This window comes from Pseudorca crassidens, chromosome 2, assembly GCF_039906515.1.
Source record: "Pseudorca crassidens isolate mPseCra1 chromosome 2, mPseCra1.hap1, whole genome shotgun sequence".
NCBI classification, from domain to species: domain Eukaryota; kingdom Metazoa; phylum Chordata; class Mammalia; order Artiodactyla; family Delphinidae; genus Pseudorca; species Pseudorca crassidens.
Window position 1 is genome coordinate 19551838 of NC_090297.1, and position 285489 is coordinate 19837326.

At 45.6% G+C, this 285489-nt stretch overlaps 7 protein-coding genes, 3 long non-coding RNA genes and 1 other non-coding gene across 31 annotated transcripts; 4 read left to right on the forward strand and 7 right to left on the reverse strand.

Moving 5' to 3' along the window:
* Window positions 1-42399: 42399 nt before the first annotated feature.
* Window positions 42400-48307, reverse strand: SYF2 (SYF2 pre-mRNA splicing factor). The gene is made up of 7 exons (XM_067724622.1): window positions 48222-48307; window positions 47880-47990; window positions 45839-45964; window positions 45305-45422; window positions 44867-44957; window positions 43611-43709; window positions 42400-42825 (listed from the first exon to the last, which is right to left on the reverse strand). Exons 1-7 carry the CDS (start codon window positions 48246-48248, stop codon window positions 42660-42662), a joined length of 738 nt encoding a protein of 245 aa, XP_067580723.1. The 5' UTR covers window positions 48249-48307; the 3' UTR covers window positions 42400-42659.
* Window positions 48308-51102: 2795 nt separating this feature from the next.
* LOC137217593 (pre-mRNA-splicing factor SYF2-like) lies at window positions 51103-62247 on the forward strand. 2 transcript variants are annotated; one of them, XM_067724635.1, is made up of 5 exons: window positions 51117-51967; window positions 52186-52296; window positions 55975-56092; window positions 57127-57223; window positions 58488-62247. In XM_067724635.1, the coding sequence occupies exons 1-5, from the start codon at window positions 51941-51943 to the stop codon at window positions 58645-58647; spliced, it is 513 nt and encodes a 170-aa protein (XP_067580736.1). In that variant the 5' UTR covers window positions 51117-51940; the 3' UTR covers window positions 58648-62247. The 2 variants fall into 2 exon arrangements, with proteins under 2 accessions (XP_067580743.1, XP_067580736.1); XM_067724642.1 differs by lacking the exon at window positions 57127-57223 and having other exon boundaries at window positions 51103-51967.
* A 611-nt stretch (window positions 62248-62858) lies between these two features.
* On the reverse strand, window positions 62859-66998 carry RSRP1 (arginine and serine rich protein 1). 8 transcript variants are annotated; one of them, XR_010940142.1, is made up of 6 exons: window positions 66784-66998; window positions 65972-66542; window positions 65183-65334; window positions 64758-64802; window positions 63909-64556; window positions 63169-63332 (listed from the first exon to the last, which is right to left on the reverse strand). XR_010940142.1 is itself a non-coding variant. In XM_067724579.1 (5 exons), exons 2-5 carry the CDS (start codon window positions 66480-66482, stop codon window positions 63195-63197), a joined length of 885 nt encoding a protein of 294 aa, XP_067580680.1. In that variant the 5' UTR covers window positions 66483-66542; window positions 66784-66995; the 3' UTR covers window positions 62859-63194. The 8 variants fall into 8 exon arrangements, 2 of the variants coding, with proteins under 2 accessions (XP_067580680.1, XP_067580711.1); XR_010940143.1 differs by having other exon boundaries at window positions 63315-63332; window positions 63909-63992; XM_067724579.1 differs by lacking the exon at window positions 64758-64802 and having other exon boundaries at window positions 62859-63332; window positions 63909-63992; window positions 66784-66995.
* A 5261-nt stretch (window positions 66999-72259) lies between these two features.
* Window positions 72260-72331, reverse strand: TRNAK-UUU (transfer RNA lysine (anticodon UUU)). Its single transcript has one exon. It is a non-coding gene; the product is annotated as a tRNA-Lys (tRNA).
* A 4152-nt stretch (window positions 72332-76483) lies between these two features.
* LOC137217644 (uncharacterized) lies at window positions 76484-90496 on the reverse strand. Of its 4 annotated transcripts, none has more exons than XR_010940162.1 (3): window positions 90199-90496; window positions 89306-89649; window positions 76484-78731 (listed from the first exon to the last, which is right to left on the reverse strand). It is a non-coding gene; the product is annotated as an uncharacterized lncRNA (long non-coding RNA). The 4 variants fall into 4 exon arrangements; XR_010940159.1 differs by having other exon boundaries at window positions 89970-90464; XR_010940160.1 differs by lacking the exon at window positions 89306-89649 and having other exon boundaries at window positions 89970-90466.
* A 30-nt stretch (window positions 90497-90526) lies between these two features.
* Window positions 90527-111936, forward strand: TMEM50A (transmembrane protein 50A). Of its 5 annotated transcripts, XM_067724673.1 has the most exons (8): window positions 90850-90987; window positions 91460-91508; window positions 92348-92453; window positions 94177-94289; window positions 96703-96770; window positions 98832-98924; window positions 101796-101856; window positions 110812-111936. In XM_067724673.1, the coding sequence occupies exons 2-8, from the start codon at window positions 91489-91491 to the stop codon at window positions 110855-110857; spliced, it is 507 nt and encodes a 168-aa protein (XP_067580774.1). In that variant the 5' UTR covers window positions 90850-90987; window positions 91460-91488; the 3' UTR covers window positions 110858-111936. The 5 variants fall into 5 exon arrangements, with proteins under 5 accessions (XP_067580780.1, XP_067580766.1, XP_067580774.1 ...); XM_067724679.1 differs by lacking the exons at window positions 90850-90987; window positions 91460-91508 and adding an exon at window positions 90527-90678; XM_067724665.1 differs by lacking the exon at window positions 91460-91508 and having other exon boundaries at window positions 90787-90987.
* A 1110-nt stretch (window positions 111937-113046) lies between these two features.
* Window positions 113047-146196, reverse strand: RHCE (Rh blood group CcEe antigens). Its single transcript, XM_067724655.1, has 10 exons — window positions 146049-146196; window positions 135902-136088; window positions 132172-132322; window positions 129603-129750; window positions 128669-128835; window positions 126987-127124; window positions 124488-124621; window positions 120697-120776; window positions 117636-117709; window positions 113047-113073 (listed from the first exon to the last, which is right to left on the reverse strand). Exons 1-10 carry the CDS (start codon window positions 146194-146196, stop codon window positions 113047-113049), a joined length of 1254 nt encoding a protein of 417 aa, XP_067580756.1.
* A 4292-nt stretch (window positions 146197-150488) lies between these two features.
* On the reverse strand, window positions 150489-153890 carry LOC137217665 (uncharacterized). The gene is made up of 3 exons (XR_010940174.1): window positions 153697-153890; window positions 152618-152670; window positions 150489-150710 (listed from the first exon to the last, which is right to left on the reverse strand). It is a non-coding gene; the product is annotated as an uncharacterized lncRNA (long non-coding RNA).
* Window positions 153891-154883: 993 nt separating this feature from the next.
* On the forward strand, window positions 154884-211890 carry MACO1 (macoilin 1). The gene is made up of 11 exons (XM_067724719.1): window positions 154884-155157; window positions 169994-170135; window positions 171682-171808; window positions 176160-176283; window positions 178060-178238; window positions 179490-179991; window positions 199187-199345; window positions 200726-200908; window positions 202933-203053; window positions 205999-206173; window positions 210716-211890. Exons 1-11 carry the CDS (start codon window positions 155078-155080, stop codon window positions 210916-210918), a joined length of 1995 nt encoding a protein of 664 aa, XP_067580820.1. The 5' UTR covers window positions 154884-155077; the 3' UTR covers window positions 210919-211890.
* Window positions 211891-232020: 20130 nt separating this feature from the next.
* LOC137217732 (uncharacterized) lies at window positions 232021-245599 on the reverse strand. 2 transcript variants are annotated; one of them, XR_010940236.1, is made up of 3 exons: window positions 245003-245599; window positions 237386-237654; window positions 232021-232186 (listed from the first exon to the last, which is right to left on the reverse strand). It is a non-coding gene; the product is annotated as an uncharacterized lncRNA (long non-coding RNA). The 2 variants fall into 2 exon arrangements; XR_010940242.1 differs by lacking the exon at window positions 232021-232186 and adding an exon at window positions 232241-233117.
* Window positions 244200-270054, forward strand: LDLRAP1 (low density lipoprotein receptor adaptor protein 1). Of its 5 annotated transcripts, none has more exons than XM_067724723.1 (9): window positions 244200-244399; window positions 252810-252952; window positions 253771-253883; window positions 256176-256290; window positions 261830-261902; window positions 262288-262374; window positions 262898-263028; window positions 264707-264741; window positions 269657-270054. In XM_067724723.1, exons 1-9 carry the CDS (start codon window positions 244312-244314, stop codon window positions 269727-269729), a joined length of 858 nt encoding a protein of 285 aa, XP_067580824.1. In that variant the 5' UTR covers window positions 244200-244311; the 3' UTR covers window positions 269730-270054. The 5 variants fall into 5 exon arrangements, with proteins under 5 accessions (XP_067580824.1, XP_067580825.1, XP_067580822.1 ...); XM_067724724.1 differs by having other exon boundaries at window positions 264710-264741; XM_067724721.1 differs by lacking the exon at window positions 269657-270054 and adding an exon at window positions 266526-268562 and having other exon boundaries at window positions 244201-244399; window positions 264710-264741.
* The last annotated feature ends 15435 nt before the right edge of the window (window positions 270055-285489 follow it).

Sequence of the window (285489 nt, forward strand, 5' to 3'; positions counted from 1 at the left end):
TTGCCCCTCTATCACTATACTGGAGTTCCTCGCAATGCAGTTATGCAAAACATAGGACAAAAATATCCAAAATAGAAAGGAAGAAAAAGAATGCAATTATCATATATAGAAACAAAAGAATTATATAAAAATTATTAGAATTAATAAAAGAGTGTCAAGAACCATTGCAGAATACAGAATCAACCTATAGGATCCAATCGTATTTCTAAACATCAGCAACACAACTTGAGAATGTAAGTTTAAAAATACAATGCAATACAATACAATCAAAATTCGCAATAGCATCAAAATATAAAGTATCCAGGACTATAATGTACAAAAATTTTGCAAGCCCTTTGCATAAATAAGTGGAGAGAGATACTACCATGGATAGAAAGATACAATTTAAATATATATATATATATATATATATATATATATAGTGTGTGTGTAAGTTTTTCCTCAATTGATCAAGCCCTCAGTAAAATTCTTTTTGTGGAACATACGATCTGATTCTAAAACATATGTGGGGCTTCCCTGGTGGCACAGTGGTTAAGAATCCACCTGCCAATGTGGGGGACACGGGTTTGAGTCCTGGTCCAGGAAGATCCCACATGCCACAGAGCAACTAAGCCTGTGCGCCACAACTACTGAGCCTGTGCTCTAGAGCCCGTGAGCCACAACTACTGAGCCTGTGTGCCACAACTACTGAAGCCCACGCTCCTAGAGCCCATGCTCCGCAACAAGGGAAGCCACCACAATAAGAAGCCCGCACACCTCAACGAAGAGTAGTCCCTGCTCACTGCAACTAAAGAAAGCCCGCGTGCAACAATGAAGACCCAGCACAGCCAAACATAAATAAATAAATATTTTTTTAAAATGGTGCTGGAACAACTGAACATCCATCTGCAAAAAAAATTAATCTAGACACAGACTTTATACCCTTCACAAAAATTAACTCAAAATGCATCATAGGGCTTTCCTGGTGGCGCAGTGGTTGAGAGTCCGCCTGCCGATGCAGGGGACGCGGGTTCGTGCCCCGGTCCGGGAAGATCCCACATGCCGCGGAGCAGCTGGGCCCGTGAACCACAGCCTCTGAGCCTGCGCATCTGGAGCCCGTGCTCCGCAATGGGAGAGGCCACAGCAGTGAGAGGCTCGCGTACCACAAAAAAAAAAAAAAAAAAAATGCATCATAGACTTAAGTGTAAAATGTAAAACTATAAAACTCCTAGAAGATAACATAGCAGAAAATCTAACTGACCTTGGGCATAGCATGATCCATGAAAAAAATAACTGACAAGCTGGAGCTCATTAAAATTGAAAACGTCTGCTCTGGAAAAGACTATCAAGAGAATAAGAAGACAAGCCACAGACTGGGAGAAAGTATTTGCAAAAGACACATCTGATAAAGGACTGTTACCCAAAATATACAAAGAATAATAAAAAACCCAATGATAAAAAAACAAATAGGGGCTTCCCTGGTGGCACAGTGGTTGAGAGTCCGCCTGCCGATGCGGGGGGCACGGGTTCGTGCCCCGGTCTGGGGGGGATCCCACGTGCCGCGGAGCGGCTGGGCCCGTGCGCAATGGCCGCTGAGCCTGCGCGTCCGGAGCCTGTGCTCTGCAATGGGAGAGGCCACAACAGTGAGAGGCCCGCGTACCGCAAAAAAATAAAAATAAAAAAAAAAAAATAAGAAAACAAATGACTTAACTAAAACTGGACAAAAGACCTAAACAGACATCTCACCAAAGAAGATTTATAGATGACAAATAAGCACATGAAAAGATGCTCAACATAATGTGTCATTAGGGAAATGTAAATTAAAACAACAAGATACCACTACACACCTATTCAAATGGCCAAATCCAAAACTCTAACACCACCAAATACTGGCAAGGATGTGGAGCAACAGGAACTCCCATATATTGCTGGTGGGAATGCAAAATGGTGCCGCCACTCTGTGAGACAGTTCAGCAGTTCCTTACAAAACTAAACATGCTCCTACCGTATGATCTAGCAGTCACACTCCTTGGTATTTACTCAAATGAACTGAAGACTTATATTCACACAAAAATCTGAACAGAAATGTTTATAGCAACTTTATCCATAATTGCTGAAACTTGGAAGAAACCAACATGTTCTTCAGTAAGTGAAAGAGTCAATAAACTGTGGTACATCCAGACAATGGACCATTAGCACTAAAAAGAAATGATCAAGCCATGAAAGGACATAGAGGAACCTTTAGTATTACTAACTGAAAGAAGCCAATCTGAGAAGGCTATATCCTGTATGATTCCAAATATATGACATTATAGAAAAGGCAAAACTTCAGAGACAGGAAAAGGATCAGTGGTTTCCAAGGCTTAGAGGGGAGAGGTGGATGAATAGGTTTAACACAGAAGCTTTTTAGGAGAGTGAAACTATTCTGTATTCTGTATGATGCTACAGTAGTGGGTATATGTCATTATACATTTGTTGAAACCATAGACTGCACAACACCAAGAGTAAATCTCAATGTAAATTATGGACTTTGGGTGATAATGATGTCAAGGTAGTTTCATCAACTGTAACAAATGCACCACTGTGGTGCAGGATGTTGATAGTCAGGGAGGATGTGTGTATGTGGGGACAGGAGGCATATGGGAAATCTCTGTACCTTCCACTCAATTTTGCTGTGAACCTAAAAGTGCTCTAAAAATATTAAAAACTAAAACCATATTATGACCCATCAAATAAAATAGGAAATCATGATATAAATTAATAAATTGAAATTTTGACAAGGATTGGGATATTTACAGTTTCCAAGTACCTCTCCCCCCCAAAAAAAAATACATATTAATTCCAAGGAGAAAAAGAATAACCTGACAGTGGAGAAGTGGAAAAGTGGCTGACACCACCTGAATCAAGGGTTCAAAGTGCACTTCATCGGTAATGGAAAAAATCCAAATCACACCACCTGACAGGATGCACTGAGAAGAACCCCAGCATTGCTTCTGTGATATTCCGGCTAAATATGCAAAATCTGAGTCTAATCTTGAGGAAACACCAGAAAAAGCCAAACTGAGAGATGGGCTACAAAATAGCTGACCTGCAATCTTCAAAAATGTCAAGGTCGTGAAAATTAAGGAAAGTCTGAGGAATTTTCCAGAATGAAAGAAAAAAAGACATGATACTAAATGATTCTGAATTGTATCCTTTACTATAAAAGATATTGTTGGGACCCCTGGGAAAACTTGAATGGAGTCTGAAGACTAGACAGTAGTAACAAGTCAATGTTTATTTCCTGATTTTGATGGTTGTATTGTGGTTCTATAGAACTATCTTGTTTGTAGGAAATACACACTAAAGTATTGGGGGGTAATGGGGTACCATATTGGCAACCTACTCTCAAATGATTACAAGAAAAAGATTTTTTGTACTATTCTTGCAACTTTGAGGTTTTTCAAATTTTTTTAATTGAAGTTTATTTCATATGATATCTGCATGCTGTAGAATGAAGTTGGACCCCTACCTTACACCATATACAAAAATTAATTCAAAATGGATCAATGACTTAAATATAAGAGCTAAAACCATAAACTCTTAGAAGGTAACATAGCAGTGAATTTTCATGACCTTAGATTTGGCAATGGATTCTTAGACATGACACCAAAAGAACAGCAGCAAAAATAAAAAGAAAGTGGACTTCATCGAATTTAAAACCCTGTGTGTCAAAGGACATTACCAAGAGGGTGAAAAGACAACCTACAGAATCGGATAAAATATTTGCAAATTAGATATCTGATAAGGGTCTAGTATCCAGAATATATAAAGAACTGTTGCAAATCAACAATAAAAAGAAAGCCCAAATTTAAATATGGGCAAAATAGTTGAATAGACATTTATTAAAAATATATACAACAGAGATTGTTCCAAAGAAGACATACGAATAGCCAGTAGGCACGTGAAAAACTGATCAACATTGCTAATCATCAGGGAAAGGCAAATCAAAACTAAAATAAGATATCACTTCAAACCTGTTAGAGTGGCTATCATCAAAAAGGCAAGAGATAAGAAGTGTTGGCGAGGATGTGGAGGAAAGGGAACGCTTGTACGCTGTTGCTGGGAATATAAATTGGTGCAGCCACCATGGAAAACAGTGTGGTGGTTCCTCAAAAAGTTAAAAAATGGAACTTTATGTTCCAGCAATCCCACTTCTGGGTATATATCCAAAGGAAATGAAAGCAGGACAGAAAAGAGATATGTACACTCCCATGTTCCTTCCAGCATTATTCACAATAGCCAAGATAAGGAAACAACCTAAGTGTCCATCAAAAAAAAAATGGATAAAGAAGATGTGGCATCTATGGAGAACAGTACGGAGGTTCAATTTTGTAAGATGAAAAAGTTCTAGAGATCTGTTGCTCAGCAATGTAAATATACTTAACCCTACTGAATTGTACACTTAGAAATGGTTAAGATGGCAAACTTAATCTATGTGGCTTCACCACAATTTAAAAAATAGAGTGTTCTAAAGCAAAAGTGACAAAATGTTAATATCTGTTCAGAGATGGGTATCCAGTTTATCTTCTTAATTATGTTCTGTAATTTTCTTCATATTTGAAAATTTTAAATCTCAGTCCAGGGTTCTGTGTGTGCAAAGGCCCTGCGGCAGGATGAAGCATAGCCAGTGCGGGCTGGAGATCAGGGAGCAAAGGACAAGGTGGCACAGGATGAGAGAAGTAGGTGGGGACTCAATCACACAGCCACCACGTCCTTCCCACACATTCCAGAGGCTCCCACCCGTGCCAGCCTAGAAGTCAGGTCTGCTCCCTAGCACTAACAGGGCTCCTGAGTCTGCTTCCCAAATCACGTAGTGCCAGCCCCGGCCCAGCCCACAGCTCTGCCCTGAACAGGACAAGCTCATGTTTCCCCATCCCTGCTAGGCTGTTTTTCCCCACAAGAGACAGTTCTGAGCCAACAGGTTTCTGTGGGCGGATGCTGCAGGGCAGGGTTCACACAAAGACGCGACTGTCTCGGGCACCATCCTGGCCCTGCAGAGCAGGATCCTCACCTGATCCTCCAGCCTCCACGTCAAAGAGGAGACATCTAAACCCCCACTAGCCGCCCACAGCACTCAGCCCAGCCCTGGTCCCGGGTGGCTCTCTTGGGGCACTTTTCACCCCTCAGAGAGGAGGAGGGAAGTTGAGGCAGGACACGACAGTAGCGGGTTGGCACTTCTGTGCCCAAAAGAAGAGTCAAGCCATGGAGCGCAGCATCTTCCATGCGCGTGGCGCTTTACAGTGCTCGGTGCACCGTGAAGGAGGCACGGTGGGCACTGGCATGCTTGTGAGAGGTCACGAAAAGGAATCGACTGTGCTGAAGTCACAGCTGGCCAGAGGGTCCAGACCCTCCAGCTCCCAGGAGCACAGGAGGTTTCCACCCCAGGAGTGACAGTCTGACAGCGAAGACACTGGGCGAGGCCTCCCAACGGCACCGCTTAGTAGCTGGGATCTTGGGCAGACCTCCTGATCGTGACCTCCCTAGGGTGCCAAGTGCAGTGCCTGGCATGTCGTAAATATTCAGCAGTCGGTGGCTCTTCTAACCGTGATGAAACAACCCACTAGAGAGATGTCACTAACAACCAACTCATCTACTCCAGAGGCCATCGCATGGGCTGAAATAGGAGGAGGGGTGAGGGCACGCGGGGGCAGAGCACCTGCCTGCCAGATAGACCCCCTGCCCCACACCCAGGCTCACCTGCTTTGCTGAGATTAAAGGCAATCAGAGTCACAGAAGAGGCAGTGGGAACCAGGAGACCTGAGGGGGTCCAGTCCCCACACTGATCATAATGTGCTGTGTTACTCTTGGCAAGTCACTTCCTCTCTGAGCCTCATGGTTTTTTTTCATCAGTAAAATGAAGAGTCTGGACATCAAGAAAGGCCCCTCAAAACTAAGGTCCTGTGAATGTATTTTATTTCCAAATTCCTTCTAAAATGGATAGGTAGATAAACATGGATGGATGGGTGTGCGGATTGGGGAGGTGGATGAAAGATAAGTAAAAACTGGTTGGTTATTATCTTCTTTTAAGGCTGACTCAAGAAAGGAAGAAAGGAAAGAAGGGAAGGAAGAAGGAAGGGAGGGAGGAAGGAAGGGAGGGAGGAAGGAAGGGGAGAGAAAGAAGGAGAGAGAAAGAGGGGGCAAGGGAACTAGCTACTGCTCACTGCACCCTCCCACATGCCATGTGTTGTTCAAAGCACTTACATGGGGCTCTCCTGCCTCTTCGAGATGGTGGCAAGTGAAGAAACTCTTCAGAAATGATGAGGAGAAAAGGTCCAAAATTACTGCCAAAAACCAGCTATATCAATCAAGGTTCTCCAGAGAAACAGAACCAATAGGATGGATGGATGGATGGATGGGTAGGTGGGTGGAAGGATGGGTGGATGGATGGGTAAATGGATGGGTGGATGGATGGATGAATGGATGGGCAAGTGGATGGATGGGTGGATGGATGGATTTATCTTAAGGAATTGGATTACACAACTGTGAAGACCAGCAAGTCCAAAATCCTGTAAGCAGCAGGCTGAAATCTTCCAGCAGCTGGAAACTCAGGCAGAAGTTGATGTAACAGCCTTGAAGTAGAATTTCTTCTCTTGGAAACAGTTTTTGCTCTTAAGGCCTTCAATTGATTGGATGGGGCCCACCCACGGTATCAAGGGTAACCTCCTTTACTTAAAGGCAACTGATTGTAGGTGTCAACTACAGTCCCTTCAGAGCAACACCTAGATTAGCGTTTGATTAAACAACTAGGTACTATAGCCTAGCCAAGTGGACACATAGCATTGACCACCACCCCAGCTGACCCAGCCTCAACCGTGCTTCCCTTAACCTCTCTCCTATTTCCCCAACCCAGCCGAACCCGACTTCCCATCCTTATCTCAAAGAATTATCTTCCAGTCTGTGGCATTTCCACAGTCAAGATCTCCAGGGGCCTCACCCAGTAGGGTACTGTATTGGGATGGGAGCTGAACAGAACCAGAAAGATATTTCTATCAGGAACCTGGAACAAGAGACACAGACTTGGCCAAATCAGCCAAAAGAACCCGAAAAAGAAAAGAAAAAACCTGCTCCCCAGATCAGCTGATCTCTCTCTGGGTCCTCGGTTTTTTCCTGTTCCATGGATTCCTTGGTATTCACTGTCTCTCATAAACATATTTCTGTGATATATACTGTAAATCTGCTTCATTTGAAATTCACAGTTAATGACCTATTCCCTCGGATTCAGGAAACAGAGTAAGGTTCCGGCTTTTAAAGGCCAGGAGTTTACTAGCGAGAATATGACAAGTATTACAAAGTATAGGCCTGCTCTAAAAGCACTTAAGAAACAGTCTCCATCAGAAATTTCAAGAATACCTTCAAATAACATCATTTATCTGCCAAAAGGCCAAGGGGGTGGGAAGCGACGGTGGGCAGGGAGTAAACGAGTATTTGATCAAATCCATACTCTCAACTCCCTGAGGAGGGGGATAGATATTTACTAACCCTTCTCGCTCTGGCAAGGTTTACGTGCACACTTGTGAGGGCCGGGGGTCTGCAGGGCTGCAGATGGGTGCACACGTGGGCACCAAAGGCCCTTCCAGCCACCAGCCCCCACGGCTGACAAAGCAAACTCCACCATGATCTGAACTCTATGACAAAGAGGTAATTTAATAAAATGAGTCTCCCCGTTTTCGGGTCGGCCCACTTAACTGAAATCCAAAGCCAGCTCCGGAGTCAAGTGGGCTGCGGACGCATTGATCAGGCCCATCCACACTTTCTCATTTTCAAGAGAGTCAGGGCTTAACCAGGTTAATTTCTGTTAAACACATTACCCAGGTACTCTCCTCTTACCAGCCCAGTGATTTTGTGTCAGGCCTGAAGGATTGTGATTGCAATCCAGTGAGACGCCAACTCAACAGGGTGATTTACTGAGGCCCACGGAGCCCAGGCCAGCCTCCTACCTGCTGGCCACTGGACGGGAACTTTCTTCCTTGAGTCTTGTCATGATTAACGGCTGAGGGCCCGGAACGAGGTGTCACGTGGGAGGCTGTCCCTGGGGAGAACAGGATGCTGCTTCTTTTGGACACGCACTCCGTGCTTCTCTCCAAGCCTGGGGAGGGGGAGGGGGGGAATTGGCACGAGGGCCTCTTCGTTCCATGGAGCGGGAGGGGCTGGGCTTCCGGAACTGGTCATTCCAAGTCATGCCCGTTCCTCGGTGGAGTGTGACCCTCCTGTCATACAAGGAACATTCCCAACCGTACTTTCCAGTCTCCTCTGGACCACAGGCCTCAGCGGGACAGGCCCAGTGCTCCCACCTCAGACCCCACCTTCTCCCAGCTTCTGTCCCCTCTGCTCTCTTTGGGACCGACTCCCACGTGCTCCCATCCTGCTTTGTGATCACTTCACCTGTGGCCTGAGCCACTCGCCTCACGTGTCCACTTCCCAGGCCCCTCAACTGGGGCGTGACGAGGACACCTGCTTGTAGGGTCATGGAGACAAAGCCCGGGGAGCAGTCCGCCTGGCGCCTGGTGCACGGTGAGCCTTCCGTCAATGTCAGGTGCTGTCATTTCCCTTAAGAAGAGAAGCTGGAGGGCTTCCCTGGTGGCGCAGTGGTTGAGAGTCCGCCTGCCGATGCCGGGGACGTGGGTCCGTGCCCCGGTCCGGGAAGATCCCACATGCCGCGGAGCGGCTGGGCCCGTGAGCCATGGCCGCTGAGCCTGCTTGTCCGCTGGAAAGGACAGATGAGAACCTGCGCTGGTGAGGACGGGGAGAAACTGGAGCCCTCCCCCCGCGCTGATGGGAATGTAAATGGTGCGGCCCCCGCGGAAACAGTTTGTCAGTTTCCTAAAAAGTGACATGTGCACTTATCATATGACCCAGCAATGTTCACTCCTAGGTTTTTTTCACTCCCGAGAGGAATGAAAACAGGTGTCCACACAAAGACTTGTGCACAAATGATCACAACAGCTTCATTCGTAATACCACAAAATTGGGAACAACCCAGATGCCCATCAGCAGATGAATGGATAAACTTGAGTGCGGTCTATCCACACAGCGGAGCGTTATTCCGCCATAAAAAGGAATGAAGAACTGAGACCTGCTACAACATGGATAAGCCACAAAATCATTATGCCAACTGGAAAAAGGTACACACAAAAGACCACCTAGTGTATGATTCCACACATAGGAAATGTCCAGAAAAGGCAAATCTATAGAGACAGAAATTAGATTAGTGGTTGCCTGGAGCTCAGAAGTAGAGCAAGGATGAACTGTAACTGGGCACTAGGGGTCTCACTGACGTGGCAAAATGTCTAAAACTCAATCGTGGTGATGGATACACAACTCAGTGACTTTACGAAAAAGCATTGAACTATACACTTAAAATGAGTACATTTTATGGAATGTAAATTATGCCTCATAAAGTTGTTTAAAAAGAGAGGATGAGAGCAGCTGGTACCTGTCACTTGTAATGAAGGTTGCTACCTGAATTTGATTTGGGTTTGTTTGTTCTTTGCTTGTTCGTTTTGCCAAAACAAGGTAACAAGATTCTGTTGGGACTGAAAAAGCTCATATATGTGTCGTTATATGAGATACTGAACTAAATTTCCTAGTGCAGGGCCCAGCACAGTGTTGGAAATGACCGCAGGCATCATTTATAATCTATGAGCTCTTTTTCATTGGAAAGGTCTCCTAGAAGAGGAAAGATTTAAGGGGATACAGTTGACCTTTGATAGTCACTACCTGCCCTCTGGATGTTCAGCGCATGAAATGCCTATAAAAGTCCATTGTCCGTGGGAACCAATTAGATATTCAACCATGCGTACATTGCTTATTGATCATCTTCCACGCGCACAAGTTACTGAATCTGGGCCTCAGTTTCTTCATCTGTAAAATGGGCTGATAGGCTTAATGTAAGGATTGCTTGAGTTAATATATGGAAAGTGCTTGGGCGCATAGCAAGTGTCAGCTATGATTGTTACTTTGTAAACCAGGACCTTCTCCCCAGCCTAGCTTCAAGAGTGGCCTGGCTAATCAGTGGCTACTGCTGCTGACTTCCAGGCTGTGCACCTCACATGCCCCCACACCTGTCCTTTGTGGCCATATTTACTGCACCTGTGATGTCACTGCCCTTGTGTCATCATTTAGGCAATGGCTCTCTCTCTCCCACTGGAATGCAAGCTTCATCTGGGCAGGGACCAGGCCAGTTTCTGCTTACTACTGTGTCCCCATCTGCCTAATACAAGAGCTAACAAGCTCACAATAATTTCTTATGGAAGGAATTAAAAAGGAAGATGAAGGGGGGAGGGAGGGAAGGAGGAAGGAGCCACTAGCATTGGTAGGAACAGTCCTCCCAAGATAAATGTCATTGTTACCAAGCAAATCTTCAATCCTAAGCCCAGGGTCTTCCCGTGCAGTGCCTGGAAGCATAGGGGGTGGGGAGGGGGCAGGGAAATAGGAATTTTAATCATAATGGGGGAACGACCCACAAATTGGTACCACATACTCTATGTCGGCTTTCTGGAGTTCAGTAGCACTGGTGGTGTTAAGAGTACAGAAAGTATAGTTCCTGACATGTGTTACTCTGAATACTGCCCGGCCCTACTCTAAGCCCTTTATACTTATTATTTAATCCTCACAACAACCCTCTGCGGCAGGTACTACCGCTATCCCATTTAACAGATGAGAGGACAGAGGCCCAAAGGGTTTTAGTAACTCACCTGAGGCCATACAGCTAAGTGGCAGAGCCAGCTTTGGACTCACAAAATTTGACTCAGAAACTGTGCCCTTAAACCCTACATGATGCTTCCAGAAGAGGGGGAAGTGCTTAGAGAATGAATGAGCAGCATTTCTTTTCTGACACTATGGAGCTTAGGATCCGCCATTAGAAAAAAGGGCCACCTCCAATGACTGATGCTGGCAGATCCCTCACAGACTCTCTCTCGTTCAGTAAGTGTTTACTGAACATCTTACCCTCTGTTTCCTAATCTGTAAAGTGGGAATAATAGTTATGGAACGTGCCTTGTTGGATAGGCACTCAGAACACAGCCTTGCACATAGTAGGGGCTCAATAAGTGTTCGTTATGTTGTTATCTGTTTGAGGCAGGCCTTCACTGGACTATGGGAACATAAAGATGCAGAAGACACAGGCTTTCCCCGAAAGAACCCGTTGGTTACTAGGGGAAACAGACCAATAAGCCATCATAACCCAGTCATTCTATAGAAAGTGAAAAAGTGCCTCCTTGATCAATAAGATCTTGACATTATTTACAATAGAAATGCTAATCAAATTAAATACACACACAAATGAGTGCATGTAATACTTGTGACGTCTGAATAAGGTCAATGAATTGTATTAATGTTAATTTTCAACGGATTGTATCAATGCTAATTTCCTGATTGTGATAGTGTACTATAGTTATATAAGATGTTACCCTTCGGGGAAACTGGGGGAGGGGTATATGGGATCTTTTTGTATTAGTTCCTGCAACTGCATGTGAATCTATAATTATCTCAAAATAAATACTTTTTTTAAAAAGCTCTTGGCTCTTTCAAGAGAAATTGATTTGTCATGCAGTCCTATATAGGACTTTTAATTTCATTAATATATGCACATCAATGCTATTATAAGTATCTATATGAGATGATGTATGTTAACTAAATTTAGTGTGGTCATCATTTCACTATATATGTAAATCAGGTCATTATGCAGTGCATCTGAAATGTGTACAGTGCTGTATGCCAATTACAACTCAATCAGACTGAAAGGGGAAGAAAATGCTGTTATGAACATCTAGTTTGCCTGGAAAGATAGTGACGTTAGTACGGTTATCAGGTGCCAGGTGTGCTCTATATGCATCATCTTCAGTCTTCACAAGAGAGCTGCGAGATGGTATTTTTCATTTCTAAATTCAGCTGAGCGCTGAAAATTGTCCAGAATGTAGGGGAAATTTTGGCCTGGCTTTGCGTCTGCTGAGAGGTTGTCCAGTGAACACAGCAGCTGAGAGCCCAGGAAACACAGCGTGCCACTTCTTTCCATCCGGAACCCACCCACTCAAAAAGTTTAAAGAAGGAGAGATGGCTACGGTGGACAAGGAAGATGAAGCGGCTGGTGGGGCTGGAGATGTCACGAGAATAGCGACTTCCTGAAAGTCAGAAAAACCAAAAGTTTCCAATAGGGAAAAACAAAAGCTTTTCACGAAGGTGATCAAACATCCAAGGGAAGCAGCTTTTCATTCGGTTCAATGGGGCAACTGGCCAAAAAGCAGCAGTGTTCTGTGGCCCAAAATGTTACTCGTCACTTATGGGAACAAGGTTACTTGTCACTTGTTTCATAAAAACAACTTCCAGGGTAAATCAGTGGTGCGTGTTGTCCTCTCCTTCTGAATCAGGATTCGAAAGGACACTTCAGCATCAAGAAGAGAGCCAGTCCTGTTCATCCTAGGATAGCCTTACTGAGCCTGGAATATTTAGAAACATTAGAAATAAATTTTAGAAATATTTAGACACTATAGTTTTCTAAATTATATTTAGAGTATAATACCTAACCATTTGGGGGCCCCGCTTGGCCACAAAAATCATTTGAGAAGAGAAAGACTTCATTACGTCACTACTGTCCTTTGGTAATTGTGCAGGAAGAGGGCAGGTGACAGATGACTAATTCCTGCAGGGGCCAGGCGCTCCCAAAGCAGATACACACTTGGTATAAGGAGGGCGCTACATTCCTGGGGGCTGAGTCGTCTGCAGGGACATGAATGCTCAGTTGTCTGCATCTGGTCTCTCCACAGCATTCCACTGGGGCACCTTCCTTACTGGTCTTGGGAAGTTCTAGAACAGATTTGTTTTTCCCAGTCTGCAGCATGAAAGCAGGGTATAAAGGAGTCGTTTTTATGAACCACAGTGGAGTGTCTATTGAAGGATGTGTCATGTGTGGAAAGGTCTGGATGGGAACATTATACAGTTTTAGGCACGGCTGAGATCAAACCACCATCTCTTGGTTTAAAATATGGTTGACTGCCCACCCTTCCCTCTGCAAGCCGAGCTCACATGCAGAAGGAGTCAGGACTCGGGCCCTCGGGTCGAATATGCCATCTAATGAGAATGGGATATGAGGAAGATAGATGAACAGCTACATAAGCCGTAGAGCCAATTCCAGCTGATTCCCCATCTCTCACCTTCCTAAACACAACAAGAATCGTTTTCATCCCTCACCACCTACCAGGGAGGCAGGGGAGCAGGTGACCGAGTGCAGTGCTCGGGAGCACGTGCTCGCTGGGCAAGCTCCCTGAGCCTCGTTTTCCTCGTGGGTAAAACGTAGATGATAATAATCATATCCTACTTCCTGGGCTCTTGTGAGGATTTAAGGTGATTACCCAGGTGTGGCATTCTTGGTGAGGGTATTTGGCTCATGGCAAAGGGTCCACACCCAGGGCTTATTTGTAGTGTATTCACCCGTTCCAGGCACCAGGTAAGCCTTGGCCTTCACTATTTCATTAAACCATCGCGGCACCAAATGAGGTAGGTATTTTATTTTCCCCTTTTACAGAAAAGGAAACTGAGGCCCAGCCAGGTAAAGTGGCTTTGGCCACGGTCACACAGCCTCAAACCTGGTAGGTCCCTAAGGGTCACAAAAGCAGCTCTGTTGGGGGCAACTTCCAGACCAGGGGCCCCCACAAGGGGTCTTTGTGTGGGCAGGGCTCCCCCAGCCTGAGCCACAGCCTGGTCCCCACGGCCTCCTGCTCCAGCCCAGGCCAGGCTCTGCATCTCTGCCCATGGGCGGAGGCTCTGCTGAACCTCTGCTCGCCCGTAACCCAGCTACTAATTCCCACCCCAGCTAATGTGCTGCCGGCATTTCAGAACTAACCAGCAAATAAAAAGCTTTTCGCTCTCCATCAGCCTCTTAGGGCCTCTCGGCCACGTTCCCTCACCTGTCAGTTTCACTTACGGAGGCAGACCCGGGAATGGAACCACTCACCTCAGCCGGCCACGCTGTTACAGATGTGTTTCATGGAGACGGGGAAGGGGGGAAAGTAAATGTGTGTGTGTGTGTGTGTGTGTGGCAGTATGTGAGTGTGTGTGTGTTTCCCAAGGCCTCCTGGTGCTGAGCCCAGAGGGACTGAGCTGAGGGATATGGTGGGGATGGGCAAGGGCTCCTGCCACTACTTACTGCTTCTGGAAGGCTCCAGGATCACCTGAGAGACCCCCAAACCTGAAAGCCTCTGCTTTCCTACCCGAGCAAGCAGAGGAGGGGGGTGGACCATTGTCTTCATTTGGCAAACGGAGAAACTGTGGGAAGGTGTGTGGGCCGACATCCTGGTCTCTTTTCCACACCCAGCACTCCTGATGCTCCTCCAGCCCCATCCTCCACTGCCTGGGCACCGCGGGTTGACTGCCTGTCCCAGCCATGTGGCTGCCTTGCTCTGTGCCCCGGAGCAAGGCACTCAGGCTCTCTGTCCTTAGTGACGGCCAACAGCTGACTAGGCACCGAGCACGTTATCCTCCTGACAGCTCTCTGCGGAGGGGATCTGAGAGCTGAGCATCCCCATTGTACAGATGAAGCAACTGAGGCCCCAAGAGTTTAAGTAACTAAACTTTTACACACGTCTCTGGTTGTCTCCTTAAGATAAAATCATGGATGTGGAAAGCCTGAGCTGAAGGGCACTCAAAATGAAGGCTTCTAATTCATCTTACCAGTGACCCTCCATAAGTGTGGTACCAATCTGTGCTCCTACCAACCAATTTGCCTCTTTGTTTGAAAATCTCATTTCCACCATTCTGGGGGGCTGACCTGCACTTCCAAAGTCAACCCCTTCACCAATTCTGCCAGAGGTCTCAGGGGTCCCAAGAGACATCCAGGTGCTCAGCTAAGGTGTCCCAAGCTCCCCAGGTGACAGACAGGTTACCCCCTCCCCCTTGCATGCACACACAAACACACACACGGAAGGTGTACCTCAGCTTCTGGACACAAGCACGTATGGGATAAACGACTTCTATTGAGTCTGTTCAACAGGCTATGGGCTGGGGCTCCTCACAGAGCCCTTCCAACCCAGTGAAGAAAGTCAGACTCAAATAACAATAAGCAGGTCCTGACATAGACAACAAACATCCTTGAGATGGGAATGGGGGGCGCCCTCTGAGGGATGGGATGGGCAGTGTTTGGATCAAGCCAGAGGAGGCTCTCCAGGCAGGAGGGGGCCTGGAGTTCCATCAGTTCTACTCTACAAAATAACTCCTCAAGTTGGAAAACTAAGCAGGATGCTGCCTAGCTCCCAGAGAGCCTTTTGAGCTGGAGCAGCTCTGCAAAAACATTTTCCAAACTCATTAGCCCTGCAGAAGTCCAGTTTTGCTTGCAAAATTTCCCCTGGCCCTACCAACACTCTGTACAATTGTTCCCCTTTTCATTCCATCCATCCCCCAGGATCTCTCCAACCTCTTCCCACATCACCTGGCAAAAGGAAAGTTCAAACATTTGCTGTCCACAGCAAAGAACTTGAACTTGGGTTTGGACGTGGTGTGAGAGATAACAAGCAGGGAACCACCCTGGGTTAACAGATGTCCTTGCCCCTCACCCTCCACTGCCCGCCACCTGACCTTCATTAGCCAGCTTCTGTTTTCTCTTAGACCCCATACCTGGGACCGTTTTTCACATCTACAGCCAGGACGTGCTCTGCCTGGCTCTGTACCCCACCTACATCCCAGCCCCCAGACCAAACACAGAGCCAACAGCTGCCCAAAGCAGCTGTCTTGATTTACAGTCGAGCATAAGCGCTGCAAATTCTATTTCCCCAGAAACACATGAAAAACTTGGCTCTTTCACTTGCTGACACAAATCTTCTTTTTTCTATTATTCTTCCCTCCCCAATGTCCTCCCTCACCTCCCACCTCTGCCCCAGTCACCAGCACATAAATGAAAAGCTGCAGTTGCAGAGGCAGGGAGACTAGACAAACGGACTCATCTTGAAAATCAGCTTCCTTCTGAGTCTGCATGTCTCCAGGAACACACATCTGTTATCACACGTCAAGGGCAGGAGGGGGCCTTCGCTGGCCTGGCTTGTTTGTTAGGCACCCGGAGGGACCGCACACTTCAGGGTTCAGCAGAGCTGGAGAATCCGTAGTCCCTGCACCCATCCCAAGGGGCTGGAGCCATGCAGCGGAGTTCCTTCAACCAGCCTGCCCACGGAATCCTCACCCGTCTCCCCACTCCCTCCCGACCCATTCTCCCGAAACCCCACCATGTCCCGTGTCCGAATCAGATGTATTTGGTCACTCCAAACAGGAAAGTCCTCTTGACTGCCCATCCCCTGCCACACACACACACACACAGTCTCACCATCAAGCACAGCACAGAAAGGTCAGCACTACAAGACCTCTGAGCACAGCCACAGGCCCACAGCCCCCTTCCAAGTCCTCTGCAAAAGTGCTTCCCCTCTAACCAAGTTGTCTGGATGTTGGAGTTTGTTAGGCTGGGTGGGGGGCGTGTTTCATAATTTAGTGTGGCTGTTGAGTCTGAGGACAAGGGTCACCAGCTGACTTGGGGGGTATAGAAACCTGATTAGGACTTTTCACACATCACAGAAGGAAACCATCACCTTGACCAGGGCCTTCTCAGCTGGCAGCTCACAGGTCTGTGATCTATGACAGCATCAACACTGGCAGAGGCTGGGGGAAGAGTTGGGCAGCGTTGAATTTAGTAAGAATCTAAAGTGCCCCCCACCCCAACCCAGCATCCCCTTCAGGTCCACAGGGGAGATGAGTGATCCAATTAAAGAGTCCTGAGAGTTTGAGGATGGTGGAAGTAAGACCTTGGCTTTCTCAGGCTCACTTTTCTTCCTGAGAGCCCTAAACATTTTCACAAAGACAGTCGTGTCTGTCCTAATGAGTTCTGTGAAGGTAGAAACGGACAGGAATTGCATCATGGAGTTGTACAACGAAGTTGAGGCCCAGAGAGGTTAAGTCACTTGTCCAAGGTCACACAGCATGATAAAAAAAAAAAACTGAAGTTGGCAGTTTCTTAAAAGTTAAACAGACATTTAACATACAACCCTGCCATCCTACCCCTGGATACTTACCCAAGAAAAATGAAAGCATATGTCCACGTAAAGACTTGTACCCAAATATTTATAGTAGCTTTATTCATAACAGCTCCAAACTGGAAACAACTCACACGTCCATCCACAGGTAAATGGATAAACAAAGTGTGGTATATCCCTACAATGGAATATTACTCAGCAATAAGAAGCAAGAAACTACTAGTACGTGAACAACGCAGATAAATCTCAAAAAGACATTATACTAAGTGAAAAAAGTCAGACTCAAAAAGAAAAAAAGTACATACTACAGATTTCATTTAGACAAAATTCTAAAAATGCAAACTAATCAATAGTAATAGAAAGCAAGTCAGTGGCAACCTGGAGAATGGGAGGGGTGGATTACCAAGGGAACCTTCAGAGGTGATGGATGTGATCAGTATCTTGATTGTGGCAATGGTTTAACAGATGCGTTCATATGTTAGAAGTCAAACTGTACGCTTTCAATACGTGCGGCTCACTCCATGTCAATTACACCGCAAAAAAGCTGTAAAACAATTTACTGGCAAAAGGAGAAGGGGAGACAAAGCAAAGAGGAAGTACAAGTAGAAAACTAAAAAATGCTAGAAATGAAATCAGGGTGCAGAATGTAAGGCATGCTGCCTGCTAGAGGCCCAACTCAAATTTATTTCTAAGTGAAGGCAAGGAGGGGGAAAAATGATTTTAACACAATAAAATAGTGTCCAGGAAGCTGGAAATAAAAATGTTTGGGTGAAGCCCAGTAGGTTCCCAATCCTGAGCGCTTCTCTGGGGCCTCGTCACCTACCCCCCCCCCCCCCCCGTCGATAAGATTCCTAAACCCTAAATTCCTGTTGGTACAGGTAGAAACAGAGGTGAGCTGGTGAGTGTTTAACAACCGGCTCCTGGGGTGGGGCCATCCTGGTTGCAGTGTTCGCCGATTTCTGGGGTACAAATACTCTCACCACGGCCAACATCAAACTACTAATGTGAAGTCTTTGGGCACAGGCTTGGGAAGAGATGCACAGTAGCATCGTATAGTGTTTCCACCAGAGATGCAACAGCTGGAAATAACCTCAAGACCATAGATAATAACAAAATATAGGGAGATAATTAGGAAGTGGTGAGTTTTGAATACTTCTTGTCCTTGTTTTTAATATAATTGTAAGCTTATATAATGTAATTTATAATGATGGCTGGCTCATAAAATTCCTGCTGATTTAAGGAGTGGATCTCGGTCTGGTACCAGCACACCACTGGGCAGAAGATGGAGGATGCCACTGAAGACAAAGTGTCCACGTGACCCAAGGCCCCATGATTGGATGTGGGACCAGAGCTGGGTAGCAGGAGAGGGTGACTGAATCCACCTATCAGACACGGATGTAGGTGGCAATACAGGTTGTGCTAAGGCAGGGGTCCCTAACAAGGAGCTAGTCAGCTACTCCCTGGAGGCCTCAGAGGGATTGAGCGCCTCTGAATATTAAGTGAGGGGGCTTCTGGCTGTGCACACACTTCAGAAAGGCCCTCATGCCCTGAGTGTCTGACCACAGACTCACAGAATCCAGGGCCAGATGCCCGGTGGGTCCCTAATGCACATATGGCATCTTTGGTAGCTCTTTGCTTGAAGACTTCTGCCATTGGGGAACTCATGACCTCCCATCATTCATTCACAGAAGATTGCCTGAGTGCCCTCTCTGTGCCAGGCGCTATAGAAGGTGCTGACCAGACAGCCCTGAACAGGACATTGTGATTCCCGATAAGGTGAAACTTAAAGTCTGCTCCAACGACTCATTACAAAATGACACTGGGGGCTTTGGAGTCTGACCACCCTGGCCCCTCTCTCAGCCCTGCATCATCCTAGCTATGTGACCTTGGGAAATTGTTCGCCCTCTGAGACTCGGATTCCTCACCCAAAAAATAAGAGCCCCCTGTAATATCATGTGTAAAGTTGTCTGATACATAGCCTGGCTCACAGCATGTATTCATGTGGGCTTTGTCCTCCAGAGCCACACAGAGAAGGTCTGAATCCTTCTGCACATGAGATTTGTCCAAAAAGGTGGACTGAGCCCCAATAATAATAATAATAATAATAATAATAATAATAACTGTCACAGATTGAATTCTGTGCCTCAGGGGCTATACTGAGGCTCTCGGTGTATTAATTCATTTAATCCTTCCAGCAACCATGGAAGATGGGCACTTCCATCATGCAAATGAAAAAATGGAGGCCCAGAGAGGTTTAGTTACTTCTCAAAGTCACACAGCTAGTAAGTCATGGCATAGGACCTGAACAGGGGAAACATCCTCAAGCTGGACATCCCCACACCCTGAGGTGGTTTCAGGTATCACACCACCCTGTTTTCCCCCGCTAGTTCCCGTAGACTCAGACCCGGACTCACTGCTACACACAATGTCCCAGCACCCAGGGCAGAAGGAGCAGGGCTGGTGGTCCCTCCTCATTGTTGCGCTCACCCTATCAGTGGTTTCAACCCCTGGGTCCCAGAACCTGCCTCCCCCCCACTCTCTGCCCACTTGGACTCTCACTGGTCCAAGGTAAAACATGTTCTAGGAAAGTCACTAAATGTTCTTTCTTGGAAAATACTGTTCTTTAACATGAGACTATGTCACTTCCCTTTTTTAAAATGTCCTTCCTTTTATGATATGATAATGGTGGTCTATTTTTGGCCACAGTTTTAACATCCTCAACTGGCAAAATAAGAAGTTTGTCACCCCAAGTGGTCTCAAGATTGAGAGAGGTGGCCCTTACCAATCCACAAGGCCCGAAGTCTGGGGGGCCTGGCTGCTTCCCTTCAGCCAGATCCCCACCCCCGCACATCCCCCGTGTCCTGATGCTCCGCCGCTCTCCCGGCCCCCCCGCCCAGGCACCACGCTTGCCTCTCCCTTGTCTACTTGGGGGTGGCCCCCCGACGAATTCCAGAGAGAAGCACCCACACCACCACTGCCTGACCCACTTGCAAAATGATCTGGTGGCTTCGCCCACTCAGCAGTGGGCACTGGGGGCAGAGGTGACAGGTTGGCCGTGAGGGGCCCCTGTAGGTGGGAGCAAATGTAACACGTCACCCTTAGAGGGGACAGGAGAGATGGTCCTGAGAGCTTAGCCTGAGAACATCCGTCCCCAGCCTACAGGGCAGGGGGCAGGAGGAGGGGACAAAGGGAGCACTGCTGCCGGACCTCAGGTGCCGGCGGGCACGGGGGAGCAACTCTGGGACCTGCAGGAACCGTGGTAAAATCCACAGAGGGCCTCTCTGTCCCCCATCCCCAGCGGAGGGCTCTGACCAAGCTCCCTCCTCCCTCCCACACCCTCAGCACACACGCACACATACTCACACACCTTATCACACAGCTCGCGTGCACAAACATGGAGCCACACTCTTTCATACACTCACACTCACGAAAGCACACTCACACTCTCACCTCCACACCTTCTCACACACCCTCATACACACATCCTCATACACTCACACCCTCTCACACAGCCCCACACAGCCTCGTACCCTCACACCCTCACACACACTCACACCCTCTCACACACTCACACCCTCTCACACGCGCTCACACGCCCCCTCCCGCGGGTGGTCCCTGGGACCCGTCTTTGAGCCATAGCGCCGAGGACCCCCAGGCGCGGGGCCTGCAGTCAGCCCCGCACGGCCCCCCTCCCCACCCCGATCTAATTTGGATTAGGGAACCAGCCTTCCTGTTCCTCAGACGCAGACCCTGCTTGGGTGATACAGAACCTAAGGAGGATTTGCTCTCTGTAATCATTGTGGCATCTGGTCTGGTGGGGGAACAAAGGGAAGCGCGCAGGGAACAGAGCAGCGCCTGCCAGGCCTCCACCGCCGTCCAGCGCAGCTCTCGAGCTGCTGGGCCTATGAGCAGCACAGGCCAAAGTGGCTCCTCTGGCGTGTGACAGATGCGAGGCCACCAGGGGGAAGAGCCAAGGCCTCGGTTTCTTTTGGTCTTCAGGTCACAGCAACTCAAAAGGAGTGCCGGCATCCATGAGGTGTTTTAAACTCATGACTAGTTAGGACTCCTGAGAAACACCAGCATCCCAGCCTCTGTTCTGTCTGCTGTCCCGGGGGGCCGGGGGTTTGCCTCTCATGGTTGCAGCCCAGTACCTTGCCCAGGAACCAAGTGAAGAACTAAGTCACCGCAGAATTAGCTACCTCATCCCATTGGATCCTGGCTGCAGCCCCAAGGGTACCCATTTTGCAGATGAACAAACTGAGTCTCAGTGAAGTCAGATTACTTGTCCAGTGATCAGCCTCTGAGTGGTGGGAGCCCAAAGTAGAACCCAGGCCAGTCACCCCCCGCAAGCCTGAGCTTCTAAACATCACGTCCATGAATGAAATAGTAGACACTCTGGTGGGATGAAGTTGTTTTTTTTTTTTTTTTTTTTCGGTACGCAGGCCTCTCACTGTTGTGGCCTCTCCCGTTGCGGAGCACAGGCTCCGGACGCGCAGGCTCAGCGGCCATGGCTCACGGGCCCAGCCGCTCCGCGGCATGTGGGATCTTCCTGGACCGGGGCACGAACCCGCGTCCCCTGCATCGGCAGGCAGACTCTCAACCACTGCGCCACCAGGGAAGCCCGGGATGAAGTTTTTAAAGTTCCCTGGGTGATCCTGATGAACAGCTGGGTTTGGAAACATCCATCCCGGGTGCAAATGCTCCCATCCAAACTCCCAGTGGATGCTGGACTTTCCCACAAAAATCGTGGCCCCTTTCTGCTTCCTGATAAAATGGCATGCTGTATGGAGAGCTTACTCTCCGCCAGGAACTGCTCCGGGGACTTTACATGAAGGGACTCGTTGAATTCTCCCTTCCAGTCTTTCCAGTCCTGTGATATAGGAATTATTATCCCCATTAGACCTATGAGGAAACAGGCACAGAGCCATTAGGAGGCACAGCCAGGAAGAGGCAGGGATTGCAAGCCAGGCAGGGCAGCTCCACCTCCACCTGGGGCAGCGACACTTAGCGCTGCCCCCTGGCACTTGGCTGGGCTGCCCGGCCCGAGGCAGCAGCGCTGTCGAGCACTGTGATTTTTATCTTGACAAGTGGCCTTTTCACAATTGCTATTTCCCCTCCACAGCCCAAAGCGGAAATGAGAAGGGGAGAAAAAGAAAGAGGGCGACAGCAGGGCCTGATGGATGTGCCGGGTTGGATCACACCTTGAAACCAAAACTCCATTCCCTTTGTCTACACCAACAATGTGTGCGAGGGCCGGCAGGAAGCACAAGCGGCCCACCCCACCCCGCAGGGGAGCTTGGCATACCTCCGGGCCATGTGGGCACCCCCTGCCCGGAAGGAGCGGGAGACACAGGAGGGTCAGGGGTACACAGGGTCCAGATGGTGAAATCACGGAGCTGGGGAGCAGGCAGCATGACAACCCTGGGGAACCGGCACTGGGGAGGCCCCAGAGCACCCAGGACAGGCTGGAGAGAAGCCTTTCAGATCATCACGCCCTCCCCCGCTAAACAGCTCTGGAGTCACTATCAGGACACAGGTTTCCTAGGTGGCCTCGAGTCTCCTGAGAAGCCGGATCAACACACCTCCCAGGATACAAGACTCGGGGACCTGGCCCCGCCCTGGTCAGTCTGCAATTGAAGTTCGTCTGTGGTTCCTCTGACACGGGGGGGGCCTGTCTAGGGCTACAGAGGTGGGATCCAGTCTTCGAGGGGCTTCCAGGAATGAGACACACACACTCAACGTGACGCCAGGCAGGTGGTCTCGCCGCTACGCCTGGCAGGTGTGCGCTGGGTGAGTCGGTGATGAGAACATCAATAAAAAGCTGACATTTCTCAACCGGGCTATGGGCCAGACACGTGGGGGTGCTCTTGTAATCCTCCCAACAACTCTACGACGAAGGCACCCTGTAAAAACCCCTATTTTACAGGTGAAAAACTGAGGCCCAGAGAGGTTAAGTAATATATCCAAGTTCAACACCCGCCCTGAAGGTCTCGATCTGGTAAGGACAGTAAGAGCTGGTAAGGACGGAGAGAGGATTTGAACCTCGAAGGGGGGCTCCAGAAAAGGAATACAAGCAACGATAGGAATTCAGAGGACTGGAGATGGGGGCCACTCAGGGGACACTGGGGACGTTCGCACAGAGCAGGAGCAAGCTGGGTGGGTGAGAGGAGGCAATGCCCTGCCCCTGCCTGTGAGCTGCCCATCGGGAACCCTAGGCGTCCACCTCTGTGTTGATACATTCAGCCCCAGGTTGTCCTAAATGGGCAAAGCCAGCCCCAGGCGGAGCAGAGGCAGCCCAGGGAGTGAAGCAGCAGGGAAAGGGCCCACGGTGAGCAGTGAGGAGCCACCTGCCCCTGTGGGGAGAGGCAGGCCAGGGAGTCAGGCTGAGATTGAATCCTGGCTCAACCCCCTGACGGGAGGTGCCGAGTGCCTCCGTAAATGTCAGCTGGGCCCAGTAACGAATCACGCCGACAAAGCATCACTCCTTTGGAGCCACCAGCGTGGGCACCTTTTGCTGCCTTGGGCAGGTGAGTCAGCATCCTCCCTCCAATGCTTCCACTGGTCACCTCTGGCTCCCGGTAACTCAGCCGTAAATCCTCACCCCGTACCACGGAGATGTCCGTCTGCCCCTGGGAAACCCTGCTGAATTTACGAGCTCACAAGTCCAGATTCACTGGCGAGGGAAAAAGGGATCGTGTTGCCCATGGGGAACCTGGTGCTCAGAAGCCATAAACCACGCTGGTGACAGCGGCCTGACGGGTTGAGGGCCCTCCCGGGTCATTTGCGCTCGGCTTAATGGCCATGATGATGAGGCAGACGCTGTTCGAGAACTCCACGCGGGCTACTACTGAAGCTTTAAATCAGTCACAGGAGGTTAAGGGAGCAGCTGTCTCTTTTCATCTTATTTTTGGGGTGCCTGATTGCAGCCCTTTTTCCTTTTTCTCTTGTTCCTTCTCGCTTGTCCTACCTTGACCCACGAGATGGCCAGAGAATTTCGAACACACACGTCGAATTCTAACTTGGGGGCACAGGGGAGCCACTGCATTTCCCAATCTTTTTTATTGTCTTTGGAACAATAGTCTGCTGTGTTCCAAAGCATACAGGCTCATCTTGCATGGGGCAGCAGAAGGAATGAGGGCAATGTGGGGTGCGGCGGAGGCAGGAGGGCGTCCAAGGCAGCAGCAGAGAGCAGCCTGTGGGGCAATGCAGATCTGGGGGCAACCTCCGGGAAGTCGGGTCCTCTGTGTCTCCACCGGCCCTGCCAGCCACAGTGTGGTCGGGGCTGCCTCCCCTCGACACCTTTCTCCCTGGACCCAAATGCCGGCCCATTAAATGGCCATTGAAGGGAGGAGCTAGCGCTAGTCTTCTTGCCTTGTGCTGGGGCAAAGAATATCCAGGTCTTATCCAGGGAGTAATCTCAAATTACCAAAAGCCAGTGCTTTTATTTGATCTAAGACTCCGTGTGTGTGTGTGTGTGTGTGTGTGTGCGTGTGTGTGTGTGTGTGTGTGTGTGTGTGTGAGAGAGAGAGAGAGAGAGAGAGAGAATTAAAGGCAAAAGGGGGTATTATATGAACTATCCATTGGCACAAGGAAAGAAAGAGCTAGCATCTCTGGCTGGCTGTGAACGCCCTTTAATTAAGCAATAAATTTGGAACCAGGGAAATGAGCATCAGTAAAGAAACACTCTGTTTAATTACCCATTCATCTGTTTGGCTCCACCAGGGCACCTGTGCCAAGACATGCCAGCCTATGGTCACTCAGGACAGAGGCTGCCCAAGTACACATTCCAATTTGGTTGCAGCTCATGCCATGTTGAGAGAGAGAGAAACAGAGGCCCAGAAGCCAAGAGAGACAGAGGCGGGAGACAATGACGGCACAGAGCAACAGCTACAATTCCATCAAAGGGCTCTGGTGACACTGTAAACCACCAGACACAACCAGAGTTGTTTGTCACCAGAGCCCCAGTGGAATTGACTCAGAAGGCATTGTTGCAGATTTTTCCAACATGAGGCCAAAAGAAAGAGGCTGTGTGTGTGTGAAATACTGTTCTCCGTCATCTCCAGCCCTGCATTGCTGTTGAGGAGCAAACCCCAAGGTTTTGATCCCAAGTTCAATTCCAAGTCATCGCCATTGAGTGGCTGAATGACACCCTGTCTGCTCTTACACCTCTGATTCAGAGTCCAGCGGGGAGTGAGGCAGGATCCCGGGGGGGCAGCTGGACACCAGTAGCCAAAGGCTTCAGGACTCTATTTCTGTGTCCCTGGGGGACCTTGGAGCTCTGGGCCTGATTCCAGAGCTGAGGCTCCTGGGTCAGCTCCACGGAAGCCAATCACAGGACCCCCTAAAAGCCAGGATGCTGGGAAGAGCTGGGGAGGGGTTGGGGAAGAAGATGATCAATGTGAACTCTATCCCAGCTGCTCACTGTGTGACAGGCCTCTGGGAGTCTGGGGTTTGGGTTCTGGAGCATTTCTAGAATCCAAGAGAAGAGCAAAGTGAAGAGGATTTCAGGCACCAGAAAGGGTCCTTCGTGTTACTACGGTGCCCCAGGGGTGACTGAAGAGGTACCTCCCACCTGCATTAAGGATCCCAAACCTGTCACTTGTTTCCAGAACTTTCTCTCCATGTGGAAGAATTTCTGGAGAAATATGTATTATGGAGGAATATGTATTTCTCTCTGTGTAGGGGGATGTGCTTAGGGGATGGACCAAATCTTTCCTGCTTTGGCCTCTGATCCCTACAATCTGCTCCCACTCACAGCTCTTACTCACCAGACAGCCTCGTGACGTGTGAAGAATAAGTGAATCTGAAACCGCAGGGGAGATGGCCTTCCAAAGACTCGACTTTAAAAATTAAGGCGAGGAGGAAAGCATTTGGCAAAGGACATTTCAGGTGTGGCCAAATTCAGGGCTTTGAAAAAATATCTTGCGATGTTTCACTAAACCCAGAGCAAAGCGGTCGGGGCCCGGCTCTGGTCATTATAAGTTATTTGTAGCTTGTTTCTTTCCAAAGCAATTTTCTTTTATCTGCAAGCTAAGCTCTTTTGACCCAGCCTGATTTCTGCAGCTGTTGTGCCCAACTCCTGCCTTCACCGGCTGACAGGCGTTCGGAGACAGCTCTGCCAAGCGGCAGGAACGTGAGGGCCCCGGCTCCAGTTCGAGACCCCAAAAAGACCCTGGCCAGCTCTCTGCACGCCAGGAAGCATCCAGAACACTGCCACGGGGCCGGCATGCATGTGGGACACAGCAGATCAGAGTTCTCCCAGGCGGGGCCCAGCCAGGCGAAGCCATGCCCATTAGAAGGTCAGTACCATGTGGGACCCGAACTGACAGGCAGGGACTCCGGACAGACGGCAGGAGCGCAGGGAGAGGGAAAGATGGAGCCTGGGCCTCTGAGGCGAGCTTCAGCACACAGGCCAAGTTGAGAAGACTTGTGGCTGGTGGTTGGGTCCTTAACCACACCACCCACTCATGGGGCTGCAAACACACTAAGTGAGCTCCTGCGTGGGAAGTTTCCTCTACAGGGGATAGATCTTTAGGCCTCTTCTTATAGCCTCTCCACCTTTTTTAAGTTTTGTGATCTTCCTACCCCCATCAGTCCATTCTCTGTGAAAACTGTATCAGTGTGTGCTGCTCTCCCATGCCTCACTCCATCCCCATGGACCTGCCCAGCCAGCAGACAACCTCTGCGACTCCCAGGTCCCTCAAGGTCATCAGCTTCCATGTCCACCTCTCACCCATACAGGCTGGAGGTCACTTGTTGGGAACAAGTCCTCTGGAGCCTTCCAAGAGGTCAGTTTCACAGGTAACCAAATCCCCTGGGAACATGTCCTCTGAGCTGCCTCACCTCCAGGTGATGTGATCCTAAAGACCATGTCACCGACCTGTGTCCTCCAATAGTGTGGCCGGACTGGGAAGGAAGCCGGAGGGTGTTAGGTCATGAAAGTGTCCAATTACCCGTACCTGATGCTGTATAAGCCATGACCCTACTCCGCCTTCAGTACCTCCTGAAAAAAATAAGGATGGAGGAGATCGAGACCTTCAGGGCGGGTGTTTCTCCAAAGGCACCCACACTTATTAATTCTGATCTGTACACCTGTCAACACTTCCCAAGATAACAAACTAAACACCAAAGAATAAAAGAGCAATGTGCTCCCTGGCACATCTATTTCCAGATGCCCTTGTAGGATTCTCTGCTCACCAAAAGGAACTCTGCCAGCTGCCAAAGCCAGTCTGAGGCTGGAGATGGGGAGCCATTCCCAGGCCGAGGTAATTTGTTCTTCCACAGGCCGACACTGAAAGTCAAGACCTAGAACAGGGTCTCACAAATTATCCTGGCCAACGGAGCTTGGTTTTGTCTGATTCTCTTCCTGTTGCCCAACGGTGGCAAGTTGCAGGTGCATCTGTTCTGAATACCGGCCTCTTGCCTTTGACGCCCCTGGCTAGTGTCTCTGAGATGTTTGGTCAGAGCCACCAATGAGACCGACACGCCTCACACAAGGCTCTGCTAAAGACCTCCATTTAACTTAATGGACTAAACAGGGAACATTTCTATATGATTAATTAATTAGAGTCTTACTAAGAAGGTAATAATATAACAATTTAAATAAGACTGCAAGGCCTAGCTGCCAGATCATAAAAAGAACACCAAGAATAGCACAATTAGAAAGACATTCAAGACAGAGGGAACACGAAACAGTGGACCCAGCTCTAAGGCCGCCCTTAGTTCATGGGGTTTCAAGTCCAGGGTCCACCTATTTGACCTAAAAGTTACCTGCCTTCTCTGAGCGTTTCCTCTCTCAATAAATGGAAGGGTTGAGGTATATTTGTCAGTGCTGTTGTGGAAATCCAGTAGATGCCATGCATGAAAACTGTCCAGAAAATAGGCTTAAAATGCATGGAAACATTGCTCAAGAAATTCCAGCCTAATAGCTTGTACTGAGAATGGAAATAAATGGAAAGAGGTCTGATGAACATGGTCCATTCTGTTTTATCAGCAAACATCTTATTTTTCACTGTGCTTTTAACCTGCTTGCCCACTCCAAGTTCTTTGAAAGTAAGTGAATGAAAAGTCCCCATAAGAATCATTTTAGCTGATTATAAATGAATAAATAGTTATTTGCAGATGAGTCAAAATGATTCTAGTTAGTAGATTTGCTGGCTGGTATTTGGATTTGGGGGCATTTGTAGCATCTCAGTGTCCCTGCAACCCTCACGCAGCCCCCTCCTCTCCCCCATACTGCTCCTCCTTTCTTCTCCTCACCCCTCACACTTTTGCCCATATTACTACTCAAGGTCTCCCACCTTGGGTCCCTCATCTGTCCTGCGTCTGGTGACCCAATCCCGCAAGGCCTTGCTAGATAACTCTATCTAAACCTAAACCTTTTTCTGTAAAGGACCAGACAGTAACTATTTCAGTCTTTGCAGGCCATACAGTCTCTGTCACAACTCCTCAACTCTGCCTCTGCAGTGTGAAAGCAGCCATAGACAAGATGCCAGTGAGTGTGGCCGTGTTCCAATAAAACTTTATTTGCAAAAACAACCAATGGGCCTGATTTGGCCCAAGAATCTAAATAGTTCTTTGGTGTTATGGGATTATAATGGTTAATATATTGGATCTAGAGGTTCACTTCCTCACTTCCTTCTGCGGCTTTTTATACTTTAACCCTAAGTCACGATTAATGGGGGACATTTTAGACACTGGGAAAAGTCCAGTATAAAAGATATTAAGAATGGGTGCCTCTTAGTGTCTCTCAATCACAATACTTGTGGCTAAAGCCCACCAGACTTTGTCGCCTGTAATGCTGGCATTTTCAGATCACAGAAAGACCTAAGCTTAACTAGATCAATGGCTCTTAAGCTTGAGAGCATAACAGAATCACCCAGAGGGCTTTTTATAAATTTATTTATTTATTTCTTTTTGGCTGCGTTGGGTCTTCATTGCTGAGCGTGGGCTTTCTCTAGTTGTGGCGAGCGGGGGCTACTCTTCACTGCGGTGTGTGGGTTTCTCATGATGGTGGCTTCTCTTGTTGCAGAGCATGGGCTCTAGGCATGTGGGCTTCAGTACTTGTGACACGTGGGCTCAGTAGTTGTGGTTCTCGGGCTCTAGAACGCAGGCTCAGTAGTTGTGGCGCACGGGCTTAGTTGCTCTGAGGCATGTGGGGTCTTCCCGGACCAGAGCTTGAACCCATGTCCCCTGCATTGGAAGGGGGATTCTTAACCACTGCGCCACCAGCGAAGTCCCTGGAGGACTTTTAAAAACACAATTACTGGGCCCCATTCCAAGACTTTCTGATACAATAGGTCTGGGGTGGAACCAAAAGATTCACCTTTCTAACTAAATCCCAGGCAATGCTGATGCTGCTAGTCCAGGTACCATGGTTTGAGAACTGCTGGGTTACATGTTAAAAACCTAGAGGTATACTGCCACCTAGTGGATGGTTCTTAGTGGTACCCTACACCAACTATTCTTTGATTTTTAAAGTGTACTAAAAATTACACATCTTTTGCCATGGAGAAGAATCAAATTCATAAAGCCAATTTGTCATTTGTGTACTTGGGATTCCATAACCATATTCCAAGCTTCTTTAAAGAAATGAGATGTCACTTTATTTACGATGACATGGCAGCAATTTTAAATCAACTTAAACTAAAAACAGATTATTTTCCACAGGGGGAAAAACACTTAAAATATCTAAATAGAATAAAACCACTGCTGGCTCTGTTCTCTGGCCACTCTCCCATTGTCCAGATGCACATACCTCTTCTGAAAGGCAAAATCCACACCCCAGCCCTCCAACCCCCTATCGATGAATGAACCACTTCGACCTGGTGTAATTGATGAAATTCAGCAGGAGATTAGCTAAAACGAACCTGTTTCAGACCCTGGACTTTGTGATCTTTGCACACACGGAACAGTAGCAATGGTAAAGGACCCTGTTAATGGGTAACTGTGGAAATGTTTGCATTCCAACATACTGACAATGCAATGACCCACTCCCACCTATTCATCCCCGTTAGTTTCATCTAACTCCACCTGGCACAAAATGAAGGGGCGCTACAGTTGCCAATAGCAGATGACTTGGGATACCATGCTTGGCGGGCTGCTGGATCATTGTCATTGTGAAGAAACACATTAGGGCTGTGCTACAAAGGATGGCCTGGTACCAAGAGCACGGAAATGACAGGGACTGGAACGATTTTTGATGCCAACAGTTTATATTTGATCTCCAGATGCAATGCAGCTGACAGCTAATTAGTTTGACTTAGATCTACACAGATCTTCCCCTTTTTTCCCACACATGCTGTGGGCATGCTAGTGTGAAAATGTGTCTGCCTGGGGTTGCGCTTTGATTGAGAATTCTCTGGAATGAACACACTTGGAACCCCTGAGAAATCTGGAGCCCCAGCACGTGGACCATCTGGTGAAGACAGTCTTTTTCTCTTCTGCTTGGCCCAAGAGCAGGTAATGCATGGCAGTCTTTATTCCAGTGGCCGATTCCAGACTAACAAATCTGGAGTAAATCATGCAGCTTCGTTTTTTTCGTGTATGAGGCCACCATTAACTGCAAACCTCAGTGGTCGAGAGCTACTGGATGTGAATTCTGTGGCTACTAATGAAAAAGCAATCGTGGTGCATTAGCTGGTGAGCTGTTTGGGAGGAATGAGAAAGACGTGCAAACCTACAGTTCCAGGGACAGCAAGAGCAGCAAGACCCTCCCCTCCCCTGGCCCCAGAGTATCAGAGCTACATTTATGCAGACCTAGTGTGCGCTGAACATTGTTAGAAGCACATGTAGTCTTTACAACAGGGGCTATTGTTATCCTCATTTTACAGTTGAGCAATCTGAGACATGAAATTGATTGCCCCAGATCAAGCAGCTGGTATGTGGAGAAGCTAGGTTTTGATCCCCGAAGTCCTTCTCCAGAGGCCATGCTCTCAACAACTACACCTTACGACTTCATGAGCCCGGCTTGGTCTAAGCCATCCATGGCAATCCAAGCCCTATTGACTGGTCTAGGGCAAGGCAGGTGTGGCCTTCCCTCCCCAGAAGTAGGATTATATCTCACCCGCTACCATGACCTTATAGTGGACTGAGTGGGACTCCCTGTCCCCTGACTTTGGGCTTGGCCATGTGACTTGCTTCAGCCAATGGCATGTTGCACCATGTGATCCAAGCTGGGGCTTGAAATATGCTTGTGCCATTGTTGTACCCCCTTGTCCTCATGGGCCTCAGAAGGAGATTCATGGAGCCAACCCAGACTGGAGTGAAGCCCAGAGCCAGGCCCAGCTGAACCCAGACTTAATCATCAAATCCCGGCCACCCCACTGGTTGTATACATCATGCACTGATACAGCTCACCATCATGTTCTAGTCCATGATACTCTGGGAAATGTTTCTAGAATAAATTGAGCCTCCAGAGGAGAAATATTTTTGGACCTTACCCCTCTCTTCCTCCCTGGGCACTGGTAAGAGGACATTGTACCTAGTGCTAGGCACCATCTGGTGACCACAGGAAACAAACACAAACACAAAAAGCCAATACGCTAAGGATGCCAAAGTAGAAAAAAGGACTGATCCTAGGTCCTTGGCGATCTTTCAAGCCACTGAACAATTGCCTACCTCCACATTATTTTTTAATTTATTTATTTTATTTATTTGTTATTTTTGGCTGCATTGGGTCTTCGTTGCTGTGCGTAGGCTTTCTCTAGTTGCGGCGAGTGGGGGCTACTCTTCATTGTGGTGCGCGGGCTTCTCATTGCAGTGGCTTCTCTTGTGGCGGAGCATGGGCTCTAGACGCATGGGCTTCAATAGTTGTGACTCGCGGCCTTCAGTAGTTGTGGCTTGCAGGCTGTAGAGAGCAGGCTCAGTAGTTGTGGCACACGGGCTTAGTTGCTCCGCAGCATGTGGGATCTTCCCGGACCAGGGGTCAAACCCGTGTCCCCTGCACTGGCAGGCGGATTCTTAACCACTGCGCCACCAGGGAAGCCCTACCTCCACATTTTTTGAGACAAACAATCTTCTCTTTGTTCAAGCCAGCATTAGTTGAGATTTCTATTATTTACAGCCAAAGCCTTTCTTAACTGCTATTGACTCTCTTAAGCATGGCAAAGAAGAACTTTTACAAAAGCTATATGTTCACATCTCCCTCTTTTTTCTTTAAGTTGGTCAAACCTCTCCAAAATAGCAGGAGGGAAGTCACAAATTCTTGCTAATATCAGTCAATTGATAACTGCTGCCACTCTTCCTGGAGTGATCAGTTTAGAGTTGTCCATGTGAGAAGCAGCTTAACGAAAATCAACGCTTAAATTTTGTTTGTTGATGTAGTCAAACTTCTAGAACACTTCCTAACATATAACAGGTGCTCAGTAGAGCTTGTTAAATGAAATTTTTAATTGAGGTGTTGATATTTCTCTGGATGGGCCATCACACGTGTCTCTTGGGAATCTGCTTTGTCTTCTCAAGAAGCCTCCTGGAAATCACACCAAAGTGAATTTTGTGAAGGCTGCACACTAAACAGACCTTCCAAACTCAATGGAAGTCTTCTCATGATATGATTACAAATAGAAATCATAACAGTTTATTGAAATATAATTCTCATACCATAAAATTCACTTTTTTAAAGTGCACAGTTCAGTGGGTTTTAGCATATTCACAGGATTGTGCAACCATCAACCATAATATAATTTTAGAACATTTTCATCATCCCAAAGGAAACCTCATAACCATCAACAGTCATTCACCATCACTCCCTCCCCCATCCACCCAGCCCCTGGCAACCACTAACCTACTTTCTGGCTTTATGGATTTTCCTATTCTGGACATTTAATATAAATGGAGCCATACAATATATGTGGCCTTTAGAGTCTGACTTGTGTCACTTAGCAAATATTTTCAAGATTCATCCATGTTGTAGCAGGTATCAGTACTTTATTCCTTTTTATTGCTGAATAATATTCCATTATATGGATATACCACATTTTCTTTATCCATTCATCATTTGATTGCTTCTACTTTTAGGCTATTATGAAGGATGCTGCTACAAACATTTGCTTACAAGTTTTTGTGTGGCAATATGTCTTCTTTTCTCTTAGGCACATACCCAGGGGTAGAATTTTTGGGTCAAGCTCTATGTTAACCTTTTCAGGAACTTCCAGACTGTTTCCCAAAGCAGCTGCCCCATTTTATATTCCTGCCAGTGGTTTATGGAGAGTTTCAATTTCTCCACATCCTCACCAACACTTGTTATTATCTGTTTTTCTGATTATAGCTAGCAGGTGTGAAGTGTATCTCCTTGTAGTTTTACTTTGCATTTCTCTGACGGTTAATGGTTTTGAGTATCTTTTTTGTGTGTTTATTGGCCATTTGTACAACCTCTTTAGAAAAATGTACAGACATAAATTTGATCTTATTTATATAGTCTAATTTTGCTGAAAACTTTTGTGAGGCTGCATTATGAAACCAAAATTCTTTTCTCCCTAATAATATACAAAATATTATGAAAACCTGGTTAACTCACATGTCACTGATTTAGAATGGCTGTATCCACAACAAAGGAAAAGATCATTGTTTCTCACCCAATAAAATCCCATCTCTTAGCACGTCTGGCAAAAAAAAAAAAAAAATCAGTCTAGTAGAGCAAAAGTGTGATCAGAATTAGTGAAATGTTTAAATGTTAAATGGCTTTTAGAATTCCCTTTTCTTCTTTTAATTACATGTAGTAACAGAAACTGCTGTGTACTTTAAAATTATAATGTCCCACTTTTTAATTTATCTACTAATAAGTTTTTTCTAAGTTGCTATATGTCAAGCATTATACCAGATTTATTCCAGCTGCTGGTTCATTTAAACTTCACAAGAACACTATGAGGTGGGTAGCATGTATTAGTTAGCTATGCTGCGTAACAAATCATCCCAAAACTTAGCAGCTTAAAACAACAGCCATAACTAATTAGCTCTCATAGTTTCTGTGGCTAAGACATGGGCAGGATGGCTTGACTCTGCTACATAACATCTGGTGCCTCAGTGGGAAGACCCGAAGGCTGGGGACTGAAATAGCAAATATCACTCAAACATCTGGCAGTTGATGCTGCCTGTTGATTGAGACCTTCACACAGCCTATGCATGTTCTTCTTGATGTGGTGGCTGGATTCCTGAGAGAGAACCAGATGGAAGCCATATTGCCTCTGTGACCGAGCCTCAGAAGTCATTCAGCGTCACTTCCATCACAGTTACAAAGGTCCACCCAAGTTCAAGTAGAGGAAACACAGTCCCTTCCAATTATGGATCGCAGTATGCACTGTGATGGTTACTTTTATGTGTCGACTTGACTGGGCCACAGGGTGCCCAGATTGAACATTCTTTATGAGTGTGTCTGTGAGGGTGTTTCCAGATGAGATTAGCATTTGAATCAGTGGACTCAGTAAAGCTTATCACCCTCCCCAGTGTGGGTGGGCATCATGAAATCTACTGGGAGCCTGAATAGAACAAAAAGTGGAGGAAGGGAGGATCCATCCTCTTCCCACCGTCCTGTTGAGCTGGGACATCAGTCTTCTCCTGCCCTTGGACTGGAACTTACCCCTTTGGCTCCCCTGGTTCCCAGGCCTTCAGACTCAGACTGAATTGCACCACTGGCTTTCCTGGGTCTCCAGCTTGCAGATGGCAGATCATGGGACTTCTCAGTCTCCAAAATCATGTGAGCCAGTTTCTTATAATAAATCTATCTACATAGAGAGATTTATATAGAGATTGTATATATACACGTGTACATAAAACTACATATACATGCGTGTGTGTGTGTATTGGTTCTGTTTCTCTAATACATATGCCCCAACAAAATTCATATGTTGAAGTCCTAATCCCCATACCTCAGACTGTGACCTTATTTGGAAATGGGGTCATTAGAGAGCTAATCAAGTTAAAATGAGCTCATTCAGTTGGGTCCTAATTCAGTATGAGTGGTATACTTATAAAATGGGGAAATTTGAAGACAGTTAACACACACCCAGGAGAACACCACATGAAGATGAAGGCAGAAATCAGGGTGATGCTTCTACATGCCAAGAAATGCCAAAGATTGCCAGAAAACCACTCAGAGCTAGTGAAGAGGCATGGAGGAGATTCTCCTTCACAGACCTCAGGAGGAACCAGCCTGTTCTTGGTCTCAGACACCCAGCCTCCAGAACTGTGAGGCAATAAGGGTCAGTGGTTCAAGCCAGCCAATTTGTGGTACTATCAGCCCGTATCCTCACATGCGGAATCCACAGATATGGAGGGCCAACCCTGGAACTTGAGCAATCTCCTGCAGGTACCGAGGGATGACTGTACTTTATCACAGCAGCCCTAGGAAACTAATCCACCACCTCTTGATGGAGAATCATCAACATCATATTGTAGGAAGAGCTTGCAGAATGGGGTAGTTAGGGGTGTGGCCATCTTTGGAAATTCCAACCTGCCACAGCCCATCCCCTGGCCAACAAAAATTCACCTCTCTCCTATACGCAAAATGCACTAGTCCCCTCCTGCAAACCACCAAGTCTCATCCCATTACAGCACCAGCTTAAAGTCCAGGATCTTATCATATAAATCAGGTCCAGATGGAGTTGAGACTTCTGGAGTTCAGTCAAGGAGCACAGCTCCTCTGGATCTGAAGTGTCGTCAATTAAATAAACCAGTTATTTACCCACCCCTACGGGCCACAGGCAATGGGGGAACAGGTCATTAACATCTTCTCCTTTTCGTCATCCTCATTCTTTGAGAGCCTGAAACTATCAACTCTAAAACTCCATCAAATGTCTCTCTCAAATTGTATTCTTCCCTCATTTCCTCCCTCCTTATAGAACTAGATGATCTCAGAGTTGGAAAGGGATTTAAAGTTTAAGCTGGCCCTGCACACAACCTGGACAAATCTCACTCTAGACATGATGTTGGGCTAAGAAAGTCGGACTCTGAAAACTAGATACTATATGATTCCACTTACGGGAAGCTCAAAACTGGCAAACTGATCTGAGGTGATAGAGGTCAGAATAATGGTTACCTCTGGGGGATGGTTTGACGGCGAGAGGTCATGAGGTATCCCTCTAGGCTTGACCTGGTTGTAAATATGTAAAAATTCATCTTAAGATTGTGCGTTTATGTAAGTTATACCTAGTTTTTTAACAAGAGGTTTAAATTAGTTCTGTGGTTCCCATACTTAAGGATTTCATAAACTGATCAAACTCCATACTTCCTTCCCCACCTCCCAATTAGAAGAAATAATTTTCTAAAATGACTATGGATTAATGTTATAACTAGGAAACAGCCAAATGCTTTCTTCTTGGGTTTAAAAAAGTACGACTGACTTTGAAACTATGCTTCTCAAACCCCACAAGGGAGAGCTAAACAGTTGCCATGATCACTCCAAAGGGCTCTTTAATTGTCCCTGCTTTCCTTCCCCACCCCTTTCTGCTTTCAGGCTCTGTCCCTGTGCACATGGGCCTCTAAGCAACAGGTGAGAGACAGACCCCTCCTTATTGGAGGGCTTCTATTACATTAAGAATGAGAAATGCCAAAGCAGGACTTTGTAAAAATTGTGGTATGTTTTAGGTGTTTTACTTTTACATACATGTGGTGACCGATATCCTATGTATGGAAGACTCCATACATTGTAGAGTATACCTCTGAGATTGTGGGGTATTTTCTGCATCTTTCCCCAAGGAGTCATTTCTAGCCAAAGAAACACACACCTGCCCCTCCCAACACACACCACACATACACCACACACCACACACCACACACTTGCATGTACACACACAGGTTTCAGCCAGGTGAGATGTTGTCAGTATCTCCCAGTTTCTCGTGGTCCCTCCAGCCTGTTGAGCTCCCAACAGCCTGCAGGTTTCCAAACAAAAATCCGACAACCTCATCTGCAGGGACAAGACTGGATCCAAAGCTAAACTATTCATTCAAAAAGTGAACATTTTTATAGATAAGGATTGTTTGTTTGTTTGTTTTGGCTTTAATGATTTGACCATAAGTGCCGGTCCTATCGTAGCAAAAAATCCAGGAGGGACCTCTGATTCTCAGATCCCTGGGTTCTGCAAGTAGTTGTTGTTTGTCAGAAACTGGACTCTGGGGACTTCCCTGGTGGTCCAGTGGTTAAGAATCCACCTTCCAATGTAGGGGACGCAGGTTCGATCCCTGGCCGGGGAACTGAGATCCTATATGCGGCAGGGCAATTAAGCCCATGACGTGCCGCAACTAAGACCCGATACAGCCAAATAAAATAAATAAATAAATAAATATTAAAAAAAGAAAGAAACTGGACTTTGATTCTAACTGCCTTGGATTGGAGAAGCAGCCCAAGGAGAGCTCAAGGTTAAATCTGCATTAGCAGTGAGCTTCTGAAGAGAGCTTGCCAACAGAGCAAGGAGCAGTGCTGCAGCATGCAGGCCCCAGGAAAGGCCTGGGGAAGGGTGGCTTCAAAGCTCCTGGGTTTCCTATCTCTTCAAAACTTCAGATTGGCAGAAAGAGGAAGTCTCCGCTGGTCCTAAAAAAAAAAAAAAAAAGCCAAAGACTTTTGGGGGCAGGGAGCAAGTCACACAGAAATCCTACCTCTCTTGGAGATTTCTGAATGTTCAATTTGGCATTATCTTGATTTGGAAGTGAGAAAGTACAGGAAATATCCATGAGGACAGTACGTATTCATTCCATTATTACTATTATAATTCACATAGTACCTACTATAAACCAGACATGTCTAAGCATATTACACTCATCCAATCCTCCCAGCAACCCTCAGAGGCAGGCATTATTAACAAGTTTTAGAGCTGGGGAAACTGAAGCACAGAGTAGGTGGTTGATGTTATGGACTGAATTGTGTCCCCCCAAATTCATATGCTGAAGCCCTAACCCCCAATTTGACTAGACTTGGCGATGGAGCCTTTAAGGAGGTCCTTAAGGTTAAATGAGGTCATAGGGTGGGGCCCTAATCCAATACAACTTGTGTTTTTATAAGAAGAGGCAGAGACACCAGGAATACACATGCATAGAGAAAATGCCATTAGGACAGCAAGAAGGTGGCTGTCTGCAAGCCAAGGAGAGAGCCCTCACCAGAAACCAACCCTGCCAGCACCTTAAGCCTGGACTTCCAGCCTCCAGCACTGTGAACAAATAAATTTCTGTAGTTTAAGCCACCTAGTCTGTAGTATTCTGTTGTGGAAGCCCTAGTGAACAGTGCAAGTGACTTGCCCAAGATCTTTTGCCTGGTAAATGGAATAACTGAGATTTGAATCCAGACTGTATTGACACCTGAGTCCATGCTTTTCATGGCTATTGTACAGTGTCTATTGCCCTGAGAAAGGAGAGTTCCATTGGAGAACATGACGGTGACCACAGGAACTGCAAGCATTTACTCTGCACCAGCCCACCTCGCTAAGTGCTTTGCATGGATTATCCATTTAATACCAACAACAACCCTGTGAGGTTATTGCTATTAACCACCACCACCCATTTCACTAAGGCCTTAGGAGGAATCCAGTTGGGGCAAACTCACTCCAGAGCCAGCTGTGAACACTATGCTATACCACAATTAATTATAAATATTAGAGATCATTTTGTTATGGTCAGCTTCACCACCTGGCTGAAAACTATTCAACTGGGTTTCCCAAGTATGAGAACACAGTCGAGCCAAGTGAGAATTATGAGCCAGTGAGGAAGGTGTGCCCACTGAGATAGCACAGTGTTGAAGACAAAGGACCAGTGGAGAGGCAGCTCTGCCCTGATGGGCAGGAGAGGGTAGGAAGGAGCACTGTCAGAGGGGCATACCCATCCAGGACTGCTGCAGCAGGGCCACAGGACCACTGTTTGCTCCTTCTCTCTTTGAATAAGCAATGGCTAATGGGGACTCAGCAGCAGTCAGGTTGGGGTCAAAGAGGGGTTGCTCACATTGCCTCTGTCTCCAGCCACACCCCCTACATCCCCCCCAAATAGGCCTCGCTTCCTTTTTTAGGCACTCAATTTCATCAGTCCCACGGATGGGTTAGGAAGGACTGACATAAATCATCTCCATTCTGCTGGCACAGCATTTTCCAAAGGGCAAGATGTGTCTCGCAGGTGGGCACCCCTGAGACAGGCAGACCCTTTTCAAATCTTTCTCAACCTTGTGACTATGTCAAGGAAAAGGCTTGGTGCTAATATGCCTTTCATAATGCCTCTCATATTTGCTCATACTTGAACAAAGAGAGACCAGACTTCAGACCCAGAGCCTTCCATGGGCAGCAGTGTCTGCTTGGTAAATCCAAACTACACATACAGGGTCCCACATCTTACTGATGCCCTGTTCACTTTTTAATTCTTTTACTTTCTGTGTTGCCTTTTGGAAGGTTTCTGTTGCTGTGTCTCCAAGTTTACTACTTTCTTTCATGATGTCTAATCTGCGATTAAGCCCATACAGTATACTTTTCATCTCAGACATGTACTTTTCATGTTGAGAAGTTCGATGTAGGTCTTTTTTTATATCTTCCTGTCTCTTCTTAACTCCTTGAGCATGTGGAGTACAGCTATAGTAACTGTTTGACTTGTCCTTTTTTTTTGGTGGCCACACTGCGCAGCTTGTGGGATCTTAGTTCCCCAACCAGGGATTTAACGCAGGCCCTCGGCACTGAGAGTGCAGAGTCCTAACCGCTTGACTGCCAGGGAATGCCCTGATTTTTCTCTTAATTCAAACATCTGTGTCAGTTCTTGGTAAGTTTAGATTGATTTTTCTTCTCATTATGAGTCCTACTTTCCTGTTTCTCTGTTAGATGCTGGACATCGTGAACTTGATGTTTTTGGGTACTAGATATTTCTATCTTTTTTTACAATGATTCTTAATCTTTGTTTTAGGCTGTAGTTAAATTATTCAGAAAGTTTCTTTCAGGTCTTAACTTTTAAGATTTTTAGGCAAACACTTTTAAGCAGTGTTTAGTCTAGGACTAATTATTCTCCACTACTGAGGCAAAACCTCACTATACTACTCCATGAATTACGAAGTTTTCCAGTTCAGCTGGTGGAAAACACTATTCCTGGCCACACGTGAGGGCCAGGTGCTATTCTCCCCTCAGCCTCGAGTCGTTTCCTCACACATGTATTCTGCCTGATACTTGAAGAGACCTCTGCAGACTTTCAGAGTTCTGTGTGCAGCTCCCACCTCTCCAACACTCCGTACTGTAAGATCTTGCCACTGTGGTGTCCCCAGACTTTCAGCTCTATCTCCTCAACGAAGGGCGCCCCTGGGCTCTGCCTGGGTTCTTCCGCCATGCGCCACAGGCTGGAAGTTCGCTAAAGACAGTAAGCTGAGGTGATCATAGGGCTACACCTGTTTGTTTCCTCTCTTAGGAACCATTGGCCTTCCTTGATTTCCATTACCTTGAAAACTACTGTTTTTTAACATTTCAAGTGGCAAGGTAAATCCACCCCGTCACTCCATCTTGGCTGGAAGTTAAGTCTTGACTCTTTTTTTTTTTTCTGAAGTATAGTTGATTTACAATGTTGTGCCAGTCTCTGCTGTACAGCAAAGTGACTCAGTTATACTCCTGTTAATTCTTTCATTAGATTTTATAATTTTCTTCACGTAGGTCCTATGACTTCTCATTAGTCTCAGTAGATTCTCCTATGACTTCTCATTAAATTTGTGTCTCAGCAGATTCTTATTTTTATTGCTATTGTAACTATTTCCTCCCATCTCCATTTCTATGTATTTATTTCTACAGTGGAGAAAAAACTATTGATTTTTGTATATGTAACATTTGTCCTGAAATTGAAATATGCATTGGTCATAAGTTTATTCAGCAGCGAGGAACAGGAAGATGAGAGGCAGGCATCCAGTGCCGGTGCAGCTGCTCAGCAATGCCAAAAGGAATGCAAGCTCTTCTCCACTCTCCTCAGCACACTGACTTTATCCTCATGCTTGTTACTTCATGGCACAGACGGCTGCTAAAACTCCAGGCCTCACGTATGTGATCCAAGCTGGAAGGAAGGGGGAGGGAGTGGCAACTCCCTTACCAGGAAAGCAAAAGATTTCTCAGAATAATTAGATTGTGTCTTATTAGCCAGAACTATAACATTTGACCACCTGTAACAGCAAGTTGGTCTGGGGAAACAAATGTTTAGCTGGAAATTCTACCACAAATTCACCCAAAAAATCAGGGTTTGGATGGTTATGAAGAAAAGAGAATTGATATTGGACAGGTAACTAACATGTCTACAAGCCACTCTTGCATTGTTAGAATAAACCCTGCTGTCTCATAGTGAATTATTCTTTTAAATACCTTGCCAGATTCTATTTGACAATGTTTCTTGACGTGATTTTGTTTAAGGCTATTGCAATACTCAGGACTAAAGACCTGAACTAAAGTTGTGGAAATGGGAAAAGAAACATATCTATTTTCAGAGGCAGCATCAAAGCCCTATGATCAGACCTGATTAACTGCACACAGATTAAATGCTAGAAGAAACAAAATAAGAGCAGAAACAGAAAGTACTACATGAATTTTAAAAGGGAACAATTACGAGTGGTATTAAATGTTCATTAAACACAAAAGCTGAAATATTTGTGAAATTTTCTCTGAATTTCAGATTTTTCTTAATTTGGAATGTCCTAATTAGGTACTTAGTATTGTTACCATCACATAGAAAAAAATTATACCAATCTCTCACTCCTGACTTTTATTAAACTATTATTGCGATAATAGTACTGTGGCCTTTTTTAAGTTTTTATCTTTCAGATACATACTGAAATATTTATAGACAAAATTATATATTTAGTATTTGCTTCAAAATAACACAGGAGTTATACAGGGAAAAGTGGATAGAAATAAAGACAGAACAAAGATTGGCATTAAGTTGATAATTATTGAAGATGGGCATTGGGTATATGGGACTCATTGTACTATTCTGTCTTCTTTTGAATATGTTTGGAATTTCCTATAATAGAAAAATTTTTAATGTTTGTGGAATGGAAGCATGTATGTGTATATTTGTGTATATATAAATGTACAAATACAAATATTTGTTTTAAATGATAAATTGTTTAGTAGGGATTCTATTCCACAAGACATTTCCTTTTTTAAAAGGGAACTGTGCATAGTCAGTATTCATGGGAGGACAGTTCTGCTACTTCCTGAACTTGGTCCCAAGCAGCCCGGGTAGAGCCTATACCTACCCTCCAGCAGCCACTGCTCCCTTCCTCATCACCGTCCTTAGCTTCAGAGTCTACAACCCCAAATAGTTCCTGAGTCCAGCTCTAGATTTTGTCAAATTCATAAAAACATTCAAAGTAACAATGACTGCATTTACGTATGCTGCCAGCATTCTTAAAGCCAAAATGCTTCAAAGATTCAACAGTCATACACATTTAAAATACATAGAAAAATAATAGAATTTATACAAAGTAGATTTTTACAAAACAAGTACATTACAAGAAATACATCTTATATCCAAGCACAAAAATGTGGAAATATACATGGAAGTAGAAGTTTAAGAAAAAACATTTATTTTTAAATGCTGAGTGGGAAGGCATAGACCGAGTTCTGGTTTACTGGTGTAACTCTGAAGAGAACTTCAATTTGCTAGTAGAAATTTTCACTCCATTCTCAAGCTTCTAAACAGTTCCTGAAGGGATTAGACAGCTGTTCCTCTTTCCAAATTCTGTTTAATTTCAGCTGTATATTTCCCATAGAATCTTTCTGCCTTCTTGTTGAATTTGGCATTCCTTTCATTAATGTAGTCAATATCTGCATCATCATTATAGGGACGTCTCCGACTATATTTGTCTCGTTTTTCAATTCTGGGAGAAGAAAATAATTTATAAAATTCAAAACTGCCTTCTTTATTGATCTTAATAAAACATGGCCAAATAGAATAGAATCAGTACACTTAAGACTAGCACTTTGGGAAGGGGCGGGAGGAAGGCCAGTTTCATCAAGATGAAGTTGAAACTGCCAATTAACAGCACAATCCTGGGTATGAACCATGAAATTTAGTAAATACAAACTCATCTTTAGAATGTTTCTAGAAGAGCAATGCTACACTGCTAGGAACTGGACACATGAAGTATCACTTAACAGAAAATAATTACAACAGTAATTATATTAATAATAACCACAGCTAATATGAACAGAGTACACAGTATATACTAGACACTATTCTTAATACTTAAGTGTATTAGCTCCTATAATATAAATTCATTTTGCTCTGCCTGATCAGCATCAGGAAACACATTCCTATCAGTATTAAGAAACACAAATATACAAAGATAGATTTACTAGAACATTTGTACTTCTTCAAATCAAAGAGTGGAATGGTTGTTAAAGTAAAAACAAGAATAATTTCTTAAAGAATAATTTTCTTTATAATTTTCAATTATAACAACTCAATTCCATCAATATTTTGTTTCTTCATTCCAAATCATAGGGACTCAACCCATCCTTACTGTCTGTCCCCAAAACCACTAGAGATGCTAGCTCAGAAATTAGGAAGTATAATATCTGTCTTCTCAATTCATTCTAAGCATATTATGTCCATTTTGTCATTAAACGTTTAAAATTTCAGGCTGCTACACGGAGTACTCACTGTTTTTCCAGGTCTACGACCATCCTATCAATTTCCTCTGTGGAAGGCACATGTGTCCCATGAAGAAGACTGTTGGATGTTGGGTAAAACTCTTCCTCACTGGAAAGATGGCAACAGGGACTTGTAGTAACACTGCAAGTGCTCCACATTTTCAAACTAAACTACCATTCACGATGAGAGATAAAATACATACATATCTTTATACTATGGGATCCTACCTTACCTTTTTAAAAAAAACAACACAGAATTAGAAGGGACAGAAGTAAGAAATCACTTACGCCAACACCTTCATTCTACAGATGAAAGAGCCCAGGGCCAGAGGTTAAAGGACTTGCTTCTAGGCTCAGGATATTTCTCTTTCCACTACAGCAGGCCAACAAACTGCAGCATGTTTCTATAAACAGTTTTACTGGGACACAGTCCATTTGTTTATATCTCCTCTACAGGCTGCTGCTGCTTTCACATCACAAGGACAGAGTGGAGTAGCTATGACAGGGAACACATAGCCCACAAAGCCTAAAATATTTACTATCTGGTCCTTTACAGCAGAAGTTCACCCATCCTGGCACTAAAGCATTCTGCGTCCCAAAATATCTGAATAACTATGATAATCTGGGTATTAAACTCTCAACACCCTGTCATAGTATGCCCAGCTAGAAAGATAACCAGGTGGTTAGCTTAACTGCTGTGGATGAGCAATAAATAGTGTCATCACGACCAGAAACTATTCTTAAACAGCTGTGGATAACCCATACCCAAGCACTGCAGTCTGTTTGTATCTATGTATGTACGTTTATATACATGCACAAGTACATCATCACTTCAGAAGGGCTTCCCTGGTGGCGCAGTGGTTAAGAATCCGCCTGCCAAGGCGGGGACATGGGTTTGAGCCCTGGTCCGGGAAGATCCCACATGCCGTGGAGCAACTAAACCTGTGCGCCATAACTACTGAGCCTGTGCTCTAGAGCCCACAAGCCACAACTACTGAGCCCACGTGCTGCAACTACTGAAGCCTGCGCGCCTGGAGCCCATGCCCCGCAACAAGAGAAGCCACCGCAATGAGAAGCCTGCACACCACAACAAGGTGTAGCCCCCGCTCGCCGCAACTAGAGAAAGCCTGCGCACAGCAACAAAGATCCAACGCAGCCAAAAATAATAAAATAAATAAATAAATTTATAAATAAATAAAGTGTAATGTTTAAAAAAAAAAATCACTTCAGGATGAAAAAGGACTGGCATTAGTCCTGTCAACTTACTGCTTTTCTCTCAGTCTCTCATATGTTTCCATGTCCGGTTTGATCTGTTTGGTCAGCCGATGGTACTGGCGAAGCTGGGCAGCAGCATAATCTAAAAATAAAATGAGAATCGGAAATGATATATTTCCTTGTTTGGTCATTACTATTCAGAGAAAAGTCAAAATTATTATTAGCAATATACGCACTAATCTAAGCAGAGCCTCTATCCTGAAGATGCTGATAATATAGGCTTTAATTTTAGCACAATGAGTAAAGGGATCCAGCTGCCTCAAGCACAGCCTTTTTTACTTCTACCCTAGGAGATATGTCTGTATTTTTCTTGGGAGTAAGCCTCTTGGAGAATATTCCATGAAGGGGTATATCCTTTCTTAAAATCAGAAACACTGAAGGCAACGCTTACCTCACAGGCTCATTCAATAAAGTAAAGGTGAGTTTTACCTGAAAATCCCAGGTCGGGATTTTTCCTCCTCTTTTTCCTCTCCCATCTTTCTGCATCTTCTGCACTGATCTCTAGCAACTTCACTTTCTCGTAGTCTTCCCCTCTTGCTGCACATTCCTGAAAAAGAAAGGAAAAAAGCTAATGCCTGCCCAAATGATTCAAGCAATTATTTGACCTATTTTAAATAAAGATATCAAGCAATACATTAAAAATAATGATTAATATTTGAAGGAAATTTGATAATCTACTATGGTATATAAGAAGTGAGTACATCAATCTAAAAAATAATACTTATTCAACATTTATCAGGTGTCAGACCCTTTTTTAAATGTTTTACATGCATTGACTCATTTAATTCATAATTAACTCAAATAATTATTACAGGTCCCATTTTACAGATGAGAAAACATAGGCACAGAGAGGTTAAATTACTCACCCAAAGCTTGGTAGCTGGTAAAAAGCATTTTTTACTGCCTTAATACTCTAGAAAGATTGAATAAACCACTTATGAAAATAGCGGAGTAGTTCCTAACCTTTTTCTTTTCTTCTTCTTGTAGTTCCCATTCCAAACGAGCTTTTTTGGCTTCCCAATTTGCAGGTAACTTAAGTCTTTTATCTTCTTCAACAACTTCCTGGTGATTTAATTTACGAGCTTCATTCTAAAACCATAAACGCAAAAAGGCTATCGGCTGAAACATGAAAATAAATCCAAACAAATATTTCCCTCTTTGAGGAAGGTCAAGACACGTTAACAAGGGGACTCCATTTTACCCTAAAAGCAAGAGAACCATCAGAGGATTTTAAGCAAGGAAACGGCCTAATTAGGGCTGCATTTGTATACAGTCAAGAAATGTGTTGAGCTGCACTAGTTTGCTGTGCCAAAGGCCTGGGCGTTAATGTCTCACATTATGAGAAAGATATTCTACTTTCAATTCTCTTTTAATCCTGACTGATGCAAAGAAGAAGCCTCAATTTGGGGCTGGGGGCTTTAATACCTATCATAATATCTCTAACCTTTCCCAAGTCCCCCCTCCTCTTTAGATATTTTAGCAGTTTACATCATGTCAAATGAAAGGCATTTTCCATTTAAATTACTGTATGTAGAGTCTGTTTTAAAATAACTGCATAAAACAAAATGAGTATACCATCTTAGGGACAACTTAAGTTAGATGTTTCTTGGGTTACAGGCTGGTGGCCGTTAGTCCAGGAAGACATGTCTCTTAATCCAACCCCATGTTCTTTACACAGTCCCTCCAAGTAAATATGTAAGTGTGCTGAATTCTTTATTAAATTTTTCTGGGTAAAGAGAAAAACCCAGAACATTCGTCTCAACAACCATCCCTCACATACTCTTGGCTCTGACAATGCCCTCCAGTTGAAGACACCAAGAACACATGTGTAGTCAAACAAAGTTGCGTGTATTGCATTGAAGGAAACAGCAAACCATGGGGAACTGGAGGCATTTCAGTGAGAGGGTGTTAGGAGGAGCCACTTACAGGATTTGAGTTTGTATCAGGTGACTGGAGGGAAAGGTTCAGGGAAGCATGGTTGTGCCCTGGGTTAGGCACCGTCAGAAAGCCAGGGCATTCTATGACTGGGTATCTTCAGTTTTTATACAGGAAGCAGAACTAATGGAGTGAGGCTAGTGCTGTATTTGTCACTGGTGTTAGCAGAAGTGGGTGCTGTGTGGTCATTTCTGTGGTTTGAACAGTTTTGTTTTCGTCACACTGTGACAGTCAGAGTGATGTTGGAGTTTTGTGAAACCATGGCCAAGCTACCAGTCAGGCCCCCTTGAGGTGAAACAGTCAAGAGCTGCTTTTTTGTTTCTCAGCTCCAACTGCAGCCAGTTGTTTGCTGGACTCTTATCCTTGACGTGAATTCTCTTCCTCTGCATTTGTTCCCTCTGCTTAGATATTTCTTCCTCAAACTTCTTTATTTTTCTGGTAACATCTTACTCATCTTTATAGCAGTACTTTAGGTATCACCTCTTATACGAGGCACTCCCTGGGGGCCCCTAAACTATACCCATCTCTCCTTCACTGCACTCCCAAGGCACTTTGTTCCTCACTCAAGCATGGCATTTATCACAATATAATTTCTATCTAGAACGTCTCCTCTACTTAAGAGCAGAGGACTTATCTTACTCATCTAGTTCCCCACCTACTAGCTGAACCACTGACCCTATAGACTTCCCGAGATTTGCTGATTATTTTTGAATGAAGAGGCAACCAGCTTTCTTACTGGACAAGTTTCTTCCAGTCTCTAGCTCCACATATTTCCCTAGGTAAAATGAAGAGTTTACTAGAATCATACAGGACGGAGGCGGTTAGTAACAGAGACCCCCAAACTAGCCCAACTAAGTTAAAACAGATGGGCGTGAAAGAAAGCTTGGTGAAAGCATGTCCCTTTCCAAAAGTGACTACAATGTGTTGCCAGGTTGAGAAGCATCGGGACTAAACTTTCATCAAGCTCTGCGAGTCTGTCACACGCGCTGGTGCGGCTTCCTCGTCGCTCCACAAACGCGCACGGGCCTGGCCACGTGACAGGTCTCAGCTGGCCTCCAGGGCGACTCACCCGCTTCAGGTGCAGCTCCCGGAATTTGCGCAGTCTCTGTTCGCGCTTCTGGGCGGCCAGCTCCTCGGCCGCCGCAGGGGGCTGCTGTTCCTCCGCGCCGTCTACCGGCACCTGTGGCGGAGGACAGGCTGGAGTTGGGGCCGGTTAGGCTTCTCCCCGGAGAGCCCAGGCGGATTACCCGCGGGTCCCGACAGCCCAGGCCGGGCCCTCACCGCCGACCCAGGCCCCAGAGTATCTGCGCCTTCCTGGCCCGGCACACAAGCACCTCCTCCACCTCTCGCCCTTGCCGTCCCTCAGAGCCCTCCCCAACTAAAACCCCTGGAAAGAGCCGGCAGCACTCACCTTCTCTGCTACAGTCGCAGCCGCCATCACAACCTTTCCTCGCCCACTTCCGGCAACAACCCAGAGCACTTCCGCCGGCCTTCGGACTGCAGCGTCAATACAGATTAATAGCCTACTATAAGCCCCGCCCCTTCCTGTCAGCCTCAGGAATTTAGGACCAATCCCTGCCCCTTTTGGCAGTGAAACGTTTTCAATTGGGCAGGGCCTTGCGCAGCCGCAAAAGGCCGCAGAGGCGGGGGCCGGAAGGGTGGAGGCTGAGAGAGAAGCGCTGGGGGTTTCGGTAGAGGCTGGCTAGGTAGGAATGGTGGAGCTGGGAGCCTCGTGGAAAGTCACCTCAACTGTGTGCTGCACCCTTCAGCGAAAAGTGCTTTCCATTCAGCGCTTAACCTGTGTCACCTCCTCCGAGGCAGGTCTCCCCTGACTACGTTGTATCGCGTAGGCCCTTAGTACTGTCATATGTTACCATTTTCTTTCTCTTTAATATATGTAAGGTGTTTTTCTCGTCTGTTCGTTTTCTTTTTCCCCAACGACGTTGTAAACTGCAGAGAGCAGGACCCGTCCCATCCTGTTCGTTCTTCCGTGCTCAGCGGTGAAACTGAGCCAGAATTAATAATAGTGCTAAAGTTATTAATATAATTCAGTTAAGGTGCTGGATACAAGAGAAATACATGAAAATAATTTTTTTATTCACTAAAACCATTAATTAGATGTGGAAATGAAAAAGTAATCCCCCAAATGAAAAGATACCTGGGTATAAGATTTAAACGGTAATGTGAAGAAAAATACGAAATAAAGTACAAAGAAATTAAATTTCAGTAAGTGATGATTTTCTGGTTGGAAGACAATAGAAAAATGTAATATCACAAATGAGTATCTCGAATGAGTATAAATGTAATACTATTCCATCAATCTCAGTGGGTTGTTTTTGTTTTTTTGGAACTGTAAAATATTGTGACAAAAATCTAAAAGTTCAGTGAAACTATCGGTGAGCCTGTGAAGTGTTACCAGCCAGGGTTCTTGGACTCTTTAATCAATAGAAATTGATGATGCCAGATGAGGAATTCAAGCAAGGTTTGAATTGGGACTCTTGCTGTAGCAGGAGGGAGTGAAAACAAGTAACAGGTGCCCTTGTTAGCTCCCTGAGGGAGTGGTGGAGAAGGGGCACGCTAGCTGGTCCTTTTAAATGGTAGGGGCGGATCCATAGGTTGGGCCAGACGGTTGGCTTAGGTGGTCTGCCCACCTGTTTGGTGGTGCTGTGTTCAGGGATCATGCTGCAGTAGACTGCTTTTGTTCCTGACATCTCAGAAGTGGCAGTTGGGTTTTGGGCCTTTTTGTATTGTGTGGTTCGTAATTTGCCCCAGCTGCTCATGTACCCAGTTATTTTTAGTCCCTTATTGTTTCCTTGTGGTCCCAGGTCCCAGCCTGTCTCAGTAGGACTGAAAATTGGTACAACCCTTAGGGAGAGCAATTTGGCAATATCTATAAAAATTACAAAGGCATCTGATCTTTGACCCAGCTATCTGGGAATTTATCCTACAGGTACAATTGCACAGGCATAAACTGACTTATGTACAAGGTTGTTCATTTCAGTTTTTTGTAAAAGCAAAAAATTGGAAACAACTCAAAGGTCTGTCAATAGAAGACTGGTTAAATACATTATGGTACATTCGGGGGAAGCTGTAAAAAGGAATGGGGCAGGGAATTCTCTGGCGGTCTAGTGGTTAGGACACTGTGCTTCCAATGCAGGGGGCATGGGTTCAATCCCTGGTCGGGCTTCTAAGATCCCACAAGCCACGCGGCACAGCCCAAATAAATAAATAAATAAGGAATGGGGCAGCTCTCTGTATACTAATTTGGAAAGTTCTCCAAAGTATACTAAATGAAAAATGCAAGGTACAGAACTGTATATGGTTATAGTATGCTATATTTAAGAGGCAATGGGCAGGGTTAGGGTTACTAAGAACATATTTTTGCTTTGCAAGAAGCTAATATAAGTGACAATCTGGGGGATTTACTATATATATACATATATACGTCGAATCATATTAATATATTTCCAATTCCAAAATTAAAAATTTTTTACAGAAACAGCCAAGAGTAGTTTTGGAAAAAAAAAAACTGAGAAGGAACTTATCTTACTAGGAATTAAAACTTAATAAGAGACTTCAGTAAAAACATTGGCACAGAAAATGACACATAATCGGAACAGAATAAGGTCATGGGTGCAGTCCCCATATGGGCCACCAAAAAAAAAAAAAAAGGAACAGAATAGAAAGTTCACAAGTGGATTTAGTGGGAAAGTGATGCTTTCTAGAATAGAAGAGAATAAATGGTCAGGATATCTATTCCCTGACTGGATTATGGGTTGGCTGCATTTCTTTAGTCACATCTTCTGTCTGAAGACTTTCTCCTATCCTATCCTTCCTTCTTCTTATTAGGATTAGGGGTAGCAATAGCTCCCTCTTGTTGCTAGCCCTGGAATGCTTCACTCTTTTGTTGGTTTCTCTTAACCCAGTCTACAATTCTGTAAACAGTCCCTTTATTAAACTCTCCTTAATTACTTGGTTTGAGTATGTAGGGCTTTGACGGATAAAATATTTTTACAAATCGTGTAATTCTGGTTAAGTGATCATACTGAAAATAACTGACATTTCTGTATTCCTAAAGAATAAAAATACGTGTTACGACTGCTCTGTCAAATCATAATGTAGAAAAAATATAAGCTTATGACTGCTAGATTTGCTGCTTTCATAGTTGTTAAGAAACTTGTCTCATTTAAATTAACTGCACTAAACAGTCAGTTCCACGCTTATTTAATTATTTATGTAGGCGCCACAAAGAAGAAGTATGAAAAGCTGTAACAGGGGAAACTGACCCTTAAGGTGGTGAAGGTTAGGGCCCCCTGAAGAAAAACATTTAAAGACATCTTAGGAGGAGGACACACCTAATCCCAACTGGTATATTGGTCATTTGCCATGGGCCAGGCACAAGTCACAAATATTGTCGAATTTGTCCTCAAACTACTCTGTAACATGGGTATTGTATTATTATTTATTTTTCATAGATGATGAACCAAAGAATAGACGAGTTAAATAGAGAATGGTTATACAGTTCATTACTGAATGAATGGACAGATATACGAAGAATGGTGTCCTATGCAGAATTCTGAGAAGAAAGTCAAAATCTCACATTAATCCAAGAACTCTTTCTGCATCTCGGAGATGCTTGAGGAAGAGATCCCGAGTACCCTCAGTCAATTTGTTCCTTCCTTTCTTCATTCAAACAGTTCGGGGCACAGGGAATCCGCTGTGAACAAGACAGAAACATATCCTGTTCTCTTGGAGCTTCCGTTGTACCGGGCTTTGTACCGCCACGCAAAGATTAAGATAGGATGCTGTGATGGTGACTGTAGGCCTACTTTGGTCACTTGATGGGCACAATCTGTGCTCTGGGTTGCTTTCTCACACTTTTGGTGGCGTTTTCTTCCTTTTACCCCTCTTCCTCAGACGATTCCGCCGCGCTGCCCTCGTGTCTCCACTCAGTGCGCCTGGGCCCAAGCCTGGCCCAATCGGATACAGCCCAAGGGATTGGTTCCTCAGCTGGGGAAGCAGAAAGGGGCGGGGCTTTGTCCCGAAACCTGTGGCTGCTGGCTGACGGAAGTGAGCTGGAGACTCGGAAAAGCTGTCGCAGGAAGTCTGGGGAAAAAGCGCTACCGGGTGATGGCGGCAAAGGCTAAGGCAGAGGAGGTGGGTGGGGCTGGTCTTGCCCAACGGTTGGGAGCGTAGGCTAGACGACGGCGGCTAGACGAAGAGGTAGTGCCAGGGAGGCAGAGACGGGGGAGCAGACACTGTGGGGTCGGGGTCGGCGGTGAGGGCGCCCGGCCTGTCGGGAACCGCGGGGAATCACCTGGGCCGTCCGGGAAGAAGCCGAACCGGCCCCGCCTCCAGCCTGTCCTCCGCCGCAGGTGCCGGTGGACGGCGCAGAGGAGCAGCAGCCCCCTGCGGCGGCCGAGGAGCTGGCCGCCCAGAAGCGCGAACTGAGACTGCGCAAATTCCGGGAGCTGCACCTGAAGCGGGTGAGTCGCCCCAGAGGCCCGCTGAGACCTGTCACGTGGCCAGGCCCGTGCGCGTTTGTGGAGCGACGAGGAAGCCGCACCAGCGCGTGTGACAGACCTGCAGAGCTAGATGAAAGTTCGGTCCCGGTGGTTCTCAACCTGGAATCACACTGAAGTCACTTTGAGACCTTTTAAAAGCTAGACATGCTTAGGCCTCACTTCCAGGGTGTCTGATTTGATCAGTTTCTAAACACAGACATTGGTATTTTTTTAAGCATCCTCTCCCTGCACCCTCCTCCCAGCTCAAGTGATTCTGTCAAACCTTTCTTTTCATGGAGCGGGATACCGTGGACCAGAAATGGAAAGTAACTTGTCTGTTGTCACGCAGCAAGTTGGCGTCATTCATCCAAAAACAGCCCCTCGCCTAATGGCCTCTAGTGTGCTATAGCCAACTATCAACAGATGGTGTGGATACAGCGGTAAATATGGTAAGGCTTCTGCCCAGTTATGGAGGCAGATCCGTAACAAATAATTACTTCACGACTTGGTAAATGGTATGTTAGAGGGAGGAACAAAGTGCCTCAGAAGTGCAGAGAAGAAGACTGACAACTAGAGACTAAGGTGACAACTACGCTGCTTGAAAAATGGGTAGGATATTATTAGACAAGTAAAGGAGTTGGGGGAAGTGGTATAGAGCAGTAGGAACAAGAGCAAAGGAAAAGTCCTCATTAGGATAGGTCAGCAGGCAGCTGGAGACAAGAGGTATGTGTGAGGATGGTAGTTATCTCTATTTGCGCAGAAAAACGCAATCTAAAAACTAGTGGGACATACTTAATTCACTTGAAATACTGTAAAAAAAAAAAAATAGGAGGCCGGATGATGTGTGAAGAAGCAATGATATAATTCAAACATCCCCCTCTTGCAGTTTTTAATGAGTCACTGGATCACAGTCAGTGGCTGTGAACATCACAAAAAGGATAAAATCAGAGATTATGTGTCTCCTGATAGAAGTATGTAGCACCAGTTTCATATAAGTAGACTTGCTAAAAATAAATCTAACCTGAATTGGGGACTTCCCTGGTGGTCCAGTGGTAAAGAATCTGCCTTAAAATGCAGGAGACACGGGTTCAATCCCTGGTCGAGGAACTAAGATCCCACATGCCACAGGGCAACTAAGCCCACACGCCACAACTACTGAACTCACGCACCTCAACTAGAGCCCGTGTGCCACAAACTACAGAGCCCACGCGCTCTGGAACCCACATGCCACTAGAGAAGAGAAAACCCACACGCCACAACTAGAGAAGAGAAAACCCGCACGCCACAACTAGAGAGAAGCCCGCGCACCACAACAAAAGATCCTGCATGCCTCAACGAAGATCCCGCGTGCCGCAACTAAGACCCGACACAGCCAAAAATAAAATTAAATAAATAAATATAAATAAATCTTTTAAAAAAAATAAATCTAACCTGAATTGGATGACGCCACTAGATCTATTGACCAATTTACAGGAAATACAGGGGTCAAAAAATATGTTATAGGACATTATAGGGAGGCAACTAGCAGATGCCACTTTGGGAAACAATAGGACAGTCAACACATTTTCACACTCCTCAAAAAAGCAATGGATAAAAAAGATGGAAAAGGAAACTATACATTAAATAAACCTTAAGAGGTGTACATACATGTTGACTAATCGCAACATGTGGGACTTGTCTGAATTCCAATTCAAACAGATTGTAAAAATAATAATGAACACTTATGAGACCATCAGGAAAATGTGAACACTGACAAGATATTTGATAATAAGGAATTATTTGGGGAGTATGCTGATGGTATTGTGGTTAAAGAGATATTACAATATTATAGGTAGAAAAGAAAACCAGCTAGAAATCAGGAAATTTGGGTTCTTGGCCTAACTCTGCCACTAACTCTGTCACCTAAAACTTTCTGAACTTCATAGATAATAGGAAAATTAGATTGTAGTCCTTCTCATACCACCTTCATGGTTTATACTGTAAATGTGACCACCTGTCCACTTGCTCAGTGTTTTTATTTTTTTAATAAATATTTATTTTTGGCTGCATTGGGTGATCGTTGCTGCACGTGGGCTTTCTCTAGTGGTGAGCGGGGGCTACTCTTTGTTGCGGCGTGCAGGCTTTTTATTGCAGTGGCTTCTGTTGTTGTGGAGCATGGGCTCTAGCCACGTGGACTTCAGTAGTTGTGCACGCAGGCTCAGTAGATGTGGCTCACAGGCTCTAGAGTGCAGGCTCAGTAGCTGTGGCTCGAAGGCTCTAGAGCACAGGCTCAGTAGTTGTGGCACACGGGCTTTGTTGCTCCGAGGCATGTGGGATCTTCCCGGACCGGGGCTCGATCCGTGTCTCCTGCATTGGCGGGCGGATTCTTAACCACTGCGCTACCAGGGAATGCCCCCTCTGTTTGTTTTTAAAGGGAGACTAAATGAGGCATTAAGATAGGTGTTTTTAGACGTGTTAAAACTGAAATTTTGTCTTCAACCCAATCTGAATTAAAAAAGGAATGAGAAATGGAATCACTTTCTCAGTATGTGACTGTGTCATTCAGTAGTATCTAAAATCATCTCAAGTACCTCTGTACAGTGGAACTCATACTTTGGGAAATGCTGTTTCAATCCAATCCTAAGCGACTTGCTTACATCACACAGCTAGGGAGTAGTCAAATCAGTATATTTCTCAGGCCTTCTTACTCCCAAACTATTGCTCTTTCCATCTTTACCACATGGTTCCTTGAAGGCAGTAAAATAATACGTAAAGGTATAGATATTGGTGTTTACCTCTCTTCCCCCTACATGAAATCTCTTCAGTACAAACACACTCTCACACAAACTTCTCCAGTGGCTCCCTTCCTTTCAGGATAAAATCCCTAAGTCCATTTTGGATGGCCTACCATACAAGATAGGTAACATTTATTTGGATTTGTTTCCATACCTCTGCTGACAAACTTTGTGTCCTGGTGGTAGAATGAAGCTCGAAAATTAAATCACCAGGAAGTTGTGGAGGAAGATAAAAGACTTAAATTACCTACAAATTGGGAAGCTAAGAAAGCTCATTTGGAATGGGAATTGCAGGAAAAAGAAAAGTAAGTACACTCCTGCCACCTTCATAAGCTGTGGATTCAAATATTATATTGTGTTTTGTTCAGGCAGTATATTGCATGGTAGTTAAGCATTAAGCGTTCCAGCTCTGGTTTCCTCATCTGTACCTTAGAGAGTTTTGAGAATAAAATATGGAAGACATTTACAACACTGCCTGGCACACAGTTGCAGCCACATAATGGATATTAGGGTAAAAGGTTAAGCCACAGTAACAAAAGCTCCAACAATAAGAAAAGATAAAGCTCATGAGCCTCTCCTCTATCAGTTCCCAGTTGAGCAGCCCAAGTCACCTGGCCTGATGCAGCTGCAAGGGACGTTGAGAAATGGGCGGCCATGAGTCCAGAAAGGAGGCAAGCAAGGATTTTGATGGACATCTAATGTGTCCCCCACAGCTATTTTTGGTGTCAGTTTTATAGATGTATTCTTACAGATATAGCAGATTCCACAATTTTCTTTGTAAACTGGCCATTTTACTGTCTTGATGGCAGTCTTTAGGCCTTTGATTTGAAAGGAATTAAGGAATTGTATAAGGCAATAAAGCTAATGTTTTTTCCCCTCGTTTTAGGAATGTACAGCAAGAGGGGAAGACTATAAGAAAGTGAAGTTGCTCGAGATCAGTGCAGAAGATGCAGAAAAATGGGAGAGGAAAAAGAGGAGGAAAAACCCCAATCTGGGATTTTCAGGTAAAAATGGCTTTTACTTTATTGAATGGGCCTATTAATGGCCCATTTAACAAGTCGAATAATGCCCCACCCAACATCTAAAATAGTATGGGTTCTCATTTTTTCAGATTATGCTGCTGCCCAATTACACCAGTATCATAGGTTGACAAAGCAGATCAGACCTGACATGGAAACATATGAGAGACTGAGAGAAAAGCAGTAGGTCGATGTGATTTAAAAGCATACATTATGTATGTTACTGAAAGGCCTTTAAGAGTGCTGATTCTGGAGCTTTGCTTCCTGGCCTTGGGTCCCGGCTCCACCACTTAGTAGCTGTGTCACACTATTTTTCTGTTTCCTCATCTGTAAATAGGGAATAACAACAGTGCCCAACTCACAGGGTTATTATCAAGATTAAATAAAGTCATACAATGCCCTCAATCAGTGCTTGGCACATAGAAAGCACTGTATATGTATTGGCTATTATTTGTTATCATTGATTATTACTGTTGCTATTACCCTTATCCACAGGTAAGGGACACAGTAATACTTTCTTTCGTCATGCACAGTAAACAATGGTAAACTACACTCCTTACCTAATTATGTAAGACAGGTACTGTGCTAAAGATCAAGACTGTTTTAATAGTGATAGTGTAAGATAGTGGAGCGGGCTGTAAATTGTGCCCTCAATTGAGCATGTTACTCAAGCTCTCCTACTGTATGAACTTCGTTAATTCCATTAACCTGTGGTCCTCAGCTAACTCATTTGGGCTTTGGAGGTTTTTTATTTTTTGGCCACACAGCATGCAGGATCTTAGTTCCCAGATCAGGGATCGAACCCACGCCCCCTGCAGTGGAAGCATGGAGTTTTAACCACTGGACTGCCAGGAAAGTCCCAGGAGTAGATATTTCTTAAATATATATATTTTTGGTCTGAATTCTATTTCTTTGAAATCAAGTATCTCAAAGTTTTCCACTTTTGACCACTAAACATTGTCCAGTTCTGAAGGTATAGGATCTTTTTTTGTGTTACTCACCACTTCACTCTTTTTCAGTGGAGGAGTTCTACCCAACATCTAACAGTCTTCTTCACGGAACACACGTGCCTTCCACAGAGGAAACTGATAGGATGGTCGTAGACTTGGAAAAGCAGTAAGTACTACAAATGCAGCCTAAAGTTTTAGTAGTGATTCATGCTTAATAACAAAATTAACTATATGGTCTTGAAGTGTAGCAACTGGATTGAAGTTAAGGAACATTTGAATTATTAGTCTGAAGAATGGTCCCATTCACCACCACTTTTATATGTGTGTGTTTTTTTTAACATTTTTATTGGAGTATAAGTGCTTTACAATGTTGTGTTAGTTTCTGCTGTATAAAAAAGTGAATCAGCTATATGTATACATATATCCCATATCCCCTCCCTCTTGCGTCTCCCTCCCACCCTCGCTCTCCCACCCCTCTAGGTGGTCACAAAGCATCAAGCTGATCTCCCTGTGCTATGCAGCTGCTTCCCACTAGCTATTTTACATTTGGTAGTGTATGTATTTCAATGCTACTCTCTCACTTCGTCCCAGCTTACCCTCCCCCCACCCCACCCTCCTCCTCAAGTCCATTCTCTCCGTCTGTGTCTTTATTCCTGTCCTGCCCCTAGGTTCATCGGAACCATTTTTTTTTAGATTCCATATGTGTTAGCATACGGTATTTTTTCTGACTGACTTCACTCTGTATGACAAACACTAGGTCCATCCACCTCAAATTATGTTTCATTTTATGGCTGAGTAGAATTCCATTTATATGTGCCACATCTTTATCCATTCATCTGTCGATGGACACTTATGTTGCTTATATGTGTTTTGAATGGGGTAACTACTAGGCAGAATCTACAGAGTACGTATAAAAATTCTCTCAACGTAATATGTGACCACTCATATTTCAGCGTGAACCTGGGTAATTTCCCAAACTTCAGACCAGATCATCTGATGATACTGTTAAGATTAAATTCAAGAAGAATGCTCATTGAACATATATCCTTGTAGGATGCTTTCTAAAGATATTGCTTTCAGGCTTAACTATTAAGAACAAAAAGGAGGGACTTCCCTCGTGGCACAGTGGTTAAGAATCCACCTGCCAACGTAGGGGACATGGGTTCGATCCCTGCTCCGAGAATATCCCACATGCCGCAGAGCAACTAAGCCCGCGAGCCACAACTACTGAAGCCTGCGGTCCTAGAGCCCATGCTCTGCAACAAGAGAAGCCACCGCAATGAGAAGCCCGTGCACCACAATGAAGAGTAGCCCCTGCTCACTGCAACCAGAGAAAAGGCCACGCACAGCAACGAGGCCCCAACACAAAAATAAATTAAAAAAAAAAAAGGAATGCCACTTTGAATTCTGTATATTTGTTTCTGTTACAGAATTGAAAAACGAGACAAATACAGCCAGAGACGTCCTTATGATGATGCAGATATTGACTACATTAATGAAAGGAATGCCAAATTCAACAAGGCAGAAAGATTCTATGGGAAATATACAGCTGAAACTAAACAAAACTTGGAAAGAAGAACAGCTGTCTAATCTCCTTCAGGAACTGTTCTGCCAAATTGTACCAGTAAATCAGGACTCTTTCCTTTTATAATTTGTAAAGACATGTTCTACAAATCTGTGTATTTTCATACTTATATATTATTCATTTGTTTTAGAAAAATGTCTTGTATTTCTTTGTTTGAAGTGTGTGCTTAACGTGTGCACTCTGCTAGGCTTAAAATCCTTAGATACGAACACAAGTCATCATCATGCTGAAATCTGTCATACATTTGACTTGACCTGGAGTTGAACTTGGGAGCTTCAGAGGTGAGTTGCTAAATTGGCACTAATTCTTCTTATAAGCTATGGTAGGTAGTGAAAGGCAGGCAGTGGTCACTGGAAATTCAACCTAATCCCTCCCTGCTCCAAGAGGTCACAATTAACAGGTGCTTGCCTGTCCCATGTTGTATCCCATGGCCCAGGTGCATTTATGGGGCAAGCATAGAGGGTGGGAGACTGATTCTCCAGTAGCATTTTACAAATATGCCATCCTTCAAAAAGCAAATATCCCTTGGAAGAAATAAGTTAAAACACTTGGTGAAAATATTATTAAAATACACATAATACAATCTTTTTTTTAAAGGCTAACTGGAATTCTAACCTTATTTCAACTGTAACTAAAAAATTAGGACATGCGATTTTAGTAGTAATTATGGGAAACAGAGGACAGAAAACCTGAAGTCAGGAGTATGCCATGAAAGTGAAGATTGTGCCATGTTACGTGAATAAAAACATGCCTAGGTTTGAGATCAGTATAAGCTGGGCACACTTATTGATCAATGAGTAGGAAGCTCCGATTTAGCTAATGACGGGTTTATAAAGATGGTAATATAAATGCTAATAATAAAGGTATATTCAGTGTACTGTGAATAGGGAAATTTTAACATTGTGGTACAGTCATACAACTACAGAATGAGACAGATCTAACATGAAAAGATGCTCTTACCTATATAAAGAGGTTTGTACAGGCATAGAAATAAAATCCAGGATGTGCACCATACTATTTACAGTGATTGCTCCTGGGAATGGGAACAGATGTGGTAATTTTACTTTTTTTTAAAAATAATTTGACACAAATACACACCCATGCTGCCCAATCTTATCAAGAGTAATAACATGCCAGTAGTTTTTTCTTCTCCTGTATTTTCAAAGAAACGTTTAATAATACCTTTCTACTAAGGGAAAAGGAGGGGAGGGAAAAATTAATAGGTCTTCAAAGACATCATACTGACTTGGGCTTAAAGGACAAATAGGATTTCCCCAGAGGAGAAAAGTGCTCGCAATAGCCAACCAAAAAAACAGATGTCAGTATGATCTGAAGACTACTCTGAAGGTGACTAGGTGGATGGTAAAAGCCACTAATTCAAACAGGCAATACTGTAATTAGCTCAGTATGGGAAAGGTTCATTTTGAAGAGCTGAGGCAAGCTTTGGAAACTAGAGTTCAGAAATTGATACTCTTCAGTTAGTAGATGGTAGTTAAAGACAGAGTGGAGGAAATTAGCAAAAGAGCTTGTAGAAGAAGTAGGCTAAGGATAGAATCCTAACAGTGGGCAAAGGACAAAAAGCCACTGTAGATAATGGAAGAGGTCAAAGAAAAGAAGACAAATGCATGGAAATTTCTGCCTGAATGACAGAAAAATTTGAGAAAGGACTCCATGAAGAAATAGTGAAAAGTGAGCCCGCATAAGAACAAGTTTTATTTTGCTAGGTAAGTTTAATAAGTGCTTCAGCAAAGAAAACCAAAGGACAGCATGCTGTGGTTGGTTCAGTAATCATGGCTTCTCTAGAAAAAAAGCAAAGCATTACACACCTGAACCTACAATCTAGGGCTGTGCTTTCCAAAATGGTAGCCACCCACCATATGTCACTAGTGATTATCTGAAATGTGACTGGGGCAAATTGAGGTGTGCTTTAAGTGTAACATACACACTGAATCACAACACCTACCCAAAAAAAGTAAAATACCACTTTTCTACATTATATGTTTAAATATTTTAACATCTACTGGGGTAAAAAACGAATTCACCTTTTTACTTTTCATTGAAGCTCTCCTTTCTATTGGACAGCACTAAATCTAGTCTCTTGGTACAATTTCTCACTGTCAGCGCCTGTTTGCTATATTGTCCACAGGTTATGTAATGACGTGGTATCACACCTGGGCAACTGCATCCCACTTATGTAATGACAGGCAGTCTGGGAATATGCACAACGAATTATCTTCTGTGTTACAAAGCCTAGGAGAGACTGAGCACAGTTGTCCTGGCCACACTAACGACAAGGTCAGGTTAGACAAGGACTGACAGGACTTCATGGGGTGATTATGAAAAAAAAATGGAGAAAGTGTACATTCTTTTCAGGATACTAGGTAGTAAAAAGAAAATGAACTAATAAAGGGAAAATAGGCAAGTCTCAAGGCTGAAGGAAAAGACCACTGTAGAAGTGAAATCTCAGAAGTGGCACATATCCATAGCAACTAGCCAAACCTCTTACATAAGGTCATAATCAAAGCAGGTGCTTTTCTGTTACCAGCTAAGTGAAGGTGAAAATGATCTTAGCATTATGTCATCAATTCATTGCAAAAGTCTCCCTTACAAGGAAATCCTTGAGTTCTATAGCTTTACTATAGGAATAGAAATTATATGTCCAGGAATGTATATATCCAAGTCTAAATTTGTACATTTAAATTTTTCATAGGGTCAAATTTAAGAGCAGCTCTTATGCAATACAATGTTCTACCATAGAAGTATTCTATTATCTGCACTTTCCAGTAAGTGGTTACTTAAAATTCAGTTCCTCAGTCATACTAGCCAACTTCTCAAGTGGTCAATAGCCACAGTGGCTGGTGGCTGTCTTCATGGGAAATGCAGGTAAAATACTGGACAGCACAGCTTTAGTTAATACAGTATTACATTGCACTTGAGGATTCTTCACCATCTTTTTAAAGTCAACTTCTACTTAAAAATTTAGGACTTAAGCCTGCTCATCTATTATCTAATTTCTGGGTGTTTGTCTTTTCCCAGGTTTTTTGTCTTGCCTCTAATATTCTCCTCATCCTATTCTCTAACTTGTTATCCCTGCCTATTGGAAGTCTATTTCATTATTTCCCAAACTAAAGAGTCTGTTCAAAATTAGGGCAAGATTCCAAGGAGTAGAAAAGAAAAACATTCAAGCAATCAATAGTACCCACCCCCATCACTAAAATAAAACCTCATGCATGTTTTTGATCTACTAGGATTTTTATTTTTTGCTTAGGTTCTAGCAAGACATGTTTTGTTGCTAAAGCCTAGCACACAGGCAAAATAAATTCATTAAGCTGGCATTTTATGTTTAATCCAAACACTTGATTAAGTCAAATTAACACTTGGAGAGACCATCTAAAACTGGCTTAAATCCTCCTAGTTTTGGTATCCACTAGAATGTATTAACAGGCAAAACCACAAAAATCCATAATCAGCTAACGTTTAAACCAACTGCCCAGACCTTTCAGTTAAGTGTAACATTCAATCTCTAAATTTTTATGTGCTTAGTTAAGGTCTTTCCCAGCTACAGTAAGAAGCAATGAAGAATTTCAAATCAATAACTACTTTTTTTTTTTTTTTTTTTGCGGTACGCGGGCCTCTCACTGTTGTGGCCTCTCCCGTTGTGGAGCATAGGCTCCGGATGCGCAGGCTCAGCGGCCATGGCTCACGGGCCCAGCCGCTCCGCAGCATGCGGGATCTTCCCAGACCGGGGCACGAACCCGCGTCCCCTGCATCAGCAGGCAGACTCCCAACCACTGTGCCACCAGGGAAGCCCAATAAATACTTTTTAAAACATAATAAGAAAAAAATGCAACGAAACCTCTGATTTTATAACCCAGTGAGGCATTGTTTCAACCCCTCTCTGGCTGAGTTTCCTGCCGTGAAGCTCAATTCTTCCAGGATAACACTATGCCAGTATTCTTTTAAGTCTTAGGCCAAACTTCCCAAATTTTAATGAGTATCTACATCAACCGGGAGTACTTTACAAATCAGCTTCTAATTCAGTTCTGGGGTAGATTTCAGATTCAACATTTCTCACAAACTCTCAGGTAAGATCACAGAGCCCTATGCTGTCAGTTCATGGATTTGGATCTGGGATTAGCAAGGCTTTAAACAAGAGATACCACCTCATTCTTCTTCATTAAATAAAAACCCATTATGTAAAATATATACAATAAAGTGAAACTAAAATAAAAACAAATTTATTAATAAAATATATACAACACAAACAGTTCAATTACTGTTTGTCTTAAAAATTTCACTTCTACATAACCAATCCATATTATATAAAACATTTACAAGTATATATACAAGAATGCCACCTGTGCGTAACCTCTGGTCCATTTGTGCTATCTCCTATCTGCAAGAGAAATCTAAAATGTTAATATTTAAATATTAAGTATTTACATCTTTCTGTGTTGTCATCTGTAATTGCAACAATTATCACTAAATGGTTCAAAGGAATGGAATAATGCTGAAAACAAACTTGCAAAAAAAAAATGCATTTCAGGCAACCTTAGCTATTGATGTTCTTTTCGACAGGTATCCACAGTCCATATGGACTTTTCTTCTTATCTATTTTTGGGGATCCTGAAGAGGTCTCTTCAGCAGTAGCTTTAGCTGATTTCTGAAGCAATGGCTTTGCTACAGAATTCTGTAAGAGAACAAGTTCTTAAGTCAGCTTCCCAAACAAATATTATTATACACATTTAAAATACTCGCTTTTTACAAAATACATTAAATAATTCCATTTAAGACTAGAACTTAAAAGAGACACCAACCAAATAAATGCAAAGCCACGGACTGCACTTGCAACTTGATTCAATCAAATCAGACATATGCAAGGCATATGTCACTATTGCAGTAGTGAAGTATTAAAAATAGTTTTGAAATTTTGTTTATTAAGCCCTTAGCTCATTTTAAAATATTCTGACTACAGGATATTCTGAGACTTGTTTTTTGAATATTTTAACAGTTAAAAAGGAAAACAGGAATAATTAAAAGGAGGACAAAATATTGAGACTGAGAATGTAGATATTAAAGTAGGAGCCCATTATATTGGTCACTTGTAAGAACCATACAAAAAATTTTTTTTAATTCTATTTATTTAGTGGCTTAGTAGGCCTCGAATTATCATCATAAAAACAATGAGCCAACAAAAATAAAAACCCACATAACAGAAATATGTTTAAGGCCAGTTTTTGAGTGGTCAGTGCTTAGATATACTTACATTAGAGCTAAAAGCTATGCTTTTTTGCTGGGAAGACTTCTCGTTGGGATTTTCTGTTTCATCTTCTATTAACTTATCCGACAGCTAGACAGGTAAGAGAAAGTAAATTTTAAAAAACCATACCCTCGTAGGTATAAAAAGCAGCCCAACTGTATTACAAATTCACTTGTAGAGACACAAATCAAGTTGGATGTAACCAAATAGTTAACATCCTAAAATAAATAACATAGTACTCTGTTGAGTTTTCCCCATAACAAAACTGATTCAATGATAGGCTTAAGACACTCTTCCCCATAAAGGAGTATTGTAACCCCCGATGCAAATTCAAGTAACTTTGAAAGTCAAGTCATACCAGAAAACACCTAGTTTCAAAGAACTAAGGCATTTGCCCATCCAGTTGGGAACCTAACCGTCTGAAAAAGCGACTGAACTAAGATCTTTCTTGTCCACCACTAATACTTAGGCAAACCCACATCTGGATCTGAATGACAGGAGATAACCCATCTTTCCTATGTTAACTGAGTGTTATCAATTCCTAACTACCTTAAACCTTTAAGCTATGAATTTTATGCTGCACATTTCTGGAGAATTGTAATAAACTTATCTGCAAGTGAAGCAGGCCTCTTCTTCTGTAATCTCTCAAAACATCTGGAATATATTGCATATATTATGAAAGGGACATCTATATCAGATGCCCCACCATTACAAAGTACACTTTTGTTTAGTTTAGTACCTGTCCCAAATTCTAGCATGCATAGGGATCTACCAACAAAAAACTAAGCTTTCAGTGTGTCAACATAAACTTCAAATTAGTTAAACCTCTGATGCTTTTGCACATGTATCAATTACCAACAGATTTTCTTCATCAATGTCTGGAGACCACATTCATGATTTCTATAAGACAGAAATAAAGCAGATAAACTATACTGTATGTTGAGTACGGAATTTGTGGGAACATAATGCTGCAAATGAGCGCTACAGATAAATACCCCATAAAAAACTAGCTAGAAAAACTTGGTAACTACATAGAAATCACCAAAGTACCAGCTACAATTATGAAAGTAATTAGTACTGTGTCAACTGAAAATAAAGTTCATTAGTCTCCCATTTTCACGGGGGGAGACTATCTAGTATTGTCAGATCTGTTATTTTAAATTATATTTAGCTAGCCTTTCCAGGAAGCAGTCTAAGGCAAATCAAATAAAAATGGCTAATCAGATCTTTCTGGTAGTAGTTTCCTGAAGATTTTGTTTGGATAAATCTAAAACACTTACCTCAGACTTTGCACCATTATTCAGTACAGCTGTTCCACGGTTGGTTTCTTTAGATACAGAAACAGTTCTGAGACTGGCTGGCAAGTCAAAGTTGGCTGTTCCTAATGCTTTTGCGGCATTGGCTTTTGCTATTTCTAACAGCTCCATTCGATCTACAAAGGAAACACAAAGTGTTCATTTATCCTGTAGTATTTCTCCAGAAAACTCAAAAATCACAAACTGTGTTTGTGCTTTTTTTTTGGCTGTACACAGGCCTCTCACTGCTGTGGCCTCTCCCATGGCGGAGCACAGGCTTCGGACGCGCAGGCCCAACGACCATGGCTCACGGGCCCAGCCGCTCCGCGGCATGTGGGATCCTCCCGAACCGGGGCATGAACCCGCGTCCCCTGCATCGGCAGGCGGACTCCCAACCACTGCACCACCAGGGAAGCCCTATGTTTGTGCTTTTAAACTAGTAGTATCTGGACATTTACACGGTGCTTCCACATGTAAGATATATTTCTATTGATGAAAAAAGAACTCTACTTATTTTGCTGAGAAAAACAAGCATCCCTAAATGATCAACAAGTAAAAGCACACGGTGGGTAAATAACTAACTGCCTGACAATTTCAAGGCTCCACCCAGAACCGCCCTCCACCAAGCCATTTAACATGCACAGCCTTACCCCCAAGGGGAAAGCATGCCGTCCATTTTAAAACTGGGCGCCCACTACAGTGTAGTTTTAACTATTAACCTACTGGAGTCCTTCCTCTTTCCCCTAACGCCTCTCTCGACGACCGACGACTCACCCTTCTCACTCAGACGAAATGGGGTTGGGCTGCGCGACCTGGTCCGGGATCGCCCCCTCCAGCCTCTGCGCTCCTCCGGGTAGACGGTGCGGCCGAAGCCGTAGTACGGGCGGTCCCGCGCGAAGGCGTAGGCCCTCCGGTAAGGCGAGCGGCCTCGGGAGCGGGGGCGGCTGAGGGACCGGTAGGACCTCCTGGAGGAGCCGTGGTGCCTCTCCCGGTACCGGCGGCTGCGGGGGCGCGAGCGGCTCCGCGAGTACGAGCGCGAGTAGCGCCGGTACCTCCTCCGGTGGCGCCTTCGGGAGCGAGACCTCGACCTGCTCCTCCGCCGGGGCGGGCTGCGGCTGCGGCTCCGCGACCACGACCGAGTCGAGACGATGGATCGGGACGGAGAGCTCGGGGGAGAGCGGCTCCCGGACGCCGAGGACAGCCGGCTGGACGGGCCCGACCGCGACGACGATGGGGAGGCCTTATGCGGCGAGCCCGGCCACAGGTCGTTCACGTAGCTGGACATCTCGGACGGCAGCTTCCGAGCTTCCTTTGCTCTGACGACCCCTGCCCGAGAACTCAGTTCCTAAAAACAAACGAGAGGAAACAAAATACAAGTGAAGTCCCGAAGTGAGCCGCGCGGGCAGCCTCGGGCCGAAAAAGAAACGGGCCTCCCGGCCTACGGAACTCCGGGCTGTGGCGCCGTCTGCTGCCGGCCTTCCCGCCCCGCCACCGTCCCCGTCCACAATCCGCGGGGCCCACAGGGCCCGGCTACGCTCGCCTTGAGGTAACCGACCGCAGGGCCACCCCATCACCAGAAAACCCACCACGGGCCGTCGACGCCTCACTCAAGGAGAGAAAGGCCCAGCGGACGCCTTCCTTCTCCAGTTAAGGACGGAGAGAGGCTTTTCGCTGCTTCTCCTGAACGGCGGACTCACAACCTCTACCTCCGACGTCCAACGTCCAAAAGCGAACTGAACGGGGTCGCGGCAGACGTGTCGAAAATACCAGAAGCTGGCGCCCCGCGCCTGCGCAGAGACGTTGCGTGGTGGGCGCGGCTCCCCTCCTCTCTCCACCCCGAGCCCCACCCTCCGCCTCACCCAATGGCCTCCAGGATGCGCATGCGCGCCCTAGCACGGAAGGTGGGCAGGGGGAGGCGCAGCTCCATCCGGGTAGCAACCTGTGGCTCTTTGGTGTTCTTGGCTGAAACCGGGTGAAAACGAGGCAGCCTCGCGCCGGCTACACCGGACTCTGGGACTGTGTGCCTGGCCGATGTTAACTGGGTCGTTTCCTCCCCTTCGGGCTGTGCCTCCCTGGACCCTTCTTGGCCACTTCCTCCTGACCCAAGTCCGGCCGGCGGGCCGCCTTCCCTTGGACGTCACAGGATGCCTGTCAATGCATTATCTTAGAAAACGGTTTTCACTCCCGTGTTTTGGCTAGGAAAAGTCAGAAAGGTGGAGACAGAATGCAGAGGGCACTCATAGCTGACCTTTAAGTTAGTTTAAAGGTTCAGAATGACGTCTGAGATGTCTATTCTGAGGACAGTGTTCTTGGTGCTAAGGATTAGACAATGGTGACTCTTTTATTTCTAGGGATTTATAAGTAGGATACATTTTAGACATATTTATTGTTGTTAATAAAGCATGACAATTGCCTTGAAATAATTTTTCATCGAATGAACTAACCACTTATGTAAGGAGCATTAGTCCTATGAGCTGCTTTTGCAAGTCAATGCTGCTTTGCAGGCATTTTTACAAAAGCTACTTTCTTGGGAGGTAGATAGGAAATCACTTATCCTGGATTATATAGGGTGGGCCTAATCTAATCACCTGAGAGATTAAAAGCGCGAGAAGACTTCCACATTTTATTGCTGCTTCTGAAATGTGGGGTCTCCACAAGGACCCCTGAGAGATGTCTAGGAGCTAAGGATGGCTCCCAGCTGGCAGCACCAAGGAAACAGAGATCTCAATCGAATGACCTCAGAAGTGAATTCCTCCAACACCTGAAGGAGCAGTGCTGGGGATTCTCCCCTAGGTTTACGAAAAGAATGCACTCTCTGCCCTGCTGACACCTTGACTTTACCTCAGTGAGACGTGTCACCTACAGAACTGTAAGATAATAAGTTGGGATTGATTTAATCACTAAGTCTGTTGCTCTTTGTTACTGAAGCAATAGAAAACTAATACATTCACCAAAATTTTGTAGCTTTTTTCCATACACATCTTGTACTTGTCTTGCTAGGTGTATTCTAAAATATTTTGATGGTACTTGTGGCTTGCAAATAGTATCCTTCTGAGGCAGAAGATAGATGAGCCCCAGGCTGAACAGTTTCTCCCCTGTGGACAGAAACTCCATAATAGCAGAAACTCCATAAAAGCAGGTTAATGGAGGAGGCTGGGCCCTGCCCAGAAAAGAGATAAAAGACCACGTATTCCTCATTCTTGAAGTCAAGGAGACTTCACCGACTACACATGCACAGAAAGGTTCCTTGGAGTTCAAAAAGGGAGGGGGCGCCACCTCATAGTAAGTGATGCCAACTACACATAGGCCTCCTCACTAGAATCCATCTTGGCTAACAGAGGCACACGCACACAGGGGAGGATGGTGAGAGGTACCAAATACGGACTCAGAACCAGGCAAAGCAAGATGATTGGTCAAAGGAAACCCGGAGGAAATGTCCCATAAAAGTGATTCAAACTGCCAGGAGGGCAAGACTCTCTCTCTGAGCCCGCCCGTGTGTCTATCCGCACGTACTGTAGTCTTTTTCCTCCTAATAAACAGTTTACTTGCTTCACTACTTTCCGTCTCCATGTGGAACTTCATTTCTACACAGCTGACGGGCCAGGGCCTTGTTCCGGGTCACTGGTCCCTTGTGGTCTAGTGGTTAGGATTCAGTGCTCTCATTGCCGCTGCCCAACCTCAATCTCAGGCCGGACACCAAAATCCTGCTGCAAGCCACTGCAGGCCAAGGCCACCCGAGATCACGTTTTATTAAAGGTTCACTTTGTTGTATGTGTTTTGAAAGGTACACAACATCTAGTTAGGTGAATAACACCTACCTGAGTGTTTACACCCAGTATGAAAGATTTTGTCATTCGATAGGTAAATTCAACCCATTGACATTTATTGGAGTAACTGCAATATTGATCTTATCTTTTCCATTGGTGCCTATTATTTATTTTATAATACTTTGCTTTTTTCACTTCTTCCCATTTTATTCTGCCAGCCTGATCAAGTATCTCTTTCTTCCTCCCTCCTACTGTTCATTTAGAGGTTCTACAATGCTTCATCATACAATTAATGCTTTAAGGGTTATCTTTTTAGCACATACTGAAACATATGTTTTGAAACATATTTTAACCGGTTCCTCCTCCCCCATATCTCCTTCCATAAATATTTATAGAATGTTTACTGTATTAGATGGTGTAGGATAGGTTAAGAAAAATTTAGTAGTCCTTTCCCCTACCAAAATTAAATTCTTTCATTAATTTTAATAACAGCTAATTTTGTGACAGGTGAGGAAATCCAAAGATATATAAAGTAAAAGTTAATAATCCATTCCCTAGAAGTATGGAATCCTCTAAAAGAGGTCCCCATTCTTCTTCCCCATAACTTAGAAGTAACCAACGTTAACATTTTCAAACTCTTTCAAATATACAAGCATATGGTATTTTTTATGAATATGGGCTCGTTCTAAACAAACTGATTTGAAACTTGTTCTTATAATCAAGATCCTTTAAGACAAACCATTTAGATCTAATTTATTTCCAATCAGCTATCTAATATTCCATTGTCTAGAAATTAACCTTTTATCCCTTATTGCTTGTTCATGGACATTCATGTGGTATCCAGTTTTTCCACCACTAAAAACTATGCTTTGGAACCAAAGTCAGATTCCAAAAACATAAGAACAGTTGCAGAGTGGAGCTACTCCACTGGCTCTTAATACATGTTTCAAGGTCAACAGAGCCATGTCCGGGATACAACTTGGAGCAGCTGATTGCAATGAAGACTCCAGCACTACTGGAGGAGTTACTTCCAAAGTACCTGAGATAGTAGCTCAGGAAGTAAGCTTAGCTCTCTCAGACGACAGGATAAGATGAACATGCAACCACGGAGCTCATCTAGAGAGTAAGAGCTGCAAAGAGGAATTCTGACACAGAAGACATATTCATTGATCTTAGATCAGAGATGAGTTGAGATGAGACATCTCTGTTGTTAGAGCTGCTATAGAATCATTAGCTACAGTCAACCAGTGCAGCATTCAAGGCAGTTAACACAGAGATCAATAAACTCCAGCCTGATGTGACATTCCTGTCTTCCAAGATGTCCCAAGGAACTCCTGCCATTGATTCAAACATCACCCCATGTGGGCTCGCCACTCCACTGCCTGTGATTACTGAGCCTCACTATAACTAGGCTGTTATTCCTGCTGCTCCTCCAGATGAATGTTTCTTGGGTTGGTGGCTCTGGCATGGAAATACCAGGCTTGCAATGCTATTCAGGAGGCACCCCTCGATGTAGCAGCTTGACACAGCTCTTTCCTGCCATGAAGACTTATCACAGGAGGATGTTATCTACAGTATCACCATGGAAGCTGACCACCGTGTCCCCATTGCAGCCACCATCGAGAGGTGTTAGGAAGTCTCCTGTACCATGTCATTTGGCTTTGGGGTGTCTACTCAGAAGCCAGGAAAAGCAAGCAAACAGCACACAAATCCAGATGTGTACCTGTCAATAGCATTCCCAATAACCCACAAAAGTGGTGTCATTACAATATAAGGACTGATCGGTGCCTCTGCCTAACTAAGAATGTGACATTTGTGTCCATGCCTAATGGCCACCTGTATTGCTTGTTTGAGGATTGCTCTACTCTGCACAGCAATGTAACTCTTCAGTGCACACCTTTGCTCAGTAGAGCGCTGCTCCTCAATCAGATGAGCCGTCTCAGCCATACCCACCTGAACATCAGAGGAACCATAACTAACTGTACGTCTGTGGGTTATAAGACCTGCACAAGGACTTTGACTTCAGTAAAGGCACAGTCAGAGGCAATGTAATAACGAGAATGTCGATGGGTCCAGCGTAGAAAACGGAGAAATACTGCAAAAGGCTACACTATTGATTCTGTACGAGACTTCCTTTTCAAAGGATACATGTCATGCAATCTACTCTGTGTCCTGCTCCCTCAAGCTTCTCACAGCCTTTACTTGACCATACTCAATTTTTGCAACCTTGGCTCAACAACCAAATAATCACAGATGTTATCTCACGAGACTCAGCACTTGTCTTGCCCTATGTAAAGGTAAACTATTCTGTCCTCAATCTAACAACAGGTGAGCTTTACTTCAAGGTACAATGCAATGCAACTGTGATGTTTTACCAATGGAACAGGATCTCATACAGCAATCTGCCTCCCATAGGCAAAGGACCATACACATCAGCCAGTTTGGCCAATAAGACAAATGTGCTCCAGGTAGCCAGAACTAGCCATCGCCCCCATGTTCAACAACCATTTCATCAAACCCCATTAATGGATAAACTTTTACTGGGAGACTTCCATCAGGACCTTATAGCAAGCTTTCAGGTGCTGGATACTTTGTATTATGCGATTGGACCTAAATCTGATTTATCTGGAATGTTCTAAGCATCTCGTGATGAGTCCACCCACCTGAATATTTTTTAATAACTTACTGGGTTACCTGCATTTGCTTTCCTCAATCCACCAGTCTGGCTTGGAGATTTGACCTCTTGGGCAGCCTGGCTTGGTGGGATATTATACATTATAATGCTTGCAACTTTACTAGGAGTCAGAGTCACACTTTAAGTACTGGTACTTTTATTGTTATATGATAAAGTCTCAAAAGTGGGATTTCTGGGTTAAAGTTTTTGTGTGATTTAATATATTGCCATATTGCTTTCCAAAAAGCAACAATGTCTTCTCTGAGAGAAAGCCTTTCTGATCCCCCAGACCAGTTAATTTTCCCCAGTATAGGTTATCCTATTTTCCTGTGCCTCATATTTTTAGCATTTATCACAACTGTAATAATGTTTTAATTCATTTTGTAATGTGTCATTTTCCTGCTAGAATATAAACTACATAAGGACAGGCTTGTTTTTATTGTACCCCAGTATTCCAGACAGTACATGGCATATGGAAGGCACTCAGTTGATGTTTACTGAATAAGTAAATGGCATAGACTCTCAAATAAATCTTGAAGAGCAGGCAGAGGGAAAGGAAGGAAATATTTTATTTTATTTTATTTATTTATTGGCCACACCACGCGGCTTGCAGGATCTTAGTTCCCCAACCAGGGATCGAACCCAGGCCCATGGCAGTAAAAGCGCCAAGTCCTAACACTGGACCACCAGGGAATTCTGGAAAGGAAGGGAATGTTTTAGACAGGAGCAAAGTTCTTAGCAAAATGATAGAAATAGAATTGCCCATTTTATAACTTGGGGACAGAAAACAAACCAGCTTGGCTAGAGCAACGAGTTTGTGGTGTGGAAGTTTGGAAGATCAAGCTGGAGATGTAGAATTGGGGCAGATTATGGGGAAACATGAATGTGAACATCTGCTTATCCAGCAGCAGGGTCCTAGTTTGTCAGAAATACTGAATCTACCTTTCAAAAGCTGACTGAATACACTGAGATGGTAAATAGCTTTACTTGATTGGAAGGAAGAAAACACTTGCAGGATTTGGGGAATAGGGTTCAAAAGGCTTTTAACCCTAACATATGCTCCCCTTAAACAGACACCTAGAACAGTCAGCTATACTATAAAAATGCATAATCTCACACCTTATTATGCACCATAGAATGCAACGATAAAATCCCGCCCATAATGAACACCTTTAGCTTCCTTTCTATAACTTTCAGAATCCTCTGTCATGAGGACAAATTCATTCACTAAAGGAATTTTTAACTATTTTTCCTTGACATTCTGTGAAAATGTTTTGATTAAAAGTACAGAAAACAACACGGCATCGTTGACATCAACAATAGCAGTTTCCATGAGTTACTGGGAATGAAAACCAGACTGGAATAGACTCAAGAAAAAAAAAATAAGAAAAGAGGATGTCAAGATAGTAGGTTTGGGCAAATTAGAGGAGTTTTTTAATTGAGATATAATGTACATAGTAAAACATTCATCCTTTTAAAGTATACAACTCAGTGGTTTTTAGTATACTCACGAGGTTATGTAACCATAACCACTAATTCCAGAACTCTTTCATCCCCCCAAAAAGAAACTCCTTACCCATTGGCAACATGCCTCATTCCCCTCAGTCCCTTGCAACCACTGATCTACTTTCTGTCTCTATAGATTTGCCTATTATGGACATTTCATATAAAAGGAATCCTACAACATGTGGTCTTGTGTGTGTGGCTTCTTTCACTTGGCATGTTTTAAGAGTTCAGCCTTGTTGTAGCATGCATCCATACTTCATCCCTTTTTATGGCTAAATTATATTCCACTGTATGTATATACCACACTTTGTTTAACCATTCACTGGTTGATGGACATTTGGGTTGTTTCTATTTTTTGGCTATTATGAATAATGCCGCTGTGAACATCCATGTACAAGTTTTTGTGTGAACAAATGTCTTCGGTTCTCTTAGTACATGCCTGGAGTGGAATTGCTGGGTCATTTGATAACACTACGTTTAACTTTTTGTGGGACTGTCAAACTGTTTTTCACAGTGACAGCACTATTTTACATTCCTACCAGGCATGTATGAGGGTTCTAATTTCTCTACATCCTTGCCAACATTTTTCCTTTAAAAAAAATTATAATCATCATAGTGGATATAAATTTAGAGAGTTTTGCTGTAAAGAGAAGCAAAGAATTGGGCTGGTGGCTAAAGAGGGTGGTTCTATCAAGGTTTTTTTGTTTTTGTTTTTTATTTTAAGATGGGATATATTATAGCATGTTTGTATACTGATGGTAATAATCTAGTAGAGAGGGGAAAATGGGTTATGTAGGAGAGAGATTGTACAGTTGTGGAGCCATGTTCTTGAGTAGGAGAGAGGGTAGGTCCAGAGGACAAGTGGAAGAGTTGGCCTTAAATGGGAGCACAGACAGTTTACCCAATATGGTGGTGCTGTGGTCTGAATGTTGGTGCCCAAGTTCATATATTGAAATCTAATCCCCAAGGTGATTAAATTAGGAGGTGGGGCCCTTGGGGGTGATTAGGTTATGAGGGTGGGGCTTCATGATTGGGATTAGTGCCCTTATAAAAGGAACCCTGGAGAGATTCCTCATCTTTTCTACCATGTGAGGACACAGCAAGAAGTCAGCAGTCTGCAACCCATAAGAAGCCCTTTACCAGAACCTGACCATATTGGCACCCTGTTCTTGAACTTCCAGCTTTCAGAAATGTGAGAAATGAACTTTTGTTTAAGCCACCCGGTCTGTGGTACTTTGTTATAGCAGCCTGAATGGACTAAAACAGGTGGGAAGGCAGAGCAGGAATACAAATGAGGGTAAGATGATAGCTTAGTGCTGAGCACTTGTGGAAATCCCTTTGTGATTTTTACCCCAGTGACATGAGCAGCTGAGATTGAGGAGGGGCAGGAGATATTAAAGATCTGAAGAGAAAGAAGCAGGTCCAATGTAATCTTTTAGGATGAAATTGACTAGACAGAGTAGGACAGCTAGGCATCACTTGAAGTTAGTGATCATGAGTTCAAAAGACCAGTCAGTACTATTTTTTTCTCCAACATCTGATCTTCTCTTACCATAGAGGTTTTCAGTATTTAAATGAATAAAAAATAAAATGAGTTAATACTGAGTTTATGTTGCATGCACAAAGAGAAATGCTTTATGCCAGATTTTATTTAAATTAAAGACCACATAAGAGCAAAGAATAGCACATCCTGGTTTAATTTTTCTGATCAAGGTAATTAGATTAAAGAAGGATTTCATTTTAGTACATTTATTTCTCTTGAGGATGACATTGCTGAATAAAGAAGGATTTAAAACTGACAGCTAGTTTTGAATTTGTCCATCTACATGTTATTTTCAGAAAAGGAGGAAACTAGAAGTAAACAGTAGCTGTATGATCTGGTATTCTCTAGAAATTTCTTTCTAAAATTCTGAACTGTGCTTATCCATTTGTTAATTCATTCAACAAGCATTTTCTCCATATATCCTTTTTTACCAGTTACAGGGAAAACAAAACTCAATTAAACATGATTCCTAACTCGAAGTATACTGGTGAAAGTGGCGAGTCCTAACCACTGAACTGCCAGGGAATTCCCGAGGCAAATATACTTTTATTTGAACAAATTCTTTTAGAGAACTTGGTCCTATGTACCATCACGTAAAATTAGCACTGATAAATAGAAAATGTTATGAAATTTGTAAAATAAAAAGCTCAAACATTAATAAGTTTAACACACTATATATAAAGTCTTTCTGGCAGGGCTTCTACTTTAACAGTAAACATGCTCATAAGACCACTTTGCATATATGTGCCACATCTTCTTTATCCATTCATCTGTCGATGGACACTTAGGTTGCTTCCATGTCCTGGCTATTGTTCATAGAGCTGCAATGAACATTGTGGTACATGACTCTTTTTGAATTATGGTTTTCTCAGGGTATATGCCCAGTAGTGGACATGGGGAGGGGGAAGGGTAAGCTGGGACGAAGTGAGAGAGTGGCATGGACTTATATATACTACCAAATGTAAAATAGCTGGGTAGTGGGAAGCAGCCGCATAGCACAGGGAGATCAGCTCGGTGCTTTGTGACCACCTAGAGGGGTGGATAGGGAGGGTGGGAGGGAGACGCAAGAGGGAGGAGATACGGGGATATATGTAAATGTATAGCTGATTCACTATGTTATAAAGCAGAAACTAACACACCATTGTAAAGCAATTATACTCCAATAAAGATGTTAAAAAAAAAAGACCACTTTGTCACAACTACAGTCATGTGCTTCATGGAATTTTAGCTAGGATACACTATTAGAGTCTTAAGATTTTTATACTTCCCTTTTTGAAGTCCATTTGGTGTTTTTACAGAATTAACAATCTTGTGAACCTGGTAGTGCTTGTAATTCAGACTTCTATTGAGACCAAGGGCAGAACACACAGCTGGACACTGTGTGGCAGTGTTTAAATACTCTTCCAAAAGCTAATGCCACAGCTCTGTGCATTGATTGCAAATGCAGCCCAGGGTTACGTTTGTCTTTTCTATTGCTGTTTGCCGCATTTTGTTTAGATAAATGGTCAAAATGAACGCCATTGCTTAAGAAAAGCATAAACACAATTTAGTCACTGAATATGGCTGTATGTAGGTTATTACTGTGGGTTTGGCCGAAGTATTATTTTTAATGAAAATTCTGACAGACCAAGATCATTTATGTTTCCATAACACTTAAAAAAATGAACAAGCTATCCAATTACCGAGGTTTAACTTGTATCAATGTAGTTGCACATATAAAATTTGATTGTGAATTTATTTTTCCAGGACTTTTAAATTATGAACATTATTTGAATGAAAGAGAACCAATCTATTGATTATTTACAACTGAGATACAATTTTATTTCATAGATATCTTCCCATATAGTACATAAAACAATGAATCTGAAGCCACCCCCAAAACACGGGATGGGGTGTCTTCCTTGTCTTCCTTCTATTGTTCTTCACCTTCTAAGATGATACCACTCATAGTGACTGAAATCAGACAAGGTGGCTTAAAACCACAGAAATTTATTTGTTTACAGTTCTGGAGGCTGGAAGTCCAAGATCAAGGTGCTAGAGGGGTTGGTTTTTCGAGACCTCTTCCTAGCTTGCAGATAGTGGCCTTCTCACTGTGTATTCACATGGCCTTTTCTCTGTGCACACCTGTCTCTTCCTCTTCTTATAAGGACACTAGTTCTATTAGATTAGGGCTCCGCGCTCCGCTGTTATGACCTCATTTAACCTTAATGACTTCCTTAGAGGCTCTATCTCCAAATATAGTCATAGTGGGGGTTAGGGCTACAGGGGGAGGGGTGGGGCACGGAGACACAATTCAGTCCATAACAGTGTTACTAACAAACATTATATAATTTTAATGTGTGATTATTGTCCTTGTACATAAACTTTCTCAGTATTCCTCTGCCTTTCAGATATGCTGCCATCACAAAGACTTTGCTTTGCCACATTGCCAATTTCATTCCAGTTAATTATAATACGGGTATCTCTATTGAGTGCTCAGTGTATTCAAGGAATTATCCTAGGTTCTGGAGATATATCCATTAATGAACCATACCCCTGTAAGTAACTTGTAGTCTGACCAGATCTTTAGAAATTCAGAAAACTGCCACCTTCAAAGATATCTAGGAGTTCAGGAGTCCCAGATTGTGAACCACCTTACCTAACAACCAACTTCCTTGTAAAAAAAGAAAAGAAGTATTTTATTGACTAATTAATGTAACCAATATTTGTTAACTTTGAGCCTAAGGTACAGCAATAAACAAATTGTATTAAGTGCTTGGCCTCGTGAAACTTGTATTCTAATGGAAGAGACAGACAATAAACAAATTAAGATGTAGAATGTAATGTCAGGTAGTGATATTTTGAATTAAAAAAAAAAAGCTAGGAGAAAGAGGACAACTTGTGGGGGGCGGGCTGCAAGCTAAGGTGCGAGGGAATGCCCCTCTGAAGAGGTGACATCTGAGCAGAGACTAGAAAGAGTGGAGGAGTGAGCCTGTGGCTGTGCGGGGGAGGAACGTTCCAGGTAAAGGACAGGTGCAACGGTCCTAGGGCAGGAGTGCGGTGTGTTTCAGGGGCTACAAGGAAGCCAGTGTGACAGAGCAGAGTGAGCCGGGGGAAGTGTGATAAGTGATGAGAGCATGAAGGATCCTGTAGTGTATTTTAGTCTACAAGAAAAGAAGCCATTGAAGCATCTGGAGACCAGAAGAAATAGAAGCTGATTTATATTTTAAAGCCTCTCTGGCTGCTGTGTGGAGAAAAGATGGGGGGAGTGGAGGCCCAATATAGAGCAGAGAGACAACTGCAGTGATTAGAGTGAGAAATGATGCTGGCTTGCACTAAATTGATAGCATAGAGGTGTTGTGTGTGTGTGTGTGTCTGTGTGTGTTTTAAGGTAGCCCCAACAGGTATTGCTATCACGATTAGTAATTTTTTTCTCTTTTTGGTCGCGCCGTATGGCATGCGAGATCTTAGTTCCCCAACCAGGAATTGAACCTGTGCCCCCTGCAGTGGAAGCACGAATTCTTAACCACTGGACTGCGAGGGAAGTCCCTGATTAGTAATTTTTCTTTTTTTTTTTTTAATGATCACCACTCTTAGGTTCTTTTTTTTTTTTTTGGCCGCACTGGGTCTTCATTGCTGTGCGCAGTCTTTTCTCTAGATGCGGCGAGTGGGGCTACTCTTCGTTATGGTGCGCGGGCTTCTCACTGAAGTGGCTTCTCTTGCTGTGGAGCACAGGCTCTAGGCATGCAGGCTTCAGTAGCTGTGGTAGTTGTGGTGCACAGGCTTAGCTGTCCCACGGCATATGGGATCTTTCCAGACCAGGGATGGAACCTGTGTCCCCTGCATTGGCAGATGGATTCTTAACCACTGGACCACCAGGAAAGTCCCCCTGATTAGTAATTTTTAATCATGAAATATTACATACAAAAAATAACCAACACCTACAATATTCCTGACCAGTACTCCTCAAATCTGTGCATCAGAAACAAGGAAAGTCTGAGAAACTGTCACAGTTAAGAGGAGCCTCAGGAGACATAAATGTAGTGTGCTGTCCTGGATGGGATCCTGGAACAGAAAAAAGACATTGGGTAAAAACTAAGGAAATCTGTAGTTTATAAACTATGGACTTCAGTAATAATAATGCATCAATATCGGTTCATTAATTATACCAAATGTACCACACTGATGACAATGTTCATAGGGAAACTGTGTGGGGGTGTAATATGAAACCTTCTATACTATGTTTATTTTTTCTCTAAATCCAAGTTGAAAAGGAAAAAAAAAAAACCAACAATGTAACTTACATCCATGTATCCATGGAGATGGCTGGTGGTGACGGTTGCACAATGTGATTATACTTAATGCCACAAAACCATATACTTAAAAATGGTTAAAATGATAAATTGTATGTTATGTACATTTTATTGCAATAAAAAAAGATGTGTGACATTTTTGCTTCAGTTTTTTTTCTGTTCACAAGGTTTAGAATTAGATGATTTCCTCATAGTATTATAAGTGACAGAACTGATATTTGAACCCAGATCTGACTCCAAAGCCCATGCCTTATCCACCCTGCTTTATTGTCCCTCCATTAGTGTCCGTGGGACCCCTTCTCCCCTTGCATTTCACATATATTCCAAGGTCTTACCTCCCCCAGAGAGCTCTTAAGATTACTAGCTCATATTCATTCATTCAACAAATATGAATTGAGCTTTTCCTAGGTACCAGGAACTATGCCAGTACCTTTTCCATACTCGTGTAATTCTCATCACAGCCCACAGTGAAAGAGGTAGTGCTGTAGACCTGAGAAAATTGCAGCTTGGAGAGGTTACATCACTTGTTCAGTATTATAGACCTAGTTGTATCCAAGCCAGGCATTAAACTCAGGTGTGTCTAGCTCTAAAGCCAAAGCTTTTAATGGCCTCCTTGTCAATGAACATTGGAGACAAGAGTATTATTTTTATTATTTCTGGTATTGTGTTTACCATGAGGGAAGGTTCATACCTCACACTGTTAGCAGCTTGAGTCGCCCTCATTCTCTAATTGTCTATACCTGTATTTTATGATAGATTCCTCTGGTTATTGATTGTTTCTTCTGTTTATGTCTTTTCTCTCTCCCATAAGATCCTCCCTGTAATATTCAGTGCAAAGTCATCCTGTTCTCTCTGTAGGAATCCCATGCTTCCTTAACACCTCTTGCCTACATCTTTACAGAAGTACCTTCGGGGTCTCTGGATTGATAGTCTAATCCTACTTCAGTGTAACCTAGTAACTGATTCCAAAGTATTCGTAAGGTCAGCTCAGATGATTTCCCTCTCCTCTGCAAAGGAACTTTAAGGGGAGTCCATTGCCTACTAACTCACATTGGGCTTTCAAAAAACCCTTTATGAGCTGGTCTCAACTGACCTTTGAGGTCAAATTAATCTATCTCATTTTTCTTTTGACATGTCTACACTTCTCTAATTGTGTACTTTTTCCTAATACTCTTCCTTTTTCTAGAAAGCCTCCCTCATTTCTGTTAAGACCTGTCAAAAATAAAATCAGATCAAAGTAAAATGTTAAGAGTTTACTGCGCATACAAAAGAAGAGTTCGCAAACTGGTAGACTTCAGATAGAAAGTGGCAAGAAGCTCAAAGGCATGTCCCTATGGGATGGCTTATAACACGAGAATAGGAAGTTGTTCAACCTTTACAATGATTGATTATTACAATAGGGTTTCCAGACAGTAGGAGATTGGTTAAAAGTGATTATCTTATACCATTTTAGGAAGACAATTTAAATTTCATTTATGATTATCAGAGGCATTTACAAGAAATAAATTGAATTTCGTTTACATTCATGAAATAAGCTAGATTAAGTTTCCCTTTCATGGCCTAATTGGTTTTGTCTGCTCACGGGATTTTTTTTTTTTTAAATATTTATTTGGCTGCTCTGGGTCTTAATTGCGGCACCTGGGATCTTCGTTGCCACATGTGGCATCTTTAGTTGCAGCATACGAAAACTTAGTTGTGGCATGTGGGATCTAGTCCCCTGACCAGGGATCGAATCCCTGGCCCCCTGCATCAGGAGTGCAGTCTTAGCCACTGGACCACCAGAGAAGTCCCTGCTCAGGGGATTTTTAAGGCTGGTCTCCACTTTTGGTCATACTCTCAGCAAGTTCTTGTTCCTGTATATGTTCTAGTATAGGGTTACTCTTGGGTACCACTGTTGACGTTGGTAGGATGGATTGGTTTTTTGTTTGTTTGTTTGTTTGTTTGTTGGACGCACCACAAGGCTTACAGGATCTCAGTTCCCCAACCAGGGATTGAACTCGGGTCCTGGCAGTGAAAGAGCCAAGTCCTAACCACTGGACCACCAGGGGATTCCTTTCTTTTTTTGGCGGGGGGGGGTGGATTGTGTGCAGTCACTATTACTGACAGTTGTATAGTCATGGTAGACATGGGTGGTTGGATCACTGAGTTCTTCTAGTTGCCTAACCCTGATGGACATCATCTGATGCGTGAGTAGCTGCTGAAAGGTATTTAAATATCTTGAGAAGATGCAACACACTAGGGAAATTAATGTGATGACTATGAGAATAATAACCAAGGACTGAAAAATTCCCTAGGGCAGAGATTCCCAGGAGCCAAGACTTAACTAAAGAAATCAATGGATGAACCATGTTACCTACCTTTAAGATCTTTTAAATTGGGGGTAACAATTCCTGATTTATTAACATGGAAACATTTTTCACCAATGACAATACACGCATCTCCTTGTTGGGCAGTTAGGTGCCTAAGACTCTTCTATTTGTAAGACTTCTGAAGCAAGGCTGGAAACCTTGGTATCTAAGGCTTGGAGAGAATTAGCTGTGTCACTGAAGCTTTTTTTTTTTTTTTTAAATTTTAGGAATATATAAAACAGTCTTTTCTAATTTACAGGTGCCAATATGAAGAATTAATGCTCTGACAAAGGAAGGAATCCAGCATTGTGTGTAGAGGGTTTTGGTGCTTCATGGATTTCTCTTATGAACTGGTATCTTATGAATAAATGAATCAAGATTGGTGGTTTCATGTGCAGATTTTTTTTGTTTGTTTCTGACTATTGGGAGTTAATAGCTCTAACCCACAATGACCATTCCAGTTTAGGGGAAGTTCCTGATACAGGGTGGTGTTGCATTGGAAATAAAGCCCCACTCCTCTTAGGGACAGAGTTAAATTTTGATGGTATTGGCTTGGGCAATTTGTGGATTGGTTACCTGAGGTTTCTTCAAGAACCATGAGTGGGCTTCCCTGGTGGCGCAGTGGTTGAGAGTCCGCCTGCCAATGCAGGGGACACGGGTTCGTGCCCCGGTCCGGGAGGATCCCACATGCCTCGCAGTGGCTGGGCCTGTGAGCCATGGCCACTGAGCCTGCGCATCGGGAGCCTGTGTTCCGCAACGGAAAAGGCCACAACAGCGAGAGGCCCGTGTACCGCAAAAAAAAACACAAAAAAACAAAAACAAGAACCATGAGCAAGCAGTGCTTCGATTACTGAATTTAAATAGAAGGAAGAATTCGCCATGGGATTAGGGATTGGAGAACATCCAGTCAGGAAAATTTTATTGTGGTCATAGTATTGGTAATGAATATAGGTAGAGAATCTTTTAGGGTTTTGTTAAGAAAGTCTAATCCGAACAGTTTCATTACACTATTGAGGAGTGATAAGTCCCAAAGAGGGACAATCTATTTGATTACTGAAAATATGAAGTGGAAATTTTTCTTTTATTGGAGGATGAATAGGAAATATAATTGGGAAGAACTGGTTAGTTAGGCTTTAGGAATGTGTCCATAATCCATTGGGTTGATACCAAACTGTTTTGTTAGCAAGATATAACTGTAAGAATACATCAGGTTCTTCATCAATCTGGGTACATATCCAACATTCTACTTACTTAGTCACTGATGCTATTTTTTTTTGTACAGTGTCAATTAAGAGGTGTTTATACTTAACATTAGTAAAGCCTTAATAGAATTATTAATAATAAAAGCACGTTAATTTTGGCACCAGTGGTCTTGCTCCATTGACTTGGGAAAGTTGTCTACATCATGTGGTTGTCTGCTTCTGGGGAAAATTTTTCCCTGGTATCCTTAATTTTAAGTCGGCTGTAGGTTGACAGGTCCAAGAGTCTGATGGAGTTCTTTTTAGTTGAAAGATATGAACTCACGGTTCAACACTCTGTAATTTGACTACTATCTGAGAGGTTAAAAGAACCTGATGGGACTCCATCAAGGTTCAAGTGCAGCTTTTGGTTGATGTGTTTTCCCGAATACTGTCACTGGGTTCCAAAGTGTGGGGTAGAAAGTCCTCATCAGGTTGAGGGTCTCTAAAGGCCTTTTTGACCTCCTGGAAATAAGCTTCTAATATTGCACTAGAGCCTTACAGTACTTGGTCATATCAGAGTTCACAAGAGCTGGATGAGCAGGTGGGGTTCTATCATTAAGGGCATGGGTCACCCAGTAATGATTTCATCAGTCGTCAACTTATTTTTTTTTAACATCTTTATTGGAGTATAATTGCCTTACAATGGTGTGTTAGTTTCTGCTTTATAACAAAGTGAATCAGCTATACCTATACATATATCCCCATATCTCCTCCCTCTTGCGTCTTCCTCCCACCCTCCCTATCCACCCCTCTAGGTGGTCACAAAGCACCGAGCTGATCTCCCTGTGCTATGCGGCTGCTTCCCACTAGCTATCTGTATTACATTTGTTAGTATATATAAGTCCATCAGGCGTCAACTTATATTTTCCAAAAGGTGTTGATCTTATTGTCTTAAGAGTTAAAGGTAACGCTTTAGGCCGAGGTAATCCTATGGTCTCAGTTAATTTCGTCAATTTTAATTTTAGAATGCTATTGGTGCATTCAACCTTTCCTGAAGATTGAGGATGACAGGGACAGTGGTAGCGCCATTACGTTTGAATAACCTTGTCTAGTTGTTTTATAACTTGTCCAGTAAAGTGAATCTCTCTATCACTTGAAATTAAGTTTGGGGACTTCCCTGGTGGTGCAGTGGTTAAGAAGCTGCCTGCCAATGCAGGGGACAGGGGTTCGAGCCCTGGTCCGGGAAGATCCCATACTGCAGAGCAACTAAGCCCGGGAGCCACAACTACTGAGCCTGTGCTCTAGAGCCCGCGTGCCACAACTACTGAAGCCCGCACGCCGAGAGCCCATGCTCCACAAGTGAAGCCCGCGCACTGCAACGAACAGTAGCCCCGCTCACTGTAACTAGAGAAAGCCTGCACACAGCAACGAAGACCCAATGCAGCGAAAAATAAAATTTTAAAAATAAATTAAGTTTGGGATTCCCTGAAGGGGAAAAACATTTTCTAATAATTTCTTTGCTACAGTGGTGGCATCAGCTTTCCAACATGGAAAAGCTTCTACTCATCTAGAAAACAGACATACTATTATTAAGTACATACTGATGGCCCATAGAAGGAGGCAAATGAATGAAGTGCAAATGTACATGTTCAAATGGTCCAGATGGTGAGGGAGCAGTTCTGGAGCCACTATAATGGACTTACCCAGGTTATGTGATTGGCAGGTTAGACATTAATTAGAGATGCTTCACACCATCTTAAAACAGTTACCCCACCAATACTTTTTCATAATTTGAATCATTTTGTCAATTCCATGGTGAATAGTCATAGAGTGCTCGCAAAAGTGGCAACTTGAGGGATTCAGGAAACACCAGGTGGCTACTCAGGGTGTCCCAGTCTTCTTTTTATATCAAATTTTCATCCTACTTAGTGCCACTTTTGTTTTCTAATATAGATACACTTGCTTGTCTGTTAAGTAAGTTATCATAAGTGATTGATTTAGATCAATTTTATGGAGTTAATTCATGACAGAGTTTTGGTACACTTTGAATCTCTTGAGTTGCAACCTTAGCATAAAAGTCAGCTATAACATTTCCTTGATATTCACGGTCTGATCTGTATAAGCTTCAACTTTTCTGACAGCAACTTGTGAAGGCTGTAATAGTGCAGAGGAGCTCAGCACTCTGAGGTCCATTTTTTATAGGCATGCCATTTGATGTTAGGAATTCCCTCTGTTTCTATAGTATACCAAAATCATGGACTACTCCAAAAGCATACTCTCTATTGGTCATACTTATTTATAGTTTTATCTTTGGCTAACTCACAGGCTTGAGTCAAGCCAACTAACTCTGCAGGTTGTGCTGAATTAAATTGGGGAAGAACTTTCCTTTCTAATCATTCATTTGGGGCAGTAATAACATAAGAGCCTGATACTTACCTGCAGAATTTTTGGCATAGGAGCCATCAACATAGAGTATTAATTCTGGATTGGTTAGTGGGGTTTCCTATAAATCTAATCTAGGAGTCAAACTTTGAGGAACCAATTCAACACAGTTATACGTCTCTCCTTTGTTGGGTAAAGGCAGGAGGGTAGCAGGGTTTAAAGAGTTATAGCAAAGAATGCATAGGTTTGAAGAACACAGGAAACAGCAGAATCTCATAAGATGTTAGTCTCCTGACTGAGAAATGCTGTGAATGCTCAGTATTTAGTAAACTTTCTACAGCATGAGGAACCTGTAGGTATGATTCATTTCCCTGAAAAAGTTCCGAGGAAGACTCTACAATTTTGTTGCTGCAGCTACTGCTCTTAAACAATTAGGATATGCCCTGACTGCTGGGTCCAACTGCAGGCTGTAATAGGCTATAGGTCTATTTTTTCCTCCATGTTCTTGAGTGAGGACTCCTAAAGCCAGATTGTTCCATTCATGGATGAACAATACAAAGGGTCTAGTACATTTGGGAGGCAATGATGTGGGAGGATTTTGTAAAGCCCATTTGAGTTCAGTAAAGGTTTCCTTATGTTTTATTTCCCAAGGAAGAGATTCCTGAGTGCTATTTTTAGTTCATAGAGTGGGGAAGCCAATAAAGAAAACTACGAGACTCAGGACCTACAATATCCTGCAAGTCCGAGGAATCCTTACAGGTTTAGGATAATTTTGAATGGTATTTATTTACTTTATTAATATTTACTTATTTATTGATTTGGTTGTGCCGGGTCTTAGTTACAGCAGGTGGGCTCCTTAGTTGTGGCATGCGACCTTTTAGTTGTGGCATGCAAACTCTTAGTTGTGGCATGCATGTGGGATCTAGTTCCCTGAGCAGGGATCAAACCTGGGTGCCCTGTACTGGGACTGCAGAGTCTTAACCACTGCACCACCAGGGAAGTCCCGAATGGTATTTATTCTTTCTAAAGACAGAAAGATTCCTTTTGCAGAGAAGTCATGACCTAGATAATGAGCCATCTCTTGTGGTAACTGAAGCTTATCTTGAGGCCTTACAGCCTTTATAAGCCAGTCGTTGTAACAGATATGTTGAATCGATTCCTACATATTAAATCATCTACATATTAAATCAAGGTAGCATTTCTGAGAAATTGCAGCAGAGTGTTTAAACCCTGATGTTAAATTTGTGAAAAGTGTGGGGGAGCCTCAGTAAATCCCTGATGCACTACTGTCCGATACGACTTGATTTCTCCAAGTAAAAGCAAATAAATATTGACTTACTTTGTCCACAGGGATGCTGAAGAAAGCAGAGCATAAGATCACAACTGTAAAGTATTTGGATTCAGTTGGTATATTTGCCAACAAAGTACTTGGGTTTGGTACCCCTGGAAACGTCAGTATCACAGACTTATGGCTCTAAGGTCTTATACAAATCTCCATCCCCATCTACAGGGCTTCTTTAAAGGCAAGATAGGAGCACTGCAAGAACTGATACAGGGGATAATTACCCTCTGCCTTAATAAATCTTCTGTTATAGGGGTGACCCCTTATAGGGCTTCAGGCTTTAAGGGGTACTGAGGTGAGTTAGGAAGCAAATTAGAAGGATCATTCTGAATTGTAATGATCATTCTGAATTTTAATACTTTTTATCCCTGATAAAAAGTATCAGGGATTTCAGAGAGATCTATAACATCTATACTTTTATGGAATTAAGTAGTCTCCTCTGGACAATCAATTTGGGCTTGGAGAACACATAATGCTTCAGTGTCTGATGAGTCTGGAAAGTCTAAGGTTATTTCTCCTGAGGAAAATCTTATTTGGCCTTGTAATTTAGAAAGCAGATCTTTTTCTCCCCCCAAAACAACCAACTTTTTATTGAAGTATAATTGATTTACAACGTTGTGTTAGTTTCAGGTGTACAGCAAAGTTATATATGTATAACTTTTTCAGATTCTTTTCCATTACAGGTTATTTATTACAAGATATTGAATGTAGTTCCCTGTGCCATATTGAATGTAGTTCCCTTGTTGTTTATCTATTTATATATAGTAGTGTAGTTCCCTGTGCCATATTGAATGTAGTTCCCTTGTTGTTTATCTATTTATATATAGTAGTGTGTGTCTATTAATGTATTCCTCCCCTCTCCCTTCCCCCTTTGGTAACCATAAGTTTGTTTTCTGTCTGTGAGTCTATTTCTGTTTTGTAAATAAGTTCATTTGTATCATTTTTATAAAAAATATTTATTTATTTATTTATTTGGTTGCACCAGGTCTTAGTTGCAGCTCACAGGCGCCTTAGTTGCAGCACAAGGGCTCTTAGTTGTGGCACACATGTGGGATCTAGTTCCCTGACCAGGGATCGAACCCAGGCCCCCTGCATTGGGAGCGCAGAGTCTTATCCACTGCGCCACCAGGGAAGGCCCTGTATCATTTTTTAAGATTCCGCATATAAGTGATATCATACTATATTTGTCTTTCTTTGTCTGACTTACTTCACTTAGTATGATAATCTCTAGGTCCATCCATGTCGCTGCAAATGGCATAATTTCATTCTTTGTTATGGCTGAGTAATATTCCATTGGGGTGTGTGTGTGTGTGTGTGTGTGTATGTGTATACATACCACATCTTTTTTATCCATTCATCTGTTGATGACATTTAGGTTGCTTCCATGTCTCGGCTATTATAAATAGTAAATAGCTATAGAAAGCAGGTCTTTACCTAGGAAATTCACAGGGGTAGTAATGCATAATAGAAAAGTATGACTTTCAGAGAAAGAGCCAACAGTTATGGGTTCCAATAAAGGAACTCTTTGAACTTGACTGGAAACTCCCACTACTAAGATATTTTTATTACTCTGAGGAGGTTCTTCATGTATCACGGTGGTTTTAAAGTAAATAGAGTTGGGGTGATGGGGGGAAGGGAGTTCCCTGGTGGCCTAGTGGTTAGGATTCGGGGCCTTCGCTGCCATGGCTCAGGTTCAACCCCTGGTGAGGAACTGAGATCCCACCAGCCTCATGGCAAAGCCACAAAAAAAAAAAAAAGAAAGAAAAAGTAGAGTTGCTCTGGTATCTATCAACATGGTAGAAATTTCTCCATTTAAGTTTAGTTTAATTTTCATCCTTGAGTTAAAGGAATTATTGAAAGTAGCTTACTGGGCAATTTCTTGGAGCCTTATCATTGTTGACAGTCATCACAAGAATCTGGGAGTTGAGAGCTCTCTTTTATAGGGCAACTGGATTGCTAAAAGTGGCCTGTTTTTGGACTTCCCTGGCAGTCCAGTGGTTAACACTCTGCGCTTCCAATGCAAGGGGCGCAGGTTCGATCCCTGGTAGGGGAACTAGGATTCCATATGCTGTGTGGTGCAGCCAAAAAAGAAAAAAAAAAAAAGTGGGCCGGGCTTCCCTGGTGGCTCAGTGGTTGAGAGTCCGCCTGCCGATGCAGGGGACACGGGTTCGTGCCCCGGTCCGGGAAGACCCCACATGCCGCGGAGCGGCTAGGCCCGTGAGCCATGGCCGCTGAGCCTGCGCATCCGGAGCCTGTGCTCCGAAACAGGAGAGGCCACAACAGTGAGAGGCCCGTGTACTGCAAAAAAAAAAAAACTGCTCAGAGCTGGTAAACTAATGTTGTCATTAATAGACATTTAAAAGTTTCCATTAAGAACTGCCTGCACTAGATTCCTCCACCCTGAGCCATTTAAAGCGACAATTAATCTTTAATCTCGAGGGGTATGAATGATGTCCATTTAAAAATAGGCTATGGATTGCGATTGTATAGTTTTGTCTGCTAATCAGATAATACCGCCCCCACAAGCCTCTCTGGTGGTGCAATGGTTGAGAATCCGCCTACCAGTGCAGGGGACACGGGTTCAAGCCCTGGTCCGTGAAGATCCCACATGCCATGGAGCAGCCATGGAGCAACTAAGCCCATGTTTCACAACTACTGAGCCTGCGCTCTAAAGCCCACGAGCCACAACTACTGAAGCCCGCGCGCCTAGAGCCCATGCTCCGCAACAAGAGAAGCCACCGCAGTGAGAAGCCCGCGCACCCCAACGAAGAGTAGCTCCCGCTCGACGCAACTAGAGAAAGCCCATGCGCAGCAACGAGGATGCAACGCAGCCAGAAACAATAAATAAATAAAATAAAATAATAAAATAAATAAATTTATTTTTTTAAAAAGATAATACCGCCCCCAACCCAAAGCTACAGAGATTTCATACATCAAAAGAAATCGAAGAAATTAAATGACACAACAACCTTGGTTCCCTAGCCTACTCATATACTGTCGCCCTACATGTAAAAAGAGGTGAAACTGTGCGCCTCTCTTAAGCACAAATAACCCACCCACCTTCTTCACTTACAGGAAACGGGGTTCTGCGCTGCGACCTCTTCCTGGATCTCTCCCTCCAAGTGCTGTGTTCTTTCGGGTACACTACAGGGTCAAAGCCCTAGTACTGTCACCCCGCGTGGGTACACTACAGGGTCAAAGCCCTAGTACTGTCACCCCGCGTGTTCGAGAAGGCCCTTCTGTAATACGACCTTCCCCGAGAGCGGCACTTCCTGCGGGGTCGCGACCCGCTCCGCGAGGAAGACTGCGAGTGGCACCCGTACTTTCTCTGGTGGCGCCTTCCGGACCGAGGTCGTGACCTGCTCCTTCTCCCGTGCGGGCTCTGACTCCTGGACCACGACCGACTCCAGCGAGACGCTGGAACAGGAACGAGAGCGTCTGGAAGAGCGGGCGAGCCCGGCCACAAGTTCCTTCACGTAGCTAAGACATCGTTGATGCCGGCTCTGAAAAGGGTCACTTCCCCAAAACCCAGAGTATCTCCTAAACCTAATCCTATCTCCCAACGATTTTCCCCGGGAGGGGATGTCTGGTAATCTGGAGACATTTTTGGTTGTCACAACTGGGGGAAAGAAGGGGATGCAGATAAACACCCTACAGCGCACAGGACTGCTCCCCCCCAAAAAAAACAGAATTATCTGGCCCAAAATGTCAGTAGTGCTTAGGCTGAGAAACTCTACCTTAATGCAAACGGGAAAAAAAGGTCAAGTCTCAGAAGAGGGTCACCGCGCTGGGACCCTCTGGGTCGCCCAAGTAGCCCGCTTCCAGAACCGGGAGGTCCCCGCCTCCCGGGAATGACCCCGCCACTCACGCAGGCGAAGCTATGGCGAGGACGGGGCCAGGCTCTGAGAAAATAAACGGGACTTTAAAACCTCTATTAGTGCTGTGGGGCCGCGAACCCGGACCTACCTTTTGCACCACACGGGACCCATGCCTGAGATAACTGTGTGAGCGACCCCAGCAATAGAAACTTTACCACCTCACTGAAGACGGATACAGAGCCCCAACAAACGCCTTCTTTCGAAAGCTTAGGAGAAAGCAACTTCCCACACCTTCCCTGAAATGCCGGACCCACGTATCACTTCCGACGTTCACATGTGAACTGAGCGCTGCGGAAAGTCCCCACAGCTGGCGCCCGGAGCATGCGCAGAGACGTCGGCGCGGTGGGCGTAGCTCTCTCTGGCCCTCCCTCAGCGAGTCCTACTCTCCCCGCACCGCTCCCTCCGCCCCTTCTCCGCATGCGCCACCGAGCTCCTGGGGCGGTGCTGCTCAATCCGGGTATCCGGCGGCCTGTGGCAGTTTTGTTTTCTTGGCTGGAACTGGGAAAGTGAGGCGGCCCGGCGCGGCGCGACACCGGGCTCTGGACCGACTGCACGCGCGGGGCTGGACGTAAGTGCCAGGCAGGAGTGGGGGAAGGGGAGGAACTGCCGCAGGCCGGATGAGGCCGGGACCTAGGAGTGTCTGCCCGGCTGATGCTGCCTGAGTCGTTGGGTCCACCCTCTGGGAAGCTGCAGGCTCAGGCTGTGTCTTGCTGGCCACTTCCTGGCCACTTCCTGCTGACTCGTGTTCGGCCGGCGGCGGGAGAGGATGACCGTCTCCGCAGTCCGGCCAGCGCCCTCCCCGACACGTCACAGGATCCCTGAAACTCAGCATGCCCCCCTACTTTAGAGCTGCAGAAACTGACACCCCGGAAGGAGTGTAAGCCGGCTGGTTCCCTGGGCGAGGGAGATGGACGAGCCACAAGAGCTAGAACTAGTTTCCACATCTTCCCAGTCGCAGGCCACTCTCTACACCTCAGATTCCCAAAATCTGGAGGGCGGAGTTTGGGCACGAGTTGTGCGGGTAATAAGCCAAAGAAAAACAGATTCGGGGCGGCGTCATTGGGGTGAACCGAAAACAACATACTGGCTTGCCGTTCCTCCCAGGGAAGAATAAAACGAGTGAATTTTCAAAATTGGACTTGTCCTAAAGGCATATTAGCACTGGGTATAATCACGGTTTTAAATTTAATTTTTATAAGGGAGTTTCCAACTGGATTCATTGCTTTTTTCTAGGATATGTTTTTGAACAACCATGGTTGCTGGCTACAGAGTAGCTTCATGGACAGGTTAAGATTCACTGTAGGAGTTTGGATGTTTGCTTGATTATTAACAATTTACACTTAATGCAGGCTTTTTCATATTCTGAAATAGAGATCCTATGGATGTGTATCAGACCAGGTTTGTATGGCCCAGCTCTAAGGAATGTTTTATGTAAGTGTCGTCTATGGTAACTTATCCATGGTAATATAGCAGTGCGTTTTCGTTCTTTCTTTCCTTTCTTACCTTCCTTCTTTCTTTAATTTCTTCCTTCCTTTCTTTTTTTTTCTTTCTTTTTTTATGGTCTGAATTAATATTGACTTCAATTTTGTGCTTTCTTTTGGCTGGAAAACATGTTAGTGTCAGAGATAGAGCTTACTAAAATGAAATGGGTGTTCTTTACATAGAAATGACTCCAACAGACAGACATGGAGAAGGAAAAAACAATGAAGTGAAGGGACGTGAGGCGGGTGCAGTGTTTAATTTCTTAATCTGAGTGTGAAGAAACATGTTCTATGACAAAATGTGTAAATTGTTAAGAGAAATATTTTTCATCTGAGTCCATGCTTTAACTCAGAACCAAAGTTTTATCACTTGTCTCTGCTATGCTAGTGCTGCTGGACTGTAAATATCTAAGTCACATAATAACTTAGTTTGGAATTAATAATCAGTATAAAATTTTTTCAATATTGGGATGCCCGCTTTTGTTTACATTGCTTAAAATATACCAAAACCATCTTTTAAATTAAAAAAAAAGAAACTTAAATGAGTCCACATTTTGTTTTCCAAAGTTATGTGGAAATTCATCAAAACCTAAATCAAATATTCTGAAGTATATGTAGCCAGATAAAGTATTTGTAACTTCGCTTTTATTAAATTATTCCTAAACTGTTAATTATTTTCTAGAAACATAAGTCAGCTTAGAAGCAAGTCAATAGAAGTACTTTAGTTGGTTTTGTTTGTTTGTTTGTTTTTTCAAGTGACCTGAAAAAAATGTCTGGATTTCTAGAAGGCTTGAGATGCTCAGAATGCATTGATTGGGGGGAAAAGCGCAATACTATTGCTTCCATTGCTGCTGGTATCCTAGTAAGTGTCCTTGATAATTTGGGCCTTCATTATTTTGGTGTGTTTGTTTTTTATGTATTTAAAGCTCTGTGTGATGTCTTTAAGTAAGTGCTATTTATTTTATCTTTGCTACTGAATTTTTAAAAATAAATGTTGATATTTTGTTTTATTTATGAGAGGGTTTAGTTATTCCATCTAAAGAGTTGACATTATGGCTTGAAATTTGATTAGATTATTTTACTTTAACTGCATGAAAAAATTGTATAGTAAGACAGTATATTTTATACACTTACTCATAGCATGGATTATGCTTCCTCTTAATGAGTACATTAAGTTACTAAGAAGTGTTTAAGAAACAGTCAGGTCAAAACCATTCAAGAGATATGATTGCATTTCTCCATGATCCAGCATTAACTTTCTTCTCAATCTCATTAGAAAATAGAAAGAAAGAACTCATAAAAATATATTGCTTAGAAGTAATTTATAGTATAAAATTCTTATTTACATTACAGATCCTTCAAGGTATCTGATATTTGTTTTGTCCTCTAATGTTGTCATATGCTCTAAACGGTGAATTTTAAACAAACAAAACTCTAAATATATCCTCTTTGCCTAGTCTCTGACAGTTATAATCTATGAAAAATAATTATCCTTTATTTTTCCAAAGTAATGTCAAAATATAAAACTACTATAGAAATTCTCTTAAAAAAAAAAGCTTTGAATTTTAATCTATGAAGAAAATATCTTGAATACATTGAGCTAAGGGTGAAAAAAAACAGTAAAAGAGTACTTGCACTAGCTAGTAAAAAAGTCATTAATGGAGTATGAATCTGTCTGTAACCTGATAAAAATAATTTGATTAGCCTAAAATAGTTATTTTAAAATGATTCCCTGAAGATGGCAATTCTGAGAGCGAACTAGGTCAGGATTGCAAGTGGGGATAGAGAAGGGGGTTACTTTCCAAACCTTCTAAGCTACTTGTCAGTATTTGCTTAATATCATCTTATTGTAAGTTTCTGCTCAGGTGATTAAAAAATATTTGTGCAGTTTTAATGTTTTTTCATTATATGTTTGCCCTTGATAGTGTCCAGAACCAAATGCAATTAAAATAAATTATAATTTGGTATTTAAATTGAATTTAGCATAATCTCTGAAACCATCTGTAGACTGCACTATAGTTCATCAAAAGGGAAAGCAGTACTGCATAGCCATTGTTTATTTCACAACACCAAGAGGCTAGCTAAAATTCTATCAACGATAATTATTCCCTATATTATTTTGAATACTTTTTTTTTCATTTCCAATAATATCTTCCTGGAGGCTTATAATATATCGGCAACAGGCCACTCCTCCTGTCAGCTGGAGGCTGAATCACTTTTTTCCTTTCTCCTGCCGTGAAATATTGTAACTTCTAGTTCACAAAATTAGATTACAGACTTTAATATGACAACATAAAATAATGACTAAAGTAGACTTAGAAAAGAAGTGTTAATAAATAATAATTGCTGTGGGACTTTAGGGTATGTAATCTTTCATCAGCTATTAAGCCATGTACTAATTATATGCAAGAAACTGCTGGAACATTTAAGAAAATTTTGGACTTTATTAGAAAGGATCTGTTCACTTAGATTCTTTGCTTGATTTCTTGCTTTCTTTGCTGGAAAGCAAGATTCCTTGCATTCTTTTTATCCAGTAAGATATGAAATAACTGTAATTTCTCCTTTTTGTGGTTTGTTTGTTTTAGTTTTTTACAGGCTGGTGGATTATCATAGATGCAGCTGTCATTTATCCCAGTATGGACGAGTTCAACCACTCCTACCATGCCTGTGGTGTTATAGCAACCATAGCCTTCCTAATGTAAGTGTCATTGTTAGTGACATGACTTACAGATTGTCACAAAAGAAAAATGTTTTACATACAGTTGAGTAGAGTTAAATTTTTTAAGTGTTAACCAAATTAACATATGGGACATGGTTTAAAAGTCAAATCATAGGGCTTCCCTGGTGGCGCAGTGGTTGAGAGTCCACCTGCCGATGCAGGGGACACGGGTTCGTGCCCCGGTCCAGGAAGATCCCACATGCTGCGGAGTGGCTGGGCCCCGTGAGCCATGGCCGCTGAGCCTGCGTGTCCGGAGCCTGTGCTCCGCAACGGGAGAGGCCACAACAGTGAGAGGCCCACGTACCGCAACAACGACAACAAAAAAAGTCAAATCGTAGAGAAGGACTGTTGAAGAAAAGCAGGAGACTTCTTTTCTTCCTTCCACCTCTCCTCTCCCACTTCTGTCTCCCAGCTTCTGTCAGCTATCCTTTTATTTCTAGGCTGTCAGTGTTTATAACTTTACTTTCACGTCAGAAACCATATACTTTGTCTAAGAGTTTGTTTATTCATTCATCCAACAAATATTTATTAAGCTTTTATATTCCCAGGCTCTGCTCTAGGTACAGTAAATACAGTATGTAAAACAGGAAAATCCATGCCTTTATGGAATTTATACCTTAATGAGTGAGGCAGATTGTAACTAAAGAGAAATAAATTAAATATATAGCATGTAAGATAATGATAAGTGCTAGAGAGAAAAAGCAGAGGTGGGGATATGAGATGTCAGCAGAGGGTGCAGAAATTTTAAATAGAGTCAAGGAAGGCCTTATTGGAAGGTGATTTTTAAGTACAGATTTGAAGAAGTGAAGGACCCGGTCATGGAGATACGTAGGAGAGGATCATTCCAGACAGACGGAAGAGCAAGCACAAAGGCTGTATGGCAAGGGGACCAGCATGGCTGGAGTAAAGGGTCAAGGTCATAAAAGCCAGAGAAGACTGCGGAACTGTCCAGACTGAGGAGACTAAAGAGACAGGAGAACAAAATGTCCCTCATGGTTCTGGACCGGATCCTTTTACTATTTAGAGCATTATTGGGACAACCGGGGAACTTGGATGAGGTGTGATGGTTAACTAATGGGAATGGATCATTGTTAATTTCCCGATCTTGATGGTTGTATTGTTCGGTAGAACTGTCTCATTTATAGGAAATACATACAAATTTCTGGGGTTATGGGTCATCGTGTTGGCAAGTTTCAAATGTTTCAGGAGAACAGATTTATTTGAACTATACTTGGGACTTTTCTATAAGTTTGAGATATGTATAAAACCGGTAATACCAGAGAACAAAAAGGTTGTTCATTCGAGGATGTGCCTAGTGGTGAAAACTGACGAGGCAGGGTCATGGCTGTCCCACAGAGAGCTGTGAAGTGTATTCAGGTGGCTCAGCAAGGAAAAAGCAGAGCCAACAGCCACTAGCCCAAGAACATCTGCATTGATTAAAAATATGAAACTTGGTTTAAAATGTATTTATTTTATGTACCAAATAACTTACAAGAGATCACTGAAAATAATTAAGAGTATTTTGATCATTCTTTTTAAAACTTAGATTTGAATGAATAAATTAAGACTTTATGTTGTTGTGAAAAAATTAGGGTTCATGTATTCAGCACCTACTATGTGCCAATCCCTGTGCTAGGCACTGAGACTAAAAGTGAGAAATAAGATAGACACAGCCCCTGTGCCTTTCTAGCAGTAGACACTCACACATACACAGTTAAATGGAGATACACACACACATACACACATATATAGTTTTCTAACTTCTTAACTTGATGTCTTGTGAACAGTTTCCCATGATATTTTAAAATTTTCAGAGGATACTTCTAAAGAAAGCAAGGCTGTCTCAATTTAGTATTCTGTGAAAGTCAGCAAAAGACTTCTTATGTCTGGAACGTGTAACAGGGATTGAGAAAACAAGATTTTACCACTTGGACCTCTTCATGTTGAGTATGTCTGATGTGTACAAATGGAAAACTAGATAGGACCAAGCTAAAGATCCTTCCAACCTTAGCAAGATATAATTTTGAGAATTTCACTCTCAAATTTTAACAAGCATCAGAATCACCTGAAGGATTTGTTAAAATTCAGATTGCTGGGGCCCATACCCAGAGTTTCTGCTTCAGTAAATTTGGGGTGGAGCCGGGGAATTTTCTTTCTAAAGAATTCCCCGGTGATGCTGATTCTGCTGGTCTGGGGACTATGGCCACTGCTTTACAGGATATCTGGTTGAGGGGATTTGCCTAAGGTGTATAAACCCATTACTCAAGACTTATGAAGACTTACCTTAAATTTGCAGAACTCTAGTTTATTGTACCTGGTAATTTGATGTCATGGATAATTTCCTGTTAAGAGTCAGAGACCCTGATCTCTTGGTTTTATTGTATTCACACAGGATTAATGCAGTATCGAATGGACAAGTGCGAGGTGATAGTTACAGTGAAGGTTGCCTGGGTCAAACAGGTAAATAGGTGCAAACAACATCTTACTATACACCCTTAAAAGAGAATTATGCATGGAAGGGCCACTTGTCTGCCTCCTTCAGATCAGAGATAGGTTATAGGTTCCAAGGAGAGGTCATAGGTTCCAAGGCCTAAGGTAAAAGTCGCATTTGATCAAAGATTGCCGAATAGTATTTTTAAATATATGCACAGTTTTGAATATATAACCCTGTGCAATAATATGTGGATATAAATGTATACAGAGTACAGTAAAGAACAGTATATAATAAAGAATGCATGTGCAAAATAGAATTTCTGCTACTTGAGGCTGTACCGGGACTTCCCTAATGGTCCAGTGGTTAAGACTTGGCGCTCCCAATGCAGGGGGCCTGGGTTGGATCCCTGGTCAGGGAACTAGAGCCCACATGCCGCAACTAAAGATCCTGCACGTTGCAACAAAGATCCCACACACAGCAATGCAGATTCCGCGTGCCATAACTAACACCCAGCGCAGCCAAATTAATTAATTAATTATTATTATTTTTTTAAGAAGCTATACCATATAAATTATTTTCTTCCCTTTTTTGCCAACCTTACTTGATTGAATTAGCATTTTGAAATAGCTTAGAGTCATAGTTTTTTGGTGTGTTTTAAAATACACAACATAAAATTTACCATCTTAACTATTTTTAAGTATACAGTTCAGTAGTAGGTGCATTCATTTTTGTTGTGCAACTCTTTTAATCTTGCAAAACTGAATAGAATAATAGAATTTTAGTGCTTAGATTCACCCAGGCCTGCCCTGCTCAACTAAGGAATTCATATCCCCTGAACCCCATGGCCATGTACCCAAGGTAGGCAGAATACAGGATACGTGTAGCACAGCTTCCTATAGGGTGCAATTTAGTCAGAGATTTGAGGGGACAGATATTTATTGAGCAGTTTAAATGGTGAAATATTATATCCATACAAAAATAAACCTGGATATAGGCAAATCTCAGGTGACTTTTTTTTTCTTTCCCTAATGAAACAGGAGAAACTGCAGTAGTCAGCTCTGGTCTATGCTTTCAGACTCTCCTTTGGTTCACTCTCTTTGTAGATCAACTTAAGTAGAAAATATACAGAAATACCGGCATACCACAACCTTCTAAACTCTAAACAAAGAGATGAACGTTAGCAGTTAGTGTTGGTAATAATAAGCCAATAATAGCTTGAGCTAAGACTAGATAGAGTATGGCAGTCACATCCATAAATAAAATTTGTTAGCTAGCACAGCTTTGGGGGTCCCGAGCTAGTTGTATTTGTTTCAGTATCTCATCTATGAGTAACAGCTTATTTCAGAACTATTTTATGTTTTGGGTATGAAATCAGAAATTTATAACATTCTATTTGCTGTGCTTTATTGAGCAGGGCAGTGTTTTTATTAAAATGTATTTGTGCTAATTAAACAAACTCATCTCAGTATTCATTTTAGGCCATCTAATGACTCCATTTATTTCATATCAAATCTTCAGAAATATTGTATAACGTGATTTATAAGTTGGTTGTCTTTCTCTGTTAACATAATTTTAATGCAGCTTAGTCCTAAGTGCCAGCCACACTAAATTTGAATTTGCTTTGCTGCCTGACTTGCCTGAAAGGGAAATACGGTAGTGTTTAGGTTCACATATCACTGAATATGAATTTTTTGTTAAGTATGCCTATGTTATTGTTTGAAAGTTCTCTTGGAGGGCTTTAAACTTTGGAGCACAATTGCTAAAAATACTTGGAGAATGAGCTTCTAAATATGGTGGAACATATTTCATGAGATTTATATAGGAAGGGAGAGTAAAGTTTTTCTCAGTGTCATAGTTGGGGAAAGTAAGCATAGGCGCTTAGAATATACAGACCAACCAACCAACAGGAAAAGAGCCAACGTGCACACTGATGATACTCAGCACATTTTTCACTGTTCTTGCTTTAGACTTTAATGGCAACTACACATTTTTTTCCTCTGTGGGTTTTTGTCTTCTCTTTGAAAAGTTAATTGAACTGACTGCTGCCATTTGAGAAACAATTCTGGTAAAATATTATTTTCCTTAAGGTGCTCGCATTTGGCTGTTCATTGGTTTCATGTTGGCCTTCGGCTCTCTGATCGCATCTATGTGGATTCTTTTTGGAGGATATGTTGCTAAAGGTAAGAGAAAACGCAGTTTTTATTTTACTTCAATGGAATACTGAAATTTTGTGTTAAAGTTGGTTTTTTTTAGAATAAAGCTTTCTTCATACTAACAAGGCATTTGTGCCTGGGAACTCTCCTCCCCCTATCTGTATTTGTTTTGTTTGTTTGCTATGTTTTTAGTGTGCCTTTCTTCTGTATTTTCTAATCTAGAGCCTGGAAGGAATGGGACACAGCTCTATACGTTGTTTCTCTTTGGCTTCCAAAAACCTCAAAAGCAGAGCACATATGTTGTCCAGCTACTTGGCAAGTTTTGACTTGCTGAATAATATCCAGGCAAAGCTCTAACATCCTAGAATTGAAATTTATTGAGCTAAAGCTCCCTGATAATATGATAGCATCTTCTTTTAGACAGAAAAGCAAATTAACATTTAAGGCGTATCTGCTATATAAGGCCAGTTTAAGGCAAGCTAGGAAAAGACCTGCTTTTGGGTCCCTGGCTGAAATTTTGCCTTGAGGGACCCCAGAAAAACATGAAATCCATTTAATGTTCTGAGTAAAATTGATGATGCTTATCATAGTAAAAATATAATATTAATGATTTGCCAAACTAGACCAGCAGAGATCTAAGCTAGCTCATATTTTAACATTTTATTTCTTTGAATAAAATGTAATTCTTGGATTGAAATCATTGGTTTCCTGATTTTTTTTTTTTTTTTTTTTTGCGGTACGCGGGCCTCTCACTGCCGTGGCCTCTCCCGTTGCGGAGCACAGGCTCCGGACGCGCAGGCTCAGCGGCCATGGCTCACGGGCCCAGCCGCTCCGCAGCATGTGGGATCTTCCCGGACCGGGGCACGAACCCGTGTCCCCTGCATCAGCAGGCGGACTCTCAACCACTGCGCCACCAGGGAAGCCTGGTTTCCTGATATTTATTAAAATTGTTTTAATCTTACAGATAGGAATGATAGGCAATTTTAAATATTTATATTTTTTTCTTTTATTTATATAATTTATTATAAAACCATGTTACTAAAAATGTAGAAAAGAAAGAAAAAAACTATAATAATCTTTCTACTCTTAAATGTTTTGGTATATTTCCTTTGGTATCTTGCGTTTTTTTAAGTAGTTATAATCATAGTATAAATATAATGTTGAACCTAGCCTTTTGCATTTAACATGATATCATAAATAGTTTTCTTGCTGCTATAAAATCTATCACCATCATATTTTAGAAACAAAAATGTTACTTTTTTATCATGTGAAGTGCATAATTCTTTCTCATTGTAGAAAATTGAGAATATAAAAGAGCTCAGGGTTTCCCTGGTGGCGCAGTGGTTGAGAGTCCGCCTGCCGATGCAGGGGACGTGGGTTCGTGCCCCAATCCGGGAGGATCCCGCGTGAGAGTCCTGCGTACTGCCAAAAAAAAAAAAAAAAAAAGCTCAAAGAGGAAACTAAAATTACTGATAATTCTTCTTTCCTAGATACAACTATTAATACAGAGCCCCTTTTTGTAGGAATGTGTTCATCTCATAGACTTTTAAGTTATTTTCCTAAAGGCTTCTGAAGCCAGGTTACGCTTTGAGAATTATTAGCAGCAGATCTGGAATTTTATGAAGTTGCCTTTATATAGGATCTTTATGAGTCATTCTAGTGTCAATAGTTGTTTAATGTGGAATATTTAATGTGGCCTTCTAGTAGAGAAGGCCTGTACAAACCAGTGGCTATGGTAATCAGATTAATTTAAAACTATTATGACAAAAAGTTGCTATTCATCTATTCATCATGCCTCAGTTTGTCAATTAGGCAGTGATGATTAACAGTTCCAATAGTAGAAATTTATGAGAATTTCAACTCAGTCGAGGATAAAATGGGGACAAAATTGTCCTCTGGCAGTCTTGCCCATCTTAGTTAGGGGCAGCTTTCTCCATCCAGGTGTTTAAGCCCAAAACCTGGGTGGTTAAGGCCTGTCAAGGATGACACCTCTTTCTCTCACATCCCACACACCCCAGTCCATCAGCAAATCCTGTTGATTCTGCTATTTAAAAAAGTGATCTTGCATCTGACCACTTTTTACCTTCTCCATGGCTCCCACCCTGGTTCAATCCATTATAGTCTGTGGCCTGATTTCTTAAAATAGCCGCCTCACTGGTTTCTGTTTCTCCCCTTCCTCCCTTTAGTCTACTGTCAGCACAGCAACCAGCAGGATCCTATTGAAATGTGTCAGCTCAGGTCACTTTTCTGCTCAAAACCCTCCAATGGCTTTTCCTCTCACCCAGAGTGAAAATCAAAGTCCTCACCATTACTGCAAGGCTCTAGAGGATCTGCACCTCCCAGGCTGCCTGCCCCTCGTACTTCTCTGATCTGTCTCCTGCTTTTCTCTCTTTGGCCCACGTGACCATTCCTCTAATGTACCAGACCACTCCCACCCCAGGGCTTTTGCACTTGTTGTTCTGCTGCTTCTGCATGGCTCCTGCCCCCACTTCCTTCTTCGTGTCCTTATGCCAGTGTCACCTTCTCATGTGGTTTTTCTGGCCACCTGTATAAAATATCATCATTCACTACATTTCCTATACCTTTCCTGCTTTTTCTCCTTATTTATTCTTGGTATTCTCTAGCTCCGTGAAGGCAGACACTTTGCCTGTTTTATGTACTGCAGTATCCTCAGCACGTTGAACAGTGCTGGCACGTAATATGTACTCAGTATTTGTTAAATAAATGAAGGAGGCTACCAGCGCTACACTCTGTTGTATGTATTATGTCATTTAATGCCCACACCAACCATAGTTACCAGAAAAATCAATTATGTTAGGCAGGAAAACATATTCACCAGTTTATCAGAAACAATGTGTTGAGATCATAAACCTCTAAATGTTACAATTACTTTTACAGAAAAAGCCATAGTATACCCTGGAATTGCTGTCTTTTTCCAAAATGCCTTCATCTTTTTTGGGTAAGTTTGTTTTGCATTCTTCATCCTATCTTTTTTTTAAATTATGGTTTATTTTATGTCATTTACTATATTTAGTTGCTTAATTTCCCCGTCTAATGCCCCTTCCCCATGTTAGTGTCATAAAATACGAAGAACGAGACTGAGAAAGATATTTGTCCTACGTGGGTTGGCTTGCTGCCCACCTTGGGAACATACATCGATTTTTTGAATCGCCACCACCTCCCCTTTAACGAAGAACTGTGATTTTTGTAGATTTAGTTACATAACACTGGCACTGTTCATTTAAAATCTGTATCTCTAACAGTTGCTTTTAATGAAAGCCTGCTTAAAATCATTTCTTCTTAAAATTTTGTTTCTGAATGCATTTTATGGTTCTTACTATCCTTGGTGTCACAAGAATTTGTGACATTTGAGGGGTAGAGGAAAAGCCCTGACCTTTTTTTATCCTTCTGATGCAATGACAAATTAAAAGATTGCTAAGACCTTAATACTTTCATCACTAGTCTTTTCTAATGTTCATTCTTTCCTGGACACTTAGGGCCTGCTCTTTCCCCTATCCCTGGCCTCCCACTCAACGCCTCCCCCCCAAAACAACAACAACAACAAAAACTTCTCTTTGTCCTGTGTATCAGGAGCTCTTAACTTCCTTTCCGTGGGTAGGCTTCTAAAGATTGGAACCGCCAGGTATTTCTGTATGCAAGACATTGGTTTTTCTGCTTGTTTCTGGGAAGAGAGTCTGTGGCTTTCATCAGATTTTCAAAGATGTCCTTAATCCAAAAAAGGTTTTAAAAAAAACCTTTATATTCTGTATCTTCTTTATATGCTGTATATTCTAGGACAGTCTATTCTAGGACTTTTCCTTCCCTGTCCCTTCCCACCCACCTCCTAAAAGGAAATAGATGCCCCATATCTACTTGAACCACTCATGAAATGCTAACAGTTGCCCTTTAATAATAGTCAGCAGTTGGTATTCACACTTTTTCCATTCTACCACAAAGCATTTTTGCAATTTTATAAAATCAGTTTAGAAATAAGAAAAATGTGAACTTACATGTGGCAAGATCCACAGCCTCTTTGGGTCATAACTTGCATCTTGAAACTAGTGGAAAAAACCCAAAGGGTTTTTTAAAAATGTTAGGCCAGGGTTTCCCTGGTGGCGCAGTGGTTGGGAGTCCGCCTGCCAATGCAGGGGACACGGGTTCGTGCCCCGGTCCGGGAAGATCCCGCATGCCGCGGAGCAGCTGGGCCCCTGAGCCATGGCTACTGAGCCTGCGCGTCCAGAGCCTGTGCTCCACAACGGGAGAGGCCACAGCAGTGAGAGGCCCGCTAACCACAAAAAAAAAAAAAAAAGGCCATTGATTTTTGTGCAGAAAATAATAATGACCAAAGTTTATTGAGCACTTTTTATGGGCGAGGCATCATCTTAGTGTTACATGTGTGCTCTCAGTTAATCCCCAACACAACTCGGAAGGTGGCTCCATTATTATCACCATTTTATATGTGAGAAACAGGCACAGAGCTCGTGTTTGAGATCATGTGGCTGAAATTCAGGCTATCTGACTTCAAAGTTCAGTCTCCAGCTACTATGAGGGTGAAATTTGAAATTTGGAATGAATTTAATTGACATTTTCTCCTTTTGCTGAATCTTCAACCAGTTGCTTAGTATAACACTGTACTTGAAAAATACAAAGTGAACAAACCTCACTCTGCAGGTTATGCAAATTTGGTAAATATGGGTAAGTTTGTTATTTTATAAGGTAATGTAGCATGTGTTTATGAGAGGGACAGTGTTGATATTTATGATTTCTTTTCCTTTCAAGCTGCAATGCTAAGGCTTGGGCCTCTTTAAAGAAGGACCAGGCACCCTGAGCTCACTACTCCAGTATCTCCACAGGGTTAGAGGTGCTCGGGGGAATTCAGTGCCCCACAACTTCAGCCAAAGGAAGGCAGTGTAACAGGGTCAGAGGCAGGGGTTAGAAAAGCTTCAGGATGGAGTGGTAGGGAGGGGGAGGGGATTTACGAGAACCAGCCAAGGAAGGGCAGAGGTAGAGGATAAAGTAAGTTCCACCTTGAGATGCTGGTTTTGGCAGAGAAGTTACTCTGTCACAGCAGGGAGGAACCAGAGGATTGAGAGAAGATTTGTGGGAAACTTGTATCTTTTCCAATGAGGGAAGAAACATGTTAAGTTCATATAGTAGTTAGCACATTTCACAAAACCTTGGAAACCGATCAATGACTTGTCATTGTCTCAAATTAGTTATAATAAATTACTTTTCTATGCAACGAGTTTGGTTAATTTCTCATTTATTACTATTCTATCTATTAAGTCTAAAAACTAATTTGGTTTTGTGAAAATACTGTAAGCAAATCGAAATTAAATTCAACTAATAGACACTATTGTTAGAATAGTTGTAGCAGATTGCCTACCATTTTGATTTATAACAGAACAATTCTCAGCAACACTTAGAAATTACTGTTTCAGAAACAGATGTCAGTACCAAAGGTGACCATCTGACAATGTAGGAGGGACTGGCTCTTGCCCAAGAAACTATTGAGATTATAGTTTACATCTGGTGACTAGTGTGCTGAAGTTACCACATCTCTTTTAAGCTCTCTGGAGAGTAGGGTCCCTAATACCCAACTTTGGTTTTTGTTTTTTTGCAGCAGTAGGTTTGATATTACCTGGAAGAGCAGAGATCAAATCACTTTTTGGAGGTTTATGAAATCCTTTATAAAGAGAAATTCATATACCTTCCAAGAGAGGGTATAGATGACTTTCTGGTTGCACTTTTTTTTTTTTTCCTGGTTGCATTTTTGTTTTCATCAAAAAACACTCAGGTGTTTACCTTTATAAAGGCCTATGAAACCTGTTTTTTTTAAATTTTTTGGCCGTGCTGCTAGGCTTGTGGGATCTTAGTTCCCCCACCAGGGATCGAACCTGGGCCCCCTGCAGTGGTAGCGCAGAGTCCTAACCACTGGAGCGCCAGGGAATTCCCTATGAAACCTGTTTTAAATCAACCATTTTGATTGAGGGTTTAACCTTGAGTATACACTGGAGATTGGAAAACAGATATGAAAACCAGCAGATGTCATTGAAGCGTCCACTCCTCTCTTCATTTCTCCCTTGCACTTACTGCCCACATCCAAGCCCTGATGATGAGTCTGCTTCTGAATTGTCTTAAACCTGTTCTCTTTTTGTCTATTTCCATTGTTATGTTTGGTCGTCCTTATCCCTTCCTGAGCACTTCACATCCTTGACTGATACCTCTCTTGGATCCAGTTTTCCTATGTCAGGTTTCCTTCTAAAACAAAGCTCTAAGCTTGTCATGTCCTGTTTTAAAATTTTTCAAAACTCGGAGCTGTCTACAGAAGAGGTCACCACTAATGACCATCCAACCAAATTCTGCCCACAATTCTGTTTTACTTAACCTATACAGTATTTTTTGTTTTATTGAGCTGACATTTAAATATCAAGAGATTTCATCAAAAATTGGAATTTGGGGCCTTTCTTGAAAAACTAGAGGATCTGACAACGCTGGGCCCTGCTCAGCAACAATCCACTGGAGTTAAAGTTGTTTCTTTTAATGGGGGACGCATCTCTGCATAATCCCATCTCATGCATTGCCTGGGCCCGAGTACCAGCTGCCCCTTTAGTAGATCACAGGCTGGTGCCTGCCCCCTTGACTCATCTAAGGCACCAAAGGCCCCTGTGGGCAATTTGCCACCCTGGTCAGTTGGCTTACCAAATCCGGCCACTGCTGTTCCTCATCCTCCTTGATTCTTAAACTATACTCGCCATATTGGACTCTCCGCTGCTTTACTACACCACAGATATTTATATTGAGATATATATATATGTGTGTGTGTATACATACGCATATAGTTCCACTCTGCCCTCTTAAACTGAAGCCTTGAAGACAACTATAGATACTTCCCAAACTAAAACCTAGAGTGTAAGCTCTGTGAGGGCATTTCCTGACACATCCATCTCCTGGGCTTGTCCTGAGGCCCCATGGTCTTGTATTCCTCTTTGCCTTTTGATCTACTTTTCCTTTTCCTCTCCCTGAAACATCTTCCTTCATCATCCCACTAGCTCCTGTTCCTCCCAACCTCCCATTCAAACTCCTGCTTATCCTTCAAAACTCATCTAATATTACTTCCTCTGTAAATCCTTTTCTAACATATTCAGGCAAAATAAATTCCCACATGTTCTCTGCTCCCTTAACATGTGATATATATGTGTCTCCCCACCCCCACCCCCTATACTACCACACTGTGTCATCAAGAACATGAGCAACTTGAAAGCAGGGACTGTATCTTTACTTTTATAGCCCTAGCTTCTAGCACCTAGCACCTCGACTTAAAAAAGCTTGTTGGCCGGGGGAAAATGGCAGCAGCCGTGTGGCTGACAGGGTCTTGGTGCTCTGGCCGGGTGTCAGGCCTTTGCCTCTGAGGTGGGAGAGCCGAGTTCAGGACATTGGTCCACCAGAGATTTCCCAGCTCCACATAATATCAAACGGTGAGAGGTTTCCCAGAGATCTCCATCTCAACGCTAAGACCCAGCTCCACTCAAGGACCAGCAAGCTACAGTGCTGGACATTCCATGGCAAACAACTAGCAAGACAGGAACACAAACCCACCCATTAGTAGAGAGGCTGCCTAAAATCATAATAAGGTCACAGACACCCCAAAACACACCACTGGACGTGGTGCTGCCCACCAGAAAGGCAAGATCCAGCCTCATCCACCAGAACACAGGCACCAGTCCCCTCCACCAGGAAGCCTACACAACCACTGAACCAACCTTAGCCACTGGGGGCAGAGACCAAAAACAACAGGAACTACAAACCTGCAGCCTGCAAAAAGGAGACCCCAAACACAGTAAGTTAAACAAAATGAGAAGACAGAGAAACACACAGCAAATGAAGGAGCAAGGTAAAAACCCATAAGACCAAACAAATGAAGAGGAAATAGTCAGTCTACCTGAAAAAGTATTCAGAGCAATGATAGTAAAGATGATCCAAAATCTTGGAAATACAATGGAGAAAATACAAGAAATGTTTAACAAGGACCTAGAAGAACTAAAGAGCAAACAAACAGTGATGAACAACACAAGAAGTGAAATTAAAAATACTCTAGAAGGAATCAGTAGAATAACTGAGGCAGAAGAATGGTTAAGTGACCTGGAAGATAAAATAGTGGAAATAACTACCACAGAGCAGAATAAAGAAAAAAGAATGAAAAGAATTGAAGACAGTCTCAGAGACCTCTGGGACAACATTAAACACACCAACATTCAAATTACGGAGGTCCCAGAAGAAGAAGAGAAAAAGAAAGGGACTGAGAAAATATTTGAAGAGATTATAGTTGAAAACTTCCCTAGTATGGGAAAGGAAATAGTTAAGTCCAGGAAGCACAGAGAGTCCCATACAGGATAAATCCAAGGAGAAACACACTGACACATAGTAATCAAATATCAAAAATTAAATACAAAGAAAAAATACTAAAAGCAGCAAGGGAAGAATAACATACAAGGGAATCCCCATAAGGTTAACAGCTGATCTTTCAGCAGAAACTCTGCAAGCCAGAAGGGAGTGGCAGGACATATTTAAAGTGATGAAAGGGAAAAAACTACAACCAAGATTACTCTACCCAGCAAGGATCTCATTCAGATTCGACGGAGAAATTAAAACCTTTACAGACAAGCAAAAGCTAAGAGAATTCAGCACCACCAAACCAGCTTTACAACAAATGCTAAAGGATCTTCTCTAGGCAGGAAACACAAGAGAAGGAAAAGACCTACAATAACAAACCCAAATCAATTAAGAAAATGGTAATAGGAACATACATATCGATAACTACCTTAAATGTAAATGGATTAAAAGCTCCAGCCAAAAGACGTAGACTGGCTGAATGGATAACAAAAACAAGACCCGTATATATGCTGTCTACAAGAGACCCGCTTCAGACCTAGGGACACATACAGATTGAAAGTGAGGGGATGGAAAAAGATACTCCATGCAAATGGAAATCAAAAGAAAGCTGGAGTAGCAATTCTCATACTAGACAAAATAGACTTTAAAGACAATTACAAGAGACAAAGAAGGACACTACATAATGACCAAGGGATCAATCCAAGAAGATGATGTAACAATTGTAAATATTTATGCACCCAACATAGGAGCACCTCAATACATAAGGCAAATGCTAACAGCCATAAAAGGGGAAATCGACAGTAACACAATCATAGTAGGGGACTTTAACACCCCACTTTCACCAATGGACAGATCATCCAAAATGAAAATAAATAAGGAAACACAAGATTTAAATGATACTTTAAACAAGATGGATTTAATTGATATTTATAGGATATTACATCCAAGAACAACAGAATACACTTTTCTCAAGTGCTTATGGAATATTCTCCAGGATAGACCATGTCTTGGGTCACAAATCAAGCCTTGGTAAATTTAAGAAAATTGAAATTGTATCAAGTATCTTTTCTGACCACAACGCTATGAGACTAGATATCAATTACAGGAAAAAATCTATAAAAAATACAAACACATGGAGTGTAAGCAGTACACTACTAAATAACCAAGAGATCTCTGAAGAAATCAAAGAGGAAATAAAAAAATACCTAGAAACAAATGACAATGAAAACACGACAACCTGGGCTTCCCTGGTGGCGCAGTGGTTGAGAGTCCGCCTGCGGATGCAGGGGACACGGGTTCGTGCCCTGGTCCGGGAAGATCCCACATGCAGCGGAGTGGCTGGGCCCGTGAGCCATGGCTGCTGAGCCTGCACATCCGGAGCCTGTGCTCCGCAGCAGGAGAGGCCACAACAGTGAGAGGCCCACGTACCGCAAAAAAACAAACAGAAAAACATGACAACCCAAAACTTATGGGATGCAGCAAAAGCAGTTCTAAGAGGGAAGTTTATAGCAACACAATCCTACCTCAAGAAACAAGAAACATCTCAATTAAACAACCTAACCTTATACTTAAAGCAATTAGAGAAAGAAGAACAAAAAACCCCCAAAGTTAGCAGAATGAAAGAAATCATAAAGATCAGATCAGAAATAAATGAAAAAGAAATGAAGGAAACAATAGCAAAGATCAATGAAACTAAAAGCTGGTTCTTTGAGAAGATACACAAAATTGATAAACCATTAGCCAGACTCATCAAGAAAAAAAGGGAAAAGACAAATCAATAGAATTAGAAATGAAAAAGGAGAAGTAACAACTGACACTGCAGAAATACACAGGATCATGAGCGATTACTACAAGCAACTCTATGCCAATAAAATGGACAACCTGGAAGAAATGGACAAATTCTTAGAAAAGCACAACCTTCCGATACTGAACCAGGAAGAAATAGAAAATATAAACAGACCAATCACAAACACTAAAATTGAAATTGTGATTTAAAATCTTCCAACAAACAAAAACCCAGGACCAGATGGCTTCACAGGCGAATTCTATCAAACATTTAGAGAAGAGCTAACACCTATCCTTCTCAAACTCTTCCAAAATATAGCAGAGGGAGGAACACTCCCAAACTCATTTTATGAGGCCACTATCACCCTGATACCAAAACCAGACAAAGATGTCACAAAGAAAGAAAACTACAGGCCAGTATCACTGATGAACATAGATGCAAAAATCCTCAAAAAAATATTTCTCCATAGAAGATATACAGACTGTCAATAAACACATGAAAGGATGCTGAACATGACTAATTATCAGAGAAATGCAAATCAAAACTACAATGAGGTATCACCTCACACCAGTCAGAATGGCCATCATCACAAAATCTACAAACAATGTTGGAGAGGGTGTGGAGAAAAGGGAACCCTCTTGCACTGTTGGTGGGAATGTAAATTGATACAGCCACTACAGAGAACAGTATGGAGGTTCCTTAAAAAACTAAAAATAGAACTACCATATGACCCAGCAATTCCGCTACTGGGCATATACCCTGAGAAACCATAATTCAAAAAGATACATGTACAATAATGTTCATTGCAGCACTATTTGCAATAGCCAGGACATGGAAGCAACCTAAGTGTCCATCAACAGATGAATGGATAAAGAAGATGTGGCACATATTACAATGGAATATTACTCAGCCATAAAATGAAACGAAATTGAGTTGTTTGTAGTGAGGTGGATGGACCTAGAGACTGTCATACAGAGTGAAGTAAGTCAGAAAGAGAAAGACAAATACCGTATGCTAACATATATATACATGGAATCTAAAAAAAAAAAAAAAAATGGTTCTGAAGAACCTAGGGGCAGGACAGGAATAAAGACTCAGATGTAGAGAATGGACTTGAGGATCTGGAGAGGGGGAAGGGTAAGTTGGGACAAAGTGAGAGAGTGGCATGGACATATATACACTACCAAATGTGAAACAGATAGCTAGTGGGAAGCAACCACATAGCACAGGGAGATCAGCTCCGTGCTTTGTGATGACCTAGAGGGGTGGGATAGGGAGGGTGGGAGGGAGACGCAAGAGGGAGGAGATATGGGGATATATGTATATGTATAGCTGATTCACTTTTTTTATAAAGCAGAAACTAACACACCATTGTAAAGCAATTATACGCCAATAAAGATGTTAAAAGAAAAAAAGGCTTGTTGAATGAATTAGATAAAATCAGACATATAATGGTTACATGCTAAACATTGGTTAACTTTTTAGGAGGGACATATGTCTCCACACTTAGAAGTTAAGGATGCAGGGAAGCTAGTGGTAAATAGCACAGCTGAGCACAGTGAAAGAATTTACTACCTTAGAATGATCAGTTTCTGTTCTGATACATCCCATGAGTTTTTTCCATACAACTCATCAATTATTCTTTATTGTTAGTTTCCCACGATTCTAAATCTCACACAGTCTTTCTTTTACCAAACTCAGCTAGTCATATGATGTTTCTTATTTTATTCACAGAGGACTCATTTTTAAGTTTGGCCGCACTGAAGACTTGTGGCAGTGAAAACATCTGATTTATTACTGCAGAGAAGTCCTGCATGGGTTTGGTTTTTATTTTCACTGCTCACTCCCAGTCTTTTGTAATGCCATTTTCTAAACTTCTTTCTGAGTGTAGTCTCAACTTAAATTTGTATAATACTAAAATCATGAGAACTCCCTATTTAAACAACAACAGCAAAATCTATTGTGGTATGCATTTGATTAACTTGTAAAATGTTAAAAATATTTCATATGAGAAATTTTTATTATGTTTTATCATGGTATAATTTGTAAAAATAAAAATAAATCACAAAAGAAATTATGGAAGCATCTTATATGAGTATTTGTCATATCCAAGGTGCAAAACTGCAGTTAAAGTTCTCTGAAGATTTAATGTGTTTATTTAAATGTGGCCTCTTCTGTGTCAAATGTTAAATGAAATATAAACATATTGTTGTTTTTAAAAAACTATACAGTGGTCAGAATTATTTCTCAGTATACTTTATGTTTGGTTTATATGGTTTTGCCAAAAATTCTGTAAATATTTCAGTGTAAGTAACCATTGAGCATCTCCCAAGGGATGAGTGAACATGTTGAAAGAGAGTAGCCCCACAATCCTGCCTCCAGTCTCCTCAAAAGTGTCCCTTCAGTGGTAGTGATGGGGGGGGAAGGGGGTGAGTAATAACTCAGCTGTGATACCTGGTCCTGGTGGGACGCTGACAATCACTCCACAGCCACCATGGAAGGAAAGAGGAAGAGGATAGGGACTTGACACTGGTCTTTACTCACATGACTAATTCTGTTGTCGGTTTGATAATAAATTGGTTTCCGTTTCATTGTATCTCTGTACTGAACCACTAAGCTCAAGATAGACCAGCAGGGTCAATTATAATGACAAATGTTAACTACTGGGAATTCTTAGTCTGTTCCTCTTTGGAATTCTGTTATCCCCCAGGCTCCCCACTTTGGCAAAATGGGAATTTTTTTTTTCTTTAATAAACTAGCTAACTGTGGGATACATATTCTTCAGAACTAAAGCTTGAAATGTTTTCTTTCATAAAACTTACTACAATTAGCCATTCATTAAATGCCAAATATCACTTAGATTTAAATTGTGGTCCTTTTATTTAGTATTTATTTATTTTTGTTTGTTTATTATTTATATTTTTAATTTATTATTTTTAATTTATTATTTATTTAATTAATTTAATTTATTATTTATTTATTTATTTAGCTGCATCTTCGTTGCGGCACGCGGGATCTTCATTGCAGTGCGCGAGCTCTCTAGTCGAGGCATGCGAGCTCAGTAGTTGTGGTGCACGGGCTTAGTTACCCCGTGGCATGTGGGATCTTCCCTGACCAGGGATCGAACCCTCGTCCCCCGCATTGGAAGGCGGATTCTTTACCACTGGACCACCAGGGAAGTCCCAGTGGTCCCCTTTCTATGTCAGCCATCGTTTTCTCCCAGTGTGTACAATTTGAATGTTGCCTGGTCATCAACTATTCAAAGAAACGGCTGTGTTGTTCTCATCTCACAGCAAATCACTCCTGGTGAAGTTTTAGATCCACAGGATGTGAGAAGTGGAGGCGATCTTAGGGGTTGAAGTTCACTTTCTCTTCTTACAGATAAGGGAACCCGGACCGTGGCAATTTAAATGATTTCCTCAAGGTCATAGAACTAGTTTTTAAATCTTGAGGCAGTGTATCTCCACCTTTGACCACGAATGTCTTCCCCACAGTTAAATTCAGGATATGCTCAGGGAGTAGGAACTCCTTGTAAAACCACTGCAATAAAAGCACAGTGTCTGCAAGGGCTAAATCTAAGTGAGTTCTTAGTTTTCCCCTGTTTTATATCATCTGCTTTGCTGATGTAGATGAGTTAACTGATAGCTTAATACTTTACTAAGCACAAGAAAGGATCTAAATTGTCAATAAAATTGAACCAAAACCTTAATTTTGTGAACTGTGTGTCTGCACCCAAGAAAATAATGACACCATTATCTTTCATGAAACCAAACATAATTATTTAAAATTATTATAATATAAAATTATCCCTTATGTTTTTAGTCTTTTATTTTTAATATCAAATCTGTCTCTGACCTGTTTCATTGTACATGAGACTTTGCTGTAATGAGTGTCGCACACACAAAAAAATGGGCAACAGTGAAAAGAAGTTGTTTTCAAACAGCCCTTGTTTTTCTTGGATGATTTCGCTTAATATCCAACAGCCAAATGTGGAAACTGTAAAAGGAAAGCAAACATTTTTTATTACAGATGAAGCCTTATTATATGCTTAATATTGTACACATATTGATTCTGGCTTGATCTTTTGAAACTTATGTTGCCCAAAATGTTGTTTCATCACAAAGGTCTTAGAAGTTCTTTCATAAAATCTGAATTGGAAGATCTCTTAGATAGGTAGATCTCATTTCATATAGCTCTTTACATGGATCATTAGTGGTCACCTGGCTTTTGTTTGAACACCTTCAGTGACAGGAGACTCACTACCACATGAAGTAGTTTATTCCGTTTTGCAGACAGTTCAAATTGTTAGCAATTTATACTGCATCACCCACTGGGACTAGTTAAATTCTTTGGAGAAGCATAGAAAAAAATCTTTTCCCTCTTCTACATGACAGTCTCTCAAGTGTTTGAAGATTGTTCTTAGGTCTCCCTTGGGTCTTCTCTTCTGCAAGCTAAATAAATCAATCCTCAGTTCTTTGGTTGTGCCATATGGTACCCTGCCATACAACATCACTGCATGTTGAGTAGCCTTGGATCACAGAATTCTAGAACCAGAAATCAGAGCAGCTAAAGTTTATGCGGTGTTTTCTATGGATCAGTGTGCTAACATTTCACACATGTTACCTCCCTTAAATCCTTCCAACAACCTAGTGAGAGATCTCCGTTTCAGAGATCACAGAGCTAGAGGTGGTGGAACCCAGATCTGTCTGACTCCAGAACGTCGAATTTGATCTCATTTCACACATGAAGGAACTGAGCCTCCCCTCCACCCCACAGAAGTAAAGTGACTTGCCCAAGGGCACCAGCCTGTGGTGGGTGAGCTAGGACTGAATTCAGATCTGCCGCCCAGAGAAGGCTGTTTCCACTGGGCCTCTCCCAAAGGGGAGGAATCAGCAGGCTCCTGATCTGTCTTCCTACTTTGCTTTAAAAACCGGCTCTCCTCATTTTGGCAGAACGAGCATTTTTTGGACCCTTACTGTGTGTCTAGAACATCTATTTTAAATCAGAAGCAGGGGTGACACCAGTGTGACAAGGCTATACTGTTTTGCATAAAACAGCAAGAGGAACTCACATTTTGTCGTGTTTTTGTGCCAAAACAGTGGTGGTGTTTAAATTTTTTGGCAATACAATCCTGTAAAAAATAAACTACAAATACGTGTTCAGAAAGCAGCGGATGACCTGGGGTGTACCGCAGTCATTTCAGAATCCATCCTACGTGCTTAACCCTGTCATACTGCTCACCCCTGGAACATTCATTTCATGGTACCATTTCCCCACATAAACCTTGGGAGCTTCCCATCGCCTGAAGGATGATTCAAGTGACTCTGCCCACCATTCATCCTCCTCTTCACCAACTCGCCCCTGAGCCAGTTGCTTCATGCTTCTCCTGTGCTTGCTCTCAATCCTCCCCTTTCTTGGAATGTCTTCCAGTTTCTGTCACTTAGCCACGTCCAGCGAATCCTGACCTCCCCAAGCTTATGACCTCTGCCTCCGCTGGTTCAACTAGCAGCTACTGCCAGGGTTATTTATTTAGTACCTAATAGATAGAGCTGTGCACAGGTAAAGATCCAGTTCTTCTAAGTGCTTAGACCCCTATTTTCTCTGTTGGCATCCACACAATAATCAGAACAGGGGCTTGTCCATGGGAGACTCGCAAAACAAAGTTCCTTTCTTCATTTTAATAAATGGATGTCAGTGGGTCCTTGTGCCTTGGAAAGCATGAAATAAAATCCATGGTTTATGAAATTGAAATTAAAAGTTGAAAGAATTTATCCTCTTAGTGAAGGCAGAAGATATATGAAAAATTATAAATCGGATTTTTATAAATCAGTATCTGGGTGAGGATCACTGTAATTTCCAAGAAGACAAAGGGTTAGTACATGCAGCTCCTTAAGACCTAGAACTAAATTTTATTTAGATGTGTCTCCCCAGCTCTTCATACAATATTGATCACATATTAGCTAATATATTTATGGAATTAATAATGAGTGAATGAACAAGTACATCTTAATAAAATCATCCAAGGATGGCATGGGTGTTCTTGTGGGGTGGTGAGTGCCCATCCCAGGAAGTGCTGAGCATGGTCTGGGCAACCAGTGAAGGAATGTCCCTTCCAACCCCCAGTAGTCTGCTTCTATGACACACAATAAAGGGCATTCCATAATGTTTAACATGTCTTTTTGGATGGTTTACCAAAAAAAAAAAAAAAAATCACCTCTGGATTTATCAGCTTTGGAAGTTTGTATTCTTGCTTTTTAAATGCAAGCTATAAGTGTTACACTGCTGAATCAATAGTTCTACTCAGCTGTAAAAAAAATGTACATCAGAAGATGAGGGGAGACATAACCATTCTCCAGTAGCTGCCCACAACACATACATGCTGTGTCTTTGGAGCCAAACAGACACCGATTCAAATTCCTCCTGTTCCATTTACTAGGTCTGTCATTTTGGACAAGTTACACCTCATCTGCAGACGGGGAGACTTATTCTTACGCAGGGTTTTTCCGAGGATAAAATCAGATAATGTTGAAAAGCATCCAGCACAGAATCGGAAACAATAGGCTTGCAATAAATGATAGCTGTTAGGCTTACACATTCCTTGGTGGTTGTCTAAACCCCTAGTAATAAACTTTCACATTCACATGGCAGTTTGCATATTACATAATGTGGTCACATATGTTATGACCCCACCTGGTCTTCAAAACAACCCAGTGAGGTAGAACGAAGGTTACTGTTCTTATTTTACCAGTGAGAGAGGTCAAGGGTCTTGCCTACATCAGACCTTGCAGAATGGTGACTAGAATCCAGGTCTTCTTGTTCCAGGGACACAATCTCCATTTCACCTGCTGCTGCAAGGGGCTAGTGTTGGGGGTGGGGGTTCCTCAGGTTTCCTTCATTTGTTCAGCAAGTATTTATTGCAACTCAAATAATTCAGCTGGATATTTGTCCTATTTGTGGTATCTCTCATTAATGAGCAGAGTGCTTGGTATATAATAGTTGCTCAATAAGCACTTGTGGAATGAATGGATGGATGAAGCCAATTTTCTGAATCCTTTCACTAGATCACCCTGTTTCTGCTAAAGGGGCAAGAATACTTGCAGGGGACTGGGAGAGACTAGCTGTTGGGAGAAGCCATATAGAGAGAAGCTGGTGCAAGATGAGGCAGATTACACACAACAATGTTGATGACTTCCAGAATAATTACACTGAGCAAAAGAAGCCAGACGAAGAAGAGTACATGCCGTGTGCTTCCATTTATATAAAATTATAGAAAATGTAAGCTAATCTATAGGACAGAAAGCAGTTCAGTGGTGGCCCGGGGATGGAACAGGGTGGAGTCAGCAGGGAGCAGTTTCAAAGAGTCAGGAGGAAATGTTTGGTGGTGGTGGATATGTTCTTACCTTTATTGTGGTCATGGTTTCATAGGCGTATAAACATGTTTAATGTATCAAAGTGTATGCTTCAAATATGTGCAGTTCATTGTCAAGTATACCTCTAGAAAGTTGTTTCAAGAGGAAGAGGAGGAAAGAGAGCGCGGAGATGAAGGAAAGGGAGACGAGGTGGGTTTTCTCCGTAGGTTCTCTCTGTTTCGCCCCTACAGACACAAATGCCAAGGCCTATAGTAAGGCTGGTTCTCTGTCCCTTTAGTGGTCAGTATCTTGGCCTGCTGGGTGGAGAAAGGGTTGGCCTGGGACTCAGAAGGACTGCTTCCACTCACAAAGGCATGATGCTGGGCATTAGCCTGCCCTCTGTCGGCCCCCACTTCCCATTTATGACTTGGCAATATGGGTCCCTGCTTGCCCAGCCGACCTCAGCATCAATTGGAAGATTACCTAAGGTGACACACATCAGAATGCTTTGTGAACTGTGAGTGTAGGTTAAGGGGAGGAGGGCAGTGGGGTTTCAGGGAATGAGCCCTGACCTCCTCTCTAGCCCAGTCATGACAACAAACACTACAATGTCACACAGACCCTCAGCAGCAGCTGAGTTGTTTGAACTTTACGTCCCCTGACTAAATAACCCCAGACACCTATGCTGCAAGTTTTCTCGTGTCCACTAGCTCTAATTTCTTCAGCTGTGCCACTCAGTCCCTGTGAGAACTTGGATACTCGTGGCTCCACTTGGAGGTCTATCAAGTGAGGGGATTGGACTCTCTGGCCCCTATGGTCCTTCTGGCTCTTGCACTGCAGGATTCCATCACCTTAACGTCAAACTGTTCGCCCGCCCACTTTGGTGACTCCAGGTGGGGAGGAGACATGTGGCCAGTGACAGTTCTTGCATCCCTGACCCTCAGTGATTTTGAGGAATCAGGGAAATGGGAACATTTACTACATCCTCACCCCCCCACCAACACACGCGCACGCGCACGCATGCACACACGCTCACACACGCACGCATGCACACATGCTCACGCACGCATGCTCACACGCTCACACACACATCTTGGATTTGTTTGTTTGTTACTTTACTCTCATAAACACCAAGTTAACATATATACCCAGTATATTTTTAAGTTCATTCACTCAAAACCTTAGACATTAATAGGTTAAAACGCTTACCTTCCAGAAAGTTTGGTCATTAAAATAGTTAACCACGTGAGGTGACTTCCATATTTTGAGGTTTAAGAGCATACCTGTTTAAATTCATAATTAAATGTTACACACTTAGATGATTGCATTTGTTATCTCAAAATTAATAAAAATATTATAAGTCAACTATGGTATCTCAGCAGAAATCCTTTTTTCTTCCACAACCAGGAGATAGACAAATTGAAGCACTGTCCTTCCTGGACCAGCTTAATTAATTCTATAGACATCTTTCAAAAGGAACTGGCAAGAACAATTACATCCAAAGGATTTAGGTTACGCAGGGAGGTATATGATCATCATGGATTAACACACTTCCCAAGATGGAATAGAAGGACCCTGTTAGACGGTGCCCCTCTTAAGAGCTGGTCTATTTAAAATGCAAAAGCTACCATGGAGAGCGACTCAAATAGCCGCCCCTGCAGGTCCATCCTCACTGGTTCCAATAAAGTCCCAGTGACCTCAGCTCAAGATTCCACTTGTTGGGAAAGTAGTTTATAACAACTTGCGTCTGTGCCTGTTCTTTTCACCCATCCGTCCTCCGCGCAGAGAGCTCGGGCCCTACGCCTTCCCCAGTCGCTCAAAGTCTGCCAAATTTCCAGTACATAAAGTAGTGTTTACCTTTCATGTGAAGCAGGGAAATGCCATTGATAGGTTTATCTGTGTATTTTTAATGATGATCAGTCCCAATGTATTAAATAGTAAGATTAACAAGAGTAGGTGTGTGCTTATTCATATTTTCATCTTATAGTGTGTGCCTTTAACTGATATTGGCATGAAGAGTGCAATCAGCACACCTCATTTAGCTAGAATTACTCAGAAATGATCCCTGTCGCCTACATATATTTTCCAGATAGCTGAGGCTTACTCATCTGATGCAAATCCTCTAAAATTATTATATTTTCTTGTCTTATGAGACAACACAGAACACATTTAGACTTAAAAAAAAAATCAGAACTGTTCCTAGGAACATCCTTTTATGAAATGTGCTGTGTAACGTGGAGAAGGGCTACAGCTGCTGAAGGTTACTGGCCTGTTCTCCAGCAGCCCAAGCTTCTCATGTTCTTGTGACTGGTTTTAGGAAATTCTCTTCTCCTGCTAGGCTCTCTGCTTTCACTTCTAACTTCTACGAGGGTGCCTTGCCTCTAGAAACCTATCCACGTCTAATCTGCTATTTCTAATCTGCCTGACCTGGGAAACCCCATAACTATGCTTGATAAGATGGTTTCTTAAATAAGTGCATATATTATAGACGGGCTCCACGGAACAGGGTCTCTTCACATGTTAAATGCTTGGCTTAAGGGGGTCAATTTGTTGCCATCTTGGCCTCTCGGAGGCCTCTTTCCACCTCCATTGTCCAAGTCCTTTTTTATCCCTGGCTCCCTCATGTGGAAAGCAACATGTGAAGAGGAAAGCTGGTTGGTCTTAACTCTTAAAGGAATGATAGGAGTGTCTTTCCTCTATTCTCTTTCCTGGCTTCAGTGAAGCACAGGAAGCCTCCGCACGCCGGGGAGAGTGGTAAATGGTGTGAGAGGCCAGGGGTAGGGCTGCCAGATAAAATACAAGATGCTCAGTTCCTTTTGAATTCCAAATTGGGTGCCTTGTGTTTTCACTTGCTAAATCTGGCAACCCTATTCAGGGCTGGACTGCCACCACGAATAGAATGTAAAGTGATGGCTGGAGACATTTTTCTTATCTGTATTTAATTAATCACCTCAGACTCTGTCGAAAGCCGAGGCCAATTGTTACGTTAAAGCAATTCTAGCCAATCTCACTCTCTAAAACTCCAAACAGTACTTTCATACATGTTTCAGAGCTGAAAGGACGCCATATGATTAGTTACTATAATATTTCATTTTACAGAGAAGCCAGCCAATGCCCAAAGTGACACGCCCAAGATCACACAACTCCTTAGTGTCTACTTATGCTATTTTGTCTCTTATTTGGCATTCACTCCATGCTTAGAGGTACAATATATGAAAATCTAACCAATAAAAGCTGTTTGCTTGTAGAATAACAGTGAGCAGTTCTGTACAGAATGCATGTTTTCACCTAGCATGTAAGACTGGCAAATTGGTATCTCCCCAAGATTCTTTGCAGGTCTGTCATATTGCAGAAGCAAAAGAACATCAGTCCTCTGTTTACAGATCTCTAATGCCTTCCCATGTCTCAGAATGATCTGGCTCCTTGCTACCACTCTATCCTCAACCCCTGCCACTCTCCCTGTCACTCCACCCACATCAGCTACACTGACATCCTTGCTGTTCCCCAAACATGCAATGCACACTCCTGCCTCAGTGTCTTTGCACTTGCTGTCCCTTTTCATGGAATGTTCTTCTCCCAAATAAACACATGGTATCTCCCTCATTTTTTGCATTCAAGTCCTTGCTTAAAAGTCAGCTTCTTAGATAGGCCTTCCTTACCACCCTTCTAAAAGAGCAGCCCACCTTCACAATAACTCTACGTTCCCCCTACCCTGATTTATTTCCCTTCATAGTGCTTATTACTATCTGACATAGCACATATATATTTATTTTATTTTATTTTATTTTTTTCTGTTTATGGGAAAAGCCCCCTCCCCATCTAGAAGGTCAACACGATGAGGCCAGGGAATTTGTTTCCCTGCTGTATCCTGAGTAGCTAAGAATAGTGCCTGGCTCATAGCAGATATTGAACAAATATTTGCTGAACAAATAGTATTTAGGTGTTCTCAGGGAGTAAAAGGTAAGCTCTGTAGCATAAGGGTCTCCTTGGTCTTCTGTGCAAAATTTGATGAAATCACCAGTCCTGGGCTCAAGAGGCTGCAGTGTCCAGGTGACTTCTGAGGACCTTTCCAATTATGAAAGTTTGTAATTCTGTGTTCCTTTATTTTTTAATCAAGGTCTGGGCTCTTTGCCTCCTTTGGCTGGAGCTGAGGGGGTGGGTTCAGGAGGAAGGGCATGGGCACATACACGTCCAGGGATGGGGCAGGTGCAGTCTAGGCCCAGGCCCTGTGCCCTGGACAATGGTGGAAGAAGGGTGGTCTCACACTGACCTGTCAGAAGACCAGATCCCACACCCATAATGATGGTGAAGCTGAATGCCCCGGAGTCAGTGAGTATCTGGTAGCCAAGCCTAGAAATGACAAAGCAGAGGTGGTCACATTTGGGCATCAGGCCGCAGAGGTCATTGGGGACAGAAAAGATTGCATCAGTAGTGATGCTGTCAGGAAGGGCCACCAGGAGAACAAAATGTCCCCTCCCTAGGCAGTACATTCCCGTCATTCTCCCACAAAGCTATGCAGACATGTAGAAGGGGAAGAAGGGATTTCAAGATCCTCTTTGGCTTACTTTAGTTCTCAGACCCCATGAACGATGAACTAGAGTAGAAGTCGGAAAACCCAAGTTCAGGTCCCAGTTCTGTTACTAGCTGCACGACCCTAGGCACTTAAACTCTCACAGTCCTGAGTTTCCTCATTAGGCAATTAATGATGAAAGTTTTATTTCTATCAGGGCGAGATGGGGTACAGCTTGGCCATCAGACCCATCTCCCCTGCCTACCCCCTTGGACATATGTGCCTGTCCTCTCTCCTTCAAAGCAACCCCAGGGCTTCACTTTAAACTATTAAGCGGCCCTTGGAGGACACCTGTGTGACCTTGCAGTAGGCAAAAAGTTCTTAAACATGACACACAGGAGCTAAACATAGAGGGAACAATGATAAATTGGACTATGATAAAATTAAAACTATTGTTCATCAAAAGATACCATTAAGAAAGTAAAAAATCAAGGGACTTCCCTGGTGGCACAGTGGATAAGAGTACACCTGCCAATGCAGGGGACACAGGTTTGAGCCCTGGTCCGAGAAGATCCCACATGCCGTGGAGCAACTAAGCCCGTGAGCCACAAATACTGAGCCTGCGCTCTACAGCCCGTGAGCCACAACTACTGAGCCCACGTGCCACAACTACTGAACCCCATGTGCCTAGAGGCCATGCTCTGCAACAAGAGAAGCCACCGAAATGAGAAGCCTGCACACCGCAACGAGGAGTGGCCCCAGCTCGCCACAACTAGAGAAAGCCCACGCGCAGTAACGAAGACCCAACGCAGCCAAAAATAAATAAATTAAATAAATAAATTTATTTTTTAAAAATCCCACAATTTGTGAAAAATGCTCCATCCAGCCTCCAAGCACAGCATCTGACTGATTTACATTTGCTCACCCAAATAGGAAATCGACAAATATTGTTTGTGGAATGAATGTAAAGTCAACTGACTCATCCAATGACACAGAGCTAATAAAACAGCTGATCCACACTTCCCAGAAAGCGCTCTAACTGCCAGCTCAGTCCTTTCCCCATCTTTCCACTACATCCAGATGCCCCTCCTACGGAGGCAGCAGCATCAGTAACCATCATAAAGAAAGGGGCCATGTGTTGGGTGTTTACTCCATGCCAAGCACTGTCCCGAGCCCTTTAATTATTATATGTTGCTGAATCGTCACAGCAGCCCTGGGACATGGATCTTATTATCCTATTTTACAGATAGAAAACTGAGACTTAAAGAGAGTTTGAATACCATGCCTAAGGTCACACAACTGGTAAATGTGACCTTGGTCTGTGTGTCCCTGAAGCCTGTGCCCTTTGCTTCCAGCAGACCAGAGGCCACCCCGAGAGGGGTCATCGCTGTCACTGTGCCCTTCCCTTTGCCAGGTTCCCGCAGAGGAGAGAGGACTACTTTTGGTCCTCAGCTGTCTCATCCTGATGAGAATTGGCTTGGCGACGGGTGCTGGAGCCAGCTCACACAGACACACAGGCCAATGGTTCTCAGCTCTTCTCAACTCCACGTTCAGGGGTGTTACCTTGATGGCTTGAAATTGGCCACAGGGAGAAATCAGCAAATGCTCTAAGTCAGGGCTTTGTTTCCCTGGAGAGCCAGTTGTTCGTCCTTTAGCAGCACACTGCTGGTTGACAGCTTTGCTTTTTTTTTTTTTTTTTTTTTTTTGCTATAGGCCAATAGTTCTCAAACTTGAGCTTGTATGAGAATCACACAGGGGACTCGTTAAAACAGACTGCTGGGCCTGCCCCCAGATTTCTAATTGTGTGGGTCTGGGGTGGGGTATGATTTGCATTTCAAACAAGTTCCCAGGTGATGCTAATGCTGTTGAGAGCCACTGTTCTAGGAGAGCCACAGAATCACAGAATTTGGGGGATAGAAGGGTAGGTGGTGCAGAAGTTCCAGGTCGGCAGCCCACGAGCAGAATTTGGCCCACACAATGTTTCTAGTGATTTTGAATCTTTTGCCAATGCTTGGGAAGTACATGCAAAACTCTGGATTTCTGACTTTTGAAAAGTCATTAGATCTGGCAACACTTATCCTGGGACCCTGCACGGTATTAGCTGCCCGGCACTGAAGAGCAAATGCCCATAGTTTCCTCCCCTCACCGGTCTCAGTTTTAACCTTACCTGCCTGGTCCCTACAGGTATCTGAGTGTAGGACCCTGCTAGATCAACCCCTCATTTTACAGAGGGGAACTCAGGAGCCCAGAGAGAGGAAAAAGCTTTGCTGAGAGTCGCACAGCTATTGAAGAAGTGGCAGGCACATCATTGGAGTCCATTACAGAGATGCACTGCCTCCCACAGACCATCCCCTCCCCGCCCCCAAATGGGATCCTCTTCACCCCCAAGCAGCTCATGGAGGTATATCTCACCTGCTCACAGAAGATTCCTATAATTTGGGGCTATGGTCGTCTCTCTTGTTAGAACTGAGGGATGCAGACCTCCATGATTTCTTTGAGATACCTCCACAACGATGAGCTCTCATCACCCACCGCAGGTGCTCATAACCTTTACAGCCAGGTTTCAGCCACATGACCTTGGACAACTAACTCCCCCGAAATATCATTTCTTAGGGAAAGCTAATAATACCTCACCAGGTGGTTGTGAGGATTGAATGAGATGATGACGTAATGATTTTAGCATAATGCCTAGCATTTAGAAAGCAGTCAAACAGTACTGTCATCAGTAATATTATTATTGTTATCACTAACTCAGTTCATCTGGAAAAATCTATCCCTGTGCCCAAGTTACTCTTCCATTATATGTGAGTCACATTCAGAAGATAAACAACTGCCCCCCACCGCAAAAAAAAAAAAAAAAAGGAAAGAAACAAGAAGATAACTTCCAGAAGGTGATGGCCAGGGTTCTGATCATTGCTGTCCATTGTCTGGGGGGCACAGGACCTGACTCTGGTCCGGAGACCCACGGTCCCACCTCACTGCGTGACCTTAGCCAAGCTCCTTCCCTCTCTGGGTCTCAGGGATGGGCTGTACTCAGCATTTTCCTACATTAACATATCAAATCCTCTTAACCACACAGTACCTGGCCTCAAGTAGCACCCAACACCCCTAGGAGGGGAGGAGTTATCATTATCTTCATTTACCATCGGGTGACAGAGGCTCAGAGAGGTTAGGTAGCATGGCCCAGCTAGTAAGAGGCCAAGACCCCACGGCACACTTCACCACAACCTAAACCACCAGGGACTGAAACACAGGCTCAGTTGGCTTGAGCCTGATCGCCTGCTCTGCCTGCATTTGGGGAGGACTCGGGACTGTCTGCCTTTGCCCTGCACCTAAGCTGCCTGCTTTAGAAAGAAGGGGCCTGGACAGGTGATAAGTCCATACACAGTAGGGGCTGGGCAGAATTTCAGAATAAGTTGGCCAACGAATATTCACTGAGGCCTCTTACTGCCCGGCCCTGGGCACCACCCCCCCTTCCCCGGCCAGGGGCTCTGGGCACACTCCTTCCTGAGCTGGATGGGGTGATAAGGGGCTGAGGCAATTCCACCTACGTGGAACCCTTGGTCCACTTGACCTGAAGCGCCGTCAGCACAATGTTGGTGATCCCTCCGAGTAGACCCGGCAAGCCGAAGGTATACTGCACGCCGTAGGTGTCATGGAGGTCCAGCGTTCGTTGAAGACACACCTGGGAACAAACACCATTACCAGCAGATCTGCATGTGGGACTGATACTCCTTACCGACCCTTTCACAGACCCTTGGCATCCAGGGTATCCAGGGGGATGGGCATTAGGACTCAACTAAATAAGTGCTTCTCAGATTTGAATGTGCACTCACAGCACCTGGGGAGCTCATTAAAATGCAGAGTTGGATTTAGTGGGTCTGGGGCCTGAGATTCTGCATTTCTAGCAAAGTCCCAGGTGACACCAATGCTGGTCCGTTGTCCACACTACTCACATTTGGGGCTGATAATTCTGTGTTATGCCAGGGGCCCTCCTGTGCACTGTAGGAGGTTTAGCAGCGCCCCTGGCCTGTACCCTCTAGATGCCAGGAGCACCCCTCTCCCAGGTGTGTCAACCAAAACTGTCTCCAGATATTGTCAAATGTCCCCAGGGACTGATTGAGACCCACTGGTCTAGACCAAACCTAACAGCCATCCAAGAGACTACATGGCTGATGAAAAGGAAAGAATCTGACCACACCTCTAGACGCCCAGTCAGTACTCCTTCCATTTCGTCACTTGGCCTCCCAGATGGCTGGGAGCCAACAGATGTGGATACCAATGCAAATTTCATCAGGATAGTTCCCTCCTTAGAATCCTCATTGTCTTGAAAATAAAAATTCAGACTCTTGAACTCGCCCAGAAGGTATTCCTGAGCACCTGCCATCTCCCAAGGCTCTGGTGAGAGGCACACTCCCTGATGAACTTTACGCTTCAGCCCAAAGAACATCTTTCCGTTTCCTGGTTGGGCCCCATGCTCTTCTTGCCACTGAGCCTTTGAACACACTGTTCCTTCTGCCTGGAGTACATTTCCCACTTCTTTCCCTGGCTAATATAAGTTCTTTGTCAATGCTCGGGTGAGACCTTCTCTGCTCTGGGAGGCATTTCCTGACCCATCTCAGACCAGCTTAGATGTGCTCCAGTAGCAGTTAACACACTGTGTTGCATTTATTTGTCCATTTCCTTCACTACACTATAGCTTGGGAAGCAGGAAGACTGTTAAAACAAATGTGTTGAATGAATGAATGAATGAGTGAATGAATGAATGAAAAAATCAGTGAATCATCTTTGAATCCTTCCCGCAGTGATAGACTCAAGGAACCTGAGGCACAGAGAAAGTGACAGACACTGAGCCTCATGATACTTGTGATACATGTTTTTTGGCTGTGCCGCGTGGCTTGTGGGATCTTAGTTCCCCAACCAGGGATTGAACCCGGGCCCTCGGCAGTGAAAGCTTGGAGTCCTAACCGCTGGACCACCAGGGGATTCCTGTGATACACGTTTTGCTGAATATGTCCTACTTTCATCAGAGGATCTCAAAGCCAGAGGAGATAAAAGACACACGCTTCCACTCCAAAGATGAAAAGCAGACTACCCCATCTTTTGGTCACATCGAACTGTTGGTAAGTTCTTCCTATTTGGGTTTGAAACTGCCTCCCTGAATATCCACGGTTCATCCAAATTCATCTTCTTGTGTCACCCAAAAGTCTATTCCTTTTTCCTCCATCAGGTCTTCAAACCTATGAAGATCTGTTGCTCCTAAATATTTCTCTTAGAAGTGTGTGATGGCAAATCGTCTATAATGGCGCATTCTGATGTTACCAGTATATGTAGAATATTGAAGGAAGAAAGATCCATCCACTCAGAAGAAGAACTAAATAGTCAGAAGTGGACGTGACCTGGATTACCAGCCCAGCATCCCTCTTTTGAGTGCTGCCCTTCCCACCCCCATTCACATGGTTCATGGACAGCAGACTTGCATGTATGATGTGCTGTACCTCCCACCCAGCCAAAGATGGGCACATTATCCAAGTTAGACCAAGGAGCCCCTTCTCCAAGGAATTTGCAACTGGGGCCAAGAGATTTCACCTGGCTGCTTTCTTGAAGAGAAAGATGACACTCCACCATGTGGAGTAGGAGAAGAAGAAGGAAGTCTACAGAGTGAGAATAAAGCAGATGTTCAGGAAAAGCAAAAAAAGAAGAGCAGGGATTTCTTGGGTTCCCCACAAGACTCGCATCCCTGGTGCCAGCCATTCCTGGGCTCCCAGCAGCATTCCTGTCCTTGGGTTCAGTGATACCCCAGTAACCTTCTAACAAATCCCCCTTATTCCTGAGCAAGCTTGAATATGTTCTGATACTCGCTCCCCAGATCTTAACAAATGCACCATCCGACTTGGGTGGATCCCTCACCCAAGCTCTGAAGCTAAACTGAGAAGGTGCCAACGGCTGCCTAATGCAGCCCTTGGCACTACAAGATGGCCCGCCATGTTCTAGGGGCCTGGACCCTGGTGGAAGCCAAAGCAGCAGGTGTTCATTGCCCAGCTCCTTACCTGCAGGTACGTGGCTCCCCAGATGGAGATCAGCCCAGCCAGGAGACCCAGCACCATGGCAAGCCAAGGAGAAGGGATCAGGTAACAGGGGGCGCCCACAGCCACACCTCCTGCCAGCACCGCATTGTGGATGTGAGTCTGCAGAGGAATAGCTTGTGGGTGAATGAAATGACATAGAGAGGACAGGATCTCTCTAAATTACTTGGTAAGCCGGTAGCAAGAAAACAGTGTAACATCTTCCCTGCTTCTCTGATCCTGAAACCAGCCCCTCCCCTCTGCTGAGAGTTCACCAACGGTCTTATCTCACCCCACTTCTCAGGCTCAGGGAGCAGTCACCCTGATTGGGAGTCATTTAGCCTGAAAGTGCAGTTACTCAGGATCCTAGCCATGCTCACACTTAGTTGTGATGTGTCCTTGGGCGCTTAACCACTCAGTGCTTTAACTTTGTCACCAGAAAAATGGGGTTTTGATTGTATCTGCTGATACGGTTATTGTGAAAATTGAGTCACATAAAATTGAGTCATATAAAACTCTGAGCCCAATGCCTGGCATAGAACATGAGTAAATGCTCCCCAAATATAAGCCATTATTATTGTTTTTTACTATTATTATTATTGGCTACTTGGTGCCGATGTCACCCTGTATTATTGGACCCCATCCCAAGAAGCTGGCCCTTGTTCCTGGGTCATGTCTCTGCTATGACCTTCACCTCCTCTAGAACTGGGGCTTTGCCTTGCTCTTATGCTACTGCTCTCTGCCCCTCTCAATTCTACCCAGATCTTGGAGCTCTGGGCCCTGGGACCAGCTTCTGGGCTTCCCCGACCTGATGCCTGCACCTGCCTCCCTGGATGTCGCTACCTTGTCTGATCCTAGACTCCCTGTGACCATGGAGCTCACCTGTGGGGACCCTCACCTCCCCTTAGTGCTGTTAACCTGTCATCCTTGGCCATCTTCTCTCCCCTTCACCCCCCCAACCCGCCCCATCTGTCTAGACTTTCCCATCATGTCTGGCTGGTTGACCTCATGCCCTGATCATCATGGGACCTTGTTTTGTCTTTAGTCTACCATCTCACGGATCTCTCCCCCGAAAACTCACACACAGACTCGCAGCTACGTTGTTAATAGCAGCTAATATTTGCCCAGTACTTATTAGCTCTGGGCATGAAGCCCTTTACGTGCATCATCTCTCAATTCCCACTTTACATATGAGGCAGTTGAGACTCAAACAGTTTAAGTGGCTTGGCCAAGTTCAGATGGCTAGGGAAACAAAGATCTTTACTTCGGATTCCGTTTATTCCATTCTTGAAATTTCTTCAGGGAAGGGGAGAGGATGACTCATTCTACCCCAGTTTTTCTCTGCTGACTCTTGCTTATGGGAGCTGGCTTTAGTAACCACCAGAAATGGGGTTCAGACTTGGGTTTGTTTGATGTCAAGGCTGATAGATTTAATCACTCCCCCCAGAGGGCCTTTGCTCATTTGACAGTCTCCTATGTTCCAGGCCCATTTTGACAAGGCAGTGCTGATGGGCTGATGCCCCACGATGCCGCAGACAAGACCCCATCACCCGATATGCGCTTTCCCGACCTGTGGGGCTGGCACTGAGGCCGGCGGGTTGGGTGTGAATATGTGTGTCAGGCCTAGAAGACCCAAGTGCTGCCCAAGGGACAGCCCCCCTCCTCACCATGTTGATCTTCCCTTGAGGGTGCACCAAGGCTGACACTGAGATGGCTGTCACCATGCTGACAGCAAGGGCGTAGTAGGTGTTGAACAAGGCCTTCTTCTTTTCGTCCGGAATGTCCAGCAGAGCGGAGTTGAAACTCGGCCAGAACATCCACAAGAAGAGGGTGCCTGGAGGCCAGAGAGGGTCAGTGGCCGGAACCAGTATTCCTGCTCCAAAGCCTGAGCCAGGGGCACTTCAGACAGGAGAACTCTGGACCTGGCAAGTCTCATCTCTGTCACTTCCTTGCTCTGTGACTTTGGGCAAATCATGTCTCCTCTCTGAATTCTTAAGCTGGTAGCGCCCAGCTAACATAATTTACAGGCAAGGAAACTAAGGTCCAGAGAGTTGAAATCACCAAACCCCAGGCCTCCTGACCCTGGCCTGTGATGGCTTAAATGCTTATTTTAAAAAATTAATGGGATGCTTTCATTTGGCCCAATGGCCTGGTATTCAGTTGCCTGCTGGCGATCTCACTGCCTGATTTCCTTCTTCTAAGCCTCTCCCAGCCTCTAAGTTCATCACTTTTACTGGAGCTCTTCAAACTATTGATACACCACTATTACTCCTCTCTTCCCACTCCCATTCTTTCCTCCACTCCTAGGCCCGGTTTTCTTCATGTGTCCAATTCTCTGCTTTAAGTTGAGGACAAAAGGATTGGATAACCTTATTTAAACTGAGATGTAATGAGCCTCTCCTCTCCTTTGGATATTAATGAAGAGAAGTTCCCTAGAGGGGAATTCAAAGATGTGAATTCATCAGATACCACTTGAAGAAATGGATCATTACCGAGGGGCTCCAGACACCCAGAGAAGGTTGGAAAAGGAGAGAGATTTTCCTCTTTTGGAGCCTCTTGCCCACCCCAGATCCGAGCCCGCCCACGTCACCGTGTCCTCACCCAGCATGGCGAACAAACTGGGGCTCGTGGCCGTCTGTTGTTTGTCCTCCGCTTCTTTAGGCAGAGGCTTCGGGAGGCAGCAGGCCACAGTCAGCCCGAAACAGGCCGCAAACACGTGGATGTACATCATGCTTATGTGGTTGTCCATCTGCAACAAAACCCAGCGGGAACAGTGAGTGTCAGCATCTTCTGCCCACAGGGAGGGAACCTTCCGTGTTCCTTGGAGAAAGTTCTGGCTTCATGTAGGAGGCGTGACTTGAAGTCAGGAGACTGACCCAGCCCAGCAGCCCCCCTTTCAGAGGAGTCCCGTGAGTTGCTGTGTATTTATTCCCGACAGGTTTCTGGTTGGCTTTATTTATTTAGTTGGCCACGTCTTGCAGCTTGCAGGATCTTAGTTCCAGGACCAGGAATTGAATCCAGGCCACAGCAGTGAAAGCGCCGAGTCCTAACCACTGGACCGCCAGGGAATTCCCCTCTGCTTGGCTTTAAACACTTTTGGCTGAAGTCCACTTAGGTGGGGGAAGAGCCACACGGACATGTACCCCACTGCTTCCTACATTTTGGCAGAATTTCAAATTTTGCATAGAGTATGAGTGATATGATCTTTGCACCATGAAGCAGCCAGAATTTTTATAATACTGAACTAAAGTGTTCAGAAAATTCCAGCTATATGTTCATTTTGCTTTATGAATATCGAATTTAGTAACCCTTCATAACTCACTTCGTGGGCTACTGGTAAGTCCTGTCAGCTGTGCCTTCAACAAATATCCAGGTTTGGCAAAATTTTCACCACCACGCTCCACTGCCCCACCTTGGTTTAAGCCACCATCAACACCTTCCCAAATTTTTGCAGTAATCTTCTAACTGGTCTCCCCATTTCCACCCTTGTCCCCCAACTGACTCTTCTCCACGTAGCAGCCAGAGAGACCCTGTTAAAATCTTAGCTCATGGCATGTTTCTGCTCAGAATCCCCCAGTGAGGGGGGTGGGAATTCCTCCATGTCTCCCTCAATGTCAAAGTCAGCGTTCTTCCTACGACCTACAGGACCCTGCATGATCTGCCCTCCCACAACCTCTGTGACTCCACCTCCTACTCATTCCACACACACTGTCCTTGCTGTTCCTCAAACCCACACTCATGCTCCCACGTCAGTACCACTTTGCACCGTCTGTTCCACTGCCTGGAGTGCACGGTGGAGGGAGTGGTCCACCCTGGGTACAGGCAATAAGGGGATGCATTGTCTGTAGAGAATTTAAAACAATTAAAGCAACTAAAAGCCCATCTGCTTTTTATTATCATCATGTGCCAACAATTCTAAACAGTGTCACTGACACAATCCTCCTCCTGAAAGAGGCAGACCGCTCCCACGGCCCTGCCTTCCATCTGCCACTGTCCTCAGATACCCACGTGACTTGCAAACCTGCTGCCTTCAGCTCTTTACTCAAAAATTATTTGCCCGGGGAAGCCTTCCTTGGCCAACCTCTCTAACACTTTATCCTCCCTCACAGCTATTCCTGTCTGCTTTCCTCATTTTATTTTTTTCTCCATAGTACTTATCACTATCTAACACACTGTATCTTTTGCCTATTTTATTGTTTATTGGCAGTCTTTCCCTCTGGAATAGAAGTTCCATGACAGCTGCATTTTCCCACTGCCTAGAAGAGTGCCTGGTACACAATAGGCTCAGAAAAAATATTTGTGAAAGGAATGAATGAATGGTAAGGAACCTCAGTCACACATAAAAATGAAAGTCTGTGGAATTCCCTTGTAAGAACTGAAGAAGTCTTGCATTTCTAATCTCTCTGAGGTCCCCCAGGAATCGTCAGCTTGGAATACTCATTTCTTGAGTTGCCTCTACTGGGAACAGCTCTGGTTTCTGGCTCTAGTTTCCCCTGAGCCCTTCCATGCAACAAACCCAGGCTGAATTGAAGTTTTTGAGGAGAAGCAGTGAACTCTCAAAGTCAGTGCCAAACCCTCCCCCGGACCAGCTAAACTAAAACATTGAAGCTGCAGAGAAGAGAGGAGATGGCTTTGAATTAATGCAGCTTTTTAAAACAATCATTATGAAAACCGTAACAAAGCAGGAAAAGGCTTATAATGCATTGCCCACAGTGGGCTTTCCATCTCTGGGAACTGACCTCTTTCCTTGACTTTTTTTTTTTTTTTTCGGTACGCCAGCCTCTCACTGTTGTGGCCTCTCCCGTTGCGGAGCACAGGCTCCGGACGCGCAGGCTCAGTGGCCATGGCTCACGGGCCCAGCCGCTCTGCGGCATGTGGGATCTTCCCATACCGGGGCACGAACCCATGTCCCCTGCATCGGCAGGCGGACTCTCAACCACTGTGCCACCAGGGAAGTCCTCCTTGACAGTTTTTACCGTGGGAACTGCCTTCATAGCATTTGCTTGCTATGTTTAAATGTTTAGCATAGACCACACTTTTGCAACCCCATTTTGGCCAGTCTTTAATGTTTTTTTAATCCCAGAAGCTTTATCAAATGGAGACAGAGCCCTCCCCTTTCACCTGCTCAGCCCTCATCCCTGAGGTCCCTCCTCACAGCACCATGACTCACATTGAAGACTTCCTTGCCGACCATCCTCGTGGCACTAAAGGCTGTCACCTCTATCAATGTCATCAACAGCAGCTGCAGCAGGTTGACCTTCCCCAGGATGACACCCACTGAGATCAGCACAGATGTAGCGCTCATGGTGGATATCTGAATACTGGGGAGAGGGGGCAAGACAGGGATGACTGAGAAGGAAGGATGCCTCCCATTCATTCATCCACTCATTCAGCAAACATTTGTTGAGGACCTACTCTCTGCCTGAAACTTTTCAAGAAACTGGGGATGGAGTAGGAGAGCAAATAGACAAAATTTCCACTCTCATGGGGATGGAGGCTGCCAAGTCTGGGGTCTCCTTCATCCCCTCCCCCACCCTCAGGATGGCAGCCACACTCTGATTGATCTGCATACACTCATCTGTACTGAGGATGCTCCGAAGTTCTCATAGGAATGTCTGATTGTTCCCACGGGACCGCTTCTGGGATCTGACTACTAGGATTCTGCCCTGGGCTTCTCTTCTACTGTCATCACTCACAGATGCTCAATAGAGGGCGCTCTTCACCTGCCCGCCCATCCTTCAGGCACCACCACCCTCCTCTCTCCCTCTCCCTGTAGTGGAAAGAGACTGGGTTTGGAAGTAGGACAAGCCTGGCTTCCAGTTCCAGCTTTTCCACTTGAACAGCTATTTAATCTCACTGAGCCTGTTTCTTCATCTGTAAAATAAGGAGGATGATAATACTTATCTCATGGGAGTGTTGCGGGGATTAGAAGGAATAGTCGTGCATGTGTGTCTCGCACACCATGACTGGCACAAAGAACTAACTCAGTGCTATTACTGATTCCTTCTTTCCCTTGACAAGTGAGCAAGCTTAGTGCAGGGATTCAGAAGGAGAAAACAATTTTTGTTTTCAAGACACTTACGATTAGGCTGGGGAGACAAAGCGACATCATGACCCTGTCAATTAAAACCATCTGCAATATCATGAGGCCAGAGGGGTTCACTGGAGGGAGAGAGCAATATGAACTGGACTCATCAGGGAGGGCTTCCTGGAGGAGGTGGCACTGAGCTGGACAATCCATTGTGGTTAAACCAACCCACCCTCCTCTGGCACTTTGCTGAGACCACCCCTCCCCCTGGGAGCTGCTGATGATGATGCTACAACCACCACCACCACCATAATAGTGATAGTAATAATAATAATCTATTGAGCATTACGTATAACAGGCTTGCAAGTACATCATCTCATTTAAATTTTAATCCTCCAGGTAGCCCTCTGTAAATGGTGCCAGGGTACCATTCAGTACCTCCATTTTACAGGTGAGTACATTGAGACTGGAAGAGGTGACTGTTTTGGTAATGGCCACACAGCTAGTTAATGACAAATGTAAGGTTCAAACCCACCCATTTGGCCTGGATCCAAAGCCTGTGTTCTGAAGTCTGGACACAGACTTCCCACTGTTTGCTGCCAATGTAGTGTCCTACTTAAGGCTCAAGGACTTCAGAGGAAAAGCCAGAGGAGGCCAAAGGTATGGGGAAGGAGCCTCACAGGGGCCAGGAATGACTTGAAATGAAGGGTCCCTCAGTGCTTCACTGTGGCTGGCCATGTTATCTTTTGGGTGAGTGCTCATTTAACTGGCAAAAGCCTAATTCAAGAGATTCTGTGCCAGTGGGAGGATTTCAGACCTCAGGGGCCAGTTGGGACCAGGGAAGGATTGAGACAGCGAAGTACGGTGCTTAGGACAGTCTTGTTCAGGCTGCCATGGTTGGAATCCTGACTCAGCCACTTCCTGGCTGTGTGGCCTTGGGCAAATGACTTAACCACTCTGTGTTTCCATGTCCTCATCTATAAGAGAGGCAAGGCCTATGGAGCTGTTGGGAGGGCAAAGTGAGTCAAGCAAAGTAAGGGGGTTGGTTATTGCTATGATAGGCCCTCCAAGACCTTTTAACATACAGCATTAAAAATATCACAACTTTCAGGGTTCTTTTTATTTTCATATTTGTTCCAATAACCATTTACTAAGTCCTTACTATGTGAGGAAAACAAAGGAGGACAAAACTGAATAAGACAGGCCCCCGCCCTGAAGGGACTGGTCATCGGTGACTCAAGGCAGAACCGATTCAGTGCCAAGTCAGGCCTCGAGCTGGTGAGGCGGCAGGAGAGGGAGAGGGCCGTCTGAGATGCAGGCCTGGACACCGCCCACCAGCCCAGCCAGAGCAGGAAAGGTCAGGAAGGAGCCCATTGTTCAAATCCGTGAAGCCAGCCCCATTGGGGGGTCACAGCTGGGAGGACCCAAGTGGTCAGGGCAGGGCAGGGGCGTTCACTCGGGCTGTAAATGGCCTCTTCTTGTCTTTCCGGATTGACAGATTCCTGCAGGCAGGACGTCAGAAGACGGGGGCAGCCTGGAGATGCCTGGAGACTCAGGCTCAGGAAGCCAAAGGCTTGTGTGACCTTAAGCCAGGGCAGCAGAAACACCAGACCACGATCACCCTATTGGAGTTCCCCCAGAATGCCCTTTGTCACTTCCCAGGTGATTACTGGGGGTGGGGTGGGGGGTGGTTTATTGAATCCCCATGGGGATCAGCTCTAAAATGGTTTAAAAGAAAAAAGGTGAAGAGTTTTTTTCAGGGCCCGTGGGGAGCTGGCTACACTGTGTTTCTTGTCAGGACCACTCTGCAGTGTGTGGGAAAGGTTACAGAGTTAAAACTGAAGTCACTTCCACCAGTTAGCTATGTGACCCTAGGCAAGTGTCTTACGAGCTCTGAGCGTCTAGTTCCTTGCCTGTACGCCACATCAGACCCCTACTTGGAAGGGCTAAACAAACAATGTTTGTGAAGTGCCCAGCACAGAGCCTGGTTCATGGAGAGATGTTTAACAGCAGTGCCCAGAGGTTTAGTAGGGTCTCAGAGGGGAGGGTAGAATGGCCTTGAAGGGGTCCCCAAGATACCTAAGGTGGGATTTACCCATCATCTGGGCAAGACAAAGTTTCAGAATTGGATAAAACCAAAAAACAATTTTTATAGAAAAATTTTACCTGGTTCCTCCTATTAAGTGTGAATGACTTTTTTTGCAGGTATGTACAACTTAATGTATGTGTGTGTGTATATATATATATATACTCTTGTGTAACCATCACACAGGATAACATAGAGAATGTTTACTGCACCACGTAAACTTCTTTTGTGCCCCTTCCTAATCAATAAACACCACCTTCCTCCGGTAACCATTATTCTGACTTCTAGCAACACAGGTTAATTTTGCTAGTTCTTATAAAGGCATCTAAAGAAATCAGAGTTAATTTAAAGAAACTAAAGACAAGGCTATTTCTTGTCCACCAGCATTTGAGGACTGAGAGTACTTCCTTCTTTTCAAGAGACTCTCTCTCTGAGTGTGAGATTTCTATTTCTTTTTGTCTAATCTCTATTAATTTTTTCTTTGAACTAATATTTATTGTATAAGTTTATGAAATCAAAATCAACAAAAATGAAAGGATACAGGGTGGGCTGTAGATCTGGGCCCCTTGTGATGTCACAGCGTAGGGTTGTCAGATAAAATAGAGGATGCCAGTTAAATTTGAATTTTAGACAAACAATGAGTAATTTGTGAGTATAAATAAGTCCTGAATATTGCATGGTGCCAGTGCTGGAAAGAGAAGGGGACAAGCCAGCTCTTCTAGAATCTGCCCTCTCGGGCCCCAGACTCCCAAGGACCCAAAAGTGATCCAGTGGCCGTCCAGTTACCTGGAAAGATTGAGGACCATCTTCCTAAGGGAGAGTTGGTTCAGGAAGCCATCCAGCAGGACTGTCAGCTGCACCCCGAGGGCCAGCATGAAGAAATTGAAGGCCACGCTGCTCCAGCAGTGTCTCCGCAAAGATGTGTTGAGGAAACCCAAGCCAAGGACTGCCATGATGGTAACATCCTGGAAGTCTGCTCAGGGAAGAGATGTCGAGAAGGAGGAGGAGAAGCAGAAAAGGTGGAGGGTTGTGTGAAATTGGAGTTTTACAGAACGGCAGCTGGAGGGGACATTGAAGATCATTGAAGAGCGCTTAGTCAAGTTACTTCCCCTCTTTGAGCCTCAGTTTTCTCATCTGAATGATGGGGATAACACAGACATACCATGCAGGTTTGAGGGAAGATTTAACTGCGCTAATGCAGGGCCTGGCCCATACTGAGTGCTCAGTAAATGCAGCAATTATTGTTATTATTAAACACAATGATATGAACACGTGTAGAGCATCAGGACAAGTCCTTACACATAGTTTACAATCAGTCAAGGTACTGACTCCTGCTTTTGAGAATCCGGTTCAACCTCCTGATCATGTGTGAGAGAAAATAAGGCCACAGAAGCTGGTGACTTAGCTCAGGTCATGCAGAAGAGGGGGCAGAAGCGGGTGTAGAGGTTCATAGGCAAGAACCAAAATTATCTTCGCAGAAAACGGCTCTCTCCCTTTGACCCCTGCTGAAAGGGACCTGGTGGGCCAGCAGAAAGCACCAGAGCCACATGGGCGATCCTCCCCTTTTCCAGCCTCGGACCCTGCACAGGGGCTGCTGTGACAGATGAGCGCAAGGGACTTAGCTAATGTTCCGGAGGGGACCAGCAAAAGGAAACAGGCGGATGCTTTGAATTAATTCCAGGTTTGCAAAATGGATAACAGTTTGGGCTCTGGAACCAGATAAGCTTGGGGTCATATCAGGGCTCCGGCACTTCCCAGCTGTGTGGCTTAATCTAGTTATTTAACGTCTCTGAGTTTTAATAACAGCCGACATTTATTAAGTGTTTATCAAGTGCCAACACTGTTTTAACCACTTCACGTAAACTATCTCATTTAGTTCTCACAAGCATCCTTCAAGGTGGGTGCTGGTTTTTTTTTTTTTTTAATATTATTTATTTATTTGTTTGCCCCGGGTCTTAGTTGTGGCCGGCGGGCTCCTTAGCTGTGGTATGCACATTTATAGTTGCAGCAGGCATGTGGGATCTAGTTCCCTGACCAGGGAACGAACCTGGGCCCCCTGCATTGGGAGTGCAGAGTCTTAACCACTGCGCCACCAGGGAGGTCCCGGGTACTGTTATTATCACCATTTTACAGACAAGAAAACCGAGGCACAGAGGGGTTAAGTAACTCGCTCCAGCTGGTAGAGTTGGGATTTCAACCTAGACGGTCTGCTCTGGAGCCTGTGCCTTGAGCTACCACACTATCTGCCCTCCTGCTTTTCTCACCTATTAAATGGGAAAAATAATCATACCTCTCTCATCAGGTTGCCAGAATCAAACAGTATGAGGCACATAATTGCTCAGAATAGTAAAGACTATTTCATCAACAAACACCAACTATGTTCGTATGTGTACAAATGCCAGGAGAGAGATCTTGAAGGAATTTTTTGCCCCATGGAGATTATCTCTGGGTTTAGGAGAGTTTTATATTTTAAAAAATTTTCAGTGTTAAAAATTTCTACAACCAGCACGTGGACAGTAAGTAATTTTTTTTTAAAGGAAAAAGCATGGGCTTTGAGGTCACACAGTTCTGTTTGACTCCACCTCTATCGTTCCCTATTAGATTAAACCATATTAAATTGCCAACATTTGACCATTTTGACCTATAAAAATGGCGGTTTTTATGTTTCAACCTCTTAGCTGCACGGCCTTGTGGGTTGCTTACTTTCCTCATCAGCTAAATATGGGCAATTCTCCCCCCCACGGAGGGTGCTGGGAGAGCCAGAGGAAGTAATGTTTTGTTCAAGAGCTTGGCACCATGCCTGGCACACGGAGAAAGCTCAGCACCATCATCACCATCACAGCAATAAGAACTCACCTGGTCTCCATCCTTGGCTCTGATAACAAGGAAGCTCTCATTTCCAGATCTCTCCAAAGCCTCTTCAATTTACATTTAAATTCACTTTCATTGAAAAATACACAGACCTAGAATCTTGCACATAGGACTTGGGTGGGTGTTGACGATCCCAGGTCAGTCTGACAAACACCGGGTTGTAGGAGACCCGGGCATCTCCACGGGATCTGGGGACTTGGAGTGGGTGAGAGGTGGGCAATCAGGAGGATTCAACTTCTTTCACCTTTTTTCTCTGACATAAGGGAGGGGGAGGCCATGTTTCCATCTCCTGCTTGCATCCCCTTAGGAATGGGGGTGGAATGGGGGTGGGCAGGACACATTTTGTATAGGGGCTCCTCTTGGGATCCCTCAAATTCCTTCAGGGGCCGAGCAGGAAACTATGTATACAAAGGGTACAATGTGTATTAGGGAGTGGTGAGGGCTATGGCCAACTGGAGACTGCGAACCCCACTTTAGATATTCAAATTCAATCTTTTCTTAAACACTGCTGTTAAAAAACAAATAAACTAACGAACAAACAAACACATCCACCATCTTGCAGCAATGCTATATGCAAAGGGTCCAGATTTATCAACGTTTCCATGAGTAGGGGGATCTTGCATTTTCCTCTCATTCTACAGAAGGGGACCAGAGACAGCCTGTGACTTACTTAAGGGCACACAGCATGTCAGTAGCAGAGCCAAGCTCTGGACTCCTGGCGCAGTGCCCTCCCATCAGGCTAGGCTGTCTCTTGCTCTTGTTTGCCCGCAATGCACTAAAGGACCTTGGGCAAGTCCCTTGCCCTCTTTGGGCCTCCGTTTCCCTATCTGTAACACATGGGAGTCGGACTTGATACTCTGTAAGGACCTCACCACTCTGGTGTGTTCAGAGGAGGGGGGCAGAGGGTGGGGAGGGGAAGGGCACCAGGATTACGGCAGACGTGGGGCTCTAGAGATAGAAAGTCAGAGCCTCTTGGTTGGGGAGTTTTATCAGGCACAGCTGCCATGCCTGCTGCCTGGTATAGGCACTCAGGGCCCTCCTCCCAAGACCCCACAGTGTCCTTGAGGGTGGGGCTGTGCTTCGGCCAGGGGGATGAAATTAGGGTGGCAGTTTCTGGGAGCTGTTGACAGAGCACATTCACCCCAAACTGGTCAGTAAATCACATTTGATTTCAGGGTCCCTTTACTCTCACCCCATGCATCCTCCCATTTCCTCTCCCAGCCTCTCAGGGCTCTGGCCCACCCCTGCTCCTCCCATGTCTCACGACCTGGACCCCAACTTCAGCGCTGGGTCCCAGCTCAGGGCATCCCCACTGGTGTCAGCCTCTGCCTCTCAGACCCTGCGCTAAGCCCCTCATCAGTTGCTGGTCTGATAAGCTAATGATGCTAAGGTGTCCAGGGGTGATAAAGAGAGGATTGCTGCAGGGGCCCCAACAACCGGGCCCCAGAGGGGAGTTTTACATACTGTCTAAGGCAGGCCTTCAGAAGTTTATGAAAGTCCCATGACTTAGAGAAAGTCTAACCTGGGAGTCCTGCAGGACAATAATTACCATCACTGTAACAGCGGGCACATACATGGTGCCCGCCACATACCAGGCACTCTTCCAAGTGCCTGCCAGCCTTAACCTTCAACAAGCCCATGTAGGAGGTACTATTTATTATCCCCATTTTACAGATGGGGACAGGGAGGCACAGAGAGGTGCTGTAATTAGCCCAGGTCACACAGCTAGCAAATGTTGGTGGCAGAGCTGAATCCTGACTCTCTGGGCTTAACCACTATACCATCCTGCCTCTCCATACATTCTTCGCTCTCCATAGTGTCAAACGAAGTGTGTGGGCCTCTGAGTCAGGTTGTCAGAGTCCAGAGTCTGGCTCTATCTCTGTGTACCCGCTTGCTAGTCTGTAAAATGGTCTGAAACAAGAGCACCTGCTCAGAGGTTTGCTGTGCGTACTAAGCTCGCTGGCTCCTTTGAGTTGCTTAGCCTAGCACTGGGTGCACGGTAAGTGTTAGTAACTATTATTCCACACCTGCCACTTGTTAGCTGTGACTTCAGGCAAGACTGTTCCCCCTTCCTTCGGCCTGGCTGCCCCTGGGAGTCTCACTCTGTGTCCCCACCCACCCTAGCCCCTCCCTCTGGCCTGCAGACACTTCAGCATCGACAGCTCTGAAGCCAGGCCAAGCGTCTGGCCCTCAGGCCCTGGGCTCGGCCTCCACACCGTGCTCCCCACCACTGACTGGGAGGACCTCTGCAGCCCCTGTCAGGGACCATCCACGGAGCCCCATGCTGCCTTCCCCTTCCCCGCAGCCTCTCACCCCACCCTCACCTCTGCAGCAGCCTGGGAAAAGAAAAAGAGATTGCCCAATCAAAGGGGCAGTCAAGGCTGAGATATAGAAGGTACCAGGATTCGGGGGTATTTATATGTCACTGGCAAAGCCACTCTTGTCTTTTAGTAGCTCTGCTTACTGCTTCTAAGGCATATGGGGGCAACTGGGTGGTAGCCACAGTGCAGGGCCCAGGATGGTCTCCCAATGTGGCAGCTTGCAAGCAGGCTCTGTGTGATAGGTTGTCAGAGTAATGGCCCCCAGTGAATCATGGCTTCCAGTATAGACCCCTCCCACCTGAGTTGAGCCTTGTGATTGGCTTTGGTTAATGGGACATTAGCAAACACCATACAAGCAGAGGCTTGAAAAGCACCTGCTCATTGGGGCTTGCCCTCTCTTACTGTGGTAACACATTTGCTGCCATGTGAAAAGTCTGGGCTAGTCTGCTGGAACCACATGGGCTAGCTGCCAGCCAGCACTAACTGACGAACATGCAAATGAGGTTATCTGAGGCCATGCAGCCACCTCCAGGCTAGAGATGCATAGTGACCCTAGGTAGAACTGACAGAAGAACTGCATCACCAAATACAGCAAAAATTGCTGAACCATGGAATCATAATCAGGAACAAGTTAGATGATTTCTGTTTTGAGCCACTAAGGTTGGGGGTGGTTTGTTATGCAGCAGTAGATAATGGATGCACTTGCTTCCCCCAAGCATCTCACAGGCACCTGAATCCCAAGCCCAGAATGAACATATCATTGTTCCTTTATCCCACAATCTGCCCCTCCCCTTGTGTCTCTCATCTCAGGAAAGGGCTCCTTCATCTGCCAAATCTCACATATGAAGCCATCCTTGACTCCTCCCTCGTTTTTGCCAAGAACAGCTGATTTTATCTCCTAAGTAGCTCTTGAATCTGACTCTTCACTTCTCCTCTATTGTCCCTGCCCATTTGGCCTCATCACAGGTCATCCAGGCTAGTGGTCATCAGAGTAGGGATCACACCCCTCAGAAGATGCCCCAGGCAATCCACAGGGGCTGCTGGAAGAAGAGATATGAGCACTCTAGTTCTATTCATTTTTACTAACAAAATTAAGAAATTAAAGTTTATTCATAATAAAAGACAATACTCTTTATCAGTCTTGGTATGTGTTCATTCTTCTAATCCTTTTGACAACTAAATAAGTACTATCATCATGTGACAGAGGTTAAAACAGAGGCAGAGAGAGGTTGAGTGATTTGCCCAAGGTCTCACAGCTAAGAAAAGGCAGAGGCAAGATGTGAATCAGTCTAGCTCCAGTAGTCCTCAACTTCCATGAGCATCAGAGTCACTTAGAGCGTTTGGTAAAACACAGATTGCTGGGCCCCACCCTAGAGTTTCAGATCAGTAAGTATGGATGGGGGCCCGGGTATTTCTAACAAGTTCCCAGGGGATGCTGAGGTGGCTAGTCTGGGGACCACACTGTGAGAACCACTAATCTAGGCTCTTCTACCCCTAAAGACACTTGGTGAAGTTTGCAACTCTGCAAGCATTTAATGTTGAGATGAACCCAGGAGCCTCCTCTCACTTGCTCAGGATGTCAGACAGCTTAGTGTCCTAGCTTCGGAAGGTGTTCTAAGGGAATATTGGGCCACTGAGCAGGGGGGTGACATGTGTTTCTCTGTATTCGTCATGGTGCAACTAACGACAGGGATTTGTTTTTTTTTAAATTTACCTCTATATTATGGAAAAGTTTAAGCATACACAAAAACAGAATGAGTAGCATGATGAACCTCATGTACCCATTCCCAGCTTTGATGATTGTCACATGGGGTCAATCTTGTTTTTATTATCCTTGTTTCCTTTCTTCTTTTTTTCTTTTTGGCATGAAGCAGACCCTAGACATCATTCCATTTCGATATGCTTCTCTAACAAATAGGGCTCACTATTTGTTAAATTGTTAAACCTGTTTCTAAATAGGTTAAAAACCACCCACTATGCTATTATCACACCTGACAAAACTAACAATAATTTCTGTATATTATATAATATTCATGTTTTATTCCAGTTTCCAGATTGTCTTAAAAATGTCTTTTTTAAGAATTGGCTTGTTTACATATGACCCAGCAATCCCACTACTGGGCATACACCCCGAGAAAACCGTAATTCAAAAAGAGTCATGTACCACAATGTTCACTGCAGCTCTATTTACAATAGCCCGGAGATGGAAACAACCTAAATGCCCATCATCGGATGAATGGATAAAGAAGATGTGGCACATATATACAATGGAATATTACTCAGCCATAAAAAGAAACGAAATTGAGCTATTTGCAGTGAGGTGGATGGACCTAGAGTCTGTCATACAGAGTGAAGTAAGTCAGAAAGAGAAAAACAAATACCGTGTGCTAACACATATATATAGAATCTAAAAAAAAAAAATTGTTCTGAAGAACCTAGGGACAGGACAAGAATAAAGACACAGAGGTAGAGAATGGACTTGAGGACACGGGGAGGGGGAAGGGTAAGCTGGGACGAAGTGAGAGAGTGGCGTGGACATATATACACTACCAAATGTAAAATAGATAGCTAGTGGGAAGCAGCTGCATAGCACAGGGAGATCAGCTCGGTGCTTTGTGACCACCTAGAAGGGCGGGATAGGGAGGGTGGGAGGGAGACGCAAGAGGGAGGAGATATGGGGATATATGTATATGTTTAACTGATCCACTTTGTTCTAAAGCAGAAAGTAACACACCATTGTAAAGCAATTATACTCCAATAAAGATGTTTAAAAAAAAAGAATTGGCTGGTTTAAATAACTTATCATTTACGGGGACTGGATTAGGTTAAGTGGATTGACAGATTGCTTCCTAGTTTTAACTCAACTAACCTTCACAAAACGGACTAATGGCTCAAACAACTCCTGCCAAAAAACAGAGATTGAAGGCAGAACAATAATGGCAGCCAAACATACAGAAACAAAAGGGCAGAGTGATACTTCTCCTCGTGCAGACTCTCCGTCAGCCACATTCAGAGTTTAAAAAAAAAGTCAATCTAATCATATCTGACAAGAAGTCAAGCAAGATAATTTGAAATTGTTAAGAAGACCCCGAGGAATGGATTGCATCCACTATCATTTATTTATTTATTATTTTTTTTGGCTGCATTGGGTCTCTGTTGCTGCACGCAGGCTTTCACTAGTTGCGGCGAGTGGGGGCTACTCTTCATTGCGGTGTGTGGGTTTCTTACTGCACTGGCTTCTCTTGTTGCAGAGCACCAGCTCTACGCATGCAGGCTTCAGTAGTTGTGGCACACGGGCTCAGTTGTGGAGCACGGGCTTAGTTGCTCCGCGGCATGTGGGATCTTCCTGGACCAGGGATCGAACCCGTGTCCCCTGCATTGGCAGGTGGATTCTTAACCACTGCGCCATCAGGGAAGTCCCATCCACTATCATTAACAGTAACCATGGACCTTGCCTTAAGAGTAACTGACACCATTATGATCAGTAATTTGAAAATATTTTATATTTACTTTTGATTTCTTTCAAATTTTCTAAGTTGTGTACTTGTATAATAATGTACAAAATGTATTCATGTAGCGGTACGTATAAATATGGTGCATGCTTGAATAATGGTGTGCATGATCAGAAAAATTTGAAGCCCCCTGGTCCATACTACACTACAGCCTCCACACTGGCCTTCTACCTCAAGTCATGCTCTCTTCTCCATCCCCATGCCAGCCCTGGAATGGCTTTCTCCATAACCCAAACCCAAACTGATCACACTCCTGCTTCCTATTAGATCAAAACAATGAAGGGCAAACTTCTCACTCAATGCAATGGGTCCACCACACCCTGCTTCCCTATTTATGCTCCAACAGCACTGCACTGTTAAACCCCAGATTGGTGCAGTCTGATGAGTGTACACACAATGGTTCCTGCTGTGCTCTTGACCCTCCATTTTCACATGGTAACTCCTACTGAGCCTCCAAGTCCTGGCTGGGCAGTCACTTCCCTCCAGAGGCCTTTCCTGACATAACCATCTCCCTGCATGGGTTGTGGGCCCTCCTCTGTGCTTCCATACCAAGTGAGCACCTGAGGACACTTATATCTATTATATGTTAGCAGCACAGCCTAGGGGTAAAGAAGAGGGACCCTGTACCCAAATGACAAAGTTTCAATGTTGGCTCCTACGCCTACTGATTATATGACAAGAGGCTCAACCTTACTGTAAAATGGGGTCGTGAAGCATCATGGTTAAGGGCATGGAAACTCAAACCATGCTGCCTAAGTTTATTTTTTTCCCTTAATTTAGTTTTATTTATTTATTTAATCTATTTAATTTTTTTTAATTTTTTAACTTTTATACTGTAGTGTAGTTGATTAACAATGTTAGTTTCAGGTATACAGCAAAGTGATTCAGTTATACATATACATGGATCTATTCTTTTTAAAATTCTTTTCCCATTTAGGTTATTACAGAATATTGAGCAGAGTTCCCTGTGCTATACAGTAGGTCCTTGTTGGTTACCTATTTAAAATATAAGGCTGACTAAGTTTAAATCTGCTGTGCTATTGCTAGCTGAACAACCTTGGGCAAATCACTCCATGTCTAAGTGCCTAGTTTCCTCACAAGAACAAAGGAGATCATAATAGCACCTGTCTTGTAGAGTTATGGTAAAGCATTTAGAATAGTGCCTGGTACCTAGTAAGTAATCAATAAATATCATCCCTGATTAGCATGCGTTTGGATCTCACATGGTTTGTAATACAGGGTTGAGGGAATGAATGAGTGAATGGATTGAATTACATTGTACCGGATTAAAAAGAATCAAAGTAAATTGAAATGAATTAAAATTGCGCCCAGGTCTCACTTGTCCAGCACTGAGAGCCCTCTCTGGGCTAGCCCATTAAGCAGTATAGGGACTTCCTTTCCCAAGTCATCTCCTTGTCCTTCTTTCCACTGCTGAGGGCCCAGGGATGCCTTCCCTTTGCTTCCAGTTAACTAGTTAATATCAATTAGAAACAAGCAAGCACTCAACTAGGCTCAAGTTTCAGCTTTGTCCCAGGGACTTCACTCCAGGAGGCCCTTCCATTATCATAAACAACATATTGACCCACAGATATACTTGAAAACTCATCTCAACTTTTAAAAAAAGCAAAAGCCACACCACTGTGGATGTCTGTCTTGTTTAGAGTTGTTCTCATCACAGTCTATGAATATTTTTAGCTGCATATAAAATAACAACCATCCTACATTCCCCTTCAGCCAGAGCTTATGGCTCTGGATTTGCAGGCAGAAAGCAGACTTCCCAGCCCCTAAGTGAGAGGAAAGCTTCCAAAAGGAGGGTGGCACAGAAATGCGAAAAAGAGACAAAAAAAGGAAACGAAATCCCCCAAACCCAACAACAACATGAAATTCATTGCTTTTAAGGAGAGAGAAGCGGGGGTGGGGGAGCAGAGAAGCAGAGAATTGTGAAGACCATTTGGCAAAGGGAATTCTAGGAACACAGAAAAGGAGGCCCCTCCCTCTGCCCTGACAAATTAAGGGAGGCTTCATGGAAGAGGTGATGGTGACACCGGTCCTAAAGAAGAGACTGTATTGTTGGCTGGGTCTTTGTGCAATGAATGGAAGAGGATGAGGGAACTCCTTTCCTCGGAGGCTTTGTGGAAAGGAGCCCCTAGGCCCTTGGAGGACCACGGACCTCCTCTTCCCCTGCCCCTGCTATTTGCCTCTGTGACCACCTCCCCTCTGGACACTCACCTCGATAGGTCCTCATGAGCTTCTTCTGTTCCTTTACAGAAGTTTCATAGGAGGTGAAAAAGAAGAAGATGAGAATGAGAGTCACCTCCAGCATAAAGGCCCACAGGGTCAGCGGGCCCCGCACAGACTTTTGGTACTTAGAGCCCATCCTGTGTCCGTCTCTGTGCGTCAGTTCCACCAGCACTGGGCATTACACCTCGGCTCCACACCCACTTGGGGGAGGGATAGGGGAGACACCTGCCAAAGGCCTTATCTCAGGCTTCAAGGCTGGCCCTGCTGGCCTGTCTATGGAGTTAACACAGGAGCAGAGGGGCAGTGACAGGGAGGAGGAAAAAAATGCATTTATTCCAACATTAACTGATTCATTCAATCATTCATTGACTTATTCATTCAACAAGTAGTTGCTGCATTCCTACTACAGGCACTGTGCTCAGTTGAAAGGAGGGCATTCATTCACTTGATCCCCAAACATGAGAATCCTTCTCTACCCCTTACTTCGTTTACCTTCACTATATCTTGCAAGAATGGCAAAGAATAGATCAACTCAACACCTCTATTTTACAAATGGAGAAACTAAAGCTCAGATGGGGCTTTGGATTGGCAAAATTTCTCTTTAAAACCTTACCACATGTCAGAGATGGCACCAAGTGGGCTCTTAAAAAGGATATATTGAATGAATGAATGAATGAAAGCAAAGAGCAATGCTAAGCCCTGGGGAGGACACAGGACCCACAGAGAACTAAGTCCTCAGAGCTACACAGTTGAAATTATTTTTATTTGAAACTGTACTTAAATGGACCTGTTTCTAAATCTCTTAAGGGCAGGTGGGAGAAAAGAAAAGAGGCTTGGGTCCAGCTCTAGTAAAACCCTGGTGAGGCTAAAATTGTCCCCCATTCTGGTCACTTGCTCACAGAGCATCCCAGGACTCTGCCTGGGGCATGAACACTGCAATGCATTTGAGGATGGCCACCGGCCTTAGCACGCCCAACTCACAATGGAGGATAGTCCCCTGGAATAGGATTTAGGGCACCTGAGATCTAGTTCTGACCTGCAGCTAACTTATCCTGTGGTCACATCCATCTGCTCAGCAGAAGACCTAATACATAGTAAGCATGGAGAAAGGGAGGGAGGGAGGAATCAAAGTTTTTTACCTTCTGCACTGGCCAGCCACTGGCCAGCCACTGGCCACTGAGTATAGACTGAATTTATGGGATCCCAGAGACTAAAACTTGGCTAGGAGTAGCAGGGAGGCAGATTTTGACCCAACATGAGTGGATACTTTATTGACCATTCATGGGGTAGTGAGCACCCTGTCACTAGGGGAATGCAAGCAGAAACTGATGGTTGCTTGTCAGAGATGTCTGGCATGCGATTCATATCTGGATCAAGGGAGATTCTAATCACCTGGTAGAATCTTGTCTTTTTGTTTTTAGATGAAGAAACCGAGACACAGAAGGTCACACCCAAGGTCATACAGTCACGGGCATCAGTCACTTCTTGCTCAGCACAGCTTTATTTACAGAAGGGAAAAAATTGAGAATAACCTAAATGTCCAATAGTAGAAGACTGGTTAAGTAAACTATAGGACACACGATCTGCCACCCATATGATTGTTCTGAACATGGGGGAAAATCCAGAGGAAAATGCTTTTAAGGTTTCTCAAAAATGGCACAGAGGATATATTATTTGGTGAAAAAGGAAATTACAGAACAGTGTGTAAGTACGATCCCACTTTTGTAAAAAATTAATGACACAGTATGTTAAGACATGCCTAGGAAAAAAAATGGCTGCAAACCACTACCTGGTTACTTTTGCTTTAGGTATTTTCGGGAGCTAAAATTTACTAAGCACTTAGCATGCTAGGCACTGTCCTAGGCACTTTACATGTATGAACTCAGTTAACTAGCCTGTGAGATGGGACTATTAGCCTTTACTACAACAGAGGAAGCTGAGGCACAGAAAGGTTAGGTGACTCGCCCAAGTTTATGGGGCTAGTAAGTAATAGAGCTGGGATTTCAACCCAGGAAGTCTGACTTGTGCACCTGGGTGTTGAACCACTTAACTTTAGTCCAGATAACTTCTAAGTCTTCTTCCACTTCTAAAAGTCTAGGAATGTAGGATTCTAAGGCTTCTGCTATCTCAACAGTAAATAAGGGAGTAGGTGCCCTGGTCTCTAGAGATTAGCCCTCATGGTCAGCCCTGGTTCTGATTTCTGGTCCTTTTCTGGCCATCAGCACTTCTGATGAGCTGGGTTTCCTTAAAGAGGGACTCCCCTGTGAGGGGGATAAGTGAATGTGACCCCTGTTGGCATGGGTCCTGTACCAGCAGGTTGTAAACCAGGCAGCCCAGGGAAACCAAGTGTCAAGCAGATGAACACCAAAGGTTTCCAGTCGCTGCCAGCTCCTGCGCCTGGAGCCCCTGATGGTTGCGTTTACCAGCTAGCAAATTCAGTGATTATGGCAGCTGGTTCTCACAGAGGCATCCTAACCCACTGTGTGTCCTGATCCTGCCTCAGTGAGGGACGGACCGCTTGACAAGAGGGCCAAGCTTCTCAGTGAACAGAAAGGCTTTTTTTATTAAAGGGAGGGGACCCCCACAGGTGGCCTCTCCCAGAAGACTGGTCAAAAGGGGAGTTTTCTGTCTTCCTCTCTAATTCTTGCAAAAGACCCCTGTTTTCTGATGACAGTTCCAGCTAGTGTGACTCCAAATCTTCAAGGCAGGGTCCCTAGTACAGAAAAGCACAGGCGATCTAGGCCAGAAATGTCATAAAGCAAATCAAATGTTAATTGTTGACTCTAGGTGGGAGGTGAATGGCTTTTCACTGAACATTTCTTTCAACTTTTTTGATATATGTTTGAAATTTTTCATAACAAAATGTTGGGGGGAAAATATTCTGTGTGCACCTGCCACTCCCTATGCCAAAAGCACCCCTCCACCCAGGTATCTGCATGCTCCTGCCCTCGCTGACCCAGATCCAAGCAACAGGAGACCAGGGACTTTTGACTCTTGTATCCTCAGCACCTGATGCTTAGTCCGTAGTAGGTGCTCAATAAATATCTGTTGACTGACTAACAACTGCCATTTCTGGAATGCCAAGCACCGGACCCAGCATTCTGCGTACATTATTTCATCTGCTCTTCCCCTCAAGCCTGTGAGTACAGGCATCACCGCTCCCATTTTACAGATGAGAAAACTACGGCTCAGAGAGGTGATGTGAGCACCCAAAGTCACAAAGCTAATAAACAGCAGAGTCGGAACCCAACCCACATCCATCTGACGCCATGGCTTGTGCTGTTAACTTCTTTGCAATTCTGCCTTCCATTAACTAGACAACTCACAGTCTCAATTTCCTTATGAGTCAAATAAGATGAGCTGCTCTGCTTTCCTCACAGAGTTATTATAAATGTGAGACTATGTAAGCATGCTTGGCAACCTGTGTTTCGGAAATGAAGGTGAGCAAGTGGTACCATGACTGTGGCCTCCTGTTCTGAGTGACCAGGCTTGCCCCGCGTGTGATGAATCAAGTCAGAGAGACTGCAGCTTTCACGTGTAATCATGCGTTTTCTGTAAAAAGCAGGACTCTATGAGAATACTCACCAGGCCCTCCTCACCTGAGCCAAGTATTGTAAAACTCAGTCATGAGCAGCGACCAAGGAGGTAGGCAGGCCCTCCATCTCCTCTCTGGAAGCTTGTCCGCACCAAGGGTTTGATCCTGCTCTGGGCATGCCTGGTTAAAGTGTGGCTAAGTCAATAATTTATTCATTTAACAAACATGAGCTTTGGAGTCAGGCAACATGGGTTCAAATCCTAACTCTGCAAATTATTAGCTGTGTGACCTTCGGTAAGAGTACCAATATCTCTGAGCCTGTTTCTTTACCTGTAAAGTGGAGAAAATCAGGGTCGATCTCACAGGGTGGTTGTGAAGATTAAATGAGGTAATGCACATAAAGTGTCACATGTGTAGAAAACACTCCATAAATGTTAGCATTATTATTATGGCACAAGCTTTGCATGTTTACCATAGGAAACTTCAAAAATGCAAAGGTGCATAAAGCTTCCATAAAGCACCCACGATTTCATCATCTCCCCAAACCAGCTCTACTTCTTTGTGCATATAACCTTTCAGATTTTTTTCTATTCATGTGAATTTATGCCTTTTTTCTTCCCCTACGACAAAAGGGATTATATAGCAAATGTTTAGTAACTTGTTTTTTTCATGAACAGAATATCATAAGTGGTTTCCAAGCCAGGAAAAAAATCTTTCTATAACACTATCATGGTGGATAAGAGCCCAGGCTCTGCCACCAGACTGCCTAGGTTTGAATCCTAGCTCTATCACTTACTGTGTGACCTTAGGCAAATGACTTAACTTCTCTGTGCCACAGTTTTCTTTTTTTTTTTTTTAATTTATTTATTTATTTATTTATTTATTTTTGGCTGTGTTGGGTCTTCGTTGCTGTGCGTGGGCTTTCTCTAGTTGCAGCGAGCGGGGGCCACTCCTCGTTGCGGTGTGTGGGCTTCTCATTGTCGTGGCTTCTCTTGTTGCGCAGCACGGGCTCTAGGCGCACAGGCTTCAGTAGCTGTGGCACGTGGGCTCAGTAGTTGTGGCTTGCGGGCTCTAGAGCTCAGGCTCAGTAGTTGTGTGTGTCACAGTTTTCTCACCTGTAATGTGGCACCAGTAGTAATCTCTTTGTCATAGGACTGTTGTGAGGATTAGATCAAAATGCATATGATACTTAGAGGAGTGCCTGCACATAGTAAGTGCTGTGTGTCGTCATTCTCCATGGCACACCGATTTCCACAGTAAGGATGTGTGATCATTTGTTTGACCAGCTCCCTTTGTGGGATAGCTGGGCTATTTCTAAACTGTTTCTGTTCTAAACATACTATGAACATCATTCATTAACAGGGCTCTCTGGGGGATACAGACACACGTATAGGAGGTGGCCATCCAATGTCTGGATTTTTCTGTGACTCACGTGGGACAGGAACAAAGCTCAAGGGAGCTGGGCCAGCCGTGCCTGGCGGGTTTGAGGGGATCGAAGCTGCTGAAAGAGGTGGGTATGCAATTTCCTCATATGTGAAATAGGGTGTGATGATCTCTCTCCAGGCTATTCTGAGCTATTTTGAGCTCAGTTGAAGCTCACATGCCAATCCCAACCCCTTGGCCATCAGAAAGTCCCAGGAGAAGAGGAGGAACAGCCCTAAATTCCTGTCTGGCCCTTGGTCTTTTGAATGAGAGCAAATGATTTCCTCTTCCCTGTCTTACTCATCTGTAAAATGGCCACTGCTGATCTCCCCTGCTTCCTGATTGGTGGTGGCAGTGTGAGGAACTGGGGAGCTCTGTGTCAGGCCTCATCTCAACCCAGTTCTGTGCCCTTAGGATCCCAAAGGGTCCTTTCAGGTTGCAGAGGTGAAAGGCTGGAACTTGGCTAGAGCCAGAGGGGCTTGGGCTATGGTCAGTCAGGAAAATACAGGGTCCAGCTGGGACAGGAGGTGTGAGAGGAAGGGAATGGAGAAGGGCAGACTTACTGTGGCCCGTCCTAGGGCTCTTGACAAGGAGGCCTTTCCCATCACCCCACTCCAGCCAATCATTAGATCAACAATCCTTACCATCAAGAGCCATGTACAAGCACCAGAGCATCAAGGCTTCATATTGCTCAAGCCAAATTCCTTTACCATACCAACTGCATGACCTTGTTTTCTCTGAGCTTCAGTTTTCTCATCCGTAAAATGGAGCTAACATGTTCTGCTTCTAAACATAGGGCTTGAAGTGTCTCCAGAGTTGACCTTGGCACAGGGTGGGCGGTGACTCAACTCTGGACACCAGTGAGTTGACATTTGAATTGGGACTGGAACCCAGACCTCCAGATTGCATCATCTTGGGCCAACCCTGGGATTCTCTCTGCCCTTCTTCTGCTCTCAGATAGTCTGTTGCCCAATAGTAACTCCCAGCCACATACTCCAGTAACACCCAGCCACTCCACACTTCTCCACATGGAATGCCCTTGTCAGGAACCTATTTGATGGCAGGCTAGGCAGTGAGCTCCAGAAAGCTGGCATGTGTCCCCAGTGCCTCTCTCATCTTTTCTCTGGATTATTCACCTACCCATTCCGCAGTGTGCCGTGGCACTGTCCTAGACGACAGGGACCCAGTGAGGAGTGGAAAAGACCACAGATACGGCCCCTAACCTCACAGAGTTGACTGTCTTAGTCCCTGGCCCAGGTAATCTGGAAACTTGCAGTCATGGAGAGGAGGGCTACTCAGGTTGACGAACCCCATGGAGTCTGGAGCCATGACCTCACCATGTACCTATGCCTTTCAGCCTCCAGTCATATTGATTTAGGTTCTGCCTGTATCCTTCTCCATGAACCAACCTGCCCTGGCAACTGAAGTCTTTTTCTGTAGTTCCAAGCAGAGCATTTCACAATGACGGACAGCCTTGGTGAAACTTTGAGCTCACAGAGTATGTTATCCTTGGCTGCCCAGTGACACTTTATCAACGTGCTGGAGTAGAGGTGAAGGAAGAAAACCAAGTATACTGTTAACAGAAATGACTTGCTCTTACCTACTGCATGCCTGGCCCTGAGAGTTCATCATCTGGTAAGCCTTCAAACAAACCTGCGTGAAAACAGAGGCTCTGAGACATTCAGTAACTTGCCCAAGCTAGTAAGTGGCCAAGCTGGAATTTCAATCCTGGTCTGAAAAAGCAGGTATTCTTGCCATTTTTCTAAACTGCATCTGTACAGGGTATGAATCCCATCCCCAAGAAGCTTTTCATCTAGGTGGATGGACAAGCCTCACCCAAGAAACCACAAGTTAGGAACAATACTGACAGAGATGCTCTCTGTAGAAGTAAAGGCAGGAATGAGGGAAGATAAGGTTGTACTAGTGGGTTTGAGGACAGTGAATAGATAAGGCTTGCTTGCCTGAGGAGGCCTGGAAAATAGGGGTGGGTCCCCATTGTGACCATCTTTGGATGCCATAATAGAGAGAATGGGTTTTCTCTTTCAGGCACTGGGTGATCCTTGAAGATTTGCAACAGTATAAAAGAGCAGCAGTTGAGGATGATGCATTTGGTGTAAATTACAGGTTCCTTCTTGGGGCGGGTTTTTATTTCAGGGGGTGATCACAGGGCAGGGAGAGGTCCACGCATCCCAGGACAAAACAAGACGGCATCTGCTTCCTGTAAGTATTTAAAATGTGCTGTAAGACCATCTAACTGTCCCACTGTTGGTGAGTGTTTAAGTTGGTACAGCCACTTGACAGGAGATTTTGCATTCATCAGAAATATTTAGGAAGGGTGCATTAATTATAGCATGTAAAAATGCTTATGTTAGCTAAAGAACAGAATACAAAATTGAATATTTAATATGATCACTATTCTGCTTAATAATAAAAGCAACAGTAATAGTAATAATATATCATCCATGGGGGAAAACTGGAAAGAAAGGGGAATATATAGAATGCTAACAGTAGTTGTGTTAAGGTGATGAGACCCATGGGTGTTCCCCCCAACCCAGCAACTGTGCTACCTTTCCCCAGTTTTCTTTAATGACATGCATTCCTCTTTTCGACATACATTCACCTTTTTCTTTCTCTTAAAAAAATTTTTTGTTGTCTTTTCTAATTGTTATTTTGCCATACCTACGTTGCAGGGGTAAATGAACAAATAGATGCAGAGCACCTAGCACGGTTCTTGGCACAAAATCGGGGCTCTAGGAATGTTACGTGAGAACGGTCGCTGGCCCGGCATCCCCGCATCTCCAGACCTCTGCCCGGCGGCAGAGACGCTCCCGAAGCCGACGCTCGCCGGGTCCAGCAGGCGCGGTGCCCGCAAAACCCGCCGCCCAGCCCGCCCTGCGTACGTGGAGCCCGGGCCGCACCGCCCCACACACCCCCTGCAACCTCGCGCGACGTCGCGCTCACCCACGGCCCCGCCCCCTGTGACACCACCTCCAGGAGGCAGGACTGCAGCGGCCCCGCCCGCGCCTCCTCCGATAGGCCGCCGCGCTGTCACCACGTCGCGGGAAGCTGGCAGGGCGTGTGTGTGTGTGTGTGTGTGTGTGTGTGTGTGTGTGTGTGTGTGTGTGTGTGTGTGTGTGTGTGTGTGTGTGTGTGTGTGTGTGTGTGTGTGTGTGTGTGTGTGTGTGTGTGGTGTGCTTTGTCATTCGTACCCCCCGTGTGTGTGTGTGTGTGTGTGTGTGTGTGTGTGTGTGTGTGTGTGTGTGTGTGTGGTTTGCTTTGTCATTCGTACCCCCGTCGGTGGCAGGCGCGGCCGGCTTGGCCGGGCACTCCAGGCTCCGCAGAAAAGGCCCCCGGCGCGCTGTCCCCGGCGCCTCCGGGATGAGAAGGGTGCTGTGAGCTCCTTACATAATGATGCGACTGACTGGAGCACAGTTCAGCCCAGATACGCACGTGCCGCAAACCCAGGCCTCGCGATTTCATAGGGTGCTAGTGATAGCCTACAATGAAAACAGCACCGTATGCTCTAATGTGGATTATAATACAATGAAATGCAATCCAATAATAATGAAATGTATCTTCGCAACAGGGCATAATATAGGATGTTATATTTATAGGGCCTATTTATAAGCCTCTATTTAAGTCTTTTCTGATAGGCTCGGACTCGGGCCCAGACACCGTAATGATTGGGGCACACTTCTGTCCTTCAAAGAGGCGGGTTCTAGAGTCCGTTTTGCCACAGCGGGCCCTGGGATTGGCCGGCAGCGGCGCAGAGGCGCCTTCGATTGGTCCTGAAGGCCGTCCGTCGGAGCGGAGGAGGCGGGGCAGGCGGCTGGCTGGTGCTGGGGCGGGCGGGCCCCGGAATTGTCATTTCTTTGTTTCCGAAGGCGGAGGAAGCGCTGAGCCCACACCTCCTCGTCCCACCCACTCCCCCCGGGTGCTGGCTCCATGTCTGTGTGACCGGCCCCAGGGGTACAGTCCAGGCCCGACGCGGGGCGGGGCGGCGGCGGCGGCTGAGGTGAGAGGCGGCGGCGGCGCGGGCACCCGGCCCCCCAGCGGGAGGATGAAGCGGCGGAACACCGAGTGCAGTAAGCTCCGCCGCCCCCTAAAGCGGAACCGGATCACCGAGGGCATCTACGGCAGGTGAGCGGCGGCGCCCCCGCCTCCGCCGGCGCGGGCCCTGCGGCCCCCGGCCGTCTCTGGAGGGGCCGAGCCCCGTTATGTAACCCCGACTAGGCCTCACGCCCTTGCCGGGGGCTCCCCGGAGGAGCGCTGCCCATGGGGCCCCGGGCGGCCCGCCGGGGTCCGCCCCGAGGGCGCGGGGCGTGGCGAGGGCCGACGGCCCGGCTGGGAGGGCGCGGCGGGCGCGAGCCGCCGTTGGGACTGTCCCCAACGGCGGTGACCCCCTCCCCATCCGCGCCGCCGGGCCCTCGGGGCTGCTCTAGGGGCTGAAGGGCCTCCGCTGGTCCCCCAGCCCGCTCCGGCCCGGGAGTCGCCGGCCTGAGTCGGGAGGCGCGTGGACCATATGCACTGGTGCGGGGGAAGGCTGACAAAGTTGGGAGCAGACAGTGGCCCCGCGGTCCCTCTGCGGACTGGGCAGGTGGCCACGTTGCCCCCTTTCGCCTTTTACTTCTTTTATGGAATCTCAAACTTGGCACCGAGGGCTGAAGCCGATACCCCCAAATCATGGCCTGTGGCCCCGCTCCAGACTCAGAAGGAGTGATGATCATTTTCTCAGCAGCATTATTTTGACAATTCCAAGCAGATAGTTTTATTCGACCCCTTTAAAAAGGATTTTCTTCAAACTCGCGTGGTTTGTTGTTGTTGTTTTTAGTTTGTTTTAATTCTCCAAAAACAAAGCAGTGTCCCTTTCAATAGAAATTGAATTCAGGACTGAGGGGTAGAAGGACAACAGGTTCATGGGGCAACTTAGTGAGAATCCCAGCTTCCCTAAGCAAAATTTGTGTAGGACTGTTATTTTCTGGTTCTCACAATGTTAATTCTGAATGGTACCTGCCTTGATAAAGAAATGATTTCAGAGGAGAAGTAATTAGTTTACAAAGGAGAATTCTCAGGATGTGCATATAAGCTTGATTGGTGTTCTACAGTTTAGCTCTTCTAGCTGTGGGACTTAGAGAAATATGTGAGGTAGCTGATAACACCCAAGTTGCCTTAGCATAGCTGTACACCTTGCACATGCTACTGTTTACACATTTAAAATGATTCCTTTCCACAAGCAGCTGACCGATGTAAACATTGGGTGTTTTTTTAAATTTCAAGCTTAAAAGGGTTAAGAAGTCAGTTGAAATAAAAAGTTTTTAGCTATATCCTTATGTAATGAGCCGCAGATCATAGGAAGAGTTCATTCATTAGACAAATACATGTACTATGTGCCAGGCCCTGTTCTAGCTAGTAAGGGTGCAGCAGTGAGTAAAACAGGCCAAAATCCATGCTGAATCAATCAAACCTGCCCATTTAAACTAAAACTGTAAAAGCAAAAACCATTTTTCCTACAGATTTAATGGGTGGGGGAAAGTTCTCTTCAAGTTACACAGACTATAATTCTTGAATAAAGGAAGGGTTTTCCCCCCTGCCTATTGAAAAAGATTTGAACAATTTAATATTAATAGTGACACAAGAATAGAAAAAGCGTATTAAACAGAGTTGGTAAAGCAAGGACAACCGTGCCATTTGAATGGCTGCTATTTACAGTAACATATGATGATGTACTTCTGTTTATAGTGAGAAGATTGGGAATCCCATATTGTTTACATGTTTTCTGTTGTATTTCAACTTCTCTGGTATTTGAACAAATATGCCCAGTTTAGTACCTGCCCCATAGTAACCACTCAGTCAGTGTGCATCAATGTGAAGAAGTGAATTTATTGTCTAATTAAGGTCTATTATTTTACTGATGAACTTTTGGAATTTGAATTTTCTTACCCTAAAGGTTAATAGTAAATGCTCTATGCAAGTTATTCAGAGTTTCATCTGTAAAAGTTTAAAAAACCAACAGTACTTCAGCTCTCAAATATCCTTACTCTTCTCTATTTCACATTCTTTAGGTTAAACGTTAATAAAAAACTTACATATATTTCTACTTTCTTTTCTCTTGGAGCATCATATATCAAATGAGTGTTTCAATTCACTTATCTGTTTCTTAGTGTATATTATGGAGTATTATATTATGGAATATTATTGTCTGAAGAACAAGACCATAGTGTTGGGGTTGTTTTTTTTTTTTACAATTTTGTTTTTAAAAAGATTTAGAAAATTTCCAGTTATTTCTAAAGCAGACAGAATGAGTGGGCTAGTTACAAATTAGGTGTTTGAGGATTTGTGAGTATCAAATTTCTGTTAATCATCACATTTAAGTCTACACTAAATTGTTTTTCACACCATTGCCCATTTTGTTTCTCAGTGTCTGGCCAATTTTTATCTCATTAAATAGAGAGCTTTGTTTTTTTCTCAGGCTCCGTTGACAGTTTTGATAACCACTATCTACTGTTTCACAGCATAACTTTTCATGGACTTATTATTTTCATGTTCTCAGTCTGCACAGCTCTCTGAGCTTGGCGTAGCAAGGAGGCAGCTGTGGTGAAGAGAGCACTAGACTGGGAGTGTCAGGAGACCTAGGTTCAGACTCAGTGTCCCAGCTCTGCTGTGTGGGATGGGCAGGGCATCCACCGCTTTGAGCCCCAGTTCTCTCACCTGTCAAGTGAGTTTTGAGGACTGAGAGGAAATAACGTACAGTTTGTGAAACTCTGTAAATTCTAGCATGCTTAATACAAACATTATTTAGCATGTAGTTATCGCAGTTTACCATATTTGTTTTATTTTTAAGGAGTCAGGAAAGACCATAAGGTTTGGTACAACTATCAAATAAAAGTTGAGTAGTCAAAACAAGGGGTCAGTTTCTGCTTGGTCTTGCTGGAAAAAAATCCTGTTGCTGAGATGCTTTTAATCATGGGCTCCAATCCAGCAACTGTGACTGAGGTGATTGTCAAATGATATCATTATTGTCATTATAATGGCTGTGGTAGAATTCTGTTTCAGGGGTAAGGTAGATGGAAAATGGATTTTAACATTATGTTAGTATTACCTACATTTATATATATGCCCATCATTTGAAAACTGAAATGTATAGAAATATGTTATTCCAGTCAAGTTAGTAATCAAAAATAAGAGAAAGGAAATAGGAATGGTGATTATTTTCTTTTATATTATTATGAGCTAAAATCAATGTCATTTTCAAAAAATCTGAGCCAGTATAGAGCCTGACAGAGAATAGGAATTCAGTCCTCAGTAAATGTTGAGCAAGTGAATTAGTAAATAAATGAATATAAACCAATCCATTCTATTCATTTAAGAACCTGCGTTGTTTTGGTAATTATGGAGGTTACAGGATAAGACATGGTTCCTTGTCTTCCAGGAGTTTACAGTCTAGGAGGCCGTAATAATGCCCTCTTAAATTTGTACAGTGGTTTTGAGGTTCCAAAGAACTTTGAGTTCTGTTCAAGTAAGAATATTTCAGTTGAATTAAATTTTCGCTTGCTGTTTTAGTGGTTCACCTGATGCATTAACAATTTTGCCCTGTACTATTTTATGATGCAGTACACAGTTGCCACTATGTGAGGGAATATGTATTTTCTAACTCAAATGAAATAGATGTGAAAGTACTTTGGAAATTATGAAAAAAAAGTTATTAATAAGAGAAAGTAAAATGAATAACTCTACATAACTATAACATTTCAGAGGTCCTCGGGTTTTAGGGCAGTGACTCTCTCCCTGTGTCTGCCTTCACACATGCACCAGACGCTCCCAAAAGTAATATCTAATTACTCCATGCAGTGATTCTCCAGGTGGAGTGGGGTTGGAGTGCTATGTAGATTTTAAAAGGCTTAAGGGAATTCCGGGTGGTTCATTCACCTTTCATCTTGCCAGGCTCCCTACTCCTCTCTGAGAATTAATGATTTTATAATAGGAAGATGAGGAGATAAGGTGTGGTGAGTAGAAGACAGAGGCAGAAACATTTATGTTTAAAGTCTCTGCAGTTAAAATTGTTCCTTACCCAAGTAAGTAATATAAGAATTTTAAGTAAGGCAGGTGTTTTAAGCTTCAGGAAATGATTTTATAGCTTTGTTACTGGTGGTTGAAGGAAGCATTCCTTCACTGGTGGATTTCTGGATACTTCCTGTCATGGTGTGCTGGGTTCTCCTTGTAGTATGTTGCCTGAAGCTTAAGCAGTGTAGTACTGTACCTGACTTTTACATTTTAGGACTCGAGACTTCCCTGGTCTATACAGTACCTTTTCCCATCCTTACTTCAGAGAAGAGTTTTCTGGCCTTTGACTTTCTAAATGGTCAAAGTTTATATACTTCTCAGCTTCCTAATTTCCTTTTTCAGACCCTTGTCTAAATAATCTGATCTCCAGAGATTTCACTTCTCTGCTTTTCCTGCCCACCTTAATGATGTTTCCTAAGCCTGGTTTTAGACTCCTTTGGGCTGTGCTTACTAAAGCCACGGGAGGCTGGCATGACCCTTGGCTGCCTTGAGTGTACATGTGTTCTGCAACTGAAACCCCAGATACCAGTGTTGCAACCTCACAGCCTAAAAGCATTTTGGTAATCTTGGTAGGCCTTAACTTCAACTATGCTGGACTTGACATAAAAGTGATAAATGCGGTATTGTTTTAGAGGGGTATTGGGTAGGGGGGTAAGTACAATAGAGAAATTAGAAATTGAAATGTTTTCACCCACCTCTAGTGAGGTGTTGAGCTAAACCCTTGTATTTGCAGTTTCTGTGAAATACATTGAAACAAATCTGCCACACTGAATTTTGTACTTAATTTTTGCTAGTAGTATACTACCTTAAAAAAAAAGTACTTTCCTCCAGTTTTCATTTATGATTCTTCTCGTCTGAGCATTCTTGGCAGTTTCGTTTCATTAGACATTTTGAAAATCCCTTTAAGTTGCTGCTATGTATTGAGGCAGGGAAAGGAGGGAATGTGATCTATTCCAGATTATTGGCTTAAAAGCTTCCTGTTTTGTTAATGATACTCTTCCTTTTTCTTCACATTGATACCTCGTGGCTTTTCTTGAACCTCACTAGATTTGGAGACTGATTTTAATGGTAGACTTAATAGCTTATTATTTTCACTTTCTTGTTATATACCTATATATTGTGGACCCAATCCATGTTCTATAAGCACTTTTATTTCCAGAGTCTTTTTCTTTGGCCATTTCTCCCAGATTTCCTCCATATTAACCCTTTGGGGTTTTATGTGTATGTATGTGTGTTTTGTTTTGTCATTTTCTAGGCTACCATCTAGGTGATATACTTAGGGGGCTATAACGAGATATAACATGTATCTTGTGGAGTCTGGAGGGTCAGATAGAAATTTTATAAACTTAGTTGAGATCAAAGTGAAATACTATAATTGGATTACTTTTCTTCGTTAAATTTAGTGTGCTCTTCAAATATAGTTTTTACTTTATTCTCTAGGCTTCCCAGATTTGGGTGTAATTATTTTACTTGGATAGTTTTCAAGAAATAGGTCCAGAAGAAAAACAAGTTCTCTGCTCAACAAGCTGCATGAGTAGAACGGTGCTTACCAACGGTAGAAACACATAGCCTCTGCGGGACTTTTTTTTTCCCCATCGTGGATTTCTTCAAATACCTGAGGAGTGACTACTTCCTCAAGATCTCTCACCTTCAGGCAAATGCACTCTGGTAATGGAAACTTTAAAAAATGTAATCAGCTGTTAAAGTATATTCTTTGAGGCTTTTTATCTTTATTTTGGCATTTAATTTAACTGACATCAAATTGGCCTCAGCTCATCAACCTTCTAAGATGCCTGTCACCCCCAGACTTTGAAGCCCCTTCATAGCACTGGCTTTCATTCCTTTGTATTTTTCCCTCTGCTGCCCTTAAGGATGATATGCTCACATTGACTCATGGGGTTATAACATCAGAAGTAATTTATCCCTCGCCCCATCTCCTCTGTTGCCATTTCTGTTTTAGAGGTTTTGCATTAGTGGATTAAAATGGTGCATCTAGTCCACTTCAGGTGTATCCATAGAGATCACTGACTTATTAAGGCTGTTTGGGATCTGTTTCCTACCCAGCACAGGGGAGGTGACTAGAAATAATCTCGTTCTGTTTTTAAATTATATTATTACTTTGCTCATCTTCAAAACACTTTTAAAAACCAAATAAGCTGCTCAGTACTAAAGTCAGTACTTTGCCATCTTGTAGTGAGGTCAGGAGCTCTGGAGAAAATGGGGGCCATGTTCATGGTCAAACAAAAACTCCTGTCTCAGATGAGAGAGATACTAAGGCTGGAGTCTTCTGTCTCAGATGTAATAAGTATTATTTTCTTGTCTTTTTCTAGACTTGACAAACTATACCTCATGGTTCATTGTGTTTCTGGCTTTTTAAAAAATGAGTTATCTTTTTATTTTTAAATTACATGTTTCTCTTTTACAATGACCATTCTATGAGTGTGAATATTGTTGGAAAGCAGTCTTGAATTGTCCCATCTTTTGTGCCATAGCTATTTCTGTAAAGAGCATTTGACTTTAACATCTTTTTCTGCAGAGCTTCATAGTGTGTTTACAAATTCATAGTTTATGAATTAAGGTACTGAGTGTTTATTCTTTCATAAAGCACATCTGCTCATTTTTTTAAAACTTGGTTGTCTTGGAGAATTAAAGAATTATGTAACTTGGGGGCTTCCCTGGTGGTGCAGTGGTTAAGAATCCGCCTGCCAATGCAGGGGACACGGGTTCGATCCCTGGTCCGGGAAGATCCCACATCCCGCGGAGCAACTAAGCCCGAGCACCACAACTACTGAGCCTGTGCTCTAGAGCCCGCGTGCCCCAACTACTGAAGCCCACACGCCTAGAGCACGTGCTCCACAGCAAGAGAAGCCACTGCAGTGAGAAGCACACGCACCGCAATGAAGAGTAGCCCCCGCTCGCTGCAACTAGAGAAAGCCCGCGCGCAGCAACAAGGACCCAACGCAGCCAAAAATAAATAAATAAATAAATTTAGTTAAAAAAAAGAATTATGTAACTTGAATATGTATACACAAAGGGATATAAAGAAGGGAAATAATATTTATCAAACATTTAGTAAGAGATGAGAAAGTCCAATGTGATGGATAAGCATATGGGCTTTAACATCATATGAACTTGTGTTCGATTAATGTCCCCGACACTAGTTATTTGATCTTGAACAAGTCATCTACCTGCTTTAACCCTCAGTTTTCTCATCTGTAAAATGAAGATAGTAAATAATATTACCTACTTTATAGGATTGTTATAAGGATCATTGAGATAAGTCACGTAAAATACTTAACATAGTGCCTGACACAGACAGGGCTGCTCAAAAAGTTGTTTGCTGTTACTACTATAATTTTATCTTCATTCTGTTATTTAGTTCCAGTAAGGATATTAGCTTCAGTTTCACAGGTGAGGAAACTGAGATTACAGGAGGTTTCACCACTTGATAGAGACCTCTATCTGCCTTACCCCAAAGTCTGTCCTCTTTTTGTTTTACTTTTTGTGCTACTTCACCCTTTCTGAATGGTGTTTATGTGTAATAACTCTTATGGTGCTCTCAAACTCTCTACTACATGAAGGACAGGTGTCATTATCTTCATTTTTCAGGTGAAGCAACAGGTACCAGGAGTGTCTTGTGCAAGGCCATTAATCTTTTTTCCTTCTCAAAATGAGAATCTCTTTTCCATTAAATAATCCAATATAGATGTGACAACAATGCAAAATGTGATCCTGGACTGGGATTGATTGGTCAATGGGTCTATCTATCTATCTGTTGCTATAAAGGACATTAGTGAGTTCATTACTGAAATTTGAATAACTTCTGTAGATCAGATAATAGTACTGTATCAGTGTTAATTTCCTGATTTTGATAATTGTGTTGTGGTTATATAAGAAAATTTTCTTGTTTTCAAGAATTTCAGGAGTAAGGGAACATTATGTCTGCAAATTATTTTCAAATAGTTCAGGAAAAAACTACGTATACATATATAGGGGGAGAATGATAGAAACTTGATAAAATGTTTTACCTTTTGTGAAATCTGGGTGGAAAGATATAAGGGAGTTCTTTGTATTATTTTGGCAGCTTTTCTGTAAGTCTAAAACGATTTCAAAATGAAGAGTTAAGAAAATAAAAGCAATACATGCTTGTTATAAAAAATTAAAGCAGTATGACAATGTGTAAGTGTAACAGAAAAGAGCTTAGTCCTCTTTCCCTGGAATGAGCACTGTTATATAATTCATAAGTATGGTTTCTTCCTTGATCCATATAAACAAACATATATAGTTCTTTCTTAACAAAAATAGAATTCTGTTTTACACAAAAGTTTCTTGGTTTTTCTTCTTATTTAATCATGTCCATTTCTTTACATAGAAATTTATTTATAATTTTTTAGCAGCAACACAGCAGTGCATGTAGAATTCACTCTGATCTCTGCGGTCTCCTGACTCCCATTCCTGTGCTCTTTCAACAGTGTCCTGCAGCTTATTGGTTCCCTGTTCCTCAGTTTTCTTTCCTATAAAATGATAATAACTGCCTTGCTTATGTCATAGTTGTAAGGATAAAATGAGATAATAAGAAAGCTTTTGGAAGAGTTACACAAGTGCGATATAAACATAAGGTATGATTAGGTAGATGATTATTACTATTAAAGGTATGAAGCATAATACTTGATTCGTTTATAAAATGAATTTCTAATGTTTGTACAATGTTAACACAATTTTTTAGGGCCTGTGGGTTGTCTTCTTTCTCCTGTTGTCTTCTTTACCTCTTTTAATCCCAAACCCCATAGAGTCCACACTATTAAAAGTGTTTTTGAAGCAGAAATTCTAAAACTCTAAACTTTCCAGTTACATTAGGTTACAGTACTTGTTCCTGATATCTTAATAGTCATATAGTACTTTAGAAAAATACTATACAACACAATTCTTAAAAGCTTTTTTAGTGATTTCCATTCTAGGGTTTTTTTCTTTTTAAATTGGACATATTTCACACTGTTAGATTTGTCATTCCAGTGGCTGTGTATGTGTATAAGCATGAGAGTGTGTGTGTGTGTGTGTGTGTGTGTGTGTGTGTGTGTGTGTGTGTGATTGACTCTAGAATGGTTTTCTTTGCAGTCTGCAGGAGGCCCAGAATAGAAAAGAAAAATACAGAACAGCTTAGGTCTTCTCAGCCTGCTCCCCTTTTCTGGATTTTACACAAGGATGTGGTTGCAGAACGTAGCAGTGGTTCTAGTCTTGAGGCTCATGCACAACTTTCTGTAGACCACCATTCCTCAGATTTTTTTGTCTTGGAACCTCTTTATACTCTTAAAAGTGATTGAGAATCCCAAAGAGCTTTGGTTTGTATGGATTATATCTAAAAATTTTACTGGATTAGAAATTAAGAGAAAAATTTTAAATAATTACTAGTTCATATAACAATAATAAATGCATGAGAAGAGTGGTGTGGTTTTACATTTTTGCAGATTTCTTTAATGTTAGGCTTAATAGAAGATACTTTGAGGACCCCCACAGTAGTCAGAACCAGTGGCAGGTAGGCTAAATGGAGTGATAGTCTGGCATCCAGAGCAAGGCTGATAAGATTTCTTTCTTCCTAGTGGAAAAATAGTGAGAACAGATTGGGAGCAGGTGCATGGTAATCCTTCAGGCAGCAACTGTATTTGTTATCTTCGTTGGTGTTGCTTTGTTCAGACACCCTTCTTAGTCACCTGTGCATTATCTTTCCCTCTACCTTCACTTTGTAAGTGTGTGCTTTGATAAAAGCCCTACTGTTGGTCCTAAACATTCTTATGCATGGCAGGTCATTCATTCAACAACTATTTGTTAAGTTTCTCTGGTGTGCAAGGTTCTGTGCTGGGCATCGAGAATAAAGCAGGGAACAAAATGGGCAGCTCCTTTGTTCTTCTTGTGGACTTTACATTTAAACAATTAGTTATACAAAATGTTATTTAATTATAACATGATTCTTGTGGTATAGGATGCTATATGAACATATAATGGGGTAACTAACAGTCTTTACTGTGGGGTCAGGGAGGCCTTTTTTGAAGAAATGATGTTCATGCTGCGTGCTGAAGGATAAGTAGTAATGGAAGTGCTTCATTTAGTTAAAGTTGTATTTAGGTAAGGATCTTGTCTGTGACTCAGAAAGAAATGTAGAAAAGTGGAAGAATTAACCCTGGACAGTTTGAATGTTCCCAGTTGAGGGATGGATAGCTAACAGTTTGGAGATAAGTACTGATGATCTGAGTAGATCGTTGTCTTCTTTTTGAGAAATTGTGGAATTCAGTGGAAGTTCTATGAGTATGAGAAGTTTATACAATAAACCAATACTTCTCAAATTTTAATGTATGCACAAAGGGTCTAGGGATCTGGTTAATACACAGCCTTGGATTAAATAGGCCTGGGGTGGTCCCTGAAATACTGCTTTCCTAAAAAGTTCATACATGATGCTGATGCTGCTGGTCCATGGACCATACTTTGAGTAGCAAAACTGTAATTACATATAATAAGACTTTAGCAGGATACCAGCTGGACAAGAGGGTGGGCAAACATTCTGGAAGTGATGTCCAATAGGGAGAAGTATTCAATAACAGTAGAGACAAAGCAGTTTGTTTCAAGAGGTATCATGCTACATACTGAAAAGTAAAAGGGATTCACAGTCGCTGTTACGGAGAGGACAGGAAAGCTTGGGATTGTGATAGATGACTACTAGCACAGCCAGTGAAATATTCCACAGACTCATTTCTGTGGTGAGGCCCAAGTGAACTAAATGACCATTAGTCTGCCTAGGGAAAAGGTCAGGTACTGAGGATTGATAGCCACCCTGTGGTAATTATATGAGCTCCAGAAAATGATCTAAGTGACAAGCAGCTAGAGATACTAGAGAGAAGGTGCACTTTACATGGAAAAAGAAGAATGTTCAATACTACTTCTCATTAACCATAGGTGATTAATCCATAGATGGAGGGTATTGCTAAATAGATTCAATTTTAAAAAATGGTTGTAAATGGCAAGGGTAGGAGTAGAATGGGGAATTCTATTGGGAATGGAATGGGAAAAAAGAATCTTATAGTTAATATTCACTGTGAAAGAGTCACCACCATTAAGCCTAATGTTTGCATATCTCTTCCGTATTTCACTGGCACCCAGAGTAGAAGCTAATCAGACCATCAGAAGACAATATTGGTCTGCCCTTGTTTCAATATACTATTATGGAAAGTATCTTTTTGTTGCAATTCTGCTTTAAATTTTTGTTCAAGATATTTTATAGTAATTAGTAAACTTATTTGGATCAGAGAATTAAAGTAACAGCAAGTTAGCCATAAGTCATATTATGAACTATATATATAAAAATATTTTATACTTAATCATATTTTTTTCATGGTTTAAAAGAAATATTTTGGAATGTTAAGGGTTTAAAACCCTGTCTAGGGGCTTCACTGGTGGCACAGTGGTTAAGAATCCACCTGCCAACGCAGGGGACATGGGTTCAAGCCCTGGTCTGGGAAGATCCCACATGCCGTGGAGCAACTAAGCCCATGCGCCACAACTACTGAGCTTGCGCTCTAGAGCCCGCGAGCCACAACTACTGAAGCCTGCATGCCACAACTACTGAAGCCTGTGTGTCTAGAGCCCGTGCTCCACAACAAGAGAATCCACCACGATGATAAGCCCGCGCACTGCAATGAAGAGTAGCCCCCGCTCGCCGCGAGTAGAGAAAGCCCACGTGCAGCAACAAAGACCCAATGCAGCCAAAAATAAAATAAATAAATTTATATTAAAAAAAACCTGCCTAAAATTTTCTCCCCCTTTAGAATGTCATCTCTTTGGATTTGGCAAAATCTTATGACCTTCAGAGTATGGAAGGAAAGGAATTAGTCAGGTTTTCTACACTGATGAGCAGTCATTTTAGTTTACTTGTCTTTTAAATTTTGTACATGTACCTGTAGAAGGATGATAGGCATAATTTACTGATATAGAAGGCTCAGTGAATCAGGCAACTGTCTTAAACTTTCTAAAACTCTTATTAGATTGGAATGAATCTATAAAGTTTAAAACTAGTCCTAGAGTAGAATCAACTGTTAATTAAGATTGCCTCTTGATTTTAGAGGCAGGCCCACCTAGAAGGGGAGCCTGAGGAAAGCTGAGGGTATAGCACATGTTTGTGAAAGATCAAGTTTCCTTAGATATCTGTACTTCCAAACTGTGACTCCATAAGAACTGGGTGTCCAGGAACATCAGAGGTATGAAAGCAGCTGTTTGAAAAGAAATTAAATATATAAAAAGGAACCCCCTTGAAGTTACAGAATTGAAAATGAGTAGTCACTGTAACAAAGATGATCGTTTTTGTAATGCCTTAGGTTTAAATGATTGAGTTATTAAAAAGTATTCAACAGGCTGCCATTCTTAGGATAATGCTTTCTATACAGTGAAATGGTTTGTTGCCAGCTAGACTAGGATCCTGCCATGCCTGGGAGCACTTGGGGCAGAGAGCAGTCGGTAGAACTCTGTCTTCTCCACTTGGGGAATAGTGACAACTAGACATGATGAGGCACCCACCATGTCTTATTCGGCTACATTCCACACACAGCCCCATGGGAAAAGGATTCATCAGAGAAGTAAATACATTTCCATGACATTTCTTAAATGCCTTAGGAATATGGATGAAAGGCTATTATTTCTTCTTTAAAACCTAGAAACAATTCTAGAAACAAGGAAAAAACCTTTTACTTTTATTTATTTATTTATTGCTGTACGCGGTCCTCTTACTGTTGTGGCCTCTCCCGTTGCGGAGCACAGGCTCCGGGTACACAGGCTCAGCGGCCATGGCTCACGGGCCCAGCCGCTCCACGGCATGTGGGATCCTCCCGGACCGGGGCACCAACCCATGTCCCCTGCATCGGCAGGCGGACTCTCAACCACTGCGCCACCAGGGAAGCCCCAAAACCTTTTACTTTTAAAGCCAAGCTTGGAAATCTAGTTTCAAACTAGATTTGTGCTCCTGAATGCCTGCGTGTCTCAGTTCTTTCTAACAAACTATGCCTTACTCTCCACTGGATCAGTGATGGATTTAATGAATGAGGATGAGAGCTCTGTCCTCATCTGGCTAACATGACTCTAATGAAACTAAAAGGTGGGACTTAAGATTCAAGCTTGTGGACTTCCCTGGTGGCTCAGTGGTTAAGAATCCGCCTGCCAATGCAGGGGACATGGGTTCAAGCCCTGGTCCGGGAAGATCCCACATGGCCACGGAGCAACTAAGCCTGTGTGCCACAACTACTGAGCCTGCGCTCTAGAGCCTGCGAGCCACAATTACTGAGCCCACGTGCCACAACTACTGAAGCCCACGCGCCTAGAATCCGTGCTTCGCAACAAGAGAAGCCACTGCAGTGAGAAGCCCGTGCACTGCAACAAAGAGTAGCCCCCGCTCGCTGCAGCTAGCGAAAGCCCGCGCGCATCAATGAAGATCAAATGCAGCCTCTAAATAAATAAATAAACATATGGGGGAAAAAAAAGATTCAAGCTTGTGTTGTGGTTTGCCTTGGGTTCCTTGATTCTACAGCAAACCTCTTAATCAAAACTTACTGTTGTGCCCAAAGAAGTTCTACCAAGAATTAGTATTAGAAATTGACCCTAGTTGCAAATTATGTATCATTATGATACTGTAACATTAAGGGTCATATGTGTCTGTTCTTGACATCTTTTACCTGTGTGGCTTTATAGGGCATAGAAGGAGGCCTCAGTGCTGGATCCTGCTTTTGTTAATTTTACCCCAAGAATATAAGTCTTTTCGTACCTTATTTTAACATATTTCAAAATTATTTATTAAAAGTTTTGATTTTATTGTTCATGTTGTATATTCAGACAGCTAATTTAATCAGCAATATTGGAATGTTTGTATTGCAAAACACCATGCAAGGCTGTTGCCCGAGTCAAAGTGAATTTTAGGTACTTCCCATCTGTATATCTTAGAAAACCTTTAAAAAAAAATACCTAAATTGAACCTGCTCCAGAAATGACCAGATTAAAGACCTAGAATTAGGGGCTTATTAATAGGTAGAGTCTGAAAGCTTCTGTTATCTATGATACAACTAATGAATTGGAAGAATGGGCTTTTAGATTATATGAAAAATATATTTTTTAATCCAGGTCCTTACCTTGCTTTCAGATATCACAGTGGTTAGATATGTGTTCTGACTGGCTTATCAAGGTGTGTTTCTATTTAACGTAAGTCCAGAGGGAAGTGGGAGCACACATTAACATCTCAGCTAGAGCAAGGCTGGGATCTTTCAGGGTTTTTTTCTTTAATGTACATTTTGGTACCCTCACAGCCCTTGGAAGTGATTGGCATCTGCTCCCTAAGTTAATTTCTGTCTGTTTTGGGAAGTCATTTGGTTGTTGTTCGGTTAATTCACATGAATACTATAGAGAGAGGCAAGAGGAGAAACGGGGGGAAAAAGACAGAATTCTTCAAGCGTGTAGGGATGTGCATCAAGAATTTCAAAGACTCTTCAAACAGATGTTGAGGGGTGGGGAAACAGCAAATTTCAAGCCACTCAACCATGACATTTCTTCTAATGAAGAACAGCTTGAAAGCTGTAATTTTGAGAGTGTTGCAGTATTGTGAAGTCATATACTTAGCACATTTTAAAATAGTGGTGAGATTTAAGTGGGCCTTTTCCATCTTAAATGGAATTAAGCATTTTGGGTCATCGTCTTATTTTGGTAGTTGTGGGTCTCAGAATGAACACCAGAGCTTTTAAAATTTAGGTGGGCCATGGCAGCATCTCTTTTTGTCCTTTATCTCCACTATTTTCATAGTATAGGAAGATATTTTTTGTCTCTTTAAATAAAGCAGTGAATTTTCTTTTTCTAGCTCTTCACAAATGACCTTGAATTCTTTTATATTTTGCAGTACGTTTTTATACCTGAAATTCCTGGTAGTGTGGGCACTTGTCCTCCTGGCAGATTTTGTCCTGGAGTTCAGATTTGAATACCTGTGGCCATTTTGGCTTTTCATCAGAAGCGTCTATGATTCCTTCAGATACCAGGGACTGGTAAGTTTATTAATGTATATATTTTTCAAGTGTAAAAGATTTATTTACCCTTCTAAGAAAGTCTTCAATAACTGATAGTGAAACTGTTTAAAGTAGATTTTATTAGCAATACTTAGGTGACTGTACTGAGTAACAGGGTCTATGGACTGAAACTAGCCTTTGAGGCTATTTTGTCCAAACCCACTGATCAAATCATTTTACTCCCTCCTCTACCATTCCAGTGAAAAGAAGGGGAGGGAGGGAGGATTTCAGGAGGAAGACAGAGTAGTGGATAAAGCAGTAATTGCCCAGTTCTACTCTGAAGTACCTCTGGAGCCCCTATCACTGGCTTTGTGACTGGGTTCGAGTTAGAGCAGTGGTTCTCAGACTTTTTGGTCTCCAGATCCTTTACACTCTTAACAACTATTGAGGACTCCAAAAAGCTTTTATTTATGTAGGTTACATCTATCTATTTTTACTATATTAGAAATTAAAACTGGAAAAAATTTTAATACTTTTTAATTTAAATAAAAATAAAAGATTAAATTTTTATTTAAAATAAAATAAAATTTAAAATAAAAATTGAATACTTAATTCACATAAAAAAAGCAATAATAAACCCATTACATGTTAATACACATTACATTTTAAAATGAAAAATAACTGTATTTTCCAAAACAAAATAATTAGAAGATTGACTACATTTTTGAAAATCTCTCTAATGTCTGGCTTAATAGAAGACAGCTGGATTTCCATATCTGCTTGTGAACTCAGGTGATTACAATATCACTTACCGTGTAACTTCTAGAAGACACCACCATACTCCTGAGTAAATGAGCATGAAAGAGGCAGATAACGCCTTAGTATTATTATGAAATTATTTTACCTGGGAGACTCCCTGGAAGGATCTCAGAGATCCCCAGGGATCCCCAGATCATGTTTTGAGAACTACTGGATTAGAGCAAGGGCATAGGCCTGGGCTTGCTCCCTTGATTGACCTGTAGTTCTGTTGTGTTCCAGAGCCACATCTTAAACCTGTACCTCTTCTACCCAGGCCTGGTGCTTTGGTCAGAGCAAATCCATGCCTTGAAAAGATGGTTTTGAGCTCATGTCCTGTTAGTAATAGATAATGATGTGTCCAGAGGAAGCTGCATTGTTAAAATTATGAACATCAGTGTAATTCTTGCCACAACAGCCTCCAACAGCCTATCCTTTAAGAATGAGTCTCTTTAGTAATATTTTGTGAGGAGAGAGGAGGCTTTTCTGTGTTAAAATTCTGTTTCTTTTAGGTAACCCACCTGTGGAGTCCAAGTAAACTCACTGTGAATCAACCTGTTTGTTCTGGTCCAGTTCTTCATGATTTGAGGCCATAAATAGGATTACTCTTTAATGCTAAATTAACGACTACTTTTTATATGGGTGATTTTAACTATTTAAAATTTCCTGTTGTAACTTGTTCTGTAGTTATTGCATAGCAGTTTCAGAGATTTTGTCCAACGTGCTTTTAATAATCTGTTTGAAATTAACATGTTCTAAGATATGTTTTTTATTTTGTTTTTCCCTTTAGGCCTTCTCAGTATTTTTTGTTTGTGTAGCATTCACGTCAAATATAATATGTCTGCTGTTCATCCCCATACAATGGCTTTTTTTTGCTGCTAGTACATATGTGTGGGTTCAGTACGTATGGCACACAGGTAAGTTTTAATGGTTTCTTAGATAGATAGAAATCTTAGATTCAAACTTTTTAAATGTGATTTCCTTGAATAAATTATTTAGAGTTGAGTTTAATGTGAACATTTTTTTAATCCTTCAATTTTTTTTAACATCTTTATTGGAGTATAATTGCTTTACAGTGTTGTGTTAGTTTCTGCTGTATAACAAAGTGAATCAGCTATATGTATACGTATATCCCCATATCCCCTCCCTCTTGCATCTCCCTCCCACCCTCCCTATCCCACCCCTCTAGGTGGTCACAAAGCACCAAGCTGATCTCCCTGTGCTGTGCTGCTGCTTCCCACTTGCTATCTGTTTTACATTTGGTAGTGTATAAATGTGGACATTTTAAAGATCCCTTTTCATAATAGATTATAATATACCTTTAAAATTTATTTTTTTATTATTGAATCAAAACTTTAAGCCTTTATGATTTGATATTTTGATTGTAGACATTTCAGTTACCAACTCTCATTATGAAGATATCCGATATCCATTTTTTAAAAAAAAGTTGAAGCAGGTTTTATTTAGGTGGACTTGAAGACAGCCATGTGCCAAATAGGAAAGATGTTCCTTCAGCTTCAGTATTGAAAGGAATGTCAGAAGTCATTTAGTTGAACCCTTATTTGGCATAAGAGTCCCCACAGCATCCCTGGCACATGGTGGTTTAATCTCTGATTGAAAATCTAGTGACAAGGAACTTACTACTGTTGTTTTGGGGCAACTGGAATAGAAAATTCTTCCTCCTACTGAGCCAGAATTTTCCTCCTTACACTTTTGACCCAGCATGTCTTGACTGTCTTGGGACTCACTGATCACTTAGGGGATATAAAGGGCTTTCCCCAGAAAAACACGTGGGAATATACAGAAAAAAATTTTTTTTTAATTTTAAAGGGCTTACAGACCACCCCTCTAGTCCAAACATGGGACCCCTGCATTAGAGCCACACTGAATGAGCATAATCTTCCATCCATGTTAACATTTCTTTAGAGCCTTAAAGACACTGTCATATCCTCTCATCTTCTTTTCTGTAGACCAAAGCATTTCCGATTTCATCAGCTTTTCCTTGGATGTTATTTTAAGCACTTACACCATTCTGATCTCCCTAGTTCTTAGTGGCTCTCTAAACCAAAATGTACTATTTCAGGTATGTTCTGACTTGAGTGGAGCTACGTAGCCACCTCCCTTCTTCTTAGAGCTATTCTTTTGCTATTACAAACTAAGATGACCTGAGATGTTTTGATAGCTCCAGTCCACTATGAAGCCTGCACAAGGGATGCATGGGGATATGATGATTGGCTCTCAGATCATCACATTTCTCTGCAAAGCTGCATGAAACTTGATTCCTAGGCCCAGCTGCAACCTGTAGAATTTTGACTGCTGTTGGAGCACCAACTAATAAAAGCTGTCTGGAGCAACAGTCATTCTCTTCTCTAAATGCTATAAGGATGATGTTGTCCCATGGTAGAAGACACAGTTCAGCTCTTATTTAAAGTATCCACTTTGAGCATTGTTTTCTCCATCTTTAGCGCTCTCTCATATCTGACTGAATTTATAAGCTAGCATGCTGGTTCCTTAGTCTGCTTTCCTCTAGTTAAAGTGATTTTCCTATATACCAGTTTTTACTTCTATTTCCTTGTCCTGGCCCTCAGTTTTGAGTGAGTTGCCATTTATACTTGTCATTCTCTCTAGGTCTTAGCTTCTTCTCTGTCATGTGAGGGTAGAGTAATCTAGATAGTGTTTAAGGGAGCCTTCGAGCTCAGATAATCTCTGACTCTGATGAACTATAATGATTCCCTAAATTACTTTAATAATGTCTTAATAGTTGAGAAAAAACTACTCATATAACTGTTAATAGAACCTATTGGAGTTCTGTGGGTGACCCACAGGGCAGCAATGAAGCTAATGTTATAAATGTTATTGGCCTCTCTTTAGCTCTAGGCTCAGAAATGCATGTTGGATACCTACGTTATGAAGTATGTTTTAATTTGGAATGATTAGTGAACAAACAAAACTAACTTTGTGTTCTTATTAGGCCCAATAAATGAGTGCAATTTTTATAGCTTGGGATTAATTTCTCTTTCAGTTGTTAAAATTTTAAATTTTTCTTAAGAATGTTACGAATGGTTGATGAAATTATATATTGCCACAAAAGAATGAAAATATTATATCATTAATTTTTCTCCTTGCTATTAAGAGGGAGAAAACAGGATATAAAACTGTATGTACGGGACTACCCTGGAGGTCCAGTGGTTAAGACTCCACGCTTCCACTGCAGAGGACACGGGTTCGATCCCTGGTTGGGGAACTAAGAGCCCACATGCCGCACAGCATGGCCTAAATACATACATACATACATACATACATAACAGAAGCCAAAAGAATACCTAAAAACCACCTGTATATACAACAAGACTATTATACTAGTTCAAAAATATTTTCAACGTGGTTTGATTTTATTTATTTTATAGGTGTAGAAATATGGGTAGTTTATCCAAATTTTTCTATTTTTTCTGTAATGTGCTTATTTTGTTTATGATAACTTTAGAAATTAATATAGGGAGTACAGAATATAAATTTTTTTAAATGCATTTTGAAATGAAATTGAAAATGCATTATCTTAAGGGTTGCTGTTTGTCTTCCTGCATTGTGAAAATACCCTTTTTCCAGTACATTAAATCTGTAAGAATGGTTGAGACCATTAGCTGTCTTCACGGAGCTTCGAGTGTCTTCTTACCTTATGGACTAGGTCTATGGGGATTTAGGTTCTCCTTAGAAGCAGATTCATTGTTATCTCTGTGATTTGGACCCAATTTGTATAAACTGTGGGCCTCACTTTACTCTTCCATAAAATGAAAGTTGGACTAAGTGATCATCTTTCTAGTACCAAGATGCTATAATTTTTCTTGTGTTTCATCCTAAAGAGTCTTAGAAAAAAGCCATTTAGTTCTTCAGGTCACTGAGTGTTCCCTCCAGTTCTGTCTTCTGTAACTTGCTAGCTTTATATGGTCTCAAAGGAGATCTTTCCAGAGTTAGTGGATCTCATGCCTTTGTGGTCTATCTTTCATGAAATATCCCATTATTAGTCATGTCCTGACATAGATGGACATAGCCTACAGACTTTGATTCTAAAGCCCAGTGAAAATAATCTCATTATTTGAGTTTTATTTATTCTATTGCAAGTTGCTTTTTCCTACATTGAAAATTGTTTTTAATTACAAAAGGAATATGAGCTTGTAGTTAAGAAAAAAAAATTTTTGAGTAATACTTAAATGTCAGAAACATTTCTTAGTGCTGTGTAACTCATTCTTACTTAAGAATTTGTGTTTTTAACATATTTTGTGCTAGTACAGATCTTCATCCTTTTGAAAAGCTGTATCATATTTCATTATATAGATTTATCATAATTAAACATTTCCTGTTGATAGACATTTAAGTTCATTCTAAGTCCTAATTTTTGCTATTGCAAATAATACATTGAATATTCTTATACATTTTTCCCAGGGCTCTTCTGTATTTCTGTAGGGTAAATTCCTGGAATTGGAATTTCTGGGTCAAAGGTATAAGTATTTTTAACTATACTGCCAAATTGCCTTCTAAGAAAGTTGCCCCAATTTATATTATTGCTGAGTATGAGAAGGAAGTGTTTCACATATCTTCCCTATACTATTACCCATCTTTAAAATTTTTGCTTTATCTGATAGGCTAAAATAATAGAATCTCATTTAAAAAATTTTTATCTCCCTAATCAGTAATGAAGTTGGCATCTTTTCACATGTTTTTTAGCCGTCTATATTTTTTCTTTTATGACTTCCAAATTTTTTTCTTCAGTTGACTTTCTATTGATTTGTAGGAGCTCTTTGTATGCTAGGGCTATGACTTCTTTGTTTTACATATATTGTAAATATTTTCTGCCAGAATGCTTGTTTTTATTTTTGTCTATGATTCCAGGCATCTTTTGTCATATAAAAGCTTTCGGTTTGGATCATATTGCTTTTTAATTAGTTTGGAAGTCTTTTTTTTAAATTTATTTCTTTGCTTGTGCTGGGTCTTAGTTGCAGCAGGTGGGCTCTTTAGTTGTGGCTCATGGGCTCCTTAGTTGTGGCATGCGAACTCTTAGTTGCAGCATGCATGTGGGATCTAGTTCCCTGACCAGGGATCAAACGCAGGCCCCCTGCATCGGGAGCGCGGAGTCTTAATCACTGTGCCACCAGGGAAGTCGCGAGTTTGAAAGTCTTAAAGTTACTGTAGTTGAACCAGTCTCCCAAACAACCCATCTGTTATATTAGTTAATGTTTCATTGATGCTTGTCTCTCTGCTGCTTTCCCACAGAAAGGGGAGTGTGTTTGCCCACAGTATCCCTCTGGATACTCTTTGTTTATATTGAAGCAGCAATTAGATTTAAAGATCTCAAAAATTTTCATGTAGACCTTTGTCGTCCATTTGCTGCTCACTGGTGAGTATTATGTGTATTCTTAATCTGTAATCTAATTCAGTGTTTTCAATGTAGAATGGTAATTTCAATTGTAAATTTTTTCTCAGAGATATTACATGAATCCAAAAGATAACATAACATGGTGTGGTAAAGAACATGAGCCCTGTAGTCAGGCAGATGGGTGTTTGAATCCCAACTCTGCCCCCTAACAGCTTTGTTGCCTCGGACACGTCACCCTCTCTAAGCCTGAGTTCTCTTACCTATATGTTGGGAATCTGTCTCATGGGGTGTCATGGGAAAGATGAAATAAGGTGATATATGTAAAGTGTTTAACTTAATGCCAAGCACATAGGTGTCTGATATATGTTATCTATTTTTATTGTAATCAGATAATGATTCCAAAAAGTCTTAGTGAAATATATGGCTATTTCATGGAGCTTAAATGAACTTACAATTTCCTTTGCCTATTTACAAAAGTAAGAGAATATTATTAATAATTTTTTTTTTTTTTTTTTTTTTTTTTTTTTTTTTTTTTGCTGCACGCGGGCCCCTCACTGCTGTGGCCTCTCCCATTGCGGAGCACAGGCTCCGGACGCACAGGCTCAGCGGCCATGGCTCACGGGCCCAGCCGCTCCGCGGCATGTGGGATCCTCCCAGACCGGGGCACGAACCCACGTCCCCTGCATCGGCAGGCGGACTCTCAACCACTGTGCCACCAGGGAAGCCCTATTAATAATTTTTTAAGGAATATTATTTTTAACCTTAAACCATGAAACGTTTTAAAATGAGCTTGATTCTTGTTTATATCTATTGCGGAAATAACCACGTAATGTATATTTCTTTTAAATAAACCAATTTTTGCTAATATTTGTGGCAGAAACCAAAACAAATAGGAATCAACAACAAAAAAATAGTTTCCAATATGTTTAAAGTCTTTTCACAAACGAGTGAATTAAATAAACCTGGTCAGTAAAACTTGTCACTTTAAATTTGTGGTGTGATCACGTTTAGACTAATTATAATTGTTGTTTTCATGTTAATGAAGCTTCATATGAGTTTCAACAGTGTTTTCAGAGACTTTGAAATGATATTAGACAGACTGATGAGTTGAATGAAAATATTTCAACTTTTTATCCCAGAGATTAGAGTTGTAAGTACAGGTGGTTTAATTTGTTGGTGCAAACCAATTGTTGGCACTGTTAACATCAGATACTTAGTTAAATGATTCTTGAATTTATGTTTGATAGAGTGTTTATGTATGAACTAATTTTCCAGGAATAACTGGTGACAGTACCCCTCAGGCAGCAAGAAGATTAGTCACCTGAATTTGACCCTGCCTTCTAGTATTAAAAACCAAATGATGTCCTTTTGATTTTTTTAACACTTGTAATGTTCACTTATGACCACTCATAAAATCTCTACCCTGTTAGTTCTTAAAAGCATACAGATGCCTAAGTTCTAATCATGCATAAGGCAGTTCAATGTTAATCAAAGACATTAGCCACTGTATCCAACAGTCCCTACGGTAACTCCTTGAGTTCATTTGAAGAATGCCAAAGTCTGATGGGCAGCCTTTTATGGTCCAGCAGTCCTGCTGTTCCCTGGGGGTTTGTTCTACGTGCCAGCTGCCTCTGATTTCCACAGCATGCATTACACACTACGTGTGTGTTTACTGAATGCTCAACTATCATCATCATCTAGAATTTCTTAATTTCAGTCATAGGTGTCCTCATGTACTTGATGCACATGTTGTTTGTTTTTAACTTACAATTACTGGCGGGATTGTCTTCTTTCTAGTATTGGGTACCCTGTGGTGACTTTGGGCTTTGGCTTCAAAAGTTATGTAAGCTACAAAATGCGGTTGAGGAAGCAGAAGGAAGTGCAAAAAGAGAACGAATTTTACATGCAGCTTCTTCAACAAGCCCTCCCCGCAGAGCAACAAATGCTACAAAAGCAAGAAAAAGAGGCTGAGGAAGGTAGGTCTTTACTCTAAAGCTATTGACTCAATAGGTTAGTCATTATTTTGTCTGTCAGTTGTTTTTGTTTTTTTTTTTTTTTTTCAGAAAAGTTGCTAGGGCTCTGGAAAATTACCAAGGCTTTTCCTCTCTTCTGGTGTGCCTCTTCAGGGCTGTTGCTTTGTTTGGTCATGAAATACAGAATGTGCGTGATGTTTTCTACCTAGTGTCTGAAGGCCATGTGCTTTTAAATACGTTTATTTTATTATTTTTATATATTTCATTTTTATAGCTTATTTTCTATTTTAATATTTTATTTGTTATAAATATTTTAAAATATTTATTCTCAGTAACAAAATAGTGTATATAACTATGTGCATTTGTAATTGAAGCAAACCAAGAACCAAAGTATAAGCAAGATAGAGATGTAAACATACAGAATTGTTTTATAAGTCAGAATTCTTCTGAATAGAGCAAAGATGGCTAGGTCTCACTTTAAATGGTTTGTATAATGCAACATGGATCTCAGATTGACCTTTTTCTAATACAACCTCTCTCATGAATATATAACCAATTCAACAGATGAATTGATAGCAATACCAGTTTTCTTTGGTTTGAGAGGGTCATGTTTTTAGTTGATACATGACAAAATCTTATTATCTGGTGTGGTGCAAAATTATCTCTTCAAGTAGACTTTGACAAGTTGGAATATGTAGACCTGATACAGAAAATTCTTTGTAAGTGGCCTAGTAAATGATAATAGACTTTTTATTACTTTGATGAGAAAGTCCAGACAGAGGATAGATGCCCCGTATCCTAACATCACACCTTTTTGTTTCATTTAATCTCTTTCTTTGCAGTAAAATTATTAAGTTTGTTTAATCTAAGCATCTTTTAAAATGTGACCTTTTAAGAGTATGATGTGCCTGTGCCCTATCACCCCCGTGATAGACAAGTTTGATTTGACTGATAAGTGACGTATGACTTAATTGTAAAATCCTCATATTATTTTCAAGGCCAAAACTTTAATGGCTTGGTGTTCATAAGTGATGGCGATTTTCTAAATGTGCAGCTTCTCAAATTTACTTGGATTTGCTTCTTGAACTTAGCATACGTGGTGTGGTTATTGCTTCTGAATGAGTTTGCAACTGAATATAGTGCGTTTCTAAGCGTAGATGATGCAGTTTATTGAATCGATCCATTGTGTTTTTTTACAACTAAATATTCCAGTGTGGGTTTTTTTTGCTTGTTGGTTTGTTTTTGGTATTGTAGCAGCCAAAGGATTACCTGATATGGATTCCTCAATCCTCATACACCACAACGGAGGTATCCCAGCCAATAAAAAACTCTCCACAACTTTGCCAGAGATAGAATACCGAGAAAAAGGGAAAGAAAAAGACAAAGATGCCAAAAAACACAACCTTGGAATAAATAACAACAATATTCTACAACCTGTAGACTCTAAAATACAAGAAATTGAGTATATGGAAAACCATATCAATAGTAAAAGATTAAATAATGATCTCGTGGGAAGTACAGAAAATCTCTTGAAAGAGGACTCATGCACTGCTTCCTCAAAAAACTACAAAAATGCCAGTGGAGTTGTGAACTCCTCACCTCGAAGTCACAGCGCCACAAATGGGAGCATTCCTTCCTCATCTAGTAAAAACGAGAAGAAGCAGAAATGCCCTAGCAAGAGCCCAAGTGCACACAAGGACTTAATGGAAAACTGTATTCCTAATAACCAGCTAAGCAAACCAGATGCACTGGTAAGGTAAGTGTGTGTGCTGTGACCTTACCAACGCTTTCCATAAACTTGACTTAGGTCTTGAAAAACACACTTCCAAGTATGCCTGTAGGAATTGTTTGTGATCAGATACTGTGACAACTAACTTTGTGGTGTTTGACATTCAGTGTTTATTTCACATGGGTTTGTTGGTCACCTGTGCCGTTGTCCAGAAGCATTGACTCCAGCTCTTTCCAGTGTTCTGAGTGAGTGGTGACAGTGATTACTTTCCACATTTGACAAATTTACATGTAACTTGATTCTTCTCATGGTTTTGAGAGGCATATATTTAGTCCTTGACCTCTTCTGTTTGCGTATCCAAAGTTCTTGTGGCATAGACACAAAAAGAAGAGTGTGTGTCCTGTTCATGCAAATCTTTGTCAGATAGATAGAAAAATGAGGGTGGGGGTGGAGAAAGTTGTCCTTTACCACTTTGGACTTGTTCTTGATTGTCCACTTAAAATATGAATTATCCCCCAAATAATTCTGGGAAAGTTAGGTTTGAAAAATAATCTCTTTCTAAAAATTCCATAAGTAAATACAGTTGATCCTTGAACAACGCGGGTTTGAACTGCATGGGGCCACTTATATGTGTTTATTTTTCAATAGTAAATACTACAGCACTACATAGTCCTTGGTTGGTTGAATTTGCAGATGTGGAAGAACCATGGATATGGAGGGCCAACTGTAAATTACACTGGGATTGACCCCATGTTGTTCAAGGCACAGTGTTAGACATGGATTTTAATCAGAAATGTTCCTTTCCCCATCTTTAAGTTAAAGAGTAACGTTGTATTACCTTGACTGGCTCAGACTTAATTTTGCTGTATTTTATGTATTTTATAAAATACACATATGTTCATTTTACTTCATATCTTTCCATTTGGAAACTGAGATCTGAATTGGAGCTTTTTTAATTTTTTCTCCTTATGTTTTAAAATTGAAGTATAGTTGATTTACAGTGTTGTGTTACTTTTTGGTGTACAGCAAAGTGATTTAGTTATATATATATATATATTCTTTTTCATATTCTTATCCATTATGGTTTATTACAGGATATTGAATATAGTCCCCTGTGCTATACAGTAGGACCTTGTTGTTTATTTTATATATAGTAGTTTATATCTACTAATCCTAAACTCCTAATTTATCCCTCCCCACCCCCTTTCCCCTTTGGTAACCATAAGTTTGTTTTCTATGTCTGTGTGTCTCTTTCTGTTGTGTAAATAAGTTCATTTGTATCATATTTTCGATTCCACATATAAGTGATACCATACGGTATTTGTCTTTCTCTGGCTTACTTCACTTAGTAGAATAATCTCTAGGTCCATCCATGTTGCTGTAAATGTCATTATTTCAAGGAGCTTTTTAAAAATACATAACTCAAGAGTGCACTTGTAACTTCTTCCCTCCACTAAGTTATCTTTATTCCTCTTCCTTTGGCTTGCTTCAGAACAGACAATTTATGAGAGAAGGTTTTTCTAGTGTTATGAATTAGATTATTAATTTGTTTTAGTTTTCTTATTGGCAGCTAGATGAAGGGAAATATATGTGGGTTCTACTGCTGAAGTCGCTAGAGGTTTCAGAGCCCTCTGCCACTTCTGGAAGCATACATGCTGTTGCTGATGCCAGGCTGGCATCCACATCTGTTTGTTTTGACATTCTGCCCCATCATACTCTGCAGAGAAAACACTCAGCAGAGAACTCTCTTCCATTTGCCCATGGGAGAAAGACCAATTAGTTGACCTTCTATGTCAAAGGGAATATCCCACAAATTTACTATATGCTATAAATGAAACATCTGCCACCATCTTTTTAACATCCTTTCTCCTACACAATTTTAATAATAGCAGTCAAGTCAAAACAGTTTTCCTCTGTAGGGTGTTGCAGAGAGAGAGCAGTCAAGGCTCAGTCTTGTGATACCACCTCACTTGGGCCCCACTTGTCATGTTGGTTGACTCTACTACCTGATCTGCCTTAGTAAAGAATTTCAAGGTCTCAGATGGCCCATTTTCCAGTCGTGGGTCCAGTGCTCCTGTGCCTGCTCCTGGGGTATATACCTCTTCCTGTGGTCTCTAATGTGTCCTCTGATGTGCCTTGATCTGAAGGGCCCCAGGATATTACTCTGCTTTAGGCAATACCTGCTGTCAAATACCTAAATATAAAACGTTATATTTAAATAATTTTATAAGCTTCCATAGGATTATTTTCAACTTTTAATATAATATTATAAAAAATAAAGAGATGATATAAATATCCAACAATAGGGGAGAAATTTAAATAATTATGGTCCATCTATTCCATAGATGTTTAATACAGAAATTACAAAATCATATTTTTGAGCCATATTAAATAATATAGGGAAGTGCTTATGACATAATATTTCATGAAGAAAGTAGAAAGCAATCTTATTAAAAACATTTTGTTTTTCTAATATACACAGAGAAGGGATTTGAAGGGAAAGGAACCAAAATGATAACAATAGTTAATTGCTCCATGATAGTATGGGGGCTTTTAATTTTTCTTCTCTCATGCATTTTCAAGTTTTTCTATGATGAACAACAATGAAAGTTTATAAAAGGAAAAGGACATCTATCCTAGCGAATTATCACACTGTCCCTCGCCCTTCTTGGCTATCTCCTGTTTCTTCTTCCTTGACTTCATGTATGTTTTGATGAATATTAGTAAGACTGTAACGGATCCAAACCTGACATGTTTGAGCTGTTAGTCACAGAGTGGATTTGTTATCTTCAGATGGAAAGGGCTGGGCTCAGTGGTCTCTAAGGCTGCTTCTGATGCAAACGTACATAGGCTGACAGTATGTACATGAGTCCTTTGCTCCTGCAGGTACACCCAAGGCTGTGTATAGTTCCAGGCTGGCTATAAGGATAAGACTGATCATCCCTTTTATAAAGCTTTTTCTAAAAATTGTTTGAAAACCAGTACTGTATTATTAATAGTAAATTAATTGCAGCACATTCTACATAGCTATGTCTGTCTCAGTATCATGGTTGAAAACTACTGTATTTGAGGAACCAGTTCATTGATTTTGGGGGAATATTCATTAGTACACCACCTTCAAAGAATTCTTGGAGATCGGTGTGGCTGTCAAAATAAGGTTCGATGGTCGTTCCCTGTGAAGGAGCAAGCAGTCCTTCAGGTCTTTTCACCGTCTCGCCAAGCTCCAAGGATGTTCTCTAGTGTGCCGTACACCACAGGCTGGCAGACCACTGCACACAGGCCAAACTTGGCCCACTGCCTGTTTTTGTAAAAAAAAGTTTTATTGGAACATAGCCACGCTCATTCATTTACATAGTGTCTATGGCTGCTTTATTGTGGCAGAGTTGAGTAACTGCGACAGAGACTCTATGGCCTGCAAAGCCAAAGATGTTTACTCCTAGCCCATAACAGAAAAAGTATGCTGATATATGTGCCACATCTTCTTTATCCATTCATCTGTTGATGGACACTTAGATTGCTTCCATCTCCTGGCTATTGTAAATAGAGCTGCAATGAACATTTTGGTACATGACTCGTTTTGAATTATGGTTTTCTCAGGGTATATGCCCAGTAGTGGGATTGCTGGGTCATATGGTAGTTCTATTTGTAGTTTTGGAATATTACTCAGCCATAAAAGGAAACGAAATTGAGTTATTTGTAGTGAGGTGGATGGACCTAGAGTCTGTCATACAGAGTGAAGTAAGTCAGAAAGAGAAAAACAAATACCATACGCTAACACATATATATGGAATCTAAGAAAAAAAAAAAAGTCAATGAAGAACCTAGGGGTAAGACGGGAATAAAGACATAGACCTACTAGAGAATGGACTTGAAGCTGTTGGGGGGGGGGTAAGCTGTGACAAAGTGAGAGAGTGGCATGGACATATATACACTACCAAACATAAAATAGATAGCTAGTGGGAAGCAGCCGCATAACACAGGGAGATCAGCTCGGTGCTTTGTGACCACCTAGAGGGGTGGGATAGGGAGGGTGGGAAGGAGGGAGACGCAAGAGGGAAGAGATACGGGAACATATGTATATGTATAACTGATTCACTTTGTTATAAAGCAGAAGCTAACACACCATTGTAAAGTAATTATACTCCAATAAAGATGTTAAAAAAAAAAAAGTATGCTGATAGATCCACTAAGGTGGGGGAAGGTGGGGAACTTGGCAGTAAGTGTTGCCTGTAGGCTCCTTCCCAGGAAAAGTTTGGGAACTCGCTAAAGCCACTCCAAAGTCCTCTTTTGGTTTGAGAAATACGTATCTTACAAAATGACCCAATTTCTGCCAGCTTGATTTCTGAATTCTTTACCCAAGTTATTTAGAAACAGACTTATAATATTGGTAGCGAAAAATATTTTTAATTCTGATGTGGAAAAAACTACTAGACATAAACAAAAAAGCAATGAGGAAGATCAGTTATTTTAAGTAAGTGCTGGGTTAGAAAGGAATCCTGTAAATTAGAGTGAGGTTTGCTCAATTTTTTTCTTCAGTGGTCAATTTTAAAATATTTTAAGTGTGAAAAAATTATAGAAAATTTAGGTAGAAAAAGGAGGAAATATATGACACAAATCACTGTTAAATTTTTGTTGTATTTCATCAACTAAATTTATATAGTTGTGGCCATAGTGTTTGTGTAGTTTTTTTTTTATTAATTTGTATTGGAGTATAGTTGCTTTACAGTGTTGTGTTAGTTTCTGCTGTACAGCAAAGTGAATCAGTTATATGTATACATATATCCCTTCTCTTAGATTGCCTTCCTATTTAGGTCATCACAGAGCATTGAGTAAGAGTTCCCTGTGCCGTACAGTAGGTTCTCATTAGTTGTCTTTTTTATACATAGTAGTGTATATATGTCAACCCCAATCTCCCAATTCATCCCCCCCCTCCTTCCCCCATTGGTATCCATAAGTTTGTTCGCTGTGTTTGTGTAGTTTTTGTGTCCTGCTTTTTTCACCTAAATTATATTGAAATCATTTTCCCAATTTAGCCTAACACTGGTTTTCACTTGATGTGGAATATTCCATGGCAGGTCTGTGTGATCATTCAGTGGTCACTCTAAGATCCGGCAGGTCAGGGTGCGACACCTGAGCTGCTTTCCTGTAGTTTCAGGAACTACAAGCAGAAGAGCCAACACTTTTGTTTGTACTTGGCACAAAGCTCCCTCTCAAATACAGCCCAAGACTGTGGGGTTTCTTGTTGGGGTTTGTTACTTGTTTCAATTTCCTGGTTAAGGGAGAGAATTTAAAACTTAGTACAAAATGTAAAGTGATCATATTCTGTAGAAATGTGGAAGCAAAAGTCTCTTCTTGGTTTATTTCCATCCCGCCTTTTCTTTCTTTGTTTTTTGTGTTCAAGACAGAAGATTAACCTTTCTTGTTTCTAGTGCTTATTCTTAATAAGATATCAACTCTTTAACATAGTTGAATAATGTTTGGTGTGAAGGGTCATGAAGGAAAAGTGTCCACAGTTTGCCTAGTAGAGATGCATTTTACAAAACTGAGTAGAATTTAGAATGATGCGTGTTTTTTTTGGAACTGCAAGAGTTCTAAGAGACAGTTAGACCAGCCTCCCCAACCCTGTCTTTTTAGCAGAGAAGTAAACAAGCCTTACAAGAGTAAATGGCTAGTCCAAGTAACCCAGCTAGAGTGGTAGTTACCAGGACTGGAACCGAAATTTCTTGACTTCTGCCTTTGCTGTTATACCATGCTGCTTAAAAAAAAAAGTTTTATCAACCTGCTTTATTTCTCTGTTTTTTAAAAACATTTTGTGTTTTTGTGTTTTTGTTTTAAATGCACACACAGCTAAAGCTGACATAAGGATGGGCGCCAGAGCTAAGTTTTATGCTCTCGTGGCTAAAATCTACAGAAGAAATGCTTAGGATTTCAGAACTCACTTAATTTTACATTTTTCTAGAGATATGCTCTTTTAAGTGTTTTAAAAATTCTTGCTCTTGCCAAAGACACAGGGGTGTACTTATTTCTGAACAGAAAGGGGCCATCCAGTCGTACCCTTGAAAGCTTACAGGGTCTCTGAGAATTCAGTTCTGGTTAGTGCTACGTGGGAGTTAGTCTGGTTCAGATAGCCTAGAGCCACCCAGCAGGAAATTTGCCCTTTAGCAATAAATCTGGGGTAGGCCTAGCTTGACAGCAGCAGAGCCAAGAGCCTTGAATTGGAAAATTTAGGATTGGGGATGTAACCATCAACTTACCCTGAGGAAGGGCCACCAGTGACTGCTTTGAAGTGCTGAGGTGCTGGGGTGTGGGCGTGGCCATGGTGGTAAGTTCTGAGGGTGAGGGTGGGGGTGGGTTTTCTTCAGGGGAAAGTGGAAATCTGGGATATGTTTTCATATATTGAAAAGTCACTCTTTTTTCCTCTCTGAATTCATTTGGTTATTTTAAGCACACCAGAATGTTATTACTTATAAGTTAGTTTGTTCATACAGTTCTGCTTATTTGGAGACTTGAGAGCCTTGGGAGAAAAGGAGGATTTTTCCAGTAATCAGGATTTTTCCAGTAATCACTAAGCAAGTGTGATAGCCCTGACTCAGAGGGGAGGGAGGAGGAGAGGAGGGATAGAGAAGCACTTTAAGACATTTTAACTCATTCACTGACACTGAGGAGTGTTTAACTTACACTCATACCCAGGAACTAACTTATATTACTAGATCTGGGTCTTAGGGAAATATTTTGGGATCATATAGATTAATGACAACATACTTCATAAATAGTGTTCTGATCCATCCGTGAGTATATTGATTGTGTTTTTAGTAGCTGTGATATGAGTATTTGTGACTCATCTCTTTCTAGGTTAAGCTGGTAGGTGAGCAAAATGTCACTGGTCTTCATTCCACTTTCTAGCCCATATAAACTTTGTGTTTATGTTTTATGATTTTATGTTTTTCTTAAGGGGGACGAAGATAGCAAAAGCTAACAACAGCCAACTTTCTTCTTTGACAGGATTTGCTGATGCCACAGATTGCTCAGGTGGTTTGAATAGCAGTTCTCAGTCTTTGTACTTCTGCATTTAATCTTGTCTCCAGACACCAGCATTTGAGATTGTCATGTAACCTCTGCCTTATAGAAGGCTATTTAGTGTGGTCTTGCTGTTGGGAGAAAAACAACAGACAGTTTACACTACTTCCTATTTTTCATTTCCCACATTTTAAGGTGTCTACACACAATTAAAAATTATGTATCCATTGAAAGGAAATGGCCATATTTTTAGATACTGATTTTTAATAATCAGTGGGTTCAGTATGATTTTGGTGTGAATAGCTGTGCACAAGAGCAGAGTAAAGATAATCCAAGAAGCCCCTGTTTTGTCATCTTAGAGATTGTAGGCACAAAGCGAGGGTAGAATCCAAAATTGAGACCTGACTATGGGAAAGAAACAAGACAGAGCAGTCAATTCCAGAGGAAGAGCCCACGAGCATTCCCTGAGACAGATACTCCAGGGGGAGGTGGCCTTTTATGGACCTTTCCAGCCCTCTCCCAAGTCCCTAAAGAGTCCTACGTGGGAAATCACAGTAGTTTAAGTGGGGAAGTTTACAAAGGAGTCTCTTGAAAGGTGGAAACTCATCTTAAAAGAAGGTAATGGAAACACCCCAATATTGATTGTTAAAGGGGCGGAAATAGCAAAACAGATCATATGGTATGAACCATTAACAAAATATGGTTAGGTATCATTCTTATATACACAGAAAATTATTTGAAATAGTATACACCAAATGGTCAATTGCAGCTGATTATAGGAGATGTTTACTTTCTACATTGTCCATTTCTACATACTTTGAATTTTTACACGGGCTTATTATGCCCATAAAAGAATGTAAGCTCGACCAGGGCAGGGACCTCCTTTTTTCTTGTCTGCCACAGTACACAGTGATTGCCACAGGGTAGATGCTCAGTAAATACTTGTTGAATGAATATTACCTTTGTGCAGGGAAAATACTAGATGGGGGCAGGGGGAGGAAAGATGCAGTGCAGTGCAACTCAAAGGCTTTTGAAGGTGGAAAACCTAAATATTACATTAGACCAGGCCAAGGACCTGCCATCCAGTGTCAAACTATTTGTTGTTCTTGAGTAAGTTGTTACTGATTTTATTTCTAAAAAATAGAAGGACTTTCCACTCTAAGCCCTTTTCCTTGGTATTTCCCAGAAAGTTTTAAAATTAAGTACTCTGTCAGGACTTTTTTCCAGGCTGTGAGGAGGTTACAGGGCAAGGGGAGAAAACTCCTCCAAGGGACTTTTGAAAAAGCCATTTGCTCTGCCAGTGAGTTGGTTGTTCCTCAGGGCCAAGGAATCCAGGCACAAGCCACATGTCAGCCAAGAACTCGGAGGAAATCTCAGTTTGCCTTGTCTTATTCATCTTTCCTGGTGGGTCTTGCCTTCTCTCTTCCCCCTTAGCTCTAGCCATTCTCTTTGTCTTTGTGGTAGCTGGAGAGAGAGCTTGGATTCCATGTTTCCAAACTTCCCTCCAAGGAAATCCCCCTGGTTAGAAAATGCATTGACTGCTTGTATGTCATCTCTGGTGCCAAAGAGAAAATGGTGTATTTGTTTGTTTTCTTTTGCATTTGAATACATTTTGCTGTGTGTCAGGAATAGTTTGTGGAAGAAAATATGACCCTGGGTGACAGTGATTGGGGCTTTGGGGCTTTACCCTGGCTGCTTTCCCTACGTGTGCTACCTGTCACCTGCATTGACAACCTGTGCTGCATAGTGACTTGCCTGACACTCTCCTTGTGCGTGGTGGCTGCCAAAGTAGGCCTTTCCGCTTCCACAGGTGCATTTGACCATTTACTTGTAACAGTATCATTTCTAGCTGAGAGGTAAATTTAGTAAAAATACGTGACATTTCAGAAAGAATTAGATTAAATATGTTGGATATAGCTGCTACTAAATTTTTTGGAAATTATTAAGTGAAAATAAATTCTTTGGAAATTATTAAGTGAAAAAAAGTAGTAGAGCCATATTTCTATTTATTAGTAAGTTCAGTGTCTCTGTGGAAACATGTTTTTGATTTATATTAGTCTAGCATTGTTTCTGAGCAGATATACATTGTTGGACCTGATTTATTTTCATTTTCTTCCATGCTCATAATATTTAAGGTACCTGTAGGTTTTATTTGGTTAGCTTTGTTTATTATATTAATTCATAATATAGTTTGAATTTATTTTAACCATTGCAGTGATTTAAAACTATAATATTCTGGGATATAAATGTGGTAATAGAAGCATGATAATTTTATACTTAAGCAGGCCTATTTTGTGACTTGAAAACCAAGCAGCACTTTAGGAGCTAGGCATTAATGAATTTAAGCCAGCAGTTTACTTAGTCTGCATATCCAGGTGATCAAAAAAGATCATTATCTATGTTGTATGGATAAATTATGAAATAACACAAATTATTTGGTGGGGGGAATCCACATTAGAAACATTTTTATGTTGAGTACTGAGAGTTTATTCTAAAACAGGGATTTCTGATTAGCCAGCTAGAAAGTTACCTCCCTAGAATTCAGAAGGAACTACTATAAAATGTTGTGTTAAATTCTGAGTCAGTACCCCTGCTGGCACATAACGAACTGAGATTTCCAGCTAAGGGAATTAGAGGTGGATTCCCTGAAGGGGCGGAGCTCCAAGGAAAAGGAACTGTATTCTTTAAATGTTACTCACACTACCATTTAGAAACTGGCTATTTGAGTACTTTGACCGCCAGTGTGGGTATACTTCAGTCTGTGCAAATCTCTCTGGGATCTCTTAGACCTCTTTTCTAGTCAGCTGGGACTCTCAGAATTAAAGCAAGTTTTAGTTTCTTTTTTATGGAAAGAATGACAACTCCTCTCTCTCGTAAGGTACGTTTCACCTTTCTTGGTAGAGTGTTGTAACAGATTTGAAACAGAAACAGTGTAATGAACTGGAAAGGACCACTGCCCTTACTGTCCCCCTGGCTCTAGAGAGGGTGTTGCGGACTCCGGCACGTACAGGAGCGAGGCAGGGCACAGGTGTGAGCAGGGGGCCGGGGTTGGCATCGTTCGTACTCAGTACTGCACCCGGCACGTGGGAGTTGGGAAGCACATGCCCTTCCAGACGGCCCAGCCAGGTGTTGCTGTGGGGTTGCAGGCCCGGTGTTGCTAAATCTTCCGATATTCAGAGGAGATGCCAAAATAGGTGTCTTTATGTGAAATCTCACAGTTCCACAACATTTATTTTTGCATCATGTGGAGGAGAGTGAAACAAACATGTTCATGGGCCGGATTGGCTCACCAGTCTGTAACCTCTGCACCTGACCCTTCTGTTACTCTTGTATTTTGTTCCATCCCCCACTGACCCCACCAGTCAAAAACTGGACTCCTGCAGGAAGGACTTGTAGTTAGGGGCAATCTGGTAATTCCCATGCACGGATCTGCCATGTATTGATGGGAACTTTTTGCCTTCTCCTGTCCTTGAGTTCCGTGTGCTCCTGGAAAACATGCACCTGTTGACAGTGCCCCTCCAGAGTCAAAGACTGCCATCTTTTTTGTTGCATCCTCACACCTGACCGTGAGGCCTTCAGACCACTTAGAAGGAGAGGGGACAGCCTTATGGTAAGAAGGGTAGTTTGGGTCTCTGGTGTTCCTCAAACCATACGGTATAGAGGCCTCCTGTGTCTAAGGCAGGTGACTTACTCCACACCAAGGTGTTTTTCTGCCGTGTTCTTGGAGCATAAAATACACCGAAACAGGGGACATGGACAGTGGTTATTTGCAGATTTCACAGACCAGCCAGTTTAGAATCTGGACCTCCCAGCACCATCCCCTGTAACGTGTGTATACTGTCAAGGCTGATGTCAGAGCGATGCCTGCTCTCTTCTTTTACAGGGAGCCCGGGCAGGGCCATAAACTGCAGCTCTAGAATCTAGATTTAGACAAACTGTTGCTTTGATGGGAACTGATGAATGGGAAGTACAGGTAGTTGATGTAGATTTAGGAACTGAGGTGTCTTCTACTTCAGAAAATTAAGTTCGCCTTCCTTGGAGTGACCTAAAAAGTTTAGGAAGTAAAAGAGTTGGGTTTTCCCTAAGGCTTTCAGATTATTTCTGAAACTGGCCTGTGACATGGGCAAATCTAAGAGTAACAGTGAATGTTGAAAAGCCATGGAAAGCAAATTAACAGCTTCCTATTTTGAAATAACTTTTCTCCCAATCATAAAATGATAATTAAAATGTTAAAAATAAGCTGTTGATTACTTCCAATTTTGAAAATAAAGAAGAGGTGGCCACTATCTTTTTTTTTTTTTTTTTTTTCTGCGGTATGTAGGCCTCTCACTGCTGTGGCCTCTCCCGCTGTGGAGCACAGGCTCCGGACGCACAGGCTCAGCGGCCATGGCTCACAGGCCCAGCCGCTCCGCGGCATGTGGGATCCTCCCGGACTGGGGCACAAACCCGTGTCCCCTGCATCAGCAGATGGACTCTCAACCACTGCGCCACCAGGGAAGCCCCACTATCTTAATGTATATCCTCTCAGTCTTTTTTTCTCTTGCATAAATACATATTTTCACAAAACGAAGCTCATACTACGTATAATGTTTTGTAATTGTCTTTTTCACTGACTATATCATGAGCATTCTCCCATGTCATTGAATATTCTTCCTCAGTGGTTTTTTAAAAAATTAATTTGTTTATTATTTTTTTGGCTGTGTTGAGTTTGTTGCTGCATGTGGGCTTTCTCTAGTTGCAGCGAGCGGGGGCTACTCTTCGTTACGGTGCACGGGCTTCTCATCGCGGTGGCTTCTCTTGTTGCAGAGCGTGGGCTCTAGGCGCGTGGGCTTCAGTAGTTGTGGCACGTGGGCTCAGTAGTTGTGGCTCGCAGGCTCAGTAATTGTGGCACACGGGCTTAGTGCTCCGCATCATGTAGGATCTTCCCAGGCCAGGGCTTGAACCCATGTCCCCTGCATTGGCAGGCGGATTCTTAACCACTGTGCCACCAGGGAAGACCCCAATGGTTTTTTAATGGTGGCATGTCAGTCAGACACATGAATATACAATTTATTTAGCCACTCTTCTGTTGAATATTTGTGTTCCTGCTTTTTTTTTTCTTATTATAAATAATGCTGCAACAAACACACTTTTACACAAATCTTTGTGTGTATCTCCAGTGTGGGAGAGGGATGATGTATTAACAGATATGAACATTTTAAATACTTTTTTGATACAAAGTATCATATCTGACCACATCTTTTAAGGACCTTATTAAAAATACTAGTTCATGGCACCCATAGCTTTATTCTTAAAGGGCTTCAAGAAGTCAGTTTTCTATTCCGTGAATGGCCAGTGAAATCCTCTAGATTTCCTTTCCTCCTCTGTGTTCCTTAATGAAAATGAATGTGTTTGACAGATTAGGGAGCAGAGACATAAGGTACTTTGTATTATGGTTTCACCTAGCAATCAGGTAATCAGGCTGTTGCTTATTTTTGGATACATGTGCCTGGTAAGCAATTGTAGTAAACACAGTGAGACCTGAGGCAGCTTCATTTCCTTATTTCCAAAGCTGTGGTTTATAGGATATACTAGAGCAGCTTCAAGTCAGTGTAGGCCTCACTTAAGACGAAAGACATTCATGTTTTTATGTGAATGACCCATGCTACCCAGCCTGTCAGGGTGAATGATCTGGAAAGGCGGGAAGGGAAGGAGTTGGTGGAGAAGGTGAACAGTATTTCTTCTGGGGACAGAGCTTTGATTTATGAGCTCAGTTTCCTGCATAGACAGTTGTGTGGTCCCTAAACAAGTTTTGTCTTGTATGATTAACGTATGCCAGGGGATCTCCTAATGGAATTAGGTACGTAGCGAGATAAAGCAGTTGCTCTTCGTTCAGTCTTTTTTTTTTTTTTAAACATCTTTATTGGAGTATAATTGCTTTACAATGGTGTGTTAGTTTCTGCTTTATAACAAAGTGAATCAGTTGTACATATACATATGTTCCCATATCTCTTCCCTCTTGCGTCTCCCTCCCTCCCACCCTCCCTATCCCACCCCTCTAGGTGGTCACAAACCACCTAGCTGATCTCCCTGTGCCATGCAGCTGCTTCCCACTAGCTATCTATTTTACGTTTGGTAGTGTATATATGTCCATGCCACTCTCTCACTTTGTCCCAGCTTACCCTTCCCCCTCCCCATATCCTCAAGTCCATGCTCTAGTAGGTCTGTGTCTTTATTCCCGTCTTCATTCAGTCTTTTCATGTGCACCTGCCTTCCTGATAAGCAAATGCCCCTTTACCCCTGTCTCCTTCAGCCACTACTGAAACTAAAAATCTGGCGGCCTGCTGTAGATAGGTTGTTTCCAGAGCCTCATATATCATAACGCTAACCCTGTTCTAATCTAAGCACTGAGGAAATGGACACAGAGCGAGGGTTAGAGACATGGTCTTGGAAGGGTTGGAAGAAACTTTAGAAATACACTTCCAGCTTCTAATTTTAGAGCACCGCCAGTCCCTGGCTTCAGAGAACTTTTAGGCTCTTTAGAAATAAGATATATACACAGGAAAATATTAAAAACCAAAACAAATATAAAAACAGCACAGGGAAATGGTTTAGTGCCAAACCAGAAACACCAACAGTAAGGGCTTTCAGATTTCAGAAGGAGAGGGAAATCAGCACCTCATGGTGGAGAGTTTGGTTTTTGTTTTTATTTTTTAAGTGGGTCTCGAATGAGTGAGACTTGAAAATTGCAGGCCATTCCTCCAGGAGGGAGGGGTGGTATAATTAAAGGCAGAAGATGTCTGGAAACAAGGAGTGGGTCATTTTGGCTGGTATGATGGGTTTGTGAAAAAAACTAATCTTTCAGTCACTTGGCTGTATCGTTTGAAGGTGACCTTCTGAAGCCCCTTTTCTTACGTGGTAAGCAGCACTCTTAAGTTCTGTGTTGTCATGCAAGGCCTACAGCATCTCTGTCACAGCTTCTTAGAGCTCAGAGATAACCAGCAGAGCCGAGGCTCCTTATCTTCCTGAGGGCCTCATGGGGTCAAGCTGGCAACCCATAGAAATATACACTTAGGTCGTCTTCTGGAATGGGTATGGAGTCATCCGTAGGTGAAGTCCTGGCTGAAAAAAGGTCTCCCTCTTTTTCGCAGGACTTGCTTCCTGGGGCAGTTTCCTGCCCCGAAGTCTTAAAGTTCTTCTGTGTTCTCAGTCAGGCCTCATAAAGCCTCAGGCTTTATAAAAACATGAAGGTACTGGCTCTACACATTGGAGACTTTTAAACTTTCAATGAAGTCATAGCACTGTGGCTGTAATTCAAGTAATCCACAAAGATAAGGATTACAAACACTTAGACATAAATATCTCCCTACCTTTTCAGATGCTTAACAATACCTCTTTCAACTAAAAGCTGACACTTGAATACTGTACTTTGTTTTACTACCAGGTGTGCTTCAAGATGCTCGAAGATATTTTTCTTACTTAGCCTGCCTTGAAAGACGCAGGTCTGAGCTTCATTCTTTTGGTCAGCTAGGAAACTACCCCTTATTAACATGTAACTTTTTCCCTTAAAATTAAATAATTAGCAACCGTTTACATTATAGCGTACCTTAGCTGGGTGGAATGAGGGAGGAGATGAGGTAGAGTTGAGGTTTGGAGTGGGTGAGAGCGTTCCTCAGCTTGGCAGTTTTGCTCTGAAGTCAGCTGGGCCGGCGAGTGGAGCCCTGAGGAAGGGCTGCTCCAGGGGCCCCACCTCTTGCTTGTGAGTTAGGTGCTCTGCTGGCGTTTAGAGGTAGCTTACAAGTTTAGAAGTTGATTTAAAATTTTATCAGTAAAGTGGAGTAAAGTGGCTCGGAAAGGTGCCTGGACCTAACAGGTAACATTCTGAGTTGATTAGACCCCTGGTTTGTCTGATTGGGCCCAGATAGACATATTTATTGGACACATAGACTCCAGCTTTGCTGTGGGCCCTGTCTGTATCCCAAGTGGCAGCGCTACTGGACAGCCTTCGTAAGGGTGACTAGCGCCACGGGAGTTGGGCAAGGAGGGCGTATGTTTATTTCCTGCCGAAGCCTTGGTTCGGTTTGGTTAAGATCTGTCTGACCCATTATTTCTCTTTTTTGGATGAGTTTATAGTTCTGCTGGAGGAAAGTTCTCTTTTATCCCTTAATCTTCTATTGTGTAGGGAGGAGAATAGGATTTAGCTCTGATAAATGGATTTGAGCTTGGAGATGAAATTTTTTCCTGCTTTCTTTTGATTCCTATTTACTGAAATTAGTTTTAAGGGTTATAAACTATTACTTCTGCCTCATTTTCTTCCTGGCCACGTGCTTCAAATTTAGGTTGCAGCTATCGACATTTTAGTAAAATCCCATGAATACATTTGAAGATTTTGCATTAACCTCTTAACACCATTTAATCAGTACTTCTTGGTGTTTCACAGCAGTAAATTATATATCTGCATTTTACCTAGTAAGTATTGACCTTCAGCACAAAAGGGTTAAGTTTACCATTATGACAAGTAGTAGTTATCTGTCTAATAAATGCCCCTGGCACTTGACTGGCTCGATTCAGTTCGACTTACTAATTCATGTAATTCTTTAAAAACTCATGTATACATTTTTTTATTGAGCATATGCAGAGATTGGTAGTACAGTACATCTGTGCAGTGTAATATTATGCAGCAATTAAGTTGTTTGTGAAAAGTTTCTAATAGTGTGGAAAGGTGCTTAAGATATGTAAACTATACATGTGATACCCTCTCAGCAATATGAAAAATGTTTACATGTGTTAAGAAAGAGAAAGAAAAAGACATACAGAAATGAAGTAAACCAAATGCAAATAGTGGTTCTGTCTGGATGAAAGGATTATGAGTTATTTACATGTTTATTCTTTATACTTTTCTGTTGTATGCAGTTTTTTATTTTGACTGGGTATCACTTTTGCAATAAAAACATAAATCCAATAAGGGTTTGTAAATCATTTTACCACCTACCTCAGTTAAGATTTAAAATAGTGAACGTTCAACATTAAATTAATGCTTTCTGCAGAGAGACAATGAAAAGTTTCCCCTAATAAATTTTAAAAGTTACTGAGAATTTAGCACATTAAGTTATCTTACATGTTGTTATGCAGTTTCCTATAGACCAGTGTTCCTTAAACTGAGGAATGCTGTGTTAACTAACAGGTTTGCTGCAACCGTTTGGAAAACAGTCATTCAGAGTTTTACAGAACCAATGGCAACAGTTATGAAAATCCTGAAGCATTTTAATTCTGTGCCTTGTGAACTTAAGTTATTTAATTTTTGAAAATAAGCTTTTTATTGAAGTATAACACACATTCACAAAAGTGCTCAAATCTTAAGTGTACAACTTATGAATTTTCAAAAAGTGAACACACCCTTGTAACCACGTCACTTTATTTTAACCACGTCACTTTATTTTTCTTGTATTGTGCTGCTATATGTCTTTGATAAAATTTTCATAGTTCTACACACAAAAAATATTGTTTAGTGTTCTGCGATCTCCAGAAGTTACACTCTAGATATTTTGGCACACTTTGCTCTCCTAACTGCACTAACTCCTTGGTTTTTTTACATTTTTCAAAGAACTCTAAAGTTTCATTCAGAAATTGTTATTCTTAGTTCATGGTAGGAAATTTGGCTTTTATAGGTTAAAAACTCTAAAAAAGTAATAACTTCAAAATTCTTGACATCTAGACTTCGCAGATTTAATTTTTCTTTCATTCCCAACTGCGGCACATGCTTTGCCCCAGTGGCTGGTTGTGTGGAACTTGATTCCTGGGCCTCTGCATATGATACAGCTTAGGTTGCTAATCTGAAGGAGCAGATCAACAGCCAGTGGTAAGTGTGTCAGGCCTAGAAATCCTAGACCAAGCTGGGAGGAACTTCAGAGATCGTTTGCCTCAGATGGGGAAACTGAGTCCTGAAAGGTTATATGCCTTGTCCAGGGTCGCAGAGCTGGCTCCAGAGCTGAGTCGAGAATCCTGATCCTATACCCCGTTTCTAAACCTTGCTAAGTCCCTAGTCTCTTCTTAAAGCTCATCCTTTTTACTAAAAAGGCAGCCCTCGGGCTGTGAAACCGACTTCTCAAAAAAGATAAATTACCTAACACATTTTTCAGCCAAACTTCTTAATGAGGATAACCTGACAGCATCGACCTGTTTTAGAAAATATCCCTTGGGTAACTTCGGGTGAATGAGTGACGGTGTGGGGATGGTATAAATGCCAGTCGGTAATTGTTTAGAGCAGTTCCGGGAGTACATTCAACTGGAATAACCCTGGCAATAGGGAAAGTGTGGCATGATGTCCATTTGTGACGCTTCCCTGGGGAGCGAGCTGTGTCAGGAGACCCGGCAGCTCTTCTGGAACAGAGTCTCTAGTCCGTGTTCCCAGGCACTGGACAGGGGGACTGGCTACTGGGCCTGGGAGCTAACCGTTGATGTTTCATGACTTTTTGGTTTTGAGATTTTGCTTCAATTGGCTAAAGGTAAGACAGGTAAATAAAGCTGCTCTTTGGTTTTCTAAGGAATGCCAGGCAACCGATATATGTATTTAGGAAGTGTTGATCACTGTGATTGATGGGCCCTGGGGGTTTAGTGCTTCATAAAACATATCTGTAAGGGCCTAGTCTATGGACCTGGCAGTTCCAAGGAGAGATCACCATTGCCCTCCAGAATTCTTGGTTCTGTTGGTGTGTTGGATTAGTGAAATGCACAAGAGTCTCTTCAGAGCTAACTGACTTTTGCCTACTGTAAGTTTGTAGGAAAAGGTGTCTTCTGAGTCTCACCTGGCAGTCATCCTTGGCCTGAACTTGAGTGCCGTTCTCCTTGGTCTAATCTGCCAGGTCCCTTCTATCCTTTCTCATCCTGTTCCCAGAGTACAAGCCTTCCTCAGAGGCCAGACTGATTGCTCTGCCTCCAAATGCCTGTGGCTGTTGCTACCTTTGAGCTTTTGAGCATGTTTTCCCCTTGTTTGGAATGCCTTCTCCTCCCCTTCTACTTCTCCAAATCCTGCCCAACTTTCGAGGCCCAACTCATTTCCCATCTTCTCTCCTCAGAACTCATGCGACACTTCTCCCCATGCCATGCTGTGGCTGATAGAGCCACAGTTTGGCCTGCTGGAGAAGAGAGTGGAGTCTAGAGCTAGGCTGCCTGTGTGACCTTGGGCTGGAACCTTTCCTGAATCTAAATTTCTTCATCTGTAAAAATGGGACTAATAATTGCCAAGGTTATTCAATTTAGCTCATAGTTGTACAGATTAAATGCGTTCATACCATTAAAACCTATGGAACAGTGCCTGGCATGTAAGTTCTCATTAAATATTAGTTACTCCCTTTAGCATGTTTTTAACCATGGCCTTCCTGTATTATGGTTTAATCATTTTAAATGTCTGTTTATCGGCCTCTAGTGAAATTGTAAAGTCCTCTCATGAAGAAGGGGGCTTAACTTTATATTCTTTGTTGACCCTTTTCAGTCCTACATGTGCATATAATAGCTCCCCAGTACATATCACTTAAAGTGAAACTATTACTGCATTAAAGAAAATAGATGGAACAGGAGTAAGGAATTGAAAAGATAAGCTTCATTTCACAGATTGAGTTTTCTTATGATTCGTAGATCATGTAATTTGTACCTTTTTTCATTGTTGCTGAGTCTAGTGAGCTCTTCTGTCACAGTCACCACAAGTGTGAACATCATTTAGCAAGGATGCTAGCAGTTTCAGGAGGCTGCCTCAGACACTGTTTTCTTCTAGGCCCATGGTGGGAGGGAATCTCAGACAGTAGACTCTGATCTATCAGGATATCTCAAAGCATGTGGGTCCTGAGCTGGTTGTTATTAGCATATCTCCCTTGCTGAGGGGCATGGGGAATTCACCAGTGGAGAGGGGACCGTGCCCTTCAGGCACCCTCCCTCTGCCTTCCCCTCCTCCTTTATTAGCAGCTCAGATACTCACAAGCACCATCTTCACCTGTCAGTGTTCACAAATATTTGGGGGGAATCAAAAGTTACCCTCTGGTGGGAAGGGGGAGACCCAGGCAGAAGCACTGATTCAAAGGCTGATTGCAGACGGGAGTTGTGTTGATGTCAGGAGCTGCTGGCAGGGTGCTCCACCAGCCACCCAGCAGTCAGGGACTTCAGCCAGGGTCTGCCACAGAGCCCCCGGGTTGGCCTGTCAGTGATGAAGATGCTGTGTTTCTCCTTCTCCTAGGCTGGAACAAGACATTAAAAAGTTAAAGGCCGACCTGCAGGCCAGCAGGCAAGTGGAACAGGAGCTCCGCAGTCAGATCAGCTCCCTCTCGAACACCGAGCGAGGGATCCGCTCAGAAATGGGCCAGCTCCGGCAAGAGAATGAGCTGCTGCAGAACAAGTATGTGCGCCTTGTGGGCCTCTGGCCGTGAGTCAAGCAGCCTCGCATTGCTCTTGTTTCCAGGGATTGGAGCACAAGGCTCATGACGACAAAGGGATCTAGCAGAGGGTTTTTTTTTTTAAACAAAATGTTTAAAATATTTAATGTAGGACCAGATATTCAATATGTTATAAAATCTATAAAAACTTATTTCATTGCAGCCAAACAGTTTATTAATATTACTATTCTGTCTTCTCTCATTTAATAACTTCTTCTCTTAGTTTAAAATAGTTATTGAGCTTTTTGACAATATGAGTAAAATTGACAAGAAGTATTTCTGCCACAATTTGAAACTCTTGTTCCCTTGAGTGAACATTTCCAGAGGATTAGACTCTATCTCCTTGTTTTCTGGAACTAAAAGATGATGTTGAACTTGATTTTATTTGAAGAGGCAGACAAAAAGCTAGCTCTTCTGCATGAATTCTTTTATGCTTTCCATTAATTCATTCTGGAATTACTTCTTGACTCAGTGTGGGTCTGTCTTTTTTTTTCATCTCTAAACAGTGTGTGTCTGGGGTAGTGATTACTGTTACAGGTGCTGAGCTTTCTGGGCTTTTCCTTGAAAGAGCAGTTCTTCATCATTTTCAGGGACTGTAGCTCAAAAGCTAGAGCGTTATAGGCAAATAACCTCTCCATTGCTTCTGACTCACGTATGTATGTGATGGCTCTAGCATTATTACATAGAGAACATCTTACCTTACATTGATATATTGAGAGAAACTCACCTTATATTGATATGTAAAGTTGGGGGTGGTAGTAGCAGGGAAGGGAATGTGGCTGAAATTTTTATCTGAAATTAAGCATCCTGTGATTCTAACTACAAGATCTATTTTGGGATACTCTGAGAAAACATCTCCCAGCTGGAAAGGAAAGGCTGCAGTAGGCTGCAGCATATTGTATTCAGGCAGAGAAAGACCTTCCCCTCCTACCCTTTTCCTCAGTTTCAATGGATCTGGTTCAGCTCTTCCTTGGTCTCAGACTGAAGTTCTTTCAAGGTGCTTTGGGGCAGTAGAATTAGTTCTACAGTTATCTTTTCCTCTGATAGAAACTTGTTCTATCCTATTTTCTGGATTACCTTCTGTAGATCACTTACATTAATAAAGCAGAGGCTAGGTCCAATTCTGTATCTTGTAAGGCAGCTTGTTTATTGGCGTTTAGGAATTGTTAAATAATAATACAATGTATTTTCCTTGGACGCTCCGGGAATTGACATTTATGATTTGCTGTTCAAATCTCCTGTTTGCTTTGGCCTCAAAATGATAAAGAGGAGCCATGTTTCTCCAGGGTTTATATTGGACGTTTCTAATTGTAAAACTTTGTATGACAATCATTTCCATATAGGTTACATAATGCTGTGCAAATGAAGCAAAAAGATAAGCAGAATATCAGCCAGTTGGAGAAAAAGCTAAAAGCTGAGCAGGAAGCCCGAAGTTTTGTAGAAAAGCAGTTAATGGAGGAAAAAAAAAGGAAGAAGTTAGAAGAAGCTACTGCTGCCCGGGCTGTTGCATTTGCTGCTGCGTCTAGGTATGTTGATGTCACCTGAGTGCTTAATCCAAGGTTGGCTTTCCTTGGACTGAGAATGGGAATTTGATGCCTTGGGCAGGACTGGAAATACAAAATCATGCATGGATGGATTGCTTTTAAGTACTGTTTTATTAGCTGGTTTAAACCCCATCTGTGCAAGCTTATGCTGTCATGACAACTTCATCCCTCAGTGACCTGCTGTCTAAAGTGGGATGAGGGAATCTCCATGCCTCCCACACCTGGGAGGCAAAATTCTGCTCAAAAAGGGATTTCCAGCCACTTTCTGTAAGACCGATAATTACTAAATGCTTTGAGGGAACCAATCTGGACTTTTGTTCCCTTTGTAGAACTATCATTATGCTCTACTCTTAGTTGTGTGTTTCTGGTGTTTTTAATCTTAAAATGGAAGAAAGATAAAATCTTGGTCCCCCAAGCACTGTGTACTGACTGCTCATGTCTTTGTTGGACATCAGCAGACTGTCAAATGACCTGGAAAAGATGGGGAAGAGAGTTAAGAGCCTCTTTTTCTTCCCTTCTGTCTCTCTCTCTTTTTGGCTTCTACTTCACTTTTTCTTTTTTCTTTGTTTTTTTGACTGGTGAAGTTCATCTGCATGGTGGGGGTCAGTTATGGGTTTACAGATGTAGGGGAGGGTAAATTATTATTTATTTAAGTTTCTATCCCTAAATTTGTGTCTATGTAATATAATTCTACTTTTTGCTTTTTTGTATTTGTCATGTTAATAGCCTTCTTTTGGGTTCTGTCATTTGTAGAACAATTGGTGAACCATCATTTCATCTTTTAGGAAATAGCAGCGGGAGAGAGAACTCTTTCTCCTGCGTGATCCTGCCTTCCCCCAGCAGACTCTGTACTGCAGATGGCTGAGCTAACTTGGCCCGTTAGCATCTATACGGATTCACGAGACCATTTACTAACCTGCTTAGGATGTCGGGGGGGTGGGGGGGGTTGTTTGTTCACTCATTTAAAGATTTGTGAGCGTTCCTGAAGCACTTACACTTGCAGGAGATTTTCCTGAACAGTCATCTGGTGTGGCTTGTGCTCTCCTTAATTCATCCAGCAGTTACTCTTTCTCAAAATATCCCTGAGGAGGATATGACAGTTTCTTAACCATATTGTTTAGTGTCTCTTATGCTTGAGAATCAGTACATTGATTTCAGTCTCTACCCTTAATTTCTTTTGCTTTTGGTTAAGCTTATTGCCTTTGGTCTTATCCTTGGATGGTCCTTGTTTGCCATCATTTATGTAGAGGCTGTTTTTATTCTTAAGTGTATCGCAAGGCTTTAGTCTCTCACTGGGCCTTCCTTTTTGTAGGCAAAGGACACCTACCTTCTCCACCAGGCTGTTTCTGAAACCTAAACAGTTCACCAGCTTTGGACTGGCCATTGCCATCATCTTTTTAAGTTTGTCCTTATTATAGCCCTGAGAAGGAACCTAATGCTGCTCCCTTCTTTTTCTTTTTACTCCAATCTTGTCAAAACTTCATGACTAAAGAAAGGTGACCTTCCCAGCGCACAGTCCCTCAAAAGTGAAAATGTTTGTTAACTCACTGCCCTCTGCTGGAGACAGCACATGTCTGGTTTTCTCTTGCTCAGCTTGTGTGCCTTGTCTCAACTCATATGGCCTGATGGGAAGCTTGCTGGATTGGCAAGGTGGAAAAACCTCAGTTCTTATCCCAGTTCTGTGACCTGCAAGCTGGGTGACCTTGAACTAGTATTATATCTGAGTAGCTTCAGTTTTCTTCTCTGGAAAATAGGATAATAAACCCTACCCCAGTAAAGAAGGAAGTGTGGGTAAAGTACCTAGCTTGGCACCTGGCTCATATTAGACACCCAATTAATAATTATTTTAGATCATTTTTGAAATTATAAAGAACAGAGAGAATGAGCAGACTGAGCCAAAAGCTACAATCTGACTCTGTGGAGTATAAGAAAAATATCAATCCTGCAGTATAGTTAAACCTATAGTCTTTTAAATCCTCTTTTTCCCTTCTCTTCTTTTTCATAAGGGGAGAGTGCACCGAAACCTTACGGAATCGGATCAGAGAATTAGAAGCAGAGGGCAAGAAGCTCACAATGGACATGAAGGTGAAAGAAGACCAGATCAGAGAACTAGAACTGAAAGTTCAGGTAAAGGAGGAAAAACAGACTTCATCACGCTTGAATTCCTCTTCCGTGTTAGGTTTGTGCTCTGTGCTTCCGTGTAGAGATGGTGCCTTCTGATACAGACCAAACCCCATTGCATCTGAAAATCTCTGTATGACCAAAAGAAGCTCTCACCTGTCCAGCTCATTCAAGTCATATTTAGTTTATCTGGATTCTAAGACAAGCCAGAAATGTTAATGGTCCTTGACGTGTTTTATACCAGAACTTGACTTACGGGAGATTCATTTCACTTTTTCAGGTTATAGGCCAGATTAGTGTGCTTTGGAACGTATGCACCTCTTCTTAGCCCTAATTCTCTGTCCATCGCCAGGGAATGGACCATTTTGGATGGCTCTCAGCTTCACAGATGGCCACTCTAGGCAATGCATGGGGAGGAAAGCTGCCAGTGCTGTGGACATAGCCAGTTTTGGGGCTGTGTGTACCTTAGCCAAGTATTTGGTGGCGTTGGGTCTTCAAAGGGATGTTTAAGGCTAATGTTATAAGTTGTAAAGTTACAGTAATTTTGAGTCACATGGAGCCCATGAGAAATTAGTGGCAGGTCAGTGGGGTAGAATAGGTGACCCAGAGACAAAGCCTAAATTAGTGTTCAGTGAAGGTGGCATCAGAAATGGATGGAGGGCTTCCCTGGTGGCACAGTGGTTAAGAATCCGCCTGCCAACGCAGGGGACACGGGTTCGAGCCCTGGTCCAGGAAGATTCCACATGCTGCGGAGCAACTTAAGCCCATGTGCCACAACTACTGAAGCCTGCATGCCTAGAGCCCATGCTCTGCAACAAGAGAAGCCACCGCAGTGAGAAGCCCGCACACCACAATGAAGAGTAGCCGCCACTCACCACAACTAGAGAAAGCCCGCGCGCAGCAACAATGCAGCCATAAATAAATAAATTTATTAAAAACAAAAAAAAGAAGAAATGGATGGAACAGCAAGGGTTAGTCAGTGAAAGGCTGAGGAACAGCTAGACAACGGGAAAAAATAAAATGAGATGCTCATCTCACATCACACAAAAATAAATTCCAGAGGAATAGTTGAATCCAGGGAAAAAAACCATTTTGTTTTAAATCACAAAGTGAAAAAAAAAAATGAAAAAATCAATTGGGGTGGGTACAGATATTGCAACAAATATTATAAAAAAAAGAATTAGGGGGCTTCCCTGGTGGCTCAGTGGTTGAGAGTCCGCCTGCCGATGCAGGGGACATGGGTTCGTATCCCGGTCCGGGAAGATCCCACATGCCGCGGAGCGGCTGGGCCCGTGAGCCATGGCCGCTGAGCCTGCGCGTCCGGAGCCTGTGCTCGGCAACGGGAGAGGCCACAACAGTGAGAGGCCTGCATACCGCAAAAAAAAAAAAAAAAAAAGAATTAATATCCTCAATATGTAAATAGCTCATAAAGATTGCTAAGAAAAGCTCAAGTACACAGAAAGTAGGCAAATTATATGAACAGATAATTCACAGAAGAAATATAAATGACTGATAACAATGTAAGAATATATCCTCATCTGTCACCAAAGACAGATAGATTAAAATTGGATATCACTTATCTCTTGTGAAATCAGCAAAGAATTTTTAAATGCTAATATCAACCTGGGTGAGGATACAATGAAATAGGCCTCGTATGTTGCTGGTGGAAGTGTAACTTTCTGGAAAGGTCACGTATTTTTAAAAAATATTTTCCTCAGACTCCGGCCTTGAGGTAAATATTTAAAAGTCTCACCGATGATTGATATACAGAGATGTTCATCATAGTGGTATATAAATGCAAAAAAATTGGAAATAATCTTAACAATGGGAGATTTGTTTAATAAATTATGGTACATATACATGTAGGAATATTAAACAGCCAATAAAAATTGCATTTTCAAAGAACAGTTGAGATTATATGTTTTTAAAAAATTGTATGTATAGTTTGATTTCAATTATGCTGAAAGATACACGTATACTTAAAAAAGACTAAAAGAAAATAGATCAAATTTTTTGCAGCGTTGGGATTTTGGGTTATTTTTATTTTCTTCTTTGAACTTTTAAGTATTTTTTAACTGACTATAATAAGTTTTGATTTCTCTCTTAAAATGAAAAAAATATCAGCATATATATATATATATATATATATACACACACACGCGTGCGCGCGCACACACACACATACATATAGGCTACATTATCTGATGTTTTAAGTGGGCCTATTTTTCAGTATACGCTGTCAAAATAATTAACATTTTTACAATTTTTAGTGTAGGTTGAGAGTAGAGTTTTCGCACGTTTGACTACAGCATTACAGCAACATTTGCAGCTGGCAGCAGGGAAACAGTTCTTTGTGGTTCTGAATTAGGATTGTAAGAAAGTGTTTTATATATTTTTTTAATTTATTTTTTTAATTTATTTATTTTTGGCTGTGTTGGGTCTTTGTTGTGGCTACTCTTCGTTGTAGCGCACGGGCTTCTCCTTATGGTGGCTTCTCTTCTTGCGGAGCATGGGCTCTAGGTGCACGGGTTTCAGTAGTTGTGCCACACGGGCTCTAGAGCATAGCCTCAGTAGCTGTGGTGCACAGGCTTAGTTGCTCCGTGGCATGTGGGATCTTCCCAGGCCAGGACTCAAACCTGTGTCCCCTGCATTGCCAGGCGGATTCTTAACCACTGCGCTACCAGGGAAGCCCGAAAGTGTTTTATTTGGAGACAGAGTCCACAGTTATCTCAAAAAGCCCAATACAATTATCGTTTTGTATATGCACATCACTGTATAAATACATTTTGCACTCCCTCTAAGGGGCGAGGTCTAAACCCATGAAACACCAGGATTCTGTGTTCTAGGGGCCAGGTCAATAATAGTGGGATTTTATTTGTGATTTCAGGCTAATTTGTAGACATCGATGCCAAAACTATCTTGTAACATTGCTGCTTTGATGATATTGATAGGAGCTTCGGAAGTATAAGGAAAATGAGAAGGACACTGAGGTGTTAATGTCAGCCCTCTCAGCCATGCAAGATAAAACGCAGCACCTGGAGAACAGCCTGAGCGCAGAGACAAGAATCAAGCTGGACCTGTTCTCCGCACTGGGGGATGCAAAGCGACAGCTCGAGATTGCCCAAGGTAGGAGAACAGCCCAGGTCACGCAGCATGGCTGAGAATGCCTGGGGACACGGAGAGCAGAGCTCCCTTAGAGCTCAAACCAAAGGCATTTCCATTTCCTCTTCAAGTGGTTTGATAAGTACCCACCATGGACATCTAGGAATCATCACATTAATTCATTCTGCAGACATATTTTGAGATGAGAACATACCAAGTGCAGGGCACACAGGGAAGAGTGAGTTTCTCTGCTCAAGGAGCTCAGAGTGTTGTAGAAGAAATAGAGAACTGCAGAGTTACCAAAAGATGCTGATGTAACAGAATGTACAGGGCCTGTGGGAACATAGAGAGCCAGGGACTCAGCCAGTCTGGAGAGTTAGAGAGGGCTTTTTCTCAGGGGAGCTGATGTCTGAGCTGGGTCTTGAATGATGAGAAGGGGTTAGCCCAGTGAAGAAGCGGTGTAGTGGCAGTGAGGGGTAGAGAGGCATCTGAACAGAAGAAACAGCTCGAGCAAGGCCAGGGAAGCTAGGAGGGCCTGATGTGTTCAGAGCGGCAGCTGGCTCTGCTTTGCTGGAGCGAAGGCTGCAGATGAGGGAGTGGAGGGAGGAAAGTCTGGAGAGCAGGCTATTCCCTTGGCAGATATTACTGAGACTTACTACATGCCAGGCACTGTGCAAACCCCTAAGGGGACAGACAGTAACAAGCAAATATATAATATCTGATGGGTGCAGTGAAGAAAATAAAGCAGTGGTGACGCAGGCTGTGTGTGTGTGTAGGGCTGCTGCTTTGACATGGAGGACATGGAAGAGCCTTTGAATAGGTAGCATTTGAACAGAGACTGAGAGGAAGAGAGTGAGTGAGCCATATAAGTCTCTAGGGGAAAGGCACATGTGTCGTGGCCACTGGGGCTGCAGCCTGAGTGATGGGGAGAGTTTTTAGGGTCAAAAGTAGCAGGAGCCACAATCTGCCCAACTTTGCAGCCTATGGAAAGAACTTTGGACTTTACTCTGCGTGACCTGGGAAACTTTGGAAAGCTTCTGAACAGAGGCCTGACATGACCTGATGAAAAGAAGTTTAGATTTTGTTCAAGAAATTGATAAGCCACCAATAGATTACTGAAGAAATATTTCAAACAGTTGACTTAATAGAAGGAAAAGAATATTTCAGCAGGTACTTACAGAGCGTTCACACTTGCTCTGCATAAAGCATTTTACTAGAAGGTAAAGGGGAGACAAAGACGAACAAGACATAGTCTAGCTGGGGATCCGCTAAGGTAGTTGTGCTCAAACTTTTTGGTCTTAGGGACCCCTTTACACTCTTAAAATTATTGAGTACCCCAAGGGAGGTGTTTTTCAAGTGAATTATGTCTACCAATATTGATGTATTAGAAATTAAAACCTAAAACATTTATTAATTCATTAAAAAAATAATGTAATAAACATATTACGTGTTAACATAACATTTTATGAAAATAACTATTTCTCAAAACAAAAAAAAGTTAGTGAGAAAAGCAGTATTGTTTTACATTTAGCAAATCTCTTTAATTTCTGGCTTAATAGAAGATATTTCAATTCTCGTCTCTGTTTCTACATTCAGTCTGTTGTTATTTCACTTGCCATGTTGCTCCTGGAAGACTCCACTTAGGCTCATGAGGGAATGCACGTGAAGAAGGCGGATAAATATCTTAGTATTAGCATGAGGACAACATGGACGCTGTGAGAAGTGCTGCACTAGGGAAAGCCACGCACGAGGCCTGCTGCCACTAGGTAGAGGCAGATGGCTTGAAAGGACAGAGGAGAGATCAGGGTGGCTTCATAAGGGAGGGACCATTGAGTGGACTTCGAAGGATGAATTCTGAGAGCAGAGAATGGCAGGGAAGAACATTGTTACCTGAGGGAATGGCATTTAAGCAAAGGAAGGACAGTGTTGAGAATGTCCACGTAAGCAGTCCAGTGGCCTCTAGCTGGGGGACATGGAAGAAGAGAGTAGATTAGTAGGACCGTGAATGAAGCTGTACTAGAGGATGTATCCCCTAGATTTTGAGGAGGAAGCAGGTGACATGTTCCAACAGGGTTGCTGGAACCATGGAAGAAGAACAAAACAGATGAAGGAATGAGAAAAGAGAATGAGTTTGGTTTGGGATGCTTTGATCTGGAGTCACCTACCGGACACTCGGCCTAAAGATCTTCATCAGTCAGTGGGAATTTGGGGCCTAAACCCCAGAGAAAAGGCCAGAACCCCGGGGTTGGGGGTGGGATGTAGAAGTTGTGAGAAGTCAGTGAAGCCATAGGAGTGGCTTGGGATGGCAGTGGCAGAGCAAGAAGAGAAGGGGTTGAGAATCGGGCTTATGAATCTGTGGACTCAGGGAAAGGCATTTAAAAAGGTTCCTGGAGGGCTTCCCTGGTGGCCGGTGGTTGGGAGTCCGCCTGCCGATGCGGGGGGCGCGGGTTCATACCCCGGTCCGGGAGGGTCCCGCATGCCGCGGAGCGGCTGGGCCCGTGGGCCGTGGCCATTGGGCCTGCGCGTCCGGAGCCTGTGCTCCGCAGCGGGAGGGGCCGCAACAGTGAGAGGCCCCCCGCGTATCGCAAAAAAAAAAAAAAGAAGAAGAAGGTTCCTGGGAATCCTGCTAAACTTCTGACCATACGGTGGTGTTTTGCCTGCCTGGCTCAGCTCCCTGAGAAGTGGCTACCCTCTCCCTGCCTCATCCCTTTTACTTGGATTTGCAGACGTGAAAGAGGTTGTCTGCTGGAGTGAAGCAGCACCTGGGTCTCAGAGTAGCCGAGGGGAGCTTGGCTTCCCAGCACAGATTATGCTTCCTTGTTGGCCCAGAAATTCTCGTAAAGCAAAGAGAACTGTCTTTTCCAAAACTCTGGGAATGTTTGTATGTTACTGATTAAAGAAATCAAACTTAAATCTTCATGGAAAAAAGATACAGTGGCTTATATATCAGATGCTGTGAGATATTTTATTCGTCTGAGGCTTACTTCGTTCAAAGGGAAGGAGGCTATTTGATGCTTACTTGAAGCTGAGGGGACATGAAGGAAGCCAGAGCGGGGCGGCTCTTTGCTGCCGTCTTTCCCACTACTCCCCTCCACTGTCATGCTCATGCTTGGAATATTCTAATAAGAACCCAACTTCATAATTTAAATCAAGCCCCTTGCTGGGTTTCTCCTTCCTACTTTCTATATCATTTGATTCATCTTGGTTCCAAAATGGCTTTCATCTACTATATCATTTTTTAAAATACGCCACCATGCTCTCTTACATTTTAAATATATTACCGTATTCTGTAGGACTCAAAGTGAGTGCAACTCAAATACAATCTCTTCCTTTTTTCAGCATGTAAATTTCTGAGGGGCTACTCCTAAGTGTTCTTCCCCTAGTACACCAGGAAGCATCAAAGCGTGATGGAAATTGCATGGGCTTTGGAACAAAGTGGTCCTGGGTTTAAATCCTGCTTAGTCATTAATAACTGAATGACTTTGGGCAAGACACATACCTTGCAGGGCCTCAGCTTTCCACTGGGCTGGGCACTAGGGATTTGGCAAGGACAAAAATGGGGAGACAGTCTCAGCCCTCATGGAGCTCATGGGCCAGTGGAGAGATGATGGACACAAATCATCACCCAAATGAACACTCACCGGAGACAGAAAAATGCAGTCGGCAGGAGTGCAGACTCCAGAGCCAAACTGCATCATCTCAAATCCCAGCTCTTGTCCCTCAACCTCTCTGTGCCCTGGTTTCCTCACCTATAAAATGGATGACGATGATGATAATTCCCATCTGATAGGGTTGTTGGGATAAATAAATGAGTTAGTCTACGTAAGCACTTGGAACAGTGCCTGGCACATACGTGTTAGCTATTGTAATTATTATCATTATTACAAAGAATAAAGTGACAGAAAGGAAAGTTTCAGGTGTGTTGAGAATCGAGGAGTCGGGGGCTGGGGGTAGGGTCTGATTTAGATGGAAGGAGCAGGGAAAGCTTTGTGAGGGAGTAGAAACAGAAACCTCACGAGTTAACACAGAGAGCATTGGAGAAGCACAGAAAGGGAAGCAGCCCTGCGGCAGGCAGGAGCTGGTTGGATTCCTTGGTCTCATACTCCGAGATAGTCCATCCTCCCATAAAAATGTTTCCGCACAAGACGTAGAGCCCTAGTTCAAAAGAAGCACCCTCTTCGGCTGCCCTGGTGACTGCCGAGCTCAAAACGTGGCTCCTGGAGGTTGAGCCTTTTGCTTCGTCACACCTACCTAAACGCAGTTCCTCTTGACACCATGACCCGTAGGCCACATGTGGCCTGCCACCTTTTCTTGTACCACCCGTGGGCTAAGAATGGTTTTTGCAGTTTTCTACGGTTTAAAATAAAAAAAAACAAAAAACGACAAGGACAGTATGTGGCTCACAGTGTTTAAATATTTACTGTTTGGCACATTACAGGAAAAATGTATCTCCCCTTACAAACCATCAAAGCTGGAGTCGAATCCATTTGGGATCAGTGGGCCCAAGAGGGCACTCTGGTGGGTGAACGCTCCCTTCTCACTAATGGTGGGTCTTTGATCTTCCAGGACAAATTCTTCAGAAAGACCAGGAAATCAAGGACCTAAAACAGAAGATAGCCGAAGTCATGGCCGTCATGCCCAGCATAACATACAGTGCTGCCACCAGCCCCTTGAGCCCCGTTTCCCCACACTACTCTTCCAAATTTGTGGAGACCAGCCCCTCTGGACTCGATCCCAATGCCTCTGTTTACCAGCCCCTGAAGAAATGAAGGCCAGCAGTGTGTTTTTTCCAGGCTTTGGTTATCAGAAAGCATCACAAAGGAGCGTCTCTGGCAGTCAAGATTAAAAAAAGTTTATATTGTATTTTGTGGGACTGTATATGTTGTCGTTTTTAAAAAGGGGGGGGAAGATAACATCCAAGTCTGATTAGAACTGCCCACCAGTTTTTCTTGTAAGTTTTTAGAAGACCTCACAGAACTTTGCAGTTTATTTTTCTCGGCCATTACATTAAAACCATTCTTGGATTTCAAGTAGCCAATTTTGCCTTTTATGTATTCTTACAGTTTCCTCTTGAAGAAAAAAAAAAAGCAGAGTTTTTCCTTCTCAACCCTTTATTTTTGTTTTGTTTTGTTCTTAAATCAGCAAGCAAAACCTGCACATTGGATTCACAGGGGATGACCATGAAAACTTAGTCTTTAGTGTGAAAGGTTTAAATAACCTAACACAGCTTTGATGCTATAGCTGCATTAAAGAAAATGATTCCTAAAATTACAGAAAACAAAAATTGATTACCCCTCCAAGGACCAAACAAATTCAAGGAGTGTCATTTCAGCCGAGGGGAGAGACTCAGGTGAGGAGACCAGCTGTGGGAACGTAACAGGGGTTGTGTCTGAAATGTGTACCTTCCCATCGGTGTGTTTAGTCCTAGAAAATTGCTAGCAGCAGTCTTGTTCACAGTGCCTTGGGAAAAGACATTTCAAGAGGAAACTTGATTTTAAACAATTTCCCCCTTTACCATCATCTCCCTTCTCTCTGTGTCAAGCTCACTACGGATCCTGCCATAGAACTGGTGGGTAGCTGGGCTGTTCGGTACCACTTCAGCCACACCTTCTGTTTCCTTTCATTGAAAGCACCACAGTGTTCTGGACTTGTCTCGAGGCAAGCACCCTGGGAAGGGGAGCTGGGCGGTGTTTGTGTTCGAGAGACTGCAATGCCGGCTAATAAAAGCTGCAGTTCTAGGTTTTGTTTTGTTTTATTTTTTTTAATTTCCTTTAACTGTGCTTTCCACTTTTCGTCATCTTGTGTTTGACGATTTAAAAGAAACTTGACAATTCCTCAGCTCTTGTGCCAAGGAAGGTTTGTTGTTTTGTTTAAAAAAGTTTAAAACTCAAAACTCTGCACAAAGATTTCAGTCTCAAGTGTATATTATACATTGGTAGAAAAGTGTTTGCACTGGCAACCTTTGGAAGTGTTTAAGAATCAGGGAGGGGGTGGAGGGAGGGGCTGGGAGAGGGAGGGGCAAAGCAAAACTGTATTTGGAACCTAGGAAAATTAAGAAACCAAATAGAATGGTTTGACTTCCTTGCCATGGATTCTGGAAGGACATAGTTCTAAAATTTCCTGTTAATTGGCATGTATGTCTCATTTAAAGCAAATTAAGTAGGACAAGCAAGTCAGCAAGATAGAAGTGTTAAAAAGAATCTTCCTTTTTAATCACTGATCTTATTTTGGGATTAAAACCTTCTAGCTTTAGCCAGGTATGCATGTTGCTGCCACTTTGCATTTTTGAATCATCTTGTGTAATTGTCACCATGGAAGTGTTACTCAGAATTGTCACAGATTTTTTTCATCTTTGTGCAAAAACATGGAAAATTGTCACTGACTTTGTGTTGAGGTTTCCCCCATTTTGCTGCCTTTTGGGACACTATTTTGGTTAAATACTTGGTCTTGGCTGCATTCCTTTTTTTTTTTTTTTCCTGTGGGGTTCAAAAGAATAAACATTTTCTTACAGATAAAACTAGTTTTCTGCCTTTTTAACTTTTCAGGAGGGCACAACAAGGTAGATTGTTCTGAATGGGCCTTAGATTTTTCACTCCTGTTCTGTCCTCATTTCTGAACCCTGACAGTGGCAGTGTCCCGGGCAACGGGTGCCGCGGGGCGCAGGTTACAGGATTTGGGATGAATCCATCCAGGCTCTCAAGTAGTTTTCGTTCTAGTCTTACTTCGGATGTATCCATTCTCATTCTCTCTCCCTCCCTCTTCCTCCATGTCCCTCCTCTTCCCTCCTTCCTCCCTCCCTCTTTCCTTCTCTTTTTCTCCCTCCCTCCCTTTTCCTTTCTCTCTGTCATCTGAGTAGAACCAAGGCTGCCTTGTTTTCTGGTACAATCCTCCTTTCCTAAAAAAGCAGTAGTTGAGAGTCCGCCTGCCGATGCAGGGGACACGGGTTCGTGCCCCGGTCCAGGAAGATCCCACATGCCGCAGAGCGGCTGGGCCCAAGAGCCATGGCCGCCGAGCCTGGGCGTCTCCGCAACAGTGAGAGGCCTGCGTACCGCAAAAAAAAAAAAAAAAAAAGTGTAGGGGTGGGGTTGGAAGGTAGTTGGTGAGAAATTTTTGAGAGCAAATTTCCATTTTCCAGAATCTTGTCAGGCCAGTTTGTGACCAATACCCTATTGGGTTTCCTATCTGCTGCAGATCCTGAACTGATCTCCAAGGTAACCGCTTCTGTAGTCCTCCCTTGTTTCTAGAGGCTTTGTCTGTTTTCTTCCTCTGAGAAGCCAGCTGCCCCTCTCAGCCTCTGTTTTCCTCTCTTGGCCATTGTTACAATTGATCTTGGCTCCAGTTTCGGAAAATTCTGCTCTTGGCACCTCAGCCCCGTCCCTATTGCAGGACAGCCTTCCTGAGTCGCAGCCATTTAGGCTCTTGCAGACATACCACAATTAATACCGCGAGCAGAGTTCCCCAGGGGAAACGCCTTGGCCCTCCCTGAAGGAATGTGTCTGCCCAAAGCGTTCTCATTGTCATGTTCTTTTCCACCAAGGAGATCTCCAGTTGTTGTCTTTGTTACTCTAGGCCCATCATGAAATGGTTACGTCTTAGTACGGTATCATTTATGACAGGCCATAAAGCAGTGTTTGCCATTCTGGATGGTTAAATAGTTACAGAAAGCGTGGGCTGAGTGTTTTGACTGGCCGAATAACCTCTGTTGACGTCTCCCAACTTGACATAAGGAAATAGCTGTTGTGTGCCCATTCCCTCTGTGATAATCTTTCCAAGACATCCTATAAAATGAGAATGAGTAATTCCTCATGGCTCCCAGCCTAAAGAAAGGGAATAGTCCTTTCTCCTGCCATCCCAGGTCCCCAGGCTCACCTGGCTGCATCAGTCAGGCTATGGCAAGCCACCTGGAAGGGCTGAACGTCTCTAACAGCTGCTATCAGATTGCTTCCTGTGAAATTCACATCACGCCAGAGGGAGACAGACAGGTAAACTGGAAAGCCACCCCAAAGCCAATTCAGTGAAGGCCAACTAGTAAACTGTTTTCAGGTGGACCACAGCAACTAGACCTGTTTAGGTTAAAGGCCCTTTGAGCCCCGTAAATGCCTGGTTTTCTGTGACTCTCAGTGACGTTTGCCGCTGTGCTGGCTTCTTCACAAGCCTGCAGCATCTCCTCTCTTTATAAGGCCCTAGTCTGTTCTAGGCCAGGCAAAGCCCTCTAGACAGAGATGGGAGTTTGCTCCCAGCTTTGCCACCAGCACAACTTCCCTGGGGTAGGTGCTGTTTCCTCCCCTTTAAGAAGGAGTATTGTTCCTGGCTGCCCAGCCTGCCGGAAGGAGTTGCTGTGGAAATCAGGGAGAGGAGTGCTCTGTGAACTAGCTAGGGCCTCTGCTGAGGTTAGGAGCTGGAGCTCCAGCAGGGAGCGGCCGTGAGGCCTGTCTGGCTGGGAGTATGCATTCCGGGCCAGCTCTGTCCCCGCAGCCTGACTCCCAAGTGGGGTCCTCAGCAGTGTGGTGCGCACTGTGGGCCTGCAGCATCAGCACTGGGAGCTCTTCCCCAGGCCCCCATCTAAAGCTGCACTTTAACAATGTCTCCGGTTGATTCAGTTGCATATGACTTGTTTAGAAGCCCTGCCTGAGCTGACTTTTCTAACCTGAAGACTCTCAACACTGTCACTCTCCTAGTTCAGCTTTGAAAATTCAGAACAAGAGCTTAATTTTTGAGGGGCAAGCTGGAGATGAAGAACTCAACGTGTTACACATTTTGCTTATTTTGTTTATTATCTCTCCCCTCCCCGCCATTAGAATGCAAACTCTTCGAGGGCAGAGATTTTCATCTGTTTACCGCTTAACCCCAGAACCTAGAACAATGACTGCCACACAGTAGGTGCTCAGTGAATACTTACTGAATGAATAAAGTTAATTAATAGATTGGACATGTAACCTGAAATACAGTGTCTTAACTGAATCAGAGCATCTCGTTAATACTACCGTTAGAATGACAGTATAAACAGAACTGTTTCTAGGGGAGGAGAAAATTTGAAGTGGCGTATTTACCAAGACAGCTTCCATCTGCCTGTCTCTGGTTTCTGCTGAAACCTTGTTTTTCTTGTCAGATTTTTCTACAAACTCCTGCTTGACTTTGCCAGGTGCAGAGATTTTCTAAACAGCTGGATGCCCTGAAAACCATCACTCCTCTGTCAGGGAAGCCTCGCTGCAGGGAACCTGCTGGGGGCCTAGGCGTTTTCTATCCAGTTGGAGCCTCAGACCCAATTTCCCCGAGTGCCAGCACCGCTGCATCTTGAGTCAATGTGGGGCTTTTTCATTCTGACAGTAATCGAATTATAAAGCATTTCCTCCAGGAAGGTATCTGGTTAAAGACTGATCCATCTGCCCAAGGGGAGCACACTTCTTTTCTCGGCCCCCTCCTTCCTGGGGCTTACTTTGCTCCTGCTTTATTCCTACCTCAGTGTTTGTTTTTCATTCCTCTGCCTCTACCTGAAGTTCAAGTCTTGCATCCCCTCAGGATGGGCTTGCTAGGGTTCTGGAATCACCCTGCCCTTATACCTCTGATCTCTGTCCTAAGAATCCAAGGCTTAGTTTCACACAATGTGGTGTGGCCTTTTAAGCCCCGTCCAAGAAGCCTGGATGGGTTTACTCTGGGCAGTGGTCCATTCTGCCCCTGTTCCCCAACTCTGCAGCCTCCAGATACCTCAGGGCTGACAGGGAGATGGGGCCGAGTGTGGGCAGGGACCTTGAGGAGGTGTTTGTCCAGCACCAGTGCCTTCACCATTTCCTTCCCTTTTGTCCTCAGAGCTTGTGCTGTTTTGACATATTATCTGGTACCAGGCCTGTACTTATCTAGAACAATGGTTCTCAAACTTTAGGGCTTATCGGAAGTGCCTAAATGGCTTGTTAAAACACAAATTGCTGGGTCCCACACTCAGAGTTTCTGATTCAAAAGAACTGAGGTAGGGCCTGAAAAGTTGTTTCTGACAACCACTGACTTGATGGCCCTGTGAAGCCATCCCCTCCAGCTGCCACCAGAGGGCACATGCGATCTTAGCCAGAGGTCTTCTTTTCACCTCCAGCGCTGTCTCCACTGGACAGCAGAGGTTCTTCCCTAAAGATTTCTTTCTTTCTGATTGTAATTTTGTTATTATGTATTAGGAAGAAGAAATATTGATCTAAAAAATAAGGTGGGTTCTCAAAGTCTGTCTCTGACAAGCATCAAAGGTCTAAGGGACCAGCCTTTTAAAGGGGTTGAATGTCCAGGCTTTCAAGAATTGGAACTCTGTTTCTGCAGGAAAAGACTCCGGGGGGCCCCTCTCCCCCAGCGCATTGAAGTGGGAACATTCTTTCAGAACGTCCTGGAATCATTCCGTATTCAGAACCCAAGGGGCAGTTAAGATTATAGGTGACTTTCATTTTCTTCTCTACATTTCACTGTATATTCCAAATTTTCCACCAGAAACCTAATATTATGTTTATAATAAAAAATAATGGTTTTTAAAACACACTTTAAATGTAATTAAAAGCCAAAACAACAACTCAACATTTGAAAATTGGGGATTTCACATCCAGATTTTTGTTTGTTTTCTGCTGAAAAATCTACATATCTTGGCATCCCGGGGCTGGCATCCCTCTCCATGCACTGCAGAATCTGGAGGAGAAGTAGGCCTCAGGTCTCAACCCTGGTCGCTCGTTAGAACCACCCGGGGAGCTCTTAAAAATGCCCATTCCCCAGGGCCCACCCCCAAAAAGCCTGATTTAACCAGGCTGGGAGGAACCTGGGCTTTGTTTTGTTTTGTTTAAACTCTGCAGGGGTTTCTAATGTACAGTCAGGGTTGAGAAGTGGAACTAGAGGATAACGAGAGGAAGCCTCAGTCCTGGCCGGGGTCTGGAGCCTCAGACAGGTGTTATGGGCATTTGCAGGCCTGGGGCCGGGCCAGGACTGAAGGTGTTTTTAGCTGGCCAAACTGAGCTGTCCGGGAAGCTGGTCTGTCTGCCCACCTTCCCTGCAGAGACCCTGGTCGGCTCTCTTCTGCTGTCCGGCCCCTGGGCTTCCCTTGTGGCCCTTGTCCTGGACTCCCCTTGCCAACCACGTTCATCACAAGTGATTTTACCCGTTTAAATTGTTAGCCCTCCAGTTTCCAAAAAGAAATTCTGTTAGCATCACCTTAAATTTGTTGTTACTATGTGTTCTCTTCTTATCTGAGGTTTTTATATTGCAAGCCATAGACATGGACAATAAATCCAAAAGGGAATTGAATGGAAAGGTACAGGGCAAGCCCGTACAGTGTTGTCTGGAAGCTGAGAAGCCAGCTGGGAAAGACAGGAGTCAGCCAGTGTGGGCTCTCGCAGGCAGGAAGTGCTCAGTGGGGCCCGGGCCCTGCTCCTGGGGTAAATGAGTCCGTGACCCAGCCTCTCTCGAGTAAGAGTCTGTGGTAGATGTGTATGATGGTTCCCAGCCGTCCACTCCAGCCCCACTGAGAGGATTATGCAGCCACCCTCCTGGGCGCCAGCTGGTTTCTGGAATGTGAGTGGACAGCACCTGTGCCAGAGCTGCGCAGAAGCTTTAAGTGAGCCTGAGTGGCTCAGGCTAGCCTCTGGCCCTCTCTGCCAGGAGAACAGTATTTCCCAGAGAGGGGCCGTACCTGGCTGGGAGCTGAGCCGAGCCAAACCAACCCTCAGGCCCGTGAACACAAAGAGGAGTTATTGGCGTAAGCCGCTGAGAGTTGGGGGCTGTTTGTTACCACAGCAAAAGCTGACTGATGGAGAGCAATTGTGCAAGCTTGAGTCTTCTGCCCTCCCCTGGGCTGAACCTTGGGGTGGAGAGCAGGAGCCTGGGCCCCCTCAGCTTCACGGTGGGGGCCAGAGCATGTGTCCCCTGCCCCAAGCTACACACAAAAATAGAGAGGTTGTTACAAAAAAGAAGCCAAGGTGCTGCTGGGCTGGGGGACCAAGAAGCCCGCAGTCACCACACCTATATATAGTTCTAGTAGACGAAGCCCCAGGCAGTGGGTCCTAGCCTTCCCGCCACCAGGCCCCTTTCATTATCTTCCTCTCTCATGAGCTCCACGTATAAGGATTTTACCAAAAAACAAAAGTAACTGTGTATTATTGATTACTACCAATGCTGTATTAGTCTAGGAGGTAACTGCTCATAGGACTTCTGATCCACCGCAGGGGCCAGTGGAGCTGAAAAGCAAGAGAATTCTACCTTTCAAGTCACCTGTGCAGCCTTTTTGAACTATCAAAACTAGCTTTGGGAGAGCATGTTACAACTTCCCAGGCCTCTATATAGCTGGGCCCCCGGGGGTGGGAACTGACAGCTTACTGTGCTCCCTGTTCACTCCATCCCGGCCACCACACTGGAAGCCAAAAATGTCCTGAGAACCGAAGGAATTAGCCCAGCAGGGGCAGTGCAGGCAGCGTGGCAGGCGGTTCAGCAGATACCAGGGCCTTTGTGGGGGAAGCCCTGTGCATAAGGCTGTCTGCCCACTGATGAGCCCTGACTCTGAATAAACCGAATTCCTTGTGAGAGCAGCAGGGGGTGATGTGACACCCACCTGCTAGGATGCTTTCGGTTGGACAGAGCTTGGACCAAGTCACCTGAACTCTCTGTGCCTCAGTTTCCTCATCTGTCAAATGGGGGTGATGAAAATGGTCCCCAGGTCACACTGTTGCTGTGAGAATTCAATGAATAGGTACCTGCCGGGCACTGGGCTGGTTCGCACTTCACCTCACCCATCACGTCACTAGTCCTCCTGGCTGTTTTAGGAAGAACATAAGAGAAGTAGGCTGGGGAGTTTGTTGCAAGGATGATATGAGCGAAGACATGGAAGTCTCTAAGCTTAAATGGGTGAGTCTCTAAGCTTAAATGGTCGCAAGCACACTCACGTGTGTGTGTGTGTGTGTGTGTGTGTGTGTGTGTCCACGCCTGAGCATTCACCCTCCCTGCCCCAAGGTGATCCCACCTCCCGAGGTTTCAGAGTTTAAACTTTTGTTTCTTTGCTGCTGACTCCAACATCATTCATAATCTTCAGTTTAGGTCTCTCTCCTCAGCTCCAGACTTGTATTTCCAGATGCCTCTTGACGACTCCTCTAACTCAATCTGTTTAAACCGAGTTCCTAATTTCCTCCCAAACCTGTCTTCCTCCATCCTTCCAGTTGCTCAGGCTACCCCTGGATCCTCCCCGACTGCTCTCTTTCTCTCACACTGCACATCTAATCTGTCAGCAAATCCGGTCAGCTCTCCCCCTGGAAAAACAAAATATTTCCAGAATTTGACCTGTTCTCACCTCCTCCACTGCTACCATCCTGGTCTGACCCACTATCCTCTCTCACCCAGACTTCTGCAGGAACCTCCTCACTGGCCTTCCTGCTTCAGCCCTTGCCCCCCTCCCCATGGTCCAGTTTCAACAAAGCAACCAGAGAGGTGCTGTTAGATCACAAATCAGATGATGTCAAAGACTCCCGGTGGTTCTATATACTCCTCGCAGCAAAGAAAGGAGTCCTTACACTGTCCCACCAGCCTGTACACCTACCTCTCTGATCTCCTCTCCTCCTAATCTCCCTCAAGCAGTGCCTCCTTGCTAATCCCACCAGGCACACTCCTGCCTCAGGACCTTTGCACTTGCTGCCCTCTCTCCCCCCATTTTTGGATAAACATTTTATTTTAGAACAGTTTTAGGTATACAGAAAAATTGATAAGATAGTACAGAAGTTCCTATACTCCCCACCCAGCTTCCCCTGTTATTAACATCGTACATTAACATGGTAACTTTGTTACAATTAATGAACCAATATTGATACATTATTATTAACTAAAATCCACACTTAATTCATATTTCCTCAGTTTTTACGTAGTGTCCTTTTTCTTTTTTTTTAAATTTATTTAATTTTTGGCTGCGTTGGATCTTTGTTACTGCACGCAGGCTTTCTCTAGTTGTGGCGAGTGGGGACTACTCTTCGTTGCGGTGCGCGGGCTTCTCATTGCGGTGGCTTCTCTTGTTGCGGAGCACGGGCTCTAGGCATGCGGGCTCAGTAGTTATGACGTGCGGGCTCAGTAGTTGTGGCACACGGGCTTAGTTGCTCCGCAGCATGTGGGATCTTCCTGGACCAGGGCTCGAGCCCATGTCCCCTGCATTGGCAGGTGGATTCCTAACCACTGCGCCACCAGGGAAGCCCTAGTGTCCTTTTTCTGTTCCAGGACCCCATCTAGGACACCACATTACATTTAGTCATCATGTCTCTTTAGGCTTCTCTTGGCTGTGACAGCTCCATTCTTTCTTTTCCAAATGTCTGACTCATTTCCTTACCTTCTTCCTGTCTTTACTCAAGTGTCACCTTCTCAATGAGCCCTTCTCTGACCAGCTAACCAAATAGTCTCTATCCCTCTTCTCTGCTTTATTCTTCTCGGTATTTATTACTATCTATCACATTTAAATTTTTTACTTATTTTGTGGTTTGTCTGTTTTCCCTGACAGAAAAAGTCAGTTCCATGAAGACAGGGACTTTTGTCTGTTTTGCTCACCTCTGTATCCCTGGCACCCAGTATCATGCCTGGCACATAGCAGAAGCTCCATAAATGTTTGCCGGATGAAAGAATGAGCACTAGAATCTGTCAGCCTCCGGATCCCCTTTCAATCCATATTCTGCACTGCCTCCCAATAAACAAGAGGAAATCTCTCTGAGTGCTTCCCTCCTGGGGGCCTAGGTCCACCTACCCTCATTCACTTCCACAACAACCCCAGGGGTTTGGTAGAGTTACCCTTGTCCTCACGGGTGAGGAAACTGAGGCTCAGAGAGGCGGGGTCACACAGGCAGGGAGTGAAGCCTCTGGCCTCCTTCATTACCAGCCTCCCTCAGATGCATGTCTCCTGCAGCCTGGGAGTCCTCTGGCAGTTAGAGGGAGGGGCTTTTTCCTCCCATGATGGTTTATCACAGATATTGAATATAGTTCCCTGTGCTATGCAGTAGGACCTTGTTATTTATCCATCCTATACATCATAGTTTGCCTCAGCTAATCCCCAAACCCCCAATCCATCCCTCCCCCGACCCCCTCCCCCTTGGCAACCACAAGCCTGTTCTCTGTCACTGTGACTCTGTTTCTGATTCATAGATAAGTTCATTTGTGTCATATTTTAGATTCCACATATAAGTGATATCATATGGTATTTGTCGTTCTCTTTCTGACTTACTTCACTTAGTATGATAATCTCTAGGTCCATCCTTGTTGCCGCAAATGACATTGTTTCATTCTTCTTTATGGCTGAGTAGTATGCCATTGTATATATGTACCACATCATCTTTATCCATTCATCTGTCAATGGACGTTTAGGTTGTTTCCGTGTCTTGGCTATTGTGAATAGTGCTGTTATGAACATAGGGGTGCATGTATCTTTTTATAGTTTTTTTCCAGATATATGCCCAGGAGTGGGATTGCTGGGTCATATGGCAACTCTATTTTTAGTGTTTTGAGAAACCTCCATACTGTTCTCCATAGGAGTTGCACCAATTTGCATTCCCACCAACAGTGTAGGAAGCTTGAGGGAAAGGCTTTGTGCGTGGTGTTTGCAGAGAGAGAGAGAGAAAGAGAGAGAATGATTCAGCCTAGTCAGAACATCATGCACCGTCAAGGAGGGGTCTAGTGGGCAATTGCTTTCCTGGGCCCTGCCTGGGTCAGGCCCTCACCACAGCTCTGTGCAGACGAGCAGACTGAGGCCCTGTCCGAGTTCCCACAGCCCACCAGAGCAGGAGGGGGCAGGGAGGCTGGCCTCCTTGATTTGGAGGGGCCAGCTCCCTGAGTGAGGTGAGAATTTATGGTTCTCAGCTTCAGGCGACAGGAGCGAGTAGGTGGAGTCAGTCCACCAACGGCATCCTTCAGACCACTCTGATTGGTTCAGGGATGGAAACTCAACCACATGAGGGCCAATAAGATGCGAGGAGTCATTACCCACCTTCCACAAGAGCACTTCCTTTCTCTTCCACCCAAATTGCCACGTGGCGTGAGGATGTGGCATTCAAGGTGGCCTCTTGGCGGGTTGTCCACGAGGTGCTGGGTGAACAGCCTCACTCACAGCCTGACCAGGGTGAAGAGGGGAGACAAGGCAATGCTCGCCCACCGACCACAGGGCCTAGCACACACCAGGGATCCCGTAGGTATGGGGTATCAAGCTGCAGTAAACTTTTCCTGAATAAATGATCGATGGATGAAGAATGATGCCTTCCCTCAGCTCCCTATCCCAAATGAGCTGCTAAACTGGACTTATCTCTCCTTCAGTTGTTCCCCCATCCCAAATATCTCTAGTCTCACCTTCCTAATCTGTTTACTGAGTGTAATAATAGTATCTACCTCCTAGAATTATTGTGGGAACTAAATGAATTTAATATATGTCTGGCACATAGTAGGTACATAACAAATGTCAATTATTATTGTTATCATCATCATCATTTCCCTCTGGGAGCCTCAGTTTTCTCATCTGTGAAATGGGAATTCATCTGTTCGTTCAACAAACTGTTGTGGTTAAGATCTGGGGCAGCTATACAGATGAATACATCAGGGTCGTGTCTGGAGGAATTAACCTTCGGGTGTGGCAGGCAGTCAGAGTTAAAACGCAGTGGGAGGAAAGCCAGGGCATATGGAAAATCTACTGTATAGATGTGGGGTGACCTGGGGTGGTGAGACGCTAGCTCCAAAATTGGACTCGTAGAGGTGAGGGATGGAATTGATTCCATGTCCCCTGCTCTTGCCAGTATGTTGAATTGGCATGAAAACGTTTGGGATGGGCTCCAGTTGTTGACCCGAGCCAGACAGAAAGGGGAAGTTAGACTACCAGAGAGCCCAAGGTTTAGGGCAGGTCTAGATAGATACAATTAAGGGTCAGGGAAGAATGAACCAACTTGTATCTCAGGAATGTTTCTCCTAAAATATTATCTTAATTTTAAAAATTATGTGGAATGATGTATAAATTTAATTCTTTAGATTTTTGTCTTTTTTGAAAAAAATGAGTGAAATTTTTATTTTAATGGAGGTCAATATCTGATAGGAGCAGCCAAATTACACCGCCACCTGGTGGCAGCATACTAAAATCACAGGTTTGTTTTATTTTGTTTGAGATAAACAAAACACTGCAAGCTCGATTTTTGGATATGACCAGAGATATCAACGCCATTCCCCCCATTCCTCTTCTCCCCACCCCTTTACTAAAACCCAACTTCTATAGTTGATGCTCCCAATTTCCCAGCTTTTTGCCTGAGCCACACCTCCTCAGCAGACAAGCCAACCAGCTCCTCCTTCTCCCTGTCTCTTGGCCTTCACCAGGCCTGGAGAGCCTCAAGCCCATTTTCTCTCCAGCTCTACATTTGTGCTAACACATCCCCAAGCCCTTAGCCCAGCCTGAAAAGGGAATGTGAGAATCTGGAGAGAACCTAGTCCAAGCATAATGGTTGAGTGCAGATGGTACACTTGGACTGTTGTGGGCTCAAATCCCTGCTGACCACTTACTGGTTGTGGGTCTCTGGACCTCTCTAAGGCTTCTCTGAGCCTCAGATTCCCCATCTGAAAAATGGGATGGAGTCTGGATTCAACAAGAGACTTCTTGTTCTTTCTACTATATGTCTTTCTACTTCTCTTTCTACAAGAGCTGGAGTGGGTGGAGACCAAGCAATGATGGGGAGGAATGGGACGGAAGAGGAGCACTTCCGCCTCTTGGGGCACCTATCCAGAAATGGCTAAGGCCTAGCTCTTAGCTCTTTCACAGTCTCCCTTCCAGGCTCTCCCCATCCTAGTCTACCCAGTCTTCTCAAACAGATTTCTTCAGAGCCTGGCCCTAATACCTCACACCCTCTTATAGTCAATCCACTTAGCACTCAAGGGGCAATGAATGAGCAAAGGTCCATCAGCCCCTCCTTGGGGCCCAGAGAGGGCAACGCTTAACCCTCTAAAATGGCTCACAAAAGGTAGTATTGCAGGCGCTTAAGAAGGGGAGAAGTTTTGGAGCTGGGCTTCCCCAACCGTGGCCACTACCAGAGCCCTGGCCCGAAGCACAGGAAACCAGCCTTCTGGCTTGATGCTGAGGCTGCCTGGATCTTGTTGTGTGGCCTTGGATAAGGCTTAGCTCTGTTGAGCCTCATATTCCCCATCTGTGAAACAGAGCACCCCAATCTACTTCAGCCCCAGCAACATGGCTGCTGGGACTGCCGAAGAGGTGGGCAGGGTCGGGCCACCCTCTCCCTTCCCCTGCCTCCTTGGGGAACCCCAGGACCCTGCTCAGAGGAGGAAGCACCACTTCCCCTGGGGAGGTAGGTCCCAGGGGACTCTGTGATCCTCTCCCACCCTCGCCGTGGGCAGCCAGCGCTAAGTGCTGTATTAATTGTTACCAACTCTCCCTTGGGAAGCAAATTCAAAATGAGGTCACCATGGTAACCCAGACGGTTGCAATGTGACCAAATTTTTTAAGTGCTCAACGTGTTCCAGGCACCTTACCTCTCAGTGGAAAAGAAAATACTGGGGCCTCAGTCCCACACTTCAGTGGCCTGGGGAGCCCTGGAGCTCTCCTGCACCCAGAAAGGGTGAGGAGGGGGCAGGGCAGAGCTGGGAAGGACATCCCGGTCCCGAACGAGGCCTGACGGGAGAGCCAGAGGCCCTGGGCTTAGTCTCAGCCCTGGCACCATCTTGTCTGCAGCTCCAGGCTGGCCTTGTCTTCTCTGGGCCTCCGGTAACGCTTCACCCAGCAGTATCTCTTCAAAAATCAAATAAATGAGCCAGTGGGCTGTTAACCTCACAGGTCGGGTGGAGGGTGGCGGAGAAGGCCAGGGAGTCTTTTGCTAATCAGGCCTCCAAGGCAGAGAGACCACCTGGATTCAAATGCTACCTCTGCTGCCACCAGCTGCATGACCTTGGGCCCGGGATCTCACCCCTCTGAGCTTTGGCTTCCTTACCTATAAGAGAGGGCTAACAGTCATCCCTTCCCTTTGGGGCGGTTGTAAAGTTTAAATAAGATAACCCATGGAAAGTGCTTAGCACAGCGCCTGCACACAGTAGGTGCTAACGTCATCCTTGCTGCTGTGCCCGATGTGCCAGGCCCTGAGTTCAGCAAGTTACACATGATCTAGCAGTGAATCCTCACCACGTTCCTCCCATGAGATGCTTGCTGTTATTAAGCCCATTTTACAGATGTGGAAACTAAGGTTAGCAAGGTGAGACAACTCACTGAGGTGCAGAAACACCCATGGAGTGGGGCTTGGATTCTGACCCAGGTCTGTTCTTGAGTCTGAACTCAAACCCCTAACCACTCCCTACACAGCCTGAGGATGAAATGAGACGTGTGTTGAGTACCCAACAGTTGGTGCTTATTAAGTAGCGTGTGGCATACAGTTGGTGCTCATTAAATAGTGGGCAGTCACAGGCACATCCAGGTTTCGTGTCATAGCCACTGTATTGCTCCAACCGCTGTCTTCTGGAGCTTGGGTACCGGATCTGGTGGGTTCAGAACTTCCACGGCTCAGGCAGTGATGGGGGAATGAGCAGGCCCCTCTTTAGGCCACTGCATCACAATGGCCCTGCCTGTCCCTGGGGCCCTGGCTGCCCTCACACTGTGGGGACACAGACGGCCAGAAGCTGCCTCTGACCTCATCCCACCCTAGCTACTCTCTGGCCTTCACGGCCCCCACCTAACCCCTTCCTGCTGGGTCAGCCCCCCGCCCCACCCTCCCCTCCCGGCCACCCCCAGGCAAAGCTGGCTTTCCCGGGACAGAATGGGGTCAGGCCTGCTGAGTGGTAGATGAATTTAATAACCAGCCATTCCTACCACCAGCCCATTTGCCCTCCACGGTCCCAGGCCCACAGAGGGGCCAGAGTCAGCCTATCCGTCAGGGGAGAGAAGCCAGAGGGGTGGAAAACACCCTCCCAGCCAGCTCAGGGCACTCCAGGAGCCCAGAGCAGCTCAAAGCTGAAAACTTGGGATACGGATACCCTGGTTTTAGCCCTTCTCTCCGATGCTGGTATGGCCTTGAGCAAATCATTGCTATTCTCTAAGCCTCAGCTTCTCCATCCACAAAATGGAGTGGATAATCCCCACTGCCTGCCTCCTGGGGTTGCTGTAGGGCCTGAGCCAGTAGCAGACGTGTTCTCCCTTTGTAACTCACCGTGCCCACATACGACGTGATTCTTGTTATTGATAATCTTGGCTGCTATCTGGGTTGGGTCCCCCCAGAAGCAGACCCTGAGACAAGGATGAGAGAGGTGCCCTTGGAACTTCTTGGGCAGTATTGCCCTGGTGGGGAAGTGGGGAAGTGAGGCAGGGAAGGAAGAATCCAATTCAGGGATTCTGCAGGCTACAGAGAACAGGCTACAGAGGATCGGCCCGTCTAGAGACTTCTGCGAGATAGGGTAGCACAGGCCTCAGATTCATCCTACTCAAGAGGTGAGAAGCTGGGCTATTATCCACCAGCTCTCATCACCTTCGGTTGAGGACTGCTCCCTAAGACACTTTGCTGCTTCCCAGCACTCCCAGATGCCCTGTGAGGGGGCCAAGCATGCCCTCTGGGCAGAGAGGGCCTTCAGATAGGTTGCAGGTACTTAGATGGGAGGCCATCATGTGTACAGGAATGGTGATGCTGAGGGGATGCAGACAGGGTCCCACATGCATAATCTCATTTATTGTTATCCTCACATCAGCCTTATGAGGGAGGTACTATTATTAGCCCCATTTTGCAGATGAGGAATGTGAGGCTCAGAGAGGTAACATTCACTTGCCCAAGGCCACACAGCTCAGAAGGGGTGAGGCGAGGATTAGAATTGGCTGCAGGGTCTTTGGTCTTTCCACTGCCTCCCAAGTTGGCAGGACTCACTCGCATGTGGGTTGCAGCCAGTAGCGTGCTGATAAATGTTTAGCCACGGGAGAAAAAAAGCCCTGGCTTATAGTGTTTACTGGTTGCCATGGTATAAATACTCCCACCATGGCCAATTTCAAGCTACCAAAGCTATGTCTGTCACTGAACACAGAGCTGGGAAAAGATGCTAACAATTGGCTCTCATGAGCTGGTATGAGCTGGCTCCAGCACACCACTTTTGGAACATTTTTGGTCTCACCTCCTACCAGTGTAGCTCTCAGTACTGAGCAGACTGAATTTCTCTCTAGGGTGAAAACACATCACACCTGTTCTAGCTCCCACCCCTTTGCCCTTACTATTCCTTCCCTCTGGGATGCCCTTTTCTTCTTCTCCGCGTTTCCAAATCTTATTTACCTTTTAAGAGCCTGCTCTGGTCCCACTTCCTCTAGGTTGTATTGGTCAGGATAAGTACCACTAGCTGCTATAACAAACAGCCCCATAATCTCAGTAATTTAACACAATCTAAATTGATTCCCCTTCGTCCTGTAGTCCAGGGGAGGTTCTTTTCACCCTGGAGCAGATTCCTTCCATTCTTTTTCCTTCCATTTTTAAATGCTACCATCATCAACACTTCACATCCAAATTCACCACAGAATGAGGAGAGATGAGAAAGGATCCCACAAGAGTTATATGACCAGCCCTGGAACTGACGCTCAGCACTTCTACATATTTTGTTGATCAGAATTGCCCCTCCTGACTGCAAGGGGGTCAAGAAATATGGCTTAACTGGAAATGTGATTTTCTTACAAGGAGAAAATGAAACCACGAAAATGAAACAAAGCCAGCTTCCGCTTCTACATCCCCAACTTCCACAGTCCAACCAGCTTCTTTCTCTTCTAGATTTTTCCAGAACATACTGTCCAGAAACTGTTTTCTTTGGTCTTTGACTCAGACTGCCAGGCATGGTTAATGGGTCAGTCTTCTCTGCCTCCATAGACTCACAGAGGCTGAGCTATGGAAACTCCCAGAAGCAGGGTTCCCAATTCTTGTTTCAGGTGTAAATCACCTGTGGATTCAGGGTTCCTGATAATGCAGGTCTGGGAAAGAGCCCAGCAATCAGTATTTTTAACCAGATTGTTAGGTAGTTCAGATGTGCAGCAAACACTGGAACCAGTGATCTAGTCCAAAGGTCCCATTTCATGGATGTGGACACTGAGGCCCAGAGAGGGGGAGGAGTTTGCCCTAAGCCATGGAGTAAGTTAAAGCTGGATCTGAAACTCAAACCCAGGGCTCCTGACTTTTAACCCTGGGCTCTGTTTATACGCCATGGTGTGTTTCCACGAGGAGACCTGACCGTAAACTCTTAACACAGGCGCTGGTCGATGCTGAGTCGGTCATGAGTTATCAAGATGACTTTTGAGTTGAATGTGAGCTCTAGAGGTAAGCAGACCTGGGTTCCAATTCTACCTCTTCCACCTGCTTGTTTTGGGATCTTGGACAAGTCTCTCTACCCCTCTGAGCCTTGGTTTCCTCAGCTGGAAAAGGGGGATGATAAAAGCACCTATTCCATAGTTTAGGAGGAGAAAATGTATGAAAAGTGCTCAGCACAGCATCTGGTAAATTCTCAGTAAATTCTTACTGTTGGCTCTGATTCTCTGCCGAGGTGAGCTGTTGTTCTCAAGGAGCGTGAGGAGCATCTGGAAACAACCTCTAGGATGAGGCTAATCCAGAAGAGAGCCTCTCCTCCTCTGGGTAAAGTTTTAGTCACTGTGCAGATCTTTCATGAAAATCAGCTCTCAAAATGTACATGCAGAGCCCTTGGAAACTCAAGCAGCACAGCTTGGTCTTGGTTTTTAAACAATTGGGCGCATAGCTAATTGCTTCAAAAATATACCCAAGCTGCATGTGTGCCTGTGCAAGCCTGGGCCTTGCTTCCGAGCACAGAGGCTGTATGGGTCCCAGCCCACAGGAGGGCCATGTCAGTCAGGGCAGGGCAGGCTCTGCTGCAGTAACAAATACCCCCACAGCTTAGAACTACAAAGCGTGCTTTCAGGCACTCTGTGTGTTCATCATGGCTCAGCTGAGACTCTGCTCCTGTAGGCGCTCAGGCACGGGGGCTGAAGGAGCAGCCACCAGCCCAACCGTGGCTCTTCCCTGGGGCCAAGAGAAAGAGGGCTCTTCGGGGCTTTCCTCAGGCAATAAAGTGTTCCGCCCTGGAACGGAGTCACATTACTGCTTGAGTCCAGACGCAGGCACCACCTCACTGAGGCAAGTCCCTGAGCCTATCCCCTTCCCAGTCTGCATAAAGGGGATGAGAACAGTACCCACCTCATTGGTGTGAGGGGCTACCTGACATGACCCTGTGGAATTCTTAGAACAGGATGGTGAAAGAACTTGATAAATGATGGGTTTTAATAGCCAAATAGTGGAAACAACCCACCTGTTCAACAACAGATGAATGGATAAACAAACGTGGTCTATCCACACAATGGAAGGCTATTCAGCCATAAACAGGAGTGAAGTACTGATGCATGTTACAACACGGACGAACCTTAAAAACACTTAGGCTAAGTGAAAAAGACAGTCGTAAAAGCCTTCTAGTATGCGATTCTATTTATGTGAAGTATCCAGGACAGGCAAATTCATAGAGACAGAAAGTAGACTAGTGGCTGCCAGGGGCTGGGGGGAGGAAGGAATTAGGAGCTAATGGATACAAGGTTTCATTTTGGGCTGAAGGAAGTGCTCTGGAATCAGATAGTGGGGATGGCTGTACGACATTGTCACTGTACTACAACCCACTTGAAAATGGTGACGTTTACGTCATGTGAATTATATCTCAAGAATATAAAAAATTAAAATAAATAACTAATGATAATAATTAATAAGGGAAGGATAAGAAATACTTCCCTTCCCCTACAGAGTTGTTTGTGCCCCCCCCCCCGCCCCCAGACTGTGAGCCTGGTCTTTAAGCTGTCATTTCTGTGGACTGGCCTGTCTCCACTGGCCCAAGAGCCCTTCAAAGCCGTGGTGGAGCCTGGCTATTTTTGCTCTTCTTTTTGGTCCCTGATCCCGGCAGGCAGGGTCAGGTGTGTAAACTGTGCACTCTCGCTCACAAAGCTGTGCCCACGCCCTGTGTGTGTGTGCGCGCTTCTGTGTGTGTGTGCGCACTGCTGTGTGTGTGTGTGTGTGTGTGTGTGTGTGCACGCGCGCGCGGGCACGCAGCTCGGTCCTGGAGCCTGCAGGGAGCTGGTCGTACACTGGCACCCATGGCAGGCGCTGCCTCCCCTCTCTGGTCTCCCCGGGCGCTTCTCCTGCTGCCCCCAGAATCCTGGGGGATGCCTGCCTGGGAGGGAAGAGCCATCAGCGGTCCAGCCCCTTCCATTCAGTCGTAGGGAAGCCGGGCCCAGGGAGGGAGGGCTCGTTCAGTGTCACACCGTGAGGTAGCAGCAGAGCTGGACGAGGCCCCCAGGTGCCCCACAGCCCGCCAGTGCCCCTCCTGCGGTGGTGGCGTGTCAGAGGGTAGGCAGCGGGGCTGGGCGAGTGCTGAGAGATTCCTGGGCCTTCTCAGAGCTCCTCCCACCAGACAGGTGACCAGCGGTGCATGAGGATATGGAGGGGACAGAGGGCTGCTGGGGTCAGGCAAGGCTGAAGTCAGGCGGGGAAGGTCCCAGCCGCTCCGTACTTCCTGTTTTTATCATTGCTCTAGTCGTGGGACACAGTTGTCACCACAAAACCACAGCAGGAAACCCTCTGGCTTCCCTTCGCATGTGCCTCTCCCTCCCAACAGTCTCTCTCTGGGATTATGTCCCTCTCTGTCCCCCTCCAGGCCCACAGAAGTGGGCCCCCCATGGCAGGGATGAGGCTGGACCCTGAGACGAACCAGCCCCTGGGAGCCATCGCTGCAGTCACGCCCACAGGCTCACTGAGGTTGGACCCATCCCCTCTTCCAAGGGCTCTATATTCATGCATTTATTGAGCACCTTTTGTGTGCCAGCTTCTCTACCACATGCTGAGGTTATCAACACCAGCCTGTCCAAGACTCACTTGAGACAGGCTTAGCCAGGCTGAGGCTGGGGGTACAGCTCGGGGCCCAGCCCATACCCAGAGCCCCAGCTCCACCCCGCCCAACTATGAGAGGTCACTCTTGCTGTCTTAAGTTCAGGACTCCAGGGGACAGTCTTTCACAAGGAGGGGACACATTCATGAGATGGGCTAAGTGGGCGCACAGGATACGGACTCACCGAGGGAGAAAGTGATTCCATTTCTGATGAGAAACGAGAGTCTCGGATGAGTGCTCTCCGTGTTTAACACCTTTCTGACCTCCGCTGACCTCCCTTCGAACACAGGGACTGGCCCTCAAATCCAGAACCCTGGGGCACCAGGGTCCGGCTAGAATTTAAGAACACTGGTGATTAACGTCACACTCATGCCATTACTTAGCTCCTGTTTATGGCAATCATGCAGTTTTCCATTTACGTAGTTTCCTTTGAAAATAAACTATTTAAGTGAAAATGAGTTGATTTTTCAAAAAGCACCAAATAGCTATCAGTACAGGCAAAAATGAAAGTGGTTTTGAATGTTTGCCTGGTTTGAGAAACACAGTCCAAGGTTTCGGGATCTGGGAGGTGGGACGATTTAATCCCGGTATCCTCCTGCTGGAAGGACCCTGGACTGAACGTGTCATAACTGACTCCCGGTGGCCTGAGTCCTTGTCTTCAGAGCCTCTGGCTCCCTGACTCCAGAGCAGCTCTGGGGAGGGTGCTGGTGGCCCTGAAGGCGAGCTCCTGGGTGGAGGCCACCCTCCCTCAGGTGCTGCATCCTCCCTCCTCGGGTGTGAGCTCAGCCAGCCTGGCCCCGGGCTGCTGTGTCACCTATGGCTCAGGACCGGGAACCACCATCCTCCTCTCTTCCCACCCCTCCCCCATAGCTCTTCCTACAACGCCCTCAGATGACAAACGAGGGGTCTGACTACCTGGCCCTCCCTCTCCCTCCCTACCTTTTCAGGTGAATTTGAGATTCCCAGCACAGAGCCTCTCCCGGCACCCGGTTCTCTGGACCGTGCCCCTCCTGCCCTGTGCCTCTTCTTCCAGGTTCACCCCCTCCATGGCTCCTGGGTGTAGCTCTCTGCTGCTGAGGGAAGCTGCCCTCAGATGGTTTTCTGGCACCTTCCTTTAAAACACCACCACCTAGATCTGTGGGCACCCTGTAGGGCAGAGTCGGGACTAAGGTGAGGCTGGCGAGGTGCCTAGGGCACAAAATTTATGGCGGCGTGCGTTCCCAGTGGTCACCCCGAAAGTGAGTGCTTCGTTAACCTACGTGCCCCAGATACCTCACATGCCCTATGCTAGTCCCAGCAGTGCCACAGAACATGAGGGAAAGAACCCTGCTGGTTAGAAGGCTTTCCTGGGGGCCACTGGGGTTCTGAGTCCTTCTCACAGCAGTTGCCCCCTTGGGATCATACGATGTCTCAGGGAGGCTGGTTGGCAAGGCGGCTGCCTAAACACAGTTGTGCGTGGTATGCACTTCAAAAGGGTGTGGAGTCAAGAGGTAAGTGTGGCTGAAATCCAGCCTGTCCCCACTCTGTGTGTCACCCTCTGTGTCGCGGGGCCTGCGTCAGCCTGCTGGAGGCGGCAACTTTCTGCATTTTGTCCACTGGTGAGGGCGCCTTTCAGTACTTCCTACGAGGATATCAAATGCGCTCGCAGTGGCGGGATTAGAGAAGGGGATTAAAGAGGGGCGGGTACTTGCCCTAGGACACAAAGCAGCAGGGCTGGGACTCAAGTTTCTTGATTCTTTACTCAATCTTCTTCCCTTTGCTTTTTATCACTCTAGTAAAATGCGTTAGAGAGCTATTTCCCACAGGCAGAGGTAAACCTAGAATATGGGGTCCCTGTTATGCCCTATCTCGTCTGCCCCTCCCCCACCAGCGGTAATTCCCTCCTTGATGTCTTTTCAGCCGCTTGGATTCGCCTCTAATCCCGGGTCTGTGTGCCCCACCGGCCTGTGAATTCCTGGAGCGCAGAGAACGGATCTCTCTCATAGCCCAGTCTCAGCAGGCACAGTGCGGCGAGCATGGTAACCCACGTATCCTGGGACCCCAGGAGGCCCCGTCTTGGCTCCAGGAGGGCAGAGCACTTCAGAAGACACAGACCATTAACCAAAAGTCATTTAAAAATAACTCCAACTGTGACTTGCGTCTAATACTCTTCAAAGCTGCTTCCCTCCATGTCCCTGTCCCTTTCCTCTCACTTTCCCCTTCAGGCTCTCTCCACTCATTTTCTTGGTCCTGTGACACAAAACCTTGAAACCAATTTGTCCCAAACCCAGACTCTCTTCATAGAGAGAAGGCAGGTGTAAATCAGCTGGTCGTCTTCCCAAACCATCCTCTTCTTCCTCCATGGCAGGTGGCCATGCTGCTGGACAACATTTCCCAGCCTCCCTTGCAGCAGTGGCCATTAGAACGTGAATGGCAGTGATGGAGGCCACGTTCAGGCCTTGGCCTTCAGTCAGTGGGTGCCCTCTCTTTCCTCCCTGCTGGCTGAGACCAGACGTGGTGACAGTAAAGCCTGTCAAGATGCAAGAGCCATGCCGTGGAAGGAACCTGGGTCTCTGCATGCTCGTGTGCCTCCCAGGCCTGGAACGTTCGCCGAAGAGGTTTTGTGAGAGAGAAATACACTTCTGTGCTCTTTAAGCTGCTTTGTTTGGGGGTTTCTTTGCCTCAGGAAACAGGAGTTGAGCCTTATCCCTCAACAACAGAGAAGGAGGGGGGAGAAATGGCTGAATATCAAACCCAGAATTCTCTTTAGGAGAAGGGGGAGCAGAGTCTGGACCACTCCCACACGACGCGCTGTGTCCCATCCCGTGGGTGAGGAACGGCTGAGGGGCCAGGGGGCGGTGGCAGCTGCAGGCTGTTTGTTGTGTAACTAAAGAGGGAGGGGAGAGAGTGGGGTCAAGCGGCACCGGGTTGCAGGACAGACGGCGACTCAGATGTGAAAGAAGTAACCTTCATTGTATCAGCATCGTTCTTCCAAAGGACCCAGGCCTCTGCTGCCCTTCCCTGGGAGGAGGGCAAAAGCAGCCCCCCTCATTTCACAAGGGTCTCCCCAGAAGAGAGTGGCAGGCTTGCCCAAGGTCACCTTGGCCATTAGAGGCAGAAGGGGCCAAGGAAACCCCAAGAGAGGATTTGGAGCCAAAAAGGATTTGAACCTGGCAGCAGATGGGGAAACCAGCAAGGGAACCTTCCTGAGGTGGAAAGACCAACTGGAGAAGCTGCCGCCAAAGACAATGGATGGAAATGACCTAAGGAATTCCAGGAAGGAGAGAAACCTGTGGCCCAGGCATCTGGGGAGCTCTTACTGCGGCCTTCAGGGCGGCTGCCATTCACACCAGCAAGGCTGGGCCTGGCAGGAGGCAGAAAGGCTGAAGCACTGAGGTCTGAAAAGGAAATGCCGGAACCGCAAGGCTCCGACGTCAGTCGTCTGAGCCAAAATGGGCCAGGGGAGGGCCTGGAACCCAGATGGCCAGGCAGTGGAAAGACTGATGGTTCCCAGCCTTCCCAAATCACATCCATTCATTCAACATTCCCCAAACGTTTACTGAGCACCTGCAATGTACTCGGCACCTCTGTACCCAGGGGATACAGCTGCGAACCAGACAGACAGAAGCTCCATCTTCCAGGAGTCCACATTCTAGCGGGAAGAGCAGACCATAAGAGACAACCGTAAGAAGTAAGCCAACCACGTAGCACCGAGATGCAGCGAGAGCTATTTAAAACAACAAGACCAGGAATGATGGAGGCAAGGCCGGCTATGTAATTTGCAGCGCAAAATGCAGCCGTAGGCTGTCGTTCAAAAAGAAGGGAAAAGGTATGGCGCACAGGAGACTTCCTTTGTCAGCGCCTCTCTCTCATCGCTGTGCTTCCATTTGCTATTTAGTGTCTCTCTGAGTACAGAAAAATTAAAAATTTCAATTATTAACATGAGTTTTACTATCCATCTTTATATTGTGCAAGGCCAGTTTTAAATGCAAATGTCAGAGCATTTCACTCGTGGAATCATGGAAATCACACAATTGGTATTTCATGGCTCATTCCCAAGGGTGCCCCAAGCCCGCCAGAAGAGGCCAACAGGAAGACTGGAAGGAGGAAGTAACCAGTGACCCAGCCACAGACTGAGGGAGCGCTGGCGGCCACAGGAACACCCTCAGGGTGAAGATTCTCACAGGCACTGAGGGGCCCTGCCCCACCAACGAGGACACACCCTCTCTCTGGAGCCTGACAGCTGCCCGGTTCCCCCTCCCAAATCCTCCCTCCCGCCAGATGCTGGACTGAGGCAGACACCCCAGATGGGGGTGGGGGGTGGGGAAGTCAACCCAGGCATCTCCTTCCCACGGGTCCAAGGCTCCAACCCTTGGCAGATGGGAGATGTCCTGGGGTCTTTAAATTTCCATCCCAGGATGTGCTTAGTACCTGGATTGGGGTCTTGCCCCCACTGAGATGTGGCCTCTGGCCAGTCACCCACAAGGTGTGCAGTGGTGCTGCCAGCCCAGGTTGGGGATGGCTGATGCCATGCCCTGTCCCAAGACTCTGTGGGGCACAGGGTCCTGCCAGGCACCAAAGACAGCTGCAGGGAGCAGAGGGGGCCTGAGGTACTAACACACGGGGGAGCAGGCAGTGAGAGCTGGGACACATGTGAGCAGAGGCCAAGGCTCTGGTGCTCCCTTGTCCCATCAGACTTCTCTTACCAAACACAAATTCAAAGATAAAATTATTAAGAATTTCAAAACAGCAATGGAGGAGCAAAAAATGCCAAGTGTGGAGCCCTTCTGAGCACAGGGCCTGGTGTGCTCCCAGAAGCCAGCCCTGGAGGGAGGAAAGGTTATCATTTTAAATGAATGTTCAGAGGAAGTTCTATTCAGAAGGTGATATTTGAGCAAAGACTTGAAGAATGAAAGGGAATGTTTCAGAGGGAAGATTTCAGAGGGAAGAATGTTTATAGCAGAGGGAACAGCAAGTGCAAAGGTCCGGGGTTGGGTACATGCCTGGGATGAACAAGGGACACCAAGCAGGCCCATGAGACTGGAGTTGCAGGGAGGAGGGGCCGGTTGTGCAAGGCCCTGGGGGACAGTTTAAGGACTTGGGCTTTTAGTCTGAGAGAAGGGGGGAGCCAAGGAAGGGTTTTCAGTAGAGGAGTGACACGATCAGACTTAGGTCTTCCAAGGATTCCTGCTGGGTTGAGAGTAGACTATGGGAGTCAGGAGGGCAAGCAGAGGGCTACTGTCATAATCCAGGAGATGGATGACGGTGACTCGGACCAGCCTGGAGGGTGAGTAGGCAGATTCTGGATATTTAATAGGAACAATCTAACGAATATTTATTGGGCCTCCAGTCTGCTGCCTGTGGTCCAAGCAGGAAAGACAAGGTTCCTGCTATTATGGAGATGAGATTCTGGTGATGTACAGGCAGATGATAAGCAAAGAAAGGAAGAACAAGAAAAATACTGGACATGTTAGTGCTCTACATAGAATTAAAATCAGGTGACTGGAATACTTCCTCAGATGGGTGGCCAAGGAGGGCTTCTCTGACATTACATTTAGACCAAAATCTGAGAGACAAAAAGGAGCCACTGTGAGATCAGGGAAAATTATTCCAAGCAGAGGGCACAGCATGTGCAAAGGCCCTGTGTATTAGTCAGCTCAGGCTGCCATAACAAAATACTGTAGACTGGGTGGCTTCAACAACAGAAGTTTATTTTTCTCACAGTTTGGGAGGCTGGGAAGTGCAAGATCAAGGTGCCCACCAATTCAGTTCCTGGTGAGAGCTCTCTATTCCTGGCTCATAGACCTTTTTTGCTACGCCCTCCATAGCCTTTCCCAAGTGTGTACACACAAAGAGAGAGAGAAATTCCTCTTTCCCATTTTACAAGGCTACCAAGCCTATCAGATTAGGACCCCACACTTAGGACCTCATTTAACCTTCATTTCCTCCTGAAAGTCCTATCTCCAAATAAGATCACATTGGGGGTTAGGGCTTCAACATGTGAGTTTGAGGGGGACACAGTTCAGTCTATAGCACCCTGAGCTGGGAAACAAGCTCAGTCAGTCCAAGGCAAGACAAAGAGAAGGCCAGGGGCAGGGGGAGAGTGCTTCCGGCTGAGGTGGGAGAGGCAGGCAGCAGGCAGCTCACGCAGCCTTTGCAAGCCAGGCATTGGGGTTCTCCTCTAAGTGCTGACCATTTCTGAGCACCTCCTATGTGTCAAGCATGGTGCTAACAGCCCTGTGGGCATGATCTCATTTAATCGTCACAGTGAACCCAGGAGGTAGATATTATCTCTGCCCATTTTACAGGTAAGGAGACTGAAGCTGGAGCAGCAGTGTTCGGAGAATGGAGACGCCTTCCACTTACCTGGCAGTGCTCAGGCCCCCAGGAGGTGAGGACAGAAGGGCCCTTAGCTGAGCCAGGAAGATGGGTCCTCCAGACACGGTGGCCTCAGTAACAGACACTGGATTCGATACAACCGAGGCCTATGGAGCCCTTGGTCCTGATGAGGGTCACCATGAGGCCTCAGTGTAAATCAGGCACAGTCCCAGCACGTGAGGACAGGGCTGTTCAAGCTCAGGGCTGTTCAAGCTCAGGCTCTCAAGTCCTCTAAATCCAAATTTCCTGGGCCTCACCTGTGGATACAGAAACTCTGAAAGTGTTGCCTAGGAATTTGCATTTTTAACAAGCACCCCAGGGGAACCACAGCTGTAGGGGGTGGGGGCAAGGCCTGTGGGCAAGCAGCCCGTAAAGGGGCCCCCAGGGAGACACGCATCCACCGGGTCCGCTGGTCTGGGAAGTATAGCTCAATGGCTTGGGCTGGGCACTGAAAGGGGAGGGCTCCCCCAGGGTGGAGCTGGGGGAGGGGAGGGGAGGGCATTGTAAGAGGAGGGAGCTGCCTGGGCACAGGCTGGCATGACTAAAGGAGAGAAGGGAAGGAGGTGAGAGGAGCTTGTACACAAGCTTTCTTGGATCCCACGGTGACCAAGGGACACTGGGACCGGGCTTGGTTTCATTAGCCTGCAACAGCTGAGGGGACAGGACTATAGTAAATTGGCCCCTGTTGGCTTCAGAGATAGCCCCCCCACCTCACTTAGGCCCCCAAGAGCCACTGATGGATGGGTCAGCTGGGCCCACTACCCCAGCTTCTCTTCTTCCTTCTGAGGGAGGTCGCAGGCTTTTATCCCAGAGAACAAAGGGTCTGGAGGCTTGCGGGAGGGGGATGAGTAAGGACCTCTGTGTGGGGCATGACTGACCTTATAGCCCTTCCCTGGGTGGCCCTTGATGTGCTGGCCTGGCGCGGGGCGGCCGGCAGGGGAGGCCACCTCTGATGGCTGCTCTTCTGCTCAGAGCAGTCATACCGGGAGGGGCGCTGGAGCTGGGTGGCTCACAAGAGCAGACTGTTAAATATTCAGGTAATTGGCAAGCTGGTTGTTAAACTTTTGGTAACTTAAGGTTGGCCATGGTGGACGTATTTACACCATGGACATTGGCAGAGCTGATTGATCAAGCACTCCACCGACAAGGGAGCCACAGCCATGGGCACCTCAGGGCAGGGAGCCTGTCCCACACATAGCCTCTGGGCAAGCCCTGCACTGGGCCCAGGAAACACCAGGTACATCAGATGCTCTCAAGTATCCCTGCTCTCAGGGAGCAAGCAGTCTAGTAGGGAGACAGAAAAGACAACCTGGCGATTTCTAGACCAGAGGGATAACACTAACAACAGTCTCTCCCATGTGTCATGAGGCTGGGAACTTTTCACACATCACCTCTACTCCTCACCGTACACCCCACTGTACAGATGGGAAATATGAAGCCCAATAGTATGAAATCATCTGCCCAGGATCACACAGCTGGCAAGGTCAGGTCTAAAATCCTCATTGTTCTGACCCTTGAGCCTGTCAGTAGCCTTAACCGCTGCAACGTCCTGCCTCCACGTTTCACGTTGCACTTGGAGCACAGAGCAAGGAGCACCTAACCCTGCCTAGGGCAGGTGCAGGGGTGGCATGGGAAAAGGTTTCCCAGGAGTGGACATTTGGTCTGGGTCTTGAAGGATGAATAGGAGTTTGCCAGTTTTAGGGCAAAGTGGAGAAAGGCATGCCAGGTGGAAGGAAAAGGCATAGAGTTGTAAGCAGGCATAGGAAGTTTGAAGGATGAGAGAACAGGGTGTTTTGATGAGAGGGTGTGATGGGGAAGGAAGGTTGGGATTTTAGTGAGAAGGGCCTTGAAAGCCAGGCAAAGAGATTGGGTCTTTATCCTGCAGGCTTTGGGAGCCACAGGGGTTGAAAATTCCTAGAACTATGGAAATATTATGGCGGGGTTTCTATGATGTCTGTTTTTACAAGATCCCCTGAAGCAGTGCTTATCAAACCATCTGTGGAGAAGGACTGTTCTTTAAAATGTTCTAATCTGTCACAGAACAATACTTTTGTTAAATACAAGGAAAATGAATTACTAGAAAAATAAAATTTAAAAACTACAAGCCTATTTTTCTCATTATGAGATTCAAGACAAAATGACTCTAACAAATTGCTCTACAAGTTCTCAACCCTTGATTTCTGCACCCACTTTGATAGAGATGAGCTTGTCCAGGGATCTTTGTTACAGGCACAGGTTGAGGACAACACAGGTTCTCCTAGTAAGAGTTAAGTACTCTCAAACAAATCCCATTCTGGAGACGAGGAATCTGTTGCTCAGAAAAGGTGAGTGGGTGGCCCAAGATCACATAGCTGGTGAGGGACGGGCCTGGGATTCAAACCTGGGGCTTTCTGCCTTGCTGCACTCGACCCATGTGGCAGGTGCAGCCCAGTCCCTCGGCAGAGCCTTGTCCCAGTCCCTTAGCCTTATCCCTCCCCTTAACACGAGGTCAAGAGCCCTGCAGATCGGGAAATGGAGTCAAGGTAAGAAGGGAACTTCCTTGCCCAGGGTCCACTGCAAGAGGGTGGCAGAGGCGGCCAGCCTCCAGGTCTCCTGACACCAGCCTGTGCTCAGTTTCGCCACTCTGCCTACCTTCATGTCTGTGCAATGACCTCCAGGCCAGACAGTGCCAAGGAGGGCAGGGGTAGGAGAGGCAGGAAGAGGCAGGGAATGCATCAGTTGCTGGCAATTACACGGTGCTTTGTTATTCTTAATTAGCTCAGCAGCTCTATAGCCAGAGACATCCCTATGGATGTCCAGGCTGAGAAGGAGACAGCTGCTGGTCCCGCCCAGGAGGGCAGTCTGGGCCAGTAGGGGCCCCTCAGGAGCACCTCCCCCAGCCCCTTTAGGTGCTGCTGCTTCTCCAACTGCAGAGGGTCACCCACTTGCTGGGTGCACTCTAAGAACCAGAGGACAGAACTTAAGTCAAGCCCTTGGATGTGTATTGAGCACCCCCCCTGTGCCAGGCACTGGTGAGCTGCTCTCAAGTACCCGGGGGTGAATGACGGTTTCCAGCCCCCGTGCTTGAGGCATGCTCAGCTGCTGGGGAAGGCAAACAGTTTCACCAAAAACCATAAAAAATGAATGATAACCAGTGTTACCATTTGCTGAGCACTTGTCACACGCCAGGCATGGGGCTAAGCATTTCCCATATATTATCTCACTGCAGCCTTGCAAAGCCCTCTAAAGCGCGTAATATCCTCATCGTACAGATGAGGAAACCGAGGCCCAGTTAGCTAACGTTGCGTGAATATAGATGAGCCTTTGATTTTAGAACCCAGGTATATAGAACTCCAAGATCAAACAGTTGTCTAGGAGTGTGTGTGTGTGTGTGCGCGCGGCGCGCGCGCGGCTACTGGGGAGGAAAGACAGGTGTGTGGGTAGCTGTGACTGTAGATGTTGGGGAGGAGGCCAACCAGATGTTCAGGGCAAAGGTGAGGAGGTGACCTGGCTGGACGTTTCTGCACGAGGAAGGAGCATGGAAAAGGTCTGAGGAGGGAAGGGTTCCGAGGCGATTGGTTGGGGCTGCTGGGACAGTGGGACACAGCAGGCAGGAGAGGAGGCCCTGTGGGCTGGGTGAAAGGTCAGAGCCAAGTCTAATCAGAGATCCCAGGGCAGTAACCCAGGTTCCCTCAGACTCCCTGGGAAAGGGCTGTCTCCCACCTGGGTTTGAGGGGAGTGGGGGTGGGGGGAGCAATGAGGAGAGGTTGAACTACCCACAGCTCAGACTGGGCCAGGCTGGTTCCAATCCCAAGAGAGCTCCCATCCCTGGGAGCCAGTCAGGAATTATGGTAATAATAACCACTTCATCTTCACTGTTCACCCAGTGAGGAAAGTGATTTTAGTTTTATTAAAATATGTGACATAAATAGCACTTATTATATGCCAAGCATAATTCTAAAGATGTCCCAAATGTTAACTCTTTTAATCCTTACAGCCACCCATTTTTACAGATAAGGAAACTGAGGACTGTGGGATTTAAATGACTTGCCTAAGGTTATAAAGTAGGAAAATGGGGGAGATGGGATCCCAGACTCTAGTGTTCATGGGTTTCACCACTGTGCTTTGCTGGTTGGCGAGGGGAGGCGGGTGGTGGAACACACACTCTGCTGTAAAAACTCCCATTTTACAGATGGAAAAACTGAGACCTAGTCAGGTGAAGAGACTAGCTCAGGAAGAAAGATTATTTGAGGAAATCAGGGCTCCTGATCCCAGTCTAAGGCTTTGGTCTTGGTCCCACTGCAAGCCCAAGTGATAGCTGGAGAGAAGCTGAGAGCCCTCCCAGCTCCCTGGCACCCACTGTCTCACTGGGGTCCCATGAGGGCCCAGTGGGGGAGAAAACAGTAAGATTACAATTTTGATATCATTTTCCTAAAGACAAAAGCCAGTTATCCCATAGGTAGCTTTCCCCTCCCTTTTATTTATTTTTTCCTTTCTGATTATTAAAGAACATATGATCACTGTAAAAATTTTTACAAAGTTAGATCAGATAAACAAAAAAGAAAACAAAAAAGAAAAGCCACCTTAAAACTCTTTCTTGAATACTGGTGTACTTTCAAGATTTCTTTGCTCCCTCTCTGTTTTCATAAGCATCCAAGCTAGGAGGCAAGAGACTTGGCTTCTGGTCCAGGCTTGCTTTGTGACCTTGGGCAAGTCTCTGCCCTTTTCTGGGCCTCAGGCTCCTCACTTGTGAAATGAGGGTTTGGACATGGTGACCTCAGAGGAGGCCCCTCGCAGCTCTGACCTTCTGTTTCTGCTTCTGTTTCTGGGACTGGCAGACGGGGCACAAGCAGGCTGCCCCTCTGCGGGGGATGCATGGCTGATAGCTCCCAGCAGGTCACCTCCGGCAGGATGAGATGGCCCTGGAAACAGCCTTCACTGCAGCACAGAGTGCCCAGGCTTGCCTGCTTACCAGGCCCATATGGTACCCCCTGCCAGCCGGACACCATCAGCTGCCCTTCACCAGCCAGCCCTGGGTGATTACTTTTCCTTCAGGCTCCAGAATGTTCTCTCTGCCCCAGGGCCTAGCTGGCTCAGGGCTGGGGGACTCAGCCCTGGGGACCTACCTACACATCACCACAGCCCTTTACAGGAGAAGTTAGCCTGATGTGGTGAAAAGCTCGAGAGAGGATGGAAGGGAGGGAAGAAGGGAGGAAGGAAAGAAACACTGACTGTATTCCAACTCCATTTGGACCCCTTGCTAGGCATTTGGGATTCAGAGATAAATCAGAAGAACTTATTGCTCTTGAAGGACACAAAGTCTGGTGGAAGCAAATAGAGTAGAAATGGGCAGCTGCAATACTGCTGAAAGCTCAGGCCTGTGGCATCCCACAAGGAGAAGTCTGATGGATGGTAGTCGGGAAAGCTTCCTGGAGGAGGCAAGTTTATAGGTGAGTTCTTCTTAAGGAGAAGACTCAGACTTTCCAACTCATGTTATTTATTACAGACAGCCCTGTGGAATAGGTATTGTTGCCCCTTATACAGATGAGGCTCAGAAAGGTGAATTCACAACCACCAAAAGGAGGAAAGCTGAGTTCAGACTCCTGGCATTCTACTCTAGCCTAAGGCACTGGGTTTGAGTTCAATCCTGGCCTCTGACTTGCAGAGACCTGCAGTGAGTGCTTCTCTCCCAGGCCTTGGGCTCTTATCTGTAAAGTGGGTCTACTGCTGGCCGCAGTGTTGCTGAAGCAAAGGACAGAACGGCCGAAAAGCACTTAGCTTATAGAGGAATGCCAGCCTCCCTGTCCCGCTGGTGACAGCACAGTCCTGTTTTTCCCCCAACATGGGAACAGGACTCCTGCCTTCTGAGCCAGAAGCAATCCCAGAGACGGAAGGTCAGCTTACTGATGCAACATGCCCACCCCCCAGAAGCCAGGCTGTGGCCTGGATATATGTGCTCTCCTTTTGACTCCCTTTGGTAAAGCCTGACAAGAAGGTACAGGATTCTAGAGAGAATTCTAAATCCTGGACTTAGAACATCTGTGCTTGAGGAATTCTAGAATCCAGACTCCTCTTGAAGTGCCTCCTATCAAGCAGGGCAGGCTCTGGGTCAAGGTCTGGTAGATTGGAAGGATCACTAGAGACAGGATCTCATCTCACTTTACAGATAAAGATTAAGACCCAGAGAGGGGAAGGATTTGCCTGAGGTCAGTCACACTGAAAGTCAGTGCTAGAACTAAGACTCCTTTCCCCACACCTCAGAGCATAACACCAAGGCCACACCACCTCTGAGGCTACTTGGGGAGTAGGGTGGGCAGGGGGCAGCCCAGAGTGCCCAGGTGGTGCCAGGGAGCAGGCTGAGTCTGTTGGGCGAGTAAAGTGCCCAACGGGTCTTGCTAAGGCAAACTTTATACTCCGGCCCTGGTCCCAGCAAAATTCTACCACCGTCAGCTCTTTCCAAGCCTCCCACTGCGATGGGCATCACCTTCCTCTTGTACAAGCCCATTCTCTCCCGTCCTCAGTCTCCCCATCTGTAAAATGGTCTCCAAGTAACTTTCAGCTGTCTAGAAATCCTAGGCCAGCGCCTCCCGCGGCGGGAGAAGCGGCTCTCGGACCCTCAGCCTCCTACCTGGTGGGAAATAAGGGGTTTGGGGAGATAGAGGAAAAGAGAGGGCGTCGAGGGCTTTCGGCTCGCTGCCTCAGGGGCGCCCTTTGTCTGGACAGCCTGGGGCAACTGGGGCAGAGACCGGGCGAGGCGGGGCCGGGGGCGGAGCCTGGCCAGCCCTCGCCCCGCCCCGGCGGACGTCGGCGCGGAGCTCGCGCGGGGAAGGGGAGGAGCGCAGAGCCCGTGAGCCACCCGGCCCCGGCGGAAAGTTTTCCCTGACGGAGTTTTGGCTGCGGCGGCGGCGGCGGCGGCGGCGGCGGCCCGAGCGGCTATGGACGCACTCAAGTCCGCCGGGCGGGCGCTGATCAGGAGCCCCAGCCTCGCCAAGCAGAGCTGGGGGGGCGGCGGCCGGCACCGGAGTGAGTGCGTGCGCGACCACCGGGGCCCGGCGGGGGCCGGGCGGGGGTCGGGGCGCACGGACGCCCCTCCTCAGAGTCCCGGGACGGTGTGGGGGGAGAGGCAGGGCCTGAGTCGCGCCCTGCGGTCCGGAGCGACCTTACCCGGCCCTGCGGGATTTGGGGTCGCCGAGGGTCAAGCTGCGTTCCTACTCCCGTCCCCATTCTGTGCGGCTGGGGAGGAAGGGCAGAAGCTGGGGGAAGAAACCGGAGCTCGGGGTCCCCAGGTGCGGGCTGCAGTCGGAGGGAGGTTGCAGGTCAGAGGAAGAGACTTGCGCGACCCCAGCACGTCCCCTCTTTGGACAGCCAGGGGAGGCAGGAGCTCAGCGTCGGTACCCGGGGGAGGGAGCAGGGGGCAGGGTCTTGGGAAGATACCCCCATCCCGCACCCCAGCACTCTGGCCCCGAGGTCAGCGGCCGGCGGGAGCCCCCTTGCCCCCTTCCCCCACCACGCGGTTACCTTTTGACTCCCGGGCGCCCAGAAGCCGACTCAGTGTGAGCCCGGGTTTGCAGGTACCTACTTGAAGTTGGGGGCGAGGCTCAACCTGGGGTCTCGGGAGGTACCTACCACACACCGGCCCATCTAGACCTCGTCCCCTCCTCTGGCTGGGTCCAGGTGCCACGGCCGGCCTCCTGGCTATTTTTGAAACCTGTTTGTTTCTCGCACCTCCCCGCTTGAACTTCCGATGTCCCTGGGCGCCCGGGCGAATGGCAGACTCTGCCGCCACCTCTCCCAGGGGCGTCTGGGAGCCTGAGAGGAACCTCATCCGGCTCCCCCTCCTCTCCCTGTCTCCAGTTACTCTCAGGGAACCCGTCACCTGGCACCCTCCCCTGAGGCCTGAGAAACCCAGCCCTTTTCACAAGGAGAAACGGAGGGGCTTGTCTGGGGTCACTCAAGCCTTCCTGGTAGATATGGAGCCGAAGGCAGGACTCCTGCACACTGCCCCCCATGCCCCAACCGCCTGGGACCCTGGCCTCTCCAGGCACCAGGAAGCCGCTGTCAGTACAGTCACACCCCACCCCCTTCCCTCTTGGCCTTCCAGGGCTCCGCCAGGGGAGCTCTAGTTCGCTAGGCCCAGGAGAGGCCCAGGAGTGCCAGCGTGTCTGGGCCTAGGGAGCCTGCCCTTCCCCGCCTCTTGCCCGGCTGTGTGGTTCCAGCTGTGCCTGCCTCCTAAACCAAGACAAGACTGGCATTGGGAACGTGGGCTGGTGTCTACTGGTGGGGGTGGGGTCAGAGACCATTAGGACTGGACTAGCCAGGGATGCACCCATCTCCCACATTTATTGACTCCCAAAATAGCTCCTTTAAATATTTGTGGGATTTGATCAGGACTGAGAATGACGGCCTGTTCCAGTGGGGGAACCCTGCAGTTTTCTCTAGGGATAAGGGAGGGGGGTGGGGCTCTGGGCAAGGGAAGGAAACTCAGGAGCCCCCCCTTCCCTTGGCGTCCTTCACTCGATATGGGGAAGGGTGAGAGTTAGCCACCTTGGATGGTGGAAAAGAGTTTCTCCTGCCTGCTCTGATGTTGGACAAGTCACTTTTCCTTTCTGAACCTCAGTTTCCTCATCCGCAAAATGGACATAACAGTTCTAACCCGGTAGGGATGTTGAGAAGGTTGTTGACAGTAACACTTCCTTCTGGCACCTAACTGGTGGTTTCCTTCTCCCCCATTCCCCTTCCCGCTGCCTGTCATGTGGACCTTCAACATGATACTTAGTGTGGTGGAAAGAGTTTTGGGGGCTCAGAGCCTGTCTACGTCTGTAGAGGAAAGAAGAGGAAAGAAGAGCCTTCCTATTAGGCAGACCCCAGTAAGCCCAGAGTGCCATCCTGGAGCCTTCTAGACCCAGAATAAGCGAGGTCGAATCCCCACCTGTCCCTGGTTATTAAGTCAGTTTTCTGATCTGTAAACTGTTAATAACAGGAGTACCCACCACAGATTTTTTTTGGGTTAACTGAAATCATGTTTTGCCTGGCATAGAGAAAGAGGTCAGTAAATGGTAACTACTGCTTTTGTCCCTCTACCTTTTACATAGTGTTTTTGCCTCCATTAGTGCATTTGCTCCTCAGAGGTGACAGAGCAGGGATTCCTATCAGATTCATTTCTCAGATAAAGGAGCCTGAGGCTCAGGGAAGTGGAGTCACTGGCCCCGACATGGCCACAAGTAGAGAGGGAAGCCATGCGGTGTGTCTGGGGTGGAAGTGCTGGGGCAGCCTGGCCTGTGGTGGTGTCCCAGCCAGGCCTTGGACCCAACCCTCAAGAAGGTCTGAGCACTGTGCTTGAGTTTTGGGGTCAGGCTGAAGGCACTGGAGTTAAGGTTAGATTTTTTTTTTTAATGTTTAATTTTTATTTATTTATATTTTCTTATTAGTCACCCATTTTATACACATCAGTGTGTACAAGATTAGATTTGATACCCGCTGTTGGCTGTGACTTGCTCCTCACCCCTCAAGGCCCTCAGCTGGGATCAGCGTGATCATTGTTTTATTTGCAGAGAAACTGGAGCCCAGAGAAGGACTTGCCTGAGGTCCCAGAGCAAAGCCAGCGGCAGACAGCTTTCTTTGCCCTGAACCTCATGGCTCCCTGTCTCCCAGTTAGTGCTGACTTTGAAGGAGGGCTCTCTCCTTCTCCCACACGTGGCTTTTCCCCCCACCTCTTTGGAAACCATAAATATTCTGTCTCAGTCCCTGCCCTGGGTTTTCCTTTCGTCCAGCTGCCTGGAAGGGTGGTTCACCCTGGCCCCTCCATACGCTTATTTCCAAGAGGACTCCCTCTGACCCTCGGGCTCCTCTACGGGTTGTCAGAGAACTCCATGAGAATGGGTAAAAACAAAGCTGGTTTCAACAAAGCTGGTTCATGGTGGTAGGCGGGGGACGGAAGATCTATTCATCCTTATTTATAATGTTTATAATGAAAAATATAAATAAAGCCCAAACCATAATACGTATTGAGCACTGACTGTGTGTCGGGCACTGTTAGAGGTGTCGGCGAGTCTGCGGAATGCGTCCATCTCTCTTCAGATAGCGCCAGCCCTCTGGGGGAGGAGGTAGACAGCATGACCAGGGTGCAGATAAGTGGGGTGCTTGTGGGTAGTGGTGACGCCAAGAGGAGAAAGATAAAGCAGGTGAGGAAATGATGGGTGGTGTCTTTGTTTGGGTTCTTCTAGAAGCAGATGCTGAGATAGGGATCTGAGTAAAGTCACTTATTTGGGAAGAGATCCCAGGAAATGTTCGTAGGAGAAGCAAGAAGGGAAAGGAGTCCAAAGAGTGGACAACACGAAGCCAGTTTCCATTGTGGGCGGCTGGGATGCCACCTGTGGGGAGCTCTGGAGCAGTTACTCCATTTGAGGGGCAGTTCCTGTCAGTGGTGGGAGGGGGCTGCTGGGAACAGGAGCTCTTACTGCCCCAACCCCCATGGGCATCTGAGTCTCCGGCAGCCAGAGAGTGGCGTGTCAGGTGGCGTGTGTGGAAATGGTACCCGCCGAGGAGATAAAGGTGGGGCACTGAGAGTGTCAGTGCAGGGGGTCAGGGAAGGCCTCTCGGAGAAGGTGTGGAACACACATAAGAATACAGTACAAGGAGGGAGGAATCTGGGAACAGCATTCCAGCCAGAGGGAACAGCAAGTGCAAGGGACATTTAACTGGAGGCTGGGACGCTGCTTCTCACAGGTCTGGCGGCAGAGGGAGGGGTGTGTGGCTTGAAGGAATCAGGTCACCCACTGCCCACTGAAAGTGAGCCAGACGCTCCTTTCAGGCAGCCTCCAGGACAGGATACCCGTTCTTGGATGACCCCGAGCCTGGCCCTGCTCATGGGAAGGGGCTTGGTGGGCTGCAGGAGAGGGCAGAGAGCACAGCTATGGATTCAAGGCCCAGCACTGTGGATTGAGTCATGGCCAGACACCTCTGAGCGTCTTCATCTGTGAAATGGGAGTCCTACTATATCCTTGACTCTTCTCATAAAGTACTGCAAATGGCTATGTACACATTAAGGCTCTTTGCACTTGACCCTTGGTAATGACACAACACTCACACTTGGTATCTACCAGGTACCGTTCTAAGCCTACCTCGTGTATACTAATTTCATCCTCACAGCAACCCCATAGGGTGGGTACAGTTGTTGTCCCCATTTTTAAATGACGAAACCAAGCACCAGGGAGGTAGAGTGACTATGAACCCCACAGCCCGTCTCCAGACCTCATCATTTTAACCTTGACAGCATATTTTTTTCTTACAGTAAAGTAGGTACTTAGGAATGGTAGCTGCTGCTATTATCTTTTTTTTTTTTTTTTTTTTTGGCCGTGCCCCACAGCTTGCAGGATCTTATTTCCCGACCAGGGATTGAACCCGGGCCCCCGCAGTGAAAGCGCCGAGTCCTAAACACTGGACCGCAGGGAATTACCTTTTTGAAATTATTATTTTCTTTTGATAGTCTTAACAACTTCTCCAATTTGCCTCGCACTTTTCACATGCTGAGCCTTTTTCTGATGATGCTCCTGCAGGCCTGAGCCCATTTGTCAGATAAGGAGACTGTGGCCTAGGGAAGCAACCACACTCCAGGTCACAGCAGAGCTTGGGTCCTCTTTTGAGGTGTCACTCTGTGGCTTCTGAGGCCATATCCCCACCAGGCCGGAGGAGGCTGGAGGCCAGGACCCCTGCTGGAGGTTCCCCCCTGGCCCATGGGTTTGGCTGCAGCTCCGATGTTCCAGGCACCAGCCAGGCTGGGTCTCCCAGGGCAGCAGAAGGGGCACAAGGGCACAAGAGCTCTGACGCCTGGGCAGGGGCCCGCTTAATAAGAAAAGAGTATATGTTTGCAGCTACAAGTTAGACTGGGCATATGGTCCATCCATCCCCAGCTAATTCTGACAGCAGTTCATCTGTAAAATCGTAAAGTTAAAATAGTGCAGTCATTACCCACGACCGGGCCAAAAATAACGAGGACCGGAACAGCGCTGTGGACTCAGGCCTGTATTTGCCTGGGGGCCTCTGGGAGCTCTTCCTGAAACCCTGGGCTCCTCCTGGGAAGGAGCACATGGCCTCCAGCCTATCCGAGGTGGCTGGATGGTGACCGGGCCGGTGTGGCAGTGAACCCTACCTCTGTCTTTATTGAGTGCTCTTTGGTTCCGGTTTCTTCAGGGAGGGAGTGGGGTGTGAGAGAACTTATACCTCACTGAAGAGATGAATCATGCCCAGAAGTATGGGCGCGGAGGCAGGGTTCCCTGGAGGGGCAGGAGGATCTCTGCTGGGCCTGGGACGGGCAGGGAGAAGTAGAATGAGACAGCAGCAACATTGAGCGGGGATGCCCCTTCTCCATACTAGCTCCTGGGGGAGGCAGACATGCGTGGCAGTCCTTCAAGAGGAAAACACACAGCAGGCAGCAGCTTGGTGGTTGTGATATGGCTGTGGGAGGAAGAGAAGGAGATCCATACTCAGGAGGGGCAGAGAAACCCCTGACAGCAGGGACAGGCCCCAGGAGGCAAAACCATGGGTGGGGCCCTGTGCTAAGCACATTACATTTTATTGGCTCATTATCTCATCAAAGGGTCACCACAGCCCTGTGAGCTGGAGACATTTGCTTCTCCCACTTTATAGAAGAGAGAGCTGAGGCTCAGGGAAATTAACTTGCTCAGGCTCACTCAGTGGATTCGAGGATTCAGGCCCTTGCTCTTAACCACTAGGCTATACTGCCTCAAAGAAGGCCTTCCTGGAGGAGGCTGGGTGCGAGGGGTTTCAATCAAGCAAAGGGAAGGGCATTTCTGGTAGAGGGAGCTCCTTGAGCAAAGGCACAGAAGTGGGAAAGTAAATGTAACGTCATGGGAAGAAGCTGTGTCTAATTGGATCGTCTGCTGTGTGCGTGCCTGCATGTGTGTGCGTGTGCTTGCGTGCAGGGATATTGGGGGGAGACGAGGCTGGGCAACCTATAATTTCGCAACAGTCCTTGTGGGAGTTGCCTGTAGTGCTTTGGGAGCTGGGGTCCCTCTGATTGCTGTGTGACCTTGCACAAGTCCCATCCTTCTCTGGGCCTCAGTTTTATCGTCTGTCAAGTGAGGAGGTTGGGCAGAGGGTCTCTGAGGCTGATGAGTGGCAACCAGTCTACCAGGGCTCTGTTCCAGGAGGCCATAGAAGAGGGGAAGGGTCAGGCCAGGGAAGGAGGATTGCAGAAAAATGCCGAGTATTTCAGAGGTCAGGGGGGACTGGGGAATGTTTTGACAGCAAAGAGGTCGTCTGTGACCTTGGCAAGCTTTGGCCCTTTTGGAATGGAGGGAGCGGAAGTGGATTTGGAGAGGGGCCAGGAAAGGGCTGAGCTGGCGGAAATGGGAGAGAGAAGACATGAAAATGGGGAGAGGAAGGATGTTTGCTGTGGGGCAGGGATGGGTAATGAGATGAACAAGGCCACCCCTGATGGATTGGTATTGCCAGCCAGGAGCCTTTTATTGAGAAACAGTCCAAAGCCTTTAAATCAGAGGGAATAGGGCTGCAGTTGATTAGCAATGTCTGCCAAGGACACAGGCGACAGGCATGGCAGCACATAGTCTGCCGCCCTTGCTTAGATGAATATTGAGTTGAAAGTGGTGGTCCAGGCATCTCCATACAGAGAGGAAGCCTCAGGAATTAAGAATTATGGGGGGAAATACCTCTGGCTCTAGGAACTTCTCCATGACCTTTTGCTAAACTGAGGGTAGTTTGCCTCATGGCAAGATAGCCTTCGCCTGATGGTTAGGAACTTGGGCTTTAAGTGTCAAATAGACAAATAATTTGGCAAATTACTTGTCCTTTGAGCCTCAGTTTCCTCCTCTGTGAAATGGGAATGAAAGAATGCCAGCTTGCGAGGTAGCCGTGAGTGTTAGAGGTAGTGGTGAGAGCTGCTGCTTTGTTGTTACTGTAGCTCTGTTTTGCCCTGACGGTGGCAATATTCTTGGTTTCTTTGAGAGCAAGGCCCATGTCTGAGTTGCTCCAGGGTTCCCATCACCAAACCCAGGACTGGGACACCTCGGGGACTTTCTGATTCTCTTTGGAGGATCAAATGAAATAGACTCATGGTTGATGGGACAGAGGATGGGGTCACTTTGGGGTCTTCTCAGTGGGGGTTGGCTTCATGTGGGGTGGAGGCCTAAGGGCAGAGGCTGGAGGGCAGTGGTCCAGGGTCCAGAGCTGAGGATGGGGTTGGGGCGTTGCAGGCCTGAAAGCCTTGGGGTTGTCTGGGTTCCTTCACTCAGGAATGCCAGCTGCATGCCAGGCTCTGGATGACAGGTTAACAAATTCCTCCTCACCTGGGTCTCAGTTTGGGAGACGAGGTACTCCTGTGAATTCTTGTATGACCCCTCCCACAGTGAAGACCACACTTCCCCTCCTGTCCCTCTGCCTGCTCAGGGCCTTCTCTCATGTGGGTGGGGTGAAATGGAGGCCTCTTTTCAACTCTCCCTCCTGGTCTGTTTCACCACCCAGTGAGCCAGGCTCATCCCCTCATTTCCCAACCTTCCTGACCTCAGTCGTGATCAGAGCTTTCAGAGGACCCTTCCCATGTGTCCTGCTGTGTGCCGTTGCTGTAGCCCAGGCATTATTAGTCTCAAAGAGGAGAGGGGCCTTCCCCAAGACCATGCAGGTGGGGGGAAGCAGAGCTGGGATTCGAACCCAGGTCTTCCGGATTCAGTGGCCTTCCTATGATGGTTTTTGAGCAGTCACCTCCCCCTTTCCCCACTAAGCCTTACCCCACGCCCACCCTCCTTGGGCTGCTGTCTCTTTCCTGGTCTCCCTCCTCCCTACCTTTTGGTCTCTGTGGCTGTGCAGATGGAGGAAAGCAGGCCAGGCTGGGGCCATGGGAACCACCCAGTTTTGAATTCTGACTCCAACCCTTTCCTCATTGTATGTGGCCTTTGTCTGACGACTTCACCTCTCTGAGCCTCAGTTTCCTAATCCGTAAAGTGGGAATAACACCCATCTCACCGGATTGCGTTGAAGATTCAATAAGAAAATGGCATGGTTTGCCCTCAGCAAGTGTTAACATTGAAGTTAAGAGTTTGGGCTTCGGATTTGAAAATAAGAGTTTGATTCTTGGCTGTTGCACTTGCTGGCTCTGTGGATTTGGTCATGTGATTTCGCCTCCCTGGGCCTCAGTGTCTTTGTCTGTAAATGGGTATGATAAAAGTGTCTGCCTCATAGGTCCTCATGAGGGTCAATGAGAAGATTTTATGTAACACTTCCTACCATGGTGCCTGGTACGTACTAGAAGATGTTATTCCTTTATTAAAGATAAAAGTAATGATAGATGGGGGGACCCCAATGTCCCTGCTGGGTCTTCCTAGGAGACGGGGGCTGCAGACGCTGCCGCTGTGGTGGGCCCTGCCCAGCGGGGTCTGAGCGCCTGTCCTCCTGTGCCCAGAGCTGCCCGAGAACTGGACAGACACTCGGGAGACGCTGCTCGAGGGCATGCTCTTCAGCCTCAAGTACCTGGGCATGACGCTGGTGGAGCAGCCCAAGGGTGAGGAGCTGTCGGCCGCCGCCGTCAAGAGGATCGTGGCCACGGTGAGCCCAGTCAGGGTGGGGCGTGGGAGCACGAGGAAGGGGTAGCTCCTTCTGGGGCTTGGGGGGTCAGCACCCATCCCCTGCATATCACCCTGACTGAACGTGTTACAGCTGCCCTGCCCCTGCGTCCCCCCGCGTCCAGCTTAGAGAGTCGAGAGGGCAGCCATTGGGCTGGCAGGGTCCGGCCAGTGTCCTCCTCTCCAGCTGCTGTGGCCGTGGCCTCTCTAAGCCTCCCCTCCCTCAGCTCAGGCCACCGGCCGAGGGTTGGTAGCTTCGTGCCAGGGAGGGATAGTGGGAGGGCTGCTGGCATCCAGCCACTTGCCCTGTGGCCTGAGGGACTGGATTTCCTCCCCAGCTCTGAGTGAGCACGTGCCCTATGAGTTCGCCTCTCTTGGTGGTCTCGGCCCCCTCTGCTCAGGCCCTGGCAGGTACAGTGGGTGGAGCGTGGAGTCCCTATCCTGCTGGGCTGTGATAGCGCGTTCAGCCCTCAAAGTCTGAGGTCCCTCCTAGCTGTGTGTCCTTGGGCAACTCCCTTAACCCCTCTGAGTCTGGTTTCTCCTGAGGCAAGTCCCTGCCGCCTGTGAGGATGACTCGAGGTCCCGTGCTTGGCAGACAGCAGGTACTCAGTGAGTGACATTTGTCCCTATTTTTATTAGAAGAAGGTGTTGGCTGAATTGTCTTCCCCATCATGTCTGCCGGTCACCTAAGGTGAGGCCTCCCGTGGGCCTCGCGTCTGGGGCTTAGAGCAGCTGGGTGTAGCCCACGAGGGTGGGTCCCAAGTGGGTAGGTAGGCTCCTCTGACCCACGTCTGCCCCAAGGCCAAGGCCAGTGGGAAGAAGCTGCAGAAGGTGACTCTCAAGGTGTCGCCACGGGGGATCATCCTGACCGACAACATCACCAACCAGCTCATTGAGAACGTGTCCATTTACAGGTACGCTCAGCATTGCCCACATTCAGTCTGCTGCTCGGGGCAGCGGATGGAGTGCTTTGTCTGAATCCAGACCCTACCACTTCCTATCTGGGTGACCTGGGGGCCTTAGTTCCCTCATCTGTGTGTGGGGTTGGAAGCAGGTCCCACCCGGTGTGCGGTTATGAAGCCCTGGATGCCCCGCGCCTGGCTCACAGTGAGCCATTATCAGTAGTTGCAGCCGGCCTGGGACACCCCTGCCCCCCACCCCACCCCCAAGTGTGCTGCTGAGTCAGGCTTGGAGCAGAGAGCTGCACAGTCACTGCCTTTTTCGCTGGGAATGCAGCAGCTCAGCTCTGGACATCTGGCCAGGTGTCCAGGGAGGTCTCAGGCAGAGTCTGAGGCCAGAGTGTAGATGATCTCTGTAGAGGGTGGGCACTGTTCACAGGGCAACAGACCCGGCCCTTGGAGCCTCAGGCTGTCCCCGCCTCTCTCTTAGCTGGTCAGTTGTAAAATTTCAGAGCTGGAAGAGACAGGCAGCTCAGGTCCATTTTCCAGGTGGGGAAGCTGAGACCCAGAGAGGCAATTGCCCAAGGCCACGTGGTGAGATAGTGGCCGAGCTACGCCCAGGACACCGAGGCCAGAGTTCTGTCAGGCCTCTCGTCCCTGCACTCTCTTGCCTTGTCTCCGAGCAGGTGGCTCAGCTGGCTGGAGCAAAGCCAGTACTGGGGTTGGGGGGTGGTGGTGGGAGGGTGGATGTGTGTTGAGGGCATGGTTTTAGAGTTTCTAGCTGGTGTCCAAGTACCTGCTCTGCTGAGGTCTGTGCCGGGTGAGCAATCAGACCCAGCCCCTGCCTTCAAGGAGCTTCCAGTCTAGGAGGGGATGGAGCAGAGGACATGGGAGATAGAGTATAAGTGTTTCCCAAGAGGGCAGAGAAGGAGAGGCCTGCCTGGGGAAACTTGGGAGGACCTCTCACGGGAGGAGGCGCCTTGCTGGGGCTTGAAAAATAGGATCTAGTTGAGTGATACCGAAGACCCAGGGCATTGAGGACAGGAGGCTGGATCCCCTGGGTTGGAGAAGAGGCAGTTGGGAACCTGGCACCCCCTCCTTCTGCCCACCTGGGGGTTTTAAGTGGTGATGATCCCTTTGTCAATGCCTGTGATTGAAACTGGGGCCGCATGAGGTGAGGGCGTCTGCTGAGCTTCTGTCCCACCCCTGGGCTGCCAGCTCCTCTTCTGATTGGGATTCCCAGGATGACTGGAGACAGCGGGGAGGGATCAGACAAGGGGGGAGAAGGTGTTTCAAGAGAAGGGAGCTGCTGTGTCTCCCTCCTACGCCCCCGCCCTACTCCCAGCTCCTTTTCCCCTGGCCACAGCTCCAAGAGAAGCTGTCATTAGTCTCAGTCACCCTGGGAGAGATGGGCCTGTAACTCATCTGACCTGTGCGCAGGGGTGTGATCAAAGGGAGGGCAGGTGGGGGACACTCAGGTGAAGGGCATTGTGGGCAGGGTAGTGTCCTGCCCCCCTTTCCAGCTGGTTAGCACAAACTCTTAAGAGGCAGCATGGCAGTGGTTATGGCCTCCGGAAACTAGCCTGGTGGTCTGAGACTCTTAGCCTTAGTATTCTCACCTGAAAAGTGGGGATAGTACTAGAACGCATCTCAGAGGGCAGTGAGGTGATATCTAGAACATTGCCTGGTGTACAGTAAGGGCTCACCTACTACTATTTAGGGATGTGGCTCAGTAGAGGGGGGATGTGCCCTTCCTCCAGTCTTTTTTTTTTTTATTTAATTTATTTATTTTTGGCTGTGTTGGGTCTTCATTGCTGCATGTGGGCTTTCTCTAGTTGCAGTGAGCGGAAGCTACTCTTCATTGTGGTGCGCGGGCTTCCCATTGCAGTGGCTTCTCTTGTTGCAGAGCACGGGCTCTAGGCACACGGGCTCAGTAGTTGTGGCTCGTGGGCTGTAGAGCGCGGGCTCAGTTGTTGTGGCGCACGGGCTTAGTTGCTCCGCGGCATGTGGGATCTTCCCGGACCAGGGCTCGAACCTGTGTCCCCTGCATTGGCAGACGGATTCTTAACCACTGTGCCACCAGGGAAGCCCTTCCTCCAGTCTTTACCACCACTCCTTCTTGCCTAGCCTGGGTTTCCCCACTCTGCCGCACCCCATGGATGGCCCAGGATGCTAGGCCCAGAGTCCCACCCTGGTGGAGTGGGATGGCAGGCTTTCTGGAACTCAGGGGAGATGCTCTAAGGGGCTTTCGGGATGCAGTCAGGCCCCTGTGCCGGAGTCTGGTGACACTTGCCACTTGCCTTTCAGAATCTCCTACTGCACAGCAGACAAGATGCATGACAAAGTGTTTGCGTACATCGCACAGAGCCAGCACAACGAGAATCTTGAGTGCCACGCTTTCCTCTGCACCAAGCGGAAGATGGTCAGTGGGGAGAGGCTGGGCTTGAGCAGGCTCTAGCCTCGCCTTGGCAGCCCTGCCTTGGGGGCCCTGACTGGGGGGAAGGCAGGACCCAAAGGTGACATCAGTTAAAGAAAGTCTGAAGTCCCTGGGGACCTCAAGTGGGTGCTGAGAGCTGAGGGCACCGTGTAGGGCTACAGTCAGGTGGGCCACCTGTCAGGATGGGCTGCCCTCGGCTGGCCTGTGGGCAGCGACAAGCCCTCGTTCCCAGTGAGTGCCCTGAGCCGCTTCCTCTCTACAATGTGATTTGATGGATTTGAGGTCTGGGGCGGGGGGGGTCTCCTGTCACTATAAGGTGCAGGGCCTTATAGGGATTAGTCTCTAGAGACTGGTGATCAGAGGTGCCCAGTGTGAAAGGCAAAGGCGAGAGCCCTCAGAGGACCCGGCTCGCTGTGGCCGGAGAAGGGAGGGAAATGGCCATATTTTGGTACCTACTCTGTGCCTGTTTCAATGGTAATCTTTAAGGTACCGTCTCATTTACTCCTCGGAACAACTCTGCAAGGTGGGCGCTGTAACTGCATTCATTGTTTTTATTTTTAATTTTTTGTTAATTTTTTTTAATTTTTATTTTTTTGCGGTACGCGGGCCTCTCACTGTTGTGGCCTCTCCCGTTGCGGAGCACAGGCTCCGGATGCGCAGGCTCAGCGGCCATGGCTCACGGGCCCAGCCACTCCGCGGCATGTGGGATCTTCCCAGACCGGGGCACGAACCCGTGTCCCCTGCATCGGCAGGCGGACTCTCAACCACTGCGCCACCAGGGAAGCCCTTATTTTTATTTTTAATGAGGAAACAGCCTCACAGAGGTCAGCTCTCTTGCTGAAGATGATGTAGCTAGCTGTCATCTAGCAGAGGGTGCCGTTAGCTAGCAGAGGGTCTAAACCCACGTTTCTTCTCTCTTTGCATGGCTGTGAGGAGCCAGGAGTCCCTCACCCCATTTCCAGGACGCCCTGACACATCTAGCTGGGACGAGCTGGACCTCAGTGGTCTCTGGGCTTTTGTCTTGAACTTCGTGGCAAGCAGCTGGAGGGAGTCAGCCTTTGGCATTGAAGTTTTTGTTTCTGAGGCCCCCGAGATCTGAGCATCCGCCCTGTAAGGAGGTTCCCGACATTTATTGATTTAGTATTGTCCTCTGTTAACCTCTGTGTGCGAAGCCCAGAGCCCCAGTTCCTGTGCCCTGTGGTCCTTGTAGCCAAGGAGACAGGATCCATTCCCCTTCCCATGTCATCAAGGACATATCCAGGACATCACAGTCTTAAAGTGACCCCCACCCCGCCCAGGCTTTCTGCTACCCCTCAGGGCCCTCTTCTCCAACTTCAGAGCCAGTGGAGCATCTTCCAGTCTCCCTCTCTGCTCTGTCATCACATTGCTATTTCTGACTCTCACCCTCCTGCCTCCCTCTCATAAGGTCCTTTGTGATTGGGCCCGCTGGGTAATCCAGGATAATCCCCCATCTCAAAGTCCTTAACTTAATCACATCTGAAAAGTTCCTTTTGACATGTATAGTAACATTCACAGGTTCTAGGGATCAGTATGTGGACATCTTACCAGGGGGTGGGGTGGGGTGGGGTGGAGGGAGTACGATTCAGCCTACCACAGGTCTTGTGGGAGGAGCACTGTAGGAGGAGACAGACCAGGGGCCTGATCCTCTGTGACTGTGGATAAGACCCTGACCTTCTTTGGGCTGCATGCCATCAACAGAATGAGGAGGTCACCTCAATGACCTCCAGGATTGTTCTGAAAGGTCTCAGTTTCTTTTGTGCACCTTGTTTCTTCCCTGCAGACTCGATGTCGCCAGCCACTCACCCGGGGCCTCATGATGCCCTAGGTCCCTGAGCTGCGGTGGCTTCTCCCGTGACAGCCTTGTTCCCACAGAACAAGCTCATTATGTCCCCATTGTTTGTCTCTTCCTCCCCACTGACCAGAGCAGGCACTGGGCAGGGGCAGCTGGCCCTCAGCCATTGCTGCAGTGCAGGGGCTCCCAACATGTAGAGGCTTCCTCTGGGATGGGGAGGTCGGGGGTAAAAGCAAGTGGATGCTGGCCCAGTGGCTAAGGGAGCCTGGCCTTGGGCCAGAGGACTTTAGACAGGCTTGAACAAAACCCGTCTACCCCAGGCCAAGAGGTCAGGTACTGGGGAAAACAGCCAGCCTGCTTGGTGCTGACAGCAGAGCCATCGGGCAGAGGGACGGGCTCCTGCTGGACACCCAGGGCCCAGACTCTTCGCTTTTGGCCCATGTGCATCGGGAGCGGCTGGATATTGGCTTGTCCATCTCCAGCCTTTCCCACCTGGCCTCCCCATTTCAGGGAGCCCTGGGGAGGTCCCTTGGAGAGACAGCCCAGCCCAGGGTGGTGTCAGTAGACCACCTGATGTGTGTGGTGTCCTTGTGGCTCCCAAGGCCTCAGCTGAGCCCAAGCTGCCAGTGTGTTATGGCCTTGTGGTCTGGCCACGTTGGAGACCTTGAGACTCTCAGGGCGGAGCGGACGTCTCTGAGGAGGAGGCAGGAGGTGAAATGGGCGCCTCAGTCCACATCCCGCCTGCTGGCAGGTCCCTCCACGTGCTTGCTGCTGCCTGTCCCAGGCTGAGCTCCGTGTCGGGCACTGGGGACCCAGGGTGGCCGTGAAGATGCGAACCAGGCAACGGGAGAGAAGAGCCGGGATTCAGTAACGGGCATACAGGGAGCTTGGTTCTCAGGCGGAGGTTATTAAGTCACTCTGGAGGTGGCACATGAAGAGTTCTCAGAGGAGACATTTTGAGGTGGGCTTTGAAGGATGAGTAGTAAGTAGGAGTTTGCCAGGCCAAGCAAAATGGGGCAGGGTGGTGAGGGGGGGGTGCACTCCAGCACAGGAATCAGCACGTGCAAAGACACAGAGGTGCAAAGTGAAGTGGTATGATTGGGGGTTGGGGGTTCAGACGTCACCAGAGCCTGGGTGGATGGCTAGGTAGAGTCAGCCTCAGGGGAGCCTTGAATTTGCACGCTGACGTAGCCCTCAGTCGTTCTGGCCAAGGGCCCAGAGCCTCCACATCCCCACCCTTCCTTGCTGGGCTGCCTGAATGAGCAAGAAGCCTAGGACCCACCCAGATCGAGGGGCAGATGGGTCCCTTTCTGAGTCACCCACCAGTTCAGCTCAGCTCAGGCAGCCCAACCGCCTGGCCTCTCTTTCCCTGTGGCTTCTATTGGGCATGGCCAGGATAAGGTTCTGTACAAAGAAGTGTTTCCATCTGCCCACCTGGGAGCCCTCAGCCAGCACTTCAGCCTCTGGGCTCTGAAGTGAAGGTGCCGTTGCTGGCATCGGTGGGGAGCCCAGGGTTGCAGTACAGGTGGGCTCCCTGATTCCACCTGGGGTCGGGCGCGGCAGGGCTATTCTCCCTCCCAGGCCACTGGCATTCCTCAGGTCATCCTTTTGTGCAGTGATTTATGCTTCTGGGCAGCAGGGCTGTACAGGGCACCTGGCCCGACTTGGTTTGAGAACCTGGTTGGGGTCCTGGATTCCGGGGTCCTGGCCCAGCTCTGCAGCCCTAAGCTAGACCTGGTCCCCGTGAGAAGCTAATAGCCTGGTTACCCAGAACAAGACAGGGACGTCAAAAACTGGGCAAGGCAGTACCTGGTCAGGGTAATAAGACAGACCCAGAGGCCAGAGGCACTCAGGAGGGGCAGGCTCCTGGCCTGCGGAGTCAAGGAGGGCTTTTCGGTGGGCAGGCCTGAGCAATCCTTCCATCGCTAGTGCCTAGATTCCTGCAGTCGCCCAGGAAAACGGGGCCCACCCCCTCCCAGTCTCTGCCCAGCCACCTGCATGCATCTGCATCTTGAGTTATATTGGGTTTAACTTGCAGCTCAGGACTTCGGGGTGAAAGGGCGGGGATGTATGCAAATGAACAAGCAGATTTATGCAAAAACAGTGTCAGGCTTGTGCCCTCAGATTTCCTGGAGGCAAAAATAATGGCGTTCCCATCTCCCTGCCACACTGGGTGACCAGCCCTTGCTTGGGTGTATAGTGATCTGACTCTGGCTGGTAATTAGCCCATATATTTATTTCATGGGCAATTCTCAATGGTAACTGGGTCTATTAAACTTGATCCAGACGTGACAGCTTAAATTGTAAACAGCTGTGAAGAGTTTCATACTTAATTACCATATTTAAGTTTTGCCATAAAGCGCCCGTACTTCCATCAAAAATGTAAATGACAGAGACATTCAAATGAGATTTTATACTTCGTGAAATTTAATTGGCATGGATCAGTCAGCTTGTTTAGGGATTTTAAATTTTAAAAAAGTTTTAAAGGCAGTAGCCACAGATTCATTTCTCAATTAAATTGAGTTGTCTGGCGGAGGCGAAGGGAGTGGGGCCGAGGCGGGTTAGGCCTGAACCTGTCGTACGCTTGAAAGAGTCTGGCGGCTTTCTTCCCCAGGCCGAGCTTGCAGAGGACGCTACATGTCGCTTCCGGCTACAGTTGCGAGCTCTGGGACTTCCACTCCCAGAAGCTGAACTGATTAACTCTGAACTGGAATCAGAGAGGAAAGGGCTGGGTTGAAGGTGGGCTAAGGGTAGGTCCTGGCTGGAGTGTAAGGCCTCAGGAGACCTGCCCCTGGGCAAATGCAATTCAGCCACCATCCTAGACACCCCTGGAGGGCTCTGGGAAACAGGGGTGTTCAGAGTCGATGCTTGCCTTCAGGGAGCACCCAGGTGGGGTGACACAGGCATGTGAGCTGGTGACACTTTCATATGCGTGACACCAGAGAGAGGTAGGCAGGGCTGTGGAAGCCCAGTGCCTGTGACGCGACATGATGTGACGTGAGAGAGGTGGTGACATTTGAGTTGGGTTTGAAGGAGTAGATGGGAGTCCCCCAGGGGTTGAGGGACAAGGTGTGGCCCTTCTTTACAGGTGCGTTATGGCACTGGATGGTTTTAGTCTTCTGCCCTGGGCCCTCATTGACATATTGCGCCTGCCAGGAAATGTAGAAGCCTCCTCCTGCCTCTCTGGCATTCAGTTATAAGCCCCTCTGACCCAGCGTAGTCGTAACCAGAGTCTAACCTTTGCCTCTCCAGCTGTGGCTCATTCAGGCAGTGGCGGGGCCCTTTCCAACTCTGGCTTTTCTGTTCTCTCATTTTAAGGACTAAGTTACTGTGTGCAGTCCTCAGGTAATTAGAGAGGACTTCTCGGAGGAAATAAGCCTCACAGTTACTTGCATTTAGGGGAACTCAAAGGCGAAGGAAAAAAGTAGAGGTGAATAGCCATTGCCAAGGTGGGGACTGGAGTACCCGTGGGAATCTTGGCTGGGCTCCACGTAGTGAAGAGGGGGCCCAGCTGCCTGGGGAAGGTGTGACCTCATTACCTCAGCTTTGGTGGTGTGGGAGGGGCCAGGACTCTGCCTCCACCAATCAGGCATTCCAGAGCCTGGGACAGCCAGGGTGGGCCTGGCCTGGAGTCCCTGGGCCTCCAGTTGAGACTTGCGTTTACCTGCCTAACACTGTACCCCTCCCCCGACCCCACTTCCTGTTTTTCAGGCCCAGGCTGTCACCCTCACAGTAGCCCAGGCCTTCAAAGTTGCTTTTGAGTTTTGGCAGGTATCCAAGGAAGGTGAGTCTTGTTTGCGGACATGGTGGGTGGGGTGTGCAGGGGCGTTGAAGGCGACCAGCAGAGCAGTTGGGGCGGGGAGGATGGTAAAGGCTCTGGAGTCAGGCCTGGACTGGTTGTCCGCTTCATCGCCTGTCTGGTTTGTGGCTTTGCACAGGCCCCTTCACCTCCGAGTCTCAGTTTCCCCATCTGAAGAATTGGGAGCAGTTGTCTCCCTCCCCCAGGGTCCTTGTGAGGATTAAGTGAAATATGCAGAGTTCCTTTTCTCCATTCTGGAGACCTAACACCTGCCCCCTGAGATTGGCCACAGCCTACCCCTTGCCCAGTGATGGCTAGGGATGGAGTGCTGGGGTCGGGGGCTCCAACGCGCTGTGCCTTGGTCCCACAGAGAAGGAGAAGAGGGAGAAAACCAGCCAAGACGGAGGGGACATCCTGGCGGGGGGCCGCCGAGACAGCACCCCTTCGCTGAAGAGCCGTGAGTCTTGGGCGGGGGAGGGGCTGCATGGCATGGGACCCTTCATCCAGAGGGCCCCCCTCCCTCCTGGGCTGGGGTAAACTCCTGGGTTTTTATCTTTGTTTTGGTGTTAAATAAATAATGCTTGTTTATTATAGAGAAATTAGCAAATGCAGGTAAAGGGGGAAAATTACTTGTTTTGGTGCATGTTCCTCCAGATATGTCCCTGTACAGGTATATAAACCTGTGTATACATCTCTCCCTATACACTTTACATCTTGTTGTGTGATCTCTTAAAATACTTAATACCTGTTGTGAATATGGGTTTCAGCCTAAACCATGAGTGGGAGAGAGCTTCCCACCCTGTGGGCAGCCGTCCAGCTGCTTCGGGAGGTGCAAGGTGGGGCTCTGGGTGGTCTGGGTGGAAAGGGCTGGAAAGGCCATGCCCAAGGAGGGAGTCGGGACCAGGGTAGCCCAGGAGGCTCCAGGATGGGGCTGGGAGACAGGAACCTCCTCTCCTCCTGACGCACCTGACCCCTCATAGTGGTCGCCACTGGGAACCTGCTGGACCTGGAAGAGACAGCCAAGGCCCCACTGTCCACGGTCAGTGCTAACACCGCTAACATGGACGAGGCACCGCGACCTCAAGCCTTAAACAGCAGCAGCGTTGTCTGGGTGAGTGGTCGTGTGGCCTGGGGACCCCCCAGGATCCAGTGAGCCTTGGCCTGATCCCTGGATGAGGCCTAAGGCAGCTCCAAGGTGCAGACCCTGGAGCCCGTGACTTGCAGGCCTCCAGGAGGGCCTGACCCAGCCCAGCAGCCAGACCCAGGGTAGGGGATGAACAATGTCCCCTTTGAACCTAGGGCTGCGTCCCCAGCAGCCTTGGCTCCCGGCACAGCTGTCTCCTCACAATGCCTGGCCTCTTGGCCTGAGCATCCATGGCTCTGCCCACTGCAGGACCAGCCAAAGGCCCCCTTGTTCTCGGCATGGGCACTTCGCTCCTGAAGCCTCTCCCTGTCGGCCCCCTGAACGCGGAGCCTGAGACTCAGGCAGGCAGCCTGGCCCTTGACTCACTCTGTGACCCGGAGCAAGCACTCTGACCTCTCTTTGTCTCAGCTTTTTCACTTCTTTAGTGATGATGATGACCTCTGCCTGCAGAATCTCCCAGAGGAACATAATTTTTTAATTTAAAAAATTAGAAATTTTTTTCATTTGGAAATAATTTCAGACTGATAAAAAATTACAGAAATGGTACAAAGAATTCCTGTTCCTCTTCATACAGATTCCTCAGTTGTTAACATCTTACATAACCACGTTACAAAGATCAAAATTGTTAACATTTATGCAACACTTATATAATCTACAGACCTGATTCACATTTCTCCACTTGTCCCTCCAATGTCCTTTTTCTAGTCCAGGATCTATTGCAGAATGACATGTTACTTTACTTGTCATGTCTCTTTTTTTTTTACGTTTTTGCAAAATCTTTTTTTTTAATCTGTATTAGAGTATAATTGCTTTACACTGTTGTTTTAGTTTCTGCTGTACAACTAAGTGAATCAGCCACATGTATACATATGTCCCCATATCCATTCCTTCTTGCATCTCCCTCCCACCCTCCCTATCCCACCGCTCTAGGTTGTCACAAAGCATCGAACTGATCTCCCTGTGCTATGCACGTCTCTTTAATTTTAAAAATCTGGAACACTGATGGACTTGAAAACCTATCAAATCCCATTGCCTGTTGGGGGCCACCCAGTGTCCCCCAAGCAGGCACTGCGAGCCTGTTCTCTGCAGTCTGGGAACCAGCCTTGCCACCTGCCCGTCCTCCCGGAGGCTGTGGAGGGAGCCTTGCCCATTGTTTTCCCACCTAGGCTGTGGCATTCCTGCCATCAGCTATCCCTTGTGAGCTTGGAATTTGGGCTCAGCTTCTGAAAGTGGATGAAAGCTAGAAAACCTTCTTCCCATCCTTCCTCTTGGAATTTGAAAGCTGTAGAGGTCGTCCGGTCCAACCCCCTCATTTTGTGGAAGGAAAAGCTGAGTCTCAAAGAGGAGCAGTGACTTGCCTAAGGTGTTGCTGAGTCGTGGCAGAGCTGGGAATTGAACCCCCAGGTCTTTAGGCACCTAGGTGCCCTTTCTCCTGTCCCACATCCCAGGTTTGGGTCCCTGTGCTGAGATGCTGGTGGCAGTAGCCAGGTGGGAGGCCTGCCTGTGCCTGTTCCTCTAGGCGCCCACCAGACTCTTAGGCTTGTGTGCCACGTCCCTATAGCTTACCCAGGGCTGGGACAAGCCCCGGCTGCGAGCACGGGCTCCCCCTCTGAGGGTTCTTATCTCCTGCTTTGTTTTCCCCAAGGAGCTGGATGATGGCCTGGATGAAGCATTTTCAAGGTAACGTTAGGTGGGCTCCTGGTGCTGGGGGAGGAGGCCTGGCCCTTGGGGGTTGGTCTCCAGGGCCCTTTGCCATGTCTGAGAATGTGAACTCTGACCTTCCCCAGAGCAAAAATCTCAACTCAGATACCTCCAGGGGTGGGGAGCTCACTATCTGGCTAGGTCTGCCAGAAAGTTCTTGCTGTTGAATCAAAAGCTATTCCTGGTGACCGCTCTACCACAGGTTGAGCTGAACTGAACACACTACAGCTCAGGTTGGCTTCCTCTTCCTACACCTGGTGTAGCCTTCAAAAATGGGCTTTTCTGCAGGCTTTGTTCCTTCCAGAGGTTTTGCATTTATGGAAAGGGGCAGGGAGAAGGCAGTGGGTTTTTTTTTGTTTTTTTTGTTTTTTTTTTGCAGTACGCGGGCCTCTCACTGTTGTGGCCTCTCCCGTTGCGGAGCACAGGCTCCGGACACGCAGGCTCAGCGGCCATGGCTCACGGGCCCAGCCGCTCCACGGCATGTGGGATCTTCCCAGACCGGGGCACGAACCCGTGTCCCCTGCATCGGCAGGCAGGCTCTCAACCGCTGCGCCACCAGGGAAGCTCAAAGGCAGTGTTTAATTAAGCCCATGGAGCATTACGTAGAGGAGGGATGTGAGTCCCATTAGGAGATATTTGGTCTAACCAGAGGCTGGTGGCATTTCCCCCTTTTCCAGGGGCCATCTCTGTCCATGGCTGCCTTCAGCTTGGGGACACGCCACCAAGAAGGCTGGCTGAGGAGAGGCCTGGGCAGCTCAGGCTTCCGAGCACTGGGCCCTGGTCAGCCAGGCCTTCCTTTCTCCCTTGGGACCCTCAGCAGCCCCCTACAGCCCTCCCCCACTTCCCCATCCCCTTCCTGCCAGAACCAGTGGAAACCTCTCGGTGCAGCCCAGGTCGGGGGAGCGGCGTGTGTGGCCCCTTCATGATTCTTTTTACCATCTTCCCAGCTTCTCTGGCTGACTACAACCCCCTTGTTTGAAGGAAATCTTTCATTCACTTTTTCCAGATTACTAAATTGTCTTGTGCCCTTAATGAACAACTTGGAAAATCAGCAAAGCGTTAAACAGGAAATAACACCATCCCATAATCCCACAGCCCTGACTTTGGGGCTTAATTCACGCTAATCCTATACATATACATTTTTTTGCATTGATCAGCTCATCATATTTGCATTTGGGGATCCTGATTTTCACTTACTGCTGGTGTATCAGGAGCATTTCTCCAGGCTGTTAAAAACTCCTTGTAAACACCTCATTCACTGACTGCCTCATGTTCTTTTAAGGACATGGGCCGTAATTTATTTAACTCTCCCTATTCTTGGTACGTTCAGTTGTGCCCCTTTTTGAATTTACTTTGTGAACAGCACTGTGTTGAACATAGTTAAAGCCAGTGGTCTTCCATGGTTGCCCCAGGCTCGCTCTCACGCATGCCCCTCTCTGCGCTGGCAGCGCTGCCCTTTCTCCTCTTTCCTGGCATTTCCTGATGGAGCTGTGGACGGTGTGGGTGCCCCAGCCTCTCCGTGGTGGGAACGCCACTGCCTGCCCCACAGTTTTCTGAGCCCCTTGACCCTCAAGGGTAGGCTCTCTGGTTAGAGGCGCCACCTCTACTGACATCCGGGTCTTGCTTCTTTGGCCATGTGTCCTGCCGTTTTCCCACCCACGTCCTCTCACTTCTGACCCTGGTGCTGGCCAGGCTGGACCAGCTCCTCGGGGCCCCGCCAGCCCCTTGCCTGGGCCCCCGGCTCACACAGCTCTGCCTTCCAGGCTTGCCCAATCTCGGACGAACCCTCAGGTCCTGGACACTGGACTGACAGCACAGGACATTCATTACGCCCAGTGCCTCTCGCCTGTCGACTGGGACAAGCCTGACAGCGGTGGCGCCGAGCCGGATGACCTCTTCAACTTCTGAGGCCTGGAGCTGGCGGGACACGTGACAAACCAAAGCCACCCACGTCGGGGGCGGGGGCCAGCTCCAGGACCCCCAGCCAGTGTCCTTCAGTCGGCAGCGCTGTCAGTCTGCAGATGAGAGCTGCAACCAGTCAAGCAGAGGGAAGGAGAGATTCTTTTTTAACCCAGTTCTTTCTCTGAGAACTGAAAGTTGCCTTGAATATTTATTCAGTGTCTCCTGGTTCAACTCAGAAGCTGGTTGTGCATCAGGCGCGAGCGCAGTGTTATAACCAGCTTTCTGCCCTCTCTTGAGCGAGCTCTGCTCCACTGTGGGTGTCAGGATGGTGGCCAAAGCATTTCTTGTCCCTTCTCTTCAAGGGCCCAGATTTCCCTGGAGGTGCCCTTGCTCCTTACTGAAAGTAGTCGGATCGTTCATTTCTGTCTTCCTTTGAGCACAGGAGGGCGACACAGCCGCGGGAGGAGACTGTGACATCCAGCCCGCCTTCCGTGGGGGGCCCAGCGGGCCGGGGCTTGGGCTCCTGGCCCTGGGGGCTCTCAGAGACAGAGGAGCAGCCCCTGACCAAAGACAACACGTGGCAGGCACTTTAAAGCACACACAGCAGGTGTGGCCCCCAGCTCCTCGACGGTGCTGCGTTGCGTAGAGCTTTCTTTCTGCCCTTCTTCCGAGAGACGAGGCCCAAAGTCCCCGGCGGTGCTTGGAACCGGTGTAACTGGCTGCCCTGGACTCCCAGAGTCTGCCTGCGGCGGTGGGGTCATCTGTGTGACCACCTCCTGCAGAGCTCCCATCCCGCCCTTCCCCCTCCACGTGGATGAAGTTTTCCCGCGCCGCTCTTTGGTCTGAGCCCCACCTCCCCGTACTTCCTGAGATAGTGCGTGAAACCTAACACCTAGATTTGTTTGCGAATGTTTGGTTGCCAGTTTCTAGATGAGGAAACTGAGACCACGCGCGTGGAAGGGGTAGAGTCAGGAGTAGAACCCAGATCTGGTGCCAAAGCTGCCTTCTCACCCACACCTCTCACAACTCGCACCTCCTTTTTTCTAGCTTTGTTGTCCTCCCAGGAACCAAAAAGCCCCAGCTATTTTCTGACCAAAATGTGTTTCATAACAAACCATCTGGTGCCTTTACTCACGTAACTGGCATGAGCCTGTGTGCCCTGCTAGCTGTCTCGCTGTTGATTTCTGTGGAAATGGAAGTGTTTGAAGTCTGCTAATTCAGAGGGTGAAACAGAACCAAACTTCATAAGCATCACTCTGTTCCTTCCTGATGCTCCGACCCCAGGTCGGGGACGTACCAGCAGCAACCTGCCTTCAGAGTCTCCCCTCCTCTCCTTTCACCCCCATGGGGCTCCCAGCAAAGCCGCCAGCACCTTCTTCATCCTCGGGTGCCTCCCAGGCCTGGCTTTACCAAGCTTAAGTCTCTGGTGATAGTCGGAGCAGGTTTCACCAGCCCAGGAAACACACCGTTTCTTAGAATCTACGTATCTAACTAAGCATCTGAATCAAAACACAGAGACAGGAGTGCCTGGGTGAGAGGTGGGGTGGGATTGCCTTTATCAAAATGTAAAGATAACTTCCGTTCCCTGGCCCAGCTCCTGCACCCCCGCTGCCCACCCCAGATCTCCTTGGTATCAGCCCCTGTATTTGTCGTGAGGCAGGAGGGCTTGGACCTGACACAGGCCACCCTTGGCACGAGGGTCCAGGAGCCCTGAGAAAGGCTGTGCTGTGTTTGTGTGAGTCTCCATGGGGCCTTCATCTGGTCTCTGGCCAACAGTGGTCAGTGTGCTCCCCTTGTGTCTACAAATAAGTTTTGTTGTGCTTTACTTTGTGTTGCTGTAAAGGAAGTTCTAATGAGGAAAAAAATAAGTAATAAATGTTCTCTTTTTGAAATACAAAGAGCACTTGCATGGAGTGTCGTGGTGGCCGCGTAGGAGCGTGGCCTTGGGCAGCCCCTGCCCTGGGTGGTTGGAGCAGTGGTGGCCACAGACCCAGACATGGGGGATAACGGTCTGTGAGGGCCCCCTTTCCACCAGGCAGATGGGTTGTGCCATGAGGTCATCTCTGGATAGCTTAGTGAGCTCAGCACTGGAGAGGCCTCTGAAAACCTAGGTCAAGGCCTCCTAACCAGGGTCTGTGACCCCTTGAAATGTACATTATACGTGTGGCCACACATACATTTTTCTTGGGGATGGTGTCTCTCATTTCCATCACATTCTCAAATGAGTCCATGATGTTTATTCATTTGACAGACTTTGTGCTAAACACAAACCAGGCCTGGGATTCAGTGCTGGGGACAGCAGTCCAGACACCCTCCCTGTCCACGTGGACTCAGAACGTGTGGCTTGGGTGTGATTGGGGACTAGGGTGGGGGATGAAGGAAAGTGTGTTTTCGTGACTTGGGAGACCCAAGGTCTAGCTCTGGCTCTGCCACCTGGGGCTGTGACACTGGATCAGTCACTTCTTTCCTTGAGCCTCAGTTTCCCCATCTGGGAAAAGGGTACAACAGTCACCACCCTTTCTGCCTCCCTGGGTTTTGTGAGATTCGGGTGACAATTATATTGTTGGTGATGTACTTAGATGGCTCAAAGCTTATCTCAGAGCAAAAGGCAATTGGGACCAAATACATTTAAGGAAGTCAAAGTCAAATTGATAATAATGGGGGCTACTGTTAACTGAGCTCTTCGTCTGTGCCCAGGGCCGTGCCAGGCTCTCAACTCTAGCTCATCGTGGCGCTCCTGTCGAGCCCCGTGGCTAGCTCCCTTTCCTGCTGCAGGCACCGAGGCTGCAGGCGCTGCTGCCAGGGCTTGACAGACCACAGCCCAGACTCCGATCTCTGTGGCCCTTGACCCTGCCACGTCCTGATCCCCCGGGGGGCCACGTCTGCAGTCATGCTGCCTGTGGCCTCCTGTAGAGCCGCGCAGAAAGGCCGCTCTCTTCAAGCTCCAGTGGGGGTCTTCTCGGACATTTACCTCTTTGTCCCTTTCAAATAGTGATCGTAAAAATATCCGGAACCCAGGGGCGGAGACCTCTGATATCAGCCATCGTCCGGCAGACTGGCTGTGAATTCTGAGTGGATGGTAGATGACTAAGAAATTCTCTCCTTTCTTCTTCTCCCATAATCTGAGAAGACACTCAACAAGTCCGTCTTTCGGTTTAAATTTGGCCAACGCCTTTAGTCTCCGGATGTCTCAAATTATGAATCCTGAGCACTCGCCATCTGCTCTTTCATGCATAACGGATGAAGCTGCAGAGAACAAAGTCGCCTTTCAGATTTGATGTGACCTTCAGCTTCGCTGGGTGGATGTTGGGCTCTCCTCTCCCAGGGGGAGAGCCCATCCCAATTAAATCTCTCCAAGGACTTTCTGACAAGCCCGGAGAGTGAATCTGGGCGCATTCTGGGCCCTCGGTGCTTGTCTGGGGTCTGTTCTTCACCTGGCCTTCTTCCCTCTACCACTCCCCATGCACGGAGTACAGAGGTGGCCTCTTTGTTATCAGGGAGTGAGCTTTTCCCCAGGGCGTACATGCCAGGCCCTGTTAGTCCTTTACACCTAACATCAGAGATACTAGTCTAACAACCATGCCAGGAGGTGGGTGGTCCTAGTACCATTTTCAAGATGAGGGTCAAGGAGGATAAGTGAATTGACCAAAATCTCACAGCCAGTAAGGAATGGACCTTGGGTTTGAACCCCAGTCTGCCTGACGCCAGAGCTTGTATATTTCCACGGCACTACCTACCCTGTAGAGTGAAGGGCAAAGCCAAGCCGAGCTGCCCATGTCCTGTTCTAGGGAGCCTCTACCATGGCACAGATGGGAGCGGCAGGGCCCAGGCCAGGCTAGGTACCTGGGGCAGGGGCCGTCTTCACAGACTGGTGGAAATAGATCTTTCCCACTGCTAGGGGGTGCCCTTGGGGCTGCTCCTCTGGACATGACCAGTTGAGGACTCAGCGGGGCGTGTCTCATCACATCAGGGCCCTGTCTTGCCCCCAGCCAGCACTGCCCAGCCTATGTTTGTGTGGGGTGGACAGAGGCCCAGAGTGAGCTTTGGTGTCCCTCGAGGGGGAAGGTGTCCTCTGGGAGTAGACTCAGTGTGTCGGGGTGGTGAATGCCAGCCTCAGAGGGCCCGGGAAGGAGGGGAACACATCTCTGGAACACTGGCAGCATCTGAACCCGTTAACTAGTTTAAGCTGCTGCACAGTGACTGTGCTAGGAGGTGTTATTAGCCCATTTTAGAGACGATGACACTGAGGCCCACAGTGTTTATGTGACCTGCCAGCCTCGCACAGCTGGGAAGAGGCAGGCCTGGGATGCAGAGCCCCTGTGTTCTCCACTGTCGCAAGGTGACCCTGCCCCTCTGCAGATTACTCGGAACGTTTGGGCAACACAATGTCCTCGCTTACTTAGGAGCTTCTGAGCCCAACACATGGGTGCTGGGTCAAACTGGTGCCTTTGCTTCCAGCCAGGACAGATGTGGGCTGTGTCCTAAGTCCTTGTGCCAAGCGACAATTCTGACCACAACTCCTGAGCCCCAGCACAGGGTAGGGCTGCTGGGACCTGTCTTGACCTCTTCACAGGCCAGGGCTTGCGGGTCCTGGTGCTCTGGAAAGCTCCTGGGCGTGGGCTAGGTTTGTACCACACCACGGGGACATTAGAAGTCAGAGCTGGAAGCCAGGGAGAATTCCTGGAAGAGGGGTGTTCCAGCTGGGCCTTGAAGGAGGGGAGAAAGGTTGGGAGCTCTGAGACGCCAGGGCTGGGTCTGATTCACCTGAACCTCAGTGCCCAGCATAGCACCTGGCACAGAGTGGCCGTCAGTGACTCGAGTCAGCTCATCAAAAGGGGGACAACCAGCCCAGCTTCCTGTAAGAACCTGCTGAGAGCAGGGGCAGCCTCGGATTGGCAGGCAAGGCTGGAGTCTCTGCAGCCCAAAGATCCACTTTGCAGTTACCGGTTCTGAAGGCAAAGCCACTCGATGGTCAACGTCCCCATGCACACTTGCCTTTGGCTCTCTGGGCTTCCGTCACGCAGCCAGCAGCCAAGCACTCCCAGCCCAGCCTGGTTTAGTGAAACATGTGGTCCACTCTCTGCCCTGACCGAAGATCTTGATTTTCAAAATGTCTTCAAAGCAGGAGTCTAGAATTTTCAGAGCTAGAAGAGCCATAATGGTCCTCCAGCCCACCTTCTTTGCTTATAGTCGGGGACTGGGGCCCACAGAGGGACGGGCCGTGTGGGCAGTTGAGAAGCAGAGCTGAGATGGGAGTGTTATTCTTTTCCAGGGACCCCATGCCCTGTCCCCCATCCACCCCATAGAGAGAGAGGTCCCTTCCCCACGTGTGCTGGGAGGGCTGATGTGCTTGAGGTCTGCAGGGCTTGTGGGAAAGTGGAAGTGATTAGATAAGAAGAGGCTGGAGAAAGGGCATTGGTGAATTCTCAAGCATGTAATAAGCATCAGCTCATCACCCGTCTCTTCACGGAGCCTCCTCCAGGGCCCCAAGGTCTCATCTGCTGCTCGAGCTGCTGGCACAGACGCCTGGAAGAGAGAGCAGAGAGCTGTGATTATGAGCGCGGCCCCTAGAGCCAGACTGGGTTTGAATCTCAGGTTTGCCACTTATTAGGCATGTAAGTGACTGAAGAGCGGTTGACTCAATAGTCTGGGTCTCAGTTTACTCCTGTATAAAATAGGATGATAACAGCACCATCCACACGGGACTTTTTGAGGAGCTAATGAATGAGTTGGTACTTGTGAGGTGCTGAGAACTCCGCCCACTGTGGCTGTCAATTGCCGTGAGGGCTGCTGGGGGAGGGGGACATGCAGGACCAGTCTCACCGCAGGGCTGTGGCCCCACCCAAGATGGCAAAGGCGGGCACTTCCCTGGCGGTCCAGTGGTTAAGACTCCGTGCTTCCACTGCAGGGGGCACGGGTTCGATCCCTGGTCGGGGAACTAAGATCCCTCATGCTGCGCGACACGGCCCGAAAAATAAAAAAGATGGCAAAGGGGGAGGAGCCATGTCCTACCAGCTTCCATCCTGATGCCACCCAAGTGCACGCTCTGGCCCTTCTCTACCATCAAAGTGTGCCCCAGGAAAAACTCCAGAAACTTCGATATCCAGTCAGGATTCAGGCAAGAATACCTTCCACTCCAGCTGTTTCAAGTAGGAAATAAATCTCTTAATATATTCGGCTCACGAAACCGCTGGGAGGGCTGGGGGTGTGAAGGAGGCCCCGCAAGGGTTCAGGGAATCAGGAAAGGCTGGAGCCGAGGGAGCTGCAGCCAGTGGCCCGGCGGCTCTCTCCTCCTAAGGTTGGTTCTGTGAGATCCGATCTCACTGGCAGAAGCCGATGTGAAGCCTGCTGGCCAAGGGAGGTGCGAAAAGTGGTTCCCAGGCGTCTAGCCTCCGAGAGGGCACGTAGAAAGGGAGGGAGAAGGCGCTGAGACCACCGGGGAGCCCCGTCCTCCCCTGACACTCCTGTGGGAGGTGGGGGACAGGGAAACCGGGGTGCTGGGCCAGAGGAAACCTCACCACCGTGTGGACCGTCAGATGCTGTGTGGAGAGCAGACACATGTTATCTTCGATCCTCACGACAGCCGTGTGAGAGACAAGCCTGAGAGGTGAAGTGACAGGACCAGGGCTGGACCCCAGGTCTGTATGCACATCAGCTTGGACCCTGCCTCTGGGTGCTCCCGGAGCCAGGCTGGCGGTCAGGAGTGATTCGTTCAGCACCCATTGACGGAGCACCAACCATGCACACCAGGCTGGGTGCCGGGTGCTAGGAGCATGGCAACAAACAAAACAACGAAGATCCCATCCCACGGAGTTGCATTCCACTGGGGGAGGGGGATACTGACCCTCCCCGCTCCCCAAAAATGTACTAGGAAGAAAAAAAAAAGCCAGGGCTGGGGATAGAGGGGGAGGCGGGCAGTGCTGCTTTATACAGGGGTGGGAGGTCAGGGAGGTTTGAGCAAAGGACCTAACGAAAGTGGGAGGAAAGAGCACTTGAGACAGAAGACACAGCAAGTGTACCCCCTCCTCGGCCCCGCCCCAGGCAGGGGGGAGAGTGAGATGTGAGAGAACAGAAGGGGCGAGGAGGTCAGTGTGGCCGGAAGGAGAGAGCTGGGAGATGAGGTCAGAGAGCAGGTGGGCACTGGGGACCTGGGGCAGGGGCGGGGCTTCTGACTTGCTTGAGATGGAGTGGGAGGTCTGTGCAGAGAAAGACAAGATCACAGAGGCTGCAGAGACCCCCGGGGGCTGAGGCAGTCGTCCAGGGTCAGGCCCAAGAGAAAGCGGGCTCAGGGCTAGAAAAGGGGCGGGTGGGAGCTTGACAACGGGACGCACTTTCTCCTCTGTTTCCGACGGAGGCCCGGGTTTGAGGCGTCACCGAGTCTGTGAGTCTGGGTCCCAGGCTTGTGCATCCTTGTGTGATGTGGAGGGCTGCTCACTCCAGGTCCCTGCCGGCGTCAGGCTGTGGTGCGAGTGTCCCTGGGCACGTGTGTCATTCCTCTGGGAGTGTGGAGTGAGCATGTGTCAGCTCTGTGGTCTGTGTTGTGCTGCAGGCGTGCGTATCTGAACGTGAGCATGTGGACGTCTGGTCTGGTGGGGAGCAGGCCTGTGTATTTCTTTGTGCATGTGTGGGTGCCTGCTTGTCTGTAGGGGGCAGCAATGGGGAATGTCTTTAATTTTGGCCCCTTCACTACTATCTAGTTCCCCTGCTTCCTTGACGTTCTGCAGAGCTCAGCTCTAATTTTTACAGCAAATCAGAACAGATGCCCCTGGGACCCAGGGGGGTTGGCATATGCTTCTTGGGGACTTGGGTTGAAGGTCTGTCCCGTGGGGTTATCTGACAGCTGAAGTAGGGAGGATGCCCAGCCCCTGGTTCCCGCATTGGCAGTGTTTTAAACCCAGAGGCCCCCTCCCTCCCCAGGGACTGAGTTGGACCAGGGCTTTCACCACCCAGTTAGGAAGACTGTCTGAAGTTTGGGCCCTGCCAGCCCTCAGTAAGAGTCAGATTCCTAAGCCTGGAGGCCTTCAGGAGAAGCCAGGACTTCAGCACTGTGGAAAGAGCACAGAATTAGGAGTCAGAGGGACCTGGGTTCAAATCCCACTTCTGTCACTTACTAGACATAGTAACTAGTTCATAACCGTGGTCAAATGATGGCTTGGTTTCGTCTCTGTAGAGTGTGGACCTACCTCATGATGTCATTCTGAGGATTAAATGAGAAGTTACTATGTGCCAGGCCCTGTGCTAAGGGCTTTGCATGAATCACCTCATTAAATCCTCACCATGACCCTCTCGAGTGGATGGTGTTCCCATTTTACTGAAGAAGAAACTGAGGCCCAGAGAGGTGAAGTTACTGGCCCAGTGTCACTCGGGGGGAATGGGAGAGCCTGGCTTTAAAAAGGCAGTGTGACTTCAAAAGTAGCAGCGTGACAGTGAATATAAAGCCGAGTGCCTGACTTTTGGTAGGAGTTTGGTCAGTGGTGGTTGTTATTACTGATGCCACACAGCTGTCAAATTCTTGACCCCCAAAGGATAGCTCTGGACTCTCCTTTCTCCTTTTAAATTTTAAAGAGGGCAGTGGAAAAGCACCAGACTTGGGAGAGTGAAGTTCAGACCCTGACTCTGACTCATTCACTGTGTGACCTTGTACTAGTCACCTCCCCTCCCTGAGCTCCATTTTTCCTCATCTGTACAGCGAGGACACTCATTTCTGGCCTGCCTGTAAGGATCAGGTGTGTGCAAAAGAGCTTGCAGCCTAAGTTGACTGTGTCCTCCCCAAAAGATTTGTCCAAACCCCCAGTACGTCAGAATGTGACCTTATTTGGAAACAGGGTCTTTACAGAGGTGATCAATTAAAACAAGGTTATCAGGGTGGTGTCCTTATAAAGTGGGGAAATTTGGACACAGGGCCAGCCAGGCGCAGAGCGAAGGCTGTGTGAAGAGACACAGGGAGGAGGCCATGTGAAGGCCAGGGTTATGCTGCCACAAGCCGAGGAACATCTGGGGCAATCAGAAGCTGGAAGAGGCGAAGCAGGATCTTCCCCTACAGGTGAAGGGGGGGACACGGCCCTGCTGACGCTTTGATTTTGGTCTTCTGGCCTCCAGAACTGTGAGACAATACATTCCTGTTGTTCTAAGCCACCCACTTTGCAGTATAGGTTTCCACACGATCCCAAAGTTCCTATGAAACCTTTTGTAAGCTGAAATGGTATAAAGCGAAGAAGCGGTTACTTAGCACACATCTTGCTAACGATGCAGAACATAAATCCAGTTAAAGCACAGATGCTCTCAGACACAGTTCAAAGCTAAAGTGGCTTGAGATGCTTTGATGCTGAGACGCTGAGGGTAGTTTCCTGGAAAGGAGCTTGGCGGTGCCACTCTCACCCCTTGGGGTGCACGCTGCGTCTATGACGGCTGCTGCAAAACAAACGCTGAACGCCATTCTCGCTTTTTCGTAAATGCTAAAATCCTCTATTTATTTTATTCATCTTTTTTGGCTGCGTCAGGACTTAGTTGCGGCACTCAGGGTCTTCGTTGAGACATGCGGGATCTTCCTCGTGGCGCAGGCTCTTTGCTGTGGCTCAGGGGCTTCTCTCTTGTTGTGGTGCTCGGGCTTCTCTCTAGTTGTGGCGTGCGGGTATTCTCTCTCTAGTTGTGGCACGGGGGCTCCAGGGCGCGTGGGCTCTGTAGTTTGCAGCACGCAGGCTCTCTGGTTGGGGCGCACGAGCTCAGTAGTTGTAGTGCACGGGCTTAGTTACCCTGTCGCACGTGGGGTCTTAGTTCCCCGACCAGGGATCGAACCCGTTTCCCCTGCATTGGAAGGCGGATTCTTTACCACTGGACCACCAGGGAAGTCCCCGAAAATCCTCTTTGGATGTCTTCCAGTTGGGGAAAACAGGAACTAACATAGGTCTTTCGTAAACGTGAAGTGGCATAAAGCATACTTCTGAAAAGCGGGGGATGCATGTTCCTTGTTACAGCAGCCCCAGGAAACTACAACAGGCCTGTGACATAAGATCCATAATGCCCACCATTTTTTTCTGGGGATACAAGCGTGCACCCCATTGACGCTGTGAAGAGAGCGAGGTTCAGAGAGGTGAGGTCATCAGCCCATCACACAACAGGTGAACACAGTGCCAGGACCGAACCAGGGTCCTCCTGACCCCAAAGTCAGTGCTACTCTGCCGAGCAACAGAGCCTGAGGCTGGAGGCCAGGTGACCGGGGGAGCCTGGGGCAGCCCAGGAGCGGGGGCCCGGCCCTTCAGCTTTGCTCTGCAGCCTTTCCCCATCCTCCTCTGAGCTCTGGGGCAGTCGCCCTGCCCCGCCTGCCTCCAGGGCTATTGGGTCTCACGGCCTGGGTCACTAGGACACACAGAGTATCCCCGGCCAACTGGCACTTGCAGGGGGAGGTGGCAGCTGGTGGCTCCCTGGTGTCAGAGCCAGAGAGCCAGGTTCAAGTCCTGACTCCACCGCTGCCTGATTGGCTTGAGTTTGTCACCACCCCCCTCTCTGAGCCTCAGTTTCTCTGTCTGTGAAATGGGACCGTGAACCATCTCTGCCTTCCCTGAAGGCTGGTCTAAAGGTACATTGAGGTCAGGTGTGGGTAGAAGCTCAGAGACTGCTGTGACGGGGCTGTTGCCTAGGCAGGGCCTGTGAGTGGAGGGTATAAAGTCCTGCCTGGGGTCCCCAGGGCACTGTGTCCCCAGTGCTGGCTGGTGGGTCTGGTCTAAGGCAGAGTGGGAAGGAAGATGGGCCAGGTTTGGGAATATTCTAAAAGTTCTGCCTCCCCCGTTCAGCTCCCCTGACCTGGGTCCTCTCTCAGCCCCCTAGGGTTGCTGTGGCGAAGGGGAGATGGACTAGGATGATTCATGGTTATAACTTATCAAGCACTTAGTCTGTGCCTAATTTTTGTTTTAAGGTAACTTTACAACAGCTCTCTGCAGAGTAGGTGATGTTGGTCCCATTTTACAGGTGAGGAAACTGAGGCTCAGAGAGACAACGTGACTTGCCTCAGGTAACACAGCCAAGAAGGGGCAGGGCCAGGATTTGAGGCCAGGCCTCACTCAACACACCCTGTCAGCCCGACATTCGGTGGAAACTGGGGTGGGGCCCAGAGAGGGGATGGACCTTGACTAAGGCCACATGGAAGGGCAGGGGTCGGACCTCAGGTCCAGGCCTTTCTTCCTCTTCAGAGAGCAGGGCTGAAGGGAGAGGCGGACACCCACGTGTTTAGCAAACCCCAGTTACAAGCCTGGAGCCTTTGCCTGCCTCTCCTGGTGTGGAGGAGGCCATGTGTTGCCAGGCGGAGGCGTCAGGCTGGCCTGAGGCACAGACCGGAAGAGGGCCAGTGTGGCCAGGCCAGTGTTTGGGCTCTAAGAACAGACTGACTTCTGCCCAAAGCATGGCTGAAGGGTGCCTCAGTCAGGGGTGGCTCAGGCCCGTGGCAATGTCCTGTGAGCATGGCATTCAATCCCAGCCCTGCTGAGTCACCCCCAGGCAGAAAAGGCCCAACGCCATGTCAGTTCCACTGCCCAGGAAAGATCGCGAGAGGATGTCTTGAACGCGGCAGCTTTATTGCAGTAAGTTTGTCGATTCAGCTCATTACATTTAATTAGGATTATTTAATTAGAATCTTAATAAAAGAGTAAAACAGGAAGGAGGCTGAGAAGCAGAGGTAAGCAAATCTGTGCTGAGCGTATGCAGTAGACCCAGCTGGGCGGTGGAGTGGCGCAGGGGCTGCCAGGACATTTGCCTGGAAGGTTGGGGATAGGGGTGCGCATGTTCCGGGACCACCAGGGCCCAGGGATCTGGCAGTGGGGAGAAGGGAGCTGAGGGCCTGGGGCCGGGCTCTCACCCACCCATTCCGTGTGCCGGCTCCTGGCCTGAGGACACTGGGCCTGTGGAGATGAGTAGGACCCGTTTCTTGCCCTCAAGGGAAATAGACAAGAAGCCAGACAGTTACAGTGCCCAGTACCCCTGGGGGGCAGAGTTCACTGCAGCAGCCATAGACGGGTGTCTCACCTGGGCTGGGGGTGGAAATCTTTCTGGAACATTGATGTCTGCCTGCGGTGACACCTGAACATTGAGTTGCAGTTACGACAAGGAAGAGGAGAGCTTCGAGCAGGCTTCGGGGAGGCTCCTGTGGGAGGCAGGGAAGAGTGGAGGTTCAGAGTAAGGACCTGGATCCGGGTGGCTGGTTCCCCATCCCAGCGCCACATCTGTGGGCTCTAGCAAGTTACCCCACCCCTCGGAGCCTCATTTTCCTCACCTGTGAATGAGATCCACAGCGGAGCCCGTCTCCTAGGGCTCTTGTGTAGTTAGATGAGCTGATTCACGGACAGCATTGGACCAGCGGCTGGTACATGGTCAGTGCTATGTGCACTAGCTCTTAGGATTCTTCTTCTTCTCCTCCAAGGTGAGATGTTCAGGGTGGTCAGTTACACATGTCTGGGCGGGGGTCTAGCTCTGATGGTCATCAGTGAAGCCACGGGTGTGGGTGGGCACCTCAAGAGAGAATGGTGGGCACTGCTGCCACCCATCACCTCCACTTCCTCTTTCCTCATTCCCTGAAGGACCCAGTTTGTTCAGAGACCTGCCCCCAGCAGAGCCCTTGCTCTTCCCGGCAGCTGATCCCACGCCCCAGCTCCAGAGGGGGTCTGGGGAGACTCAGGCAAGCATGGTCCTGGCATTCCCCTGCTTCTGGATCTCCGTGAGGCTGGAGAGCCGGCCTGGTTCCAGAGTCAGGGGAGGTTCTCCCTCTCCCCACCTCCCTCCCCCTGCCTCTCCCATCTCCCCTCTCCCCCTCCCCTTTCCCTCCCTGTCTCCTCACACTCTCCCTCTTCCTCTCCCTCCTGGGAACCTACACAAGCAGGTGGTTCCATTGCCACCCCTTAGGGAATGAGAGCTGGGATAAAGCCAGTGATGTGCTGGTGTTTTTTCCTCTCCAACTGAAAAAAAAAAAAAAAAAGCCCTGATTTGTAGCGCTTGCTGATTTCCGTGGTGTAAATATCTCCTCCACAGCCAATTTCAAACTGCCAACATGATGCCACTGAACACAGAGTTAGGACAACACACAATCACCTCTTGCAAGCCAGCATGAACCAGCTCCAGTGCGGCTAGATGTAGTCAACCCGGAGGAGGGCAGAGCTGAGAGAGAAGAGCATGGGCACCTCTGACAGCACTGGGAGCTGCTGGGAGCTGTGCATTCCAGGAGTCTGCCTTCCCTGGACCTCCACTGTCGCAGAGTTTTCTGTTGCTTGCAGCCAAATGCATCCCATGTGCTGTGGGGATGCAGAGTAAGAAGAGAAGCGGACCCAGGGTCAGCCTCAAGGAACCACCAGCATGAATGCAGCGGGCAGAGGAAGAAGAGGCTGTGAACTCAGCTGCCACTGTAGTTTGACAATGCAAAGGATCACGCTTTCCATTTGGTTTTCCACAAACTTAATCCTACTGCAGTAAAAGATAAGAGAACTTTTAGTCCAGTTATAGAAAGTTCCTAGGCTCCAGTTTATGCCTTGAGTCAAGAATTTAGGTATTGAAGTTTGTTATTCTTTTTCTTTTAATTGTGTTATAGAATTATGAAATTTCTTTTCTAGTGTCATAGATGCAGCCACCCCATCTTTGCAATCGTGCCATTTTTGTGTTCAATGGCCGTGACCACTGAGGCCCTCACAGCTTTGCCTTCAATGGCACTCTTTTCCAGATGGCCACAGGCCATAATTTAATTAATTAATTTAACTTAATTAGCTGTTTCACCACTACATACCACAGGCTGCTAGATTCTCATCCTGGATACTAACTGGATTTTGGCCACCTTCAGCCCCAACTAGAATAGATGATTATTTCCTTCCTTTCCCTGAGGGTGTCTTGTCTGAAACCCACCCAGTCAGACCAATTTCCAAACCAGTCAAGTTTCTTGGTTGAAAACAATGGAAACTGACGGTCATTAATTTAAGCAGAACAGGAATTTATTGGAAGGACACCAAGGAGCTCACAGAATCGACTGAGAGCGGGGCTCAGGGAAAGGGCGGATGTGAAGGAGGCTGGCAGCTCAGGACACAGGCAAGGGGCCCGTGTGGGCAGCGTGTGGGTCTGGTGCTGCTGCCAGGGCCGCCTTCGCTGGGCATCACGGCCTGGGCACGGCCTCTGGTCCCCAGGAATGACCCCCGCCCCGACTGTCCTCTGTAGCACCGTAGTGGTCCCTGAATTCAGGGTGGGCTCCTGATTGACGGGTGGAGTCTGGTCACGTGCCTGGTCCTACTGACCCGGGGGCATGTCAGCCTCTGCAATGGGAGGGCAGAGCCGCCTTCCTCTAAGATTCACCCCACAGGGGAGTCCCCCAAACAAGAAAGGGGTTTGAATGCTGAGCAGGAGAAAAAACAAAATCATAGAAACGGCGAATATTCGCCTTGGCTAGGCACCGTGCTAACGTTTTGCCTGAATTATCTCTTAATCTTCACAATTATTTTCGGAGCGGCATTACTTCTATCAACCTCACTTTACAGTTAGGGAAACAAGCTCTGAGCTTCTTTATCAGTAATAACCCCAGACTTTTGGGGTACTGTGAAGACCAGCCTGGACGCCTCAGAGCCAGGCTTCTGGAGGGGTTGCCCTAAATGGGGCGTCACAGAGGTGGAAGGAACGTGTCCAGTCTGAGCACTGCCTAATTCTAGATGCTACTGCTGTTGGCCTGCCTGGAACAGGTCCTGGACCAAGGGGGCACCATCCTGGGGACGGTGGCAGACACAGCTGAGCCACCAAGAGCAAACGGTGTGTCAGGAACGTGTGCTTTCTGGTGGGCCTCAGCACACCGGCCGTCTGTCACGAAGCTGGCTGCAGCCAACAGCCTGAGGTGGTGCCCACTGCTATGTAAGCAGAGTTGCTGGGTTCTGAGAAACAGAGGTGTGAGCCCCCTCGCCCCACAACTAGGAAGAGGAGAAGGCATCTGAAAGGGAGAAAGAAGCCAGCCAAAACCCAAGCACGGACCCAGGAGCCTCCTGCTGGTGGCCCAGGTCTCCCCCATCAGACCAGGAGTTTCTGAACCTGAGTCGGGGCAGGGAGTCTCCCCGCTTAGACGAGGCTCCTGCGAGTGGAGTGTTATCTCTTCCAACATATCAGGAGGTCCTGTGTGCAGGGCTATGTCCCCCATCTCCGACTGGGGCTTCTAAGGGAGGAGTGTCTCTTCCTTCAGACTAGGGGCACCTGAAGGCAGGGCTGAGGGTTCTAAGAAGTCCGTGTCAGCGAGAGCCGTGCAGTTTGGAGGAGCAAGACCAGCAGAGCTGGATGGAACCTGGTCACACTGAAGGGGAATTGAGACCCAGAGAGGGGCAGGGGCCTGCAGAGTTCATCCCCCAGGGGGTAGCTGTCCAAGACAATATCCTAGGACTCTTGCCTCCCAGCCAGGAGGAATTGGGGTGACAGGGGAAGTGTGGCCTTAGGAATGCAGCTCCCAGAGCCAGGCAGGAGGGGGCAACTCTGTGGGGACCAAGGCTTGGCCCTGGGCTGCCGACCCCACCCCTTGGAAACGCCTCTGGTTGTTCTGTCCTGGATGTTTGCATCCTTGGCCAGGTTCCTGGGCAATTGCCTCATCCCACGGTGGCCAACAGATGTGCACAGCTGGAGGAGGGGCTCTGGGTGGAATCCAGTCCTGCCCGGTGCCAGCCTGGGCCAGGGAGCTGGGACTCTGGGTCCTGGTCCCCGCCTCCACCTCTACCTGGTTGTGTGGCCCTGGGTAAGGCCGTGGCCTCCCGGGGCCTCAGTTTCTTCTCTGTCTCATGGGGAAGACTCTTCTTTCATCAGATGTTGACTGAGGAGCCGGGCACATCCAGCGGTCCCTGCCTTCAAGTATTTTATGCGCCTTGGAGAGCTGACGTCGAGCATCTGTAGCAGTTTGTGGAGCTCTCGGCCTACAGGGGGCTTCACAGGAAGCGGTTTCATTTTTCTCCGATCTCTGGCCCCAGCTGTGCGGTGGCAGATCCCAGGGTGCTGTGGTCACTTTGTTATTACAAGGCCATCTGTTTGAAATCCCAGTCTCAGAGGCAATTCAAAGCTTTTCCTTCCTTTGTCCCCAGCCACCAGGCTTATGGGACTTGGAGAGTAGTGGGTATGTGTGTGTGTGTGCGTGCACGCACGCGCGCGCGTGTGTGTGTTACCCCGCACGGGGGGCTGGCAGCAGGGGTGCTGGTTCTTTCCTGGTGTCCTGAGTCTAGTATCTTAGAGTATTTGGGGTTCCATGGTCTTCTCCTGGGATACTTCCCCCCTCCATCTTTTTAAAATGAAATTTTTTATTTTTAAGAAATTGTGGTAAAATATACAGAACATAAAATCTACCGTCTTATCCATTTTTAAGTGTACAGCTCAGTGGCGTTAAGTACATTCACACTGTCGTGCAACCACCACTACTGTCCATCTCCAGAACTTCTTTATCATCCCAGGGTAAATCCCCCTCATTTTAAAATGATAGCTGTATTGAGACATGATTCACATAACATACAATTCACCCATTTAAAGTGTACACGTTAGTGGTTTTGAGTCCAGTCGCAGGGTTGTACAACTAGTATTACAATCAAGTTGAAAACATTCTATCAGCCAAAAGGACATTCCCTTCCGTGAAACACCTCAACCCCATCCTCTGCGACCAGCCCCGCCCCTTAGCCAACCACTGATCTATGTTCTGTCTCTGGATTTGCCTGTTCTGGACGGTCCCTATAAATGGAATCACACACCACGTGGCCTTCTGTGTCTGGCTTTTTTCACTTAGCATAATGGCTTCAATGTCCGGCTATGTGGTAGCAGGTGTCAGGGCTTCATTCCTCCCTCTCCATTCTTAAGGTGTAGCCTCTCTGGTGTAGGGGCTGAGAGAATCAGGGCTCAGCAGGCAACAGCTCTGTGTTACCACTCACGGCCGGGCTGCTGTCTGTGGATTGATGCTGCTGGCAGCCCAGCCAGTGCCCTCAGCGTGGCAGGTGTCTGAGTGCTGGCTCACCGCCTTGCACGTGTGTGCGTTCCTCGTGGGTCCTGAGGGGTCAGTCCCTCCCCTCTCTGATTGTCAGTTTCCTCATTTGTCAAATACCTTTCTGAATTTATTTTACTCCCATTTTACAGATGGCCCAGAGAGGGGAGGCGAGGCAGTGGCGCCCAGGCCCCCAACACCCAGCCCAGGGCTCTTTCCTCTACCCCTGGCCATTGTCCTCTCAGGAGTCTGGGCCGGGCCAGTCCCAGGGGACTCACAGTGGGCAGTGGATGCGAGGCCCAGCTTTCTGAAGATGAGCAGCACTGGGGTTCTCACGATAGTCGTGCTGGGGGTACCGCAGCCTGAGCCACCTCCCCTCTCTGCACCCATCTCTGGGCCTGCCTGGAAGCTGACTCTGATTGTCCTGGGGCCCCATTGATGTGTGCAGACGTTCCCCACAGACGCCAGGCTCCAGCAGTGCCACAGTGTTCCCAAGGGGCTCATACCCAGATCCCTGCATCCCATACACCACGTGGCGGGATCTGGGGCCCAGCATGGCAGTGGTGGTGCAGTTTGGGCTGTGTCTGGGCTCGCTGGGCCTCTCGTGCCCACTCCTGGGCAGGGCTCTTCCTCCAGGCCTCAGGGCCTGGGAAGACAGAGACCTAATGGTCCTTAATCCAATCTCAGATGCAGATTCACATCCTTGAGCCCCAGCCCAAGGCTTAACCTTGACTCAGGTTCCAGGCTAAGATCCCAAACTGTCCCTAGACTGAGACTTGCCCCCAGCTCCATTCCAAGCCCTGATCACAGTCCCAGACTGAGCCCTGCCCCTGGTTCCAGGCTGAGCCCTTACCAAAGATTAAGCTCTAAACCGAGCCCCCAGTCAACTTGACTCTGGTCGGAAATTCAATCAGGAGCCGGCTCTAATTTCAGTCCTGGCCTCAGTCCGTGGCTGAACTGTGACCATGGCCACAGACTGATCTCTACTTTCCAAACAACAAACTAACCCTTGACCTGAAATGTAACCCAAGTGGGAGCCCAGGAGCCCATCACAGGGCAGAATTTTTGCTGGACCTAGAAGGAAAGTTAGTGCTTCACTGGGCAGAGTTGTGGGGACTATGTTCACGGAGGCTCAGAGGGGGAGAGTGGAGAAGGAAGTGGCATCTCAAAGAGGAGAAGTGAGTGGCCGGGGGAGTACTGCTGTCCACGTGGGGAGAGGGTGGAAGGACTCCGGACTCAGAATCCATAGCTGTGGTTCTAAGATAGGCTCCCTCATCTATTGCAACCTTATTTGGGAGGAAGCGCTGGCCTCTCTGTTGTTGCTTCTTCATCTTAAAATGGATCCACCTGGGCTTCCCCGGTGGCGCAGTGGTTAAGAACCCGCCTGCCAATGCACGGGACAGGAGTTCGAGCCCTGGTCCGGGAAGATCCCACATGCCATGGAGCAACTAAGCCCATGAGCCACAACTACTGAGCCTGCGCGCCACAACTACTGAAGCCCACGTGCCTAGAGCCCGTGCTCCGCAACAAGAGAAGCCACCACAATGAGAAGCCCACACACCACAAAGAAGAGTAGCCCCTGCTCACCACAACTAGAGAAAGCCCGCGCGCAGCAACCGACCCAATGCAACCAAAAATGAATAATAAATTAATTAATTAATTATTTTTTAAATCATAAAAAAAAAGGATCCACCTGCTCCTCTTGGGTCATGTAGCTCCCTGAGAGTGTAGTCAAGATATCTTGCCCTTAGTTCTTCTTACATATGGACCCTTTGCCTGGACCACTCCTCTTTCCTTGCCCACTCCTGCATCCCCAAAGCGAAATGCCCCTTCCTCTAGGCAGCCTTCCTGAAGTGCTTTGTGGTAGACATAACATGAGC

Bases quoted from the DNA above. Each gene is read 5' to 3' on its own strand.
- RHCE (XM_067724655.1), bottom strand. From the start codon at position 146,196: ATGGGCTCTAAGTACCAAAAGTCTGTGCGGGGCCCGCTGACCCTGTGG. The intron at 132,323-135,901 runs GTAACTGGACGG...CCCTCTCCCCAG, and splicing joins ATGGTCCTCAATCTTTCCAG to TATTCAGATATCCACCATGA. The intron at 128,836-129,602 runs GTGAGGACACGG...TCTGGCCTCCAG, and splicing joins CAGTTTGTTCGCCATGCTGG to GCACCCTCTTCTTGTGGATG.
- TMEM50A (XM_067724665.1), top strand. From the start codon at position 90,941: ATGCCCCCCTACTTTAGAGCTGCAGAAACTGACACCCCGGAAGGAGT. The intron at 94,290-96,702 runs GTAAGTGTCATT...GTATTCACACAG, and splicing joins GCAACCATAGCCTTCCTAAT to GATTAATGCAGTATCGAATG. The intron at 96,771-98,831 runs GTAAATAGGTGC...ATTTTCCTTAAG, and splicing joins AGGTTGCCTGGGTCAAACAG to GTGCTCGCATTTGGCTGTTC.
- MACO1 (XM_067724719.1), top strand. From the start codon at position 155,078: ATGAAGCGGCGGAACACCGAGTGCAGTAAGCTCCGCCGCCCCCTAAAG. The intron at 176,284-178,059 runs GTGAGTATTATG...TCTTCTTTCTAG, and splicing joins CGTCCATTTGCTGCTCACTG to TATTGGGTACCCTGTGGTGA. The intron at 206,174-210,715 runs GTAGGAGAACAG...TTGATCTTCCAG, and splicing joins ACAGCTCGAGATTGCCCAAG to GACAAATTCTTCAGAAAGAC.
- LOC137217593 (XM_067724635.1), top strand. From the start codon at position 51,941: ATGGCGGCAAAGGCTAAGGCAGAGGAG. The intron at 51,968-52,185 runs GTGGGTGGGGCT...CCTCCGCCGCAG, and splicing joins CAAAGGCTAAGGCAGAGGAG to GTGCCGGTGGACGGCGCAGA. The intron at 52,297-55,974 runs GTGAGTCGCCCC...CCCTCGTTTTAG, and splicing joins GGGAGCTGCACCTGAAGCGG to GAATGTACAGCAAGAGGGGA.
- RSRP1 (XM_067724579.1), bottom strand. From the start codon at position 66,482: ATGTCCAGCTACGTGAACGACCTGTGGCCGGGCTCGCCGCATAAGGCC. The intron at 65,335-65,971 runs GTGAGTCGTCGG...TTTCCTTTGTAG, and splicing joins ATTTCGTCTGAGTGAGAAGG to ATCGAATGGAGCTGTTAGAA. The intron at 63,993-65,182 runs GTAAGTGTTTTA...TTACCTGTCTAG, and splicing joins ATAATGGTGCAAAGTCTGAG to CTGTCGGATAAGTTAATAGA.
- SYF2 (XM_067724622.1), bottom strand. From the start codon at position 48,248: ATGGCGGCTGCGACTGTAGCAGAGAAG. The intron at 45,423-45,838 runs GTTAGGAACTAC...TTTCTTTTTCAG, and splicing joins AAGAAGAAGAAAAGAAAAAG to GAATGTGCAGCAAGAGGGGA. The intron at 43,710-44,866 runs GTAAGTTGACAG...CCATCTTTCCAG, and splicing joins GAGAGACTGAGAGAAAAGCA to TGAGGAAGAGTTTTACCCAA.
- LDLRAP1 (XM_067724720.1), top strand. From the start codon at position 244,312: ATGGACGCACTCAAGTCCGCCGGGCGGGCGCTGATCAGGAGCCCCAGC. The intron at 244,400-252,809 runs GTGAGTGCGTGC...TCCTGTGCCCAG, and splicing joins GGGCGGCGGCCGGCACCGGA to AGCTGCCCGAGAACTGGACA. The intron at 252,953-253,770 runs GTGAGCCCAGTC...GTCTGCCCCAAG, and splicing joins TCAAGAGGATCGTGGCCACG to GCCAAGGCCAGTGGGAAGAA.